General features: G+C 54.7%; 1 protein-coding gene and 1 long non-coding RNA gene across 2 annotated transcripts; one reads left to right on the forward strand and one right to left on the reverse strand.

Moving 5' to 3' along the window:
* Window positions 1-6,533: 6,533 nt before the first annotated feature.
* On the reverse strand, window positions 6,534-209,585 carry KCNQ3 (potassium voltage-gated channel subfamily Q member 3). The gene is made up of 15 exons (XM_045861097.1): window positions 209,012-209,585; window positions 45,038-45,128; window positions 43,393-43,519; window positions 42,002-42,174; window positions 38,751-38,906; window positions 37,625-37,735; window positions 35,880-35,975; window positions 34,435-34,529; window positions 29,410-29,436; window positions 21,159-21,361; window positions 20,231-20,333; window positions 18,110-18,241; window positions 15,576-15,674; window positions 12,867-12,951; window positions 6,534-12,117 (listed from the first exon to the last, which is right to left on the reverse strand). The coding sequence occupies exons 1-15, from the start codon at window positions 209,395-209,397 to the stop codon at window positions 11,395-11,397; spliced, it is 2,607 nt and encodes an 868-aa protein (XP_045717053.1). The 5' UTR covers window positions 209,398-209,585; the 3' UTR covers window positions 6,534-11,394.
* Window positions 209,586-210,312: 727 nt separating this feature from the next.
* LOC123833365 lies at window positions 210,313-215,082 on the forward strand. The gene is made up of 3 exons (XR_006788221.1): window positions 210,313-210,700; window positions 212,193-212,701; window positions 214,541-215,082. It is a non-coding gene; the product is annotated as an uncharacterized LOC123833365 (long non-coding RNA).
* Window positions 215,083-252,536: the final 37,454 nt, after the last annotated feature.

A 252,536-nucleotide genomic window follows, 5' to 3' on the forward strand; every position in this document is an offset into this window, starting at 1 on the left:
TGTTGACGGAGCAGGGAAGGACCACGGAGTGATGATTTCCCCTTCCTGTTGTACAGGCCTGGGAGCCAAGCTCCCCTGGCATGCGGGCCAGCGGTCACCCTGCTCGTTCCCCTTAGCAGGTGCCCAGAGCAGGCAAGGTGAGCCTGGCCCTCCCCACCTGTTCCCATAAGGACTCAAAGGGGTTTGTGTTGTTAGAAATCAAAAGAACAGTATGTAGTGACACGTAGAAATGATATGAAATTCAAATTTCAGTGTCTACAAATAAAGTTTTATTGGCACGTTGCACACTCGTTCATTCGCATTCTCTCCAAGGCTGCTTGTGCTGCCTCAGCAGACCTGAGTAGTTGTGACAGAGCCCCTGTGGCCCACAAAGCCAGAGACACTGACTTTCTGGCCCTTTACAGAAGTTTGCCAACTTTTGGCCCAGAAGAACCTGCATAGTCAGGTTCCTTACACTTGTGCCACCCAAGTTCAAGGTTGGTCTTTCTTGTCTGGGCTTCTGCAATGCTTGCAAACTTGCCACCTGCAACCATTCTTGGTTCCCTGAATGAATGTCCCTTATATCAGCCACAGAGGTCTTTTTTTAAACAGCTTTGTTGAGGATTCATTTATATACTCTCCAGTTCACCCATTTGAAGTGTACAGTTCAATGGCTTTTCCAATTTGACAAGTGGCATAACCATCACCACACTCTAGTTTTAGAATATTTTGACCACCCAGTAAGATTATCTGTGCCCATTACAGTTTGTCCCCCCCACCCCCCACGTCCCCCGGCCCCAGGCACCCGTCTGCTCTCCATCTCTGTAGGTTTGGCGGTGACAATGTCCCCCCGACCAATGTCCTGCTCTGCCCGTGCCCCCTTCAGCGTTCTCCATGCAGAAGCCAGAGATCCCCTTTTTGTCACAAATCCGATCTTGTCACCTCTCACCTCCAAGCCTTGCAGGGACTTCCTGTCTGACTCAGAGTGAAAGCCAAGGTCCTCACCATGGCTCAGGAGGCCCTTCCTGACCTGCCCACTGTAACGTCCCTGGTTTTATCTGCTACTCCTCTTGGCCACCTCCACTGGCCTGAGGCTGGCCCGCCCGGGGCCAGAAGACAAAGTGCCGGGCATGTTTCCCTACCTGACGTGGAGGCAGGGCACAAGGACAATCGGGCTTTTCTCAGGGGGACCTCACCTTACATGTCTTCAGTGTGGGGAAGCCATTGGGTCCCGGGTCCGCTGGATGCTCAGGCTCATTGTAGGAAAGAGACATTATTCGGAACAATAGCTGCTCCCACGAGTATCTGGGACGTGAGGCTGTGAATGGACCTGCCCCATCTATGTGAATGGAAAGGGACTTTCTCAGGGATATAAGTTTTAGGCTCTTTCTCGGACAGTCCTGCCGAGACTGGGGGTGGGGAAGTTCTGCGGGGGGAGGAATAAGTGTTTGCAGAGCGGATGCTATTCTCATCACTGCAAAGTCAGCCACAGGCCTTTGCAACGACAGATGTGGACCTCGGAGCTGGCTCATGACCTTGAATCAGAAGAGCAGCTGCCTTCTCGGGTTCCCAGAGGCTACAAGCACTGTTTTGTTTATGCAATGAATCCTGCCCACGGGCATTACGATTCACCTGCTCGGTGCTGGCCCACTTTGTCCTTTGAACTAGAGCGTGCACTGGGGCAACCCGGCTGGGGTTTTGTTTACTTTGTGTATGTAGGGATTTCAAATGGGCTCAGGTAGCAGGTGCTGGTGATGCCTGCCCCCAAATGCCCTCCACCCACCTGAGCTCACCTGCAGTTGCAATAGACAGGTCACAGCACGCCCCTCTGCCTTAGGGCTTTGTCACCTCAGAGCTTGCTGGGCTGTCTCACAGAGAAACCCGAGGGAGGGAGACATTTACAGCCTGGGGCCACCCTCAACCCCAGAGGAGCAGGGGTGAGCGGGTGAATGGCCCAGATTCCTGCCTCAAGGTGGGACAGGTGTTTGGTACAGTCACATGGGTTCTTAGAGGGTTCCTGGTGGTTTGAGCCCCGTCCCCACACAGATTAGCTCCCCCTGTACTGGCTGTCCCTCCTCCCTGACCAACTCGCTTTGCTATCTCAGCGCTTCCTGAGATCACCTTCCAAATGGACTCTCTGCACCCAACCTCTCGTCTCCATTCTTGCGGCATCCCGATTAAGGCAGCTGGGCACGTGGGTTCAGGATAGAGTCCAAAGCTGTCACTCGCTGAACCTTTGCCCTGTGCTGGGTCCCAAGTTCTCTCTGCACAGCAACCCAGATAACCTTTCAAGGTAGATAGTGTTCTCCCCACTTTACCGGCGGTGACTTAAGGCACGAAGATGTTAAGGGCCTCCCCGAGGTTCCCCACCCCGACTCCCTCTTCTTGTGGGAAAACCTCCCTTCCTGCTGTGTTGATGACAGAGAGGGATCTGGTGTGAGCTGCACTAATCTCCGCCCTGTCGACTCACAGCTCCTCTGTGAGTCTTTCTTCCTAGTTGGTTTAGGAGACGCAGCATCTCCAAAGGGAGTCCCATGAGGCTCAGGGACGGGGGTGGGCGAGGGGGGGGATGGGCTCCGGCTCTATTTGTGGCTCTTCCACTTATTAGTGTCTGATGTTGGGCAGGTCTCTTTATGTTTCCGGACCTGGATTTCCTCATCCATAAAGCAAAGGTAATAATGCCTTAAAACTGTAATACCTGTATCATGGTTTTAATAGCTGCACAACTGTAGCTGTTTCCGGGGAAACATGCGGTCTTTTGCATTCGATCCTTTTCTTCCTCTGGTCTTCACTCTGGCAACGATTTCCTCTCTTGTTTGCTGTCTCCCTCCCCACTGCTGCTTTTCCCCCATTTTACAAACACACTCGTCTCCCTTATCGCCTTCCTGCCACCGCCAACAAACTGTCCTTTCTCATCAGTCCGGGTCACCATCCAAGCAAATAACACTCTATCACAGAATCATTGAAATGTCTGTTTATTAATAAGTGGTGCAGTGTTTACTTGTTTTCAGAGAGAACATAAAAAAAAATCAAGTAAGAATTATTTGCATAATATGTGGAAATCAACCCCTTAAAGTTGTTCAAATATCGGACAGAGCCAGAATATAAAGGACACGTACGATTTAAAAATCACAGGAAATGATATTATAAAGAACACTAAAGGCCACTTGTGGAATGTTCCCATGTAAGCCGGAATGTGGAGACAGCCTGCTTGGAGCATGGAGACGAACTCAGGGAGCAAGGCACCAGAATTCTATGCCGTCAAAGGGGGCGAAAGGAATTACAATCCAAAATCAAATACAGTGGGTTTGTTTTCCATCGCTGCTACGTGAGAAAGAGAAGAAAGAAAAAGAAGAGCCATAGCCTGTCGAAAGCAGCATAAAGCAAAGTTTAGAGCACTTTTCTCATTAAACAAGGGAATGATCGACAAATCAGAGGAAGTCGGCCCAGCCTCCTACTGGCGATTTCCAAGGTGGAGAGAGCCTGCCTCGTGTCTCCAGCAGCAAAATCTTTGACGCTTGACAAAAACGGATCCACCAGTCGTGGGAGTGGGCCTCCCACCTGGGCTTGTAACCCTCGCGGGTGGAGAGTGGAGCTGCTTTCCCCTCCCTTGAAAAAGGGTTCGGGGGGAAGAAGCACCCCATTACCAGACCAGGTTGGCTTCCACTGGAAACCTCCATCTTTCACCATCAAGAAACACAGCTCTTCTGAGAGTTCGGCCTGGTGGAGTGTTTTGATGACTCACCTGTCTCCACGGCTTTTCAAAGACCTGAAATAAAGGTACGGTCTAGAGACAAAAGGCCCGAGTCAGAAGGGACATTTGAACTTGATTGGTTAGAGCAATGACAGGAGCTCTGTGGGGGCCGAGAACCAGGGGTGCTTATGGGGTTGTCTGCAGTTACACAGGACTCCAAGAGCTCATGGCTCCCACATAAACCAGGTCATTTACGTGGCGTTCTTTCCTGCCACGGACAGCTGGAGTGCAGGACCACGCAGAGGAGCACACAGGACCTGCTGCACAGCCGAGGGGGGCGGCCACCGCCGGAATCGCTCTCGTCCCCGGGGAAGCGAGGGGTCTGTGATCATCTCACTGCAAAGCTGACTGGGCGGAGGAGGGCCAGGCGTGGTGAAGGACCAGAGGGCACGATTTGGGAGCATTTCCATTTGACCTGGGAGACTTGAGTGGGGCGGGGGGAGAATGAGCTTCGGAGGTTTGCAGGCTTTGGTTAGGATCCCAGCTCTGCTCTTATAACCAGAGTGAGCTCTGGCGAATTATTTTCCCTCTCAGCTTCAGTTTCCTTACCCATAGTGTGGCGACAATGCCCCGCCCCCAGGGGGTGGCCACGAGGATTGCATGAAATCGGGAGGGAACTACTACATTGCAGACCACGCATCAAGGGGGCTTAGGGTCCGTCTCTCTCCCCTCCCCTGGCTGCCATCTTGTGGGCAGAGGAGAATGAGATACTGAAAACAGAACAGGCGCAGCTTTCGTGACTCTTAGGCAGCAAATTTTTGTTCGTTTGACAAATCTAAGAGGAATTACAAATATATTCCTAAGCGCTGGGCTAGGCTTTTGACTGCTTAATGATGTTATACTCAGGTTATTTATACAGAGAGCTCATTCTGGCTGCTTTTGCCCTGGAACTTATTTTCACCCCATGACAGTGCTCTGCGGAGGCTAAGAAGCCTTCGGTGGGCATCTGTCTTTAAAATCAGCGGGTCGACTCTCACTGTCTGAAGAGCTGACCGCTTTTCTATGTCTGAGGAGCTTCTGGTCCGGTCTGATTCAGGAGAACTGAACTTCCTGCTACTGAGGTTAACCAGGGCTGTGGAGGAGCCGGCCAGATGCCGGCAAATCTGTTCCAAGAGCAAGATAAGTGGAAAATACTATGGAAATCCACACTGGAGCCCACAGAGGCTTCCTCCTAAGGAGGCAACAGAGGTTTGCCTCCTAAAGCGATTTCCTAATTAACCCAAAGTAAAGTGTCTTACGCTGAACCCTGTTTGCTCCTTTGCAGCGTTTGGAGAAGACCTTTGAGAACCCGGTCGTGACCTGGGCAAAACGGGCCTTCTCTGGGACAACGCAGGAGGAACCCAGCTGTGTTCGGGCGAGGCCAGAGACCCCAGCACAAAAGCAGAACTGGCAACGTGGGGTTGCATGGACCCCCAAAGAAAGCACATCCCATATTCTAAATCAAACCCATCAAAATTTTTCAAAGGAAGATCCTGTTAAATTGAATTATAGAAGAAGATACCATCTGAGGCATGATTCTGCAGCTAAGGGAGCCCACGTAACAGGCCGAAGAGCTGAACAAGTCCACACTCGACGGGGCAAGGTGGGGACAAAGTGGAAGGGGTCAGGGGAGTGGAGGGAAGGGGAAGAAGGAACACTGTCATCTTGTAAGCACAGGATTATTCATTGCATTCCAGAAAAGCCCAAAAGCAGTCCCAACAAATGTGTCTGAGTTAGCAGTGTGTAGAATGAGCACGAAGGTTTCTCTCATCTCCTGGGCCCGACAGCAATACCTGGTCCTCACTGCTATTTCCGTGTCGATCTCCGACACCTGGACCAGATGTTGGGAGGCGTGGGTTCTCTGGCCACTCTGCCACCCCAGTCACACAGCCCTCACTGAGTGAGCTTCTCGGTGCTCCAGCCTCTGCTTCTTCGTGATCAAGGTCTCCTCTTGCTCCGAGCGTCTAAGAATCTATGAATTTGTATCTCCCTGCATCTACACTGACAAAGCACACTGCTAGCCACAGCTTTCCCACGGGCGTGCCGAAGTGGAGGATGTTCAAGCCCGTGAACCAAAGCCCCTGGGGACGGTTGGAAGAAGCTTGAGTACTTCTTCCGGAAGTCCTCCACCCCCCGGTAGGGCGTTGTCTGGCAGACGCCGTGGCCCAGCCGGGTTTCCTCCTTGAAGCCACCAGTTCCTTTACAGTTAATGATCTCTGTTACTTGGCTTTCCCTCCCACAAATCACCCTCCGCCAGCACGGTGCAGTACCTGGTCTTTTATGTCCAGTGGGACAGCTACTGTGACCCAGCCTCTGCGACCCAACTGGCCTTCTCTGATTCCAGCATCCCCACTCTCATTTTGATGGAAAAGTAAACATTTTTATTTGTCAAGATGTACTTAGTTGAAAAGCAATTGTGTAAGTGCCTGATTTTGTTATAATTGGGATTGTATCTCCGCCACTTTTTATGAAAACAAACAAAAAATGGTGTAAATTTAGAGTTCAAAATGCAGGGCCTTAATACCAAAGATGAAGTGGAGTCCACACTACAGTAAAGGAACGTGTTTGACAGTCCCCGGCATATGGCTGTCACTGTACTAGGTGCTTCCTATATATTGATTGTCTCATTGAAAAATAAAAAATGGTTGAAAAAGTCTGACACTTTTGTATGTCCTGAAACTCAAGTTACTTCCAGGTCACCTCTCTATCCTTCCTTCCTCTCTGACATTTCTGTTACCGGTTTCCAAAGCCACTAAAGCTATGCAGAGCGCCAGGTTTCTAACATGTTTCTAACATGTTCTAACCTCAGGTGTCAGAGTTGCTACCTGCTGCCTTGTTTAGGGGACTGTTGGCTCGGTTTTGAAGAGTGTAAATATCAGTAAGACAAGAAATTTGGATTGACTGGGATACAAAGAAAGGACTCACAGTCCTTTAAAAAGTTCCTCTTGAAATAAGCAATCCTTCAGGGACTAAGAAGGATGTGAGGGAATTCTTAAGAATACCCGGGGTTCAGAAAGCAAAGGAAGTCCTCACTTTGGTTCTAGATGCTTTGGAGGCATACTCACGGAGAACAGGGGCCAGCTACATGGCATCTTCTGGGGGAAGCCTGGTGCGTCGCTTTCCAGGGTGCAATCGACTTCCAGAGCACTGGATAAATTTCTCTCTGCCCCAGAGGAGTCAGATCTGCTCATTCCCATGGGCAGAGTCACACCTTTCTCTTGAGACAGAGGCTGTGTCTTGGCCGGCACCGTAAGCTGCTCTTGGTCAACATGATGAGATGAAAAGTAGGTCAGCTGTTTGCCCAAACTCAGTCCTGGTAGGGAGTGAGAGAGGAGGCATTTCTCCCTCCCCCAAGAACTTTCCCAGGTCTCTAGAACCTTCTTCTTTTACCACTTATCTGAAGCTATCAAGTCCAAAGCACTGAACCCAAACTCAAAGTCCCCACTCAATCCGCTCATTCTTCCCTTGGTTGCACTGTCTGGACACAGAAGTTTCGCTCTCAATCTCTTCCGTGCTCAGCCTTCCCATGATTCCAAGCGAGAAAGCATTCCTGTCTGTACAGAGTGGTCTTCCGTGATGAAGTCGGATTACTTGCCATTCTTGGCAGGCATTAGAAGGAAGCTCTGGTACCTGCCGCCCCCAAATTCCTAGCTTTCTGATGGCAGGAACCATGGTTTTCCCAGTTCTGAATTTCAAGTGCATGGCCCAGTGCCTCACAGCTTAATACATCTTATAAATGAATAAGTAAATGTTTTTATTACATTGTCCTTACAGTGGCATCGAATTATGAAAATGGTCTCGGCAAATTATGAGTGGATCCTGTTGTATTAGGATTTTCTGCAAGTAATTTTTCTTTCAGTTGACAGCGAGTGCCCAAGAACTGCCCTGCACAAAATTGGCAAGGCGTAACGCATAGCTGTCCATCAATTAGCTCATTTTGAACTGTATGTAGTATACACCTCGGGGCTTTTTGGATATGTTTTTATGAAAATCAGAGCTTCATGATGTCATTGTTATGTCTAATAAGTCTAACTCAGTTCCCAGAAAAAGCACAGTTACGAAACAGGACTTCTTCAATTTGGGGGTTTTCTCTCGCAATTTTTAAAGCCATGTGTGTGTGTGTGTGTGTGTGTGTGTGTGTTTCCTTGTGTGCTGGTGTTTGATAGTCAGAACTGGCACTTGATCTCAAGTTCTTTCTGCTCAGCCCAATGAAACCCCCTATCACCACCACTTGGAAAGCAGATTTAGCTCATTCTTCTTGATCCCGCTAAAACAGGACCTCTTAAGACTTTCGTATATCATTTGTGACACACGGACTGAATCCACAGAGGGAGATCATAGTTTCACTGAAGAAAATCACTCCTAGTTTTTAGGATGGAATTAATTTGTCACCATTTCAGGGGGTTCCGGCCAAACTGCAATTTCCTGGGCAAACGTCAGAACCACCGGCATATCTGAAGTGGTATAATCTTCACGTTATTAACCAGTTCTGCTGGATTATTGCAACAGATCGTACTGTTCTTTTGTCTGACAAAAAGATCGTTGTAGGAGCATATACTTTCTCCCCAGAACTCATGTTCAATCCTAGACCTTGAACTTCTTCATCAGTGCCAGCTGCATTGGTGATGTTGTTTAGGGGCAGGCAAAGGGAGTGGGTTTGGTCTGCTTCTCTGGGATATCTATATGTATTTTTAATTTTTACTGCATTAATATGAAATATCATCACAGGAAAATTACACACATCATATTTTTTAAGGGGATATCAAAGCAAAATATTCCAGAAGATCACTTTTCTCTTTTTTGTTTTCTTAGATGGGAAAAAATAGCTCTTAAGAGTCTTATCACTCATTCATTCATGAAAAATGTACTTGGCCTTTGTCTGCACTGACAATGACAACAAACTACATGGCGGAAACACGGTGGTAAGAAACACAAAGCCAATCCCTGCCATCCTGGCCTTAGGCTCTGCAGGGGAGCTACCTGCCACCTGTGGTTCGGGAAATAACTGCATCTCCCAACCTTTTAGGCTGTTAGAAGAACCTGAGGCAGTCCTGTAACTCTGGGTCCCTGGCAACTAGTGTTAGCCTGAGGGTGAGAGAGCCTCCCTCTTCCAGCTGAGAACACTCCACTAGGTCCTGGGGAACGCATATGTTTGTGAGATGCTACGGCGACGAGGTCCTGCAAGAATATCAGTACGTTAGGGAAAGTAATGGGTGCCTGTGGGCAGTGTTTGACTCATTCTCCGTTTTTGTTGTTTCTCTTTCAAAGAACTCATATATATAAAGAAGAACATAGTAACATAGTAGGGGAGTCCAACCTTTTGGCATTTCTGGGCCACGCTGGAAGATTTATCTTGGGCCACACACTCAATACATTGCGACACATAATCACAAAATAATCTCGTAGTGTTTTAAGTAAATTTAGGATTTTGTGTTGGGCTGCATTTATAGCCATCCTGGACTGCATGCGGCCCCATGGCTGCAGGTCGGACACCCTGGATGGTAGGTGGCTCAGCCATCTCTAGTGAAAGATTTTAGGGAGGTCAGAATCAAGAACCAAGGCCTAGGGAAGGGGCATAGGATTTCTCAGGTTAGTAACCCCCACAGCACTTTCAGGCATACTGAAGGGAGCCGTGAGGAGGACCGAGTGACCCATGCCCTTTGCCCTTCAGATGGCTGGAGGCCACCGGCAAACCACAGGCGCGGGGATTTCACGTCCGAAGTGTGTGATCATCTGGTGCACGTCCCACCTCACACTTCAAGGTCCACGCCCATCCGCTCACGGGACCCTCTGTGGGAAACGCCCTCTCTACCTCTCCTGCTGCCTGCCCTTGGCCAAGGACTCGAGGCTTTGGCTGCCAATTCCGAAGGTCAGGGACCAGCTCTTCACTATCACCGTGTTCTAAGCCTTTTGTCTGGTGCCTGTTGATGTATAGGAAGCGGTTCCTCTCCCTCTCAGAGCACACGGCCACTGCATTCGGTACTGATGGAACCGCCAACCAGGTCTGCCGCAGCTGCGATGACAAGACCCGGGATGCACGTGGGTGCACTTACGTGGAGACGTTTGTTTAGACCGCTTCGATCAGCTTGATGGTTACCATGGTGACCGCCCACGACCAGTGCTTAGAGGTGTGAAAAGGGTGAGATAATCACACTGCAGAAGAGTCATTTAGCTAATTCAGCCCCAATCTAATAGAAACCTTTCCCATCAAAGTATTTCAGAGAGTAGTGGCATCTCCTAAGGGGCCACAGCTTGTGAAGCTCATTAAACTTGTGCCTCACAGTAACCTTCACGGTGGGGCAGTGTCTTCCTGGCAGGGTGCTTATGCCTCAGCTGGTCTTACGGTTACATGTAATTTAAAGATCTTAGAAGAGTAGAAATAGATGGTTCTGGAAATTCGGCCTCTGTGCATATTAATGAATGTTGTAGCTTGCTTGTATTTTTTTTTCTGGATCCAAAATACAGTGCATTAGTAAGCACATTTTGCAGATAAAAGCTGACAACCCCCTCCCCCGGTTAAATTGTGTGGTGAGTGCTTTCTACACGACATAACGTACAGGTGTCACGGCACAATTTCTGGGACCCACCGCATAAAGGGCAGAGTGGTGCGGTCAGAGGAGACCAGGTAATGGCGTGAGTCAGGTGACTGGGCTTGGAGTTCCAGCTCTCCCGGGGACAATGGAGGGGTCCCGGGCATGTCACTTAACCTGAGCCGAAGGTCTCTGGGCTTTACAGAGAGGGATGTGGACCAGATAAGTCCTGTGCCCTCTGATGCCAGTTTCCAGTTGAGATGGATATTGTGTCTAAGTATCATGGCAGGGATGGGAGTTGGAACCTCATTTTGAAGGCACTGAACTCAGCTGCTGCGCAGAGGGGCACCCCACTTCTGATAAATTTCACAATCCTTGGCTACATGAACTGGGAATTTCTAAAACCTTTGTGTGTGTGAGTGTTTTCCCCCTGCCAATTCGTAACTCATCTGAAACGCTACACTGGGAACGCCACCACTTTTTTACAGGTGAGGAAACTGAGGCATGACAGCAGACAATGGCAGACCCGCTGAGGTCCTTTGGAGGGCTTGTGGAAGGCTTTGCCAGTTTTTGCCGTAATAAAAGAATGTTTAAGATTCTTGGTTTTGGAGACGTGAGAACACCTCACTCCTAACATTTTCGCTCAGGAGGCACCCTCATTGGTATGCAATGTGTTTCTGTGGACAGCATTATGTGCTTGCTTTGTAAAACAATTAATCAATCATTGGCACGTGTACAGAAAGACATGGTGATCCGAGAAATAACTTAAACTACTTCCCTGCTTACCTAACCAAAACCCAAACCCGCCAACCAAACAGACAGACAGAACAGCGCGTCATTAGTTTCTCCCTGTACTGGTCCAATCAGGAGCAAGAGTAAGAACGGCAGGTAAGTGTGCATCCTAGAAGAGGTTAGCGGTACCATTTATACAGTGTAAAGTCATGCAAACCATGCGTCAAAGGAAGTGGCTTCACTGTGGTGACACGGGGGACAGGCCATGACAAGCCCCTGCCTGGGGGGGTGGGGCCGTCACGCACATGCACGTGTTTGATGCAGCCACCGGTGACCTCACTGGTAGGTGACGGGTGTGAGAGCAAGTGAGCTATACAAAGTCTGTCTACATTACAAGGAGGAGTCAGCCCGTGACCCCCTTTACATGGGCTTGCTGGAAGGGGTCCATACGGAATCGGAAATCCCGTCCCCCGTGGACGACGGTGGCATGGAGCCGCTGGGGGTGAAGGGGTCTGTGTCGGTGTCTGTCTCACCCTCGGCGAGGTACCGCTTCTCCCTCATCCAGCTCGAGCCCCCGCTCGGGCCGAACACGTCGTCTCTGTCTTGGGAGATGCTGAAGCCACTTGGAGACCGTTCCAGCTCCTCGTGGTTGACCGACATCAGGGACAGCGGTGTGTCGCTGTCCCGAGTGACGCTGCGTCTCTGCCTCGGGGAGACCCAGTCTGAGCAGGGGTCGGCGGGGGACAGGCGGCCCCCCCGGGAGTCGAGAAGAGTCAAGATGGGCAGGACGGTGGGCCTTTCCACCGACGGTGCCGTCGAGGAGCGGAGGGCTGCTTGAACCTTCCCAGAGCTGGGTCCCCCCCGGGGCAGGCTCACGGGGCCGTGGGCCAGGAACCCATAGGGGCTGACTCTGTCGATGGGCACCTGGTGGAAGCTGTAGGGGGCCTCGGGGGGGCCCGCCTCGGAATAGTTGCAAATGATGGTTTTCAAGTCAGGATCCCTGCTGTCCCCTTTCTTCTCCACCTCGGCCGGCGAGGGCATCCCCTTGGTGGGGTCGCCGTCCGTGACGTGCACCTGCAGCCGCTCCATGTGCTGCATGTGCATGTCCACGAGGAAGTCCAGTTTCCTCCCCATGTCGTGAACCTGGAAAACAGGAGGAGGCGGCGGGGATCACTGCTTTCTCGGGGGCGGGAACGCTCGTGTGACCCCTGTCTTGCTGGCGAGGACACGTAGGCACTAATGGATGACGTAACTTGTCAAAAGTCACAGAGCTGGTCAACGGAAGGGCTGAGACTTTTTAAAAATATAAATTAAAATTTTTAAATGAAAAAATGATGTTCTTGATAGGCCACAAAAGAACAATCACAGAACTTTCCCCTCACCTCTCCTGCACAGATCCAATTTGGGGATGTTGCACAGATGCAATGAAGTAAAGGGGTGGACAGGCATCCTAACAGAAATTGGGGGTCCCGTTTACGCAGTGTGAAGTCTGGCACGCTAGGCTGAAGGGTCCAGGGAAGGGGCAGAAGGGAACGAACAGTTTCTAAGGGAACACCACGAGGAACAAGAGAATGGCCGTGACCGTTGGCGAAGGGCCGACTGTAGGGCAGCTACTACTCTCGGGAATTCACATATGCCAGCTCATTTAATTTCCACAGCAGCCTTAGGAAGTGTTCAAATCCCCGTTTTACAGGTGAGGATACCGAGGTGCAGGACCGTTCATTTATGGGCCTGTGATCACCCAGCCAGGAAGTGTGAAGCCGGGGACTGAACCCCCACACGCTCTTTGGAATGGGAGATACGCACGCATGTTATAGACCAATGGGGAAGGAATGCCTCTTGGACATGGATTTCATACACTGGCTCCGTAGTGCGGGAAAGGCAAGCCTTACCTGTCTTTCGACTTTCACAAACTTCCCCATCATGCTTTGGTCTTCAGCTTCTGATGCGGATGCTCTGGCCGCATACGGTTCGTTCCTAGGAAAGAGCCAACAGTCCTGTGAGATTGTCACACCTGTTTTTGCTTGGCAAGGTCATTTCAGCTGGGCAGGCCATGTTCCCTGGAGCCTGTATTCCCGCGCTCATCCTTAGGCCCCACCCCCAATTCTGGAGGCACAGGTGAGTCAGGAAAGGGAGGAAGGCCCCTAACTGTGCTGAGAGGGTCTGAATGATGCCTTGGAATGACTTTCCTTTGCCTTCGGTCTCAGACTGCTGCCTGAGAGGGTGGTGGGCCGTGGGGAGGGGCTGGTCTCATCTCTGAAATTCTACACAGTGGGGGGGGGTCGATATTTCATCGGTTCCACTTTGTTAAGAGTGGAAATCAGATGCTGAATCTAGGAAATGACGTGAAAGATGGCACTGGAGGGACTGGGGCTGGAATGAGTGCTGCGTTCGCTCTTTGGTGACACGGTGACCTCCGTCTAAGTGCCGGCGGGTCGCAGAGCTGTTAGGGTCCGTGCAGAAGAGTGCTTTCAGGGGTGGGGGCCGGGCTCCTGCTCGAAACTGCGAGTGGGAACCGCTGTCTAGGAAGCCGACTCTCTCCCCCAGGCTGCCGGCGCCCGCTCAGTCCCGGTCTCCCGCCGGGTGAGCGGTCTCGAGCCGTGCACATCCAGTGCTTTTCTGACCCCACACGGCATTCCGCAACATTAACGCCATCTCAAAAAGGGGGGATTTCACTTAAAATTGGGATCATCAGCTTTTCTTGAAAAAAATAGACTATCTGGAAACAGGATCTTCATGCCTCAAATTCCCAACAACGGAACAGAGTGACAGTTACCTCCCGTGGATGGGGGACATGCCACCTAGGTCCCCACAGTCCACCCCTTCCAATCCCGTGCCCAGGACTGATGCCGAAGGTCAGGTGCCTTTATCCTCATGGTCACACCCTTGCTCTCTTTATATTAAGAAGCCCTATTATTGCAAGGTGCCTAATATTTCTTATGTCCTACTCCTTTTGTAACAGGGTGCAGCCAAGAGGGGAGCCCCAAATAGGGATTTATAATAGGGTCCAGAAGAGCTTGGAGATGACTGGCTCCATACCACAGGGCCACACCCGCCCGGAATGCGGGCAGCTGTGGCCAATTGTGGGAGGAGCCGGAAATGGGGCTGCAGAGGAAGATTGGCGCTGGGATTTAAACGGAGGCATGGCAGCCATTGGGTGTCTCTCTTTTGGGATCACGAGTCTGTTTAGGACCACGCAGCTTTGGTGTCTTGGTTGGGACCATGAGGCTTGGGTGACAGTCAGCACCACGAGGCTTTGGAAGTGCTCCCTTTTGCCACGTGGAGGGGTGCTGGGAGGACCGTGTGCATTTGTGGGGAACTTTAGTTTGTGTTATTTCGAATGAATAATAAGTTCCTTTCCTTTTCACGAATCTCGGGCATTGAGAGATGTCTTTCCTCTGGCGGCGGACATAACGAACCTGGGGGGTTCCTTTCGGGTGATAGTATATTGCCTCGGCTGTCCTTGGCACCCCCCTTTTGTACTGTAACACTTTTACTCATTTATGTCATCTGCCCTGACGACATTTGGGAATAAAGACGTGCATATTCAATCAAACGTGGTGGCCAAGACACGGAACCAGCCAGAGTGTCCTCTGCTGGATGGTTACATAAAGATGTGGCGCGCGCACACAGTGGGACACTGCTCAGCCACAAGCAGAGATGAAACACCGCGCCATCTGCGACAGCGCGGGCCTGGAGAGTATCGTGCTAACTGAAATAAGTCAGACGGAAAAGGACAAAAACTATGTGATTTCAATCACATGTGGGATATAAAACAGAAAGCAATGAATGAACAAAACAAATGAACAAACTCAGACACAAATGACAGTACAGAGGTTCCCAGAAGGGAAGGGGGTGGGGAGGAGGGAGAGGGCGAAGAAGGTCACATTTATGATGCTGGAGGGAGCCTGGACTCTGGGCGGTGAGCGCGCAGTGCAACGCACAGATGATGTATCATAGAATTGTCCACTTGAAACAGATAATGTTATCAACCAGTGTCACCCCAATAAATGTAATAAACAAAAGAAGCGTGCACTCGGATGGTGGGCTTCCTGAAAGAGGCTCCTAGTTCGTCGGGACCTATAAAAGGAAACTCTTCAGGCTGGACGGAGCACAGCCGCTCTGCTGGGGGACCGAGTGCTGAGCCCTGCCTGGCACAGCGGTGGGTGTGGGGCCCCGGCGGCCGACTTCCTCCTGCAGCCACGTTCGGGGATGAGAGTCCGTGCCCCACGGTGGCTGTGCAGGAACAGCCGAAACAGCTGACCAGGAATGCCTCTGTGTCCTCCTAATAGGAAGTGTTCTTTTGGCTCCAATAAAACCCATACATGTCCTCTCATTTTATAAAAGAGAAACCATTATTGTCACATTCAATAACCGTAAAAAATGCGTCCCCCACATGGTCTGGGTAGAGGTGCGGGAAGTCTCTTGCACAGAGAATGGCCACAAATCAGAACAGCCTTCAGATTCTTTCTCTCTGTTTTATCTGGGGGACTGGCAACCTCACCCAACCACACAGGAAGCACTGAGACTCAGGGACACTTGGGGACACTCCAGGGGCTGTGGCCCCGCACAGCCTGTCTGTCAGTATCCACGGACCCCACCTGGGAGACTGCTGGGATGGGTAGGTGAACGCTGTCCCCTTCTGAGACTTCTTGTGTTTTGGAGTAGATGGCGGCCCAGGGGTGAAAATCATATCTATTCTGGAAGAGAGAACACAATGAGGGGGATTCAATGACAAAGAGGTTCACACCGCAGAGAGGAAGGCCACTCATTCTGGTCCCTCTCCAGTCAGGTACGGATTTGGAATATGGAATTAAAGAGACAAAGGAGGGCAGGGACAGCGAGAGAAACAGAGAGGGAAAGAAAAAAAGAATTCACCATCTCAGTACATTACCTTTATTTCTGGCCCGGTGGTGCGGAGGAGACAGAGGGACAGCTAAACCACTGAGACAGGGGGAGGGCGCACCTCCTTATTTCTTACAGGATATGTCACATGCAGGGCGAGCCCACCTGGTCTCCCCGCTTGCTACGCCTCCCCAGAACACCCAGCTAGGCAGTTTTTCCCACGAAACCTGGGCTCTGTCCTCAGCCCTGCAGATCTCTGCTGCTCAGCAGGCTTCTTGGCCACTGGGGCCTTGCCTCTGACCCTGGTGCCACACCCTGCTTCCTCTGCCGCGTGGGGCACCGGCTCCCTATGTGCAGCTCTGAACGCAACAAGAGACAGATGTCCCCGCGGGTTGCGGCGCTGAGAAGGGCCAGGACGTGGGAGCAGCCCTGAAGGCTGCCACAGGCCCGGGACCACGAAGACTATGCACCCAGAAGCAGCCACGGCTCACTTGGTGTCCACAGACCCAGCTGTCCCTCTCCTGACACCGCCGGGGACTGGACGGCCTTCCCTTTCTCTCAGGCCTCCTCCACTATCAGTGCCGCTGGGGCCATGCAATTCATCACCCAGGCAGGCAGCCATCAGCCATGACTCACGGGAACACATTTGCCAGAGAGAGATCTGAAGGTGTAAAGGGCCACTGGGCACTCAGACGGGCCAATACTCTGCAGTGGGTGCACCCTGGACATCACGCTCTTCTGGTGTCTCAGAGAGCCATCTTTGCATGCGTAACCGTGTGTTAGGCTGAGATTGTTCGCACGCCCACTTGTTAAGAAGGCACTGAGTCCCGACTGTGTGCCCGCCACTGCTCCAGGTGGTCACAGCTTGGAGATAAAGCAAGGTCGCAAACAAGCACTCCTCCAACCCGATGGCATTGTTAGCTTCCGACCCGTTGGATGTGATGGCCCTAGTCACTCTATGGGACTCCCCAGTGGGGGAACACTATGCGGATGAAGAGACCGAGGTCCAGAGAGGACCTGGCTCATGTCCCTTGGAAACGGCAGAGAAGGAGCTTCAGGTAGGACTTTGTTTTCCTCACTTCAGTGCTAACACTCCTGGCAGCAGAGTTTCCTTTATTCTTAAAATGGTTTTCCTTTCTAAAAAACATGTTACAATTCATTAAAGATCCAATAAATCTAAGAAGCAAGAAAAAAATCACACATGGACTCATCCTGTACTGTATCACCACGGGACTCCATCGGGGGCAATACTGCTCCTTCTCTCTAGGCCCCTGATGGGGACGTGGGCGTCCTGTGTGTTTCTGAGTAAGTGTACGTGTGTGTGTGTGTGTGATCATACTGTATGGATACATTCGTTAATATTCTCGCAAGGTCTAGTAGGTAGAGTATGTGTGTGTATATATATATATATAATAGTATACAAATATAATTTATATATGTATATACTCATATATATACATGTATAAATATATATATCTATGTCTGAGTGTATTGTTAGTTTGTTATCATGAACAGAGTCACAGATCATACAATTTTTTCACCAGTCTATTTTTCGTAAAGGTCCTTTGATGGCTACATAACTTTAATGAGAGCAGGCACTGGTCTTTCCCTCACCATTATTTTATAACTAAGGAGGCACGGTCGTTAGAAAGAATAGAAGCTTTGTAACAAGTCGAACCAGGTTTGAACATTCCATCCCTGCCACCTGCCAGCTGGGTAGTTAATTTGGGGTGAGTCCTTTGCCCTCCGAGCTTTGGTTTCCCCTTGGTAAAAGGGTACCTATCATGCACTGCCTTACAGGTCATGAGGGATTGGACGCACACAGGCGGAGCACCCAGGGGGTCAAGAAAAATGGTGGCAACTAGATGGGTATCGATGCTGTTTCCACGTTTTTGCTATGAGAAGTAACACCTGATGCCCATTTTTTCAGTGCGTTGAAAAATGTATATTTAGAATTAGCCAGCTGGACTCTGTTTAGGTGATTCCAATTTTGCCGACAACATCCAGAGCATCCTAGTCAGGGGCCAGTGGGACATATGCTTTCTCGCCATGGGGCCTCATTGGGGTGTTGACCTTGGCCGTGCCAATGTCACAGAGCTTCCTCCCAGCCTGTGTGATCTGGAGCTGGCTGGCTCTGGCATGCACAAGGTCGGATGGACACACTTGTTCTTAAAATTTCTCCCCTGCACTTTGGATTCTTTCTGAGTGCCTTTGGCCCTCTGTTCTCAGGGTCGGCGGGCGGGTTCCTTAGCAGTCCGGGGCACAGTCCTCCTGGATGCCACTGTCTTACCTCGTCTGCAGGTACTTTATCCTGGACAGCATGTCGAGGTGTCCTGCAGAGTACTGTTCAATCACATCTTTTACGTCGTAAGGCCTCAAGGTCTCCTTGAATTTTTTTTTGTAGAGACGGAATTGTAAAATTCTGTAAGGTGAGACAGAGACACTTGAGTATAGTGCAGAGAGACTGGCAGAAACTACAGTCAAAGACTAGCAAACTCGGGGGCGGTGGGAGAGAAAAGAACCAAAGGGAAAAGGACTCCAAGTTCCAGTTCTTGGTCCTGCTCTAGCCTGCCAAGCCACACAGAAGAGGCTAGTTGGAACCTCTCCTCCAGGACCACCTCCCTTCAGCCATCTGCATAAGAAACAAAATCACAGTAACCCTAAGAGTGAACGTTCACTGAGGATTCATTACAGACACTGAGCTAAGCATCTCACGAACAATCTGCTGATAGACCCATCTGTGGATGGGGAGACCGTGGCCCCGAGAGCTTCAGCGTCTGCCCAGGGCCGCGCGCTCATCACGTCAGGGCCGTCCTCACACTCCGCGCTGCATCTGACAAGGTCGTGCCCTGAATCACGGCGTCACGCTGCCTGTTGTCCATTTGAGGACAGATGATATCTCTCTTCCTGAATAGCCTCTTCAATGCTTTGGCTTATGAGCTCCTAATAAAAAAGAGAAACTAGCTTCTGTCCCCCAAGTTCTCTTGGGGGACACCCAGAACTCACAGATGGCAAACCCTTGCCTCCATCTTCCCAGGAACCAATCACATCACCCCAGATGGCCAATGCTCCTGGATAACCGCATCCTGAGCTCAACTCCCACTGCGACGGCATCGGCTAAGACCCTTGACCCCGGGTCAGCGCCAGGAACCACCACCGACCCAGGTCTCCCCCCAGCCCCCATCTAGTGCATTCAAAGTGTGTTTTGTTTGCTGTCGCCCATGACTCCAGCCTCTAAACACTATTTGACACATTGATCAAACCATCTGGTTAACTTGCCATCCTTTCCAACCTCGTGCCATTTAATGAGCCTGCCCTTTGCATAACTCCATCTAACTTAGGTGTCAGAGCTACAGCTCGACCGCCAGACCTGGCCCACTGCCTGTGTTTGCAAGTTAAGTTACACTGAAACATAGCCCTGCCCATCACTTACACACTGTCTACGGCGCTACACGGTCAGAGTTGAATACGTGCCACACAGACCTGTGGACCACAAAGCCAAAAATATTGATTGTCTGGCTCCTTACAAAAAGAGTTTGCCTGCCCCGGACTAAGACATCAATAAAAATGCTAAAAAGGACAGAGCAGAAGCCAGACCATGGAGCATCCCGGGAGAGGGAGAGACCCCGTCCAGGGTGTCACACACTGATCCACGGGTCTCTCGGAACAAGGTCATTCCACCGGCTGCCGGCAGCGATGTGCCGTCCAGCCGTATCTCTGTCACAGTGTACGTGCTGGTGTCATGAGAAAGCAGGGCAACGGCTTTGCTGAGGTCACGCGTTATACCGCTCCTGCGTTTCCCTCGCCAGTTGGACTGGGAACCTTGCTGGAGACATCATGGCTGGTTCCTGGAGAACCAGCGCAGTTTCCAGAGCTCACTGCCACCGTTGTGGGGTTCCTATAAGCCCATATCCTGATCCAAGTTTTCTTTCGGGAGTAGCGTATTTTTATTTTCTTACAGGATTCTAAAGCAAAATAGACACAGTCACAGGGGATTATAGTCTCGTCTGATATAGACAAAGAAATCCTATAATTGATTATCTTGTTAGAAATTCTATATCAAAAGAAGTAGATGGATGAAGAGAGATGAAAAGCCATTTAGAAGAAGAGGCCTACCCAGGAAGAGACCTCTGTGTCATGACAACCCCCTTTAAAATACATGGTGGCCAGAGCCACACAGAAGCACGACAGGTGGAAATACTGTGGGGAGCCCGTGGGGGTGACCAGTCACGCACGATGGCCTCCTGACACACAAATCACTTTTCCTGGGGCAGCGTCCTCCTCGGGGTGCTGACGTCCTCTTACAGCTGCCACAGGGGCTTCCCGGCCCCCTTCCCAAAGCCAAGAGCCTTTACAACTGTCCTGTGGCCCGGGGCTGGGGCCATGGTGGTGGGGGGGAGGGTGGCCTCACCTGACGGCTCGGATGACAACCTTCAGCGTGGGGATCATGTCTTCGACAAGGAAGTCACTCCCGTAGTCCCTGTCTTCTGCCGAGGGATCGCCCGTCCCGGCATCTGGGAGGGGGACACACGTATCAGGGCGGGCCACGGCGCTTGGGAAGGCACAGGGGCCTCCCATGCTCTGCCTCTGGGGTCTTCGCTCCCACCTCCAGGGACCCTGCAGCTTCCCCAGTGGTGGCATCACTCAGTTTTCCTCAGCACCCCTCTTCTATGACCCGGGGGCCCCAGTCCGAGGGGCCAGCAGTTCAGGACCGTGGGTTGGGGGAGAAACCTTGGAGGGAGGTCACGTGAGCTCCGGGGCTCCAGAGGGGCCCCCTGGAGGCAGCCAAGGGCACACAGGCGGGGCTGGTTCAGATGCTGCTCTTTCACGTCGTTAGCCTTGTGACCTCGGGGAGGCCACTTTCTGAGCCCTGCTTACCCCCCACAGCCCTCGAAGGGTTCTCTTCCAACACACATTCCTACCCGCTGGGGGTGCTGAGGCACCCCCCCACCCCCGTCTCCAGATCACTCTACACCCGGCCCCGCCCCGTCCTTCAGGTGGCCCTCCATGCCAGCGCACTCATCACTGCCACCCTAGGGACCTGGGTGAGAGGTCCCTGCGCTCCCTGCGGGTCTGCACAGAGGCGCGGGGTGACTCTGGCCAGGAGAATGGCCACCCGGGAGCCGCCTGCCCTGCGGGTTGTGGGGACGAGTCACAGATGCCTCCAGCCCAGGGACATAAATGAGATGAAATGAGCTGGTTCAGGGAGGGGAGGGCATGGGCTACTTTGCAGACTGGAGAGTCCTTTGGTGGGGGACGGAGGGAAGGAGGGGGCCGGGGAGAGGCAGCGTGGAGGTCTCGGGGTGGGGGGTGGGGGGTTGGGGGGAGGAGGGCCTTACCTTCGGAACTCTGCCAGAAAGCGTAGGCTTTCATGCGGAAGGCGGTGCGGAAACGTTCTTTATTGTTTAAGCCAACAGGCTTTGGTTCTTTAGAAGGACTTTCTTCTATGGCATCTACATTCAGAGGGGTAAATAGCTTTCCTTTAGTATTGCTACCACGAGGATTAGAAAGGCGAACCCGATCCAAGAGACCCAGCTTTTGGCTACAAAATAAGCAAAAGTGAACAATTTTCCTCCTTGAGTGCAGGCTTTCGGAACTCCCCATCCCTCTCCATAAAGACTCACACACTCTCCTCCACGCATGAGTGGGACGGGCGCCCTACGTGCCACACCTGACGGAGAGGCTTGGGTGGGGCCGGGCTGGGTTCGCGCCCCAGCTGGACCACGTGCTAGCTGTTACCCCTGGGGCAGGTTTTGTAACTCCTCTGCCCTCCCGTCCCTCCTCTGCTCAAGTGGGGCTTCACTGGAAAATGCGAGCTCGTCGTCATACGCAGCAAAGCCTCCTCCTTTCTCCATTCCCATCCCCTCGGCCTCAGTAACTTCCTTTGGACCACTCCACGCTGCCCAGACAGCGGCTTGTGCAGGAAAAGCCTGATCAGATGTCTCTTGAGCAGAATTAAGTAACATAGATTGCATGAGGCTGGTACCCTAACCTGGAGTCCACAGACACCCCTCCATGTACAGAATTTAGGGGTGTCCATGAGCTTGGATGGGGAAAACATGGCTTCTTCAATGTGCTAACGTCTAGCTGAAATTTAGCACGTCTTTCTGTATTACGATTGTAGGTAGGGAGCCCCACGCAGACCCTGAATGCCCCTGTCACATGCCGTGACTTCCCACCACAGAAAGTACGGGTCATGTTATACCCTGTTATCTCCCGGGGTTGCTGTGCTTGTCACAGTTCCAAAGCTGTGGTAGCGTTCACCTGCCACCAGGTCCTGTCACCAGATTTGTCACAGAGAAACATGTACACGACCCATCTCCGATGTTTAAAGATGTGGATGGTTATGTTTCAATATAGTGTTGACCCTTAAACAACTTTGGGCTTAACTGTGCGGGTTCACGCGGAGTGGATCTTAAAGAATAAATATAAGCCCTGGCTGGCATAGCTCAGTGGATTGAGCTCGGGCTGCGAACCAAAGTGTTGCAGGTTCGACTCCCAGTCAGGGCACATGCCTGGGTTGCAGGCTATAACCCCCAGCAACCGCACATTGATGTTTCTCTCTCTCTCTATCTCCCCCCCTTCCCACTCTAAAAATAAATAAATAAAATCTTTTAAAAAAGAATAAATATACAGTTGGCCCTCTCTATTCCCCTGGTCTCACACCTAGACACTCAACTAACTGAGGATCAAAACAGTATTTTGGATCTGCACGTGGGAACCCACAGATCCAGCGGGCCAACCATAGGCATTACTGGCCTTTGCCATTCCATAAGGAACTTGACTGAGGATTATGGTGTCCGCAGGGGCCCAGGAACCAATCCCCATGGATGCCAGGGGTGGCTGTAGGTATGTTTCGGGGGAGTCAAAAGTCATGCGTGGGTTTTTGACCGTGAGGGTCAGTACTCAAACTCCTGTGCGATAGCACAGGGTCCACAGTGACCAGTTTCTTCTGTAACTGCATGCATTTTATTTATGGATTCAGAATCATTATTCTGAGAAAGGGTCCCTGGATATCATCCTACTGCCCAAAGTATTTTTGGCACAAAAAAAAAAAAAAAACCAAACCAGTGAATAAGTCCAGCACAAAGTCATCCTGGTGCAAAACCAGCTGCACCCTGACTTGAAGTCCAGCTCTGCCCGTCAGCATCTGGATGACCCCGGGCGCATCTGTGACCTGGGCACATCCGTGAGCCTCAGCTACCTCATCTTGAAAACAGGGAGAAGCATTCCTGCTCCACCTGATCGCTAGGTGATGTTGGTCAGGATGTGGCGTGGAGCAGGCACGTAGTAGGTACTCAATAAACATGAATTTCTTCCTTCTATTTCTCAGCCCTTTCTGTGCAGTTGCACACAGCGGAGACAAACCAAGCTGCGTGTTTTCACACACCAACACACTCAGCTCAGTGGCTTCCTCCCTGTCTCCCACCCAGGGCCTGTCACACAGTAGGTGCGCCATGCACTTGCGGAATAATCGCACGAGCGAATGAATGTGGGCTGTCGAACCAGACCTGCGCTGAACCGAGATAATTCAGTATTTCTAAAGAGGGTGTCTGGTTATCACAGCCGTGTGCTCGGTGCCAGCAGCGGCTGATGCCTTTGTGCTGCGGTGAGGTGAGGAGGTCACGGGTGTCGGAGCCGCAGAGGAGGCCGGGACACCCCCAACCCAGCAGGGGCCCGACGCTGACTGAGCACCAGGTTCCTGAGGGTTCGGTGAGTCTAACGACATCTGCTCCCTGGAGGCCTGGGGCGCGTTACACATAATAACATCTGCCGCGCTTCTGCCTCCAGCCTGGCCCCGAGAACGCACACACAAGTGAGTGAGCACACGCCTGAGCCTTTGTGGTCCCTCACTCCCCCTGCACCGTCCTCTCTCGCCCCGCGCTGCTGCCTGAATGACCTGCCCTGGGTAACTCTGAGAACCTCCGACACGCAGACGGCCCACTTCCCTGACTCGAAGTCTCTGTTTTCTAACCTGCATCCCCCGCCGGAGCCGGATGCACGACGAATGGGACAAGAATAATGTATCAGGGTCCGCGGGCTGAAAAGACTGGACCCGGCGGGAAAGCGACTCAACATGCACGGAAGGCCTTCCCACCCACGAGTGAGTCAAGGGGCCTGTAGGCCGGCCACTTCTCAGGCCCCCTCTTCCTGGCCCCTGCGTACACGTCTTGAGGGTCTGTCCTTCTCTGGTCACTAAGCCCCTGCTGGCCCCCGAGTCCTCCTGCATGGCTGGGTACACACAGGTCCTACAGCTTGTCATGTCCTTTCTTGCCTTTTCAGCGACCCCATTCCCATCTGCCCTTTAAAACTGCCTGAGCGCCCCCCTTGGAAATTACATAGGAGCCTCTGCTCCACAGACACGCGGTGCTTTTCTCTGTCTCAGAGTGTCACCTAGTGTGAGGAGACGGTGCATTCCCACGTCTGCCCACCCCCCTGGCTTGTGCAGTCCAAGCAAAGCAAGGACCCTGCCTGGTTGTCTCCGAGCCCAGCACACGCCCCTGCTGGGCACATCCCACCATGCAGGGTCACGGCGAGAACCATGGGCTTCGGGGCGACAGCAGCCTGGGTGGAAAGGTCCTGAGCAGGACGTGCCGCAGGACACCAGACTCGTCCTCTCGGGTCCCCGGCCTGCTCTCCAGCAGGAGGGTGGCAAGCAGCCCTCCCTGCAGACGGCTGATCAAGGGTTAAGTGAGGAGTGCCCAGAGACTGCTGAGCCACTGTCTGGGGTGAGAGGAGCCTTCCAGAGACGGTGGCTGTCATCATTATCTCCGGAAAGAATCCTCTTCCCACCTCGGTGGGGGAGGGGCTAATGACGTGTAAAAAGGGTGGATACAATTTCCTCCAGCTACAAAAAAAAAAAAGTCGTCTTTTATAAATAAACTGAAATGAGTTCTTTTTAATTTCTTGTTATCTTTCTATTAGAGTTGATATTCCATGTATTACTTTATAGCAGTTCTCCACTTTAGTCTCAAACATCCTCCGTCGTCACTGAACTTGACCTTCCAGACAAACTAAGCAAAAGCAACAGCAGCCACTCTGTCCTGACATGGAACCTCAGCGGAAGTGCTGACTTCTGGAAAGAGAATGAGAGGGTTCTCTGGGTTCTATCCGGGCCGAATTTAGGTTTTGCTTGTTGGGCATTTAAACGGCTCATTGCAACCGCTAACAGTCGGAATGGCTGTGGCTACGCTCACTGAATACCCCACTGGTCACAGAGGAGGGTTTTTGTAACAGATGGATTCCGTCAGCACCAGGAATCTGGATGCACCGGGCACCAGTCAGAAACCTCTGCTCTGAATTGCTCAGAGCCATTGCATCTGAGAGGCTTACGGAATTCTCCCTCCAGCAAAGGGGGTCATCAGTTTACTTCTTAAATGTGTTGCCTGAGCTCTAACACGCCACAGGATAATCAAGTGCTAGGCACGGCGCAGCCCTGAAATTCAAAACCCATCTCTACCTTTCCCCTTATGGATTTGCAGCCCCCGATTCAGGCCTGGGGCTTGGAGGGACCACGGGCCTGGCGTGAAAAACTCTCCCTGGAGCTGATGTCAGGTTTCCTGGGAAAGCCAGGGTCCCGCCCTGGCTGGTGTAGCTCAGTGGATTGAGGGTGGGCTGTGAACCAAAGTGTCGCAAGTTCGATTCCCAGTCAGGGCACATGCCTGGGTTGCGGGCCACAGCCCCCAGCAACCACACATTGATGTTTCTCTCTCTTTCTCTCTCTCTCTTTCTCCTTCCTTTCCCTCTCTAAAAATAAATAAATAAAATCTTTAAAAAAAGATGACTAAAAAAAAATCAGTAAGAGGGATAGTTCCCAAGCTCATTTAAGAAAAAAAAAAAAAGAAAGCCGGGGTCCCTGATGCGTCAGGCACAGACAGACTATTTTGAAACGTGAATTGGAAAAGCTGGAACTAAATGGATTGGGGACGGAAAAGTAAAATCAAGGTGTTCTGCCCAGGCAGCGGTGGCCCGTGTCCTGGGCTCCTGGCTCCGATCTCAGCCCCAGGGAAGTCCAGCCGCGGCTCCGGGCAGGTCCCTGGCTTCACCCCCTGCCCCCCGTGGCCTTTGCACAGGTTGTGACCCGCACCTACACCCTAAAGGAATCTGGCTTTTTATCTGAAACGTGGCCAGACTTAGCAGAAAGCGTTACGAAGCTCATTGTCTCCCAGAGCCAACCTGCTTCACCCAACACACACAGCCTATATTCTGATCCTTCTCAGAAAACTCCTGAGTCTATTTTTCAATGGGTTCACGATTCAGAGGGAATGGGGTGCTACAAATGGGCACCCCCCATGTCCCAGAGGGAAGCACTGAGACTCAGCCCCAGGACGTGCCGGGAATGACTCTGAGGTTAAACAAAACCGGCCCACGCCCGGTCTCCGCATGTCAGGTACTCCCAGCCAGCCTGGCACCAGTGTCACGGGGGCTGGGCGGCGGGAAATACTAAGAGCGATGGGATCGGGTCCAAGGTTCCTACTTTGCCCTGGGGAACAATTTTCTCATCAGTAAAACGAGGCACTTGGCTTGACTGAACCTTCCATCCCTGCACACCTTTAGCGGTCGTTGATTCCAGGGCACAGAGGAGATGGACGGCCAGCCTCACCCATCACCGGGCGAGATGCACTTCACGGAGCTGACAGATGTCACAGGGGGAGGGCAAGTGTGAATTACAGCGTCCAACCGTGTGCCCTTTCACTCTGCAGCACGCCCTGGCTCCAAGCCTTTCCCTGCCTGCACGGCCCCCTCGCGTGGCAGGGCCTCCAGCTCCGAGAGCCAAGAAAAGGCAGGAGGAACCAACACAACAGACCAGGTTAACTGTTCCCAGCAGCCGTGAGGACCAGCATGGCGGCTGGAGTCGGGAACTACAGAGATCTGCGTCCTGTTCTCACTATGTTCTTGGTCACATGACTTTGTGCAAGTCACTTGCCTCTTTGCACCTCAGCTTTCTCCTGCAAAATGAGGATTAAAAGTAGTGTCTACTCAGGGGCTGGCTGTGGGGGCTGGGTGTGTTTAGAACGACGCCCGGCAAACAGTAGGCGTTCTTTCTAAATGATGGCTGTGATGCCTGAATTCTCTGACCCGAAGAATGATCCCCTACTACACTCGACAGCTTTGCACTGGGAAGGACATGATACAGACGGGAGATAAGGAAGCCGCCTGAACGCACTTCCGTCTCCAAAGACGGCTGCAGAGCAGAGTCCCAGAGGCTGCTGCTCAGATTGGATTGCGTGAAAATGCAAAGTGCACCACTGGGCTCAAGCAAACCGTTACTGTCAACAGTTACCTGTTTTAAAAATTCAAAAATGCTAGTTTCCATCAGACCAGTGCCCCTAATCATCAGCAGTGCTGCACAGGCAATGGATAGTATGGCTGAGGTTGAAAATGATGCCCCTAACACAAAATAGCAGTCCTTCCTGGTGTAACCTATAGAATACATGGGGCTTGGTGTGGTTTATTGTTGATGCTCCGTAACGCAATACTATTTGGAGGGATCCGAGAACTCATGGGTAGAGTCGATGCCTGTCACGGGCAACTGCCGTTTTCGTCCGCTCTGTGTCGCATCCCTATGCTTCAGGGAAAAGGACCGTCTTCTATTTGGGAGCTGATTCCTCCAACTTCCACCCGGTGACTGTAACGGGGGCTGCCAATCACAGCATCGCGAACTCACACCCGTTCACGCCAACAGGCGAACACGTGGCCCAGAGTTGGGCTGCCGGTAGCCTCCCCCCGAGCCACAGAGATTGTTCAACGTGTGCACCTATGACACACAGTGGGCCGGTCTAAGCACCTCCCCGGGGATGTTCGGACTGGGGCTGGGGGGACACAGAGGGGAAAATGTACGATTCCGCGGCTGCCCGCACCCACGTGTCATCGGGAAGGCGGAAGTCGGCCGAAAGAGTGAGGCCAAAAAGGGAAGCAGAGAGAGGAGGAGAGAGAAATCCCAGAAGGCCCCATTGCTTATTTCCCAGGGGTTCCCCTCGTGTCTGACGGGGGACCCTCGAGCCACTACATATTCCTCCTAGTCCAAGCCACATTCAGTCGGGCTTATGACACTGGTAGAACAGTTTGTCCGTGCATGCATGCATCCATCTGTCCATCCATCCATCCGTCTATCCATCTACCCACTTTCTCAGTAAGCCCCACAAGGCACCTATCTGGGGCTTAATGAACCCAGGCACAGTGATACTTTGCATGCATGCTCCAGGTTGGCTGGCTTCTGTCCCCATCTGTATGGAAAAGGCTCGAAAGGCAGATTGTGTAATTGGCAGCACCCACACCCATGTGGTTTAAAGCCCTGCTGGTCACGAGAGAAGGAGGGGAAAGAGCACCCACTGGGAGTCCTGAGACCTGGGCTGTGCAACCCTTGGAGCTGGGGGGCTCTGTAACTTAGGGTGAGCCTGCCTTCCTGGGGGGTGGCGGGGGGTTCGGTTTCTGTAAGGACACCTGGAGGAGGGTCTCTGAGGGATCCCCCCGCTCTGCCTCAGGAAGCCATGGGCTGCTGCAGGTTCTCTGGTTGATGTCCCCAGACACGGCCATGGTCAGCCCTCCAGTCCCCTCTCCAGTCCCCCCCCCCCCATGCTCCCACGTCCAAACAGGATCTAGGAGAGAAACGCTCATCCATTTGAAACAGGCGCGAAGAAGGCAGAACTGTTTCTGCGCACGAGTCAACCAGCACTGCCTGCAACTTCCCTCAGGTGGGATTGCGGAGGGGATGGGGCACCAACCACGGGCCCCATTCGAAAGGACCTGACCCAGTTTCCCAAAGGCCACTGTCCTCAAGCGGTTCCCTTCTAGGTTGGTCCAGGGTCCTGCTACCTCCTCTGCCCAGACCCTGTCAGATGCAGAAGGACAGCAGTTGAGCTCCATGTCTAGGAGACTCACTGCACGGTCCCTGAGTAGTGTGTCCACAATAATAGAACATGAATATATATTCCAAATGGAGGTTTGCAAGAGATGGTCTTTCTTTACAACCTCGAGCAGGGCCCCCAGTCTCCCTGATATGGTGGCATCTCCGTGAGGACAGGGAGGGAGGGACAGCGAAGCGCTCAGACCCCAGGAGCTCCACCCGCAGCGAGCATGCTTGACGGAGAAACTCCTGCCGCAGTGCAGATCGTCAAGTACAGCCTTGACTCACTCTCTGAAGAGCCATCTGTGACCCCAGGGAGCAAAGGAAGCGACATGCAATGGAAGAGCATGGCCTTGATATTCAGACCTGAGTTTGAATGCTGGTCTCGCCACCCAGTGAGCTGGCTCACCCAGAGGGAGTAACTCAACCTCTCTGAGCCCTGACCTCTCCAATCCAAAAATGAGGACAGGAGGGTACATTGCGGTGGGGAGGACCCAATGAGGTAACGTGCACGGGACTCCGGGCACAGAATCCCGCCCCAAGGGGACACTCAGGGGGCGGCTGTTGCTATGGTCACCACTACGGTGGCTTTGAGTGGATTAGCATGAGGAGGACACAGGGAAGAGTGGTCCCAAAACTCTGCGTGTGACTGGCATGGCCGCCCGGGGCCCCGAACCGCACAGAACTGGACCCTCGCTCCCAACACAGTGGTGGGACAAAGCAATTCGTAATCAGAAACGTACCTGGCTGCGGACTCCAGCTGTTCTTTCCTACAAGGAGAGGAGGAGAGAGAAAATAAAGCGCTGATGACACAGAACCCTCCCCTCGAGGCTGCCCCGAAGCGTCCCTTTGGCGAAGATAAAGGAAGAGAGTGGAACTCAAGGACGGGCTGGAGAGTCTGGGGGGGGCCACCGAGTGAGAGGGGCTTCCCCTCCGGGACCCCAGGCTCCCACCGCTCTGACCTCCGAGGCGCCCAACCCTCCATTCACTAACTCATCCAGAAAACAGTGGCTGAGCACCTCCTCCGCCCTAGGCCTGGTGCTGGGCTCGGGGCATTTGTTTAGCAGCGGGCACAGAGCAGGGAGCCAGGAATTTCGTCACTGAGCAGCCACACACCCATCACTGTCACCACCATCATCGCCACATCATCATTGCAAGTGTTACTGAGCAGTCATTAACAGGCAGGTACTGTTTCAAGTGCTTTCATGGGTCAACTCATTTAGTCCTCACAACAACCCTGTGGAGTAAGTATTATTATCATCCCCGCTTTCCCGAGGAGAAAACCAAGGCACAGAGAGGTTAAGGACATTGCTCAAGGTCTCACGGTTAGGAAGCAGCGGAGTCAGGACTTGAACCCAGGTGACCCGGCTCCTGAGCCCACGCTGCAACCACGAGGCCGCACGTGCAATGCCCAGAATTCCCTGCCTGGGATAGCTGTGCTCGTCCTTCGCGCTCCAGCTGAAAGGGCCCCGTTGTAGCGTTTCTTATCTCACTCCCCAGGGTCCACACTGAGCTAATCTCTTCATGTGTGGGGCTGTACACTGATCGCATTGCGTTATGTGTTAGTCCATGAACTGCTTTGTGGGCAGATCCTCTGGTTTTGGGGTTTTTTTTTTTTGGCCCTAAAGGCTAAGCATCCCATTCCCTGGCACGTGGTAAGTGCACACTGAAAACTGAACGAGTCCCTGAGATCCGGGTGGTGGGGGACAGGGGACATGGGGAGAAGAGAGGCATCACGGGAGCGGAGTAAAGGGACCTGTGGAGAGTTAGGAACTTCTAGCTCAAGGGTCAGCTCAACGCCCAGTTCCAGTGGGGCCTTGGGCAGGCCACACAGCCTCTGGCCCACTTCCCCCGCTGAGGCCCGTGGACAGAAAGTGCTCTGACGTCCTAGAGTTTACTCCCGGGGGCTCTGACTCCAGGAGCAGCAGAGGAGGAAAGGGTGAGCGGGCAGGCTGGGGGAAGGCGGGAGCAGGACGAGGGAGCCGTGTTAGAGAATCGGGGGCGTCACTCCCCATGCCCCCCCGCCCCACTTCATTCCAACACTGAATGATTCCAGAGCTACGTTTTTCAGGACGGCAGGCACGAGTCACTAACGGCTACTGAGATCAAAATGCAGTAACGTTAAACATCCAGTTCCTCAGTTGCACCAGGGACAGTCAGATGCTCAACAGCCACACGTGGCTGAGTGGTCACTACCCTGGGCAGCGCAGCCGCAGGGAGTTCTCCTTCCCCTTTTGGGGAACCGGCCAGTGCACACGCTTTTCTGCCGATGGAAAGCAGTATCTGGCTTTTCACATCCGCACTCATCTCTGCCTGCGTACAGGAAGGGTCAGTCTATCCTCCCCCACCCCCAGCGTCTTCCTGTGCCTTCCCAGACTCCCACCGCCTAACTGCACCGAGGCCACCCGGCCTCCACTGGCCAGCAGGTCAGAAGACCCGGGTTTGGTCTCAGCGGTGCCCAACGCCATGGGTGGCCTTGGACAAGTTCATGAACTTCTGGGGTCCTCAGGTTCTTCTCATATAAAATTGGATTTGGACTTGAAACTTTCTGAGGTTCTTTGCAATTCAGAAACAATGAGTTTGTTCCTTTAAATGGTAAGAAAAGAAAAATAAAAAGGGACGCCCGTCATCCATCACCTCCAGTCCCAGCCACGTAGACACTCGCAAACTGACAAAGGGCGACCCTGCGCTGGAAACTTCGATGAGGCGCCACTCCTGGAAACAGGTTGATACACCTCCACCCTTCGAAATCCTGGGGGGGAGTGTGAAATGGGGCGGCCCCCGTGGAAAAGAATCTGGCAGTTGTGCAGAAAGTTACGCACAGAGAAACTGACTCAGCTCCCAGGTGCCCGCCCCAGAGCACTGCAAACACAAGTCCACACCACAGGCTCCCAAGTGCTCAAGGCAGAGTCACCGCCAGGGGGCGCCTGTGACCCAAATGTCCCTCCACGGGTACACGGTAAACAATGGGGGGCAGACAGTGGAATGTCCCTCAGCCACAGACAGGAATAAAGGTCTGATACACAGGACAACAGGGGTGAAACCTGAAAACCTCACACTCCGTGAAATACGTCACACAGAAAAGGACATGCATTGTGTGGCTCCATCTTTGTACGGAGTACCCAGAACGGGCAGAAGACACAGAAAATTGCTCGGTGGCTGCAGGGGCGGGAGGAGGGGGACCCAGGGGTAACCGCTGTAGGTGCATGTGCTTACACTGACCACCACTGAATGGTCCGCTTTGTGAGGTACCTTTTATAGTCTGCGAAATATATCTCCAAAAAGTCGTTATTTAAAAAAAACAACACGAAATAAAAACAAACAAAAAAACAGCAAGGCAGCAAGACACGTCATTGTATCATCAACTACCTCTTTGCCATTAAACACGGGGGTGCACTGGAAGTTAGGGGCACTCTTTTCAAAGGGCCTGCCTGGTTTCGGAGTGGTTGCTAAGTGAATTTCTCTAGTGGCTCTACCCTTTTGTCCTTGAAAAGCAAACGGAGCAAGAAATGTTCTCTATTCGTCTCCCAGACGTGACCAGATCACGGCAGCTGTCCGCCGTGCGCCGCACCCCCCCCCCCCCCCGCCGCGTCTCTGACAGCTGGGACAATGCCGTGTTTACAGTAAGTCGACCCAAAAGAACGGGCCCGTTGCCAAGAGCTGGGGATGCACAGCAAATGGAAATCTTCTCGGTTCGGTGTTCAGTGTGGTTGCACATGTTGTTTCTGAGGTCAAGGTCGCTCCGTTCTCTTCAGGGGAAGCCACCTGCCATCCTAAGAAGACCATTGCTACCCAGAAGGAGACTGATTCTATATACCAGACCTGAAACAGTTATAGCAACGACGGGATTTCAGAATGAAAAGGAACCACAGAGATTATGTTCCTGAACAAGCAAGTCTAATCACAAGTAAGGAGACACAGTCAGTCGACTCAGACGCTGTCGCTTATTCACCAAAGCCTCGTGTCTCCTCGTCTCCTTAACTCTTACAAGTCATCGCTCCTTGAGTTGTCTTCCCCCTTGGTTGGTCCCGTCCAGGTCCTCTCCCTGCCCCCTTCCTACTGCTTGCCCTTCGGTCCGAGTGCTTATTCCCTCCTGCTCCGAACCCTGCGCTCCTCTGCGGCGGGCCTCCTTGCCTGGAACCTTGAGCCTGTCCGACCTAGCCCCACACTCCTTCCTGTCGTCTCCCCGAAACTCGGATCGGATCACGTCAGCCTGTGGTCTTGCAGCTTCCTCGGCCTTCAGGATCAAGGCTGGGTTCCCTCACATGTGCCCTGGGACCTTCCGGGGTCCGGCCCAGTGCTTAGCATACCCCAGGGGCTCAAACGTGTCGGCCGACTGGATGCTCGCATACAGAGAGTCCCGTGTCACCGGAACTTCTGGGGAGTGACGGAATGATGGGAGGGCAGGTGGGAGATGTCAGCTTGGGCCCGACCTTTCAGGCCATGGAGGCCACAGCCAGGACTGGAATCTTTTTCTCTTTGTCGTGGTCGTCCCAAGGAAGGCTTTACGCAGGGAAATGAGTCAACAGAATCCAGATCTCGTGGGTTCCCTTAAATCTCGACCCCAACCTGGTGATGGGGGTAAAGGGGTGACTAAGGTCAAGTTCAGCCACTGCTCTTGGGTTCCGTCATGAGTAAGTGGGAGGGCAGGAGGAGACTGGAGGGAGCCGCCTGCCCCTGCCAGGCCACACGATGGTCCCGGACACAAAAGACACACGGCCGAGACGCGCTTCAGAGCAGGCCCCAGCTCCGCTGTGTCCCAGCTGAGGGTCCCCCTGCCTTCCCTCCAGACTCCAGAGTCCGAGCAGCCCAGTGCTCCATCCCCATGGCACACGCCTGGCCCCAGGACCACGGCGTCTAAGACCCAGAAAGGACGGTCTGTTTTGGGGGCCCACACGGTGAAAAACCGTGGGCTCGGGGGCCTCAGGGTGTGGCTGACCTTGGCCGAGATGTCCAAAGTCTCTGATCCCCAGTCCCCTCATCTGTGCCAGGTGCCAGGTGACACCGACCACGCAGCCTGGGTCCATGTGCGCGCACTGGGCCACCGTGTCGGGACCCCCTGGGGACTCGGAAACCCCTGGGGACTCGTACCCCGCCGACACTGTCCGAGTTCACACGACCTCCCACGCAAAGGTCAGCGCACGTGACATCTGAGACCCTCTCACTGACTCTGTGGGTGCCCGTGAGGATCAGGTGGCACGTGAACTGGGGAGGCCTGGAACGTACTGGACACCTAATAAGTGTCCGTTTCTCTCGTCCTTTCATAGGTGCTGGCCATGCAAAGAGGTCTTTATTTTTCCTTTCCTCTCTCATCTCCCCCTTCTGGGGACACACAACGACCTCCCCGGGTCACCACAGGGTCCCCTCCTGTGGCTTATCCCGCCTGGCCATTCCCAGCATGCCGTGCGGCAGCGGGTGCAGACCCTGACAGGGGGTGGGGGCGTTCAGAATCGTGAGGGCAGCCCCCCACACGGGCTCCCCACCTCCTCAGCCACTGATCCTGCTCCAACACTGACCAGACCTTCCCTCATCCGCCACCCCGTGTCGTCTAGCTGGTGACCCCAAGTGGCACCCTGCGTCATCCAGGTTTTTAAAAAATACACTGATGCAAAGTCCCCTCCCTGGGGTTCTGATGAATCGCCCCGGAGTGTGGCCTGGGCACTGGGACGTGTGAAGCTCCCCGGTGATTCTACCAACACAGACCCTCAGGAGGGTGGTGGGTCTCCCCCGAGCGCCCGATGTCGGGGGGCGGGGGGGTCACCACTTGCCTGAAGAATGGAAAAGAGACGACAGACTCGTAGAACCTCCACGTCGCCACGAGGTCGATCCTGTTGGGGTTGGTAGCATAGTACCTCCAGGCAGCCTGCGGGGGAGAGGGAGGGCGCTGGTGCCACCCGACGCTTTCCCAGAGAGCCCCACCGCCGCGGGACCCTCTCTGTGTCCGCCCCGGACTCCTGGGCGTTTACATGAGCGCTGGGGCCACCCCCGGAGGAGCCGGGGTCGGCCTTTCCGTAGCTCCTCCAGGAAGACACAGGTCCTGGGCCCCGTCCTCTCAGGGCTGCCCCTGGGGCTGCGGGGGTGCAGGGCGGGGGTGAGCTGCAGGGCGGGGCGGGGGTAGGGAGGTGGGTGGAGTGGAATGCTGGGTAGAGACCCCTGAGAGGGTGGGGACTCCTCTGGTCACAGGTTCCCTGAGAGACTCAAACCGGTAGGAAGACAAGTATTGTCTGTTGTGCCGTGTCTGGGTGCGAGAGACAGGCAGAGATGGATGGGGCTTTGATTCTAACACATCGGAGCCACTGGGATGCTGGGGTGGTCTGGGGTTTGGGGGAGAAGGGGGCAGACTCTGGGCGACTGGGACTGGTCCGGAAAGGACAGTGTGTAGGGTCACACCACGTCCCACCCAGGATCGGACCCACAGAGACACTCACTGCAGTGGGCACGAGTTCACGCGGGGGTGGCCATGCAGGCACTCGGTCCCGTGTGGCTGTACCCAGGACACTCTACTCTCCTGTGCTCTGTGCTCTCAATGGCCCATAAGGCCTTGAAGCAGAAGGTCCCTCTGAAGAGGGACTACTGCGGCCTTTGTCACCACCTCTCACTGCCGTCCCCGACCCCTGGCCCGCGGTGGGGGGTGACAGAGAGCTGGCAGGCACCCAGCAGGACGGAGGGGTGCGGTGTTCGGGACTGCGCACGTGTGAGGCCGCCCTTCCTGTCTGGCCTACGGGCTCTCCGACCCTGGCAGATGTGAGGGGCCCCGGCTCCTCGGAGGCGGCTGGCTAGGCTCCTGGACTCGACTAGGCTGACTCTTCCCTGCAGGTCCCTAGGCCAAGACTGGGGCGGGGAGTAGAGAGACCTACGTTCTCCACTGCGAACGAAAATGTAAAACAGCAGCTGGGCTGGTGTCTGTGAGAGTTCTGTGTCTACTTCCTGACTGGCTGAGAACACGGTGGAAGTGTAATAGGACTGTCACTAAGTAAGCCCCAGAGAGAGGCCACATCGACCACCACAGAAATACCCATAATTCCCCACAAGCACGCATGGTCCTGGGTCCCATCCTAGTTCACGGGCATTCCCCCTCCTGTGCACACAGACGCACATGCAAACACACATGCACACATCCATGTACATGCACACATGAACCCCCACACGCACGCACACACATACACCACAGACCTCAACCCCTCCGGTGCGCCCCAGGCCCACAGACACAGACCTGAATCAGCTCGGCGGCTGGCTTCCTCCTTTTCTCAAAGTGCTTCTGCCGGTGCTGCTCCTGCACCTTGAGGGCCAGCCCGGAGCCCAGGATGCCCTGGAGGGAGAGTGCCCCCCCTCCGAGTCAGCCCCAGGGGACTGTCCAAGCCCCACGCCCAGGCCCACAGCGGCAACACTGAGTGATGGGGGAGAGGGAGTGGGCGGCTGCGTGACGTGGAGCCGTGAGGTCAGGAAGTCCTGACGCTGACACTCCGGTGGCCCTTTGCTCGGCCACGTCTGCCCACACTGCCACGGGAGACCCTGGGCAAGTCTCCTCTGTGCTGCAGCCCTGCTTCCTGCACGGGGAAGGGGGTGGCAGGGCCTCCCTCAGGACTGCGCGGCGGGACACGCGGGAGGATGCACAGGAGCTGTGTGGGGAGGGCCTGGCCCAGAAGCCGTGTCTGGTAGATGCGAGTGGAATTTAAAAACACTTCAACCGCTGGAATCATCACCTGAGGCTTGCTTTTGTGAGAGCTGGAGGCTCCCAGAAGTGTGATGTTCTGATTTCCAGGGCAGACCCGAGAAATCAGAGTGGGTTAAATGGGCAAGAGCGCATCCTCTTCGACTTGAGAGAGAACGGAGTCTCAGTCCCACAGCCCCTCTCCTCCGGGACAGGTGGGGAAAAGGATTTGGAAAGGTCACGTGCCCGAGGTCAAGCAGCTCAACGGAGGGCTGCACGAGAGAAAGAGCACCCCCAACCTCAGGACGGGGAGGGGGTGAAGGGGGAGGAAGCGGACTGTTAGATGGGAAGGGTCTTCTCAACCTTCGTGATGAGGAGCCGGGCCATCGAACCCTCCGGCCGGGCAGGCCTGGCCCACGACCCAGGGGCTCCCCAACGGCGGAAGCCCAACTGCTGACCCAAGGGAACCCCGGGCTCCCCCCCTGGAAGGGGGAGGCAAGCATAGCGCCGAACTCCTGCTGTTGTCACGGAGACTAGAGGAGATGGCACACGGGCAAGCACCGGGCATGATTCCCGCACACAGGGGGTTCAACAAGGGCTGTCGTTGTCTATGATCATGTTACTATTACACGGATAGCCACTGGGCTTGGGGAAATTATCGGGCCAGGAGTCAAGACTCGCTTTTGAAGGAAACGCATTTCTTTAACCTAAACAAGCCGAGGACGGGCCAGGGAAGGAGCTCCTGTATCGAAGAACCTGCAATGCGCAAGGAAGACAAACCAACAACTACGTGAGCTGCCCCAGGGGCCCTAGACTAGCCGGGCGACCACTTAAATGTCTAATCACTATGTTGTCCACCTGCAGCGAATGTAGTCATGTAGGGTGACTGTAGTTGAAAAATTAAAAGAAAATTTGAAAAGAAATAGGTAGGCGAAAGGCATCATATTTCAGCCCCCGAGTTGCCCACGGTGTCCCCGGGAGGCGAGTGTGGGACCTAGCACTCCCAGCGCGCGGTCAGGGACGCCGCGCCAGGGTCACGCCCGGAGGAAGGAGCGAGGAACCAGCCTACAGAAGGCAGCGCTGACACTGGGCCTTGGAGGAGATGGTTGGCGGGGTCACTCGCGGCAGAGGGACCGGCACAGCCCAGGGCAGAAAGGCGGGACACCGTGCACCGGGGGCGGCTAGTGAGTGGACAGAGCTGGCATTCGGGTCATGACAGGACGGAAGATGGAGCCGGGAGGGGGACCTGGGGCCGGGCGGGGAGGGGGCCCGCGTGTCGCACCGGGGTGAACGTCGGAGGCACTCACCGCGGGAAGGGCAAAGAAGGAGACGCCGATCAAGGAGAAGGTGGCCGCAATCAGACGGCCCTCCCACGTCTTGGGTGTCTTGTCGCCGTAGCCGATGGTGGCCAGTGTGATCTGAAGCGAGAAGGGCTCGGATGTGGGGCTCCCCAGGCAGAGGGGAACGGGGAGGGGGGGGCCCTGAGTCCACCCACTGGCCTCTGCACTGCGCCGGGCTGGGCGGGCGCTGGTGCCACTGAGAACAAGGTCCCCGCCGTGGGGGGGGGGGGGGGGTTCCAAGGAGCAGGGAGCTTCTATGCGGACCCCGAGGCCCGTGTCTGAGTTCGGGCTCCCCACCTACACTCAGTCACTCGGCACACACTTCAGTGACCGCAAACGTGTGTGCATGTGCCCACGTGTGCACTCGTGTGTGTGTGATTCGGTGCGTAGCCGTGTGTGCGGGTGAGCGCATTTACATGTATTGTGGCCTGTCTAATGTCTGCTGCGTGCTGTGTATTCCGCCGGGTTTTAAACTTCCGAGCACAGAAGGCAGGCCATCAGAGCAGGTAGCAGTGTGTAGCCCGACGGCCCGAGTTCAAATCCCAGGTCAGCGACGAACGGGCTCAGTTGTCTTCCTCGGATTAATCACTTAACTGCGTCACGCCTCAGTTTCCCCCACTTTTAAAAAGGGCCTAGTGATAGTTGTTTGAGTTTAAATACATTAATAAAGGTAAAGGGCGTAGAGCCAGGCTCTGGAGCCCAGTGAGCCTTCAGGGGGTGCTACCCTTGGTACCCCGTGTCCCTGCGGCTGTGGGGTCGGGTGTCTCTAGGTGTGTTTGAAGGTCGGTGTCCCGTGTGCATCTGTCCCTGCGTCTGTAGGTGTGTGGCTGCTAACAGCCTACAGCTAACAAGGTGAGGGCCCCAGTGCCCGTGGGTCCAGACTACTCCGAGCCCCAACCTCTTACAAACACCGCGGAGAGCCTGTGCGCTCAGTGTGCACAGCCAGCAGGGGGCGTCTCCCACAGGCAGGTCGGGAAACGCAGGAGGTCCAGCTCTCCCCTGTGGCTGCAGCATGCAGCTGCCCAGGCCCACGCCCACCTCTCTCGGCTGGAACAGTCCACCCCCACGGCAGGGACAGGGGGCTTTGACTCACCAGGCCCCACCAGAGGGCGTCTGCATAGGTCTCAAACTCCTCCTTCATCTCTTCTCCTTGGGCATCCACCTCCGGCACGTCTTTCTCCACCAGGTAGACAAGAAATGAAGAAAGGATGAGCGTCAGGAACCCGATGTACCAGGCGGTGATGAGCTCCTGGGGGAGCAAGCAGAGGACAGGGAAGGGCTCACGGGAGGCCGTGGGGTGGACGCGGGAGGCAGACACACTGGAGCTGGGCGGAGCCCACCGGATCCGTGGCCATGGGCAAGTGACTCCCTTCTCGGGCCCTCACCTCCCATCCTGTACAATGGGCTCAGGCACAGGGCCCTCTTTGCACCAGGCACACCACACGCACAGGGCTGCAGGAGGAGAGGAAGGTCTCCTCCTGGGGGGAGCTGGCTGCCACAGCTCACGAGGCTTCCCCGGGAGGCGAGAGGGCCTGGCTGCTGCCTCGGAGGCAAGGCTCGGGACCCAGGAGCCCTTCGTGGGTGCAGGGCTGGGCGGGATAGCGCTCGGTTCTCCTGGGAAGCCAACAGCAAGGGGGCGCCAGTGTGGCCCAGGGGAGAGAGCCGTGGACAGGGCCCCAGCCTGCCACCCAGTGACTGCGTGACCCTGGGCCAACGACCCCTCCTCCCCAGCCTCAATGTCCTCAATTTTTTAAAATGAAGGCTTGGACCGCAGACTTCCAGGAAGTGACGTGTATCGCTGGTGGAAGGCACAGTTTTTATGTTAGTCGCCTACTGATTGAAGCCATGTGAACAACAAGCATAAAAACACACAAAACCTATTATGTCCTTCATGTTACCACCTGATAGACCAGGATACGTGAGTAAGGAAACGGGAAATCTGGCCGCCAAAAAAACCAGCGGACGGGGATCCTGGGGAGAACATAACAGGACAACTGCAGTAGCATAATCAGTAAGATACAGTCTGAAAAACGTCCGGGCGTAGCAAGGAGGCGCAGAGGGATGGCAAAGACGGCATCGCTGGGGCTTCCGACACCCGCCCACGACACTTTTTAACGCTGTTTCTCTCATTCTGTCCAGGGTCAAGGCTTAGCATGGCAGCTTGCTATGGGCGGGAAGAAGGTCAAGGCCATTGGCACACACCACGTAGGGATTAAGCCCGTCATTCCCGCGCAGCCGCCAGAGAACAAAGTTGCCCATGTCAACACACGCCATCCACCTGACCGACCGTCTGCGGCCCGCCGGCTGGCCTTCGGGTCCCTGAGATCTTGCTGGCGGGTCGCTTCCCGCCTCCCGTTGTGCCTTTGCTGACATTGAACTGCCGCTGCCTGAACTGCCCTTCTCCCAGCAACCGCCCAGAGCACCCTCGCGCTCTCGTCACCGCCCTTATGACCCTTCCTCGGATGCTGGCCCCCCCCAGCTAAAGAGAGGGTTTACCCCTAGCTCCTTCATGCCTTTGCTCTCTTCTGAGCAGTCTTCTCTCAATGTCTCACACTTCATCACGCTCAGGGGCCGTTTGCTCTGGCTTCCCCCAGGGCCTCCCACGCCCAGTGCACGCGTGGGAGCTCCGCCCGCGGCACAAACAAGTCGGTGTAGATGGTGTGTGCAGACCGGCCAGCCATTCTCCTCTTCCGGCGCCTGCCCCGCAGAGGGTTCCAGAAGGCAGGCAGGAATTGGGTCACCCCTCCCCGTGCTCACGTGCGGGCACGCGCCGCCAGCCTCGCTGCATGTGGTTCTCGAGTTCCTACGTGTTGTCATGCCTTCTGACCCCGAATGTGAGTCAGAAGCTTCATCGGGTGCTTAACGTGCAAGGAAACACCGCGTGTGCAGAAAAACCGGCTGCGCTGGATTATTAAGGGGTGGCATAATAGCACTGATGAGGAGCGAAAATGGGTCTCAATTCTGTGCTTCGCAGTCTTTAAAAGGCTGTTCGGGGTAATTCTGCCTTTACGTGATTTTCGCAAGCAGCTCTGCGGCTGCATCTGCAGCCGGTGCCCGGCGTCTGGCGTGTGCCCGAGCCCCCGCAGTCAGGTTGGGGCTGGAGGACTGCGGTCCAGCCACAGAGTCCATCCTGCAGGATGCTCCAGGCCCCTCTTCCCTGGCCTCAGTGACGCTCGTGTTCAAGACAGACGGGGGGCCGCCCAGCCCTCATCAGACCCTGCACGTGCAAGGAGATGACAACCCTGCTGAGCTGCGTCACGGAGACGCCAGGGCTTCTTCGTTCTGGGCCTCTCCTGTCCTTAAAACTCTCGCTCCGTGTCACACGGGCCCTGTGCACTTGCCATCTCTGAGCTCCCCGGACAACACCGCCCTCCCACCTGAGGTCCTTTGCCCTGAGGTCTCCTGCACTGGCCTGCGGAGGGCTTCCCTGCCCGAGTGGGGGCACGGGGCTCTCCTGCCCTCTCCGGGGCCCAGCCGAGGCAGGGGTGTGTTCAACCCAAGTGGTCCCTGAGGTTTGGGCTATCGGGGGGCACCACAGCTCCAGGACTCTGCCTGCCTCAGTGTCCGCACCTGCTCGAGTACATGGGACTCTGGGAGGGATAAGACTGAGTCCCAATGTCCTAGCTTCTGATGTCCCTTGGAGAGCTGAGCTCCAGGAGGACTGGCAACAAACCACTGAATGCGGGCTCTGGAGCCGGACTGCCTGGAGTGTGTCCCACCGCATGACCTTGGGCAGGTCGCTTCCCCTTCTGCCTCTGCTTCCTTGTTGGTGCAATGAGGGGACAACCGCGCCCGACTCTTGGGGCGGGCTAACCCGTGTTCTGGGCACTGACCAATAGCAATGGCGCCGTCCCCATGAGCTGGGTGTGGTCTGAGTGCTCTTCACGGGAGGTGAGTGTGTTATTCTTCTCATTTCCCAAACATGGGTGGGAACCAAGCCCTGGGGAGGTCACACCAGTGGGGTTCGGATTCCCACCCGTCTGCATGACGTGGGAGCCTTCTCCTCCCATCCCACGTCACGTTGCATTAGCCCATTGCACCCCAGAGGCAGAGGCATTTGTGATCCCTGTTTCAGAAACGAGGGGACTGCAGGTCAAACGGGGCCGAGGGGCTGGTCCTTCGTATCTGCTGGAGCTGAGACCAGAGCCCAGGCCCACCTGCTTCTGCTCACCCCTGCAAACTGATTACGCCCCTCCCCCTTCCTGCTCCTCACTGTCATCATCATCATCATCATCAGTGTGGCCGAGCGGCCCCCGCTCTGGGAAAACCGCACTGAGGAGACGCCGTGGAAGGGCGCAGCGGGGAGAAGGCCGCGTGGTCTCGTGGCCTCCCCGTGGCACCTACTTTGCTGTGGGCGCAGATGGCCGAGCCCAGGAGCTTCCAGGTGCCGCCCCGCCGGTCCATCCGCAGCATGCGCAGGATCTGCAGGAAGCGCAGGCTCCGCAGGGATGTGGCCAGGACATTGCCCTGGTTGCCCACGGCGACCACGGGCACAGAGGCAATCAGCACGAAGATGTCTGGGAAAGAGGACAAAGGGCCAGTGACCAGAGCCGTCCGGGGCTACAGCAGGGCCAGCACAGCGGGTCCGCCAGCACATGCGCAGGTGGCGAGCACGGCTGTGTTAAACCGTGACATCCACCACGCACGGTCAGCAGGATGACTCTCCTGGGACGGAGGAGGGCACGTAGGGTGGAAGGTGCGGCTGGAGCCACTCGGCACGTTCTCCTGATACAAGGAGAATCTGCTGGAATGGAGAGGAGGGCCAGAGTGGCTGAACTGAAATACTTGGAGGGAGTCAGAGGAGTTAAGATGATGCAGATACCTTGAAAGGTAGTGAGCACCCCGTGATTAGAGGTATGAGAGCAGTCTGCGTGACCAGCTGCAGGCTGCTGTGAAGGGGACTGGGGCGTCAGACGGGAGGGCTTGTCGGACCAAAGGCCTGTGGAGGGTCCGTCCAGCCCTGACGTTCTGTGGTCCTGCACCTTCAGCCACCTCTGGGACTCGACGCGCTAAGTCCCCTGAGCATCTCTGCAGCAGACGCCGTCAAGTCACTCTGTGATTTCATCAGGAAGTTCACGCGGGCCCACACAGCACCAACAGGGTGAGTGGGCTACCCAAGTGCCTGCACACGCACCCGGGGCTCAATAATACCTCCGGGAAGCACCTTTTGGGTGCAGACACAGCAGCATGGTGGCATGGGAGGGCACAGGGACCAGGTTCGTCCAGACCTGGGTGTCAGGAGGGAATACACTACTTTCTACCTGTGTGCCCATTGCATGACTCAGCTCTGGGTGCCTCAGTTTCCACTTCTGGAAAATGGGCATAACGTGGTCCTACAAGGGCGATTCTCAACCCGCAATGGTGTCGCACCTGCTGCCCCCACTACAGCCAGTCTGGAGATGCACGGGCAATGGGGCTGTCACCGTGATGGGGTGCTGCTCCTCTAGGGACCGTGCTGCTCAGCATCCTGCAACAGGCTGGCTTTTGCACAGCCCAAGTGCACCCCCCGCCCCATGAAGGACCCCTGCTCCGTGCGGTCATTGGGAAGAGCAGGCACAGCAAGGGGACTCCAGCTCACAGTGATGGGGGGGACAGGGGACGGGTTGGCCTGGCCCTCGCAGAGCCCCGTGAATTCCCAGAAGTAACAGTGTCTGCTGAAAGTGTCCCCAGAGAAAAAAGGCACCAACAGAAGGGGACTCGGACTCGGCCCCGGCGGGCTCCGGAACGGGACTTACCCAACATGCACAGCGGCTTCCTGGCGAACTTCAGCCGCCCCCGCCAGCCTTTGTATCGGCAGCAGCACCCGGCGGCCCAGACCCTCAAGGCAAACTCGGCTCCGAAGACGAAAATCGCGAACGTTTCCTGTGTGGAAGACGAAGGAAGAGACTCGGGTTAACCGCGGTGTAATCCGCTGGGGTCGCTGCTCTGCTGGTGGCAGGGGGAGAGCGGGTGCCCTCCAGCCGGGAGGCAGCTCCGGTCTTCACGCTGATGGGCTAACAGTCCGAACAGTCAGGCTTGCAAAGTGGTTGCTTGCTCGCTCTTCTTCCTCTGTGTGCCAATGGATCATTAAAAAAGTCCCTCTATTGTATTAAAAGTCCCTAAGAAGTGCAGTTGGGTTGAAAAGAGGGTTCAGTGAAACTGGCTATTAATCCCCGGCAGCACCTGGCCCCACGGCCGAGGGGACTGCGCGGATCCTGGGCCGGGCGCCACCGGATAGAGTGTTTCATCAGGTTACCCTCATTTCATGTTTTGAGAAACCGAGGCAAGGAGTGGCTCAACAAGGTTCTCAGGGCTACGGAGTGGCAAAGAAAGAACCCCAGGCCGGGGCCGGAGCTCACGGCCCACTGCGTGAGCGCCACGCTGCTTCCCGGCCGCTGGGTCGGCCCCGCCTCCCCCTCTCTCCTTGGTGGTCTCCCTGGGACCCTGGGGGGCCACTGCTCTGCAGCAATCCCAGAACCTAGTTCCTGGGAAGCAGACTCACGTGCTCAGGTCTCAGCTCGGGGCATGAGGATCAGACAGTGAACACCCGCCCTCAAGAGGAACCTGCCGATTCTGGAGCCAAGGATGGTATGTCCGTGTGACCACAGGTTCTGCTGTTTTCGTGGACCCTAACTGAGGGACGGGGCTGGCACCTCTTCCCCGAGGAGGCTAGCCGACCCCTCATTCAGCGAGGGCGGGGTCCGTCAAAGGGCCAGGGGCCGTGCGGGGCTGCAGGAGGAGCCAGCCCTTCCTGGGGCCTCTGCCTGGTGCAGAGGAGGCTGCATCCAGCCCGTCCGCGGGTGCTGCTCACCTGGTACTCCCACATACTTCAGGCGGGGATGTGAGGAGGGGAGAGGCAAGGGTGTCGGGTGGCTGCTGAGGATGTGGCCCCCCTCTGTCTCCACCCCCACCCCCGGGGGGAAGAACGGAAAGTACAAACAGGCAGAGGCCCCCGGGGGGGGGGGGGCGGAGGACTGAAAGTTTTATGTCACAATGAAATTTTCACTTGGCCTTGTATGGAGGAAGAGACCCTTGGGGTTTAGGAAGGAAAAGCAGAGGCAGGGGTTCAGACGGAACACCCCTCAGTGCCGGCTTTCCGAGGACCGGGAAGCTGTGCTTTGGAATTTAACGGAGGTGCACTGGTTTTTGCTCTGACCGTCTCTCTGATCTGGAATAAGAAACGGCACCCCCCTCTCCACCTGTGGCCCCGCCCGCAGACCTGACCGTCTGACCCCGGCGTTGCTTCCTCCTGGGCCTGCCCTGGGTCAGAGACTCCAGGGAGCCAGCTCCAACCTGGCAGAGCCGCGCCCAGGAGCAGCCTCCTTGCCTGCGCCGGGGAGGACCAACCAGAAGCGTCTACCCCAGAAACGCCGCAGCACCACGGAGGGCCCGCGGTCTCACCAGTAGCAGAAGCCAGTCTCCCGAAACGGTCTCGTACTCCTTGAACGTGGTCAGGACGGCCAGAATCAAGCACCCCAGGACGATCAGGAACCTGGAAGGGAAAGAAGAAGGGGACTAAGGCAGCGTCGAGTCCGCTCCCCGGCTGGGCAGGAGGAGGGGACAGACGGCGGAGTGAGGCCAGAACCTGCATCCGACACAGGCATGTGCGGTGGGGTTCCCTTTCGCCTCCCAGCAAACGGCATTGCAGGCAGGCGAATGCTCCAGCTGGAGACAGCAAGGCTGGGAGAGGCGAGACAGCGAGCACGCTCCCACTTTACCAGCAGGTAGAAGCCATCCGTTAGTCGGAATTTGGACTAGATCGCCTGGTCCCAACCCCAGGGGCTGCAGAGCTGCCCTGCCCAGGCCAAAAGTAATCACACACTTCCGTAAGTCATCAGCAATGGGAATTAATTAATGACATACCCTGCACATATAGGACTATGATTCTCAAACATATAAAAAAAAGTTCTTCGTGGAAAGAAAACAAAAACTCATTCTAAAAATTGATCAATTCGGTGAAGACCTCTATTACCTGAGTATGTTTGGGGCTTTTTTGTTTTGTTTTTTTACAGCCAACAGGTACTCAAGGAAATAACCTCTTTTAAGCGGGGAATCTTCAGGATTGTCTGTAAAACTGCAAAGCGTTCTCCAAGCTGTGAGGAACAGGAGCCACCACATTGCATGGCCCAGTCCTTGGAGAGTCTCAGAGGGGTCGGCTGGCTCACACGCCTGCCCCGGGCAGGAGCAAACTGCAAACAATCCTTTTTTTTTAAGATTTCACTTATTTATTTTTAGAGAGGGAAGGGAGGGAGAAAGAGAGAGAGAGAGAGAAACATCCATGTGCGGTTGCTGGGGGTCATGGCCTGCAACCCAGGCATGTGCCCTGACTGGGAATCGAACCTGCGATGCCTGGTTTGCAGCCCGCGCTCAATCCACTGAGCTACGCCAGCCAGGGCCACAATCCTTTGAGACCTCTCTCTGTAGACTCTGCGTGCGGGGTGGCGGGGTGGCGCCCGTGTGCCCAGGACTCATTGTTTCCACAAAGAAAAGCGGCTCTTCTCCCCCCTTGGTGGAGAGTCTTTGGCTCAGTGGTCATCGCCAGGTTCCCTGGGTGTCAGAGAGGGAATTTACGAGCCAGGGCCCGTGAGTGGGGCTTGCTACCGCACACTCAAGCTCCCCTGCTCCACAGAATCTGGCTCTCCCCCTACTGGGCCCCAATCCGCGCTGTTTTGGCTTGCTTGTGTACCCACGTCCTCATTCATTCAGTACTTACATGGCACACAGTGGGGACACGGAGCTGTATTTCAGCGATGGATGAGCTGCGCCTGTCCTCATGAGCTCACAGTCCCGACAAGCGGGCAGCTCTCTCGTGGGTATTGGGAAGGACCACGAGGTAAGGAGGTTTGGATGTGTCCGCTCCCGGCCTCGGCTGGGGGCCTGAGTCCCCGGCTCTGAGCCTTGGCGGTCCTGACCACACTTTCCCATCAGCGCAGCTGCCGATCTGCAGACCCGAAGTTCAGTGTTTGCAGCCCCGCCTCAGAACCCGAGCAAGATTTTCAACTCCCTCCTGCGTTTGGTTCTTTTACTTTAAATTCATGACTCTGACCCCTGCCTGGAACCTGCTGACCCTGAACCCCTAGGTCGCTTTGCAGGCGATGAGGATGAGGATGGGGTGACAGAGACCAGGACGGTAACCACACCCACCATGAACTACTCTTTGGTGATCACTGACCACCCACCACTTCACAACGGCCTCCCACTGTCGAGACGACCACACCCCCCTTAGAGACCAAGAAACTCTTCCGGAGGGATTACTAACACCGTGGTAATTGTGCTGTCAGTAACAACGCCACAGAGTCTGCGGTCCAAGGTCACGGGCGCGCAGGGGGCTCTGGCGCTCCCCGTGGTGCTCGGCAGTAGCTCGGTGACTTTGGGAACCCCGCTGGGCCCGCAGGAATGACACGTCTCCCCGGAGGTCACAGCTGTTGTAAGGACCAGGGGAACAATGGGTGGGACATAGACGGCTTCTCCCGGACACGGGCCCATCACCCATCTGCCAGGCCCCGGGGGCCCTGCAGGGAGCTGAATCCGTCCCTCCAGATGCTGCCGGTGCAAACCCTCGTTCCCTCGAGGTTTTATTCGCTTCGTCCGCAGGCTCTGGAGATAAGACCTAGATGCGAATCCCCTTCTTCCCGTTCCACTGTGGCACCTTCGGCAACGTATGCGACCCTTCTGCCTCTTGAGTTCCTCATCCGTGAAATGAATCCGACAGAAATGCCCGTCCCCTCAACTGCTCCGTGACGAAATCCAGGCCAGGCGCCCAGAAGCACGCCTGGCCGAGAGCCAGCCTTCAGCGCGTGTGAGCTGCCATTCTGTTGCGACCTACTGTCTGCACACCCAGTGCCCCTGGGCCCCGGGCACAGTCCTGGCTCTGGGGATGCAAACAGGAATAAAACGTAGCCTCACTTTCAAGGATCTCTTTGTCCAGTGGAGGAAACAGGACAGTCACAGGAGAGTGTAGTTGAGGTCATGGTCCCAGGGTCCACCACGTGCTTTGGGGGCACAGGATAGGAGGCATCCAAGGGGCTGTGGCCGAGGGAGGGACTGGAAGGATACTGGAGGCTTAGTTAGGGCTGGCCGTATGTCCCACTGTACCCTGGACATTCCCCATGCTATGCGTGTTGACCTGGGCCGTGGCACCCAGGGTATTGTGCACAAGTTCACGGGCACAGAAGTTGGTTTGATCTCCTCCTTTAGCCAGGGGTGTAGACCTTCCATGAGCTGGCCTTGCCCTCCTCACAGCCTCGTCCGCTGCTGCCACATCCCAGGCCAACCACACCGAACCATGGCATTTCCACAAACTCTTTGAGCCCATGGGCCATTTTGGTGCTCCCCTTCCCTGCCCACCGCCCCCATGATTCCCTTCCTCCGCTCGCTAATGCCTCTGCCCACAGTGCCAGCTGCTCTGCGCACACGCCCCTGGGGGGTCCCTCCCTTGGGGTCAGAGAAGCCCTAAGGCATTTCCATCCCATTCCTGAGCATTACAGAGGCCATTTTATAACCGTTTGCTCACACGGTGCAGTAGACAAAGCATCCCCTCCAACGCCTGGCACTACCACCCCCCTCAGGGTGAGACGGCCTTTGTCTAGTGAAACGGTCTGTAGCTCCAGGTGAGGCTGATAAACTTCTCGGCAGTAACAATTAAGAAATCAGAGACGGGAGCTGACCTTGAGGGCTGGGAATGATAAGGAGATATGGCCTAGTCAGATGCTGAAGGGTTTTTAAGAACAAGAGTGTCTGAAATTTCAAGTCTGTGGCCCTGGGTGCAAGCCACCAACCACAGCCCTGGGGGCGTGGCTTCGTCGTGAGCTGGCTTCCGACTCGGAGCTGAAGCCCGTGGCCGGGAAGAGGGAACAGCTCGGGGGCCCGCAGCTGACTCATTCAGAGAGACCTGAAGCCAGACTCTGAGGCGCCACCGACACCCCCTATCTGGAATGTATGTGAATCCCGGAAGATTCTCCGAGGAGTGCGTATGGTGGGCACACCCTAAGGTGCCTCCCCGTGAGTCACACCCTGAGTGCGGGTGGCACTTTTGACTTGCTTCTAGCAACAGAAGGCAAAGATGATGGGCTGTCACTCCTCAGTCAGGTTCTGTGATGCAGCGAAGGCAAGGAGGTAACACGCCCGTGACTGCGTTCCTTTATGTAAGACTCAGTCTTAGCAGAATGCAGCCAGAGACTCTCCTGCTGGCCTTGGAATGAGCCGCTGTGTTGTGAAGGGGCCACGACACAAGACACCGTGGTGGCTTCTAGGACCCAGAGAAGCCCCCAGCCGATGGCCAGCGTGTAAGTGGGACCTCAGTCCTACAGCCACAAGGACCGACCAATCAGGTGAGCCTGGAAGAGAACGCCCAAGCTCCAGAAAGGAGCACAGCGCAGGCCGAAACTGCTCTGTGAGACCCCCAGCTGAGGATTCAGGGAGGCTGTGCCCAGGTGCCCAACCCACAGACACTGGGAGACAGTAAACACGTTTTGGTATCAGCCACGGATGCGTCCGGTTTTGTAGAGCAGGGGAACCCCCGCGTCACCCCCCATCTCATCCGTCAGACCGCATCCGGGCTGCACTCGCATGTCTGGTCTACGAGACTCCACTCCCTGAGGGCAGAGACTGTCCTGTTTCTCTCCGTACCCCAGCGCCGATCTCAAAGTCTGGCACTTATTAAGAACCCCTGTCTGTTTAGAGGATGGACAAGGACAGTTTCAGAGATGAGCCATTGCCTTTTCGTTGGAATAAAATGCCAAGGATATCAGGTGGTTTTGGAGAGACAAGGCAGAGGGGATGCAGAAAAGCTTTGCTGGGCAGATGAAGGGTTTGGGCTTTATTTTCCAGACGATTTAAAATATATATATATACACACACACACGGGTATATACATGTATGGGTATATATACCTCCACACCCACACCCATATCATCTTACCGGTACTCACACCCATCTCCACATCCACTGCTACATCGTGTCCACCTGTGCCCTTGCATCCATCACCATCGTCATCGCCGTCCCCAGGTCTCATCATCTACATCTATGTGCGCACCTACACCTGCACGGCCCGCCTCTGTGTCTTGTACCCACAGCAGGGTCTTCGTTGCCTGCGCCTCGATGGACTAAGGCTGCCCTGTGACAGGACAGAGGTCAGGAGGCCGTGGTCACGGGCTGATGAGAGAGGCTGTTTTGGAGAGAGGACGAGAGTCCCCTGAGCATGGACAAGGGCCCCGGTGGGCTCTCGGCAGGATGTGTGACTCATGGGGTGTGGAAGCCCAGCAAGAGGGGACTCTGCAGAGTCCCGGGGTTAGGGGGGACAGGGTGGACACGGGCCGGTCACCGACACCAGGACTGACAAACTGGGCAGGGGACCTGCTGAGCTTGAGGTCCACGTGGAAAGGGCCAGCAGGATGACTGAAATTCAAGTCTCAAGCTTAGGGCAGAGGAAGGGATTGGGGTCCTCCCTCTCTTTCAGCGGCAATAGTCTCCCACCAAAACACAGTTGCAGCCTGGTTCCTGTTGGCAGGGAGGGTGCAGGACCAGGCTTCTGCCAGCGGGGGGCAGCAAAGGCCCAGTGAGCTCAGCACTGCTTCAGCCATAAGGAAGGAGAAGCACCAGCAAGCTCTGGGCTTCACTTTCTGAGGTTTGACATCATTCGTTTATGCAGCCCAACACACCAAGGAGGTTCCTTCAGCGGAGAAGAGGAGAAGCTGTTTGGTTTCTGCATGCTGCACTTTACTCTTAAAATACGAACTGGGTTTCAGGGGTGGAACCCGACATGGGTGGCCAGACACAGTCGCCCCTTCTCCTGCTGTTCGGGCTCCCCACGCCTCCCTCATCACTCCCTTCCTCCTCTGGCAGGGCGGCCTCCTTCTCTGTGCCTTGGCTGCTTGCTTCACCCTCCTTTTCTGTCACTGCCCCCTTTCCCTAACTTCCTTTCTGCTCCTCTCCGACCCTTTCCTCTATCTTCCTCCTCCTCCTCCTCCTCCTTCTCCTCCCCCACTCGGCTCCTAGCCCAGCACCTCCCTCCTCTCCCCTCCCCCCACCAGAGCCAGGCCTGCAGGAATGAGCCAGGGTTTGTGGCTGAGTGTTGGGCAGAGCCAACAGCTGCCCTTCTGTCTGCAGGGTCCTGGCTGTCTTTGCCAGTGAGCCGGCCAGTCAGGGTCAAGGGTCTCAGACAAGCCTTTAAACCAGACACCGTCTCCTACAGGCGTCCACCCAGGCTGGGAGCAGGGCAGGACACGGCGGCGGGGTGGGGGAGCGTGGTGCAAAGGGCGGGAGGAAACAGACAGCGGAGAAGCTGCTTTGTAGCTGCCCTTGGAGTCGCCAGTGTCAGGTCCAGGGGCCGGGACGAGAGCCCCAAACCTCTGCGTGTGAAGGAGCCGAGCTCTCTGAGGAGCAGGCGTTGCTGACATCACAGCCCACCTGCCCTGATCCTCAGCCACCATCACTGGTCCTTGCTCTGGAGCAGAAGATGAAACTGACATACAGCTCCACGTCAGAAAAATGCCTCAGAAGTAAAGCACCCACTGTGCGCCAGGCATTTTCTTATTCCCCGAGTCAGGCCGAGAGCTTCTGGGAATCACAGTGCCCAGCCCCAGGGGTGCGCTGCAGAAGCTCCCGGCCCAGATCTGCCTCCAGCTCTGCTGTTTACTCAGGCACGAGCCTAGAGAGGGTCCCTCCCTCTTCCCGGGCCTCCGTGTCTGCATCTGTGACAGGGGGGAGATGGAGAAAGATGACCCCAAAGGCCCCCAGGGTAGTTGCTGGGGGGTCCGGGCTGGGAGGCCTGGAAGAGCTTTCAAAGACAAATGGGCTTCGGTTCCCATCTCCAAAGCCCAAATCCGAGGTCACTCGCCACCTAGGGGGCTGCTTCCTCCTCTGTGAGTGGGAGTGACAACTGCTCCGAAGGCAGGGCTGCCGTGAGCAGTGAGGGGGACAACCACGCTCAGAGCCGCTGTGACAGCGCACTTGGCACAGCACACGGGCCGACCCCCGCCCGCGACCGCAGGAGTGACTTTCAGCTCAGACGGGCCCGGCCGGTGGACCGTTCTGCCATTCCCTCAGACCTGGGGATCTTCATTTAGAATGGGCACATCCGCTGAAAACTGGAAGACGCGGTAGCTGCCTGCTGCCTGAGTCCCATGATGCACTGCGCCATCTCCACCGTCTGAGTCACCATTTGGCGACCTGTCACTATTCTGGGATCCATCCAGCCTCCCAGAGAAGACCATGGCCATTTTTTTTGAGGGGGCGGGGGGTGGGGATGGGTGGAGGCTTCTGCCTGAGGACGGGGCTGCCAGCCTTCTCCGGAGGAGCAGCTCTGTCCCGTGCCTCTGACCTCCCCCACGCGAGCGATATCATCAGCTGAAATGAGCAACAGTCCCATTAGCACTGCTGCCAACACCCCCTCCAGCACCCGTGTTCATGTGACATTTCCAGATAAAGGTGATGCTATCCAAGCTCTGGCAGGTCACATCTGTTCTCCGGAAGGGCCGAGCCAAGAGCCATTAGGTCCATACCGCCTATGCCAGCAGAACACATGGGCCAGGTTGAGTGGCAGACAGGGGGTGGGGGGGAGGTGGCGGGGAGGGGGGATCTGAGCCAAGCAGGTGGAGAGACACAGGCCATCTCTGGATGTTTCCTTTTTTTCCCTCCAGAACAAGCCAAATCTCTGATACGTCCTGAGATACTAAGTTCAGTCCGGTCCCCACGCCCCTCTCCCCATGAATGGCACTCAACTCGTCCTGGGCAGGGGGCTTCCCACGTACCAGGACTTGCTGGGGACCTGCCGCATCTGCAAAGCCTGCTTACCAACACGGCCTTTTTACTCAACGTGTAAAAGCTGCATTCTAAGGTAGTCGGTGCTGTAAAGTGCTGTGAGGTTGTATTTTGGGCATCTTCTTCCTGTTGCAAGCATCTGCTGTGTTCTTCCCGCAACCAGTACCAAAAAGGAAAAAAGGAAAGGTTTTCAGGACCTAATCGTACCAAGCAGACTTGAAGATGGTCTCCAGGGACCCATGCCTCCTGCCATTCCCACGCGTGATTAATTCCCGCTCCTGGAAGGTGGCTGGGACCTGGATGGGTTTCTAACCAGCAGAATACAGTGGGGTGTCACTTCTGTGATCAGTTACGGGAGTTGTGACTGCCGTCTTGCCAGGGGCTGTCTCTTGCTGGCTTTGATGAAGCCCCCCCCCCCCCCGCCGCTGGAGGGGCCCACATGGTAGTGAACTAGACCTCGCTGGCTTCCAGCCAACAGTCAGTAAGGAAGCAAATTCTTCCAACAACCACCAGGGGGAGTCTGGGAGAGAATCCTGCCCCAGTCGTGCCTTCAGATGCGCCCCCCACCCTGGCTGACACCTGCACTGTCGCCTTGGGGAGACGCCCTGAGCACAAGACCCAGGACAGCCGTGCCTGCCTCCCTGATGTACACACACCGAGGTCAGGAATGTGGGCTGCGTTCGACCGTGAAGTTTGGCGGTGGTCTGCATGCAGTAGCAGGAGACTCACCCCCTGGAAACCACACGCCCTTGGGCAGATTTACTCTTCTGAACCTCAGTGTTTTTCGTCCACAACGCAGGAGTGACAGTTCAAAGGATTTCCGCTATCTTCGTCTTCACCCCAGTCCCTGTAGCTGAGACACTGCACAGCACAGCAAGAATCCTTGTACCCAAGAACCTCTTCTCTGAAGAGGTTTCCTTGCCAACAGCCTTGGCGGTTTCACAGCAGCCTGTGTGTTCTGGGTGCACAGCCCTGCAGGTCAGCCTCCGCCTCCGCCTCCCCAGCCGCACGGCATCCGACAGTGCGGTGCGAACCATTTGCAAAGACGAACCGCGGAACTTACAACGGATTCAGGGTTTCACGAAGCAGACGGATATGAAGGTGGAGGGTTGTTCTCGGCACAGGAAAACCATGAACAAGTGGCGATCCTGCTGGAACCACCGAAGACATATCAATCACAACCAAAGGATGAAAGCCCTCGCGCATTCCCTCCTCCCGAATGTTGAGAAAATAAAATGTGAAGTCATACTGCATTATCGTGTTGTTTTGGCGTAAAAACAAGTCCCCGAATTAACACTTGGTTCCGTCTTTGTTCAGGCTCGCCATCGGAGCGTTGCTGCAATTACAACCGAAATTCTGTGACTAGGAGATACGATACACATTTTTCACGACGCTTTTGTGATAAAGCTTGAATAAGGTAGTTCTCTTCACTGTTTGGGAGGAAGTCTGGCTCCCATTCTCAGCAGATCCTCTCTAAGTAGAGTCACCGGTTCCCGTGTACTGCGCAATAAAGGGACCCGCTGAGCCGCCCCCACAGGACGGTCACGTGCATCAAAAGACAGCCATGCACGGGAGCTGCCTAAAATTCCCGCAGAGAGGAGGCATTCGTTAGATGCTGTTTCTTACCTCTTTCCTTCTCACCTCATGCTTCGAGAGGAGAGTGAGAACATCGCCTTAGAGTCACCCTCTGTGTCCCCGGGGTCCCCATCCACAAATCCAACCAGCCATGAATCCAAAGTATTTGAACAATAAATGTTAGGTTGCTACAGGCACACGCTACACATAGTTAGGGTTCCATTCGCCGTGTCTGCGCTAAACATGCACAGACTTCTTTCTTCTCCATGTTCCCTAAACAATACAGTATCGCAACTGGTTACACGGTATGTATATTGCATTAGTTATAGGAAGTAACCTAGAGATGATTTACAGTATGCGGGAGGGTGTGCCCATGCCATATGCAAACAGTACAATAGTCCATACAAGGGGCTTGGGCGCCCCTGGGTGTTGGTGTCCACAGGGGTCCCGAAACCAATGTCCTGCAGATACCGAGGGACAACTGGACATAGCAAAAATCCATGTTCTTTGAAAACGTCTACGTTCTTGAAATGAGGTAAGACAATATCAATAGTGCTCATAAATAAGCACACACAAACCTCTCTCTGGATCTTTGTCCACCTCAGTCTCTGTCCGGTCCACATCACCTTATAGGCCCACAGGCGTGTGACAGAGACGCAGGTGTGACCGTCTAGACCAGGAGTCGGCAGGTTTTGGCCCTCGGGCTGGCCGGCCAGCTGCCTGTTTTTGTCAGTAAATTTCCAGAGGCCACGGCCACACCTCTTTGATTGTATTTGGTCTGTGGCTGCTTCTGTGACCTGGGCAGAGTAGTTGCCACAGAAACCATCTGGCCCACAAGCCTGAAAGATTTATACTCCATCGGTTCTTTAAGAAAAAGTTTCCCAACTCCTGATCTAAAGTGGGAGCCAAGGGCGACTTAACTCAATCAGTGCCACTGAAGGCATGTCTAACGTGGTGCAGAAAAAATACTGGAAACCTAAGAGACTCCCTCTTAACAACACCTGTGTTGACTGGGTACCAGATCATTTAACACAATCAGAGGAACAGAGTAGGGCCACACTGATGTTCGTGGAGGAAAAGAAATACAAATTTAGGGAAAAGGATACTAATCATGCATAAAAATGAATGCAGGGCCTGCAGCTTAAACTTTGTTCGTTTCATGGTGAATCCACCTCTGGAAACATCTGTGTAAGTTTCATGGTGTAACGTTTCCACGTTTCCACGCATTTCTTCTCGAGTGTTCTGTCTTCCCATTAATGGTTTTTAAACAAGTCAACCGCACTCTTTGAGCTCACTGTTGCGGCCCGGGGGGCCTATTTGTGAATGCTACTGTGTTGCTTTGGGCTGCAAGGAAGGCAAACTTCACGACCTCTCCTGTCAGGGAACAGCCTGGGCCCTGGGGCCGGACACGGCGGGGTCTCAAGTCCAGGCTCACTGCTGGGTTTCTGCTTCCTCATCTGCAGAGCAGGAATAAAGCGCCCAACTCCCAAGAGGATTCAGAGAGACGAGAGATGGAAAATGCTACAGGCAGGCAGGGCACTCAGCGGTTGGTCCTGTCCGTCTCATTTGCCAACACGCATATCTGTTTACAAAATATTTTAATTGGGAGCATAAATTTAGAAACAAGTTTAAATTTTGACTTCACTATGTACTGCTGCGTGACTTTGGGTCAGTAACTTAACCTCTCTGATCCTCCAATCCCTTGTGTTCATTTTGGGGAAAAGTATTCAACCTCACAGAGTTGTCATGCAGTCTACATGTGCCTCAGTTTCTCCATCTGTAAAGTGGGAACAATAAGATGCTTAGGCTAGTGCTTGATAAAGGTTAGCAATCATTATCATTAATATGACTTATATTTTATTATTCCATAAAACACAGTGCCTGGGAAATTTGTGATTTCTCAATAACCAGAAGCAACTGTCATTACTACAATTCACTTGGAATTCAACAAACGTATATCATCTTTGAGTAACTCTACCAAGAAATACTGTATCATTTCATCATCTCTCAGACACAATTAATTGTAAGACTCATAACTGTATAGACTACGGAGAAAGCGAAACTGCCAATTAAGTCACTGCCGTCGTGGATTGCATTTCGCCGCCCTCACTTAAGAGATGTTCAAATGGGTGGAAATATGCATTTAGCGTTGATGGCACAGAGGCAGGTAAGACTGCCTTACGACCGAGTCCTTGAGGACACAGCCTTCACCAGCACGAGGTGTTAGGATGACTGCGGCCGGCCGTGTGGGAGGGGCTGGAGGCGGCAGCTGCGTCCCCGGCACCAGCAGGGCACCGCCATCCAAGTGTGGTCCACGTTCCTCTGGCCCACGCCCTTCTATCCCTAAGGAAGCTCCGCATCTGTTTGGATCTCCACACACGTCACAGCTTCCATTTCACAGGGACGCGCAGTCCCATGTTCTCACGGAACTAAGCTCCTGGGGCTCACCTGGGCGAGCGGATCGATGCGAGTCAGGCACTGGGATTCGGGGCCCCTGCAGGTGCTCCTCGGGGCCCCAGGCGTCCCTCCGCTCCTGGACTAACCCTAACGGCAGCCCTGTCTATAGTGACCTGGCTTGGAATCCAGATTCCCTTCCCTGTGAGCTGCCTGACTTCCAGCCAGCAAGACGCTCCGTCCGTTAGAAGGGAAGGCAGGCTGGCACCAAAGGACTGAGGCGCTTCGCCCGGGACCTCTAGCCAAGGGACAGAGGTCCTGGAAGAAAAGGGAGCGAGTCTTCCCAGCAGCTCTGAAATTATCCCAAGGCGGCACTCATCTCCATCCCCACACAGTGGGCAGTCTTTCCAGCCGCCTTCAGGCTGCAGACTGCGGGGAAAACGCCACTGTGTAATTGGCGGATTACGGACTTTTCTTACCATGCCCTGGAGACTTCGCACGTTCGCATATAAAACCTGGTCCTCTCGGGGGCCCCCAGACCAAAAGGTGGAAACACCTCCCACTTTCTGACCCCATGAGCACCTTCCCACACACGGCTCCCCGGTTTCTTCGGAGAACCGAACACAGAAGCAAAATAATATCTGGGTCCCCTGCTGCTTTTCTCCCCTCAGATTTTTTTTTCCTCTCTCTCTCCTTTTGGAAACCTCATTAGAATGGAAACATTTAGTGGCTTCAAGTTTCCAAAAGGAGAGTGATTTAAAAAAACACAAACCGCCATGGGCCTCACGCTAGTCATGGCGCGGCGGGCGCACATCTGCACGCCCAGCTGCAGGGTGCAGACAATAGCCATCAGGGCTGATTGTGTTCGGCAATCTCCCTGTCTCCCCTCGCCCCTCGCTCCCATTTCAGTGCTCCTGGGTTGTGACGCTATCTGCACGCACTCAGTCCTTCCTCCGGTGCCCGTGCACTGAGCAGTCACTCTGCACCCAGCCCCGCGTCAAGGCACGGAGTGGACCCAAGACTCGGTTCTGCCCATGAGATACTCCTGGCGTATGAGGACACACGTGTTCCAGTGCAGAGAGCCCAGCATTCGGGTGGACGTGGCCCACGGCGGTCCAGAGCACCTTCCTCAATGCGTTCTCCCAGGGGCCAGCCCTCAGCTACGATGTTGAGAACTCACGGTTCCCCGGGCCTTGGAGACACCCCACCCGTCACTTCTTGCTAAGGCCGGTCACTTAGGGGGGGAAACACAAGATCATTCAGCAGCCATGGGTGTCGGGAGTCACCTCAAACTTGGGTTCACCTGGCTGTACTCTTCCCAGCTCTTAGGACCAGGGCCCAACTTTGTAAACTGAGGCACAGTAGTTACCCTGGGTGGGGGTGCTGAGAAAGCCAGGGGCGGTGGGGCACCTGTGTCGGTCTATATGCAGCAAAGGAGGGATGGGGCGGGAAGGGAAGGGCAGGGTCAGGAGATTCAGTTCCCAGTCTTTGCCACCAGCTACCTGGGCGAGTTGGGCAAACTGACTCTAAGCCTCAGTTTCCCCTTCTGCCAAATGGCTCTAACTAGCTTGGAAGGCGGCCCCGGCCACCTTCCCCAAGGGCTCTGCAAAGTGCTGCTGGACAAGAAGAAGAAAAGACAGAAGGGAAGGGTGCTGCGAGGGCAGAGGATGAGGCGACGCCTCCCAGGGAGGTCCGAGGGTTACTGACACGTGAGACACAAGGCCAATGAGTGTGAAACCCACGCACGTCACCCTCAGAGGAGGTGGGCCTGGTAGAACCACCCCCCCAGCGGCCCGCCTGTCTCCCCACACAGGCGAATGGCTGGCCCCGCTGCCCTGCTCACCGCCACCCCCGCCCCGAGCCCGAGGGTCTGCACTAAGCCGTGCTCTGTCCCCTCTGCCCCCTCTCCAAGTGCTTGGAGCCCCCGACGCCCCTGCTGCGCCTCGAGACCCTGCTGCACATCCAAGTCTCCAACCTGTTCTAGATCCAGAAGGTGGAGAGAGACTGGATGCACCTGAGCGGAAGACCTACTATGTGCCAGTCAATGTGCTAAGAGCTGTGCATGATCTTCTCCTTGACTCTCCCACCAGACCCCCTAAATCTCCCTCACAATTATGTTCTTTAAACCCGGCCCCTTAGGACAGAACTTCAAGGGTCTTTGCCACCCTGGTCCTTCCCCGTGGGACCCGTTCCGCCCTCCGTGCACTTACTCAGGGACCCGGAGACCCTCTCAGGCTGCCGTCCTCGGGCTGCGGGTAGGCCCTCCTCCCCTCACTCCGCTTTGTCTCCTCGGCTGTCACCATCCACCCCCCTGGGCTGTGACACTGGCTTTTCCCAGGTAGGGACAAACTGCTAGGGGGACCTCCCTCTGGGCCTGAGCCACGCCCAGGGCCTCTTCTCCCCACACAGCCCAGCAGGCAGCACCGCGGGACCGCCTGGGGCCGGGACGGCGGGCACGTGCTCCCTCCAGTCACACCGCAGCCTCCTCGGGCAGCCTCTGCGCTCACTGGGGCTTGGCACCCGTGCGTGACACCAGTGACTTTTCAGAGCGAGCTCATGGAGCACTGACACAGATGCTCGTCCCGTTTATGATGGGATCCTGAATCCCTGACCAGTGCTTATTATGTAAGCGACTTCTTCCTGGACCTACACACAGGCCCTTACATTTATCGGAGCTCGGTTTCATCTGCTCACACCTGGCCCCCACCTTGGCCGCTGCCATCGTTGTGGAAACTCAGACCTGCCGCGGGAGCATGAGCTGTGGCCGTGGACTCCACTGACGGAGGAGCCGCTCTCCTTCCCCGACATTGCCTTCCCACCTACCCAACCCCTCCCAGGAGGGAGGGGGACCCTGGCCTAGGCTTGTCCCTCCCCTGGGCCCCCCCAAGCCTGTCTCCTGGAGACTGCTCGCCAGCCTGGCGGACTGGCCTTTTCATCTCTCCCTGTCTGAGACAGGCTGCTGGTCGCACGCCAGGACGGGGCTCAAAGCCCCAAACCAGCGCCAGTCACGCTCACGCAGCTCCTGCAGGGCGCGCGTCAGCCCCTGGACCCTGGACGGTGGCGGCAAAGCTGGCCCTTGGGCTGTCTCTCTCCCACTCCCGGGCCACAGGCTCAGAGGACGTGGACAGAGAGCTTCCCGAGTGGGCCCCTCTGAAGGCCAGCCGCCCACCTGGCAGGCTGTCGTGAGCTCTGCTGTGAAGCCACCCTCTGCCCGCGGGAACCAAGACCCCGGCCCACTAATCAAGGTCCCCGCGACCTCACGGGGCTGTGATGCGCTCTGAGTGGTCAGTGTTTCTGGAGGCTGCGTGGCAGGGCTGCACGGGATATGTATGTCACGAGTCCAGCATTTCAAGTAGGTTTTTTTTCTCTCTCTTTAGAGATGAGGACACTGAGTGTTCTCCTTGAAGTGAGGACGAGAAAACACACACACACACACAGAAGGAAAATATGCAGAATGACTCAGTAACTAAGGTGTCTCACTAACACACTGAATGTGGGTACACTCGTGAAGAGGAAGTGAGGGGTGGAGGGAGGGTAGTGCAAAGACCCCGGAGGGAGGGCAGAGACCTGTGTCCCGGTCCTGGCTCTGCCCCAACTACCTGGGCGACCCGGGGTAAGTCACTTCACCTGTGTGAGCTACAGTTTCCTCCTGGCAACTAGATAACGCCTGTAGATCCTTTCCGGTCCTAATACTAACACACAGACCTCAAGTGAAGTAAGAGCTGTGCTCCCAAAAATGTGCATAAACTTATTCCCCAACTGAAGTCGATTTTACGTAAACTGAGCTAATATTTCTTTCTTTTTTTCTCTCTCCCCTCTCCTCCATTTCCTTCCCTCCTTTCTTCTCTTCTTTACTTCCTTCTTTCAGGAGCAAAATCCTTTCTTCGAGGACAACCTTACACTGATGGTCAATAAATACAAAAGGAGAAAGGGAGGTGCTTTATGGGGGGAATGATACCTGTTTGTCAATCCCCAGTATCACCCACCTCCCCCACCCTCCCTCCACTCACACAATTGGCACCTTTCGTGAAACACTGGACCAGGCTATTTCCTTCATTGGAAGACTTGTTGCTTTGATGAATGTTCTGCCTGGGAATGCAAAAACATCTTGACTCTACGTGGCTAAGAAGGAACTTTTATGTCATTACCTTATTTCCTCTTTTCTAGGAGCCCCAGGCTAGGGAATTTGCCCCATCCCACAGGTGGGGAGACCTGGGTAAATAGCCCGTGGTAACTGCTTTATCTGTGATGGAGCACAGGGCAGGAAGTGCCTGCCACGTGGGGGCAGTGCCCAGCCAGTGACTGATGGGTGGCATGAGGTGGGCGAAGACCCACTTCCTGTCTGGGGTCAGAGCAACTCTGAGGGGTAACTCACATTCTGGAGCTCCCTGTGGGATCAGGTTGAAACTGCTCTCTATGGGACTTTACTGAAATTGTCCCTTGGTTTATATTCAGTTCCTTGGAGTTAGATTTTGGGGACTCTGATGTAAGACAAAGGGGAGGCTTGAAACTGAGAGTCTATAGTTATCAATAAACAGAATGATCTTGAGAATGTGCAACAAAGCATAAATAGCCACATTTCTGTGTGTAAGGAGTTGTATTTCATGGAAAAGTTGTAGGCTAGGAGGCCTGAGAAAGGAAAGATGAGAAACTTCAAACGGAAAAGAGGGCCAAACCACATGGGAATATAAAACAATGACAACAACAAAAATAGCAATACCAATACACTTCAATAGTCCCAAAGCTCAGGAAAGTTTGCTCCATGTGCAAACGTATGTGCCTGGCGTTCTGAAGGATGTCAGAGGAGGGGGGGCTGTGTTCCAGGTCTGGGACATCATACATGTCAGTGGGGAGGCACCAGTCCCCTCCCAGGATGCTGTCTGTGCAGGACCTCTCCACCAGAGGGTACAGGTGAACATGACCAGACTCCCACCCCGTCCTTGAGGAGCTTGGGTGAAGGGAAGCAGGCTCCCACCAGCAGGGCCACAGGGTTGGAACGAATTCCACTTGGATCTCAAAGGACAGGGAACTTCAGTTGACACCTGGGTTTCACCACTTTGATTACAAAGACCCCAGTGGAAGGGACAAGTACACAAATAACTCCTAATGGGGTGCAAACAGAGTGTACACAGAGCTTCTCGGAGGGAGAGAGCAGAGCCCATCATTCGGGTGTCAGCATCTTAGGAAGCCCTTGGTTGCTCCCAGTCCTCCCAGAAAGCGTGGAGAGGAAAGATGGGGAGCATGGGGGTGGTGTTGCTCCAGAGTGCACCCACGTTAATTGGGTAAGAAGTGGCGGTGAGCAAAAGCCAGTTCATAGGACGCTCGAGAGCCGACTGCTAAACCCTCAGGCATTTTGGGGGGCTGTCGTTAAACACAGTTGGTGTTAAAAACTAAATTATATAAACTTACAATAAAATAACTGTAGTAAAACAAAGGTGATAAAGGCTCAAAACTCATCACTACCTAATTATCTTACATTTCACTGTGCTCTATGCCACCGAAGTTATTTATGTCTCTGGGCATCAGTATGGTAGAAATATAATGGTGCGCATTCCATCCCTGTGTCCCGTGATGTCATGCTGGCAGTTGGAATTTGATCATGGTGGGATTATTTATGCCGCAGAAATCAGCAACTGCTGCAAATTGGGGCTCTATCATGACTCCACCTCAGAGACAGTTTTTAGCCATTTACCAGCATGTCCCTGGATGAGAGTCCTGAAGGAGTATCTAGACAGTGTGCAGAGTAAATAAATAAAAGGGTGTCATTCGGTGGTCCAACACAGCTACTGACAACCTACTATGCGCAACGTACGAGTATGTACAGCCGAGATGTTTTTGTAGCCGGCTGTAGCTCTCAGTCAAAGCCTACTGGTTGGGCCGGTTGGGGGAGAAGCCCGTGTAGAACCCTGGACGCTCCAACCATTGAGCATGCTCAGTAAGTACATTTTGATGGTTTTCCAGCTCACATGCAGCTCTGGCTCCAACTAACAGCTGACCCGGAGCTGCTGAGGAGGGGCCTGGCCAGGTCCACTTCAACAGACAGATCGGGGTCATTGAAGAGCAGCCCACTGAGCATTTGCATGCAAACGGCCTTACCGGGCTCCTGGGGACGCAGTTTGTTCTCCCAAGGAGGTTGAATGCCCAGTCTTGTTTGCATTATTATTAATCTGCTTAGCCAAGTGTGTGTTTGTGGGTGCAAAGACCTTGCAAAACGGGCCTTTTCCTTGAAACCTAAATGAGGGAGATTTTATGAGTCTTATCTACATGACCATCTATTTGGCCAGTATCCCAAGGAGACTATATCTCTTCCCCATTCAGGTCAGACAGCCCTGGTATCACCAACATGATGGGGAATGAAGTAGAAAAATGGGTAAACGCCAGGTGTACTGTGCATCTGGGGGTACCCAGCACAGGTGTAACCCAGGGGATGGGGGCTTACAATAAAAAATGAACAGACCCAGTCACGGTGCATCCTTAGCACCCAGCATCGCCCCTGCACAGGCTGGGTGCCCGGCACCGTTGTTGAATGACCCCTGTGCCCTAATTCGAACCACAGTTTTGACGAAAAAGGGTTTCCTCATAATAGGAGACAGAAAACAAGCATAAAAGAAAAAGGAGGGAGGGAGAGGGATTTGTAAAAAGAGTTAGGCTCTTTTTTCATATCAAGTCTCACTTAGTCCTCACAGAGTCAGGAAGGTTTTATCAGCCCCGTGTTACAGGGGAGGAAAACTGAGGTTCGTCAGCCTTCCCGGCACCTCACAGGGAGGAAGGGCCGAGGGTGGTCGAAATCTGGTCTGTTTTGCTTTGAAATCCACGTTCTTTCCACGTACTCTGAAACAGGGAACTCTTCCTGGAAATACATAATTTAAAAAGAAAATGTTTCCTCGTCCCCCAGGAAATACGAATTTTCTTACCGGAGAAGACAGAATATTAAAAGCACACACCAGCAACACAATGATGGCCTAGCGACCCCTCCTCACTTCCTTCCTCTTTCCTTGACCACAAAGGCATGGTGGGGGTGTGTGCCTGTGATCGCTGACCTTTATTTTCTTAAACACTGACGTTGGCTTCAGAAGTAATCTTGGTGCTAAACTCTACGTAAAGCATCTCTAGCCCATAAAACTCTCTGTAAGGTGAGTCATCCGGCCTCTACGTTTAGATGAGAAAATTCCGAAGAGAAAGTGCTTCGGCCAAGGTCAATGCCAGCAAATAGGACAACAGGGAATTGAGTGCAGACTCTCGTCTGTCTCGAAGCATTTTCCCTCTGACAGTTTTCCGGAGCTCCAGTGGGCAGGGCAACTATATGGGGACCTCACAAAACGCAGATGGGATTCAGCAGGTGTGGGGTGAGGCCTGACCAGCTGCCAGGTGATGCCAAGGTCTCAGGTAATAATGAATCCTTAGTCATGCCCAGGGGAGTCAGTTTCCCGGTGCTCATCCCACTGGGAGGGGTCAGTTCTTGATTCATGCTCTGGCCTTGGTGAAATCTCCAGCTCAGCAACCACCCGGGGGCCCACCTGGCCGTCAGTGCCCACAGGGGTCTGACTGCCAGCCCCTCCCCAGCCTCCTCTCTGTCTCAGGAGCCCCCCAACTTCCCTGCCCTCCTCTCAGCCCCCACACAGCAACCACCTCTGTGAGTAAATGGCCCCTGAGCCTGCAGTCCCAGCCCCCAAATCCAGTTGCTGTAAGGAGTCACTGTGAGCTGTTTAAATGTAAATCGGATGACATCACTTTAGCTCAATAAAGGGGGAGGCAGGGCGCCCCTCGCCAGGCCCCAAATCCTCTTTACCCGGAGGGTTTTTATCTGCTGTGGGTACGGTGGCTCAGCCCAAGACTTCATTTAAAAGAAAATAAAAGATTTTGTTGCTGAAAAGAAGTCAGAATGCCTCTGGCCAGGCTGGACGGAACAGCATGCCTCCCAACGACTGGGCATGTTCAGTATCTCCCTGGGGTCCCTGGTTCTCTCTCCACTGCACGCGGCTCCTTCCCCACAAACCACTCCTTCTCTCCATGCCCACACCTCCCCCGCCCCCCGCCCCCCTACCGCTTCCCTGAGACCCACCGCGGAATGAGCCCCCCCACTGGCCGAGAGAGCGAAACGCTCAGGTCTGCGTGTTCCTCCAGATCCACTCCCTGCGATTCCGAGCACGAAGAACAGCAGGAGGACGTGCAGACTCCGGGCGCGTCCTCATAAGCAGCCCGCCGAAGACTGGACCTGCGGCCTGGCCATGAGACCCTGAGCGTGGGGACAGTTAGGCACAAATAAGCAACAACCACCACAAGCCCCACTTCCTGCCTCTGATTGGAGGGAGAATCTTGAGGCTTTGAAGAGGCACCACGGTGAAGGTAAGCGGATTCTCAGGAGAAAGGAATGCAGAAGTCGAGAGAAATTTGTATTCTCGGCCTGGAGCCGATGAATTTTTTTCCCCCAAACGATTATTCTTTTAAAAAATATCAAGAATATTTTACGATGAGGGAAGTCCCTCCTTCATCACAAAGTCCAGCAAAGCAAGCTGCTGTTTACCCCATTCATATAGATGTACGAGAATCCCTAAAATTGGTTAATTCCCACATTGGCCCCCGGTCTCAAAACCATCCAGGACACGCAGACTCACAGTGGCGCAATAAGTGTTCTTGGAGTGAACACGTATGTGGTGACGCCTACTGTTTGCAAGGCCAGCAGGAGCTACTTGGTATCTAATTGCCGGCTAAGTTGAATGGTCTACTTAGATCTAGAGAAGGGAGACTTGGGGTGGCCTTGGATGAGGGGAGCTGCTCTGCCCGGGCTTCGGGTTGGTGGAGAAGATGACGTTGGGGGGACCCCACGAGGAGCAAGGTCTGGGGCCAGGGAGATGCGTCTCCTTTGCTAGAAACAGTAAAGAGGCGTCTGGCCGGAAGAGAAAGCCAAGAGCCACTCATGGGACAGCTTCACATCTGAACCAAGAACGCTAACGCGGGGGCACTCAGCCAGGGGAAGGCTGAGGACGGTGGCTTCCCTACAGTGCAGGGCGTCCAGGTGGGCGGTGTGCAAGGGAACCGGGGCAGTGGTCACATCACTGTGTGTGTAATGTGCATCTGAAAACACATATCATTGCGCACACCCGCTACGTGACTTCAAAGATGGGACTGCTCAGGGTCAGGCCGAAGTTATGGGGATGAGAACCAGGGAGCCCACCTAAGGAGCAAAGCACTAAGTCAGCACCAGCCTGGAGGTGACAAAGATCAGGAAGATGAACAGGAGCGGTCGGTAACTGACAGCCTTGCCGAAGGGCACGCTGCGGGTGCAGGTGCTTTGCTCATTCTGCCTGCCCATTCACCGTGGGGAGTCCTAGAGTCAGCAACACGGACACAGGAGAGACTGTGGACAACAGAGACTGACCGGCTTCTCACGGGAGGGAGGGAGGGTTTTTAAGGACCTGCTAGGCACCAAGTGTGGCAGCCTGGGGATTCAGGGCGCGATGAGTGGCACAGCTTCCCTTCCCAGGAGCTTGTGGCCCAGAGGGGCCCGCAGCTCTGCACACGGCTGTGGTCGCTGTCAGAAGCATTATTATGGAAATGCGGCCAAAGCACAGGGACCTGTAGGGGCCCTTACCAGTAAGGACAGCTTGCAGAGGTACAGCCATTTGAGTTTAGCCCCTTTGGCCAGATGGGACTATCATTTGTATACATTGCAGCGAAGGTGTTGAAGGAATTCTAGTGCGCGACTCCCAAGATGCTGTGATCACTGAGAAAGCCCAAAGGCCACTAGGACAATTACAGTTGCTGCAGTGAATGACATCAGCCTTCAGGGCGCACGACAATGCCCTGTCGAACTTCTTTTAGAATGACACATTCCAGGACACACACACCCCCACCCCCGCACTGGACTCTGATATTATATCCTAGGAAGGCGGTGGACTTAACCTGGAATGTTAGTGAGCCCCGAGGGGTTCTGACGAGGTACATATGCACCTTGAGAGACAAACCCCTACAGAGGACAGGGGTCTTATTTTGACACCTCGGTACGGGGCACAGTGCCCGGCAGGTGTGAGATGAACGTTGCTAAACACAAAAGTAAATAAATTATTAAAACCCAATAACAAATCTCAGCTCCGGAATAATATTTTGTCTCCACGTGGATTTAACTTATTGACTTGAAATTCACACTAGCATTCTTCCAGAAAAGCAATGGAGACAGCCCGTAATTAAAATCCAAACACGCACAGGTGCCAACAGAACGAACTGCTTTTTAAACTTTCATTTTACGGATTGAGCAGCCCAGGCCCAGGCTGGGGGCTGGCGGGCCCGCCTCCTGGCCGCAGATACTGTGAGGGTCTATGTGGCCTTGCACGCGAGGCGATGTTCTCTGAAGGACAGTCGGCCTTGCCCCTCCCGGACTCTGCCCCGGCTCCCCGCATACTGGTCTCAGTTAAGGGGAGTCTGACGCACCGACGTGTCAATCAGCAGGGACACGGTGCCCCCTCAAGAACCAACCACACTCAAGGCATGCTTTCTCATTTCGCCACTCTGTCTCTGAGAGCTGTTAGAATCATTGTGGCTACTTGTGCCGAAGGGAGCAGGATCATCCTTTTTGTTAAGTGGCTGGAAAATGAACTAATCTCCAGTCCTTGCTCAACTCCAGTACCTGGATCCAGATGCTGTCTGAGCTTTCAACAGCACTCTGTCCCGACTTTCCATTCTGCCCATTAGAATCTGCTTTGCCTAGCACTAGCTACGTAATGGTCATTCAATGAACTGGAATGAGGGTGGAAGGACGGAAGATGGAAGGAAGGGGGAAGGAAAGAAGGAAGGAGGAGGGAGGGAGGGAGGGAGGGAGGGAGGAAGGAAGGAAGGAAGGAAGGGAGGGAGGGAGGGAGGGAGGGAGGAAGAGAGGAAGGAAGGAAGGAAGGAAGGAAGGAATGGAGGGAGGGAGGGAGGGAGGGAAGGAGGGAGGAAGGGAGGAAGGAAGGGAGGGTGGAATGGAGGAAGGGTGGGTGGGTTAGGTCCCATTATTGAGTGTCTACTGTTTCAGGCATTATGCTAGGCACTAACAGGCTGATGGAGAGAGTGACACGGCCCCTGCCCTGCCTGGGCTTACAACCTACAGGACGAGGCTGCATTAGTCAGGTACTTATGGCAAAGACATAAACAGAATGGACCCACCAGTCTGTCCCCTGTTTGCCAGTCAGGAAGCGATTGGATGTGATTCCCAGCAGCACTTGCTCTGTGTGAGCCCCCAAAAGAAAAAACTGCATTCTGTAGGTAGAAGCAATGGTGAGGAATTTTGTGCATAAATGAAAAGAACTTCAAACACATCTTCACACTTCTAATGGGGATTGGATGAATCAAAGACTAAAGTAGCAAATGTGGAGTGCCATGGTGGCAGGATTTACACCACAGGAGGTGGCAGACGCTACAAACCAGAGTCTGTCTTTGCAAGCAGTTATTAAATATTTGCTAGCACACCACTGGTTGCAGAGTCCAGGCTAACAGCCTAAAGGACCCGCATGGATCCAGAATCTCGAACCAAAACTGCACTTGGGAAGTAATGCACTTCTCGCCTGACCTCAGCAGGGAGATGCAACTATCACACGGGGGCATGGGAAGAATGACCTTGAGCACCACTGTCAGTGGTCTGGGGGGAGACTTCGATGTTACGTGCAGTAGGTTACCCTCCCATTCCTGCTTATCATGGGCCCGTGAGCTGGTTCCATACCGACCTCCCACTGCCCTGTGACTACCTTGCCCCATGAACTTCAGACATTGCTTAGACTCAGAGAAGTTCAGAAGGAGCGTGACCAAGTTCACATAGAAGTTAAAAACGACAAGACAAAACCCCAGTAGGATTGTGTTTAGTTCCTTCAACAGTGAATAAGCTGCATTTGATGAAAACTCCACCCGCTCATGCATAATCTCTCATGCACAATCTCGTTGACAGCATCAAAGCTATTGCAATTAGCTAGAGGGAGTGCCTGTGAACTTGACTTACCTTTAGCTAAGACCCTGGCAGGTTTGCCTCTGGGTAAGCGTCTTTGATTTACACAAATTAAGTTCACACGACTTCTCAACTAGTGGGCTTTTTCTTTTCAAGAGTCCAAACTACTCAGGTCCCCAAGTGACAGGTGGATAATTTTATTGAGAAATGTGGACATAGGGGTACCATACTACACCGAACAATTCGCTTATCCATCCATCTGGTCATTCATTTATTAAGGCAAAATATTTATTAAGCACCTACTGTATGTCTGGTACAGAATTAGCCACAGAAAAGAGATATGATCGCAAGGGAAACAGTCCTTTCTTTCAGGGAGCTTACAACCAGGCACCTGTCTCGGAGAGCTGTTGGGGGGTTAAGTTGGATTCCTTCATGGAAACCCTTAGAAAACTGTAAAACACAGTGAACGCCCCCAAGTGCAGCCCACACTTTTAATGTGTTCTGACCCAAAATGAGACGAGAAAACGTTTTCAGTTCCCTGTGGTCAAAGTCAGGACAGGGGTCACCTTGGGGCAGAGCTGGGAGAGGGACCTGCCCCTGCCTGGGCGTGTCTGGAAGTCCAGGGGCATCCCCTCTGCTGACCTTGAAAGAAGAGAAGCAGAGGCAGGCCAAGAGGAAAGAAAAGGAGTTCTGTGAAGTGAAGTCAAGGAGACGGAGGCCAAGTCCTAAGGAGCCTGGAGTGTCCTGCGAAGGGGCTGAGCCTTTATCTTGCAGGTAACAGGAAGCCACGGACAGGGAAGGCACCCAGCGTGCACCACTGTGACGTCAGAAATCACTGTGAGCTGAAGGCTTCTGACAAGTGAAAGATGAACTCTCCCCGCCCCCAAACCCCATCTGCCCAAGAATCCTTTCGGGCCTTCCCCCCATCATAAATCCCACTTTCAGATAAGCTTCCTGTTCTGGGGCAAAGACGAACTCCCGTCGCCAGAGATTAGAAGGCGGCACAGAGAGGAGAAATCACGGAGACAAACATCGTCGCAAACTATCACATCTCCCCTCCAGTCCCCCAAGGGCCCATGTTCGTGCCCCCAGAGTCATCCCGTTTTCCATATGGGCCCTTCCCCCTCCCCCTTCCTCCCATTAAGATGGTAGATAAGCCCCATTTCCTCTGAGCTGCACTTTCTGCAAGCTTCTGCAGAACACATGGATGAAGCTGGCCTTTTCTCCTCCTACTCTGGCTCTCCTCAGTGTAATCTGCAGGTCCCAGCTACAGAACCTAAGAGGGTCCGGGGAAAGTGGTCCCTCCCCGATAAGGGACTTGAAACAGGAGAGGGAGTGAGTGCCATGGGGATGCTGTTTGTGCTTTCCAACCTCCTTTCTGGACGTGGGCTGAAGAAGCACGGCACAGAGGCTGCTGCCAGGGGCTGCCTTTCCCCAGCGACGGGCTGGAACTCCTGAGAGAGTCTGATCCGGAGCCCGAAGTTTGGGAGTCCTAAGTTCGTCGGAGGTCAGTAAATCGTGGGAATGGATAGGACCACGCAGGGCATTCAGGAAGAGCAGAGGCTGATGGGGAGACACTTCTAAACCTAAGAGGTTTGTTCTTGTCATTAAACATGCTGAGAAATTGAGCAAATATACTACTGCCTCCGGGTGAAACATGCCTGGCTACAGAGGAACCCCAAGCAGAATGCATTAAGACTAAGAATATGGCACCTCCCCCTCCAAGGAGATGGGGGGAGGGAGCTGGTAACTGTACCACTCACACAATTGGCATCTTTCACAGACAGCTCTAGTGCAAGAATGCTGCTGGGTCTGGGGAGGGCAGGACGTGGTCTGATCACTCACTGCCACCTGGCAGGCCAGCTCTGTCACTACCCTGTTTGTTTCTCTGCCTCAGGGTCACGTTGGAACTAGCTCACCTGTTTACAGGTGAGGAGACCAACACCCTTCCCAGCTTCCCCCTAGGGCTGCCTCCCCAGGGGGAGCTGCAATCCACATTCCAACCGGGCCCCCTTGCAGGGCTCAGCCTCCTCATTTGCACAGGGACAGTTTCCCTGGCCAGGGTGCAAACAGCTTTCCCGCCTTCCCAGATGAACCCTCTGCCAGCGAACAGAGAAATCACACCCACGCCCAGCCCATACTCACCTTCCGTCTTCTCAGCCTGTCACCCCTGAGCAAGAGACCACTGCCGATGCCACCGCGGGCAGACAGAGAAGGGACACAACCCTCAAGTGCTCCCCGTGTGAAGTCACAGGAATTTTCTCACAGGGGATCTCCCTGCCACTCACTGGGGAAGGTCCCTGCGACACTGTTCTGAAAGTTTCTACAGAGAGCAGGGAGACGAGAATTCACCCTGAGCTGCGGGCAACCGAGCAACGGACAAACATAATCCTTAAACGTCAGGCCAGTGCTGGTGTTTGGAGAGAAAGCACTAGATTTCGCTGGTTGTTTTCCTCTCTCTCTCTCTCTCTCTCTCTCTCTCTCTCTCTCTGCGGCCATGTATGCCACAGCAGTTTCCCTCAAGCTTCAGCCACCTCGGCCTTTCAAGAATTACATCCACTTTTCACAGAGAACACTGGTTTAGTGTCATGGGTGTAAGTTTGTCCACCTTCCCTCCAAGATACGTCAAAGTCCTAAACACACGCGGCCCTTTCGGAAACGGGGTCTTCATAGAGTTGACCAAGTGAAAGCAAAGTCATTCATCTGGTCCGACTGGGATCCTTACAAAAGGCGCAAGCACAGAAGGACGAGGGTGTGAAGATGCATGGGGAGCGGATGGCCTCGTGACTGCAGGGATGTAGCTACAAGCTGGGGAGAGCCGAGGACCGCAGTAAACGCTAGGAGCTGGCGGAGACACAGAAGGAGTCTTTCCTGGAGCCTTTCAAGAAAGCGCAGCCAGGCCCACACCTTGAATTCGGACTTCTGGCCCCCAGGACTGTGAGATAATGCATTGCTCTGTTTTACACCCGGTTTACGGTACTTTGTTATGGAAACCCTAGGTAACTAACACACTTAGATAAGCAGGTCCCCTGGAAGGGGCGTTTCAGCCTTTCCATGGACTTGTGATGTCCAGCCTCATTCCCTACCATGTTCCAGGCCACGGTCCGGCTGTGCATGATGGCCCCAGGTCCTGTGTTCTCTAGCTCTGCCCCTAGTCCTTAGCAACAGTGAGCCTGAAGGTTGCACAATCGTCCTAATTGTAAATATCCTTAGAAAGGAAATTTGCAAGTCCTGTCCCTCGCCACCTCCCTGTGGGGAGCAGCCACGCTGTCTCAGTAATTTTCAGCCGCGCTGACCGAGCATCTGAGACCAGGTAGTTAATGAAGGTCGCCCAGCTAGGAAATGGAGAGAGCTCCATTTAAATCGCAGACAAATGACTTCTGAGCATATGCTCCTTCCCCCGTCCCACGGGGAAAATCTACGTTTTCCTGGCCCAAGTCTTTGTTCCTGTTTCTGCAAATGTGATCAAGCCCCATCAAGCATTTCTGTAACAGCAAAGCTTCTCAGGATGCAACAGGCACACAAATCACTGATGCAGCAGGTCTGAGGTGGGCACGAAAGACTGCCTTTTGGACAAGCTCCCACGTGAGGCCGGCCTATGGACCACACCTGGGATCTGGGGGTCTGTCTGCACCACAGGACTCAAGAGCCAGTAGTTCCGTGCTCTCTCTTCCCTCACGTGGATAAATCCTTCATCACACACCTTCAGGGTTTACCATGCTTCTCGCACTGTGTTAGGTAATACGGACACAAAACAAATTAAGAACTTAATTTTAAATGCCTTAAGGGTATTGGCTACTATGTGGCTGGCCAAAACATCCATACGGTCTTTTCTGTAAAATAAAAGACACGTTTTTCATTTTCACCAATAACTTTATTGCATTGGATATTTTGAGTATGCCAGCTATCTTCGGCATGGTAGAACATCCATTGTTCTCAATTAATGTCTCCATTTGATCGCCATCAACTTCAATTGGTCTACCTGACCATGAGGCATCATCATCCAGAGAGATCTCCAGCATGAAACTTTGCCAATCACTTCCGACACATTCAATTAGTCACAGTACCTTCTCCCTGCACTGCACGAACCTTTTTTGTGTGTGTGTTTCAGTCGCGCTACTACCTTTCTTGAAATCATAAGGCACGATGTGCCGAAAATGTTGCCTATTTTCTTCCATCTTCAGTATTAAAATGGCTACGCAAAAATTCACCGATTTTGATACTTTTTTTAAATGCATGCTAATATGACAGCTGTCATAACACAATCTTAACAAAATTGTTTCAAATGAAGTTTAAAGACAACTAAGTGCTCCTAGCACCATCTTGCGGAGAAACCAAACGAAGTTTTCAGCCATCCCAGTGTGCCCCCTTGCGCTCCTTTGAACAACCAATGCAGTGGGCCGCAGGAAGCGCTTGCTCAGCACACGTCCCAGGGCCGCCTCCTAAAACACAGTGCTCCCATCACCCAATCGCCACTGAACTCCACCCCGCGGCAGCTGCCCTTTGTCAGCTACTGGCATTCATTCCGCCTTCTCTTCACCAGGGATGGCCAGCTGATTTCATGACGGCCCCGAACGCTAACTCCCACACCCTCCCTCCCTTGTACATCGGGCACTTGTACGGTGTTGTTCGGTCAGTGAGAGGTGGCTAGAAAGGCTTATACTTTTTCCTTATAAAAGCTTTCCTGTATCTTCCCTCTTCTGTGTCGTACACGGGTTTAATGAATGGAGACACCGTGTCTTATCACAATGAGGCAAAAAAACATGCGGGAGATGCCAACGTAATCATGTAGACACTGGTTCTTGCACTGGTGAGCTGCTGAACGAATTTTAGCAGCTGCCTGCCTCATATATCTTGTTATGTGAGGAAAAAAAATCCGCTCCTTTAAGCCAATTTTTTTGGTGACCTAAACTATAGCCCAAAGTGTTTCTAACTAAAACCCCCCTCCCCGAGGGAGGACGGGTCAGGCACGACGCCAGCTGAGGTCAGACTAGTCTATTGGAAAACTAGAAGCCACACTGTATCAAACGTTAAAAACTCATGTTTTCCAAGTCAGTTCCAGCCAATACCAACACAAGAAGCACATTCGTGGTTTGATTTGGGTTCCCTCGGAAGCAAATCTTCTGTCCTGTTTTCCTTTCCCCTTGCTTTCCCATCCAGAGTCTATCCACCCATTTCATCAAATGACTTCGACTCAAACGCTGAGATGAAAACTGCAGAATGCTGGGTCCGCTGGGAGCTGCCTGCTCCACCTGGCTGTTCTGCCAGGGCCTGCGGGGAGCCCCGTGCACTCGGAATGTGTTCCGGGTTATCTTCGAGCTGCAGGCTCGACATTAGCGCCGGCTCGGAGCTCATAAATCACCCAGACAGCCGACTCCGAAAGCCGCACCGGGAGCCTGGTCTCCCTCGCCGACTCTTCTCTCTGACGGGAGGACAAAGCAGAGACCGCCGCCCTGCTGTCTTCCATTCGTTCACACACAAACGTGTCATCACCCTAAGTCACTGCTTCCGAGAGACCCCGGTTCACAGACCGCCCCCCATTTCCCTCTGTCTCAGCCTGAGGGCACAGAAAAAGCATTGGCTTTTATAAGAGAATCCAAATACGGACATGTAAGGTCAAGTGCGACTGAGGCATGTACAGTGGATCACACCGTACGGTGACTAGACTCTAATGACGGAGAAACAGGAGAAAATTCCATTGATGATGATGATGATGATGATGATGATGATAAACCCTTGAACTTCCCCAAAATGGCTTTTAAATTTTCAGGACGTGGCCCTTTCAGTATCTCAGCGGAAGCAATAGAGGAAAAGGTCTAATGTGACCCGTGGGAAAAGTGATGGAGGGGATAAAGCGAGCGGCCAAGTTCATCATTGTCCAAAGCAGACCACCTGGGCACTCAAAGGTGGAGCCATGGTAACTGTGCTGGGACAGCAGGTGTCAGTGGGAACAGACCCGGACAACCCAGCACCTGCAGTCGCGCTGGGAATGAGGACCGTGGTCTTTGGTTCCCCCCAAGTGTGCACAGCTGCCTGCTGATCACGGATATGCACAGAGGAGATGATCCCACCCTATGCTTCCAGAAATGGAAAAATGCAAATGAGTCATTGCCTTTTCACAGCCCCTTGTAATTCCTACAGCATCTCCCACCCAGGTTTCCTGTGGCCTCCACTTCCTATGGGGGGGGACACCATGTCTCACGAGGTGTGGACGTGTCCACGACCATACAGCTTGGTGTGCGGGGGCCAGAACTCTGCATAGCCCTCTCCTTGCCACGCACGGTGGCCTCTCCTCGGTGGGTGGAAGGCCAAGCAGTTCTCCACTCCGGGTTTGGGGGACGAGCTCTGTAATGACGGGGAGGGTGTGAGCAGAGTTCTCGAGAGCCAGCGCCAAGGTGGGGCTTCCTGCTGATGGCGGGGGGGGGCAGGGGGCATGGGGATGGTTCCACCCGGGAGACCTGCACACAGAAGAACACACACTACCTCCTGGGCAGTGTGAGGGGGCCTTTGTGTGTCCTATCTTGTTTGGTTTCCCAGCGAACACTGGAGCTAGGCATATTCACGTGCCACTCCTGAGACGGGGAAACCGAGGCTCAGCTCAGGGGAGTGATCTGCCTGTGGTAAAGTAGGCAGCAAGTGGCGGATCCAAAGCTTAGATAGTCCGGCCCCAGCCTTGTGCTCCCGTCACCACATCGGGTTGCCCGACTTGGAAAACTGGGGGCCTCAGGACCGTCTGCTTCTCTCCGTCATCACCGCCGCCCTGGTCCAGCCACCACCCCGCCACTGAGCCGGACCACTGCCGGAGCACCCGTACCTCACCCCACGCAATCTGTTCTCCACACGGCGACCAGAACCATCATGTAAAAAGTCAATCAAACCCAACGGTGATGGCTGCACAGTCCTGTGAATATACTATAAATCACTGACTTGCATGCTTACAGTGGTAAACTCTGTGGGATGTGAACTTATCTAAAAAAATGGATGCTGAGCAGCCAAAAAATACATATATAATATATATTATATACACAACAGACCCTGCCACTCTCCCGTGCCTCCCCACCCACCGCATTTGGAGAAACACACAGCCGTCGACGTGCTGTGAGGCCCTCAGTGACCGGCCCCTCCTGGCCATCCACCGCCCTGAGCCGCCTGCTCCACCTCACCCGCTGTGCCAGTCATTCCTTGAATGCGTCCTCCGAACTCCAGGTTCAGGACGTCTGCAGGTGCTCCAGGGGGTGCCTGCAATGCTCTACTCAGCTCTGCGGGGCTGTCTCCTTTGCATCCCTCAGATCTCAGCCAAATGCCACTCCTTGGCCTGGCCTCCTCCACCTACAATAAGCTAGCACCTCCCTAAGCCGCTGTCCATGGCTTCCCTCTGTTCGCTTGCAGAAGGCACGCACCCCCGTCTGAAATCACCTGACGTGCAGCTTTGCGTGTCCAGACCAGCCTGCCCCGCGTGCATGCGGTCCGTGGCGGGCTTCTTCACAGCTGTGTCTCTGTGGCCCAGCACGAGGCCCGGCAGGAAACGGCAGGGGAGCGGGATTCTGCTCTGGGGGAGCCCATGACAAAAGCCCGGTTCTCCTCCGTGCTGCCACCTGGTGGCCACGGGACTGGGTGGGATCAGAAAGACTGTAGTCATCTCCTTGGCTCTTCCTAACACCCCTACTACTGGCAACCGTTTCCTGAGCCCGGGGCAGAATCACACCTGCAGAGGGAAAACCGTTTTCCTTTAGAAAATACTTGATTCTGCCTGAGTGGGAATATTTTGAAAACTCTTTCCTAAGGGACAATGGTTTCCCAAATAATTCCAGCTTACCCATGGCCTCCATCGAGTTGTTCAAACCCAACAGAGGAAAGAACCGACAGATCTTAACATAAAAGGCAACATTGGGGCAGAAAAAGCAGGAGCCTGACCGTGAACGAGACAGAGGAACACCGAGGGCGGCTGCTCGGTGAGCATGCGCCGCGCGCCCGGTAGCACGCCAACAGGCTTGTTCACGTCGTCTTACAGGCCAGGCGGGCAGGTAGCGTTCTCAGGTGGCCGTGAGACCTCCTGGCCCCTGGGTAATCCCAGGACTGTGAATACAAACGCTTTCGCCCCTGTGATTGGGTTCTCTCAAAGGGCATGGGTGGCTTTGAGAATGGAGATCATCTGGGCCTGGGCTCATCATAGGAGGTCAGAGGACGTCAGTGGGGAATGTGACGCAGAAGGATTCAGAGGACGTGTCCCACTGCTGGCTGTGAAGAGGAAGGGGGCCAAGGGGCAAGGAATGGGGGCGGCCTCTGAGAGCTGAGAGCGGACCCTGGCTGCCAGCCAGCAAAGAGGACCGAGACCTCAGTCCTACAACCACAGGAACTGAATTCCGCCAACAGCATGAAAGGCCTTCGAAGAGGACCCTGAGGCCCAGGTGAGAAAGAAGCTGGGGAAAACCTTGATTTCAGCCTCCGTGAGCCAATAAATGGGTCGGTCTCGTTTGAGCCACTAAGTGTGCGGGCATGAGTGACACAGCAACGGAACACGAGTCCACTCCCGGAGAGCACTCAGTCTGATTACAAGGGGGAGCGGATAGAGTACCGACGATGAAGAGGATGATGATGGTGGTGGGGCAGTGAACATCGGCTGAGTACTTAGCTATGTGCTCCCTGCTCAGCACACAGGACCTCGGCTGATCCTCACACCAAATTTCACAAGACTTGGAGAACGCTAGAAAAACCGAGGCTGCCCCGGGCTCTACTGCAGTCCACCCACCTCCTTAATTGGATCCCATGGACTGATTGCTCCCGCGAACACGCCCTGCTCTCGGCAAACGACCGAATCCCAGAAGATATAATCAGCCCCGTTGTTACACATGAATAAATAAAGGCCATGCGAGACGCCGAGGGAATTTAATATGTCTGTAAGTACCTCTGAGGTTACGGTTTGGAGAATTAAAGCACATTTCATGAAAGGCACTGATTGGAAAGCCAGCGTTGTAAGGGAAGACAAAATGCAACTCCAAGTAATTTGAGAAAGGTGGAGGCTGCAAGGAGACAGTCCTCCGGAAGCCAGGGAGATCACCCCGGAAACGGGCAGATCGCAAAGACTGAAGCCCACGCCCGGCGCTGCACTGAGCCCGTGCCGCGGTGACTCCAGCAGCGGCTTCCAGTGGAATGCCACATTTAAGACAGGCTCAGATGATTGAACTGGACCCTACAGAAGGCCAATTACTAATCAATTGTAGACAAACTCTCCGTTAAAGATAACACAGCAACTCCTGAACTTGAATTGAAACACATTGAGCCTGTTTCTGCGGGGAGAAAATAACACCTGTGTCGTGGATACTTAAAGTCCTGATGTCATAACACACAGAACCATCTTTGACACAAAGGAGGGAACAAATATGTGCCCCACTTTCCCATCTCCCGTCATGGCCTGTGGCCTGGGGTTTAAACCCTGGCTGTCACTAATTCTGTTGCCCTGGGAAGGACCTAGGTCTACAGGGAATTTTGCAGCTTGAGCCTAGTGCACGGTTTCCAGGTGGGCTGGGGGACACTGTGGGAATGCCGTCTTCACTACCAACTCCTCGTGCTACTAACTGTTGACACAGGTTGACGGAAGAAGACCAGCGGCCACACCGCACGAGATTTAAGTCCACTCACCTCCAGCCTGCACCGTGCTCACCTCACCTGCGTACTGATCCCAGAAGATAAAGCCGACTTCCATCCAGACAGGCAACCAATACCTGCTTGATGCTATGACCAGTGTGGGAAGCCCACAGACCCTAGACTAGTAATGCTGTCCTGGCCCATGAGGGCAGAGACTTTTGTGGGTCTTCTTCACTGATGTATCCTGAGCACCTACTCAGCCTTGTGCCTGGCACACAGTAGGCTCTCAATAAATATTCAATGAATAAATGAATTCATTGATGAAAGTCTACTATGTGCCAGAAGCTTTATTAGGGATTTTACACGTATTAATTCCTTTAGCTCCCATAACAACCCTACAAAATAACTATAATTATTATAAATATTTAACAAATGAGGATTCAGACTTAGTGGTTAAATAAGTTGACCAAGGTCACAGAGCTGGAAAACCGCCACAGCTCACATCTTACCTGCTTCTAAGTGCTACGCAAAATGGTTCTTACTTTAGAAAGACATCATGAAATGATATTACTTTAAATAATCATTTTGTTATTACAGTTATTGCCCATGCCCACCCTTTGTCTTTAGATAAACACTGAGAAATTGAAGGAAGAAGGGCAAATCCCATATTTTACAGAAGTGGAGGGAACTGAAATAAGCTACTCAAGATTACGCCAAGCATTACACAGTCACCGGCATCGCGACAGATCAAGGATACTTCAATGTGCTTAAGAACTCAGTCTTCCCTGCACAGCCACTCAACAACTCCACGTTCCTTCTGATGCAGGAGGTGAACTCAGCCCATTTCCTGCTGGTGAGCTGCTGGGAGAGAAACATCCATGCAGGCCGTGCAGAGTGGCAAACACTGTGTGTTCAGGAGAGGCAGAGCGGCTGGACTCAGAGGCGGACACTGCACTCGCTTGCTGCTGCCCAGCAACTTTCTGCTAGTAACCGACAGGCACTTATTGAACACCTACTGTGTGCAGGATGCCGTGCAAGGAATTATGGGGTGGGTGGCAGAAGGCACTCCACCCTGGGTAGGGATTGGGAGGGGTGCTGACACCCATGGACCACCCACTGTGCCAGCACCTTGCATACCTTGTCTCATCTGACCACCAAGACAGCGTCATGACACTGGCTCTGTTTCTGCTCAGAGATACCACGGCCAAGCAGCAGGTGAGTGGAGGAGTTGGGATTTGAACCCAGACCTCTCTGACTCCAGAGCTGCAAGTCTGACGTCTGCACTACCCCACCTTCAGCAGCAGAGCATCTAGTTTTATAATGACCAGTTTTCTTGTGTGTTGTCCCAACAAGAGGGATGGCAGAAAATTCGAGTGGATCTATGCGACAAAAATGTAAATTCCACAACTATTTTGGTTTGGGCAGGATCTCCAGCACCTTGGACAGCGCCACATATATTGCAGGTACAAAAGGATGAACGAATGGATGAAGGAATATTTGACTTATCTTTAGCATTAGAATACCCAGGGCTTATCATATTACCTGACATAGTATTTTGGGGGGGGACAAAACAATGTTTATATTTATTTACAGGCACTTTGTTTTCCCGAGTCCTAGCACCTCACTGTCCTAGCTTTATAGACCAGAACATAAATCTCGGAGAGAACAGGAGCTTGCTCTGGGAGAAAGAACTTTGCAGGGGAGGTTGGAAGGCTACCTCTGTCCCACCTCGACGTTTTACACAAGGAAACAGGCAGGCTTTGAATGCTTTTGAGGAGGACCGAGACCCTCCAATCTCTGTTGCAGAAGCAACTGTGGCAGTGATGGATACAATGTATCAGGATGGGAAGCTCCGAGACAGGAGAAGGAGAAGAACCATCTCATTAACATGCCAGTTCAGTTCCGACACGTGCCATGAGGTTTGGCTTTCGTGATCCTGAGCCCATTCTACAGATGATCAACCTGGGGCTTGGGAATGGAAGGCGACTCGTCTTGACTCACAGAGCTAGAATGCGGCAGAGCCAGGATTCGCATGCCCACCTGTGAGGTGTGACACGACCTCACAGGTCTGACGAGTCTCTGGTCCCGCACCGGCACCCTCCAAGGGGGAAAGAACAGCGTGATCTGGAGTGGAGCCCAGGTGACTCTGGTTTAGAAAGCAGCAGGTAGGAAGGGAGCAGGGAGGAATTCTACGCAGAGGGGCTGCAAGGGTTTCGGGGACCCAAAAGGAAAGGCACGACGGGTTCTGAGAAGCTGCAGCCTGATGGGGGCCCAGGGAAAGCAGTCAGCAAAGAGTAAGCTTTGTTCTTGCTCTTGTACGAAGATCGTATCAAAATCCTCATCAGGTGAGTCAAGAGTTATTTCCCGGAAGGAGCGAGACAGCTCCGGAGTCGGAGACTGGGTGTCGCGTCCTGCTTCCCAACTTCAAGTTGCGTGGCCCTGGCTCAATGACTCAGCCTCCCTGAGCCTCAGTTTGAAAACAAAATAAAGTCACTGCCATAAGCACTCCACAAATCTTCATCTCCCTTCCCTTCACTGATGACCGTGTAAGGGTAAGAATGCCCAGCTATGACCCTTGCACCCAGGCTCTCAGCTCTTAGCATGATACACTGATTTCCCCACCCAGTCTGATCACCGCACGGTGACCGTGTGCCCATCCCTCACTGGGCATCGGAGGGGCGTCACGGGCACAAGCACTCCCCGCGCCTCAGGGGCCAGCTCCTGAGGGGAAAGCCGCAGCCTGGTGTGGAAGGCCGGTGTCCTGGGTGTCACCGTGCACAGGCAAGCACGGACACAGGGCCGAGGCTCCTGGTCTCCCCACACACCCTGGGACCTCGGGGCCGGACTGGAGACACCAGACAGCTCGGGGTTCCCATGCGCCTTCGGGGCGCTTTCTCCGAATGCATTCACCACCTGGACCACCCAGCACTCCCTTTTCTCGAGCCTGAGTGTTTAACATGAAAGATGTTTTCATGTTTATTTTTAAAAAAGGACATTTTATATTATCGCCTGCCATAAGTAGAAAGAAACTGTAAAAATAAGTGCACTTTTTAAAAAAAGACTGTGACTAAATCACAGCTAGAGACGGTTGCTTGGCTAGAATTCAGAGCCCAGGACTTGCTCCTTTTTCTGGTTTAAGAAAAGGGAGGAGGGAAGAGAGGGAGAAAGGGAGGGAAGGTGGAAGGAAAGAAAAGGGAGAGAAAGTAGCCAGGAAGTGATAAAGAACTGTTACAGATGCACTACAGTAGACCCCCCTCCTTATCTGCAGCTCTGCTTTCCGTGGTTTCAGTTACATGTGGACACGCACAGTCCCAATAAAGGAGATGGAAAGTTCCAGAAATAAACATTAAGAAGTGTCAAACTGCGGCTATTCCGAGTGGCATGAGGAAATCCCACAGCACCCGCTCCATCCTGCCCGGGAGCGGCTCACCCTTGTACCAGGGGTCAGATCCATACGCTGCTGCGGTGGCCCGGTGCTCGTGAGTCCAGGCCATCCTCGTTTCACATGGCAATGGCCCCAGAGCAGCAGAAGAGTGATGCTGGCAATGGCACATGCCACACGGACGCCTACGGTGCACCCTTTGAGTGGAAAAGGTGTGTGGGCACAGCGTTCGGTAGTATCCGTGGTTTCGGGCATCCTTTGGGGGTCTCAGAATGTACCCCCAGAGGGTTAGGGGAGACTGCTGCATCACTTAGATGAGACTTCCTCCTTTTAACCAGAAAGACTGGGAGAGCAAAGGGTAAAACTTCTTGCACTGTGTGATTCAATGTTATCCAGTGTCCTGTTTCTCCGCTGACTTTCTGAAACCGTCTCATGGGCAAAACCCGTGCTTGGGAAAACAAGGAGCCAGTCCCTGGTTGTGCGGTGGGAGCTGGGGGCCTGGTCTGAGGGCCTGGAATTCCCCTCCCCCTGGTCCCGGCGTCAGCCGGGGGTCCTCTGCCCCTTCTCCAGTCCGCACAGAAGCCCGGGACACGGCGCTGCTCTCGTCTCTGCCCCTCGTGTCGGCCCGTCACGATTTACGGGGAACTCGGGAGCCCTGAGCTAAACCTCTTTTCATTATTCATGGAGGCATGGGTTTTATCGTAAAAGGAACCACCACAGCCCCAAACACAACCAATGAAAAGAGATAAAAAAAAGCTACCCACAATCCCACCGCCCTATCACTCGGGTACCGTTTCAGTCAGCATTTCATTTTTGCATTTATTTACATAACTGCAATCACAATATGCATACGTTTATTTTCTAGCAGCTTGCATGGTCCTGGCATGTCTCCTGCGGGACGTCACGTGTCACCTCCAGCCATGTAACATGTGCCTGTCCGTGCCCAAAGCCTTGGGAAAGAACTCAGTTTCCTCTGTGACTATTTTCAAGTGTCGTCTGTCCCCCAGTGTCCTTGCTCGCAAAACGGGTGAGTCATGCTAGCATGCCGACTCAGGGGCAGGTCCGAGGATTCAGAGATGACGTATGTGCAACTCTGAGAGCTGGGGCTTGCATGTAGAAAGAGCTGTTTTTCCTACGTCATTCTCACACAGTGGACCCGGTCCAGGCCGAGGCTGGAGCTGGGCAGGCCCCTGCAGACACCCAGGGTTGACTTGGAAAGTCAGAAGGATTCAGCTCTGCTCTGAGTCCATTAGCACTTCCCTCCTCGGGGCAGTTCACGTTGGCCCCCTGGGTCCTCCAGGATCTAATTTGGGCCAATGTTGTGCTGCCATCTCCTGCAGTTTGTTTCTACTTGTAAGCATGGTGCTTAGTGTCAACCGTCTGGAAAACTCCTACCCATGCCTCAAAGCCCTGCCAGATGTGCTCTCCTATAGGAAAATGTCCCTTCTCCCTGAAACTCTCTCCTTTTGTGTTATGTCTGCGGCCTACCCATGCATCTAATGTTGCATTTAGCAACTGAACTCTAAATATACAAGTGTTATATGAAAACAATTTATTGGTTTAAAAAATTACAGATCAGGTTGGAATTGTAACCACCCCTGTCTCTCCATGCCCGCCAAGAAAGTAACTCAGTTGCTTCTTCCACCACTCCTCTCCGAGTCAGTCACTGCAGTGGCATAGATTTCTACTGTCTCTCACATAACTGAACCACACTCGATGTACTGTTTCCCTGCACAGCCTGTTTCGGACACTGAAGCATATTGGCACATGCAGCTGACCCCTTGCTTTCTCACCGCACCCAGGACTGCCTGGCATAAACTTGTCACGATGGATTTGGCTCTTCCCCAGCACACCTGTGGCTACATCCTGACACACATTTTCCCCGGCAGGTGCCATTTCCTTGCTTGTCTCTTCCGCTGGCCTGAGTTTCTCGGGCACTGGGTCTACATTTGACTAATTTCACCAGTCCTTTAACCCAAGCAGAGTCTGTTACAAAATGTTCCGTGAGTCCTTGGTGAAGGAATGAAGGGATGAATGAATGAATGAAGAGAAAATCTAAGGATTCCTCTGGAATCCAATCTGTGGACCTTGAGAATCCAGAGTATGGGCAGTTTTCCACACGCCCCCCGCCCCCCCAACTATTTTAGGGGAGGCCAGTGGCTTACATTAAAAAAAAAAAAACTACCTGTCACAATTTTTGATTCTTGTACAAATGCCCAGAGCCTTTGGGCTCAGGCAAAGGGGATTTAAATAAACCCAGGAAATAAATAAATCATTGCTTCCAAACAGCCAAGTGGATACTTCCAATAAACCATTTCTCTACAGGAGAGAAGAAACATAGGTAGAAAAAAAACATGTCCAAAGCAGCAAATTTATAAATTAGCTATAAAATTAATGGCAATTGGAGATCTGCAGAGAAATGAATTTCTTTAAAAGGCACCCCATCTTAGGGTAGTGAAGATGGGGTGCTGGTTTCTTTTATGAGACGTCATGGAGTTGCCAATATAAACAACAATTTATTTTTAATTGTTTTTCATTTTTGTTGATTTTATGGGGGGGACATTGGTTAATAAAATTGCATAGGTCTCAGGTGTACAAATCTGTAATGCATCATCTGTATACTGTTTTGTGTGTTCAGCGCGCCAAGGCATTTAGTAAGAGCAGAGCAATTTCCTTGCTTTAGGCAGTCCTGCTCGCTGCCCTGATAATGCCCAGTTGCTCTTTGTTCTCTCTCGCCACGAAGCTGGAAGTATTTGACAGATTGTTACAGCCTGTGCGTTTCCCATTACATCAGATTATTTAATGAGTGCTCCATTTCAGAGTTGAGACAGCACGGCCTCTCCCCTTCCCTGCCGTTACCCAGCCGGCCCTTCCATCCTGGAGCACCTGCCTTCCCTCGCCTCCGGCTTCCCTGGCCACCGGCACTGACCCCAGGCGCAGCCCAAGCACTGCCTCCTCCGGAAAGGGCTCAGCGCCCGGGAGAAGTATGTTGTGGCAAGAGAAGCAGGAGGCTCTGATGTGTGAGTCTGCACGTGCTTTCAGCCCTTGGAGTCCCACCCACTTTTGCATTTTATTAAAAAACAGAGGTTATGGGTACCTGCCTCATAAAGTTCTTGTGGGCAATGAGATGTTTATGAATTGCTTGCCCACAGCCAGCATCCGAGAAACTGCAGTCACCGCACTAATACCTGCTACTAGTCTTTTGGTCACCTGGTGGTCCATCCTTCAAGGCTGAGTTGGGGTCCCTCCTCTCTGCTCCCTCAGCACCCTGGGATCCCCCCCCCCCGTGGTGGGTCTTACGACACCATCCCGGGGGCATGTTTGCCTGCCTTTCCCCTGCAGCTGGGGTCCCTGGGGAGTTCACGTTCTCCATGAACTCCCACACACTCTAACCTCCACCACTGTGCGTGCATTCTCTCTCTCCTGCCTTATTTTATCTGCACCATATAGCTGGAGATTAAAGGGGGTAAAGTTTTACATTTTCTTGGGACAGAAGGGGAAATGAGGCTCAAAGAGACCTAGTGTCTTCAACAGGGTTCCCCAGGCAGGAAAGCCTGCAAGTGCACACAGGACAACTGTGTCATTGTCACCTCACTCGCGTTAGCAGCCCTCACTCCCTGTTTGCTCAAGGACGAGGGAAACGCCCATGAAAAGCTAAGAATGTTCCGTCAACATTATTGTTTGAACAGGAGGGAGAAATGGAAACAGTAGTAACAAACACTCATCCACCTCGTGGTCGGCATTTGCTACTCTTCCCATACCGGACTCCGCCTTAGTGGCTCTTCCAAAGGCTGATCCGCAGACCTCCTCCCGTCTCTACATTTCCATTTACAGAGACAGCCATAACACAGGGTCCACAGTGTTCACCACCGACGTCTCCTCCCAATTACAAACAGTCGAGGGGCTAGAGCGCTGCTTCCCGCATGTTGGCCTCTAGGGGGAGCTCTGCCCCGTTTGGAGCTCGCCTACCCAACACCACGCATGGGCAAGGGGAGAACGGCTCAGATGCCAACAAGATTTGTCGGCCCATTTCTTCTAACAGCGGCACCCCAATACCCTTTGCCTGTCCTCCCACTCCCGTGTGAGTCACGTGGAGCTGCCCCGCCCCCAACATGCGTGGGCTCAGGCCCCAGATCCAGGCAGTCCGCGGGGTGACTGCGAGTGAGTTCCACGTGCGGCGGGCAGATACGGGGGTTCGCGGGAACTATCGGGAAAGACATCTGTCCCCTCGCTGGGACCGCTGTCTGCTAGGACAGCGCCCTGGGCTGTTGGTTGTGGTCTTGCTTCCAGGAGGAGAGCGTCTAACAGAGAACGGCGCTGACGCTGAGCCGAGCAGAGCCGAGAGACAGAGAAACAGCGCGGTTCCTGACACAGCAGTCGAGCCCCTGGGCTCCGCCCGCCCGGCTGGCTTGTGCCGGATCGGGAAGGAAGCAAGACAGAAAGGCCAAGCCCGTGGAATACGTCGGTGATGGGGACCTGTGTTTGGGCTGAAGTTCACTCACTGCACAGTGAACAGTCTGTGACTGTCAGTTATGTGAATGGGGCGGACGTTTCCTAACGTCCTAAATTTGGGGAGTGGGCTTAGGGAGGGTCACACCGATGTTAAAACACGAAGCAGACAGAGGGCTTCAATAATAGCCTAGTCCTACGTGAACAGGAACGGATTATAAGAGCAGTCTCTGAGGAGACTGCTGGCCCATCTGTGTGCCACTGCACTGTCTCCAAGAGGAGGTGGGCCTCGAGGGGGGCCCCGTCCCTCTGAGACACTTGCTGTCTCACAGGAGGACACCGGCTCCTCCCCCAGATCCGAGCATCCCGTCCACCGGCCGCTCCTGCCTGGCAAAGTGCCATAGCTGCCCCCAGGCACCCAGGGAGGCGACCTCAACCTCACCCCTGCCCGCTCCCTACCAAAGTTCTGGCAGAGGGAAGCGTTATTGAGAGAGGACTTTGCAAAGGCCACCCATTGCCCCAAGTGCTCTAGAATCAGCCCCTGGACCACAGAAGTCCAACAGAAAGACGTGCAGCTGTGCTGCCCCCTGAAAATCTGCTTTCTCTGACTGGTGCAAAGACGATGGTTTTCTCCCGGCCGGGAGCCCCCCAGGCTGCTGCACAGGGTCCCAGCAGCCACCACCTGCTCTCTGTCTGCAGGCCCGGGGGCGGCTCTGATCCGAGCTCTGAGCTGACGGACCCCGACGGGCCTCTTTCAGCCACAGCTCACCGGCACTTAGGGTGCGACACTGCACCAGGAGACCCAGCCCTCTACCCTCCTCTCTGGTTTCAGAGCCCAGTGAGCCACTCCGACATCCTCGGCAGCAGGGCGTTTGAACCATCTCTGGAAAAGCCCCTTCTCACTTCTCCAGAGACAGATTCACCAGGGCCCCTCCGCCTCTCTTTCCGGAACTCCCCACTCATCTGGTCGAGCGGGAGCACATATTTACGAAGGGCGTTCCATGCACCAAACGCTGTGCTAGGGGGTGAGACCCCCCCCCCCCCCGCCGAAGTTTGCATTCACACAGACTGTGGGGGTTCACTCCCAAGAAGCATGACAGCAAGATCTGGAAGTGGGCCATGGCCACCACTCCTGGCTGTGATCCCAGCTGCTGACCTTGGACAGGTCACCCGCTCTAGGCTTGCTTTATTTATTTATTTGTTTGTTTGTTTGTTTGTTTTTCGAGAGGGGAAAGGGAGAAAGAAAGAGAGGGAGAGAAACATCAATGGGTGGTTGCCTCTCACGTGCCCCCTACTGGGGACTTACTGGCAGGTGCCCTGACTGGGGATTGAACCAGTGACCCTTTGGTTTGCAGGCCAGCACTCAGTCCACTGAGCCACAGCAGCCAGGGTCACCCTCTCTTGGCTTTAGTGACCTAGTCTGGAACCAGGGGTCACAATGCCTCCCTCACAGAGTCAGGAGCATTACATGACACAATGGGCGGCGAGGGCCTAGCGAAGTGCCTCTCGATAAAAACAACTGACGTGACCAAGCGCCTGCTGCAGGGCAGGGAGCTGTACGTGTCGTACGTACTGATGTCCCCGCCGCACAGCAGAAGCAGCTGAGGCCCGGAGTCACGCCACCACTGAAAGGCAGCTGCTGGGTCGGAGCCTGGGCGGCGTGACTCCAACCCCACGGGCGCTCCTGTGGCTCCTGAGCCACAGCGGCCCTCAAGCATCTGCATTCTCCTCCCTCCCTCCCCTCCACCTGACACACTTTCCCTCTCCTCCCCTCCGTGGGCTTACAGAAGAGGCGTGGAAGAGACACCTGGCCTGGCCTGTAACTGCCCGGTTCCTCCTGCCCTCCCCTTCACCAGGACTCGCAATGCCATGCATACCCCCGCCCCGGAGACCCCCCCGGAGAGTCCAGCAACCTGCAAACCCCATCTGCTCCCAGCCTTGAGCAGAACCTCACAGAAACTCACGGCAGAGGAGGAACTTCTCCACTCTAGAGGCCACGAGGAACATCCTGAGGGATCCCTCTGGGACCCACGTTCTGAAGTTCAAGTTCATACACAGTCCAGGCGGAGAAAGCAGACAGGAGACGTTTTCCATCAAGGGGATGCACGGGGCAGGTTCTGGAAGGCCACGGCTGCTAACTCCACAGGACGGCATGACACCGAGTGTGGCCCATGGACCAGCACTGCCTGAGACCTTGTGAAAACGAAGAGTCTTCGGACTCGCCCCAGCCCTGCTGAATCAGAATCCCCATTTCAACCCCATTCACGGGCCCGCTGCCATGCGAGGAGTGCAGGTTTTGGGGGGCGGGGGGGGACGCACAGAAGGAGCCGGAGAACGGAGGCCGTCCCCACTGCCTGGTGGTGGGAGCGGATGCATTCTGGGTGAGCGCAGTGACTGGTGAGCAAGAAGTACAGCGAAGACAGGGGACTTGCGGGAAAAATGTACAATTAAAAAAACTTGCACAGCCAAATTAGGTGTGTAGACAATGCAGAGAGTGAGACGCACTGGCCTACCTCCCGAGGATACTAGCACGATCACAGAACTCCTGGCTGTGCCTTCCCAGTGTGTGCCTCTCCTGGCGGCTTTACCACATCCTATTAACGTCACACGCGTCTCCCTCCTGCGGACTGCGGGCTTCCCGAGGGTAAGGAGCGCATACAAATGATCTTCTGGAGGGCGGCCCCCCTGCAGCACAGGCTTTCCCCGCTAGGTGACTGTTCTAGGAGCCCATCTGCATTAGTGCACCAGCGGGTGTTGTTGTGAGAGGCTGTGTTTGGCCTCAGTGAATTTTTTTTGAAGACTCTTTCAACGCATTTGCCCGTTTCACCATGAGAGATTTATGAGTGCACCTGCCCACACTGAGTGTTCAGAACCAGCATGAACCCCATGCCCCACCCTCCCTGTTCACCGGATCTTGCTCGAAATGACTTATTTTTGTCCCCCCAGAAGAAAAAAGTCCTCAGAGGGAAACATTCTGCCGATGTGGACGAGGTGAAGCAGAAAACGGCAGAAGCACGGCAAGGCACCAAAATCGATGAGTTCGAAAACTGCTTTGAGCACTGGAACAAACATCTCAATGGGCGTGCTGTATCAAATGGAGAGCACTTCGAAGGTGACTGAAGGTTAAACATGTGAGAATAAATACGCAACTTTTAATAAACGAATTCTGGTTCTATTCAGGTCGCCCCTCATAGTAATTCTCACTGCATTCCCAAAGGCGGACAGAGAGTGGTCTAAAGAAATGAGTGGAGAAGACTGTTCCGAAACGACAAAATAAGGGCCCTCTGAAGTCCTCTGATCAATAAAGGCAGTAGGAACTAGTCAGCTTGCTCAGAGCTCTGGAAATTAACCAAAGTCCTGGAATCGTCCTGGAGTCTTTATTCAAGGGGAACAGCTGGATCTCAGTAGCAATATAGCAACCATTGCTGCATTTGAACTTGCCATCGTCCCAATTCCCCTTCCCCAGCCCCATGATAGCCTTGAAAACGAATGGTCCTGCAAATCCGAGTGAGAGCCAGCAGTGCGGCAGGGCACACAGCGGGGTCGCAGGGCCTTGCAGCCCAGTATTCAGTGGATATCATTAAACCGTGCAGCTGACCACGTGGCAGTAACAGCTGGGGGAAACGGTCAGCCAGACGAAAGCCTTAAAGAAAAACCTGGGCCCAAGGGGCCCCTGGGAATCGGGAGCCAAGCACACACGCAGCATGCGCACATGCCAGGAAGGGCCCGAGAGGACCGGAGCTGTCACTGCTGGCCTGTGCGGGAGCTCTGAGCAAGCGGGAAGTGAAGCCTAAGGCAGAGGACAGACAGCCTGCTTCAGCATGAGGGCGTGCCCCCCAACTCGCACAGAGAGCCCCTCAGCACAGACGGGGAGGCTTGGGGCCCCCAGGATCGAAGGAAATCCCTGCCCGATCACTAGCTGACTACTAAAGTCAAAAGTAGTCACTCTTAAAAAAACCGGTTTTACAAAATTAATTCAGAAAACTCACTAAAATAACAACCACCACCACCACCAATAAAACTGCAAAACAATGAGCACTGGCGGCATCTGTTATCTAGAGTTGCCACATTCTGTTACTTAAAATGTCTAGCGTCCAGTAAAAGAAATAGGAACCATGCAAAGAAGAAAGCATTGCTCACACACAGAAACAAACAAACAGACAAACAGTCAACAGAAATTGCCCTTGAGGAAGGCTGCTACCATGATCACAGAACTACTGGCTACACCTTCACAGTGGCTGTCTCCACTGGGGGAGCCCAGATGTAACACTCACTAGACCAAGATGCTGAGTCTGCTATTTTAAATAGATCCTGAGAACTAACAGAAACCACAAGTAAAGAAATAAAGGCAATATGAGAATAATGTCTCACTATAGAGAGAATATCAAAGGAGAAGATGTGTACCCAAACCAGGTAAAGGCATCAAAGGAAAACTGCAGATTGATATCCATCATGAATATAGATACAAAATACCTCACCAAAATAGTAGCGGGCTGAACTCAGTGGCAAATGAAAGAGATTGTACATTACGACCTAGTGGGACGCATCTCAGTAACAGAGTTGGTTCAACATAAGTAACCAGCCAACGAAATACACAATACTGATCAAATAAAGGACAAAAAAACCCTGTGTGATCATCTCAATAGACACAGAAAAAACGTCTGACAAAATCTAACACCTCCAGGGAAAAAAAAATCAACAAACTAGAAATAGAAGGGAACTTTCTTAATTTGATAAAAGGTATCCACACACACACACACACACACACACACACACACACCACAAAACAGCTAACAACATACATAATGTAGAGTAAAAAAGTTAATGTCTCCCCACCCAAAGTAAGGAACCGTAAAAGAGATGTTGTCTCTTTATGGCTTCTACCAACACTATGGAACATTCTACCTGGGATGGTTAGGGGAGGCAAAGAAAGAAAAGGCATTGGAATTGAAAGGAAGAATTAAACTATTTGCAAATGACATTATCTTATACAGAGAAAATCCCAAAGAATCCACTAAAAAACCAATCAGAACTAATACATGAGTTCAGCACAATTGGAGAGTACAAGCTCAATATCCAAAAATCAATTATATTCCTATGTGCAAAATCAACAATCTGAAAATTAAACTAAGAACAGAATTCTATTTAGTGTAGCATCAGAAAGAATAAAACACTTGGAAATAAGTTTAATAGACTAAGTTCAATACGTGTGCACAGAAAACTCTTGCACATGATTGAAGTGATTTTTTGAAAATTTAAATCAATGTTAAGACATCCATGCCCATAGACAAGGAGACAGCATTATTAAGATGAAAATACTCCCCAAACTAATTTACAGATGCAGTGCAATCCCGATCAAATTTCTAGCTGCCTTTTTTTTTTTTTTCAGAAATTGACAAGCTGACAAGCTGAGACCTCCTCGCTCCGAGGTGACCTGTTTTCTCAGTTTTCTTCTTCGATTTCTCAAGTCGGGCTCCAACTACACTGAGCAGGCCGCACCAAGCGTACGCTGATGCGTACGATAGATTTCCTCCCGTCTGAACGGTGGGGAGGGGAGCGCACCGTCACCCTTTCCCACACGGGTACGAATGTTCATTCACTGAACAGCCACTATTTACTGCACATGCCCCATGAGTCAAGCACTGCTCTTGCGGCTGTACAGCCATGAACAGAGCAGGCAGAAGTTCCCTCCTTTTTAGGAGCTTCCACTCCGGTGGGAATGTAAGCAGTTAAAGAAGGAGCAATCAATGCACATTGTGTCAGACTGTGAGCAGCGCTAGAGAGAATTATGAGGCTAGATCAAAGGGAAAGGGCGCGAATATCTGGCGGGGTGGGGGTGGGGAGGGCGGGCACGAAGTGTACTTGAGAGTCGGAGACTGGCGTAAGCACTATCTGGAAAATTGTTTCTAATAACGAGGAAGACTTTTAATCTGTGATATTTTCTTGCTCCTCGCCACGGATGCCCCCCAGCCTACTCCCATCCTTGCTGGACTGGCAGCTGAAATGAAATGTGATTTCCTCAGAGGCCTCACAGCTCTTCGTGAGTCCATTGCTGCCGCGGTCCATCAAGACCTCCATCCATCAGTTCGCCATCCAACCTTCCATCCACCCATCTGATTTTATATTCAGCCTCTCACTCATTGCTTCGTTCTTTTATTATTAAGACACAATTCACGTACCATAAAAGTCATTTTCATTGGTCTTTAATATGTTTTCAAAGTTGAGCGACCATCGCCACTATTTCCAGAACATTCCATCACCCCCAAAAGAAAACCCATATGAACTCACCATTCCCCACAGCCCTAAAATGTGAATCTCTCCTAAGGGGGCCAGAGGCGGACAAGGGCCTGGGGCCTGGGAGTCTGCCTGCAGTCCAGCTCTGGATCTGGGCTGAGATAACTGGGGAGTGGGGCTGGGCTGTCCTGAAACCACTGGTCCCTGCCGGTGTATTTATCGGTCTTCTCCCCAAGACTGAGTCCGCCTCTCCTTTTCCTTGCTCTGCTCCCTGGAGCAGCCACCTTCGCGCACGGCTGCCTCTCTGCCCCAGCCCAGGTTGCCTGCCTGCCTGCCTCCCCCAGCAGGGCTCGGCTTTGCTCAAAGATCTGCGCGGTCCCATCAGACCCAGCTGTCTCCTCCTCGCTGTGCGGATAGACCCGGGCCCCCGAGAACATTCTCCCACCCGGCCGGCCCACATCCGCACCCTGAGCTCTGCAGCCGGCTTCCCAAATGGCAGCGGATGTTCTGAAGCCTGGAGAGAAAGGCAATAAGCGGATCCCTCTGCTTCCTGCAGAGGAGAGGCAAGCGAGTGGCAGGATGTGTGGGTGGCCAGCACAGCGGGGACCCAGCTGGCAGGAGCTGGTGTGACTGGGAGAACAGGGAAGAGTACACTGGCGACGGTCTTGGGGGTGGGGGGCGGGGTCAAAGCAGACCTCCCTGCCCCACTGTGCAGCTTCCTGTTCCCAGCAGTCACCTGCTCGACCCCTGGAGGCCAGTGCCAACGGAGGCTGCTCTACTTGGCTGCACGTCAGCCACGGAATCGAACTCCTCACCGGGACCACCAGGGCTGGGGCTAGACAGGTTCTCTAGGCCACGCCCTGCGTGAAGGACAGGTCTCACGGAGCAGGTGGCACAGCACCAGCATACAGGGAGCTCACTGTCTCACCTGGCATGTGAGACGGTGGACAGGTAGGCAGATCGATACAGCGTGCCGTGTGGCATGACATGTCTGAGTCCTCAATGGGGGTGTCAGCAAAGGCTTCTTTGGGGACGTGACCTCTGAACCGAGGGGTTCGGCATGACCAGGTGGGGGAAGGGCTTCCAGGCAGTGGGCGCACTGCAGGTACGGAGGCAGGGACCAGCAGGCTGCATCCGGTGATGGGACATCTTACAGTCAGTCATGTTACATAATGATCTGCTCTTGAGATTACAGACAGGTATTAAGGAGGGTGGAGGCAAAAACCGGAAGGCACTGTGGCCCCTTGGACCCCACGGAGCTGCCACGCCAGCCTCGGACAGGCTATGTCCACACTCCCTGTACACGGGGGAAGAGCACACACCTCCGTTTTGTTGCCTGGGTTCTCTGTTTTATACAGCAGAACCTAATCCTAACTGAAAAACTCCAGCACTCAGCACTGACTGAGTTCTTATGATGGATGACTGGCTAAGCCCTTTGGAAAAACTGACTCATTTAATTCAGTAACGACCCGGAGAGTGGGTAGAATCATTGTCCCCATTCTAGTCTAGGGACCCGAAGCACTGAGGTCTGAGTCATGTCCCCAGACGCCACCATCACTAGGAGGAACATCTGGTGGGAATCTTCTAGGCCAGCCCAAAGCTGAGGCCCCCTCCCTCTCCCGTCTCCACTGAGCTGGAACTGAGCTGGCTTCTGCCCTCATCCTGCAGGCCCGGTGCTGACCCTCCTGCTACTTTAGATGGTGCCCGGGGACCACTCGGCCCAGCCGCTCTGGCTCTCACAGCCGGGTCCTGGGCCCGGCGCCTGCCTGGGTCCTGGGAACCGTCTGCAGGTAGGTGAGTGACCTTAGGGTGTTCTCACGGGGCCCTCCCAAGAGCTGGCTCCGGGGGCTCGAACCCCACCTCCAGGCACAGGGCTGATTCCCACGGGAGGGCTGATCTGATGCTGACCTGTCAATGCCAGTTCCCCGAGGAGGGGCTGCCCCAAGGGCGCTGACCCGGCGAACTGCTGCTGACCATGACTCCCAGAGCCGGGGCTGGTTGAGCCAGCCAATGACCCCAAATGGCCAGAGTCGGACGGAGCCAGAAGCCCACCTAAGCAGACAATCAATGTTAAATCACCATCAGGTTGTAAGAAAGTCTTGTGGATGAAACCAAAAGAGACGAGTGACTGCAGAGGCCAGGAACGGTGGGGGAGTAAGTGCAGCGGGAAGGAGGAAGTGGCCCCAGGAACCTTGCAGGAAACAGGGCTCATGTCTCCCTTTTTATCGGGTCTGGGGGATGTGCTGGCCCTCCTAATAGCTCAGGTGGGAGCAGCGGCCTCGGGGCTCAGCTGGCCTGGAGGGACACCTGTGGCTCCACTGTGGCCTTCCGGTGCCGACAGCTCGCTTTGCCCGTGCCCGGAGACTGCCTCATGCCTTGGACGTTAAGAATGATCTCTCTTCTCTGGGGTCAGAGGTTTAATGGGGACCCTGTACAGACAACCAAACCAGTATAGACCTGCCTGAGATCATTCTCATGGAGCGGGGGAGCATGGATGTTCGGGAAACAGAGAGACGGGCCACCTTGGAGAAGGCAGTGGGGGGTAGGGGGCTACACGCAGGGTGTGGGGACAGCAGGCACCTGGAGGGAGGTGTGTGCCAGGCAGAGGGAGCAGCGTGTGCCGGTGCACGGCGGCCAGAAGGAACGTGGCTCACTGGGAGAACCGCCAGCGGGTAAGGATGGCTAATGCATCGGACTTGAGGTCGGGCGGCGAGGTGCCCGAACGAACGCACTGAATGTCTGGAAGGGAAGTCTGCAGGGTTTTTAACATTTCATTTGCTTCTTATTTTCATTAAAATGGTTTTCCGATGAAAACTACATTCACGCGGCACAGAGTCCACCTGGGTGCCGAACAAACTCCCTCTCCTACGCCGCCGTTTCCACAACCGTCCCCATCGCTGCAGGCAGCCACCGCCTCTGGCTCTCTCACCGTCCTCCGGACACGCTGTGTGCAGACACGAGAAAGGTGTGCACGCGGGTTTTCTCTCCCCAGGTTGTTTCCCACACCAACGTGACCTGCTGCACACCTTCCTACACTTCCCTTCCATCCTGTGGAAAGCTCCCCTGCAGGTGGTTCTGGAGCGTACGCCAGCTCCCGAGGGATTCTGGGGCAGGTCAAGGGTTCAGACCCCTCGGCGGAGGCCGGTTATTTTCTCTCTCCGCTGGGCCAGCAGGCGTTCCTGGCAAATTCCGATTGGACGGACCAAGGGAATGAATGAATACATAAATGAGGTGGGAGAAGAAAAACATGCATTTTGAAATGTGATAGGGATGACAAGAGGACGAGAGGCGCCTGTTAGTATTTACCCTGGGAGGCATCTTGCGCCCAGTTCTAAGAAACGGCGTGTCCTCGCTGGGGGAAATGGAATATAATTAGGGAGGGGCCGTGGTGTTCGCCTGCAGGTCCCCATGGCCTCCTCCAGTGCCGGGCACACAGGTTTTTAACAGTCTCGGCCCAACAATACTTTCCTGCCTCTCTGCCAAAGGAAGCCACTTCAGTTCCGTTCACAAGGTCATGGCATCGAGCCCACGGCCAGGCCATGCTGGAAACGCTTTCTCTGTTGGCAGAGGGGACGCCGGCGGAGAAAGGCCAGGCGCCTTCCTCCTCTGCCTCCTCAGAACTCCCTCCGGCCCAGCACCCAGAAGCCCCAGACTGTCTACTGTCCTGTCTGCTTCCCCGGCCAGCGGGAATCCGTCCCTCTGCGGACAGGGACCGCGTGGCATCCGCCATCTCCCATGCACGCCTGCGACATGATCACACACCGGACGACCCCCATCCTGCTACAGTGTAGGGTGCGGGGGGACAAGACTTGAAAGAACGTGTCTGTGAAGGGAAGGAAAGACAAAAACAGGCTGTGGTTTGTTCCACCGTGGAGAAAGGGACACAGTGTCCTGCGTTTCTCCTTCCCGACCGGGAGAGCACTTCGGTGCCCGTCCATGTGGCGGAGTGTTGGAGCAGCGGCTACCCACAGGGCAGAGCGCCCTGCTGACGGATAAGAATGCCCAGATCTGTGCCACGATGTCTATTTTTGTTCCCGGTAGGAAGGGCTATTTCGGTCTCAACTTTTTGGGATTGCAGGAGGCAGGCACACCGCCGACTCTGGGTCTGTCAGAGAGTGGCAGGTTTTAAAAACGGGTACCTGCTGAGAGGTGTCCCAGAAAGCCGTTCAGGGGCTTCAGATGGCGGCAGGGAGACAGGAACTCGGGACACATCAGCGCTGGCACCGTGACCCCGTAGCTGTAACGCAACCCCAGGCGGGCAGGGGAGCGCTGCGGTTTCCGGAACTACCCGGGGGACGCGTCCCACTCACGACGCACACAGACAGATCTCCCGGGGACCCCACCCCCGACACTGTGTTTTAAACTGAAGCTCAAGGAAAAACGGCCGTGGACAGGGAATCACACCTACTGGACCTTGAATGGACATTCTCCACCGGGACCTCAGTGGCCTCGTCGGTGGGGGATCGGGGTTGGCAGCGCCTCCGACCTAGTGTGGGGATCAAAGAGGACGTGAACGAGCGCTTTGGCGCCTGGACAGCATCTGGGCGGTGGTAATGATTCTCATTTACTTGCTGCTCTAACGAGGGATTAAGCAGCCAAAGCAGAGGGAGAGCCGCTGCCAGCTTAGCCATTCTTCCGTCCAGCGTTGCGAGAGAGAAGGCTCACGGCCATCCCCGTGCTTAGCATGTCAGACTAAAAGGGGGTGGGCTTCGCGGGTCTCCCCTTCTTTCTGCACACTTCGTGCCCCTCTGATATCCAAACTCTCCCTCCAGACACGCCCCTGCCCAGGCACACCCCCTGGTGTCCAGGTACCCGGTGGCCGCCCCGGTTTCTAGTGGACCCCAAGCTCACACAGCCCAGGCTCTCAGCCTTTCAGCCTTCCCACCCATCACCCTGTGCTCGTCTTACGCCCCGCTGCATCCTCCCTGGGGCGGGTAGACACGGATCTCCTGCGTAAGCACCAGCAAAGGCTGCCTACTTCCTGATGCACAAACTCTGAGTTTCCTCTCCAGGCTTCCAGGCCTCCAAAACCAACCCTGTGAACCGGCCTACCCACCCCGAAACGCTCCACTCCAGCCTGGCCAACAGCCCCTACTTGCTACAAAACGGCCCCTGTTCCTTCCAGCCTCCATCCCACCCTCCCTACCGGCCACACCTTCTTTGGCCCTTTCCCCGGCTTCCAGATCCCCAGACAGGTGATCCAGCTCAAGTCCATTTTCATCGGGAGCCTTCTCTGGCTGCCGAGTCCTCCCTGTGCAATTTACTCCCAACGCTTACATGGTGACAGGCCCAATAATTAAGCAATTCATTGACGAAGCGTTTCCTGGCCACCGAGTACTAAGTGACAAAAGGGCCAACGGAGAGAGACGGCGATTCCGTGGGAATGTCGAATGGAGGCCTTGCTTGGTGACCCATAGGACTAGGAAGGTACGGAAAATGAGGGAACCGAAGAGGACCCCCCGGTTTCTGGCCTGATAACTGGGTGACGGTGCCATTCCCTGAGACGGCGACACAGGAATGGGGATGCAGATCAGCTCCAACGGGGACCCTTTGAGTCCGAGGCTGCCGGGAAGCTCTCGGCGTCCGGCGGAACGCCGGCTGTGTCGCAGAGCTCACGAGCTCTCTCACTAAGCAGACCCACAAGTGAGCCTACAAATGAGCGCAAACGGCAGTGAATGCAATAGACAGGGGGGAAAACAGAGAGCCCAGAGAAAGAGCAAATAAATGCCCAGGGTGTCGGGAGACTTGTAGAGGAGGCAACGCTTGAGCTGGTCCTTGAAGGACTAGTTCAGGCTTGACGTAGCAATGGAAGGGACGAGCGATTCTGGGCTGAAGGAGCAGCACGGGCAGGCGTGCCGAGGCGTAAATGAGAGCAGGGTATTCCGGAGGCGGTGGGCTGGACAAAGTGGTGGAACAGCAGGGTACATGAAGGAACCCAGGGCAGTGGGGCCAGGGCAGGCGCAAGGGCTGCAGAATAGCCCGTGGGCCACACCCGGCCCCGAGATGTGCTTGACTCAGCCTCCAGAGTCAGGAGCTGGGTATGGCACACCGAAACCCAGATCTCCTTCTGCTCCTGAAAGAGAACAGAGGGCCTGACTCTCATTCGCGCACGAGGCTATGGTCAGTGGGGCGGGGCCTCTCTTTACACAGCCCCGGGCTTTCTGGTTTACCACGTTCCTCATGCTGCTACTCTTGATATCATCCACCTGGGCCTGGTTGCCATCTGAGACTTGACCTACTGCCATGGCTGGAAAACAATGCCAAGGAGTTTGCACTGATTTTTGAGAGCAACGCAAAGCTGCTGAAGGCAAGAATGGTCGTGGTGGGCAAGTAAGGAAGACACAGACACAAGGTCATTTGCCCTGAGGCCCTTCTCCTGACGGGGTTGACCACAGGCTGGTCCTCAATAGACACGGCAGAACATTCTCTGGGCTTCCAGTTTCCCAGGACACAGCTTCCCTCCCTCTCCTGCTCTTTCAAGTCTATTTGTAACGGTGCTGTGCCCTTGGTATGGAGTCAGAATGCCTCTACTTAATTAGACCAGGGAATTCGCCTGCTCCAAGACCCTCAGCATAGTGGTCCTTTGGCCCATAGCCGCCTGGACATCCAGACACGTATGTCTCTGTCCAGAAGGCAGTGGGCCATGCTGCTCGGGAGAACCTATTGAATTATATATCACAATCTCCAGGCGCCCTGCTGGGAAGTCATGCTGGGAAATGTATGATGGCTGGAAGAAGAAAAAGACTCAGGCTCAAAATACTCCATGCCCGAGCTATGCATCACCCAAAGCCAGCAGTGTGAAAAGGCCCAAGAGTGAGGCAGGCAGGCCTGAATGCTCCCTCTGCGGAGATCTGATCAACTCACGGAATTCAAACATAGGAAAGAAACAGGTGAGATGATCACCTGCCGCCCCGTGCAGCATCTTCATGCTCACGGCCTCCACGGAGCCAACAATCACCAAGCACTCCCTGACCCCACCTTTCCTTTATACCTGCTCTGTCTCCCGTAAGTGCCTCCGTTCCTGTCCTCAGAGACCTCACACTCGATTAAGACACTGCACAAGTAAGTGCAACACCATGTGAGAGAACGCTCATTGAGGTGTTTACTCAGCATCACGGTGGCATGCTTTCAAAACTTCGCTGGAGGATTATGGGGACTTCCTGGAGGAAGACGCAGTTGAGCTGAATCTTGAAGGACAAGTGGGAATCAGCCAAGAAGCTGAGAGGAGGAGCATTCGGGAAGACAGAGCAGTGGTGTCAGAGAGTGGGGGGTCTTTGGGGCCACTGAGAATTGGGCTCCTGTCCTGGATCCATCCTTGACCTGCTAGGGGGTCACGCACATGTTACTTAACCTCTCCAGGCCGCAGTTTTCTGAAGTCCGAAATGCAGACGACAGGAGGAGCCCCTACAGGGCTGTTGAGAGTGGCGCTGACCAATACAGTTGCCTTGGCCCCTTGTGTCTAGTTAAATGTTAATGAACTAACATTGAATAAAATTCAAAATCCAGCTTGTCATTCAAAATAGTCCCAATAGAAATGCTCAGTCGCCATTTGGGCAAACAGCAATACGGATTATAAAACTTTGCCGGAAGGTGGGCAGTACTGATGTAGAAGATATGACTTCTGGGTATAAAAGACACCTGGCAATCGAGATGGCACACGAAAGTGTTCAATAACAAAGTATATAATAATACTATTACCTTACTACAGTACATATATAATCATCATTGGCACAGGCTAAGAGCAGGGTTTCTAAAAGCGTGAAATGGAGAAGAGTGACAGATTGTTGCGATACAGATCGGGAAGAATGAACACCAGCTGGGAAATAAAGCAATGGGGGAGGGAGAGGCGAGAGAAAAGGGGGTGGGCAGGCGGGTAGGCAGGTAGGCGGGCAGGTGAGGGTGCTGGGGTTCCGCCCTTGCTCCCCGAACCACGCTTCCTCTCGTGGTGCCTGGGAGGCTGACCTCTGCGGACCAGACACTCTCCTCCAGGCTCCCTGGCCGGCCGCCTCCTGGTGAGGTCTGGCTCACGGGAGCGAGACATAAACCAGAAGCCAATTTGCACAATGAATGATGACCAGAAGCAGCAAGGGAGAAAGGGAACCAGCTGTGACGTGCAACGAAGATTAAGTTCCAAAAAGACACCGGCTCCTTCAGTCGCATATATTCCTAGATAAGACCGCAGACTGATTCACAACAACCCCTACGAACCCCTCTGCTCCTGAGACAAGGCCACAGGCCCAGGTCACAGATTCTGGCCAATCCCTGTCCAGACCACGCTTACTAACGTCCGCCCTAAAACCCTCCTCCGACTGGCCCCCGCCGAAAACCTGACAAGTGCCTTCCCTAAGAGGGAAGATCATTTTGACACTCTGATTCAGGGCTGCTGTCCCTTGCCCCTCCCATTCAATAAACCCAACTTGGTTTATCGCACCAGTCCTCCCTGCTGGGGGAGGGGCTTCAGCGGGAGGCCGTGGCAGGAGCCAGGAGGGCAGCTGGGGGCCGTGACTTCCCCACTCTGCACCCAGCTGCAACCCTGGCCGTGGCAGTGGCTGTACCCGTCAACCCAACTACAGCTTCTGCTTGGCGGCCCCCACTTTACAAGTTCCACTAACACACTATCCCCCACCCTTTGTCCCTTGAGCTGGGGGTGCTAATGGCTGTTGAAGCTCCTAGCCTCTGGGTGACTCATTATTCCTCATTTGTCCCCTCAGCCCTGCCTGTGATCTACACACTATCCTTTCATTAAACAGTAGGTTAAGGCTGAGTTTTCTGACGACAGATACCACAAGGTGCTATTTATGGTCAAACCATGTGCTAAGCTCCCTTCGCTGGGTGGTTTCCTTAAATGCTCCCAACAGCCACCCAGCCCCATGTTACAGATGAGGAAACTGACTCGAAGTGGAGTGGCACACCCGCGGCCACGCCAATCACAGAACAGAGCGGAGGCATGCACCTTTCCGACTCCAGTCTCTGCGGTCTTTCTGCTCCTGTACACGGAACGCAGGCGTGGGCAATGGAAAAATGACTCTCTCCTTCCCTCAGACGAGTGTTTTGTTGGCTGCTGGAGTGGTTCTCAGCACGCAGGGTTTTGTTTTTGGTTGCCTTCCTCTCTCTCTCCCCCAATCCTGGTAATACCTTCCATTAAGCTTTCACAGCTTGCCCTCAGGAGCTGACATATTTCTCTCGCTGCTTCTAAGCAGCAGCCAGGCACAGGGATCGTTTCTCCTCCTCGCAGACCCCTGACCATCCATCCCAACGCCAGCCGGGCCCCGGCAGATGCTCGTGCCCCGGGACCCAGAGCCGCAGAGGCCGAGGGGCGACTTCCGGGAGGGCGGGGCGCCACCTGGGGGCATCGAGTGGGCCTTTCCATCCGATACCCAAGTCTGCTTCCAGCTGAGGGCACACAGGCCTGGCACAGCCAAATAACAACTACACAAGCACACTGGCATGGATGCCAGAGAGAAATTACTATAGGACTCAGACAAGCAAGAAATAGTGTGAATTAGAAGTTAGCGTAATGGGTAACAAAATCTTCCTAGCTAGATGGAACGGGTAGCCTCAGAAAGGTGGAGGCGGGGGGCGGGGGGGCAGGGGTGTGTCATGAGAGACATCCCTCAGTTATGTACGCATACAGTGGAATATTACCTGGCTTAGCGAAGGCAGATCCTTGACGCCATCCTTTTATATTTTGACCTGGGAGGTGGTAGAAGAATCTGCAAAGAGTCCATGTCATTCTAGATGGACACAAACCAAGACAAGACACCAAGTGGCGCAGAGACTGTGGGAACCTTGGTCGCTGACGCTGATTTGATACACAGGTCACAGAATGTGTGGGGGAAGGTTGGACCCTGTTATACATGTAGCTAAACCTGATCCAGACACCTTGCCATGAACTGTTCCTTACCAATCAATGTCTGAGCATACAAGCATGGCATTAAAGCGGCAAAACAATGGAACCCAAGTCTGTGGCACCCCGGGAGCAAATACAGGATCTGGGCCGGTGACAACTCCTGAACAGGGGAGGCAAGCAGCCACAGGACTCTGGACTGTGCAGGCCCTGTGCTGAACAGTGACACCATGTGGCAGTGGGAAGTTACAGCAAGAGCGGACTGAGTAGACTCCTTACCCCACCCCCGCCCGCCCCAACTCCCCTGCCTGCCACCCCCAGGGAGAATTAGGAGAGGGCAGATTCCTCTTTGAACTACCTAAACCACTAGGAATTGTAGCAAATTCCAGGGGGAGCTTCCGGTCTTCCTGCGAATGAGTAATGAACTGGGGAGGTAGATAGGAAGTAGGCTGTAGCAATCGCTTCTGGAAACCTAGGGCTCAGGTCTAGGCGAGTCCTTCGCGGTGTGTGACCTGGACCACATCACTTCACTTCTCCGCGCTTACGCAGCTCGTCTTTACAGCATCCTTTGCAGACCCAGCACGCCTCAGGGGACTGTACCCTCCCTAACAGCAGCGCCGACGTTTTGCTGAGTCCCCGGGGTCCCGTGGAAGGCACAAAGCGCTCACTTATAAATACTTGTTTAATTGAATTGAATGAATGATCTCAAGCATGATCTGACTCTTAATAAGCTTAGCCTTGAGGTAAATGCAAGAACAGGAAAACCAGCTTCCAGCCGGGACACTGGGCACTGAAGGCACCACAACAGCGCGGAGGGTAAGGAGGATACACGTCCGCCCTTCCATCTTCTCCCCCTTCCTGACTTAGCAACCTTTAGGGGAATTTTAGTGTCAGATGCTCGCCAGCACGGAAAGGGACACATATGTAATCTCATTCAGAAGCATTTTAAACTATTTCAAAGCCAAATAAGTCTATCATCTAAAAGTACAGAGGGAATCTCAATATGTAAAGCACTTTTAGCCAAAGCTATTCTGATTGGTGGTGTAAGAAGGGAGAAGCCTCTGCCATTGGTGGCATGGGAAGGGGTGGGCCTCTGTGGTTCACAGTGGGGGCCTCTGTGATGGGCAGGGTAAGAAGGGGAGGGGTCTCTGTGATGGGCAGGGTAAGAAGGGGAGGGGCCTCTTCCTTCTTCCCAGTCAGGGAGGCTGAATCAGCCTGGAGAATGCTTTGGATTCTGCTGAACAGTGGGAACACTGTTCTGCTAAAGCAAGCCTCAAGTCTTACAGCTAAGGACATGGAAGATCAGAGAGATGATGCGACTCTTGGGGAGTCACAAAGATCCCTTAGGGTTCTCTTTTTGCTCCCTGATGACAGGAAAGCCTCAGCCAGCCTCTTTTCTTCCTGGGCCAGCTGGTTCTTCCCATGAGAGCCTGTGTCCTTCCCTGTCCCCTTGAGGATGGTGGCATCTGCCTCCTGTCCCAGAAACGCGCGCTAAGGCTTCCTGAGGCTCCCTGGGAGTTTGCAGGCCCACAGGGAGCCCCAGGCAGGAGGGCGAAAGAATGAGGAAAGGCAAGACATCTCTAGGGAACTCAGCAGAAGCAGGTCCAGGTTTCTGGTTGAATAAAAATACAGCTGAGCTCTGTGGCTGCACGTGGCTTTGAGCCCAGGTCCTTCCTTTCCTCTATGGCCTCCTGGGTCTCGGAGCTTTCTGTTTTAGCAGTAGCTCCGACTGCAGTCCGGCCCTGGACCAGCCACTCCCGTGAGGAAGACAGCAGACAGGAGGTGGCTCAGCTTCCCTAGCAGTGAGCACCATGGGAGGGAGAGGGGGTGCATGAGGGCTGCGGGGCCACAGAGGAGGGGACGATGGACTCCCCCTGTGGAAGGACTGGACAAGGGACCTGGCTCTGGAGGCACAGTAACCAGGGACGGGTGAGGAGGCCTGTCCGTGGACAATGCGGTAACAGCAGGGAGAGAAGCAGAGTTCTCAAGCTATTCACTCAGGGTTCCTGTGGGGGGCACGCAGGAGGCAGGTGTGCAACGCAGGCGCTGCAGTTCAGGGACTGCACCGTGTGTATTTTCGTGGTCACTATCACTTACCATGGATGAGAGTACAATGACCACTAGGGGTGACACTTACTCAGTGCGCACAACGGGGCCAGCTCGGTGATGGGCGTGGTCTCCTTGCGCCGAGTCACTTACGTTTCACCGCACGCCCACCGCGCCAGCATGTTATCGTCCCCACTTTACAGACAGAGAGCCGGAGGCCCCCCGCTGGTGAGGGCAGAGCCAGGACCCTAGACCAGGGCTATCGGCCTTGTCAGCTGTGTCGTCTCCTTGGCGCAGTCATTCATTCGCTCCACGAATCTACATCACTCTACGCGAGGCACTGTGTTTTCTCACGTGGATTCCCGGTGTTCGATTCAGAGGCGAACTCCCAGGGCACAGCCGCTGCACGGGGCCGTGTGCACGCCACCGGCCGGGCCGTGTGAGCTGTCACGAGCAACTCGGCTCCCCTTCAGGACCGGCACCCCAAACCTGCCTGCAGCGCAGCTGTGCGCCCAGAAAGCAAAGCCAGTTCCCAGTGTCACTGCCAGGCCAACTGCAACACCAGATAGCAAGAACCACACACGAGACATCGGGCTCTCACCGTTTCCCAGCTAATGAACTGGTAACTGCGTAACGAGGATTTTGCAAACAAAGACGTGAACGGAAGGAGCCTAGGACAGCGGCACAAACCCACATCCTTTCTGACCGCCGGGTCCTGAAGCAGGCCCCCCCGTCTGCCAGAGCCAGAGCACTCCGGGCTGTGAAATACTGAACTTGGAACGGCCCCAGGAACTTTCCAGACCTTCCCAAATGCCGGCTGGTCAGACACCCCATTGCCATCTCTGCCTTACCCAGGTACGACCCCTGCTAATCATGACTTGAAATTTTCCAAATCAACTTTCTTTTCCCCGTAAATCTAATTACAGTATAGGAAAAGGAAACTCGATCTCACGACCTTTATTAGGAAAGCCAGACCCCCTCACATAAATGAGTTACCATATAAAAAAAAAATGTGCTGGCCCCAGAGTGTCATTAGGTTCAAACCAATTTGAAAACTAAGGCAATGAATCTGCATGGCCCCCCGTGTGGGGGTGAGGATGCGGAGTGGCCGGACTGGCCACTGGACCTCGTGAGCTCACAGAGGATTCCTCGTCCTGCTGACCGGCCGCTTGGTGGCTGACCGTCCTCGTTGACTGGCCGTCTGTCTGTCTGCACAGCCGTGCACCCTCAGGCTCGGCTCGGTCTAACCTAACTACCCCCCAGCTCCCGCTCCCTCCAGTCTTCTCCATGTCTGAGCACGACCCTGCCTCCCCAGCCTCCCACAGCGCTTTCTCTCTGTTCTCCGCAGGGAGTTCTGGGTTGAGGGGCAAAGTCACCATGGGGTTGAGGGGCTGGGATACAGGCATTTACCCCAGAGGACCGGGGGTGCTGGGGGGTGAACCCCGCTGCCTGGATTGGACGTGCGTTCCTATAACTAACGGGGGTGAGGAGGGGCATGTCCCTCCACGCCCACACCCACAAAGGGCAGGGAGGTGGGCTGGGCATCACAGGCTTCGCAGCTGAACGTCCTGACGCGGCCGTGAGTGTGTGTCCCCATTTCTGCCTTACGGACTGGGGGGGACTGGGGCAGGGGAGCCAGGGAGGGGCATTCAGAAAGCCCGTCTATAGGGAAGACCCAGAACGTCTGGGAAACCAGAGTACTCGACGTAGCCTTGTCCTCAGACAGAGCTGGCTCTTGGGTACCTTCACTAGTCAACACAGAACGGTACGGGAGCTGTGGCCAGCACGACAGGCACTGCTGGGGGACGAGCAACAGAAAACAGTACATGAGCACAGGCTCCAGTCCCATGACATTCACTTTATGGGAAAGGGGCATCGGAAACGCGTGTGAAAAAGACTCACCCTCCCGTAAACGTACTCCAAAGTAACTGGCAACATTAGACAGTCCCTCCATTCCCAACACCAACGTAACGCTGAAGTCCTGACAGAGGGTAGGGTGTTGGAGAGAAGTCTTCAAGGACCAGCAGGATTGCGTCAGATGAACAAGTCAGGGACCACACATTCACAGCAGGCACAGAAGATAAGGGTGCCATGCAAGGCTCGCAGGAGGAAACCATGTTAAGACATTTGCAGGAAACTGGAGAGGCTGAGGACAGGATGCTGGGGGGGGGGGGGGCGGGAGGGAAGAGGCCCACGAGGGGGTTAGTTCGGGGTTCTCGATGCTGTCCTACAAGCTGTGGAGAGCCCTCTGTGGAATGACTTCAAGCAGACGGGAGGCGGGGTCAGGGGGGTCATGCCAGAAGCTCACTTAGTTGGCGACGTGGCGCAGAGACGGAGAAATGGAGAAGTGCCTACGGTCAGCTGGGCTGTAGTGTACAGGCCAGGGCAAGGGGCGCGTGGGGCAGCCGGGGTGCAGCACCGAGGAGCGGCCTGGGCCGTGGGACCAGCCCGACTCACGGTTACCTGGAGGAGGCAGGGTGTGAGCGAGAAGGCAAGGATGACGTCTCGGTTTCTGGTTGGTGGCAGCAGACGGCCACCAATGGGGGGACGAGGGGTTCAGGAGGCAGAAGGGGTCGTGGCTGGGAAACGTGTGGGTGACACACGGCGGAAGGGGCTGAGCGGCGACCCCGGTCCGGGAGTGAAAGCTCATACGCTCAAGGGGGTTGACCGGTGCAACGTGCATCTTAAACGAAAAATTGTTGTGTTTTTTTTTTTCCCCAGGCTGACTTTCCTTTGGGGTCTGTCTTTCGGGCGGTGACACGGGTTCTCTTCCGTAAGCAGCGTCTTCCCATTTCCTTGGGTCGGAGGACAGCCGAGGACCCGCGACCTCTCGGCCCCGGTGCGCTCTCCCTTCCTCAAGGGCGCGCGACCTTCCCTTCCCTGACGCGCAAACCGTTCCCGTGCAGTTAGCTGATTGCTCCCTGCAGTCGCATCCTTCACTTTAATAAGAGGAAAAGGAGGCCGCTCCATGGATCACCAAACTTCATTGCAGGCAGAGATTGAATTAAAACTAACAGAAGTTCCTCTTGCGTGTGTCACACAGGTCATCGGCCGATGATTCATGCTTCTGAACGGCCTTCAGTCTCCTGGAGGCAGTGGCAGGGGGCGGGGGGGGGGGGGGGGGGCGGGGCGGGACTGTCTTAAAATAGCCTAAGAGCAGCTCAATGAAATCTTTGGGAAGTCTGTAATTTTGGAAACGTTTATAGAAACATTTTTACTAACAACAACAACCCTGGGACAGAGAATCTGCTCCAGGCTTTGAACATGCGAATTACTGAGTGTTTCTTTGCCTACTTTCTTTTCCTGGATGTCAGTGGCATCTGAAAAGACTGCGTTTATCCCCAGATGGGGCACAGCGATTAATGGGTCCTATTTATCCGAACTTCATGATTTCAGCAGTTCGTTCTGAAAGAAACTCTCCCGGCCTCATCTGCTCCTGGAAGATTATATTTAAAAGCTCAGCTCACTGAGTCTGCCCTGAACGTCTCTAACTTTTCTTCTGAATCACTCGGGCTGTCAAACTACTCACCACCTCCAAGAGTCAGTTGTTAGGAAGGGTCTGAGGAAAACAGGGGTTAAGACAGAAGTTCTGCAGTCAGGACAGGTTTGAACTCTGGCTCTGCCCACTCCCGAGCTCTGTGATTTGGGGGCCAGTTCCCGATGTCCTCAGGAGTCTGATTCCCCATTTGCAAAGTGGGGGATTCAAGGTTGCCTTCGACGGGGGCCACTGGGAGGTTTGGCGTGTGATCCTGGGGGGGAGACTCATGCAGCATCCAGCCCGGGGGCGATGCTCAGTATCATACATGGACTCCTGGCGTCGTGCAGCCCGGGACCACGCACTGCCGCCAACTAGCTGTGTGACCTGGGGTAAGTCACCCGCCCTCTCTGAACCTCAGCTACCACCGTATTCAAGTAGCAAAAGGAGCGGAATGGCCGTGATGCATGCACTCACCGACCTAATTTGCTGAGGGCCTGGGCCGTGTGGGATGTGGTGCTGGGTGCCACGGAAGCGTCCACGGACCCCGAGTTGATGGCCCCCGGGAATCCTGGGCCCTCAACTTTAAGGATATCTAGACCCCCTGCCCTTGGAGAGGGGCCTTAGATTGGCAGGGGAAACAGTAGGGTGTGGGTGCAGGAGGCTGCCAAGGGCCGGAGGCGCCAACGGAGATGAATGTTAACAGCTGAGGAGGGAGGTTTCGGGAAGACTGAATTACATATAACCAGATAGAACTAGGAGCCCTCAAACGCCCCCAGAAGTCAAGGTCTGGGGTTGTCCCAGGCCATCCAGACCCAGGGAAACGAGAGAAAGGGGCACATTAAAAGGATGACTCGATTTCTCCATTTAAGCCCGTATTGGGGAGTATGATAGCAGCCTGAGTCGCTTCTGTACCTCGGGCTGCACGGGTCACAGACTGTGGGTGCCCTGAGGCTCAGAGAGACGGGTCGCTTATTCAAGCTCAGGATCACACAGCTGACATGACGGAAATGGGTCCCCAGGTCTGTCTAACTTTTTCTGCCAGACATGTTTCTCCCCACGCCCAGGAAACTACAAATATGAGGTCACAGAGTAGGGCCCTCTCACGGGGGAGTCTTGAACATCCCAACCAATTGCAAGGGGTCAGGGGCTTCCTTCTGACGCCACGGCTACGCGGTGACGCCTGTCTATGGGTGGGCTTGTTTTTTCCCTGCGCCGTGGCCCCCCGGGGGGGACAGGGCCCTTGCTCTCATTCGTCTTGTGTCCCAGCACCCAGCAGGCTCAGTACTTATTTGTCCAGGGCGCTGAAGGAATAAATCAGCACACAGGCGCCTTAAAAAACATGCCTGCGGTCCGGGCAGAGAGCAGGCAGCTTTGTCACCGATCGGAGACAGGCTGCTCAGGACCGCCAGCCCCCGTGGGTGGCCTGACCCCGGTCTGGCGGCCCGCTGAGCGCCCGCCGCGAGGCAGCTGCCCGGCCCGGAGGTGACGGATGGCGGCTCCGGGTCCCTCGGGGCCCCCGCGTCCTCTCAGGCTCATCCATAATCCGTGGGTCACTGACGCAGCATGATGTAATGGGCTTTCCATCGCTCTAATGGTCCGGCCTGTCAGAGCGGATTTATCACGGCACACGTGGGGACGCGGGGACGCGGGGCCTGCTCAGGGCTCCGCGAGGAGGACGTGCAGCGAACGGAGAGTGTGCTCGGGCCGCCCTCCGTCTTACCTTCGGGGCTCCCCGGAAACCAGCGCGCCCCACCCCCCACGGCACCCACGGCACCCACAGTGGTCCAACTGAGACACCTTCTTGAACTGTGTGTTGGATGAATGAACAAAATAGAAACTGAATACATGCCTGCTGTGATTTCTAATGAACTTCCAACGAATAGGAAAGCTGTCCGTTTTGAGAGGACAATCCTGTAACACATTAATATACTGGGTGGGGCAAAACTAGGTTTACTGTTATGAGCATGCAAAACAGACTTGATTCCTGTATTATTAGATATCGATTATTGTATTATGTTCCACACGAACAACTGTAAACCTACGATTTCCCCGCCCTGGATGGTTGAATTTGTATGGTTCTCGCGTGCAGTCACGAAGAATGTTGGCTCCCAAGTCTGAATGCTAAGGTGTCATTCCCGGCACTGTCACTACATGCAACCTTGGATAAGTAGCTGAATTCTCAGACCTCAGTTTATTGTCTGCTAAAGTGGGGGTGATGATGCCCATGTGCAGATAGCTGATGCAAGGGACCCCTGAGATGCACAGAGGTCAGGAGCATCATCCTCACCGCTCCCCTGAATGTCTACAGGAAGGGCATTCCCCACCTGCGTGTTTCACAGATGAAGCAACTGAGGTTTCTGGAGATCACACGGTTTGCCCAAGGTCACTGTGCCCCCCAAACCCAGGCCGTCCAGCTCACCACTGTCCACCAGCCAGAGCCGCTCTCCAGTCTGAAACTGACCCACCTTCTTGGCGATCCAGGTCACTCTGACCTTCTCACCCACCAAATTCTGAGGGCAAATCCCACACTCTACCGGGAGGAGTAGCTGGCTTCGATCTTCCAGAAGGAAACCTGACGTATCCTGACAGCCCCAGGTGCTCAGAGCCAGAGCCACTGAAGTTGTGTTTGGCACCAAGCAGGAGAGGTAAGCCTCAGTGAACCCACGCGCTGGTGCCACTTACCGTGGGTGAGGAAGCAGATTAATGCTGGTGCCTGGTGAAGCTTCAAAACCTTCCCAACCCACTGGCACCCCCCACCGCCCGCACCTATGGAACCCCCTCCCCCCACTTGGAACTGTGAGAACTACCTCTTCACCCAGTTCACTCTCATAAGTGGTTCAATCCTAACCCTGACCCTAACCTGGGTAGTGTTTAAAAGATGAATAAATAAGTACCTGTGCATGAGCCCTACAATGAGGTCAAGTTCAAGTGCTCTAAGTCAGGACCTGGTCTCAGGGTTTTGAACGCTTCCCGGCGATGTAAACCTGCAGCCCAGGTTGAGGAGCCCTGGCGCAGGTTGTAGCTTTTAAGTGGCTGGTTGGCTTCAGACATACACTCGTCTTATTGTGCAGAGCAGAGATACTCAGGGTCAGCCACAGAAACTCGGGGTGCCCGATGCGTACTATGTCAGCTCCCAGACTGGCCCCCTACCCACTACGAGGTCTTGTCAGGTTCTTAGTAGGGCCCCCCATCCTTCCACCCTAAACTCTCACTTGGGTACCACCATCTTGTTCTGCAACAACCCTGAACACGGACCACTGTCATGTCCTACAGAAGCTGAGCTTCGGCACCACCATCTTGCCTATTAAACCTTGACCATGGTACCACCGGCCTGTGGAAGTCCCAGGTCTGCCATTGGCACCGCCTTCTCCCTCTGCCACCGCCTCCTTAAGGCCTCGCCGCCCCTTCCCGGTGCCACTGTGGCTCTCCCTGCTTCCGCCAGCTCTCCGTCCACCCAGACCCACGTGTGCAGAAAATCTGACCCTGTCGCTTCCGGCTGGACTCTGATTCCTACAGGATAAAGTGCAACCTCCTCGGCATTTCCCCCAGGCTCCACGGGCCTCCCCAACCCCTCCCTGCCCCCACTGCCTCATCCCATGTTGTGTGCATGTGAGCGGCTCCTCCACACTGACGCCCGAGCCAAACTCATCTATCTCCGCTCCACTTCCGGACCGCACGCACCATCACACCTCCGCGTGTCGGCCCAGGCTCTTCTTTTCCCCAGAAACATCCTCCACTGACCAGAGGACCAGGGGAGATTCCGCTCGCTCCTTAAGATCTGTTACACACAGAGGAAGAACCTCGCACCACAACAAGTGTCCTGGGCAGGTAGTCCCCCACACGGCCCACCTTCCTCCCTCCCCAGCCCCGGCCAGCCAGGCCCTGGACCAAGTCTCTTCAAGGCCGTACGGGCCCCTGCAGCGCTATAGGGTAGGAGCTGTTACCGCGCCCGCACGACAGGTGCAGACATGGGCATAGAAGGGCCGTGTTTTTTTTAAGCACATTTTCAGGTGAAAAGCTTAGATATGGCTTCAGAGCATGCTTTGGAACCTGGGGGGGTGGGGAGAGGGAGAGGGAGAGGGAGAAAGAGAGAGAGAGAGAGGGAGAGAGAGAAAGAGAGAGAGAGAGGCAGGGAGAGAGAGAGGACTAAAAACCAGAGTCCTGTGATGCGCCTTGGGAGGGAGGGAGGGGCTAACGAAGATACCTGGCTGGTGAATACACAGTTCTTGGGGATGCATTAATCAAATAACAGAGATTTCCAGTATCCAGTTCTAATGGTTGGCATGTGTTTCTACAGTCACGTGCTCAGCTCAGGGACATGTGCAGGGGACTCTCTGGGCAGAAGCCTTCTTCCTCTTCCCTCCGATGCCGGCTCCGGCTGTGTGGGTTGCCAGGCCCCCACACAAACAGTCACAAACAGGCATGTCTCGAGAGCCTTTGGACACAGTTGGCGATGGCCCCTCTGAGGGAGTGGAGCGTCCCCAAATAATTCTGTGTCTCCAGGCAGCCCACGGACCAGCACGGGCCACACCATTAAGTGGGCGCCGAGTACCTTGGGGCCCTCTGTTTCACAGAGCAGTGACTATGTCCACAGGACACACAGGGCCCCCCCAGTGTCCGTCCGCCGGGTATGCGTGTCCCCACGGATCCCAGGTCAGTGCAGCCCCCTCTACCCCCAGCAAGCAAAGAACCACTTCCCATGAGTTCCAGACCCCGTGCCCAGCGCTGAGGCCCACGCTCCCAGCAGACCACTCCTGCCTGCCTCCCCCAGACCGAACCCGGACTGTGTTCACGTCCAGAGGGCAGCAAGGCAGAGAACAGGTGGCGTGGCCTCAGCCAAGGGGGCATGAGGCTGGCTGGTCCAAGTGAGGGGTCTAGGGGTCTAGGGGTCTCTGGCCTAGGGGCCAAATCCTGCACACCCTTTGCCTGCCACAGGTTTTTGTAAATAAGCTGCACGGGAAGACAGCCATGCCCATCCAGTTACAGACTGTCTACAGCTATTTTCATGCTGCAGTGGCAGAGCTGGGCAGCTGCGGCAGAGACTGTCTGTGACCCACAGAGCCTGAAATATCTATCTACTATCTGGTCCTTTATATATATATATATAAAGATTGCTGATTTCTGGTCAGCTACAAACATCCTGACCTACAGATACTTCTCATCTAATCCTCACAGCCACCGATGGTAAGCATTGCCGTCCCCGTCACAGAGTCAAGGTTAAGTAACGCGCCCAAAGTCACACGGGTACCAAGAGTGAAGTCAGGGTTTAAGCCAGGGTCCCCACTGGGGTTACAAAGATGACCCAGCCTGCCCCGGAGGCAATCCCAACCCCCTTAGGAAAAAGGGAACGGAGCGGCTATCCGAAGCTGGAGCTGCAAGAGGCCTCTGAGAGCACCCTGGCCGACTCCCACACTTTATGACAAAGACACCAAGGCTGGGGCTGAGCTTGGCTTCTGCTCCAGCTCCTGAGCCAATCCCAGCCAGGACCCTGAGCAGCCCAGAGCCCCCCGGCCCAGCAGCCAGAAGGGTCTAGAGTAAGTTAGGGTGGTCATCTGTTACCTGGGGTCTGAGATGAGCTGTGGGCTGCCTCATCAGCCGCAGGTCTCTGACCCTGCCGTGGGGCCCCTCCCTCAAGGGTTTACTCATCGGCCTCTGCTCTGACTCCAGTCTGGTAGGGTCTGAAGTCCTGGCTGGAGCCAGGCTCTCCCTGGCAGGCTGTGCATCTTTCCAAGTCGCAATTGCTACCAGGGTCCTGGCACTGGAGGAACTGGCCACCTGCAACCACGGCATCCAGTATGGAGACGGCCCACCCGGCCGAGGCCCTGCAGCATGCCCCACCCTCGGAGTGGACTCCCGGAAACATCAACATCCCCCCCGAACCAGGAATCTGTCACTTCCAGCACTTTCTAAGTAGCGGGGCTTCCTGGAATCCTCTTCCCAGTCACCACGACCCTGAACAACTTCTTTCTCTCCCGTGCCGTCAGTTACAGTCCATACACTGGCGACTTCCGATCTCTCTCCTTCCTCTTGATCACTGCTGAGCACCAGACTCATCAACCCCACTGGCTACTGGACTTCCCACTTAGACATTCCGCCGGCACCAAAGCCGGGTATGCACCTGCCTGAACTCACCGAATCAGATCCGTGATCTCTTCTTTCTGGGTTCTCCGTCCTGTGGAAAGTTCTACCCATAGGTTCTCTCCACCTTGGAAGTCTCATCCACCAGCCAACCTTGGCATGTCCCAGACTTTATTGTTCGCATCCGCAACCCTACTCCTAGTCTGTTTCAGAAAGTGGCGACATCATTGACCTTGTCATCTGAGTCAAAAATTGGGCTTGCTCCCTAATTCCCTAGCTCCTCTCTCTCCCTCGCTTCTTACTTCTGCTGAGTCACCATGTCTACTGATTGCATCTCCGTATTGCTAGCATTCTCCCTTTCTCCCGTCCCTGCACCAGCTGAGCTGAATTCTGTGACCAAGCTCAGCCGGACCATCGAGACCACCTCTGTCGCAGCCTCGCCCAGCTCCAACCCCACCACCACTTCTGCCGCTGAAGTCAAGCATGAAAACGCTCGTGACCGTGTCATTTACTCCTTGTGGCTCACTAAGGAAGCACAAGCTCCGGGTCCTGGCACCCGGGGCTCCCACGATCTCATCCCTGACGCTCTCTCCAGCCCCCTCTCCCACGGCTACTTCTGCATCAGCATCTAGTCTCTGGCCACCAGACGTCTCTGTGCCGTGGCGTCTCCGGGGATGCCGTGGCGCTGCATGCCTCCACGGCCTGGCTGGTCGGTCTCCCCCTGCATGCTCCAGTGCGCTTGCGGATGTCCTCCGTCTGAAGTATCCTACACACCTTCCAGTGCCGGGCTCCTATGTCAGTCCAACCCCGGGCAGCCCTCCTTGATGCCTTGTAGGGCCCCATGCGCGTGACCTCCGTCCCTGCAGTGGGCATGAGCTTCAGTCTTTGTACTTGGACTTCCTTATGTCCTTCACTGTATTTTCTCCTCTCAGAAAAACTACACAATTCCTGAGAGCAGGGACCCGAGTTACTTATTTCTCTACCCCTAATCTCTAAACACAGTATCTCAAAAATATGTAGAGAGTTGTTCGTCGCATCAAGTGAACAAAATGTGCGAATGAGCAAATGAGCAAATGCAGACACGTCTTTAGCCTTCAGCTTCCCGTCTGAGAGAACTCTGTCCCCTCTTACCCTTTCCTTAGCCCGTCGCCGTGTCTCTACGGAAGGACCGACCTTGAGGAAAGGGGAGGACTGATTTCCCTTTGCATTAAGGAGCCGTTTATTCAGCACCTACTACGTGCCAATATTGTGCCACGTCCGTGCGTTATCTCAGGTCATCACACTGGCAGGATAAGGACAAGGGGGCATCAGCTCCGTTTTTACAGGACGAGAAAACCAAGGCGAGATGGTAGCCTTCCCAGGGTCCCCCAGCTGGCAAGTGACAGCAGAGAGGGAGGGGCCCAGCTCTCTGGGGCCCCAGAGCCCAGCTGCTGTCAGGACAACATGTCACCCTCCACGCTCCCCTGGGACTGAGCTCCACCGTCACGCCATTGTTTCTCGAAGCAGAGTCAGAGGCTTCCCTGCCCGAACAAACCCAGACGAAAGTGGCAGTCACCGTCCTAGATAAAATGTTTTTAAATAAATCAGGCCACCGTGTTCCCTGGCCGGGATCCCACTGCTTCTAGGATCGCCACACACCACGGCTTGGTAGGCGGCGGACCGACGCCGGCACCGTGGCAGGCTGGCTTTCTGCAGCCTTTCCTGAGGCCCCGGAGGGACGGATGGGGGGACAGGGGTACTCTGGAGGTAAAGAGAGGACACCCGATCATTGTGAGAGGGGCAGAGAGGCTTTGAGAAATGTCTGCCACATGGATGGGGAGGGGGCAAGCATTGGGGGTGTGAGAAACAGGTCCCTTTGAGGCTCCCACAGACCTGGGGCATTGCTCAAGACCCTTCCCCACTCAGGGCCTCAGTTTCCCCATCTGAAGGAGATGGTTGGCGGGTTGTATGGGCTGGATGATGTCCCTGCCCCAATTTATATGTTGAAGTCCTACCCCCCAGGACCTCAGAATGTGGCCATATTTGGGGACAGGGTCTTAACAGAGGTAAGTAAGTAAAATGAAACCACTAGGGTGGACACTGATCCAGTCTGACCCGGGTCCTTAGGAGAAGAGGAGGTCAGGACCCAGACCCATAAAGAGGGGCGACCCTGTGAGGACAAAGGAGATGGCCACCTACAAGACCAGGAGAGAGGGGCCCCGGAGGGAACCACCCCTGCCACTGCTTGGTCCCAGATTTCTGGCCCCCAGCACTGTGAGCAAACCCCCTCTGACGTGTGAGCCACCCAGTCTGCGGCGCCTGAGCTGCCGGAAGCAGCTGGACACAACCAACACCCGGTGTCTGCTCCAGCTGTGACCTTGGGGCGGCCACGTCCTGTACCGTGGTCCCAGCCGAGCAGAATAGGATTATGAGAGGCCAGGAAAAACTGTTAAGACAATAAGTATTTGTTGTTGTTGTTGTTTTTAAAGATGTTATGTATTTGTTTTTATAGAGAGGGGAAGGGAGGGAGAAAGAGAGGGAGAGAAACATCCATCAGTTAGTTGCCTGTCGCATGCCCCAACCGGGACCGGGCCCACAAGCCTAGGCATGTGCCGGGACTGAGAATCAAACCTGTGACCTTTTGCTTTGCAGGATGGCACTCAACCCACCGAGGCACAGGCCCCAGAAGCCATCCACGGAATGAGCAGGGGCAGAACGGCTCCTCAGGTCAAGAACTGCCGGCAGCTCCTGCCTCATGAATGACGGGCTGCTACCAACAGCGCCCGTGCCAGCCAGCCCGTGTCTGGGACGCAGAGCACACTTCCGCAGACACGCCGTTCACAGGGGGGCCAGGGCTCGGCACCACCCTGCACGCTGCTGGCTCTGCAGCTCAGGAATCACGGACTGGACTTCACGGCTACGCATAAACGCATTCGGACCCAACGTGCGGACACAACCCAACATACCTAGGCCACGCCTGGCACATAATAAAAAAAACGCAATCTGAACTCCCCTCTGCCCATCTGGGGGTTGATTCTGGGCCATGAAGCCGAACTTAGAAACATGATAGGGTAGAAGTGAGCTTTGCAGAAACACTCACCAAGAGAGAAAACTCATCAAGTGCATGCCACGTTTGCAGCATCCAAAAGTGTTCCTAAATCACCCTCACACAGGAGAACAGAAGCATCGCAGGGCCTGCAGGGTGGAGCTGGGTAAGGGGAATAGTGCGGTGGCAGACATCAGGGGGTGGAAGGGTTGGGGAAACAAAGGGCTTCTGTGAGTGTCTTGCTTTTCCAATCTACTGGGAACCTCCAGGGTGCTGGCAGAGTGCGAGAGAAGCACTTTGCACCTTCTCACATGCCCTGCAAGGGTGGGGACGGCCCTGCCCAGGACACCCTGCAGGGCTGGGGTAATTAGGACCCCAAGGTCACATGCTAACGTGTAAGGCAGAACTGAGCCTGACGCCCAGCTCCCCAGCTCCCCACGTCCGCTGCCTGGTGGGGAGCACTGATCCTGGAGTTGGACCGTCTGCCTTTAACCCCCAGCGCTGCCATTTGCTAATGGAAATGTGGACAAGTGTGCCTGGACAAGTCCGTGCCTCCTTGGAGAATAATAAAATGGAGGTCCTCGTGGCCCCTACACCAGAGGGCTGCTGGTTGAGGATTTCATCTCTGAAAGCACTTAGAAGAGTGCCTGCCACTTACGCACCGTCCGCCTCACCAGTGTTGCCGTCATTTGTGTCGCGGCCCTTCGAGAGCCCGTGGCGCAACAGCGCTGTGTGGGCAAAGCCCGGGGCATGGGGGAGCACAAGCAAGCATCGGCCCAGAGGGCACCCGCCCATCCGGAACTCCCATCTGTGCCCCCAGCAACACGTTGGCTGTTTGTCAGCCGATGCCCTTTCCTGTGGAGGGGACGGCGACACGGAGACTACCAGCTGCTTCTGGCAGGAAACTGCCAGGCAGAGACCGGCTCAGGGGTGAGGGACGGCCCACGGGGGACGGTTGCTGGTTGCTGAGACCTCACAGGCGCGTGGACCCCAAGGCCTTCATCCCCTCCTCCAGGAGCTCCTAACGGGCTTATGTAATGTCGGGGGAGGCTAGCTTAGCAAACCTCAGCAGAAGCCAGTGCCGGGCATGGGGAGGGGCCACGAGGCCCGCTATTACCGGAGATGCATGCTGATTTCCTGCATTACAAGGGTGCCTGGCATAGGGTGGGAGGGCATCAGAACCAGGGGGAAGGTTCCAGACCCCAGCTCCCCTCCCATCATTAATCAGGCAGCTGTGTGGCCTTGGGCCAGTCTCACCCCTTCTCTGGGCTCCAGGAGGCTCCTCTGAACAATGCATGGGCTGGACCAGAGCCTGGACCACAGCCCTTCCGGATGTGAAATGATACATTGTTCAAGACAATAAGAATCTAGATTTTATATTATCTCTTAACGTTTCCCCTTCATTCGCCCATCGGCTCATTTCTCCATTCATTCCACCGATTTACATCGGGCACCACAGAGGACCCTTCCCCCTTACCAGTCCTAACGGAACGAGCCTGCCCCCAGAAACGGCAGGTGCCTGGGAATCCCATGAGCTCCCTCAGAGACCCGCTGCCGTGGTCTGAATGGGTGTGCCCCCCCAGTTCACGTGCTAGAATCCTAACACACCCTGTGATGGTGTCTGAGTGCGAGGCGGTTGGCAGGTGGTTAGGTCAGGAGGGTGGAGCCCTCGGGAACGGGGTGAGTGCCCTTATCAGAGACCCCAGAGGGCCGCCTCGCCCCTTTGGCCCCGTGAGGACACAAGGAGACGTCTGCAGGCTGGAAGAGGGCCGTCACCCGACCGCGCCGGCGCTCTGACCACAGACTTCCAGTCCCCGAATGGTGAGAAGCGCACTTCTGTCGTTTATCGCCCACTCGGTCTGGTGCTCTGTCACAGCAGCCGGAGCGGAGGGAGGCACCTGCGGATCCCCTTCCCACCAGGTGGGGTCTCCCGCACCCCAGGCACAGCGGTCGCCCCTTCGCTGGTCTCTTAAAAAAATCCACGGGCATTAAACCCTCGGTCAGTGTGGGCATTTAAGACTGGGGGGAGGGAGGAATTTTGGGGAAGGTTACACGACAAGTAAAGGGGACCCGTGTCCTGGCTGCCCTCTGTCACCACTTCCAGTGCTTTTGCATCACCACAAAGCCCACATTTTCCTGCCGTTTGAGGCAGAGAAGCTTCCCCTGTCCCCAAAGCCTGGGCCTCCGGCTGCACCCCGACTTTGGGAATCTGAACGGGACACCTTCTGCAGGCAGACGTGTGAAGACAAATCTACGGGAAGGGGTCCTCGGCAGAACAAAGTCTCCTCTGTACAGACGTCTCGCTCTTCTCAAGGAGCAGCCGAAATTTTAAGCATGAAAACATTGTCTGCTTCATGGCGCCTGTACTGAGCACCTACCAAGTGCCAGGAACCAAGGAATTCTTACTCCAGAGCTGCTCTGTCCAACCCAGCAGCCACCGGCCCCCTGTGGTTGTCTAAACTTGAATTAGTTACCATTGCATCAAACGTAACATCTACTTCCTCTGCTAGCGGCCAACAGTCCCCTGCCGCTAGTGGCTACAGTGCTGCACAGCATGGACATGGAAGATTTCCTTCACCGCAGAAAGCTCCACTGGGCAGCTCTGGCCTAGAGGAGTGAAGACAAGGGGAGGGGAGAGCTATGCCAACCAGGAGGTGACGCACCAAATGGGGTGAAGGTGTCTCCTTGTCCGAGCTCAGCAAGAACACCTAACTGCCCGATGGGCAGGGGCCGCTGACAGACCTTCATGGAAGAGATATCCATGGGGGGTTGGCACGGCCAGCCTCTTTCAGCCTTCAGGTGAGAGGGCAGGCCATCTCCCCAGCGGAAGGGACATTTTCTCCATCTCGAGAGGCTCAGCCCAAATCCCTCCTCTTCCCAGATGCCTCTGCCCTGAACTCCTGAGCCGTTCATCCGCTGGCTCCAGCCACCCCCACAGACATTCGACCTTGGGTCACCGCCAGGCATGTCCGTGTCCTGTGGTCCCTGCCAGCTGTGCGTCCCCTCCTGTCCTCAGGTCCTTCTATGGAAGTTTGAAAACTGAATGAGTGAATGAATGAGTCCGTGAAAAACAAGTGAGCAAGTGGATGAAGAAATGAATGAAAGCGCACACACCAGCCGCTCTGACGGCGGGCTGAACCCGGACCTGGTCCCCCTGTTGTAAGCCTTTCCATTCTCTGGTGAACTCGGAGAGTCTAGGGTTCCACATCAACTGTCCGGTCACCGTCTCTCTGATCTTGGAAATCTGTGCACGACCAGACACCCAGGGCCGGTCCATCTCTAACCTCTCCGGGAAATGCCCGCACAAACTCTCACATAAGCCCTGCGGTCCTCACCAAACAAAAATAACCCCGTGAGTCACATCTCCGCCTTCTATAAACGGCAGGGCTTTGCGTGCACAGACACGTCCCGGCTCTTGCACCGGGCCCCTCTTCCTCTTCTGGTTCCTCCCAGACTTAAAGGAGACGTGTCCTTCTTGCTGTGGAAGCAAAACTCTGCTTGTGTCCTCGATCCAATCAGCCACCTCCCTCTATGGCTGTCACCCCCCAGCCCCATCCAATCTCTCGTCCTCTCTCGTCCACGGTTGGTTTTGCCGGAAATTCAGATGGAGGGTGCTGATGCTTGACATCTTTCTACCACGTCCTACGCTCCTGATTGCTCCGAGCTCAGACCCAAATCGTGACCCTTTCTCTCTCTCTTTTCCCCATCCAATCTTTGAGCCTTCACCACCCGCTCACCCTGAAATCTGACTCTATCCCCCTTCCACCCGCCCTGCGGCACTGCGGTTTGGATCTTGGTAACCGTGGGTTCGGAAAGAAGCATTCTTCCCATTCCCATTACCTAACCACCTCCCTGTCAAATTTCTTACATTCTCTCCTTCTCAAGTGTTGTTTCAGAGTTGGGGGCTCGGGGGGCGGGACAAAGAGGACAAAAGGTGGCCACAAGCATCCTGCAGGCAGAATTTGGCCTGTGAATAAATATGCTTTGTTTGGTTAATAAGGTATTTTAGAATGAAGAAAATCAACATCAAGATCCAGATTTGCCCCCTCTTGTGACAAATAAGATCTGCTGATACCAGGCTCTCATTCCCACCTGGCAGCAATTAGCAGAAGCAGTGACTTCTCTGTTAAGAGAAACTAGAGCTCGTCAGTTCCCCGCAAGCCCCACCACTCCCTATTGTCTCACACATTAGTCATGTCACTCATCTGCACTATCTGCCAGGGCCCTGCAGACGTTTGGGTGTGTAACTGCAGGAATACAAAATTTCAACTTGGAATAACAACTTTTTTTCCTGTGGTCCTTTTACAATAAAAGTGTTTCGATGGTTTTTGAAGACAGAGTCATAAAACTCTAAATATCATTCAACAAACTTGACCATGGACTACCTGTTGATCTTGCTCCCGAGTGACGGTTTTTCTCTGCCCCCCACCGCCTTCTCCATGCGGAGAAGGACACCACCAGGGTGCCGCCTGTGGCTTTCTCAGGACTTCCCATCGAAAGGCTGGCTTTCTAGCTATGCCTACCACACGAGAGAGACTTCCCCCATGATTTCTGAAGCCAGGGGTGACCTTCCCGGGGGACCACCACACGGCACCCTGGGCGACTTTGCTTGTGCTTCTCCCGATCTCACCGCATGCAGCTCTCAGTTCCCCACGTTCCTCCCCTCCCCCGCACCCCCTCCCCCTGCCCCAGAGTCACCGGCCGCTGGTGCCGATCTGCTCAGTGCGGAGCACAGGAAATGAAACAAGATCTGAAGCCGAGATGCCATCCCCATTTTTGCTGAACGAGGGAAGAGACCCTGAGACGTTGCACACGCCCTCCGTGTTTCAGTTGAGTTTGCTGCCGGCCAGTAACTGGCCGGGACATGCAGTGCTTTCGGCGGGCCCTCCGGGCCTCTAGGGGGCGTGGTCTGAGTCAGTGGGCGAGTATATGTCATGGGAGATGCCCAGGGAGAAAAGGGGGCTCTCTCGTAAGACACTGAACCCCAACGGATGCCGTCCAGGCAGGGAGGGAATCGCCACTATGAGAACATTGCATGTCAGTATCTGATTCTCTAGGAATATAAACTCGGAATTGCCCCTCACGTTTGCTGAACACGTAACAAACAGCCTTCCCAGTAACCGCTGTTTAGCAAATGTGAGGGTCGCGCGAGTGCACCACGTTCAAAGGCGCCGCGGGAGCGCGGCCGGCGGTGCGGAGGAAGCGTCCGCCAGGTGCCGCCGGAGGAACCGGCGGGGCCGCGCTCGCTCTTTCTGCGCGCCTCCAGGCGCATCCGCCTGCTCCGTCAGCAGGCTCCGGGGCCTAGGGTTTTCGTGCCCGGATCCTCTTCTGAACGCCCTTCCTAAAAAGAGGAGTTGATGAGCCCATTTTCTACAGGCTCGTGACATTGTGCGGCGGGAAGAAAAACAGGCATCCTAAATGAATTAATGAATTCATTACCGCACATGATGGAAAAGGCCTGGGACGGGAAGGAGACAGATCCGGATGTGAATGCAGATAATTACAGCCCTCCCGTGTAGCTGTCATGTGGACTGAATGAGGCTGCGTGTGCAGAGCACTGATCATATTTTTGGAGCTGAAATAAGCAGCCATTTACGGAACTTTGCGGCAGGTGCCAAGCACTGTCCCGGGAACTCGCACGTTGACCTACTGACCCCTCGGGAAAACCCCCTGAAGCGCAGTGTTACCACCCCCCCCCCCCAACCCGGCAAGCAGATAAGAAACCGAGGCCCACAGGGGCCTGGGAATGTACTCAGCATCCCGGAGCCCATAAGGGGTGAAACAGAGTTTCAGTCTCCAGAGCCTGGGTAACCAACCAACACACAGCAAGCGACTTTGCTACAAGACGAGACACAGCACAGGCTCTAGCGCAGGGAGCAGAGATGACCGACGGGGTCACTTGCATGGAGGTGAAGGGCGAAGTCAAGTTCAGCGGAGCAGGAGCAAAGGAGAGCGGGGTAGAACAGGCTGGTGGAGCCCAGTGGTGAGCAGGGGCCGGGCGCTTGGGGGCGGACTTGGCGGCAGTGGGTTCCTGGAGGCTGAGGAGCGGGGAAGAGAAAATGTCCGGAGACAGAGGACGCGAGGTGACCCAGAGGAAGGGGCAAGGCGTGGTGGGCAGTGATCCGTCCCTCGAGGTCGGCCTGGCGGGCAAAACACGCAGCCCCGCGTTCCCTCAGCCCCTATGCCCACGGGTGGGCTGAGCAAGGGGCACAGTGCGGTGACTGTACCTCGCCCAGAGCCTTTGGGTGAATCCCTGCTCCTCTCTGGCGCTCGGGACACTGACATTTATGACCCTGAGGAGACTCAGACCAGCAGTGAGCCCGAGGTCAGAGACAGACACCGGGGTTCTGGCTGAACCCCAGAGTAGCTTCTCTTGTGCGTTTACAGGAGTCACTCGTGCCCAGCCTGCCTCCCTGCCTTGGGTATGCCTTTGGGATTAAACATTCCATATATAGGGCTCCCGGGGGGCCCAGCCTGGAAGGGAAACAGGTACCCAAGGAGCCAGGGAGTCTCCCACCAGCCAGCCTCGCTCAGCATGCACAGCAGAGCCTGCAAGATGAGATCGGGAAGCCACTCCCTCCAGCTCAGAACAGCTTCTCCTTGAGGAGGGAGGCTGGTTACCCGGATGGAGACGCTGGGGAGCGGGGGGAGGAATCTAGCACAGGACAGGCGGGACTGATGGGGAGGTCAGCAGTCCGGGTCAACTGGCCAGTCTTGTTTTCACGCAGTTGAACTGAGCCCCTCTCGGTGGGGATGCCGGCAGTGTTGCCTCATCCCCGGCTGTCCTCTGCTGGCTAGTCCCCACGTGGACGGCATCTGCCTGGCCTTTGCGGACCTCTGAGTTTGCAGCCCCTACAGGTGGCTGATTTTAGGGGTCCCCTCTGTCCCTCGAGTCTGTGGTTCTCAGAAACGAGGTGTGATGGGAAAAGCACCTGCAAATCAGGAGGCACGGGTTCTAATCTGGACTTGGCCCCAGCCCAGAGTGTGATCCCACCGAGTCCCCGACCCTCCGTGTACTCCTACAATACTTCGAGAGCCTGGTAAGTCCCCTTTGCTGGCGCTCCAGGCTGCCCCGCGGCGGTGCAATCCCGCGCCCGTGTGTCTGTCCGCTCGGCTCCTTGTCCCCACGGTCGTTAGGGTTCTCGTGCTGGAAGGACCACGGCGAGCAGCGTGGCTGTGTCCTCCCTCCCTGTGGGATTATCTGCCAGTGCGGCGGGAAACAAACACTGGAGCCCAGACACACCCTATCGGTCAAAGGTGACAGGTGCTGTGAGGTGAAAGGACAGGGCCCTGGGCATCACCCTCACCATCCACATCATCATCATCATCATCGTCATCGTCAGTATGGCCATCACCGTCATGGGCCCCATCATCCTTATCACCATCGTCACCACCATTGTCACTACTGCCATCACTGTTACAGTCACCGTCATCATATAACTACCACCACTGTCACCACTATCATTACTATCACCATCATCATTGCCACCATCATCATCACCGTTGTCACCACTATCATTGCTATCATCATCACCATCACCATCATCAGTGTCATTGATGTCAAAGATGGCCACAGCAAGGAAGATCTTTTTTTAAAGAAATGATGTTTAAACCGAGACAGGAAGGAGTGGGTAAGAGTTATCCAAGTAAAAACACAGGAAAAGTATCCCAGCCTAGGGGAACAGCACAGGAGGATGCTCAGAGGCAGGGAAGAGCCTGGGGCTTCTCTGAGCCTCTACTTCATTTCCTGCATTGTAATTTACCTTCAAATACAACGTCACCAGCACTGTGATCTGCTCCTACAAGTTAACTTCACCCACCCCCTAGGAGAAGTGAATTCCTCTTTGCAGCTTCGCAGCAGGAAGCGAGGCCCTGGGAATGCTAAGCCAGGGTGTGAACTGCTTAAAATCAACACCTGGAGAGGTGGTTACTTAGTACTTAAAATATCCCTGTGTAAATTTGCACCAGCGGATTTGCTGGTTCGCGTGAGGGCTGAGGAAACCATTTCCCGTGGGCGGTATCTGCATTAGGACCTGCCAAGCCTTACAATCTAGGGTCGCCGGGATGCAGGGAAGCCCAGGGCTACACTGTCCAGCAGAATTTCTGCCACAGGGAAAACATTCTCTGGCTGTCAGGGCGGTGTCACCAGCTATGCCGGACCTGAGAGCCCTTGGGACATGGCTAGCATAACGCAGAAACAGGATTTTTAATCATATTCAACTTTAATTCATTAAAATGTAAATAGCCACACGTGGCTAGCGGCTACCCTACTGGACAGCGTAGGTCTAGAGCTGACTGATGCCTCTTCCCCCGCTCCCGCCCCTTCATGGAAGGCCCCCCCATCTGATTGGACCACAAGGCTGGCAGGTTCTGCTTCAAAATATCATTGTGTCCATCTCAATGTAACCTTTTCTTGACTTTCCAAGCTACCAAACAGCTTGCAACGCTGTTCAACTGTTTGCTTTGCTTTGTACACGTGTGATAGGTAATGTTCCCACCTTGGAAGAATTTGTTCCTCGGGTTGCTTTTACAGTGACATATCATGTGTTAATGAGATTGCAGGGAGGGGACACAGAGTCCTACCCTACCCCCCAGGTCACACCCATCACTAACCACCAGAGGCCATGAATCCTCCCCAAAGGAGTCCGGCACTTGCAGAAGAGCCCGACTGGACTGGGTCTGTTTGCAGCAGCCTCCGTTCCCTCACCTGTACAGCCAGCAGGGGGAGCTAGACGGTCCTGAGAGCCTTCCCTTCTCCCACCAGAGAACTCACCCCAGAAACTTGGCCTGACAGGGCTGGAAGAGGCCCAGGGAGCCCTTGTATTTTATGATGAGCCAATGCCCACAGAGGGGAAGTGGCCGGCCCGGGGTCAGCAAGCTGGGACCCCGGTGGCATGAGCCCAAGTTAGCCAGTTCCCCTTTCACATTCATGGGAAGATGGTAAAGATGACTTTACATCAAATGAGTATCTAATGAGGGGCAACCCAGTCCATCACAAACATGGACAAGAGGCGAGGTCCACGTCTCCCTGTCTCACAGACGGCAGGCAGTGGGACAGAAAAGGCAGCGAGAAAGAAGTCAGCCACGCCCGAGGCCTAGTCATGGACCGAGTGGGCTGTCCCAGCCCTTCAGTCCGGGTTGTCACAGGACTTGCCTTAGGTCACAGGAGATGCGATGCACACGGAGCCTTGGGGTACGCATGCACGTGTGGGCAGCTCCCCTCGTGCCCCTGGAACCCCCCTGAAAAGAGCGAGCCCTGACAAGGCCACCGGCCGGAGGGACACGAAGGACCCATCCTGGCCGGCCCGTCCCCCGCAGTCTGGGGTGGATTCACCGGCCGGGCCCAGCCTCAGTGAGCCAGCCCTGCCGCGCCTGCAGAGCGCGGGCCAGCCCCGTGAGGCCGGCGGGGCCCCGTTAGCCCCCTGCATGTTCACGAGGAGGAAAGGGTGTCCGGAGCCCCTGGAGGCTGGAGTCAGCTGGTCACGCAGCACTGGGGTGGCGGCAGCTGCCTGATGTGCTCAGAGGGGAAGGGACTTGCCTGAGGCCACACCACCAGCCCGTGCGTAGCTGGAATTTTGCCTGAAACGAGACCACACTTCACGGACGGGGTGATCACACCACTAGTCCTCTAGGGGACCCGTGCTGGAGAGTGAGGGGGGCTACTGAGCACTGCACTGGAGTGTCATGGCTCCGATGGTGACGGATAGGGATTCAAATGCCAAATGCCAGATCGCTGGCAGAGGGCACAGGGCTCCTACTGTCTGCAGCTCCAGTCCCTCACTCCTACCTCGCGGGGGGCTCCAAGTGACCGAAACCCCGCCCTCTCGACAGAGGAAGGAGGTCCGTAGTTTTAGAGCCACCACAATGGCCGATAATTATTCAGAAGTGAACAATAAAACATTTTGAAAAAGAACGATTTGCCATGCAATGGTTCAGGTCTGTTTTCCGAATTCAGTCATTTAGTCCTAACCGAACTCCCATGTACCATGAGGGTGGCACTACATGATCCGAGTTTTAGATGCAGAGACTCAGAGAGGTTAAGGAACTGGCCCAAGTCACAGAGCGAGGAAGGAAGTCATCTGGGATTCTCTCCCAAGCAATGCTTCAAGACAGTGGTTCTCACCAGGGATGGTGGGACGGGAGTGGGGACGTGGGTGAAGGGAAAATTACGCCCTTCCCAGGGGACATTCGGCAAAGTCCAGACACAGTTTTAGCTGACACAGTGGAAGGGACAGTGCTCCTGGCATCTACCAGGTAGAGGCGAGGGGTGCTACCAAGGAGCCTGCCATGCACAGGGCAGCCCCTCAACGGAGAACGATCCAGCTCCAACCATCAACAGTGCTGAGGCCGGACAACCCTGGCGGTTTAAGGAACACGGAGCAAGACCCAGCAAGGAGGCCAGGGCTGCTGTGATGGTTACGTCCCATGCTGCCCATGGGCACCATCAGCTTCAGGGGTATGCAAAGGGCTGGCACATTCCTTCGCTCTGGAAGTGACAGCTCCGGCCACATGGTGGCGCCAGTGAGTAACAACACCCCTTACATCACATCCATGCGCTCATCTTCCCTCTTTGACTTGATTTTTCATTTTGATGGAGATGATGCTATTTTAACCTGTCGGGGCAGAAAGGCTCAGTGACTCACGCCCAGGATCTGCATAGCTGCGTTTACAAGTTTTTGTCAGCTCTGCCTTTAGGACTGTTTTCTGCCTCTGGGGAGCCTGGGGCCCTGTGTCCGCTCCCCGAGGCCCTGACCCCCCGCAGCACACTTGGCGTGATGTCTGATAAAATGCTGGTTTGGATTCGCGGGGGGGGGTTCGGGGGGGTACGGCAGGAGAGCCGAGTCCAAGAAGCAGGACCCTGACCCGCAGACCTGGAGGATGCACAGGGCAGACAGGAAGTCCGGGAGGAGAAGGAAGGGGAGGCGGGAGGGAGGGAGAAGATTTTCAGGCAGAAGGACCACCAGGAAAAAAAAAAAAAAAACTTGCTGGTCAGCTAGGGGCAGCTACTGGCACACGAAAAAGGCCAAAACGGGGGAGATGGACAAACGGGTGTTCGAATTTTGCCTTTTTCAATGAGAAGAGACTCTGGGCAGCGCTGGCCGTGTTTTGCAGCCTCCTTTGCTCACGTGATTCGATTTAACGATACTCGCCATGATCAACTTTGGATTTTTATAGCAACACGATGGTTATCATAGGCAAGAGACAACCCTGTGAACACACAACCACAGCCTACAGATGGTGCGTTCTAGAACTGTGCACCAGACACTCACATAACTTTATTAACCAAGGCCACCCAATGAATTCAATAATTAATAATAAACAAATAACAGTACCGGTGAGGTCAGCACCCGCTGTGGTCAGAGCGCGTGCTCCCTGTCTGACTACCCGTGTCCGGGGCGGGGGGCGGGGGGCGGGGACTGTGACCATGCTCTCCGGGTCTCTGCGCTCCCTGCAGCACCTGGCTCAGGGCTTCGGACCAGAGAGGGCCTGAAGTTCCAGGAGATGCGGGGACTGGTCTCAGTTCCCTCCCAACGCCTTGCCCGTGCCGAGCACGCACTGAACTCCCTCTGCACAGGTTGGAAGAAAAGCTGAGAAGGTTCTCTACCGGAGAGGTGGCTGGCTGCCCCGTGCCGCCCCCCCAGGAGGGCACTCAGCATTCGGGTATTTGCCCTTCGCAGGGCCTCCCCTCCCACAGGTAGACTCACGTTAACCAAACGCAAGGAGACGGATGGATAAACCAGCATGCCGAAGGGCGGCTAGATCGCGGGGACCACTGCCAGGGAAATCAGACAACAGCTCCTTGGGTCAGGAAAGTCTATGACTGCAGAGGAGCTATAACCTGGAGGTTGGCTTAGTGAGATGGGGGTCAAAACAGGAGGCATTCGTTACATGGTTTGAGTGTTTCCTGGCACCGGGCTTGCAGCCAGCCTGACATTTCCATCTCTCCCACTCTCCTGGGCCTCCAGAGTGGGCGGGGCGCCCCCATTACTGCCTGGTAGCCTCCAGCTCGCCATTTCTCGGCAGGCGGCCTTCTGACCTGGGGACGTGCTGGGGTGCGGGGGTGCGGCGTATTCCTGCAGCCTGCCTAGGGCATCCCCCGACACTGTCACTGCTGCCGTCTCAGGGGACAACCCCAAAGGACAAGTGGCAACAATGGCAGTTCTAAAATGGTCCCATTGTAGTGAGAAGCTCTAGGGGAAGAAAGAACGGACCTTTTTTTTTTGTTACTTAATTAAGAACTGATCTATTTGTGGAGATGACACAAAGCACCTCCAGAAACCAGACTGAGGTCAGGGTGGTTCGGAATGCTTCCCTTTCCCTCCCTGCAGAGCTGCGGGCTTGGGGAGCGCAAATCACTGCTATGAAAACCCCTCGAGGCCCCGTGCTACCCCTTGTGCAAGGATTGCACAGCTGGTAAGAACTCTCTCCCATTTCTAGCAGGTCCTGAGACGTCAGACACCTCGGTGCCCCCCACCACCCCACCCCATTACAGACTGTTTGGGGAGCTGCTGCTGCCCTGACGGAACCACCAGGCATGTCCAGAGTCATCTGTTCAGGGAGGGGCCCCTGAACAGGCTGGGCCAATCATAATGCCCCACCTCTCCATGACAATGATTGGGCCGGGGATTAGCATGTGACCACAAGCCTGCCAATCAGAACGCTTCCCTGGGAATTTTCAAATGAGAGTTGAAAAGGAGGCACCCAAAGCAATTAGGAGGGGAGTCTCCGGCTGGAACTGGCAGCAACAGTGGTCCCATGTTTGTGGGAGAGCTGGTCTGAAAGAATGACGCGGGCACGCAGGGCACCGTGCAGGTGAGAGAGGGAAGGCCAATGGGTTCCAAGTGTGTCTCTGGTTTCAGCTGAGCCTGCCCATCACATGGCCCATTGCGTTGACATGAGCCAACACATGTCCTTTTGTAATTAAGCTGGTGCAGGCGAAGTTTCTGTCACTTGCAACCAAAGAGTTTAGGCTCATGGCGCTCCTAGGGAACATCCCTGGAAATGTGAGCATCGGGGTCCTCTAACTGCCCTGGTCCCGAATCTGCCTTCGGAAACCCAAGGCTTCACAGATTCAGGTGGTCCTCTTGGCTCAGGGGGGGAGGGAAGAGCAAAAGGCAGCCATCGCCCGGATCCCAGGAAGTCAAGAGAACAGGGTTTTGAGGGCTGGCCGCCTTTGAATGGCTCTGGATCCTATTACGAAGGTGATAACTCAGCACTTCTTCTCTGAGCCTCAGTTTCCTCATCTGTAAAATGGGCCATCACAGGGTCCCTTCTCTACCAGGCAGGAAGGATGTTTTACAGACCATACACCACACACACAAACACACACACACACACACACGTAGCTCCCTACATTCAGGGTCTGGTCCTCTGCACCTGAGAGCGGTCAGGTGAGCCCCAGCCCTCCACAGACTTGGCCAGACATGGGCCGTTCTGCAGAGCACTCTCTCCCCTTAGGCCTGTCCCGTGGTCTGTATTTGAAAACAGACACATTAGGAAGCTCCTCTGGCTCAGGACACAGCCCCATTTCCTAGGGAATGCCACCAGAAGCAGAGTGGACACACGCCCCACTCTGACTCCTGTGGACGCTGCAACCTAAAGGGAAGATGCTACATAGACACTTACTGAGTTGATTTGTTTGTTGAGTGATGGTCCAGGAACAGGATGAACTATCTGTGAGAGAGTGAGTTCCCCGTCACAAGAGGAAACACAAAAGAGGACAATGGCCACGTAACAGAAATGATACAGAGAGGCGATTTAAATAGGAGTTTTAGATCGGATTGGATGTGTTTTAGAATCCGATTCCAGTTTGAGGTTCTATAGCCCTGTTGCTCGGGAGAAAAAGAAGTAAATCCCAAACAATGTTGTCAATAATAACAGTGATAAAAGGCCCTGGGATTCGGGGAGTTGAGTCACTTGCCCAGGGAACACCAAGAACATCTTGAAAAGCATCCCTTTTTAAACGAGCAGAGAATACAGTGTTACTCACCCAGTCAGACCAGCTGGCATTAGCTTCTCCTGACTTCAAACAAAAACAACACCTACTTTTCTAAATGTCCCCGTCTTAGAGTGGGTTTCCCCACAGGAGAGCCTGAGGAACGGGCCTGGGTGGGCGGCTCATCTGAGCAGTGACTCCAGGAAGCCAGAGTGGGGGAGGGAGTGGGCGGAGTCGGCGGGGGGCACAGGGCTGTGTGCCCCCAAGCCTCTTGCAGACGGGATCTGCGCGAACTCCCCTCTTGAGGGACAGGAGATGGGAGCACCTCCCCCATCTTCTCTCCCTCGCTGCTGCAGTGGGCCCAGGGTCGTTCGCTGCCCTGCACTGTGGACTGAGCTGGGTGCAGGCCACGCAAGGTCCAGCCGCAGGTGCGAGGTGGCATCAGGCTGCCGGCAGCCACGGCTGCACTGACTGCTGTGGCGTGGGATGAGGGGGAGGGGTGGGGCACCACAGGCAGCCACAGCCTCAGAGCCACCACTGACTGCCCCGTGTCCAGCGTCTAACCAGCCTCCGGTGCTCCGAACTCACAGCCCTGCACACTTACTGAGTTGCAGTGCCATTTGTGTAAATGTCAATGTCCTCACAATAAAAGGAGCTTCCTGAGGTCAGGGACAAGATCTTGCACCACGTGCAGGACCCGGCATGAGAAGCAGAGAGTGACCTCGCACGATGAGAGGATGACCGACAAACTGCCGTCTCCAGCGGCTCTGGGACTCGGTGCCTTGCCTGCCCTTCAGAACGAGGAAGGGGACTGCGTTGAATCTGAGCTTCCTGAGACGCATCAGACACGCCAGGTGCTTCTAAAGAACCTATTCTGGCCCTGGCTGGCGTAGCTCAGTGGATTGAGCGCGGGCTGCGAACCAAAGTATCACAGGTTCGATTCCCATTCAGGGCACATGCCTGGGTTGCAGGCCACGGCCCCCAGCAGCCGCACATTGATGTTTCTCTCTCTCTCTCTCTTTCTCCCTCCCTTCCCTCTCTAAAAAGTAAATAAATAAAATCTTTTAAAAAAAGAACCCATTCTGAGTCTGCATGGGTGTGGGGAGGGTCCAGCCTCAGACACCCCGTTTGGGAGACACTCTGGCTTTATCGAAAACCCCGGTCAGGCCTGTTTGAGCCAGCAACGCCCCAGCTCCCAGAGCCACAGCAAGCCTTTACTCTGAAACGCCATCGCCTCTAAAGGAAGCGGACTCGCCCAGAAGGCCCATGGGGTCAAGTTAGCCTGCAGCTGCCTTTGGTTCCTTCCGGCTCAAGAATTCTATAATCGCCACCAATGTGTGACTAAACCGGACACGCCAGACTCGCTGGGCCCAGGGGAAAACGTGACCCCAGAGCTCTCTAACGGTGAGGAGGCGGTGAGCTTGCCGCCGTGACTGCGGTTGTTCAAAAGAGCGGATACGCCCCGCCCAGTGCTGGCAGCACGGACGTCGAGTTCAAATACGGGATCTGGAGGGGATCCGAGGATCTTCGTTTGGGACCCACTGAGAGCCTGTGGGTGGGTATGAGCCCCTGAGAGAGATGCTAATATGTGTGGATGCACTTTTCCGGCATAAGAACACAGCGCTTCCACAAATTCTCCAGAGGCTGTGAGACGCCCAAAGCTAAGCCCCGCCCCCCAGACTCTGGATGGTCCAGAGCGGAGGTGACACCTCCCTAGAAAACCCGCAGCCAGACCCCGTCGGGCCCACGGGGTGGATGCAATGGAGCTGGGCCGTCCCTGTGCATCGCTGGAACTCTGCCTCCAGTACGCTCATTAAAGAATTCTCTGCACTCCTCCCCTTGCGCTTGTTATCTCTTTGACCTTGGCCTTGCGCGTGACCTCTCCAGGCCCGTATTTCTTTATCTGTCAACTGGGAACAGCACTGTATAACTGTGTAGGTTAAAGAACATGCCAGTTTAATAGTAGTGGAGACTCAACGAGACTACCCACCATTTAAAAACAAGAAAATCCTCAGTCTTTGGTTTAAACCCAAGAGGAAGACACGTTTCAGCTGTGATTCAGATCGGGGAGATCCTGCTAGGCAACCCGCCGCTGATACTGTATTAACTAGACCCTTGCCGATTTTTGGAACTGCTTCCAGCTCCGTGCATGGCTCGTTGTCCTTGATCTTGGACATGGGCTTGTCATTCTTGGGGCTCTGCCAGGGACCGTCCTGCTCGGGGCTTGTGGGAAGGGGCCTGCTCTTCTCTCAGCCTCCTCTGCTCGGGTCGACCCATCAGCAGCACCTGTACCTCGAAGCTTTACCATGACCCCTGAACACAGGGGTCTCTGGGCCGGTGAGAGGGCTAGTGGTCTGCGAGCAGTGGAATGCTGGATTTCTGCTTCAGGAAGGGGGCTACCCACCAAATCGCTCACACCCTCTGGAAGGAGACCTTGGGACCAACCCAGCTACCCCCATGCAACAAGGGGGACCAGTTCATTAGGGCTTCCTGACCACATTGGAGAAATCAGTGATGAGGACGTGAAACAACAAATTATTCAGTGGCAGTACACAAAGCACCGTTATAGTTATTTCTTTTGGGGGGAAGCTCCTTGGCAAACCCAGGGCAAGGCACCCTCCAGCAGGGGAACCAGGTCTGATGTCCCTGGTCCTTCCATGTCTGTGTGACGCCCCTGCTTCCCCAGGTGGAGCGCTGCACAGCCCGCACCTGCAAGACCTGCCTCGCCATGGCCTCCGCCTCGGTGGTAGGAGAGGGCCTCCCGTTCACACACTGCCTGTGAAAGGGCCGAGGACCTGGGTGTGACATTTGACGGCAGGACGGTGGAGTCTTCCCCAGCCCTTCAACCCCAGGGGCAGAGCGAAGACATTCACATCCATCCAACCGACAAAGAACCCCTGAACCCCTCTGGTGGCCTTTTACACGGACCGCCCATTGGATCTCCAGACAGGTGTCTTTGCTTAGTACCAGTTCTTTCATCGAATGCGCGTTGACCACTGCGCTGGAAGAAAACAGCAAGAAAAACACGGCACTGATGTCAAAGGGATGAAAAAGGCCACAGAGAAAGGGACCGGACCTATGTGGGGGGTTAGGGAAGGGCCACAGGACAGGGGTGTTGAACCTGAGTCCTGGGGGCGTAAGGCGGGGTGAAGGGCAGGACCTGGGGCTCCAGAGAGATGCTGCCACTCCCAAGATGCCCTGGCTAGAAAACGCAAGAATAAAACCACAGGTGATGGGCGCGGCACCTGCCTTAAAGTTGGTGTGAAGACTGGACAAGACGACAGGTATGCAAGCAAAGGCCTCCTAAAATGTAAGGGATTACTCCTGGGCCCTCATAGGCATTTGGGGTCCTCTGCGAGAGACCCTTGGCTGAAAGACTGCTCCAGAAGTAGAACAGTCAGCTCTGAAACCAAGTCAGGAGACAACGAGTCCAAGTTCCTGTTTAGAGACTGCCTCCTGCCTTCTGGACACGTGCACTGCAACTACTTCAATCCCACCACAGCCCACTTCCCGGATAAGGAAGCTGAGGATGGGGCTATGTAGCCCCTGCTCTAGGTCACACGGCTGATAAGCGGGGATGCTGGGCTCTGAAGCCCAGGCCCCGGCCACTCTCCAGGGGCCTCTCTTAAGCCAAGTGGTTTGGTTACAGCTGGAAGTGCTCACAGAACACCCACTTCAAAGCAGAACTCTTGGCCTCGCCCGCTATTTCATTGGATAAACCGCCATTGCCTCTTTCTCCCAGGTTCCCTAAGCAAAACTCCCCCTACCTCCATGGCTGGCAGCTCCAAAGCAGAGGTCTTTTAGGTCCAGTATGGTTTTTTATGTATGTACCTTTTAAAAATCAGTAGAAGACTGTCCTGGCTGGCGTAGCTCAGTGGATTGAGCACAGGCTGCGAACCAAAGCATCGCAGGTTCGATTCCCAGTCAGGGCACATTCCTGGGTTGTAGGCTACAGGCCCCTGCAACCGCACATTGATGTTTCTCTCTCTCTCTCTCTTTCTCCCACCCTTCCCTCTCTAAAAATAAATAAATAAAATCTTTAAAAAATCTTTAAAAATCAATAGAAGACTGTCCATACTCTGAAGTTCTCAGGGTGCTGACTTTCTGACCATTGTTGTGTGAACTGTGTCTTAGAACTGCAACTCTGTTTATCAGACTGAAATTTCTGTTGGCGGGAAATCTCTTTAACATAGTAATCAAAGAAAAATTTTAAAACTTCCTTTTTCACCCAGAAAATCAGCCAAGAGGGCAGCAAAACAGGATTCTCGGTGATTGGTAGAGAAAGTATACACTGACAATTACATTTTGTAAGTTAGTTCAGGCAAAATACACTTAGATCTGTAGCCCATCCATGCATGTGTCTGGACCTAAGGCAAGATCATAGCCCAGTGAAGTCCGTTAGTATCATTTATAATAATGTAATTGAGGAGAGCAGTGCCCTCTCATACTAAATGAGAAGGAACGTTATGCAACTATTAAAATGTCATTAACAAAATTATGTTAGCAAATATTAGTAACATTGTAAAATACTGATGTTTTATGTAAATGAAATGAGCAGAATTCTAAATTATGTGATGAAAACCTGAGCAAAGAAAAAATGCAAAAAAGCCTTCTAAAATGTTAACAGTGTTTTTTCTCTTTTGGGTGTGGCTTGGGTGATTTTCTTCATCAATCTTTTTAAATTATAAAATTGCTAAGACTTCAAAAGAGACTAGTATTAATTGCATACCGCAAAAAGAAGCGTAATTTTAAAAACCCTCAAAATGTACTTGCAAGCACACAAGAAGATCCTTCGACGTCGTAGTTTAAGTCCACCAGAGACTCTAAATACAAGGTCTGCTATTTTCTAAGAATGTAGCATTTTTTTTAACCTGTGACAAACCTTTAGTTCTTACCACTTATCCCAATGCAAATCACGCTGGAAGGACCTGCCAAAATCCCACATTGCCAAGTCATTGGACGACATCTACTGAGCACCTGTATGTCACTCCTTGTGGAAACAGAAAGGAATAAGCAAAACCCACACCCCTAAGAAGCTCCAGTCAGTTGGGGGAAGGGAGAACCTAAACAAGAAATGGCGGCATGCCCGGGCACGTGGTCAGCCAGGCGTCTGCACCACGGGCTTACTTCTGAGCAAGGCTCAGAAAGCACTGCCGGACAGAACAATCACTGGAGTAGCACCCCGATGCCAGAGGCAGGACATGTGAAGTAGGTTTTGAAGGGGACACGGGATTAGCTGGGTAAAGAAGACTCAGCATGACGAAGAAGACCCCAGCCAAGTGCCAAGGCGAGCAGCCTTAAAGAGCATGTGGTCTTCAGGTTCACGGCTGCAGGAGAACAGAGGCGTTGAGACGAGAAATGACCCGACTACGAGCTTGGGGGCTTGTGACCATGGCCATGAGACTTGCAACGAGCATTGTGCGAGCCAGGTGGGGCAGTGTCCATGTGGGGGTTGGAGGCTACAGAGAAGGAGAGGCAGGCGGTAGGGAGCCCCATCAGGCAGAGACCTGAACAGGGAAGGGGAGGCTGCAAACACATGAACCACAGCGACGCTAGGGCAACACCCGGCAGCTAGCAGTCTCACCAGTGCCGTGACTAAGTCACTGTGCCGTGACTAAGCAAAGCGGTGTCCAGGGTGAGGAATGGATTCCGAAGCAAGCCCACCGAGCAAAAGCTGGCCGCCTGCAGGACAGCTGACGGGTAACAGGACGTGCTGAGCATCCTATTCGAATCTCTCAAACAGTACCAAGTAGAACACTAATTTAAAGGGTATTATTAGATAAAATCCCCCAAACACGAAAAGGTTCCACGAGGTAAATGAGTTTGGGGAAGGCTAGATGAAAGGCTGTAAGTTGCTGGGCTTCTCCAAGCCTTTAAGATGCCACTGTGTAGTATGACTCTCAAATGACGGGCAAATGTTGCCCCAACTATCTTGCCATTAAACCCTTATCTTCAAAATTGATTAGTTCCCTTTGGAACACACTTTGGAAAATGTTACCGGTCCAGGTAATGTGTGTGTGTGTATAGGATGTGGTTTTGATAGCTCTATATATTCACATTAAAGAAAAAAAAAGACCAGCCCTGGCTGGCGTAGCTCAGTGGATTGAGCTCGGGCTGCAAACCAAAGTGTTGCAGGTTCGATTCCCAGTCAGGGCACGTGCCTGGGTTGGAGGCCATGACCCCCAGGAACCGCCCATTGATGTTTCTCTCTCTCTCTCTTTCTCCCTCCATTCCCTCTCTAAAAATAAATAAATAAAATCTTTTTAAAAGATGAAAAAAAAGAAAAAAGAAAAAAAAAGACCCCAGAGTCCTTGTAATACAACATGTCAAGGAGGGTTCATCAGTGCAAGCCAATCCTGAAAAGCCGTATCTCCAAAGGTGCTCACCCAGAGTGACCTTCTGATTCCACCGCACCCTGCCACCAGCTACCTGAGGCGGGCTCTCTCAGCCCGCAGACTCAGCCCAGGGCCGGCCGCAGCACCCCCCACGCCTGGCTCCAGTGTGTCCACCTCATCCACTCTCGCTCTTTCCAAACCAAGTTCCAGGTCTGACCCATTTTGACCTCCACCTCCCGCCGGCTCCCACTGCCCCCCACGGCGTCTGCCCGTCTTCCTTCTTTCCCCCGTTCAGTGTCGGGTCAGGGGCTGCTGAACCAGTCCCAGCCCAGTGCTGTTCTCCTCCATCCCTGGCTGGTCTTCTGTTTAAAACCGGAATCTCTCCAAGAACCCAAACGCAGACGCAGTTCACCCTCTTCTTTCCAAAAGTCCGCACGTGTCATTGAAGTCTGTGTCCTGGGCTCGGCTGCAACATAACTTACTTCTTCATTTGTGACTCTGGTATTTGCGGAAAAAATACTGTCCCCAAATGCCATTAGTTTCAACTCCTCGATCCATCTTTCCCGACACTTAGTCAATGATTCCCTGGCTCTAATTCATCACGTTGGACAGGATGCAAAAAGTGAATTAAAACGTTTCGGGGCAGGTAGAATACAGATTATGACGCAGGACGTGGCGCACATTGTGAAAGGCAATAACCTGAGCAGATACAATTGGAAAACATTTAAGGAGGAAATTACTTTAAAAGGAAAAGGAAAAAAAAAATCCCAGGGTAGGTCTCTAAGTGTTGGCAACACATTTACATCACAGATAACTTCGCTTTCTGGGCCCGGCATCTCACATTAGGTAGCTACAATGGATTCCCCGGGGCTTCTCCATTGAATCTGCCTTTTCCCTATGGAAAAAGTTCCCTACCATCCCAATGGGAAGCCAACTATGTTTATCATCTGAACACACGATATGAACATCTTTTATGGTCTGGAAACACAGGGGTGAGAGTGCAGGCTGGAGGGACTGCCACTCTACTTAACTATAAATTCCAGAGGGAAGATACAGGTGTGTTTGTCTTATCATTGTGTGTCTAGGACCTAGCACGGGCCTGCTACAAAGTAGGTACTTAATGTTTTATTAATGGATCCAGTAAATGGATGGGTAGGCGGGTGGGCGGGTAGACAGATGGATGGATAGCATACAGGGTCAGCATGAGCACATTACAATACTACCACAATAACAACAAATAATAACCATATAATAGTGAACACTGACAACTAGCCTCGCCACTTTCGAGGGTATAGATTATTCCATTGTGTAGTAGGTACTATTATTATCCCCCTTACTTTATAGACAAAGAAACCAAGACTTGGGCTAGGAACATGGTGAAGATCACAGAGCTGGGAAGAGATTATTTCCTATTCTCCCCCTTTACCTGGTGAGAAAGAAGACCAGCTGATGACAATGTCAGTATCAACATGATGAAGAGAATGTCAACAGGAGGGTGAGAACGGCTCTTCTAGCAGCCCTGCTACTGATTCTGTCTTATTTTTTGCTTTTTGTTTCTTTTCTGTACTCACTCATTCAATATTTATCCCTTTTTACATTCCCAGCCAAACACAAAGACCACACAGAGCACGAGCGTGATCAAGCACACGGAGCACTCTAATGGGCGAACGGGAGAGCTGCTCTCCGCTGGGCCCCATCCTTGGTGCAAAGGGGCTAACGTTTACTGGGCAGCCACTCTGCACTAAGCTGGGTGCACTGCACGTGTGAAATCACTTAACGCTTGCAATAATCCCATGAGGCAGTCTTTTTTCCTACATCTACCCACAAAAAAGACAACGAGGTGGATATCTATTCACGTCTTTCCTATCACAATATCTGCTTCCTGTTACTTCACAACACAGCACTGGGGTTGCGTGGCGGAAGGTGCTAGAGGTGAACGCCATGGGTTTTCAGAGTGGCTCTGCCGTGTGCCGGCTGTGTGTGACCCACCTGTGTGTGACCTGTATGTGCCCCGGCTTCCTCGGCGGTAACATAGACACGATGATAATAATAGTGCATGACTCAGGGTTTGTCAATGGGTTACTTAAGGAAGTACTGGTAAAGAATGTAAACAGAATCTGGAACAAATTAAGCATTCAATGTCTGAATCCATCTGTCTAGTTAAACAAGTACCAGCCTGTTTACCTTGGGATTAATTTTAGAGATAAATATAGACAGAATCAGTATCTTTATGTTAAAGCCTTTTTAACTCAAGAGCACACCAAACCCTCCCATTTGTTCTGAGTTTTTATTAATTACCTTCAGAGTAGCTTAAAGTTCTTTTTCTATAACTCTTGCACATTTCTTGTTAAAACTCTTCTTAGGAATTTTATCTTTTTTGTTACTATGGTAAATAGGTATATGGTTTCATTTTAATGTGTATATCCATTTCTGTATATTACTTTTTGCATTGCCACCTTAATGAATCTCTTAGTATATTTGATTTGATTTTTTCAAGTGTTCCAGGCATTAGTCACATTATCAGAAAACAGTGACAACTTTACCTCCTCTTTCTATTTTTCATACTTCCAATTCTCTTCTCTTGTAGAATCACATTGGCTACTATCTCTAATACAATGTTAAATAATAGCATTGATAGTTCTTTACTCTGAATGCTTCCAGTGGTTTCTCAGTAGGTACAATGCTGGCTTTTGAATTAAAATAAGCTATTTTCCCAGGTAAAAAGTATACATCAATTCTAATTTTACTAAGAAAATTTTCAAGTAATATATGTTGAATTTTCCAGATGTCTTTTAAGCATCTACCAAGCTGATTGTGTGCTTGCTCTCCTTAGATCAATTTACTAAGACAAAAAAAAGTTACATCCTAAACAAATCCCATTTGATTGTGGAATAGTTTTTAAATGCATTGCTGAACTGGTCAAATATTTTACTAAAGATACTTGCCTTCATATTCATAAGTGAGAGTGGACTGTAGTTTTCTATTTCTATTTGTACAGTCTTCATTGTGTTTTGGCATCATTGCTATGATTGCATTTTAAAAAGAATTTGGGCCCAGGCTGGTGTAGCTCAGTGGATTGAGCGTGGGCTGCGAACCAAAGCATCGCAGGTTCAATTCCCAGTCAAGGCACGTGCCTGGGTTGCAGGCCACGGTCCCCAGCAACCGCACATTGATGTTTCTTTCTCTCTCTCTCTCTCTCTCTCTCTCTCCCCCCCCCTTCCCTCTCTAAAAATAAATAAAATAAAATCTTAAAAAAAAGAATTTGGAAGTTTTTCTTCCTTTTCTTTCTGAGCAGCACGTCTTAAAGGATGAGTAGAAATTAGCCAAGGGGAGGATATTTGTGGGGATGAAAGAAAGGGATGACACTGGAGGCACAAACGTAAGAAACCCAGACGGGTACGTACAGAGAACTCTGAGCCTGAGGCCACTTCACACAAAGCCTGCCACCTTCTCCCACTCAACAACTAGTGCTTATTCAGAAGCAGCGGAATACAATTGTTTCTCCTGTATATCAGTCACAAGTATTTCCTGTATTAGTAGTTTTTTCCTTCTTCGGCAAAATCACGAGATCCTTTGTTTACCCCAGAGAAGGAGTTCTTCGACTCCAGAAACACACTGGTGTATAAAGAACTGAACTAGGGTATGCCTCTCACTAAGTCATTTACATGTTCATCCAGTCACTCATTTGCTCAACACTTATCCAGCCTGGTGGCAAGACCTGGAAAAAAGAGAGACAGCCCCTGAACTGAAGATCTCAGGGTCTGAAAAAAACAAAAGAACAAGGGTGATCCTAGTGCTGGTCTACACGACAACTTAAGCTACTGCATGGATTTTCTTCAAGTGAAAAACAACTTCCCCACACATTTTTCTTAAGCTCCTAGTGCCCGTCAGCCAAAACTCAAAGATAAAAGCAAACAAACAGGATGCCTCCCTGAGATGAGCGGGAGGAAGGAGCGCGCTCTGGGTCTCACTCTGCTTCTGGCAGACCTCGCGCTGTGGGGTCATCTTATGCCTTCGGCTAATACCTTCTCCTCAGATAACTTGTCACAAGGAAACATGCTCGCAGGTCACTGTGCTCCCTCAGAACAGCTCGGCTCCCGGGAACTCTGCCCCTCCCAGTCGTACCTGAGAATCAGAATGTGCAACTTTCCAGCACCACGTTTAAGCAATAGCAGGCCCTTACTGCATGATGGATGGGGGAATGAATGAGTGAGTGAATGAATGAATGGGTGCATCTTACAGAAATCTGACCCAAAGAAGGAAAAGGCACACTAAAGGGTGTCCTGTCAAGGATGCTCTCTGATGCCTGGCGGAAGCAGCGAGTCCCCAGGGCCCCAGTGGGCCACAGCTAGGAGGGGCATCTCTTTGCCAACCACGAGGCTGCCCACTCTGGCAGGCTCCCTGAGCCGTCTCAGCCCCGTGTTTCTCTCTGGCCTCAGACAGACGCAGTGAATCAAAGGAGAGCAAAGGTGTTTGGCTGAATTAGCAGCAGAGCAATGGGGGATCCAGTTACACAGTTGGCAAGGCTGAGAACCACCCACCCCAAGCCACGCCAGACGCCGAGGAGCAGTGCCCTGCCGGGAATGCCCTTCTTACTGGCAAAGCTGCCGATAACAACCGTGCTAATAATAAGAGACGGCGTTTCTGGAACACTCAACGACGTCCCAAACGCAGTGCAGAGTGCTTTTCATTGCCCAACAAGATCAGAGTCACCGTGTCCATTCTACAGGTCAGGAAGCCGGGGCACAGAACAGATCGTGTAAGTTCTCCAAGATTACGAGGCCAAGCAATCTGCTAAGCAGGGATCCGAGCTCCCGAGTTCAAGCCCTTAAACCGTTTACCGCTGCGGGTCTCCATGCCCTTCCTGATCTGCAGCTTCTCACTGAGCCCCTCGTTGCCCAGGGGCCATCCCGATCGCTCCCGGCAGCCGTCACAAAGCTGCAGCCACAGAGAGGCTTGTGCGGACTGGCGCCTCCCAAGCGGGCCATATCTCCCCACTCCCCCATCCTCAGTCCGACACTCCTCGAGGGCAGGCACTGAATGACCAGGACACTCAGCAGGCCCCTCGAGCATCTGCTGATGGATCGTTTCCCTGGGCTCTTGTCATGTCCTGAGCCCCCCGGTGCCTCCAGAGTCTCTGGCCACCGTGTGGAATTGCAGCATGACCTGCGGGAAATGACACTGAATCCCACAGCAGGCGCTTAACCTGGGTGAGTGACTTAATCCCTTGGAAAACTTCTCCTCGCTCTAAATGGGACAAACACCCTCCCTAGCTCCCAGGGCTGGAGAATTTAGGCCTGCAGCCCAGTGCAGGAGGCCGACCCCAAAGGCTTCAACAAAGTACAGTGAAGGCAGGAAGTCCAGGCAGGCAGGTGCACGGAAGTGCAGGAGGGATGCACCAAACTAGCCTGGGCAATCAGAGAAGACTTCCTGGAGTGGGAGACGCCTGTGCGGGGTCTTCAGTGATGAGCTGCAAATGGCTGGTGGGAAACAAATGCGTTTGTGGGTGCCTTCAACACACAGGCCCCCACAAAGATTCACCCCAGCCTAGGCCCTCTCTGAGAGCGTGCCTTGCTTTAAAGCAGGAAGAACTGTCTCCGGAGATATGGCGGGTGGCACTAGTCTGTGTGCAAAAACCAAAGCCACTCCCCAGTGAAGAAAATAAGGCCCTACTCCTTTAAGACTGGAGACGCACAGGCTGGATCCTCTGCACGCAGGGCCTCCAACGTGCAGAGTCAGTGATTCCGGAATAAATACCCGTCCAGGGGGCCCGGCGGTTCTTCCATCTCCCTCTGCACACGGCAAACTCATTATGCCGCTGCCCTTTGGTGACACTGACCTGCACTCTGGTCTTGAGAGCCACTGCGGTGGGGGTGGGGCGGGTGGTGGCTGACATCCAGGGGATCATTCTGCACACGGCAGGCACGAAGGTAGGTACAAAGCCGCCGTCAAGCCCTGGAGGAAAGGGCGGCCAGTCTTCCAGGAGCATCTAATCCCAGGTCTGCCGCCTGCTGCCAGGCCCCACCTGCCCCCTGGGCTGAGCCTCCTCGCTTAGCTTGCATTCTGCCCTCAACAAAGGGCACGTCCCAGGCCCTGGACTGGCCTGGTCTGGGCTGCCAGCATCCCCTCCGCGTCCATGTTTCTGAGGTTCCACCCCAAATGGAGAATTCCCCTTTTTTGCTCTCCCGGCCAAGGAAGACCCAAGACTATAGTTTAACAGTGGGCCCCCAAATCAGACTGTTTCTGCACTATCCCCTCCTCCTGACTCTCACTAAATGTCCTTGGGCACTCTTCTCCACCTCTCCAGGCCTCCAGCCCCTCCTCTGTAGAACGGATACCCGTTAGCACCTCCTTCCCCAAGGCTGGTCTGGGACTGGAGGGAGTGGAAGCACCAAGGCGTTTAGAACAGAGCCCGCAGGGTGGGCTCAGAGACACAGGCCACGCCCCTGCGCATGACCGCAGGGCTCCTGGTGGGTGTTAGAGGCAGAGAGGCACACAAACCGAGGAGCCCTGCTCCCGGCAGGAGGTGCTCTGTGCGCATTAGTGGTTTCTGAAGAGCAGGGAAAGAGATGAAGGCAAGCACAGGAAAATGAGCGAAGAGGTAGATCTCTCTCACCAAGCTGCTGTCGGCTGGGGTTCTGGATCTCCCCGCCCCAGTGCAGTCCTCTTCCACCAGGAAGGGCTCCTCTTAACGTGACTGCGAGAACAGGAGACCCAAGCTGGGCCAGCACGCAGGGCCTCCAGCACCAGACTCGAAAAGTCAGCTACCTGCAGAGTGGATGGATCTGGGGGGACAGCCCTGGAGACCTGCAGTTGGGGCGAGTCACTCAACCTCTCTGAGCCTCCCTGCACTTGTCAAAACCACTGGGGCAGTAGTAAAACCCCTCACACGCAGGGCTGTGGGGCAGATGCCACGGCCAGATGTACCTTAAGTGGCTAACGCGGGATAAATAGCATCACACACGAGTCTTAGCATGTTAAGAATTACAGCCCTGGCCGGGTGGCTCAGCTGATTGAAGCGTCGTCCTATACACCAAAGGGCTGAAGGCTCGATCCTGGGTCAGGGAACATACCCGGGCTGTGGGTTCGATCCCCAGGCGGGGCACAGAAGGGAGCCAACAGATCGACGTCCCTCTCACACATCGGTATTTCTCTCTCCTCTCCCTTCCCCTCCCCTCCCCGCCTCTCCACTCCTGTCCTCTCCTCTCCCTCCTCCCGCTCCCCCCCTAAAAATCAATAAACACATCCTCAAGTGAGGATGGAAAAAAAGGATTGTGTAATAAAATGTCAGGAGGACATTTGTTACGTGTTTTCTATCCGCCCGGCCGAGACGGGAGCGCTCTGGCTGTCCCCAGGCCACGCGGGGGAGCAGCTGCTGGGAACCCACTGCTCGCACGCACCCCGGCTGCCGGGGCGATGAGCCGCCCCGCTGACCTCCTCCGCACCACGCTAACTGCCCCCAGGGTGAGGAAGGAAGGCCCAGCTCCCCATCGGGCATCAAATGCCCTCTCACGGGCTGGGCACTGCGGCCCTCTGCTGGGTCCTTCCTGGAAACAGCAGCCACACCTGCCACCTGGATGCCTCTGCCTGGATCAGTCCCCTGCCCTGCTCAGCCTCAGCCGGCCCACTCCCTGCCCCGGGATACTCGCCAGAGGTACCACGTCCCTTAGCAGTTCTCCTCTGACCCCTCCCACCACAGGCCAGGTAAGTGCTCCCCTGTGCTCACCTAGCATGCTCTGCACACCGCACCCTGGACCTCACCACAGTGGAGCGGGTTCTCCGGCTCAGGAACCGGTCTCCTCTACTGACTGTGAGAGCTCCGAGGGCGGCCGAGTCACAGACCCGGAACACAGCCCAGGCCCCTCTCCTGTTCAACCCTCCCCGACCACCTGTCAATCAGTGTGTCTGAACCTGACCCGACCTTGCCTCGCGTGCCAAATACCGTTTCCTCTACCTAACGTCGCCCATTCAAATTCCCATTCCCACCGTGATCATCCTAACTCCTCAATTCTAAGAGAGACACTTCTTTCTCCTCACATTATTATATTTCTGAAATCGGAATGTGTTAAATCCGTGTGTCCCTTCAACGCGGGGCTCAATATACCGGAGGTCAATTGATGGCCCACATGACAATCAGCAGCGCTTTATCTTCTGCGGAGTATAATGACCCTGTTGCAAACAGGATGCTGGCAATTCACAACTATGCGTTCAACTAAGTCTCTCCGCACAGTCCTCACGTCCTCCTGCGGCTGGTCCACCGCGCCCGGGCACGCCCAGCACGGTCGGTCCCGGTACCTGAGGGAGTTTTGTGTCGGGGAGAGAGCAGCCGAAGAGTTTGGGGCCTGGAAGGTGAAATGCGGATAACTGGTGAGGAGGGGGGGAGAGCCATCGAGCCTCAAGGTGCCTGATCTAGAAAAAGGCATTGCTTTTGCAGGCATGCCTGTGCGGATGCCAGTGGGGTTGGTCCCAACCCCTTTGGGGTTTTCTGGAGGGGTTGTTATGGTTTGGGGTTTCGGTTTGGCCCACTAGACACACTTGTTTGCTATTAAATTTTATGTTACTGTGGTAAGAACACTCACGTGAACGAACAGTGTTTCAGTGTGCGGTAAGTGCAGTGCTGCTGACGGCAGGTAAGCCTGCTTAACCCAAACGTCCTGCTCACCGATCAGTGCCTCTGCGTTTCTGCTCCCCCGACCCTGGCGACCACCGTTCGGCTCTTCAGTTCTTTGAGTCTGACCATTACAGACACTTCACATAAGGTGTTTTGGGGGCAGTGTTTGTCCTGCCGTGGCTGGCACATTTTGTTGAGCATAATGCCCCAAAGGCTCACCCACGTTGTCACATACTGCAGAACTGCCTTCCTTTTCAAAGCTGGCTAATATTCCAGGGTGCGGGCAGACCGCACGTCCTTTATCTGCGCACCTGCTGACAGGCGTGTGGGCCGTTTCCACGCCTTGGCCTCTGGGAACCGCGCTACAAGACACAGGGGATTGCTCCTGTCTCTCCAGGGTCCTGATTCTGATTCTTTGGGGTAAACAGCCAATAGTGGGATTGCTGGGTTATATGGTAGTTCTACTTTTCATTTCACATTTGCATAGCTCTTGCCATTGGGTCAACTGCTTTTATGTCCACTGGGGCATTTGATCGTCCCAGCAATCCTGCCTGGAAATCAGTGCGGATTCATATTCTCATCTCACAAAAGAGGAATCTGAGGCCCAGAGAGGTCAAGAACGAGGACTGGACCCCCAATGTCAGGGCCCCAGTCCTGTGCTGGCTCCTCTACCACACACTTGCGGGGAGCAGTGACAGGGGAGGAAGAGAAGGAGGTGGAGCTACTGAAAAGGAGGGAGGGGAAAGGGGAGTGAGGGCAAGAGGGCAGAAGAAACCAAGGACAGTGATGGGGAGGCAGGGGGCAGGGCGAGGCCGGGACCCCGAGTCTGCAAGCTGCCCTCACACCCCATCAGGGAATTTGGTGCACTCTTCTGAAATCGCTGGTGTGCTTGTTTCTGTCTCTGGCTGAGATGATCAAATCCGCAGGGATGGAGAGTTAGCCTGTTTCATTCATGATTTTAATCTATCCTCAAGAGCAGAGCACAGCATGAAGCAAACAGCAGGTATTCCACAGAGACTCGTGGAATAATCTTTGTATGTGTTACCGTAGCTCTTAGACCCAGAGTACTGGACCATTTATTTACCTCCCTGACTCAGTTTCCTCATCTACAAAGTGGGGATAACAAGAGGAGTCATAGAGCATTGTGGCGAGCATTGAATGAAACCACCTTTCAAACGTGCCTGGGACCCGGTAACCGGTGCTGCTGCTGGCCTCCGGTTCACGGCTCTCCAGCGCCCTCACTGTGGACGGGCCCCGGGGACAGAGCGTGACCCGGCACTTGATACAGAGCAGAAGGCAGCCGAAGCTGGGAAGGGGAGGAGAACACAGCGCCGACCCAGAGGGGCCGGAATGTGAACCCAGGTCCCGCCGCCCGAGGTTCCTCTCCACCACTGCGGCCCCCGTGACTCACCCCGTCATTCCCCACAGCCGACGGGTGCCCTGTTGTCTCTATGTGACACGTCCGTCCCAGCCCGCCCTGGCCCCCGGTGTTTGCGGTCTCCCAATTACCCTGACTCCTCAGCGCGGGAAACCGTAACATCCACGGGCTGCTTCCTCCTGTGATTTCATGTGACAGGTCCCCTCAAACAGCAAGGCCTCGCTTTTAATTGCATATTATGTTCCCTTTCCAAGGGCAGACAGCGATGTTTTCATGCAGCTAATTGTCAGAGACAAAGACAGGGAACGCATTGCTCTAAATTAAGTATTTGCTGGTCGCTGTTACTACTGAGGCTGCCTCGCGTCCCCTCGATTTCCTTTATGGGAGCTCCTGAGGAAATCTTGGCTCCTTTTTTTTTTCTTAATTATTTTTTGGCTTAGCCTACCTATGATTATATAAAGGCCAACAAAACCTGAAGTTGTTTTATTACCGGCTCTGATGACAGTCATTAAAACAATGTAAAGATGGACAGCCAAACGTTCTACTTGAGAAAAACAGGAGAACGTATACAAATAGTGTTTATTCAATGCCTACTGTGTGCCCAGCACTGGGCTGGCCATCAGAAGAAATCCACCCATCTCCTCCTTCTCATCCCAGAACGACGTAAGAGGTGAGGAGGAGGATCCCCCTCTTCCCTCAGTGAGAACTGCAGGTCAGAGGAGGAAAACGTCTTGTGGGCCCCAGGCACACGCTGCATATCAGCAGAAGGGAGTCTGCAGTCCAGGGCAGTGGATGCCCAAAGTGTGGGCTGTGTCCCGGCTTCTAGCCTCCTTACTCACTCCAGGGGAACAAGACAAGCATCTCAATTCCTACTTTGTACATTCAAGGGGGGGACCCCTCCAAAAAATCCAGAATTATCTTCTGGAGAGCAGGCCCCTTCTAAGACAGGCTTCTCCTGCTAGGTGAGTATTCTAGAAACCCATTTGGATCAGTGTGCCAGCTGGTGTTGTTGTGAGAGGCTGCGTTCAGTTCCAGTGAATTTTTCTTTTAAAGACTCAATGCTTTTGTCCATTTCATGACAGGTGATTTACGAGAGCACCTGCCCACACTGCTCTGTGTGCTTGGCAGTTTTTGGTAAAAAATGGCGTGACCCCTGTGTCCCACCCTCCCTATTCTCCCCATCTCACCCCATGAGACTTTTTTTTTTGTTTCCCCGGATGAAAAAAGTCTTCAAAGGGAAACATTTTGCTGATGTGGAAGAGGCAAAACAAAAAACAGCAGAAACACTAAAAGGCACCAAAATTGACACATTCAAGAACCGTTCTGAGCCGTGAAAAAATATCTCAGTAGGTGTATGGCATCAAATGGAGAGTACCTGAAGGTGACTAAAGTTTAAACATGTGAGATTAAACACACAATTTTTAATAAATAAATTCCAGCGTTTTTTTGGGTCCTCCCTCCGATGGTCGCCTTCTCAGACAGAAAGTGACCTTCTGGCCCTGGTGGACAGAGCCATGTGTCACAAGCCTGACGAAACTGCCAGGACTCCCCCAAAGCAGCCCCTGAAACAAAGGGACCCGCCTGCCTCTCTGCCCAGCCCTCTCCCCCGGCCCCTCCCCACGCTGCCCCACCCGACAGCCTCACACTGTGCCCACCCTCTGCACGGGCCCACCCTGTGGGATACCCCCCCACACACACACACACATCTGGCCGACACACACACACTCACACATGAATACACTCACACACTTGCAATACACACACACACACTCACATACACATACTCACACACTCTCGCACATGGCTGGAGGAATCTGAGCCACATTCACCAGACTTCAGGCTCTGGCTTTTTTCCGGGGGAGTTAGTTCTATAGCTGAGTGAGAAAGATGCCCAGAGCGGGACCCATTTAACTCGTATGCACTGAACACACACACCCGGTCCAGGTGGGCGGACCCTCTGCCCTCACAGGTCTGCTAGCCCTGGGCGGGATGGGGGTGGGATGAGGGGATCACGACGTCTGGCCGAAGCGTGGCTGTAAGGGAAAATGGGCAGGGACTAGTTAATGTGCTCCTACCACGAAGAAGTAATGGAAGCAGAGAGACTCGGAAGGGGGGAAGGGTGCCGTGCAGCTGGACAGAGGCTTCATATGGATTTCCCCTTAGAAGGGACCGCCCTTCTCACAGAGGTGCGGATCACGTCTGGGGTCACGGCCCGCTTGGGGTACTAGGACCCCAGAATGTGGAGAGAGGGCCGGGACTGTGACACCGCAGGAGGACGAGAGGGCTGTCCCGCGGATGGATACTTCTCGCGAGGCGCACTCCTACCGACCTCCCTGCCGCCCCGTAACCGAGTTCTCATTCTGCGGATACCCAGGCAGCACCTCCGTGCTTGGCATTATTCTGGGTGCCTGGCGTTTGCCGGTGAGCCGAACCGCAAATGTTGGCTTCGTGGCACTGACACCAGTGACCACCACCGCCTGACACTTGCATGGACACTGTCCCTTTCCTTGAGCTCAGCCCTCCCGCCTACAGCGGAGGATCAGAGAGACCTGGGGCGCCCTGTCCGTGGTCCGTGTGAGCCGAGTGCCAGAACCGCGCTGAGAATCTTCCGGACGTGTGGGTGGAAGCCTGCTGGGCTGGGCAGCCAATTTCTACTTCACTGCAGGCCTGGGGCCCGGGCTGCGTGAGTTTCCTCCGCTCACGGCCCCCCCCCCCCCCCGCCTCAGCCAGGCAGAGGCTTGTCCGGACCCCATTAGCTGACAACCAATGCGGGGCCACCCCTCAGGGAAACAGGACAGGGGGCACCGACTGTGATGCATGGTTATCGGTCTTTGCAGGTGTTTTGTAAAATGACAGCTTTATTGAGATATTATTCACATGCCATAATATTTACAGGATGGGGGCCTGCCTCCTTGGGAAGGTCAGGCTTTGGGGGGGGGGGGGGCTGGAGGCAAGGCCCCAGGGGAAAGACATGCCTTTGGCCTCAAGAGAGTAAGTTCAGACTCAAGCCTGCGCTGCTGAGGAATTGGGGACGGGGGGAGGAGACGGCGGGGGGCATGTCACCCTCGGTAGGGTGACACTCTGGAGGGCTGGGGCCGCAGGGTCAGATGGACAGCACGCAGGCCCTGTCTCTGCCACTTCGCAGCTCTGTCCACCTGGGTGAGTTACTGACCGTCTCGGAACCTCAGCGTGCCCACCTGCAAAATGGGGCTAAGGCAAGCGCCTGCCTTGGGGGGCTGTTGGGGGGATGAACTGAGGGTCTCTACAGAGCCAAACCTGGCTCTGGGCCCAGAGCGGCATCGTTCTCCCCGAAACTCTCACTCAGAACAGACAGAACCCCGTCCCCTCGTCTTCTAGGGTCCCACAACAGAAAACACCCCAGACCCGAGCCATTCTTGCCTTCTCCCCCCACACGCCCGCCAGCCTTCCTTCGAAGACCAGGCGTCGCCCTGTCCATGAGGACACGAGGCTGGTGGGGTGGGGAGGGAAGGGGGCGTTACAGAGGAATGCCTCCAGCTGCTGCCAAGGCAACCCGGCACGCAGGGGCTGGGAAATCATACATTTTCTAATAAAAAGCAGCTTGTGCAGTGTGTTTTATTGGCAGACTGCAGATCGTCATGGTGACAGGGCCAGGGCGGCTGGGGGCGGTGGGGGGGGGGGGCACTGCCAGCCTGCAGGAAGCAGGGGGGTGTAGGGTGCACAGCAGAGGTCAGAGAGAGCTTCGGGCTGTGGGAGGGGCAATGCACCCAAGAGAAGGGAGCGGCGGTTATGGCCGGGCATCAGGCCCCCTCGCTCAGCGCTGCGGTGGGCAGTGTCCTGGCTCTCACGCAGTCCTGGATGAACCCCGGGTCACGTGACAGCAGCAGTGACAGAGACTCTGTCCTTGAACAGACCACAGTCAGGCTCCTCGGAGCCCTTTCCCAACAGGCTTTGCCCAACCTTGGCCCCTGTCCTGTCTTTGGCCTGCCCGGCCCTGTCTTAGCAAAGAATGCTACTCAATCTATTTAGCAAGAGCCCCCCACCCTTGCTATCTGACCAAGTCCCACATCGCCCACCTTTGATGCCTTAAGTCCTCGGTCCACCTAGAGTAAGAATCTTGTTGGGTCAGGTTAGCAAAAATTCCCTCCCTTTGATTTCTCCTCTTAGTAATTTTCCATCCGCTGACTACCCACTCTGGCCATAAATCCCCACTTGTCTTGGTATATTCGTTTGGCGCTGGGCCCAGTCACTCTCCCCTGTTGCCATAGTCTTCAATGAGGTTTTCCCTACTGTTGTACCAAATGTGGGAAGGGCCCACAGGTTGTTCATGCTGCTGACACAGAGCCTGGGCAGAGGGTGCAAAGAGGGTGGATAGGGCAGGGGGAAGGGTGGCCTGTCCCTATTTCCCAACACGGGCCGGGTCGACCTCTGGGCCTTCAGCTCTGCCTTTCCCTCTGGGGACCAAACTGTGCCTCTGCCACTTCCTGACTGTGTGACTTTGGGAGAGCTGTATAGCCTCTCTGGGCCTCAGTTTCTGCTCTGAAAAATAAGAATGGAATGAGTGAACAGAAGGAAAGCATCTAGAGAGTTTCGGAGCTAAGCACTAGCTGCGACTGGCCGTGGGGAACGCTGTCCAGCCCCGTGATTGAGAGAAGAAGCCGTCTGGGGAGACTGGGAGTCACTAAGTGCTTCGGTCTGTCGCCTGACAAACTCCTACACATACTTCAAACCCCAGATCAGAGCTCACCTCCTGCAAGAAGGCTTCCCTTCCCTAAGGCCTCCTCCCCAGACTCAGGAGTCTTTGCTAGGTCTGTCTCCCAGCACACGCTGTGTTTTATTTTCTCGTCCCTCCTCAACCCTGCAGGGTGCTGTGCCTGGCTTGTCTCTGTGGACCCATCACCCAGCATTGTGTCTGGCAGGGACTGAACACCAACAGGTTTTGAAAAATGAGTGAATGCAACAACAAATGAGTGATCTCCCCAAGTGGAAAGCAAACGCAAAGAAAGTGAACACCTTGAAGTAATGCGATGGCATTTTTGAGGTGGACACAGACTCCTACAAGCATATAAGCAGAAATAAAAAGGTCATGTCCAATGGAAGATGAAAGGACAGGAGTCCTAGGACCCCTTGGCCCAGCGCACTAAACTGTAACAGGGAATAAACACTCTATCCTACTCTAACCAACCATAAAATAGAATGCAATGCACTAACAAACGTATTTTTTAAACTCATATACTAACAGTTCCCTTGTGAGCATGCTGTAGGCCCGGCAGTTCCCGTGGGTACAAGAAACGGCCTTGACCACAAGCCTCTGGCTGACACAGATCACCGAACTGCAGGAATCTGGCTGACACTGGCTGGTTCCAGTATGCCGACATCGAAGATCAATGCCGGGACCAGCAACGCACTGCTTGCACAGCCCCTCCCCTGGATCTCTTTGTTCCACCCTCCCTCTCCCTCCCTACAAAACCCCTGCCTGCACTGAGATGTTACGATGGTCTTTGGGATGGGAGTCTGCCATCATCTTGGGTCACTGGCACCTGAATAAATCTCTTTCCTTTTCCACCAGCACCTGTCTCTTAATGGAAAAAGGTTGCAACCCCAAAACTCTGTACCTGTCAGCTGGTCATTCATGTGTAAACAGCAACACAAAGGCAGAACCAGAGAGTCACTGAAGAAGTATAGGTCCCAGGAATTTTTTTTTTTTGATACTTGAAAGTAACTGCCAGGCAAATCGAGAGCAGCGTTTGTACCTTGTAAATCAACGGAGGCAGAATATCTCAGTCAGACTGGGTGCGAGTGCCAGTTCTGCTGCTCAGCGAACAGGGAGAGACCCTCAATCTCCTGACACCTCTCTTACCCACCCATACAGTGGGAACGCTGCCAGTGCCTACCGCACGGGGCATCTGTGGGAGCTAAACAGGATGATCCATGCCCAGGGTTTGGCCCGGTGACTGGCACTGGTGGGCTGTGGTGGACGCTGCGGTGTATGTACCACCCAGATTCCCCGTCAGGAACCAAGGACCCCTCCCCGCTCTGCAGGTGCTGGAATGAGACCAGAACACCTCAGCCAGCAGCCCTTAGAGGACTGCTGCGGCTGAAGAAAATTCCTCACCTAAGATCATACTTCTTTCCAGAGGTGGTGGCTCACAGCCAACGGCTGAACAACACAGAGGGACAAAGGCGCAGTCCCCTTGCCCTGACTTGGGCTAACTCTGAAAGCTCATTCCAGCTCGAAAGATCTTAATGGTGTTGGCTAAGGCCTTTGTAGGGGCTGCATAGCCACGCTGTTCCGCCTCTACTCGGTTCTGCATCCTTCTCTCCCTTTGCCCAGGGGCTAATTTCAAGACCTCCCCCTAACAAACATCCTGCAGTCTCATGCCCCTCTCAGACCAGCCGAGAGGCCTCACAGACAGTCTGCATCCCACCATCACTTGAGAAGCCCAGCCAGCCCCTGGGAGGCCATGTGGGTACAATATAGCCTGTCCATCCAGAGAGAGCAGCCGTTCCACTTGACACCCATTCTGAGTATGGGGACTCCCCTCCTGCCTTGAATACATTAGCCAGCACCATCATTTAAGAACTTGCAGTGTGTTTGGGTGACCAGCATCAGATTCCCACATAATATCATGGCAGACCAACAAGTTCCACCTTGGAGTAAAAGAGGTGCAGATGTAGACCCGTGGCAAAAAAATAATAATAATAATAATAATAATAATAATAATAATAAACAAGGAAATATAATGTATAGAAGCATAAGATAAAACAAGATGGAGATGATGACAGGTGAGCAAATTGATAAAATATACAACTAGGTTAAAATCTCCATAAACCACTCTGAGAGGGTAAAAATCTATAAGTCTAATGATTTATTATCTACTAGGAATACAGTTAAAACAAAATTACAAAAATAAATAAATAAAATAAAGGTCTTAGGGATGGGCATGGGGGTGGAGCAGAGAAGACATCAGACTTCCACAGATTTCCACGTTGTTTGAAAAGGTCCTTTTGGTGATTTTGATCCATATCTTGCTGGGGAAACATATTCTCCTGACTGAAATGAAAATGAACCCCCTTAATCAGAACTGAGGGGCGGTATCCAAAGCTGTTCTCAGAGGAAAATGTATAGCCTTAATGCCATCAATATTGAGGGAGGCTAGATAAAAATAGAGCAAGCTTTCAGTTCAATATAATCTTTAAAGACATAAGAAACCGTTTAATCAATTAAAAATATACAAGCACAAATTAAGAGTACATTTTAAGAATAAATACTAGAGCTGGTTAAATATAAACGTAAAATTTTAATAGGAAGCTTTTATAACCACTGATATAGTTTTAAACTCAAAACATGTTTTTTTGGTTAGCTCTGTGCTAGGGCTTTTAAAAAGTTGATAAATAGATGATTTTAAAGGAAAATATAAAATGCCAAAATAGTTTTTAAAAAAACTTCAACATAGCAGGGAGATGCAATAAAAATTAAAAGTTATTTTGAACCATCAGAAATGGACCATGAATCTTTCCTCTGGTTCTCAGGAAAAAATAAAAGTTCTCCCTTTTACTTTTTGGGGAGGACAGCATCACATTGAAAAGCCAACAAAAATAAGATTAAAAAGAAAGAGAGAAAGGAAGAGCATGCTGTCAAACAGTTACAGAAGCAAAATTCCAAAATAACATCCAAGGAGGGGAATCTAGCAGCATATTAAAATATTAAAAGAACAAAAGTTATTATGTCCAAGTAGGACATTACGTCCAGTAAGGCCGAAAATAGTAAGGTGTTTATGCCAAGAACATGAAAGATAGCCTGCCATTAGAAAAGTAATTTATGGGAGTCGTCGCATTAATATGTCAAAGGGAAAACTCCGTATCATCACCTCAATAGATGCCCAGTGGTAACGGGTCAAGTTCGGTGTCTGCTCCTGGTATTTTCAAATTAGCAGCATTGAAAGAAATCCTTAACACGGCAAAATTGTTTGAAATCAACAGAAACATCTTACCTCCTATTGAAAACCTAGGGATGGCCCAACTGCGACAATCCAGAGAAGGCTTTAGAGAGCAGAAACCCACAGGGAAAATCACAGAAAAAGAGCTTGATAGGGTAGATTCTGAATACAACAATGTGCAACTTTTGAAGAAGAAAAGCACAAACAATAAAACTTTAAAGACAAGTGACAGTTTGAGGAAGACATTTGAGATCTATCTGATAATGATATAATAATGTACTCTTTATTTCCTTCAGAAAAATACAACCAAGCATCTACCAAGCGCCAGGCTAGGTTCCAGGCATTGTCAAAGAAAGTAGACAGGATTGCCACCTTCATGACGTAAGCAAATGTGACTATTTCTGCATGCTGGGATTTGGTGGTATCCATGTTTTTCTTTGAGGTTTCATGCTTTTTGCCAAATGCCCTCTACGATTTTCAGCAAGGTGCAGTTCTCAGCCTAGGCTGTCATTTGGGTTTTCCTGAGCGGCTTAAAGAAATACACACGTTGTTTAAAAAAAAAATAAAATAAAGTAAGATAACTTCTACCTCATATTATACACACACACACACAAAAAAAACAATTCCAGGTTGAGGCAGACCTCCACAGAAAAGATAAGACCATGACACTTCTAGAAGAAAATAATGGAGTTGATCTGCATGACTTGTTCATAAGGGAAATAACTTTTTCAATTTCACTGCACTAAATTTAAGAGCCTTTGTTCGTAAAACAACACAGGAGCAACAAAACCATTGAGAGAGAGAAACGTGAAGCCGCTGAGTGAGCTAAGGCACTGGACACCCACGTGCTGAAGGCGTTTCCCCCAGAACGTGGAAGGAAACCCAGGCGACCTAGTGGAAAAGGGACGTGGAGACTGCAGGAGACACTCCCCTTCGCGGAGCGGCTTCCCACCGAATAAAAAGTGAGCGGCCTCCTGGCCCGTCAGGGAAATGCGAGTTCAAGCCACAGCGACCTGCGTCCTCACGTCCGACCGAATGGCCAGAATGAAATGGTCGACCGAACGAAGGGGGGCTGAGACCCCGTGTGGGGGGACAGGTCCCCCACCCGACGGCTGGGGCTCTGGCATGGGACAGCCACGTGGGAAGGCAGACGTGCCCTGTACTTGAAGGGGAACACGCCCAACAACTGCACTCCTAGGTATGGGCCTGGCAAAAACACGTGTGTATATGCACCGAAAAGCACATACAAGAAAGTCCCCAACACCATTACGTGTAGTGACCCAGCGCTGGGACCAACTCCAATGCCCATCCGCAGTGACACCCTGGGATTCTGCAGCGACGAAAATGCACGAGCTACAGCGACGTGCACGAATGCGGGTACAGCTCGCAAACCTGAGCCTGAAGGAGAGACCCTGGACACAGAGTAACACCATCCCTCTGGTTCAGTGACATGAAGTCCAAAGGCAGGAAAGGCTAACTCCATGCCTGGCAGTGACGGAAACACAGGAAATGACTGCTGTCAAAGTCAGGGTGCTGGCTACTTTCTGGGGGGGCAGGGGGGGTCTGGGCTGTGAATGCAAAGGGACAGGACGGCAGCAGCATCCAAGTCCTGGCGGTGTCCCTGCCTGGGGCAGTGACGCAGCTCTCCCCTGTCCGTGAATTCACCAAGCTGTACACTTGTGGTATGCGTTTCCCTTCCCGAGTGTCGTGATCACAATGACAAAGACACGAAAGCAACCAGGACAAAAACACTGATGCCGGGACCCCACTGCAGACCCCTGAAACAGAACCGAAGGGCAGGGCATGGCGGCGCCTGCGTTTCTCAAACTCTCCCAAGGGGACCTGACGCAGGACGCAGGGCGCCGGCAGGAAGATGCAGCCTGGGCGGAGAAGTGGGCCCGGGGCAACGAGCTCCCAGCTCTGCGCACCTGAATGTAATGGCCTCCTCTGTTTCGCCTCACCTGTGTGACTGCACACGCTTCTCCGTGCCTCCGCGTCCCCTCTGTGAAGTGGGCGCGAAAACATGACTCTGGAGGGTGCTCTACGGGTCACAAGTGCCTGCCTCACTGTGCTGTCCCGCACGTTGTAAGTTCCCAGTGAGTATCGGGCTGGCATCTTTATAGCAATGGAGCAGCAAGACCTGTTTTTTAATGAGATAATGCAAAGGAAGGGGTCGACATAACTCCAAACACTTAGCAGCCTCTTTAAAAAGTGTGATTGCCGTGAACTGTTTGGTTTCCACAACCTCAGAACCAATTAAGATCATCCCCAGCGGTGGAAAGCCTTTATCCTTCTGGGCGGAGGAGCGGTGGAAGAGGTGGAATTTGATTTCAGAAAATACCAAATGTCATTTAGGATCCAGAGATATGAAGTCGTGGGAGTGTTGTGGGATCCCCGGAGACAACACCTAGATCCCCGTCCCGATGAGTCCAGCGGGGGCGGCAGTGAGCAGTGGCGGAGGCGTCCCCTGGGAGTGGCGGCGGGCTCATTTGCTCTGTTGCTCAGAAGCCAGCCCTGCAGACTGTGCTACCAGGAGGCCGGATTCCCTCCGGGAATCCCTCCACCTTTCCCTGCCTGGGGGCGGGGGGGTGGGGCACTTGGGGCCAGGCACATACCCTCTGCAAGCCTCGGCGTCCGAGTCTGTGAAATGGAGAGGGGGACAAAGGCAGCCCTGTCACCCATCCTTGAGATGTTTCGGTGAGATCAGGGACACAAAGCCCCGGACACACACTAGGTGCTCAGCTAAAAAGAGCTGTACGCCCCTGTGGCCAGCAGGTGGCTTGGGAATGACGGCATAAAACAAATTCTGCAGGCTGACCTGAATTTTAGGAGCCCGTGGGGCTCAAACCACCACCCCCCAACTGCTCGCCGAGGGAAAACAGAGGTAGAAACATCCTTCCCCACTGGCCCACCGCAGCCAGAAGACAGAGAACACCTTCCCCTCACACCGCTGGAGACGCACAAACAGCTGCCCCAGGCCTCTGCTCGCCAACCCCCTGGAGACTGAGTCTCAGCCCAAGGCCGGCCAGCCAGCCGGCCTCAGGACCGCTGTGCGCCCGCCGGGAGGGGCACTCCGCAGCCCGCGGTCTCCCAGATGATTGTAACCGTGTCCCCTACAGATGCTCACGGCGCCGCCCTGGAGACCGCCTCCCGTGCTCGGAGCGGGTGGGTGGGCACACGGCGTGTTTGCTTGAGCCAGAAAAAGGAAGATGGTAGTCCAGTCGAAAGCCCCCACCGCATGCATGCTCTGACAGGGACGTGTGAACAAGGCGTGTGTGTCCACGTACCACACCTGTGTGTGTGTGTGGGGGGGGGTGCTTTTGTGTGTGCACGGACGCTATCTCTGACCACTGCGGACTTTCATTACCCTCGGCTTCGCCCCCGGAGAAACACAGCTGGTTCCAGCGTAATTCCTCAGACCTGAATCGAGTCCCTTTCTCTCCACAGAGAACAGTGGCTCTTCGGTGCGTGGGTCAATTTTATCGACCTGTCTCCAGTGCGAACTCTCTGGCACTCTTTTGTTCCCGAGATGGGTTAAAATTTTCCGGAGGAGAACTCACCATCTTCCCGGTGATCTTCAAAACAGAGGCTCCCGGCTGGCCCCCCGCCCCAGGCCTGTCCTTGGCCCATGCCCTATCTGACCTCAACTGCTGCCACTCAGCCTCGGGCTGACTCTGCTGTCCCTGAACAGTGCCGGGCACGTCGCCACCCCAGGGCCTTTGCACCAGCTGTCCCCTTGGCCCAGAGGTTCTTATTTTACAGGGCCCACCCCTGCATCTCCCTCAACTCCTTATTCAAGTGCCGCTTTCCCAACGATGGCCGAGCTTCTCCCCCTTTAAACCTGCAACACTCTCCCGACCCGGCTTGGACCAACCCTAAGCCCCGCCCTACTTCGTCCCACAGCACTTTCCATACTATAATGTAAGGTGTGGGTTTTTAAAAATTCTGTTCCGTGGTTCTTCATTGTCTCTGCACCCCCGCAGGTTCTGGAACATACATTCCAGGACACTGGAAATTTTCCGGGTTTGCTGACATGAAGCATAATAGCCCCATGAAGCATGCAGGAGGTATTTCATATGAATATTCCTGGAGTTTCTGTTGCCAGCCCGCCTTGTCCCCACAGAGGTCCTCTGTCTACGAAGAGGCATGTGGCTTCCCAGGTGGACCCCTCTCTTCACACGTCACATCGAGAGAGAGGCCACCCTGTTTCCACAGCTCCCCTCTCCGCCTCCGCGGCCCACCAGCCCTTCATCCTCTTCCCAGAATGCATCACCCTTCGACGCTACGTGATCTCAGAAGCACAGAGTTTTGCCGTTCTGGTTGTGTCTATCCCCATCACGTAGAACTGAGCTCAGCAAACTCTCTCCTCGCAGCAAAGAGCTGGAAAGGAAAAATTTTAGGCTCTGCAAGCCACACTGTCCTTGTCTCAATTGCCCAGCTCTGCGCTGTAGACCAGAGGCCGCTGTAGACAGTATACGGGCAAAGGGGCACGGCTGGGACCCGAAACACCACTTTCTCTACAAACACAGGTCATGGGCCGGATGGGGCCTGCAGGCCCCAGTTTGCTGACCCCGGGTCTTGAACAACACCTGGCACACAGTAGGTGTTCAATAAGCGTTTGCTGAATAGATAAATGAATAATTCATCGACTGCCCACTCTGCGTCAGGCGCCATGCTTGGGCTTTCTTTCAAACACTTCGGTCTAGCCCCAGGACCACCTATTAAACTGAGGGTGGTTAGCCCCACTTTATAGGTCAAAGGCCGGAGGGTTAGGGTGGTCGGTCCTGTGATTTTCCCTAAGGCCCTCAAGAGTAAGGGACACAGTGAGGACTGTCATTCAGGTCTTTCAGGCCCCAGCTCATCCCGCCGCCACCAGACACGCATTCTCCATTCTTCTCATTGCACGTCCCGTGAAAATGCCAGGTCACGCTGAAGACGATGTGTCTTCATTCTCCTTCGCTCCCTACGTGTACATCTGTCACCGTCTGCCCGGCCAGGGTGTGTCCTAAGTGCCTGCCATGCCCCTGGAGCCGCTCAGTGTGAAACTAGCTCCCCAGTCAGACTCAGGTCTAAGTTCAAGCACAGAAGCTGCCAGCATATGGCAAGTGTGGACCGCAGGCCAGCAGGCACCAGGCCGTGGGCACGCGAAACCCTGACTCTGGCTTGGGGGTCTGCCTTCGGGAGGAGAGGCAGGAAGGGCCAGGACTCCGCGGGCCTTCCCTGTGCCAGCCACTGCGTAACACCCTTCCTGCTGCACTCGGAAGGTGACAAGCACCGTTAGAAAATCCAAAGGTCAGGGGAACTCAGAGGACAGAGGTAGCCTTTGACCTTGAAGCTCAGGGAAGGCTTTAGAAGACAGTCACAGCTGAGCCAGGAGAGCTGGGGAGTCAGAATTGGGGGAATAAATTCCTTTCCCGCCACTTAATGGAGACCCTGGGTACAGGACTCAGCTTCTCTGTGTCTCCAAACAGCGATGAAAGCAGCACAAAGCCCGTCACCGATTAAACCAGCCAATACACGCTAAGGGATTGCCTGGTCCAGAGTAAGTCCTTCAAACGTGGCCAGCACTGTCGTCCCCATCGTCGTGATTCGATGGGTCCCTGCAGGGTGAGGGGGCTCGGTGTGGCGTGATGAGTGGGGGGTGGAGGGAGAAGCTCTGGGTCTGCCCAGATCGTGAGGGCCCTGCAGATGAGGCAGAAGGTCCCCAAACCGGAGTGTTTGCTTATTGAACCAGCACCGAGCACCACGGAGAATCTGTCTGTTGCAAAGAGGTGGTGACGGGCACCTTGGCCAGGTCTGTCTGGGTATCTTAGGAAGACAACTGTGCTTAGGCCCAGAGATGCAACGTACATCACACCCAAGGACCGGCTCCGATTGCACAGGGTATGCAAACTGGGCTGGGGCTGCGGGTACCCAGCCTGCCTCCCTGGCCACCAACCCGAACTCTGATTAGTCGGCCCAAGCGTCAGTCATTCGGAGCACACAGCTGGCAGTGCCGTGTGAAGGGGTGTTCCGTTGATGTTCCCTCCCACTCCCTGCTGCTTTTCCTGCAACTCTCCATCCACGCCATGTCCTAGCAGAAGCCTCAGAGTCCAACTCAACAGCCAAGAGATGGCTTACAGTCTGATTTCACATAACACAGCTCAAATCAAAGCAGTCCCTACCTCATGCAGAACATCTTTACAACCGGTTGTTAACTTGCCCAAGGCAATTGAGAAACATAAAAACAAACCCAAGAAAGTGGAGAGGCTTTTAATCACATAGTGATAACACCTTGTGTTTATCTAGCATCTCGTTCTAAGGAGATTTCTCATTCACCAAGCACGATGGGGCTTCTACGATGTGTCAGGGGCTTTGACAGATGCTCTGTTATTGATTCCCCTCAATAACCTCCTGGTACTCGCTGGCCCTGTCCTTACGGCAGCTGAAACTCAGGGAGCTTAAGAGGCTGACTCCAGCCACACAGAGGAATCCGAAGCAACTCCTGGGGGACACACATCTCACCGGACACCAGGGGTACTCATGGGCACAAGAACTGACATGGAGGGATGACCGGAGGTGGCCTGCTCATCTTCCGGATGCCAGTCCCCGGCGGGGCCCCAGAGCTCTGCCGCTACGGTCGGTCTGGGCTTCAGCACGTGACCTCATTTCAGTCATTTCAATCTCCTCCTCTGCCACGGAGGCCAGTTCCAGTCTCCAGACCTGAGACTGTGGCGGGGTTAAATGAGGGAGTCCCCGAGAAGCCCTCGGCGCCCCGGTCTCACCTGCACGAGCTCATCCCTGCCCACGGGTCCTAGCTGCGAAGGGCTCCCCAGTCCCTGGCTGCAGTCTGGTCCGCTCCTCTGAGCGCTGGGCTCACGCATGCATCTGCCCACCTGACATCTCCGCACGGGCATTTCAGTGGCACATTGGACACGTTCGAAATGAAACCCTCGAGTCCCTTCCAAAGCCTTCGATCCCCAGACGTCCACCCCAGGAAAGGCCACCAGCTTCCTGCTTGTTGCTACGGCTGGAATCAAGGACATCGGTCCCAACTCTTCCCTCCACGTGTGGTCACAATCACTCTGTCCCAGAGCCCCTGTGCACCAACCATCACGGACATGTCTATGCGGCCACCGACTTCTGTCCATCCAACCTGCCATCTAAACTGTGATCTCTCGTCTGCCCAGGTATTGGGATGGCAGCAAAGTTCCTCAGTTTCTCCTTCTTGAAATAGAGCGGCATAATAATTAGGTCGGTTAACACACAACAAGCCCTTGGCATACATATCCAAAACCTAAACAGAAAGAAGATCCTCGGCTGCTGAGGCAGTGGGTCCGTCGAAAGGAAAAGTGCAAAGATTAATTCAGCAATCGTTGTCACTGGGAGTCGGAAAGTAAATAAAACACGGTTAGACAAGGAAATGAAGGTCTTCCTAGATGCTCGATTTTCAAGTTTATTTCCGAGTTCTTTCACGACCAAGGCCAAGGGGAGAACCAGCAGTCACCAGCATCAGGGTCCACAAAGCAAAGACCAGGTGAGAACAGCGCCCTCTACGGAGCACCTGTAGCAGCAGGACGTTCCTACCGGGGGGAAGGAACCCGGGTGGGGGTGTGAAGACAGACGGGGTGACACATGGGAGGATCCCCGTCTGACACGGTGCCCACCTCCCACTATCACGAGTTCAGGTCCTGCCTAATAATTATGATTACTGGAGTTTATTCTACGGACAATTACAGTTATCATTACTACTATTTTTTACTGTGCTGTGTCTCTCTTCCAGGGTGACGGCAGCGTGGTCCCACCACCTTCTGACAGTGGAGCCCCCTCATCTCCCAAGTGGTTTATTATTATCACTGCACCTTTCACAAAAGGCCCCCCCGCCCGAGACCCATGTCGGGTTCCGTGGGTCTAGTCGGATGGTGGCTCCATGGGCCGAACTCCCATTTTACCAAATCGCTACTTGAAACCTCCCCACTCATCTGGGAGGCTGAGCGGGGCTCCCGAGTCCCACGAGATCATCCCGAGTGCCCTTGACCGTCACTCCCCTGCTGCCTGATGTTGGGGCCTCTGCGGCGCCGTGAGCTGGGGCCGGTCTGAGGCCGAGGTCTGAGGAGGTACCGTGGGTGAGGCTGAACCGCTGCTGTGGCTGAGAGAAGATCTAGCTTGAACGGTCCTTCCCTCCTACTCAATAAGTATAATTTTAAATTTAATTTACATATACTTGTATTCATCATATAATTAAAAGTTTAATTATTTTATAATAATTACCATATTTTGCCACGTACAATGTGCCCTTCTTACCCAAATTTTTGAGGGAAAAATAAGGACGTGCGTTATACATGGGCAGGGCTGACTGGTTACCAGTGCGCGAAACTTCTTGCACCTTGTGTCTGTTCTTGCGTAACTATTTGTTACATAAAGTTTCTTGTACCATACCATGTTCAAAAATAAATGCTAAAATTCCTCTATAACACAAAAAACAAGTATCTGAATATAAATAAGTAAATAAATAGATAGATAGATAGATAGATAGATAAATTGAATTGAAAATTAAAATGAAAGATTTCTCCCCTGAAAGTTTGGGCCAAAAACATGGGTGCCCGTTATACACAGCAAAAATATGGTATACAAACCCCATAAATTTATAGTAGGTGAGAGAAATGTAAAGGTTGAAGAAATAATCCCCAAAGAAGGGAACCTGTTCAAAGGCACGCAGAAGACACAGGTCTCAAAATCGTCATCCCCAAACTCCAAGTTCAATCATTTGTTTTCCTTGTGTTCAGCTAAATGTCCACTACCTACCCCTCTGTCTGTCTACCTACCTCTCTACCTATCGTCTTAGGATTGTCTTGTAAGGAAAAGTACATCTACTACAAGAAATCAAACAAAACGTTCACTCCCCGTGCAGCAGCCTCACGGGGTGGCTGGGGGGTGAGGGGTGGGGGTGTGCATGTGTATCTGGGTGTTTCCTCGGGGAGGGCAGGGGAGACAGATGGTGTCCCAGGCAAACTCTGAGACTCACACTCCCGAGCTACACCAACAGCCAAAAACCCATCAAATGTCTAGAGAAACCGTTCGCCGTCAGAGGCGAGCCCAAGTCCCAGCGCCCGGCCTGCGCCCCGCCAGCGCGCCGCCAGCGCAGCGGTGAGCTTCCGGCCTCGGCCGCTCCTGGAGTCTGTGCCTCGTGCGCTCATTTTCATTTTCATTTCTTTGTGCGACACAGTCCCCACCCCCCGAATTTTGGAGCTTCTTGGTTTTGCTTTTGCAGTTTACTCATTTTTTGGAAATGTGTCAGAATCAAATAGGACGGGAAGAAACAAAACACAGTGGCTTTTTAGGTGGCAGTCTCTAAAATGATTTACTCACTATCCACGTTTTCTAAATTCTCTATGTACTTTCCTCTGCCAGAAAAAAAAAAAAAAGAGGTTTCAAATGTCAGAATCTTATTTGGGGAGCCTCAAGAACTGAACACTTTATTAAAGGTGACTTGCATAAGCCTTTCCCCCGATTAAATGCTATTTTAATTTTGCTAGAGATGTATCAAGGGTATAAACGGCGCAGGTTAAGTACTGGATGCAGAGACAGGAGGAGGCCAGGTGGGGCTAAGGAAGCACAGGTGCAGGGGGAGGAGGGGGAGAGAGAGGCTGGGAAGATGAGCTGGGAGGAAATAAATGACACAGTGTCCGAGGGACCCATGAGCCCCAGGGGACCCTGGCTGGTCCCCCCCGTGGGAAGGACCTCAGGCTGCATCCCCTGCCAGCTCTCGCCCCGGTCACACCGCCTGCCCACAGGGTGAAGCTCCCATGCCCACAATTCAGGGCCCCCACGTGTCAAGTTAAGCCAGGCCACCTTAGCAACCCACCAACGAAACGGGACAGCTTCAGGTGCCTGTCCCAACCACGGCAGGTGTCCGCAAGGTGCTGGAGCACGCACTAATGGCAAGATATGACATGTGATTTATATGTGTACCCACGAGCGACGTCTCTGTACATGCAGTAGAAATCACCCCGCCCCGTGGGTTTTTATTAACAACGATGCAATAAAAGCCCCGTTAACGAGCTACAGAAATAGCTCTCACCCCTGTGCGCCCACAGCGCAGCCTGAGCCTCGGCTTCTCCTTGGCATCTTTCCTTCCCCTGCATTTGAACATTTCTGCGTCTCCTAGAAGCTGTTAGATTAGCAAGAAAGCAACAAGCTGCCAGCCTCTCGGGGCCTCTCGGGAAGATGTCTCTCCTGATGCTCCCAGTCCTCGTCTCTCCTTTCCTTCATCCCCGCCCCCCGGGCTGTCCTGGCCTTCGGAAGCCACCGTGCATCTGTGGCCCGCACAGCGAGGAGACAGGAGAGAAAAGGGCACAAGCCCCTCCAAGATTTTAATAACCCCGTACGTTGTCCAAAATACCAAGTGTCCATAAAGTCGGATGACCGTTTGAGGCACTCCATCAGGGTCACCATCACCACGCACCATCGCGGACGTGACTGTGGCCACAGTAGATGGTGAGACACCTGAGGACAGCAGGGTCCTGTCCAGTGTCTCGGCCCCCAAGGCCCAGCCCAGGGTCTGCTCCTTTACCAGCTGTCTGACTGCGGATGAACACTCTCTGAGCCTCGGTTTTCTCTTCTTGTAAATGGGAATATTCTCACCTCTGGTCTCTTTTCAACAGGGGGATCAGAGAGACGCTGTTAAAGCCAAGTCAGCTCACGTCACTCCGCAGAACCCTCCAGGAGCTTCTCGAACTCTGCAGTGTGAGGGGTCCAGTGGCCTCCCCACCCCAGACTTCAGCTCCACGGGGGCGGAGCGCTCTCCGACCTGTCCGGCGGTGAACTTCCAGCTCAGCGTCTCACAGACGCTCCGTAAGTATTTGCCAGAGAGCAAGTACATAAGGGTCCCAGTTTCACAGCGAGTGTCCAGGGAGAGACTTCGCTGCGGAATTCAGCACTTTGGGTCTCCTTTGTTGTACAGTGCTCCTAATGCCTCTCCTCGGTAAATACATCATCACGGGTTCACAGCAAGATCGCGTTTTCCATCTCCCTTAGGTCCCCTGGGGAAAACTGTCCTAGTTTCGAGAGATTGAGTTGCTCAGCCCAGTCTGGCTTTACCCAACCAATCGCTCCTCTGTTCGTTCGTTCATTCATTCGTTCATTCATTCATTCATCCATCCATGGGCACACGGTTTCCTGTCCACACTATGACTTCTAACAGGTGTAGCACAGGGGACGTGGGGCAGTGGAACTCTCCTACACGGTGCTGTAGACACCGCATGATGACGGTGGGCCCAGGACACTGTGGGTTTAGCAAAACCCATCAAACTGGGGACCACCGAGAGCGAGCCACCGTGCAGACTAAGGACTTCGGTAGATACTGATGTGCCCGTACTGGTTCACCGATTGTAACGAATGCGCCGCCCCAATGCAAGATGTGACTAACAAGGGGAAGTGTGTGGAGGGGGAACAGGGGGTGTAAGGTGACTATACTCTCTGCTCCACGTCTCCATAAAACTAAAACTGCACCAAGAAAGTCTGTTCATGACAAAGTTGTATTTTTCCAGCACAAGAAAACGTCCAAATGAGGAACTGCCTCAGAGAGAGCCAGGACTCGGGCCCCTCCCTGGGTCCCAGGAACCCCTCGGACCCGAGCAGGCCCAGCGGCCACCCGGGGATGTCCCCAGGCCCGGCGGCTGACAGTCTCGTGCAGCGGGTCCTTTATTCTCCCCGAGGCCCGTTCCAGGCCCCTGGGGAGCAGCAGCCCGCTCCAAATGCTGCGTCTGGCACATTGGAGCGGCAGCAGCTCTGGGCTCATTCATTAGCAGGTGGGGTGTTTGAGCAGAATGCAGACAGGGCTGCCAGCCTGGAGCTTGCCTTAGAAGAGACGCCCATGATGCACCCCAGACCACATAGAGGGGGACTTTAAAAGCCTCACGGAAAAACACATCATTCCTTTCCCGCTGGCCCACGTCTGTGAAGCCTTCAGAACTCAGTTGGGAAGTCACCTCCCCTGGGGGCTCCCGCTGACCCAGGTGGCATGGGGCTCCATGCCCTCCCACTCCATGACCTCAAAGGCTGCACTCTCTTGCCACACCGAGGGCCGGAGTAAGGTCGGGGAGACGGGTCGTGGGCGAAGAGAGGGGTGGTGTGGCAGGCGACAGGGGCATTGTGGGGCAGGTGGCACGCGCCCCCGGCTAATCTGCCGCTCTTGGACCGTCTGCCCCGGGGCTGCCAGTGCAGGGAGTTTCAGGACGCAACAGAGAAGGAACACTGGCCAGTCCTGAGTGCGGACCAGCAGACAGCGGACGGAGCCGGGCCCCACCCACGGGCACTCCGTGTGCACACAGTGGCGGGAACTCGCCCTTCCCACAGAGGACGGTTCTGAGAGTCCGTGTCATGAGGCCCCCACGGCCCTCTCCCCACGCCTCCGAACAGTGCAGATTGCTCCGAACGAGCCCTCCCTGCCCTGGGCCTCGGGGAGCTCAGGCTCCCGGCCCCACTGCAAGGAAGGTGAGCTTCCAGACGTGGCTGACGGACGACCAGGCCGCTCCCCCGAAGAACTCGGGTGAGGCAGGCCCTCACTGCCAGGGGCTGTGCTGCGGCAACAGGCAGGGTGCAAGGGCGGGCAGACAGCGGTCCTGACTCCGGGGGTTTGCACCCTGTTCGGGTGGAGACCGACGAGTTCAAAAATAACTCCGGCTGGCTCCAGGCGAGACAGTCCTGCAGTAGGGCCAGTCACGTCGAGCCCCACCCGCAGCTCGCGATGCGTCTGCCACACCGCGGGGTATGACAGACGACGGCACAGCGAGGGTGGAGGAGGGTCCCCGAAAGGGCGCCGTGGTGAGGGGGTCTTCAAGGGAACATCACTGCTGCTTCTGGAAACCTGACTCCCAAACAGCCCCCAAGGCAGGAGAGGCGACACTGAGCTGAGTAGGAGCCGCAGGGAACAGAAGCCAGGCAGCCACGTCCCAGCCGGGTGGCCGTGTGTGGGTGACTTCAGTTCTCTGGGCAACACTTCATCACGTGCAGACCGGGGCTGGCCACGCCCAGTTCTCCCATTTCACGAGCTATGGGGGACACTCGGTCTTCTCAATGAAGGGATTTCATCTCAAAACATCTAGCCCCAGGAACCGCGTGGGTGCTGACTAATCAGAACAGGCGGCGGCCTGCGGGGCATGCGCGGGTGTCCACTGTCCACACCGTCCTTGCTGGGCCAGGTGGTGCTTGGGACAGAAGGGCTGGAGGGCGACAGGAGGAGCTGGGGACTCACCGGCTGGGGCAGCGAATCCCCAGACCGCACAGAAGCAGAGCAGGACCTCAATGATTTAACAACTGGGTCGCCCTGACTTTTAGTCCTGTTCCGACGGCTCCCCTGGCTCCACGACGAAGGGGAAGAACGTCAACAAGTTCTGTATGGCCACGGAGTTCTGGCCCTGCCTGCTTCTCGGGCGTCGTCTCCTCCACAGCTCTGTTCCCGAGCTCCAGTCTCCCAACACACATGTACAAAACTCATGCATGACACACACATGAACACACATGTGCAGACACACCTGTACACACAGAGAGACGTACACGCGTGCATGTACAGGAACACACACAGGCACGCACCAGCGATACTAAGCCAGCTGGCTCAGCTCAGGACACCCACCAGCGCGCATAAGAAACAGCACCAACCCACCCGTGGGTAGGAACACGGGGTGGCGTGGAAAGGTAGACGCTACGTTAAATACACAGATCGATTTCAGGAGTCAGCTTGGATTCCCGCTTAGCCCAATGCTTCCCAACTTTAGTAGGCTTAGTAGTGTGTGTGTGTGTGCGCGTGCGTGCGTGTGTGTATGTGTGTGGTGAGAGAGAGGACAAGATAATCTCATGTGTGTGGGAAGATAATTGAATGAGATAACTTCTGCGGAGAAAGGAAAACTGAGGGGTAATGTCTCCTCTGCTCTTACAAACCAAGCCGGCCTCCTGTGCTCCCAGGCCGGGCACCGAGCTCCCCACGCCAGGGGTCAGCACGCCGTGAAGGCCTCCGCCCCGGGGAGGAGAGGCCTGTGCGAGGGTAGCGCGTCTTCCACAGGAGGCACCCCAGCAGGGGGACAAGACCTCCGGTGAGCGGGGGCCAGGCCCGGCAGGCCACCCCTCTCACACGGACCGGAGGCCTCACTCGTGTGGCCTCTCCGTGGCTGCGGGGGCCCCTTCCCGAACACTCTCTGATGGACAGGGAGAGCACTCCCCAAACAAATCATCATCGATTTTCCTCTCCACCCTGGAAAGGAGGGCGGGAGCCAGAGCGGATGGGAGGCAGCCAGGTTAACGGGGACTCAGAGCGGATCGATGCGAAGCGTTCTCGCACCCCAGGCCCTGTGGGTGGTGCCGACCCCGACGGGCCTCGCTTCCGCCCCAGGATCCTGGCGGCACCGCATTTTCAGCTGCTGGCCTGCTTCCTGGCTGTCTCCGTCTCCTCTCTCTCCTGCGCTTCTCTGGCGCTAGTCCTTCTGCCTGGGACAGTGTCCCTCCTCCTGCCCCCACCGCCTCCCTCCCTGGCAGCCGAGAATGCCTGTAAGGACAGTGTCTGCTGGCCGGGCTGCCCCCACCCACCGCGAACGGGCTGGCGGGTCTCACACTCCCCCTGCCCCCAACTACCTAGAAATCTTGTAAAAAAAATACACATCCCTGGTGCCACCTCCAGACGGTCTAGCTCAGTGGCTCTGCAGCAGAGCGCAGAGATCGCAGGGTCCCCATCCTCCCAGGTAACTGGGGTACAAGCAGCCCGCGGGGCACAGACTCCGGGCCGACGGAAGGGCCCGGGCCTGTCTGCTTCCCAGCACGGGAGTGGGCTTTCCATGAGGAGATGGTGGGCCCTGGCTGGAGTTACTCGCTGGGTGGGTGGGTGGGTGAAAAAATAAGTGAGTCCATCAATTAATTTAGTCATAAGCAATGCTTTCGCTCACCTACCCATCCACCTCATGAATTAAGGTACGCTCTGCACCAGAAGACTGTAAGAAGTGTTGGGCCGACTATAACCCCCAGGTAACATTTTTTCCTTCTTTTTGATCATCACGGACTGAGTTCAGCAGCCCGCCCCTTGGATGCTCCGTGTGGAATGGTTCCCCCAAACCCTCCCTGGAAAAGCTCTGGCAGAACACTCCATGGAGATGGTTTCAGGAATCCAACAAAATCTCCAGGCTGCCTGCCAAACACGGGTGCAGGGAGCCCGAGTCTTCCGCTCCCGCAGCCTGGGCCCCTCAGGGGGGCACTGGGACCTCCCCGGCCCCTGCTCTGGTGCCCCGGGGGCCTGCCTCACCTTCAGAGAAGTCGGAGTCTGGCCCCGCACCCCGCACCGGGCACTGGGGACACAGGGAGGGATTGGACACGGGCCCTGCGGCCAGCAGACTTCCTAGGCAGCCCAAGCCCCCGCCCCTAGGAACACGCCCTGTGTACTCCCCTCGGAGCGAGAGTGGGACTGTGAGTATGACGGCATGGCATCCTGTGCTGCCGTCCCCTCTGGGGGCCGAAGGGAGTGTGAAGGTGTAATTAGGGTCCCCGTTGACTGCGAGTTAACCAAAGGAGACACCCCGGTGGGCCTGCCGTGACCTGGTAAGCCCGTAGGAGAGGTCAGGGGGCAGGCTGCCATGGGACAGGAAGGGCTCTGTGCTCGAGGGAGGGGTTGGCACCTAGGAGCTCAGAAAACCCTGAACCCCAGACGAAGGCCAGCCAGAGAGCCAGGCCTCGGTCCTACAACCACAGGAACTGAATTCTGCCACCGACCAGGGAATGGGGAGGAGCACCGGTGCCTCAGAGGAGCGCACAGCCCCGGCCAGCACCTGGGTTTCTGCCCGGAGACCCTGCCCGGGGAACAGGGTCACGCGGTGCCGGGACTTCTGACCTACACAATCCGTAGCGCAATAAACGGGTCTTCAACGCCGCTGCATTTCGGGGACGTGAAGGCAGCGATAAAAAACTTACCACGCTCTCTTTGCCCACGGTGGTCACAGACCCCTGGGACACCACACACGAACCAGGAATGGCTGTGCTAGATCGTTTGCAAGGTTAGAGACATTCTTAGCTTCACTACTTCAAAACGTTGAGCCCTCGTGCCTGTGGAAAACGTTTCCAATTGTTTCCACTCCCGTCTGTGTGTCCACTTAACCTGCACACGAGTGTGGGACTCCCATTCTGTGCCTGGCACTGTGCTAGACCCCCGGGACCCACGGTGACTCAGTGGCAGCTCCTGATCCCCTGGCCCGAAATGTCCTCCCTCAACGTTGCGCGATCTGCTGACAGCCAACCCCCCGCCTACATGCTGCCTCCTGCACGAGACTTCCTGGATTCCCGCCGAGACTAGCTTCATCATCCTCACAATTCCACAGCCAGGTTCGTGGCCCCCTGCTCACCCCTCTGGCTGCACCGTGCGTCTGACCCGAACGAAGGCACATGTATCTCCCTGCTCCCTGGGGCAGCGACCGCGCCTCCTCCTCTCTCCTCTCCCCAGAACCTGATGCCTGAGGTGCGGCAGGGGCTGGATAACGGAGCATCTCACCCAATCTCCCTGGCACCCCCCTTGGCACGCAGCCCTCAGTCCAGCCCATCTCAGAGGTCAGTGTGTACTGAAGTGAATGCACGTAGCCAGGGAAGACACTGAAACTGCTGCATCCGCAGCCACTCGTAAGACGGACCAAGCCTGATGACCACCAACCACCACACCCCTGGCAATAACTTTCCCCGGGTGGGACTACGGGCACGCTGTGCTTGTGCAGAGAGGGTGGCTTTCAGGAAGGTGACACGCAAGCTGAATGTTCGTGAAGTCGAACCACATTTTACGATGTGGTTGGGACAGGGAGGAACCCCATCTGGGGCTGCTGTGTCCTCGGGGAGTCGCTGAAACAAGTCCCACTTTGAAGTGAGGGATCACCTGTTCTTTGGTCCCACCGCCGATTTTCCCAGGACAGAGGCAGCTGGCAACACACAGAGACCCTGACCGTGAAGCGGAAGGCTTTCAAAGGGCAGAGTTCGGATCATGAGGAGGAAGGACAGAGACAGGCCGGGAGTCTGGACTGAGCTCACCCCTGAGCCTCTCGACAACCGGGACTTTCTCCCCGCTGCCGTCAGACACGGAGAAGCCAACGCGCCCACCTGCGGGCGGACACCTGTCCTCGGAGCTCGGTGACACGAGGCTCCCGGGGACACGCCAGGAGAGAACGCACCGCAGGCGGCGTGCTGCCGCGGTGGCCGGCCCAGGGTGAGTGCCGGGCGACTGCCAGTCGGTGGCGGCAGCCCTCCGTCCGTCCGCCCGCGTGGGGCCGTGGAAAGGACACTGGACAGCCTACGGCCCGTCACGTCCGCCGAAGTCCAGGGTCGCGTGTTCCCACCCGGGCTGAGTCCGGGATGCTGTGAGCCTCACGGGTACCGAGGTCGGGTCACTGCACAGCCACCTGAAGAGACGTTTCTGGAGCCCGCTCCGCCCGTGGACAGCCAGTGTGACAGATGGCAAAGTGGGACGCGTCCGCTGCGGCTTCAGCCAGGCCCTCGTCGCACGGCTGCCACCCGCCCCGCTCTGCACAGGGACACGCGCAGACCTGCGCGGCTCTGACCCTGCCGCGCGGCCAGGGCCCCCGGCATCTCCTCTGGCAGCTTCCGACTCGGAGGCCGGCTGTGCACCTGAGGAGCCCGGGGAGCACCCCCTCCCCCGCCACCCCCAGGACTGAGAGGCTACAGGTGACACTCCTGTTGGGGGTGGGGCCACTGTCGAGGGCGGGCCCCACAGGGCTGCGTAGACGAGCTGCTGAAAACCAGTGCCCAAAATTTCTCCTGAGCCCTGGCCGGGTGGCTCAGTCGCTTAGAGCATCGTCCTGATACGCCAAAGGTTGGGGGTTCGAGCCCTGGTCAGGGCACATCAAAAATCAGCCAAGGAACTTGTACATAAGTGGGACAACAATTCAGTGTTTTTCTCTCTCTCTTCTGTTCTCTCCCTAAAACCAATAAACATAAAAAAAATTTTAAAGAATTTCTCCTGAGAAGGTAAAAATGAGAAAAAAAAAGTATTTTTTAAAACAGAAATTCCTTGGCATCATGAAAATTCAATAACCTCTGTGGGGGGGGGGGTGAAAAGGACTTCACCCAACTTCACCTCCTACCTGGGGAGGACCTTAAGAGACCACCGGGGCAGGAGTCCCCTGACCTTGGGGACACGGGAAGAAAGGGCACCAGGAGGGGCCGGCTGGGACAGGGTGTGTGCAGGGCCGCGGTGCCCGCTCCCACAACAAACAGTGCATGGTCCAGGCAGCTGGTCTCTGGGGGGCAGCGCCGTGGGCCTGGGGAGGCAGGGACTTCCCACTAGGGGGCGTCCAGGGGGCCTCTCTTGGCAGAGACAGGCCAGAGCGGGCTCTGGGGTGTAGCAGCCAAGGGGACGGCACGGGAGAGGCCCTGCAGGAGGTGGGGGGACGGAAGAAGGCCAGGGGTTGGTGACAGAAGCTCCCAGGAACCCGGGAAAGGCCCACAAGAGGAGGTGGCCTCACTGAGTATCTGCCGCCACCAGAGGAGAAGAGACAGAAGCTTCAGGGCCGCACCCAAGAGGCCTCCTGCTCACCACCTCCCTCCCTCTCCCCATGCCACCGACAGGCGCCAGAGGCAGCGCCCAGAGAGGCACACTGCTTCACGCTGCTTCCTAAAATGAGAGCATTACGGGGCTCCGAGCGCCTGCAGGACTTTCAATCCTCAAGCTGTACGGACAGGCATGGGCCTGCTGAGGTTCCCTGGGGGGGATGGAGCCCCAGCCCCTGAGGCAGGATGACGTGGGCAGCTTGGGGACAACAATGTAGCTGCTGCACATGCCCCGGGCTTCCACCCCATCCCAGAGCCATGTCGCCAGCCGCTTTAGAGCCCGACCCAGGGCCAGCATGAGATTCCGACCTCTCTGCAGGCCTCAGGGGACTGGGTTTGAACCCCGGCTTCGCCCTTCCTCGGGGCGACAGCGGCAGGAAGCCCTGGGCCGGGCCGGCGGCAGGCGCTCACACACAATCCCTTGCTGACTCCAGAAAAAAACGCTTTGCGCTTTAAGATGGTGCTTCTCAGACAGGGAAGAGCTTCAGAACCACCAGGGTGGTGATTAAAAATGCAAACTCCCTGTCTTCCCTCCGGGAAATGCTAATGCAGCCTGTGTCGGGGCTCAGGTACCTGCTGTTTCGCCCTCATCCCCGGGGACTCTGATTCAGGTGATGCATGAAGTGCACCCTTTCGAGCAAAAGATGCTCAGGAAAGAGACCAGGAGGGGAGAAGGCAGATTAGACATGTCTCCCTCAACGGAGTACCTGGTTGCAGTATTTCCAACCAGGGTTCACCCGGGGCCTCAGGGTGCTGGAAATGTTTCAGGCATGAAAGAAAAATGCTTTTGCAAATGGCACTGGCCACCAGAGCTAGCTAAAGGTACAGGGTGTTTACACGGAGGCATTTCACACGGCAGCCCTCAGCCACAGCAACACTCCAGGGAAGACATCCAGCAGCTCACAGAGCAGAGTCCCGTGGGCTCTGGGAGCGAGAGGAGGGCAGCAGGGCCACCTCCCCTGCCCCAGGGCAGCACTTAGAGGACCGCCAGCTGCCGCCCAGCACTCCTACTGGGGCAGCACGCAGCATCTACGGGTGGGTTCTGTAGTCAGAACCCTGATGCAGGCTCCAGGTGGACCAAGAGCTTAGTTCTGTGGACCTCGCTCACTGAAAGCTAAACGACACTGGTCTGACCCAACAGGCAGCCGCAGCTTCCCCAGCCCTCACCTCTCTACACACCAGCTGGGCGCCACCTCGCTCCACCAGCCCACCAACGCCCCAACGTGCAGCACACACTAGTCACTTGAGAAATATTTGCTGTGCAAATAAAAGGACGAGTGGATGAATGACTGAGTGAATGAATGAACGAATGAACGCACAAACATAACCTCCCATCTCCCAGTGTCCATTGCCCAGCCCATTCTGCACAAGGCAGCCGGAGTGCCTTTGCCACAATGCAAATAACACCAAGTGCCACTCCTACCGACACCCACCGGTGGCTCCCACCTGGCGCTAAGCACACCCGTCACGGTGAACCTGCGACCTGGTTCATGCCCGCCCTTCAGACGTTGCTCTCCTTAGCGTTTCCTGAGAATACCATTCTTTCTCATACGACCCTCAAAACCCTCCTCCGCCTGGAAACTCCAGGTCACCCTCCAAACATCCATCGGATTGCCTCATCCCCCAGGAAGCCTTCCCTGACTGCTACAGACTGAAATAAGCAGCTTCCAGCAGCAGCAGTTATTTATTGATTCAGAGTAGGCTGACCAACGCCTGGGCTATGTCAGCGACCCCCTCCCTCAGGTTCCCGTGACGTTCTGTGGGTCACCGTTTGTCGCTTCTCCCACGCCTCGCGCTAGTAGGGCACGGACGCCAGTAGGAATGAAAGGCGTGATTGTGGAACGAGTTAAACAAATTGGTCCTAGCATTCCCAGGAGACGTGTGTGCCCCAACGGCTAACAAACAACACCAGACACTGTCAGGGACGCGGCGAGATGGAAAACACCCGCTTTCCTCAGGAACAGAACAAAGCTTTGCCGCATATGGCACGGGCGGCAGATTCTCCGCGTGCATTTTCAGAAGCCGAGGTCCCTGCCTGCCTGGCTCCTCCAAGAAGCAGGGTTTCCTCCGCGCTCGTGTGTGTGTGTGTGTGTGTGTGTGTGTGCGCGCGCGCGTCGCGCTGTCTGCAGGAGCACGTGACTGGGGAATCCCATCTGCTCCCTCGCCCGCCCACCCATGACAAGTGAATTCGTCTGCAGCGTTTGCCAGAGGCTGCTGCTTCGGAGCAAAGGAGAGTGACGATGAATTATTCATTCCGAAGGGGTGCTGGCCCCAGCCTCCTGGACCGGGAGCAGCCCGGAGAAGCGCCTCCTGCGACGACCAGGCGCAGGTCCCATTACGCCAAACAACCAGCATTAATCACAGTAGCATCTACCTTGCACTGAGTTCCTATAACACGCGCTGTTGGGAGCTTAGCCTGTATTATTTCATTTCATTTTCACAACAGCCCTGCAGAGCATGAAACAGCATCATCCCCACTGACAGATAAGGAATTGGCACTGCAGGGGGTAAGGTAAGCAGCCCCAGGTCCTGATGGTTTCCCTGGCCTCTGGAAGGTGTGCTCCCCACCCCCCCCCGCCCCCCCAAGAGGGAGGAGCATCAGGCAGGGAGCAGGAAAGCCCTGGAAAGCCCAGGGAAGGATCCCCACAGGCAGAGCTGGGAAACGCCCGGCCTCCCCGCCCCCTCTGGATTTAGCATTCAGAGCAGCACCTGCAGGCAGGACGCCTCTGAGCCTCGCCAGCCCCCGCTGGGTCACATGCAGCTGCTACTCCCAGCAGCTCCTCTGCCGGAGAAGGCCTGCCTGCCGCATCTGACGTGGCCGAATCGATGACTCCTGAGGACGGACAGTTAGATGCTGCAGAGCTGGGGAGGAAGGTGGCAGAAGGGGCTCTTTCGGAGTTCGACCCCCTGATACAGTTACTAACGCCCAACCCCAGGGGCCGATCTCGGGAAAGGAAAAGGGACAGACAACCGTCACGGTCCTCCTAGGAGAGGAGTACATGTGAAAGCAGGCGTGAAGCGACAGAATGTGTCGAGGGAACAGACATGTTGCTTGTCGTGCATTTATGACCCTCCGCGTCTCACAAAGGGTTTGGAGGCACAGGATTCCGTGCACCACGGCAGAGCGCAAGGGCACAGACAAGAAATGAGAGGAATGCTGAGTCGTGAACAACAAGCAGCGAGTGCGGAGGAAGGAGGGAAAGGGGACGGGCCCAGCTCGGGCTCCGAGCCCCAAGCCACGGCTTGGGAGAGGCTGCACCCCTTCGGTTAAAGACACGTGGCACGGCCACAGCGCCAGGCTGGTGCTCTCCGGCCAGACTGCGTCACCTCACTGGGGCAAACGAGACTAGAGGTCCCCAAAGCCAGAGCAGGCGCAGAAGCCCCTGGAGGGGGGCCTTGTGGGCGGACTGTCGGCCTCCCCCTGAGCCACCCCCTGCCTGGCTCAGGCTGCTCCAGGCCGCTTCCCCTCGTCCTCCTTTTCCGGCCTCTGCAAACGGAGTATCCCAGCAGCCCGCACCCTCAGCCTGGGTGCGGCAGGACTCTGCCGCAGCCTTCCTCCCGGGCACTGCTCCAGGGCAGGGAGCAGGAGGCCCCCCACAGAGGAGGGTCCCTGACACCCACAAAGGGTGAGCCCTGCCCAAAGCGGTCCTCGACCATGGCCCCTGGCGTGCAGGCCCTGCTGCTCGCCCCTCTGCCCTCCCCATGAGCCTGAGAGCCCCTGGCTACAGGGACCGAGTCCTGTCCTCTTCCGGATTCCCGGGGCCTGGTCACCCGCTGCTGGACTGACAGCAGACTCCAGCTCAGCAGCGATGGCCGGGCCCCGCCGCTCCGGAGACGGACCACAGCAGACTCGGAGAGGACCCCGTTCCTGTCTGTCCTCCCCCGCCCGAGGCAGCAGCGGCCAGGCTCTGCCGCTCCCCACGTGGTCCCCAGCTCTCCCGTTGGCCGTCAGAGAGGGAAAGGCCACCAAAACCATGCCCTTTCCACGGAGCAGACGCTGGTTCTTAGGAATGAAAACTATCTTCGCTGCTGCAATGGTCTGGACCCTTCCAATGCAGCATTTCTGTGATAATAAAATTCTGTGGGATCAGGAAAAAAAGGCCAAGAGCCTCCTCAGGGGAGTGATAACGAACAAAAGGTTGAGAAACACGGATCCATGCAATTCACACATTGTCACCAAACCAACGTTCGTGTCCCCAACGCTTCAAAAGGCTGAAAGTCAGCACGTCAGGGTCTGACGTCAGGAGAGGTTTATTCACGGAGAAGGTGCCCACCGAGGAGGGGGGGGCGTGATGGTGCCTCAGACGCGTCTTGCTCGCTGAGCTGGGTTACGGGACTTTAAGGGGCTGCGGGGGCAGGTAAGGAGACGTGGTGGTGGGACGAGCTTTCACGGAAGGGCCCTGGGACTTGCCCTCTGCGTCCACACTGCGTCTTCCTGGACAAGAGATCCTCAATGCCAGAAAGGGTTCTGGTGCTCAAGTTCCAACCGTGTTCCAGCCCTTCGGTTCGCTGGGCGGAGGTCAGGGGGTCGACTCTGGCTGCAGGTGTAGCTGGCGGCACAAGGTCTCCGCTCTGCTCACGCTTCAGCCGGGTGACTACTGGTTTTCGGGTCTGCTGTCTCGGAAAAGCAAGTCAGCATCTCACTCAGCAGGACAGGACTATTTTGCTCGGGTTCCGTGGTTAGCACGTGAGGCTCCAGCAGCCGGAGGCCTCCCAGCCACACCTGTCGTGCCCCGGAAGAGGAAGCAGGGGTCCGGCAGGTCACGTGACCCAGCCCAGATCACCGTGAAACGGGGCTCGGGCGGGGAGGATGCTGGCTCCACGTCACGACGCCTTCCATCCGAGTTGGCTCTGGTTTTTGAATTTGATGTTTCTAAGCCAGAACGGATTTTCCTTTTTTTTTTAAAGAAAGAAATTAAGACCTATACTCCTGGCTGAGATGGCATTTCTTGCAATACACTTTGCCTTCTCGTTAAGATTCCAAACTGGACCTCCACGGTGCAATTCTAAGATTGCCCTTGCCCTTGGAACTCCAAACCTACCAGCAAGTCCATCCGACAGAGATGTTCATGCAGGCTCGACTGAGCCTCAGGCTCCAAGGCTGTAGAGGAAAACACGGCCAAGAACCTGCACTCGAGGGCTCCCAGTCCAGGCGGCCCGTGGTGTCTGGGCCGGGCCAGCTCTGAGGCAAGGCGAGCTCGAGACGCCACAGGTGCACCAAGGAAGGCTGGGAACCAGGCAGGCTGGGAACCGCAGGAGACTTTGCAAAGGGAGCCCTCTCCCAACGGGAACTTAGAGAAAGGGCAGGGCTCCCTGCCGAATGGGGCAGAGAGGGAAGTCCTGGCAGAGGGGCGAACAAGCTCAGCTCTAAGTGCAAGGGATCATGGGGGACTGGGGAGAGAAGCTCCCAGTTCCCAGGGGAAACCCCGTGTCTGAGGAGCCGTCACCATCACCGGGTGCTTGCTCCCAGTGCCCAGAGAAGAAATCCTGGTGTGGCGTGGCACACGGTGTGAACGCAGGTCCCACGCACTCGAATGCGCAAACCGGGGAAAACTCAATCCAAGAACTTCGTTTCAAGGTGGGGCAGCGCTGAGGGAAATCTGTCGGGGTGGTAAGGCCCTCCGGGACTGGCTGCAGCAGAGAGCAGGCAGCAGCACCCCTGGGCCCCAGAGGCAGCGGTGGCTGTGCGGGGGCTCCTGGCAGGGCCTGTGACCCCCACCAGCCCAGCAGGAGGGGACGCAGCCCCCTCCCCCAGTTCCCAGCACAATCTCCTCCCGATGCCGCCATCGGCTGCCCTCGGCCAGCAGTCAGCGGTGAAGGAGCCCTGGTGGGATTCACGACATCAGTCTCCTGCGGGCGCAGAGCAGGGGGGAGGATGGAACTGGAGAGACGAAGAGAAAACACGCAGCACACAGACAGCCCCGGCGCACGTGCACCTGTGTGCCGGTTCACCCCTGACCTCTGCTGTGGTGGCCTACGCACACTCCCGGTGGCTGGGGAGGGAGGAGCTCGCCCCTCAGCGGTGGTCACGTCACTCGGACCTGGGCTCCTGTCACCCAGCTGTTTGTTCATCCGGTCCTTCCCTCTAGGCGCTGCGCTGGGTAAGGAGGACCGGCCTGCGAAACGAACCCACGTGCTCCCTAGTGGGACCAAGGCCTCCCGGCACCCGGGCGGGCCAGGCCCTCCCGAAACTGCGTCCTGGAACCTCTGTGGGTAACAGCGGGAAAGAGCCACTCCCCGCCTGTTGCCCTGGCACTGAGAGGAGGGGGTCTAGAGATCCGTGAGCCAGCCCAGGAGGGGAGCAGCGTGAGGACTGGGGGCTCCGGGATGGGCCCTGAGCCCCCAGGGTCAGTGAGGCAAAAAAGCTCCCGGTTCTTGGTCCAAGGGACCATTTCTCCACTGAGCCACGCTGCCTCTCCTTCCAGGGCGGAGTTCCTGCAGGCCACCGAGGCCCCGGACAAGCCTTTGATCTCTAAGGATTTTCCTGGAGGCGGCAACGCTGGGTATCTCTGGCAGCTGGTGGCTCCAAGTAAGAACGCAGATGCTGGGTTTTCTCTGAGTCAGAGCATTATTACCCACATCGAGTGTCCCACAGGAAAACCAGGAGAAAACCAATTACTTTGAGGCCCCCGGACAAGATAAATAGATCTTAGAAAGCGCAGATCATAGGGTTTGCGGAGAAGACTGGCGTCACCGGCCGCCGGAAGGAAGGCATCCGCGATGGAACTTCTGTGGGGTTTTAATGAGGGGTGCTCGGGCAGGCGAGGCCAGACAGGGCAGGAAAAGCTGACCTGGGCGTCAGGAGCTCTGGGCCTCAACCCGGGTCTGCTCTGCCTACGGGTTGAGGATAAGTCATGCACTCCCCACGCTAAGGTTCCGCCTCCACGGTTGCTAAACTTAAAAAAGTAAATAGCTCTAAGGGGGCAGGTGAGGAAAATGACAGCACCGTGGCAGAAGGGCCTTTGGAGGCAGCCCTCGGTTCAAGTTCAAAGTCAACCTTTAAAAGCCATGCGACATAAAGCTCATTAGTCTTCAAGCCTTGGTCTTCCCACGTGCACAGTGAGTGTGAGAGCGCCCACGTTAGAGCATCCTCATGAGGGTTAGCAGATAAACAAAGGCCCTCCTGCACCAGAAACAAAAGAAGGGGAATCAACATAACAGAGAAGGGATCGGTCCAGGCAGGGCTGCAAGACTCTTCCTGGCCCAAACCCCTAAAGCTGCGGGGGCTAAGGCTGGGGCCGCACGCTTGGAGTGAGGAGGGAACTCCTGCCTTCCCCGCCCCCCCAGGCTCCAGCGGTTGTATCAGCTCTGTTCCTGGTCCGCACACCAAGCCTCCGTGGTCAGTGTTGCAAGCTCACTTTACAGATGAGAAAACTGAGCCTCCTAACCCCTTCCGGGGTGTGTCCAAGGCAACCCAGTAACACAGCCCCCGTATCACCAGCTGCCAAGGCCTGCGTTTGAGCTCAGGAACGTCTGACTGGGGAGCCTGTGTTCTTCCCAACATGCTATTCTCTGGGAAAAAAAAAAAGCGCAAACAGAGCTGCCGAGGTGGAATACATGAACACCCACCCAGGAGGCGAGAATTGGGCTGAGTAATTCCGATGTGTCCAAGAAAACATCACTCTCACCACCGCAGTGTCACGGGCACAGAGGATGGGCAGCCCAACAGCCCTCTGGGCGGCCACCGTCAGGAGACCAGCCTGGTGCCATCGGCAGCGTGTCCCTTCCCCTAGAGCTGGGTGCATCCCGCGCCGGGACGGGTGTCTCCTGGGCTGACACCGGAAGCACGTGGGCTGTGTTCTTTGTTCAGGAAGACAGAGATTAGCCAGCTCCTAGGCAACCCACAAGGAGGTCGCTGTGGTCAGAACAGACGCGCGGAGAGAAGGGCGCTCTGGGCCAGCACAAGTGTTTATTTAACTGCTTCATGCTTGATGAATAACTAATTTGCACGAAGCCACAGTGTCCCGGAGATGCGGTGATAAATGATGCTGCAGAAGCATCGAGTTCCTGGGCTTCCGGTGTGTGCTGCATTCCTCAAGGCTGCAGGAAGAATGAATGCCTGCTCCTCTGACCGTGGATTCGGACGCTGGCGAGCTGGGCAAGGAAGGCCTCTGCGTCTCTCCAAGGAGAGAATCGCCCCTCATTTCCCTCCGTAACTCCACCCCCAACCAGCACGTAGTAGGCGCTCAAAAAAATGCTGCTTGGGTTAGCATGGAATAAATTTGCACTTTAATCCAAATGGCCAATATGATGTTTGAACGGTACACTGGAAGGCAGGGTATGTTCCGATGGGAGGTTTGAACGTTTCAAAGGTTTGTCCAGTACCGTGTACACGGAGAAGGGTCTCGCCAAATTCTGATTAGACACATGCACAGGCTTGGATACAGCATAGCGTGCTCATTGTATCCGTAGATATGAATAACGATGCATTTGAAGATACCTGATCACCAAATAGATTCATGCTTGTGATTGGCACAGGAGATACTCTCAGTAAAATGCTAGTTCTGCACTGCTCCAAAAAAAGCTCTAAGAAAACGGAATTCCTACACCTTAGTCACAGATGGCGCAAGGAGGAGCCTCAAGAAACCGGTGTCGGCAACTGGGAAATGCTCTCTGATAACCACCCGTTACAAAAGGGCACGTGAGTAAAAGGGAACCGGAGACACAGGCCGCGGGAGGCACATTGAAAAGCGTCCAATCGGCAGGAAGGGCGGGAGGAGGTTGCAACCCCAGAAGGAGCCGCGGAGAGACAGCAGGGATGACCGGAATCGGGCGGCACCATCTCGTGCAGGGGGTGGAGACCCGAAGGGGGGCTGGCTGGGGGCAGATAGTGGGAAAGGGGAAAAGAGGTCCTTTGCACCTCAACGGGTGATGCTGTCTCCGGCCCAAAGAACGTGTTCCAAGCCGGAAAGTGAGAACACAGTTGGAACACAGGAGAGAGACAGTATCTTGGTAGGAGACACTGGCCAAGGCAGCCCCTCCACCTGGACCTCACTGCAGAATCTCGGATGGAGTCTGATTTTGAGAATGGGCAGGTGCAGGAGAGGCGGACCCTCACGATGGGCAGATGTCGGCCCACTTCCCGAAGGGGAGGCAGGACGAGCCGGTCACTTACCCTCCACCCAGACCTACAGCCCTCGCCACACCCAGCTGCCTCCTCAGGGCTCCCCCAGCTGACCCCCTGCGGACAAGGGACGCCTACCACCTCCCCCATCCAAACAGGACCCTGGATCTGACTCCAAGTGGCTCTTCTCAGGAAGCGGCTCTCCACCCCGCCACCCTCGTCAGAGACCCAGAGACGTCCTCTTGACCCTTCCAGGCCCTTTGTCTTCTCGCCTGCTTCCAGAAAAAATCCAGAAAGCCCCCAGTTCCTTGCCCTTGTATACCCTAGTGCAAACCACTGTCATCTGCCGCTGACAGCTGCGCCATGGCCCCCACCCGGGCACCACCCAGTCTATTCCCAACACGGCAGCCAGGGGGTCTGCACCTTTACATTTCATTTCATCTACGCTCCCTATGCCATGGGTGTCTCTCCCCAAACTCACCTCCTGCGGCTGCGCCCTCCGGCACGACACTCCACTCCCTTCATTCCTGGGACACACAGCTGGCCCTCCCGGGACCTCAGCGCTTGGCTCCCTCCAAGAGCCCGGTTCATTCCACCAGCCGCTCTGCCCACCTCCAGCCCAGGGCACGATGCAGTCCACGCCCGACCATTCCATCTCGGGGATACCCCCCTCTCACTCTCCTTGTCTCCACGTCTAAAGCCCGGTGATTTGTCCATCTACTTGTCAGGTTGTCACTGTCACCAGAACCTCAGTTGGCTGGCATAAGAAGGGGTGCATCTTGAAACCAAGATCTGAGGAAGCGAGGGCACCCCCAGGGTAGATGGAGGAGGGAGACTGGGAAGGGGGTTCCAGGTGGAAGGAACAGCAGGAGCGAATGCACGGGGTCAGGAAAGGGACGTAGTGGGAGGAGCCAGTCCTGGAGGAAGGCGGGAGGGGGATGGGCTGCATGTGCAGGGAGAGGGCTCCGGGGGCCTTCCTCGGTCAGCCTGGGAGCCCCTCCCAGGACTCGAACCTTCAGCTGCCCCGTCACTAAGATGCCAGCCGCTCCTCCAGGGCAGGGAGAAGCCAGAACTCCTCGCCGGATGTGGTCTAATGACATGGGGCACTCCCACGTCTCTCTGCTGCTTGTGTGGGCTCAGAGGACAGACACGGCGTGCACACCCTGGCAGGACGCAGAGCTGCCAGGACCGGCCACCACCTCCTCTTCTGGGAAAGGGCAGCAAAGAAGCCCACTCGGCACGACTGACGTCCCAGGACCTTATCCCAATTCCGTGGAATCCGTTTATGGCCCACCCACCTCTGTCCCCTGGAGCCTGCAAGGCTCAGCCTCTCCCCCCAGATGGCCCTCACAGCCGACACCCCTCGGGAAAGGCAGGAGGGACGGTGGTTGAGAGCGTGGACTCGGGGCAGGCTCGTGGCTTTGCCAGTCCACGGCCGTGAGATACGACCTCGAGACAGTTGCCTCACTGCGCCCCGGGCATTGTCCTCTTCTGTCCCGTGAGGCCAACAGCTGCATCACCCAGGGCGTGGTGTGGATTAAATACAAAGGCCTCCGAGGAGGACAAATGCATACTCATTTTGCAGCTGAGTAAAGTGGGGCTCGGAGAGGTGAGTCACTTCCCCACAGTCTCGCAGCAGCAAGGGGCAGAGCCATTATCTCATTCCAGGGGCCTGGCCCCTCACCTCAGAGCCACGGGACCTGCCCAGGTTTCAGGTGATGCTTCAGCCTAGGCCCACCCACCCTGTCCCTCCCCCACTGGGACCCGGGCAGGCTGACAAGCAGCTCCGAAGGTGACTTGGGGACACTGAAAACCCATATTGTACTTCGGCTCGGTTCATATAAACCACATCCTGAGCACAACTAAAACTAGGTCAAAAGAATTATTTCTGGGGTTTAAAAAAAAAAAGAACCTTACAGGAATATCCTAAATGTGTCTCATCATTTGCAGCCAAGTGATGTCAAATGGAAGGTTTGTTATTATGCATCTTCTTTTCCCAACATGTCAAATCCTTGTTCCTGACTGGAATGAGCCTGTTCCAATTAGCGGCTCGCCCCACCCCCCACCAGCTGTCTCCTGGCTCCGCCGAGTGGGAAGGGGCAGGACGAGCTGCTGACTCAGTGGTTCTGCCCAGGTGGCACACTCGAAAGGGGCAGCCTTGCCCGTGGCCTTGAACCCTTCCTCCCAGGTGCACTGTGCTCCAGCCTCCACCCTCTTCTGAGAGCTGCAGCTGCTCGAAGACTCGGTCACTTGCAATACCTCCAAGGACTCTAACCACGACCAGCCCCCTTATCCATAACCCCCTCCCCCACCCCTCCCTCTGCAGGTGAGGAAACTGAGGTGCAGATTCTCCCAAGGCCCCGAAGCTCATTGGTGGCGGACCAGGGCGAGAGCCCAGGGCTCCTGGCTCTTGGATGGTCATCTTCCTGCCCACCAGGAGCGGGGGCCTTGAGACACTGTGGGTGTGCAGGAGTCTCCCCTCTCTGCGGGGACACGCTCGCCCCAAGACGCCAGCGGGTGCCTAAAATCACAGACAACACCGAACCCAACAGATTCTATGTTTTTTCCAATACATACACACCGATGCTGAAGTTTAATTTACAAATTAGGCACAGGAAGAAACAATGACGAACAATAAAATGGAACAATGATAACAATATATTGTAATAAAAGTTACATGAATGTGGTCTCTCTTCCTCTCTCAAAATATCTGGAGTTTCCAATTACTCATCATGGGCACCTGCCATTGAATTCAGAGCCCACACGGGTAATCCAGGAAGATCTCCTCTGAAGATCCTTCACGGCATCGCCAAGACCCTTTTTCCCAATCACGTCCCATGCACGGGCTCCAGGGGTGAGGACCTTTGTTTTAGGGACCACCCTTCAACCCCCCACAGGGAAGTTCTACTCGGGGATCCCAGGGACCTTTGGAAATGGGGGACTGTAAGCACAGCTCACAGTTGGGGTGAGGACCCTCTGATGTGCCCACAAAGCAGAGCTGCACGGGAGTCTGCGGCGTGCTGGCCATGTAGTGGCCAGAGAGACCTGCGACACACAGGGTCAGGACAAAGCGCCCGGCCCGCTGCGGGGGAGGCGGCTGCATCCCAGGCACGGTGCTGAGTCCTTCCGCACGTCCTTCCCCCTGCAGCCGCCCTGCAAGGGACGCGGGATGTAAACCCCATCACCTGCCAGATGGGTGACTTCAGACAAGTAAACTCGCCCTTTCCTCCTCTTAAAACTGGTAATAATAATAATATCTGCTCTGAGCCCTGGCTGGTGTGGCTCAGTGGACTGAGCACTGGACTGTGAACTGAAGGGTCGCCAGTTCGATTCCCGGTCAGGGCCCATGCCCGGGTTGCGGGCCAGGTCCCTGGTGGGGGTGTGTAAGAGGCAACCATACACTGATGTTTCTCTCCCTCCCTTCTCTTCTGTCTAGAAGTAGATAAATAAAACCTTTAAATAATAATAATAATAATAATAATAATAATAATAATAATAATAATATCTGCTTTGAGAGGCCCTTAGGAAGGGAAAGGGGAACATGTGAGGGGAACAAATGCTTAGACAGAGGCACACTCGACCGAAGCTCCCATCACCATCACCATCATCATCATCATCCCCCCCTCTTTATGTGGACATCCGTGTCCACACCTGACTGTTTTTTACAAATCAATGCTCTATCTCCTTTCCTAATAGCTGTGACCCCCAAGCCCCCACGCAGTGCTCACGGAATTGGAGTGTCACTTTAAATGCACCAGGACGTTTGCTGTTTAAAGGACCCCGGGGGGACCCCATCTATAAAGGCTTAACGCCCCTGGGCAGCATGAATGCTGATTGGAAGGTTATCTGTTCCAGCGTGTGTATGCGTGGTCACGTTCGAGTGATGTAAGTGGGGCACGGCCCGCCCGCTCCACAGTGGTGCTCAGCCCTGCTGGCCACTTACCTCCTTCTCCGCTTCCTGATCAATGCCTGAGCTCCTTTGGAGTCCCTGCGTCCCCCAGCCACCACGAGGTGACGAGCACAAAGAGAAACTGGAGGGAAGTGAGTTCTGTCATCACACAATGCCCCGGTGTGACGAGATACAAACCCAGAAGCAGCACTTGGAGTGACGGGCAGGACTAGAAGATGGCAAGAACCATTCACTCGCTGATCCCACAGCGCAGGAGCCTGCGTGGGGCGTGAGCAAGGCCACAGGCTCTGGGGGTTCAAATCCCAGCCCTGCCTGTCCCTGCTGTGGTGGAAGGCCTGAAATTAGGGCCCAGTATTGTGTGCCGCCATGACACCTGGAGAAACCAAAGGGCTTGGAGCAGACAAACCTCAGGTTCCCCTCTCTCCCCTGTTCCTGCACGCCAGGTCTCGTAACGGCCCCTAAACAGACAACCCTCCTTGTCAGGGGGACCCGACCCAGTCCCCACTTATCCCTGAAGAGTGGGTTTTCATTTCCCGCCAGCCCCTAGGGTTACTCAGACAAGCCAAGGACATCTTCCTGCAGGAACCAGGGGCACCCCCGCCCTCCCGTCACTAGAGACAGCCCACCTCCCACTGCCCCTGCTTGTTCACGGACACGGCCCCCCTGCAGCCCACGTGGCGTGCGGTGTCCTCCTCGCCGGCCGTGAGCACGTGTGAATGACAAACTACTGCACCCCACCTGTCCCGTGCTGGGGTTGGGTTCAGCCTTTCCCACGACCCGGGGTGCAGGCTGCCTGCTTCACCAACAGGGTGGTGAGAAACCCAGCTGGGTGAGCTTGGCCAGGTTCTCCGACCAGTGGTTTTCTCATCTCCCGGGAGATAAAATCTTCCTTGCGAAAGACCAAAACACAAATGCCTGCTGTGTAACTGCAGGGGCTCCCTTGCCCCACCAGATACAACGAGCGTAAAGCAAGGAGATAAGCAGCCGCGGAGGCTGGACGACGCGTTCCCTGTCACTCCCCTGCTTTCACGCAGACTACACTCGGATTCTCGAGAGGGGACCGATTAGGTTTCTTCTAACTCTAACATCATAGGTGCTATTATTAATCAGTGGGTAGGGGGCCGCAGATTAAAACCAGAAAGCTGTCCACACAAGAAAGATAACGACGCCAGCAGGGAGCACCGTACACAGCGCAGGGAGGTAAGGAGGACCCACCGCCTCACGTGCAGAATCCAAGTGATTGCTGGCGCTCCCCACGCACTGCCTGCAAAGGCTCTGGCAGCAGAGATCATGACTGATCAGTGATGCTATGATTGACCAGTGATGTCTGTCACGGGCAAGAAGTGGGTCAAACAGGAGGTGATGATGGTGTAGGCGCCCTCCCTCTCTCCCTGGACAGGAGAAAGACCCTCGGCTTCTGGTCAGTCCCCTGCTCAGGGCCTATGCCTCTCTGTGAAATAAAAAAACTGACCTAGTGATCTGCAAGGTCCCACCTCTTCTTCTTTCTGTTTCCTTCAATTGAACGATCGCATCCCAGTGAAAGCCCGGGATGGGGTCCCTGATCTCAGGATGGGACAGAAGGAAACCCTTCCGACTATATTTCTGGATACCTGTACTATTCCCTGATTAACCCTTGTGATCCTGCCAGGTGTGATGCCCAGAGAGCTTCTTCAGAAGCGAAGGGATTTCTGCAAACCGTATTTGCTGCCTGCAGTGGCGGTTTCCAATGAAGAAACTGTGCTCTGTTCTGGCCAGACTCAGGATCCTGGCACCAAAGCCACTGCCGGGCCCCGTGCACACTGCCCTCTGAGTTACCCGGGAGGAGCGGCCCCGGCCTGGCCATTGGCAGGAGCAGGAAAGGGGGCGAACTCACAGGTGCCCCCAGCCCGCCTCACACACGGCCGGCTGCGGCAGCCGGTGAGCACAGGGGCAGACAACGGCCCCGGCTGGTCTCACTTCCCCAAAGAGGCCCAGGTCTCTTTTCAATAGAATGGGCTTTAATCACTTTAAAGATTTTATTAAAAATTCCCCGTGGACCAGTTACAGCCAGTGCTTCCTGGCTACGATCTGTCTCGCCATCATGCCCACGGCTTCTTACGCCTCAGCGTGCGAACGCTCACGCCCTGGACCCGCCCTCTCTCCTTGGGTCTGTCCTGGGGCATCTGCCTGTCCGTCCCTGACCCCGGTGGGCGTGTCCACACCTCTGGCTGCCCCTCTACGCCTGCCCCCAGCTCTGCATCTGGGCCCTCTCAGCACGTCTCCCGGTCCATGCTTTGCTTCTCCTTTTCTCCATCTGCCTCTCTCCCTCTCTCTCTCTCTCTCCCTCTCTCCCTCTCTCTCTCTCTCCCCCGCCCCCCTTCCGCTCTGTGACCCTCTCTCCTTCTCTAAGGCAGACTCCTCACTACCTGGGGTCTCTTCTCATTCCCTCTGCCTCCAGGGGAGCCTTCTCCAGCACGGAATGACTGCCACAGCCAGTCAGGGGCTCCCTGGAAACGCGCCCTGCGAGAGCTCGATGCCCATGGGGCAACACTGAGACAGGAGGAGACCCGAGCCCGGACGGCAGCCAGGAGGTGGGAGAACAATGCAAGACGGCGCCGCAGAAACCAGGGAGGCTTCGGGACGGGGGCCACCCGGGAAGGCGCTGGCCCGGGGAGACTGGGTGCCGGTCCCTCTCACGTGGAACCAGCATAAACCTCTGTCCGTCAGTCTTTCTAGGTCTGAAAAGGTTCTGCTCTCTGGACCTACAGCCTCAGATGGTGGGACTCATTAGTCCCATAAATAGTTAGTGACTACCCGCCAGGCTCCAGGGGACAGGGTGGGGTGTGCAAGGGCAAGCCAGCGTGGGGCCCGGTGGGACACAGGCCCGTAAGGCGATAATTAAGAAGGGACGTGAGAAGTCCGAGGAGCGATTCCAGGGCGTCCCAAACACCGACCCGATGATAACGCACGCACGCACGTGTGAATTTTCTGCTCGAGAGTGTGAGGGGCCGCTCTCTGCTTCCTTCACTGGAGACGGGGGCCCAGAGTTGCCCGGCCTTTCCCGGCCCACAGGGTGTGCTCACACCCACCTCTGCCACTTACCCAGCTCAAGACGGGGCGGGGGGCGGTTTCATCCAAGCTCTCCTGCCTCAGCTCCCTCCTCCGCACCGCAGAGAGGACAGCGCTCTCAAGGGACACCAACCTGAGTGGGAGTCTGCAGGGACAGTGCCCGACCCTACCAGGCCCTAGAAGGGTGACTGTGTATTTATTCACCAGGGATCGTGAATGACATTCCGACCAGAGTGACACCGACACCGCCCCCCTGAAAGAAATGGGAATTCTCGTCTCACCTGAGAAAGGCTTCCTTCCACCCAGCCAATGCCCCAAGGGCTCTGCCCTCTTCACCCCTGAGAGCCACTGCCAGGAGGGTCAGACAACGGCTGCCGTCGGGGGGCCGTGATCGGCCTGGAGTCCTGACCCCTGCACACTGCAGCCAAGGCTGGCAGCAAGGGCCTCTGCCTGGCACCTTGTGCCCCATCCCTAGCACCCCCAGACCTCAAAAAGGGAGCCACATTCTTTCTCCCTATCTCGGCCCCAATGTCTGCAAAACCCACTGAGCTCCCCCAGGAGCTTCCTGCGCCAGGCATCTCCTCTCTGGAGCACGTACGGTGGCAACTTTGCATTTATTTTCAGGCATCCTCGAACGGCGTCTGTCTTCCCAGGAACTGTAAACTCCCTGGAGTCAGAGCACCATGGGGACTGGGCTCACTGTGGGCGGTGCTGGTGCCCACCTCAGAGCCTGGCATACAGTCGGCGCTAAATATACTTGCAGAACGAACCAACGGCTGCAAGACCAGGCTCTCTAACCCCCAACACCAAACTCTCAAGTGCCGGCTTCAACCAAGATGGGCTCGGTTTTCCCTCCATTCATTCCCACAACAAGCCACCTGAGAGCCTGCTCCATCTCTCAGCCTGGGGGAGCCGCGTGTGCCCCCAGCGAGGCCAGCGAGTCTTCCGGGGACCCCACGAAGCCAAAGCAGTCTCCGTCCCCAAGTAAACATCCGGGGCGGGGAGGCCACTGCGCCGTGCTGAGCTGAAAGCACTTCACTCCTGTAAACATCACCGTCCTGCGTCCCATTTTATGCATAACCAGGCAACTGGAAGTTCAAACAGGGTATGGTTTTCTTTCCTCTCGATGCAGAGGAAAAAAAATATATTTGAGGGGATTTTTTGTTTTGTGTTTTCGGACTGAGCACAGCCAGCCCCCAGCCCACCCCCATCGTCTTCCCCCGAATCTGTGCTCAGATGCGGGATCCGGCCCAAGACAGGCCTCCGCCGCTGGAGGCAGGAGGAGCGGCTCGGGCCATAAATCTCATCTGGGGCTCAAACCATAAATCCTCATCTTTGGCTGCTAATCCACATGGAGAGGAATGACAAATGCTCTATTTAGCCCTATTTCCAAGGAAATTAGAATTACAAATTGGAGCCATAGCTGAGACCCGCTTGAGCACAACCTTTGGAAATAAAGGTGGAGACAGGGCGGGAACAGGCTGGCACTCGACTAGCCCGGTTCATTGTCAGGTTCGCCTTTGTAGAAATGCTCCCCACCAAGGAACCGCTCCCCCTGCTCCCAGGCCCCCCAGGCAGCCAGCGGCTCTGGAGCGTTCGCCCAACTTTGTTCTCTGCGAAGCACCACCAGACCCCGCAGGTAGGCAATCACTTCCAGGGTAGGGACAGAAAATTGCTTCTTTAATTGGGGAGATGCTAGGACAAGGATGATCTCATTGACAAATGGCATTAATGAGGATGAAAGGGATTTGGAAAGGGGCGGGGCCAGAGAGGCCCGCAGGTTGGAGATGGGAGGGTGTCTGTTCCCTTTTGTTTTGTTTTCTTGACTTTGCAGCCAGGAGGGAAACTCGAGGGAAGCAGGTTGGATGTATATGGGGCGGTGCCAGGAGTGCAGGGTTCAGGTCCTGCGTCTGCCCTGTTAGGCCCCAGTGCAGTCATCCAGCCCCCATGAGACTCTTTTCCCCCATTACTTGCCTCCTTCGTTTCCTTAACACCCAAGCTTCCATCGCTAAGCGGGCCAGCCAATGTCCTCAGTGCTTTATAAATACCCAGAAATGGGATCCTCACACATGCCTGGTTTGTGTCCCCTTTCTTCAGATCCCGAACACGAGAGGCACAGAGAAGGTAAGTAAGTTGCCCGAAGCGACACAGCGGGTAAGCTATGGGGCTGGGATTTGAACCCAGGCTGCCTGGCTCCAGAGCCCACCCTCTGATTATACCACGGAGAGGACACTACTGCCCCAGCAACTCCGGCTTCCAGCACGGGGTGAGAGCTGAGACCGTGAGGGCAGAGCCCTGGGCGCGTGTTTCTCCCCTGGGACTGGCCGCTGCCCCTTCCAGTGCTTTCTCCTCGGCTCCTGCGCATTCCGTCCCGCCCACACGGGCCGCCACGGCCTACTCCTAACATTAAGAACTGTTTCCACACCGGGAGTTCTATGTGTCATCACGCTATAAATAGGGCCCTGTGTCCTGTCCCCCGTGGAGAGTGTCTGCACTGAATACAGTGGCAGCATTAATGTGAGCCCAAATAGTTGGGGATAGGCTCATAACGACAAGACAGCACCGGGCACAGGCTAAGCCCAAGAACACTGCAGACCAGCAGCCTGGGTTTGAGCTGGTTTGAGTCATGCCACGTTTCTGGGCCTCGAGGTCTTATTTGTTAAATGAAGAAATAAAACCAAGCCCCGGCTGGTGTAGCTCAGTGGGTTGAGCACGGGCTGGGAACCAAAGTGTCGCAGGTTCGATTCCCAGTCAGGGTACATGCCTGGGTTGCAGGCCATGACCCCCAGCAACCGCACATTGATGTTTCTCTCTCTCTCTCTCTTTCTCCTTCCCTTCCCTCTCTAAAAAAAAATAAATAAATAAAACCTAAAAAAAAAAGAAACAAAATCATACAGCCCACGTCGTAGGGCTGTGCCCACTGACAGAGGGGAAATCAGTGAGGCTCTAAAGACGGCTGCTGGCGGCGAGGTAGCCGGCAAGTGCGCAGCAGGACCATCAGGACCGTGGTTGTTGGCGAAGTACAGCCGACGACCAGGCACCGCTCGCCAGCCGGCAGCCCCCAGCCAGCAAGGCTTTTAACCGTGGCCAATGACATTAGTGCCCAATTAATACCTAATCTGGGACGTGCTGTGTGAAACCGCTTGGCACACTGCGCCAGGCCGCACGTTAGCTTGACCTGAGGACCCCGTGACTGGCAGGGGACAGAGCCAAGGGTGTGACACGACAGAGCTGGGCAGACTCAGGTCTCCTTTCCCAAGAGCACGCTGTGTGACCTCAGGCAAACCCCCTCCCCTCTCTGGGCTCAGGTTCTTTGCCCAAAAGCCCTCCTGCAGCTCCAGAACCCGACAGCTCCGGGGCACCGCGAAAACCACATGTCCACGCGTCAGCAGAAATTCCCAGCGAGCGTGTAATTGCTGGCACTTAACCAACCTGTAGTTAACTCCAGGTAATTTCCAGAGGATTTACTGCAACTCTGAAAGCTATTTTGTAAGGGAAGCGATGTATATTCAATATTGACAGTGCGGGAGCTGGGTTCTCTGTCTCTAAGCCCGTAAATTATCCAGGGTGTCGAGAGGACAAAGACCACCAATGGCTTGTTGCAAGTGGCCTCCCTCCCAAACAGAAATCAGGGTTTATAGAAAGCTATTAAAAAAACGTAGGGCGTGAACTGAGAGCCAGACTCCCGTGAGTGACGTGCGAGGGTGTGTACGGGACCACGTGTCTGTGTGCACGCATGGCCTCATGAAACGGGAACCTGATAAACACGTCCAACACACCTAACTGCGTTGAATGGGACTCTCTGTCCAACCCCACGCAAACGACATTCCCGGAGCCCTCCTGGGATCGGGCACCCCGCTGCGGTCAAGGAGGGTGAGCCCCGTGGGCCCTGGCCCTGAACAAGCTATGACCCTCCCTCTCCCCTGCGTGACACTGAGCCCGTCACAGACTCCTCCTGATGCTCGGTGCCCTCACCTGCAAAGCGAGAACCCTAAAACTTCCTGCCCTGGACTGCTCTGAAAGCTTCGTAAGGTAACACGCACAAGAAAAAGATTGTTTAAGATTGGTGATAATGTGGCTATACGGAACTCTAATGTGGGACAGAAGGCGCGTGAAAAGGTCATAGTAAAGATACCCAAACCCTGGCCAGGTAGATCGGCGATCAGAATGCTGGCCCACAACACTGAGGCCGTGGGCACATACCAGAATCAATCAATGAATGTGCAAAAAAGTGGAAATCAATTTTTTTCTCTCTTCCTCTCTCTCTATGTCTCTGTCTGTCTCTTTCTCAAATCAATTTTTAAAGAAGATGCCCCCCAAAAAGAGGGCTGCTCCAAGTTTCTGGGAAAGAGATGCGGACGAGAAATTGTAAGGAAGCAGGAAAAGGAGGGAGTGGGCAGAGGAAGTCAAGGGGGAGGTGCCCTTGGGTGGGGGCGGGGAGGACCCCAGGGTGACCACCGCCTGTGAGGGGAGAGAAAGGCGAGGCTGCAGGGGAATCGGCGCGGGGGGGGCAGTACCTGAGGCTGAAGATCCAGAGGAGGCAGGGTGGTGGAGAAGAGAGAAGATTTTAAAAGGACATAAACAAGAAGGGGCAGAGACAGAGCAGGAAATCGATAGAAAGGCCTAAAGTTGATTCATCCCGAGACAGCCGCCCAAGTGCTCCATTTAGAGAGGGGGCGGGCCCGCAGGAGGCCCACCCACGCAGAGCACAGCAGACAGAGAGCCAGGCGTCGCCTCCGGGAGCGGGCGCAGGCGCGGGCGCTCGCTCGGGATGGCACAGACCAGGCAGGGCTGGGCCTTTGGCTTTCAAACCCGCGGGCACCATGTGGGGCTTGAGTGACACGCATACTCCTTTGATAAAAATAAAAATAACTGAAACCCCTTTGAAGGGATGGAGGTGACGGCCGAGGAAGTGGGACAGGCTGGACTCGGCTCTCAGCTACGTACAAATAAATGCTCCCTTTTTTTGCCGTCCCCACGGCCCCACAGGGACATGGAACCCTCTTCTTGTCTCCCATTGAACCGCGCCACTCCTGCGGCTGCTGGGAGGGTGAAAAGGGTGACCACAGGTGAGCGTGTGCGGAAGCGCCTCGTGACACGCATGCGCGATGAGGTCGGTCTCCAGGGCCAACGGTTTTCACGAGCACGCCTCCCTTCCTGGGGGGTGGGAACCGTTCCCTGGCTGCGGTAAGCGTCGTGGTGCGTGCGCTCCCGTGGTTCTTGCTCCTAAGGACACAGCTGGGGAAGGGGCATCCAGGAGTGGGTACGGGAGTCCCTGACCTGAGAACCAAGGAAGCCAGCTCAGTCCCTCTCCGCGGACAGAAGACATAAGCCACAAGGAACGGAGACCAACGGGAAGTGAGAGAGAACGGGTAGAGCGCAGGTGCTGTAGGGGACCATGGCTCCCACCACCCGGGAGAGTCTGCAGAGGGAAGCGCAGAGGACAGCTGGTGCCTGGGCGGCCCTCCAGCCCCGGCTCCCCGTGTGCCTGGCCCCGGGGGAAGCCCCACGCCTCCATCAGGCCTGCTCTTGATCTTCCGTGGGGCCCATGGACCACGCTCCCTGGCACGCCTCAGCTGGTTCCAGCGGGGCTGCCCTCACCAGCCCCCCAAAGTGTCAAGAGGGTTTAAAAGCCAACAGCAGGTAGGTCTCTCCGAGAGCTCCCAAGGGCAAGTTGCTGGGTCCCCTGATGTGGACGCAGAAAGAAAAAAAAATTTTTTTCAAGAAGGAAGAGTACACATCCAGGGGGCTTCTGCCTTTGGGGTGCTATTTTACAGCTAAGGAGGAACTCAGCAAAGCCACTTCTGGTCACAGCTAGCACACTAATCTTCGCATTTCCATCTTTCCAACCCACGGACTGTGCCATTTGGATTTCATGGTCTAAAAATATCTCCCAAACTTCCAAGTATGTTGGCATAAGCTGGTGGACTCAAATTTTTAATCCATTTGCAAATGTTTCTACACAGCTCTTCCCCCCCAATTCTATTTTGTGCTGAATCACTTTCATCATTGGGTTTGACATTTATTGTGAGCAGGAAGGAAGTCATCTTGAGCACAAATGTCAACCCTGGCCCCGAAGGCCCCTGAAGGCTGCAGGGGGAGTGCGAGAAGAAAGGAGGCCCCTGCCGGCTGGAGACTGAGGAGTGTGGCAACTGGTGCAGCGGGGAACCGGCAGGCCTTGGTGTTGGCTACTCCTGGCTGCATCTGGCTGTGTGACCCTGAGCAAGATACTGGGCCTCTCTGAGCATGTTTCCTCAGCTAGAATGTGGGGATCATGCAATGCCGTCTAGCAGAGCTGCTGCAGAAGTTCAGTGGGGTTAGAGACCCTTGTGCACTTCCCAGTCCAAAGCGAGGGCTTAAGAAATGGCCCCATTCTGAGCTGTAGCGCCACCTTGGAACAGCTAACCGCCACATACCGCTGCACCCCCACCCCTTCTGCACCCAAGGGCAAAGCCATCCTTACAGAACACAAACCGGATCGTGCCGCTCCCTCCTGGGAAACCCGGCAGCCTCACGGTCAGACGAACATGCCCACTGTGGTCTCACAGCCGCGTCTAAGTCCCCGTCCCCACCTCCTCCTGGCCTCTCCGAGGCCTGCCCTCCGGCCTGCAAGTGGGTGGTCCCACGCGGCCTCCCGTGGTTTTGCCTTTGATTTCAGGTCCTGCAAAGAGGTTGCTTCCCTCCCCTCCCCCACCTCTCTGGACCCCCATTCAGACCAGCCAAGATTTCACAGTCCCACCACCTGCGGGAGGAGACACTCCTGCCAGTATTCCCACCCTCCACGTCCTCAGATTCACCCTCTCTGCCCACTGGCTCCGACGGGCAGCCTGTTCTTTCCTGTACCCACCGCTGGGCAGGGCTGACCATCTGATCACGATGGGGGCCCAACCACGTGGTTAGGACTAGGGAGGGAGGAAGTTCCCAAAGGAATCAGGGAATGGTGGTCGGAGGGCTTGATGACCAATGAAGCAAACGGCCAATGGTCAGTGAATGCCTATTCCCGCCGGTTAGGCAAGGCCGGCACCACAGAAAGTCAGAGCCAGCGGAGGTCTTCAAGTTCTACAGGTAGGAAAATTAAGCACCCACGTGGATGGAGGACTCACCCACGTTCACACCAGGGCCATCGCCAAGGGTCCGGACCCCCACCCCAATGCTCTGCCTGCTGAATTATGACAACACCCCCTGCTCCCAGGAAAACGTGTCCAGGATTCAATCCCTTTCATGCTCAGAAGGTCCAGCCGCAGGCTTCATGGGAGAGGAGGTGAGGAATGGTTTATGCGTGTGAATTGTGAGGACCGCTGGGCTCCAAGGGGCTCCGCCTCTGCACCGTCTCCCTCCAGCAGAGACCCCCCCCCCAGAGTCAGGCACAGGGTGGGGGGCAGGCTGTGAGCTGAAGAGGAAGAGGAAGCTGGTGGGATCGCTCTCCTTTCAGGGCAGTGTCCCCACCCAGCTTTCCCTCCGTCCCTCATCACTGTCCCGTTTCCTCTGCCCCTCCGGCAGGGGGAGCAGAGAAAGGGGTGGGGGGAAGAGGAAAAGCAGAGTGGCAAAGGGGGATGAAGGATGGCAGAGAGGGTTGATTGAGAAAGTCCTGTCCAGAGAGAGAAGGAATGAAACCTTCTGGAAGGGATCCGTGTAAAGCCCTTTGCTTGGGGCCTTTCTGGGGGAGAACCCCTCGAACCTCAAGACCAGGCTGAAGAACTGCCTCCTTTGGGAAGATGTCCTCGATCCACCCCTCAGCCCCGCCAGACTTCTCCCCTCCCTGTGTGCCCCCTGGGCTGGGACACCCTGCACTCTATCCGTGCGACCGTCGGCACAGCTGGAACCCATGGGTAATCAATAGGTGTTCGACAACTGTCGAACGAATTAGTTAATGAAGCAGTAGAAGGCCCCGGCCATTACGGGGGTCAGACTGAGTCACGAAACGAACAGAGCCGTAGGAAAACGCATCTCCCCGCCCAGGGGGGCAACTCTGGAGCAGGGAGGAGCAGACCTCACTGAGCGCCCTCAGAGTCGGCCATTGCTGTGTCTTCTCCGGTGAACGGATGAGATGAGAGGAGATCGGACGTCCCCAGGCCTTCGACTAGGCCAGGTGCGGCAGGAAGGCAGCGAGGGCAGGACGAGTGAGGGCGTTCGGCCGCCTGGGAATGTCAGCGGGCTCCCAGAACGACGGAACAGTCTCAAATGAAGTCCGCTGCTCCTGGAGCTCAACATCCTGTCTGTGGACGGGGCCTCTTCAACCACGAGGCCCGAACCCTGTAGCTGGACTTTGCTTCTCACACCACAGCCATGCTCCATCTTTCTTAATTGTTGAAATTAACGAAATTCACCAATTGATTAAGTGTACAGTCCAGTGGCATTGAGTACATGCACATTGTGGTGTGACCATCACCACCCTCCATCTCCAGGTCTTCCTCCTCTTCCCAAACTGAAACTCCGTCCCCATTAAACTCGCTCTCTCCCTCCCCTGCACCCACCGCCCTGGCAACCAGGCTCCTACTTCCGGCAGTCAAAAAACGGTCTCGACTACCCCAGGCACCTCGTGCACGGGGAATCACACAGCATGCGCCCTTCTGTGTCTGGCCTATTTCACTTGGCGTAACACACCCAAGGTTCATCCACGATGAGCACGGGCCAGAACTTCCTTCCTTTTTAAGGCTGTGTACTGCTCCGTCCAGGGGCTGTTTCATCACTGCCATTGAGACCTCCCAGCAAAGGTGAGTTAACTCCCTTCCTTCCCAGACAGTCGCCGCGCTGCAGTCAAGCCTGACCGGTACCAGGTTCTCAGGCTCATCGGCAGGTGATCCTGCCATCCTGCTACCCATCGCTCCCTACTCTGTCCCGTGCGAGTCCTTGCCCACAGCACAGGGCTTGGCTCACAGGCTCCTCACCTCCTTCCTCTAACGGGGTACGCCTCCATCTAGCAAACGAGACAGCAGGTTCAGGCTGTCCCCTGTGGTCCTGCTGCCCTCCCCTAGAGAGTCTGCCTGGGCCATTCTGTCAGTCAACAAACACACACTGTGGACAGACCCCGAGCTGGGAGTGGGGACACCCCAGTGACCTTGACATGGTCCTTGACCATCTGGAGCTCACCATTTAGTGACGAGAGACCAACAAGCAAACACACACAGAACTTGGGGCGTGGGACCACTACAGCTCGTGACAGGGTGTGTGGAAGGCTATGACAATGGTGAAGACTGACTTGGGAGGGGTGGGTCACAGAGGCCCCGCTGGAAACCAGAAAAGCCATTTTCTATGAGTCAAGACAGGGACTAGGGACTGCCCGGCGGAGGAGGGGGGGCCAGGGCTGGAGCTCTTGGGCCTGTGAATCTCCCCAAGGAGAGAAGGTTTTGTGCTGAGGTTAACAGACAGCCACTGAGGGGCTTGAGCTGTGGGTGCATCACCTAATTCGCACCGGGAAAGGACAACCCTGCCTTCTGGGTGAGGAATGGATGAAGATGAGCAAGAGTGGAAGACGGAAAAGACGTCAGGACATCGCAGGAGACCAGGCCAGAGACACTGGGCTGCCCAGAATCATTAGGTTGGGGGTTTTGAGGCCAGAGGCCAGGACACAGCAATCTCTGTGTCCTCAGTCCTTACACCAGAGCCTGGGGCGCAACACCAGGGGCCGCACTGGCCAGAGATGCCCCCTTCGAGGCTGATGGAGCCCCCAGCCCCTGGGCTCAGAGGCCAGCCAGCCCCTTCCTGGCTCCCCTTCCACCCCAGCAACGCCCCCCTCTCCAGGACGCTGGACTGCAACAGGTCAATTCCTATCGATCTGTTTATTGCCGTCTCCGAGCACAATCACCGGCTCAAAATCTGGACCAGAGTCCACGCACAACAGACTCTGACTAACCTCCGCTCGCTGGCCGAGGCGGAGACGAGAACAGGGCAGCTGCTCCGACCTGGACCGACTCGGGCACAGAGCCTTCTCCACCGGCCGCCAGGTTCCCGCGGAAGCCAGCCGCGCGCAGGGTTCCAACCGCAGCTTGCCGGGCCCGCGTTCAGACGGGGGTTTTGTTTGGAGCTCGGCTCGGATGCCGCGAGGCCGAAGGGATTAGTCAACAGTGTTTGTTAAACACGGACTCCGTGCCCAGCATCGCGCCTGGCACGGCTGATGAAAAGAAAACATATCCGGCTCTTGCCTGTGACGCAACCACGATCCGGCTGGGGTGCTCGTGGCCAGCCCTGCCCGGAGGGGCACTCTCTGGAAGACGAGTCGGGGTGCAAGGCTGGCTGGAGCTCGGGGGGAAGGGCTCAGGGGAGGACTGGGAGGCGAAGCATGGCTTGTACTCTGGCCCATCCGGACTTCCATGCGGCTGTGTGCCCAGGAGCAAGTCGCCTAACCTCTCTGAGCCTCCACTGCCTCACGTCCACACGTCGCATGGGCTCCGTGGATATCCCCATTTCACAGATGAGGAAGCAGAGATCGGGAGCAGTGCAGCTGGCTTGTGGTCACACAGCGGGGACTCGGACACCTGCAGGCTAGCTAAGGGTCCCCGCCCCCACGCACCTTTCTCATCGGAAACACAAGCCACGTTTTCACCCACAAACCGCCTCCCCACCCAGCCGAAGGGCCCAGGCTCCCGGCGCAGCGAGCCCTGCAGCCGCGGAGGGCCCATGCGGTGCTGATATCCCAGTCACGAGCACCCTGCTCTGCCGTTTCCAACGTCAGCATTTTCCGGCGCTATTTTTTTCCAGATGGAAGCAACAAAGTCCCCAGCTTAATTTGTTTCATGCAGTGACACTAATTAATGTTCCAAACACTGGGGCCTGGGGATTGGGGGCGGGTGGGGGGGGGGGGCGGCGTGTGTGCACGTGCACTGCATGCAATGTGTGTCCGGGTAACTTTCATTTTCCCCGACTTCTGAAATGATGTATGTGGGGATTTTTTTCCTGCGCCGAACTTGGAGCTCAAAAAAGCAAGTTAGGCCCACGCCACACGTTTCATAAACCCTGCAGCCCTGCGTCTGGGTCTGTACTTGAACTCCTCACCGACGCTGGGAATCTGAAGCAGAGGCATCGGCCACAGAGTCATGGCCTTTAGCAGCCAGCGGTTGCTCTCAGCCGGGGCTCTGCCTCCCCTTCGTCAGAGCCTTCGGAGAAGCCTGGGAGGCCTCCACTTACCCCGGCTCCTCGGCTCCCATGGGCTCCCGCAGGCAGGGCACAGGAGGCTGAAAAAAAACGTATAATGCTCCCGCCCAATGAGGAACGGCCCCGCCCCTGATGCAAAAAGCTTCTTCGTGGAAAAGCTGCCTGATTTTTTCAGGGAAGAAGGAAAGGCACAGAGACAGGGGCGTTTCTTGTTCAAGACCGCACAGCAATTCCATAGTCTACAAAGGGCTGACCTTTCGGACTCCGTCTCCTATGTAATCTTCTCACCACCCAGCTGCTCCCCACCCACCCCAAGAGCCTCCCGCTCAGTGCTGGGAATGGACGGTCACACCTGACTCAGGACACATCAGCATTCCCTCTGATGTTCCAGAGCCCTGAAGGTGCAGGTTAGTGACTTCCCAGGAAACCAGAAGTGAGGCCAAGAGCGGAAGTCAGGACACCGCCTTCACAAGGAAGATCCTGCCGTCGTCTCAACCAAAGACGCATTGGTAGGAGCAGGAGCAATTGCCACGTCGGTTCTGATCTTGTTTTGAAAATGCTATTGTCGCAGGTTCGATTCCCAGTCAGGGTACATGCCTGGGTTGCAGGCCATGACCCCCAGCAACCGCACATTGATGTTTCTCTCTCTCTCTCTTTCTCCCTCCCTTCCCTCTCTAAAAATAAATAAATAAAATCTTTAAAAAAGAAAGAAAGAAAATGCTACTGTTTCTCACATTATAAATTAGTACAAGTCTCTGTTGTTCATTTGAAAGGGTCACAAGAGCCACTGCAGGACTGAAATTATCCATGCTTGTTTCAAGTAACTGTCCAAAAAAAATTAATTAAATAAAATAACCCTAACCCTGTTGTATTTGGTGGGAATTCCTGACACTTGAACACACCGCAATTTCAATCAGGATCCAGCGCCTCACCCCACAGGACAATGCAGATGATGGCCAAGTTTCGGGGTGATTTTGCGAGCTCCCCAATCCTGGCACGTACGGCAAACCGCCGTTACATACCAGGCACTGAATCGACCTACCACACGCACTTCCAGTGTGGAATTTTTCTCTGAGTGACTATCCCAAATGACACGTCAGTGAGGGGAAAGCACTACAGGATCACCATGGGCCTTAGGCCACGAGGCTTCCTTTACTTAAGAACCACTGAGAAGCCCTGGCTGGCGTAGCTCAGTGGATTGAGCGCGGGCTGCGAACCAAAGTGTCGCAGGTTCGATTCCCAGTCAGGGCACATGCCTGGGTTGCAGGCCATGACCCCCAGCAACCGCACATGGATGTTTCTCTCTCTCTCCCCCTCCCTTCCCTCTCTAAAAAAAATAAATAAATGAAATCTTTAAAAAAAGTCCCTCTCTTAAAAAAAAAAAAAAAGAACCACTGAGAAAACGCAGGGACATTTGTGAACCCCAAGTCCCAACAGGCCCTTCACTTGCGAACTTGACAATGTGCGGTGGTGCTACTGGAGCCTTCCCGTCCCCCCTCGGCACCCACTCCCACACCCTCCACGGGGGCCCGTTACGGACGGACACCTGCAGCCAACACCCCGGGGAGCAGCCCCCACCCGGTGACGCGTGGAGTTCTACACGGCACCTGCAGGTGCTGCAGGACGACTGGGCGTCACCGGTCCCTCCTGGCGACCTGCCCCCGTAATGCAGCCTCCCAGTCTGCGTTCCCTTTGCTGTCTTGTCCCCCCAATTGTACTTATTTCTCCAGTTTTTCTTGGTGTCACCTCCTCAACCATGCATTCTCATTGCACATGCTATGGCCTCCAAGGCAGCATAACCAGTTCTTTGAGGGCAGGGGGGAGAGAGAGGTAGGGAGAAAATCTCGGCCTGTTCATATATCAGCCCCAGAGGTATTTACCGTACCCAAAGAGAAACACCAGGTGTCTGTGGGATTCCCGTGTGCTGGGAAAGGACCATCCCGGGAAATGCTGTCTAAGGGGACTCCTCCAATGGGGAGATCATGAAAACAAGATTGAGCAACCTCGAGTTAAATAAGTCACGTGCACCGAGCCCCGCGCCTCGGGGAGCTTCTGGGGGGGACGCAGAACAGCATGCAGTGCTGGCACTCGGGGCACTCGTGTGAATGTCCCCTTTTATCCCCTCCCACACCCTGGGAGGTCCGCGTATCGGATGAGGAGCTGAGGCTGTTAGGAGTGAGAGGACCCACTGGAGACTGCAGAGCAAGTCAGCACTGCACTCAGGGTGTCGGTCTCCTGGTGGCTGGCCTCTCAGCCGCAGGTTGGCAGAACCTTCTAGAGCACACAGCCCGACACGGCACAGAGAAATGCCTCTCTCCGTGTCCGTTACTGTCCTCGATGAAAATAAATCAGGTTTCCGTAAATGGAATGCGTGGTGGCGCTGCCCCGCAGGGGACAGGATGAACAGCCCCCAGCCCGAATGGATACACTCATTTGTTATCGCTATTAGGAAGGTTTGGGATGGCCCAGCTCAGTGTGGAGCTCAGTGGAGATCAGAGATTATTTTATATGACTCTCAGCAAAGGATGAGTGGGGGGGGCAGAGAAAAGGGGGACCTGGACACTGGGAGTTTCAGCGCGTGCACAGGCCTCCTGGAGCCCGTGTGTGGCTGTCCGATCAGCCGAACCTGGCTGTGCTCTCCCTGCTGCTGGTGTGGCCCAGGCCCTCCGCCAGGCCGCCCAGGGTTGTCACACGGTGGGTCAAACGCCCCACTGGAGCCAGACTGCCGGAGGGCCACCAGGGGAAGCTGGCGTGGCCGGATGGGCCAGCCTCAGAAGAAGAGATGCGTTTGCATTTTCCCCTCTGGGCCTAAGTGCCCTGGGCCACGTCTTCTCTGGAGTTCCTTCCAGCTCTGATGGCCTCTGGGTTTTGTTTTTTTTTTTATAATCTGCCGAGTGACTCTCAGTGCCGGGTCCATCAAAATCCCATAAAGTGCTATTAAGTAACTATCTGCTGATAATAAGTCTGATTCGACTTGCTGACGGCTAAGGCCCGCCGGTTTCATTTTTTGGACTGACATCACGACGTGGAGAGGCATCGGCAACCGATATGAGTGGGTGAGATAAAGCAGAAGCCGGGATTTTAGGCCAGGGCAGGACAGAGAGATAAACTGCGCCAGGGCGCCGAGCGGTTTTCCATTAGCACAGAGGCACGCGCCCCGCTCCGTCCGTATTTTCAAGTCACGGCGGATGGAGTTTCACCCCGCCCCCTCCCGGGACAGCCTCGCGGTGGAAAAAATGGGCTTCAGCTGCTGTGACAAGTTTAGGAAGAATCACAGAGGTCAGTGCCGAAGAGGCTCCACGCACAGGCTGCCGGTTGTCAGAGGCCACGCTGGCTTAGGGGAACCAGACTGGGTGGTCTGGAAGAAGGCAAAGCACCAAGTGACAGCTACTGCTACGAATACACATAAAGCAGGTGCCCTGGTGACGCTGCCCAAGGTGCGTGTGGGGGCGTGTAGTAAACTACGAAGTGATGTAGAAGCCTTGGTTATTATTGACATATCGGTATTACGTGCCCTGATCAACCGTAACACTCTTACACAGTGCAGCGGTTTCATGTTCCTTCCGGGCGGAAAGGAGAGGAGGAGGCAGAGACCCTCGTCCTGGGATCTTCCCAGGAGCCCACAGGAGGGGGCCACGCAGAGCCCGCGTACAGGGCAATCCACGGGCCAACTGCCTAAGCGTTGACTCTCGCTCACTCGTAAACTTCGTGCGAGAGGCCGTCTTGTGCCTGAGTTATAACCCAATTTGTTTTCTCAAGAAAACATTTCACGCGAACTCCTTTATCTCTTCCACGGCCACAGTTCGGATGGCACTGACTGGCACCCAAGGACACCCGAGAAATTAGAGGCGGCCTGAACCCCCACACGGACTCCAGTCTCGTCACCTCCAAATCGTTTTCCTGAACACGGCACTGGAGGCTTAACGGGGCCTTCCCCTGTCTCCACGTTCCCCCCTCGCATCCCGTCACTGCATGTGCTCGACGATCTCAGTGTCGTTGTTTCGGATCTCTTTCCAGGGGAAGAATTACGGCTTCTCTCCCTCAACGGCCGGGAACGCAGCTTGCCATGTGACTCGGCACGTGTGGCCTTGAAACGCGTGCACCTTTCTCCTATGTATTTGCCCTTATCTGGACACAGCCCGAGGCAGAGAGGAAGCCCGAGGCATTGTCTGTACAGAATCCAGGAATCTAAGAAAGCATGTTCATTGCACATAGGTGCCACTGCTTCTTTATCCACTCGTCTATCAGTAGGCGCTTCGATTGCTTCCCGATCTTGCCCGTTGTAAATAATGCTGCAGCGAACACAGAGGTACATGTATCTTTTTTACTTAGTGTTTTGGGTTTTTTCAAATAAATTCCCAGAAGTAGAATCGCTGGGTCATAAGGCAGTTCTATTTTTAATTTTTTGGGGGGGATCCTCCACACCGTTTTCCACAGGGGCTGCCCCAATCACCACCAGCAGTGCACAAGGGTCCCCTTTCTCCACATCCTCGCCAACACTTGTTTGTTGATTCACGGATGGCAGCCATTCTGACGACAGGGGTGACCCCTTTGTACGTTACATAAATGTCCAATCGCTATGCTGCACACCTGGAACTAATATAATATCATATATCAATTGCAATTAAATGTTTCAATTATGAAAACGGAAACGTGTGTTCAGCTCAACACACCCTGTTCTCCACAGCGGCCACGCCGACCTCCAGCCACGCCGACCACCGCACAGGTCGGCCCCTCTTCCCCTGCGCCTTTGCCAACACTCGCTGCTTGTCTCCGTGATGAGAGTCAGTCTAACCGGTGCCAGGTGGCAGCTCACTGTGATTTCAGTTTGCATTTCCCTGACGGTCAGTGACCTTGAGCACCCTTCCACGTACCTGTTGACCAGTTGTACGTCTTCTTGAAAAAATGTCTATTCAGGTCCTTTGCCCTTTGTTTCAATCAGACTATTGGTGTTCTTGCTACTGCGTTGCATGAGTTCCTGTAATACCATGGATAGTCACCCCTGTCGAACACGTGGCTGTAACAAACTGAAAAGGCAACCCACAGGTATTTGTTGTGACTGTTCCCCCTCGGTCAGTCCAGAGGCGAGTGACAGGTCATACCCAGCTGGCCACGGAGAGGTAGGTGGTCGGGCGGTGGGATGCTTGTGCAGCCAACCCGGCAACAATGCCACAATAAGACAGGCTAGGAAGGGGGTCCCCGGACAACGCCGGGGCAGCGCAGTGGCCAGTGTATACCATATGACTTCCGAAGACCCGTATTCCAAACCTCCTAATGAATACTGAGTGCGGCGTTGGGCTATGTCCATTCATAGATAGCATTTTCTTAAGTCTAAAAAGCACATTGCATCAGGGCAGTGTCATCATAACTGACTACAGGTCATTCCCAGCTTGGCTCATGAAAGTCACAGACCCAAGGCCAGACATGAACTCCAAGGCCAGCGCATTTTCCATAACATCAGAACCCCTTTCAGCCACAGAACCAAGAAGGCAGAGCAGCGATCAGCCTTGCTGGGCTCAGAGCAGCGTCTCCCTCCCGTCTCTCCTCCCCAGAGTCTGTGGCAAGCCTTCTGAGAGCCGATCGTATCGTTATAGCCCCATGACGCCGACCTCGGCTACTTTTGTGGTGGTAGCAGGAAAGCCGCACAGAAGGTGGTCTCAGTGTGCCCGAGAGCAGCCTTTCACTCATCCACTCGGTAAAAATGCTCGCGGAGTGACGACCGCGAGCCCCGCAGCCCGCCGAGGACGGGGAATGCTAGAGAACAACACAAGCAGCTCAAGTGCAAGGGGGAAGGTGAGCAGGCAGATCGGTCCAATGCAACGTGCCAGATCCTATGGCCGGGGATGCTGCAGAGGAGGCACAACTCTAGCTCGGTCTGGAGAGCCAGGGAAAAGCTTCTCCCGGAGAAGGTAACACCAGGGCTGGGCCAAGTGAGGAGCCAGGAGAAAGCAGGGGAGGGGCACTGAGGGCGGAAGGAGCACCGTCGGTGTGGGGGGCCTTTGATTTCCCACACGTGCCGTATTCTGCCTCTAGGAGAAGGGCAGAAAAACCACATCTCCCGGACCTGGTTCATTTAAAAAAATGCACTAGATTGTGAACCCACGGCTAGCCCAATTTCCCGGCCCGCTCACACCGTTAGCCACAGTCCAGAACAGGATAACGGATGGTTCAAAGCATAAAATTCAGTGCCTTGCAAAATCCTGAATCATCAATGAAAGGTTCGGTTCTGTTCGCTTGCCTGGACTTCCCCCTACGCTGCAGGGAGCACGCCCAGGGCCTCCACGGGCTGGGCCGGGCACGCTGCAGACTCAGGAGCTCAGGCAGACCCAGCCCAGCATGGGCTGCCCTGTGCGACTCCTCCTCACTGACGGGGACCCACGTTCCCACCACCAGTCTGGCCCCCGTTCCCCTAATTCTGACCGGCCCCTGCTTTGATCCTAAACTCCATCTCCAGCCATTTGTCAACTGGGAGCTGGGAAGGGGAGGCAGAGGCATCACAAAGAGCCCTGCATCACCCACGGGGCCAGGGGCGTCCAGTGACGCCCAGAGAAAGACCAGGTATCCTGCCGTTGTCGGCAGAGGGTCGGAACCAGGATCCAGGCCCAGAAGCGGAGTCGACCCACTGCACGCAGATGTGAGCTCCAGAAACGTTCGCGGGGGGATCTTGGACGAGCAGTTTTATCTCTGGAAGTCTTCACGTCCTCGCCTACAAAACGTAGGTAATCATTCCCACTTCCCAGGTCCACGGTGACAAGTTAAAAGCAGCTGGCTAGGTGTTCAACTCTCCCTGCTCCCACAGCCTTACATTCTCCTGGATCCCTCTGGGACACTGGGGCTCCCGGTTTGGCGTCCTCAAACCTGCCTCTGCTCGGGGGATAATTCTAGAAAAGGGCCACTGAGGTTCTGGCCATCACAGGCCCTGGCTACCCCTCCCCCAGGCCGGGCAGGGCAGGGCAGGGCTGGGGTGCTGGATGGAAAAGGTGGGAGAAGAAAGACGAAGCCCACAAGCTCCAGGGGGACCCTGGGTTCGGAGGTCAGCCAGTACGTACTGAACCCCACTGGTGTGCAAAAGAACACGTGAGCCTGTGTGCGTTTGTGCACACTCACATAACGGCTGTGCCTCTTTTACTATCACATGTTCCAGTGCTGACTTCAGTTCAATTTAACTAAGGATAGTGCTCGAGCCAGAGGGACGGATGCGTTCTTCATCCCTTGTTACCGCCCGAAGAAAGCCAAGTGGAAAGGCAACAATTGCTAACCCTTCTCTCCCCCACTAACACCTGCACACACAGGAGGATGCCGAAGGCGCCACCAGCCCAAATCCAGTCCCCGCCTGGAAGCCCCCTCCCTCCTGCTGGGTCCCCAGTTTCCAGGGAGGCTCCCTCTCCAGGCTGCTGCAACCTCCTCCAGAAACCTGTTGCCAACTCAGAGGTTCTGCGCAGACCACCCCACCTGGTGGCCAGACCTGGAAAAGCTTTCCCGTCCGGGAAGATGGGCAGGTGGCGTGCCTCCCAGGCTCCCCCGGCTCCCTCAGGCCCCATCAGCCACGGAGGAGGGCAGAAAGGAATATCCGATGCTAAATGCAGGAGAGGGGTCAAGGTCGCGGCCAATTCTCCACCCAAATCCTGGTCAGGTACAGCCTCTTCACAAGCAGCCATCAGGATGACTAAGCCACAGACAGGAGGCAAGGGGTGGCTGACATGCCCTGCCAGCCCCAGGCGTGAGCTGACAGCCGGGGTCTCCCCTCCCCACGGAGGAGCCACCAGTCCCGTCCTCTCCCTCCGCCCAGAGGGCCAGGGGCAGGGGGAGATTCCATCCCCCTCTGGCCACGCATTTCCATTTCCATCCCGACCAGCAAGGAGGCTTCTTCTGGGGGAAGGGTGTCTGGGGGCAAATCTCCAGCCCAGGCCTCTTCACAACCCCGGTTTCTGCCCAGCCAAAGCAAGAGAAAGGGCAGCAGTCGAGGCTGAGGGGATTTCAGGACCACCTCACACAGATGTCTTAACCCAGATAAGCCCCCCCGGGGCCCTCACCTCCAGGCACTGTTAAGCCCCAGCCGCTCAGGCTAGGCTCAGCAGCCTGAGATACACACTCTCCCTTCCCGTCTTAGGAACTTCCCTGAAAAGAACCCGAAGACATGCATTTTGACCAGCCCAAGTCCGCAGTTAGAGCAACACCAGGATATTTTCTGCATCAGGATGGAGTCTTAAGTAGAGTAGCCCCAGCAGGAAAGCAAACATCTCTCTCCCCCCCCTCCTCTCTCTCTCTCACACACACACACACACACCCCTCACTGTGGGCAACTCCCACCCCCAACTCCAGGATGTACCATCGAAACTCAGTAACGACCCCAAGAGAAGGGGCCCGCCCCAAAGCAGAGAAACACGGCGCGCAAGGGAGGTTCCGCCTTATCCTGTTCAGCCTCCACGTTAACTGGGAAAACCACCTAATTCTTTCCAGCTTGGATGCCAGCATCCGGAGAAGGTGCCATAAATGCGCACCCGCACGCCCGTAGACACGCCAACCCAAGCTCCAAACTGTCTAAGGAACCACGCTGGGACCTTTTAAGCCTTGGGGTTCAACACCCGGAGAGTGCTTCACGGGTACACAGACCTTCCCAGCAGAGACGCACGTACTGAGGGCAGGCTGGTCTCCAATTCAATTTAAAGCCCCAGAGCGCTCCTCGGCTCCAGCCTCCACCCCGAACCCCAACCTGCGCCGCCGCCAAGGGGCGCCCCGAACGGCGGGTACTCACACAAGCGCGTGGTAGAGCAGCGCCCAGCCCCGCGGTCTCTCCAGGGCATCGTAGATCAAAGTTTGGATGCGCCGGTACTTGGCGTTGTTCCTCTTCACAGGGCGGCTCAGAGGGGTCTTGGCCAGGAGCCCGATGCCCTGCGGGGTCCTCCGCAGCCCCTCGTCGCGGCCGCCGCCCTCCAGCAGCAGGGTCCCGTCTTTGTCAGCTCCGGCCCCGAGCGCCAAGGTGACTTGCTCCACCTCCCCGGGCGCCAGCCCCACTTTCCGCTCCTCGTCGCCGGCCGCCGCCGCGTCCCCTCCGGCCGGGTTAGCGGCCCCGCCGCCTCCGCCGCCCCCGCCGCCGCCGCCGCCTGCCGCCCCCGCCGCCTTGCGCGCCTTGAGCCCCATCTGCCTCGCCCCCGCCGGCCGCTTCGCCTTCTCCGCTGCTGCTCCGGGAAGAAGGGGCGCTCGGGGTGCGTGGACCAGGCGGCGGCGGCGGCTGCAAGCCCGGGAACTCCAATGCCATGATCCGCGCGCCCCTCCCCACCCACCGCCCCGAAAGCAGGCAAAGGCGGGCCCCCGGGGGGCAGGGGAGGCCGGGCGGGGGAAAGAGGTTCACATCCTGCGCGGGTCAGCTGCGGACCCGGGGGGCGCGGGCAGGGGACTGCGGGAAGCGGGCGAGGGTGAGCGAGGCTGGCGCGGAGGCGCTAGGGCGCGCGGCGGCTGGAGCCTAGCCCCGGCGCTCCCGGGCGGCGGCGGCGGCGGAACCTAGGCCAGCGAGCCCGAGACAGCATCGCAGTTTATTTACAAGCCCGATGCCAGCCGCCCTCCCGCCCGCCCGCCCGCCTGCCACACGCGCCGCCGCCGCCGCCTCCTCCCTCCTCCGCGCTCCCCGTGCACCCCTCCCGCCCGCTCCAGCCTCAGCCCCGCACCAGCAGACGCCTGCGAGTGAGCGAACGCCGCGGGCCGAGCTCTCACCGCCCCCCTCCCGCCCTCGTGGGGTGGGGCCGCATTGTCCCGCCCCGCCGGCGCCCCGCCCTCCTCGCGGCGCCCACCTCCGCGCGCCCCGCGGGCCGGGGATAGCCTGGGCCTCTTCTCCCGCCCCTTCGCGGCATTCCCTGCGCTCCAGTGGGCGTTGGGCTTCCCCCGGGCGGGGCGTAGGAGTGGGGGGAAAGAGGCCAAGGGGAGGGTAGCTCAGGAGGGGGTCTCCCTCCCTGCCTTCTCCTGGCTATTGCAGCTAGACGATTCTGGTCACCTCCCACCTTGGCTTCTGGGCTTCGGAAGTAACATCCAAGTTGCTGATTTGGCCAAGGCCGAGAGTACAGCGAAGCCCCTGCTCTGTCGTAGCAACGTGGCTCCAGTTCCCTTTGCTTCACGGTTTGCGGTTCTGGTGCACCGCGCGGCGCTCACCTGCCTCGGTCCCGTGGACAGCAGCAGCCCCTCCGCCAGGCCCGGTGGACAGAGGGCTGGAGAGAGAGGAAGGGCACGCGATTAGAATCCTAGTCTCCTGCCTCGCTCCTCACTCGTGCTCCAGGCCACTCATTCCCTACCTTGCCCGAGCTTCTGTTCTCATTCACGGAACCGGTTGCTAAACCCAGCAGAGTGAGCTTCTACCGAGGGGGGCAGTGTTCCCAGGCCAGGCCACCCGGCGTCCCTGCGCCCAGACAGCGTGCGTCCCAGCGAGAGCTGGGAGACGGCTGACACAACCCGTGTAAGTGCCAACACTGGTAAATGCTGGGAGGAAACGCGATAGGGTGCTGTGCTACAAGTGGGGGACTTCTTCATGTCGGCCTGTCCTGAGAAGCCTCATTGCAGGGGTGACATTTGGGGGCAAGGCCTACATGACGATCTGGGTCAAGGAGGTCAATGTCCAGGAGAGGCCTCCTGGTGGCAGGGCGGCGAGTGCACAGGTGAGTGAGGTGTGGCTTGAGGTTAGGGAAGGGTGCAGAGCAGAGGCAGGTGGGGCCCCAGGCGGGCGGGGCTGGATCCTGTCAAGCCCAGGCAGAGGCCCGGTGAACCTAACTCCCCCTCCCTCCCACCACAGCCACCAAGGTGGCTTAGAGAAGCCCTCCATTTCTGCCGCACAGGTGCCCCCTTCACTTCCCACCGTCTCCAGTTCTGTCTGCAGGCTTGGGGAGGGGGAGGGGCCGTGAGCCAGGCCCGGCCAGGAATCTGTCCCCAGTATGGAAGAGAAGAGGAACCAGAGTGCCTGCCTTGGGATGCCAGCTCCGGATTTGCCTGGAGCAGTTGGCCAAGGAGAGTGAGAGGAAGAAGGGAAGGAGAGGGGAGGGCAGAGGAGGGAGAAGCCGTGGGGAGGGAAGGAGGGTGGGGGAGGACAGAAGGGAGTGTGAGTCTATGGGGTGGGGAGGGGTGTGAGAGGAGGACCCTTACGAAGGACCATCAGAGGGGTCAGAAGGACCTCAGCAATTTCACAACCAAGAAGGGGGGAGTTTCGAGAAGGGAGTTAACCTATACCATGAGGCTGAAGTCATCAAAACGGTTTCATATGGGCCCCACAATAAATTGCTTGATGCACCAGAATAGCTTGCTCAGAACTGGATAAAATAAGAAGAGTCATCACAACCTGCCGGAGAAAGGTTACTCGCCGGTCAGCGGGCTGCTGGATGGGTTCTGTGGGGTCTACATGAAATACACAGCACAGTGCTGCCCGTGCAGTAGGGCCCCGTAAATGTTTATGAATGGCTCTGCTACATGCTTCTGATCAACGCTCAGCAGCGAGCTGGGGCATACACAGTACGTCAGTGCAAGCTCCGGAAGCGGGCACAAGCCCAGAGGAAGGGGATCACTTGGGTTTGAAAAGCTCCCAGTGGTCCTGGCTGGGGTGGCTCAGTGGATTGAGTGCTGGCCTGTACGTCGAAAGGTTGCTGTTTTGATTCCCAGTCACGGCACATCCCTGGGTATGGGCCAGGTCCCCAGCCGGGGGTGTGCAGGCGTGCTCAAGACTGACGTGTTTCTCACACGCTGATATTTTTCTCCCTCCCCCTCTAAAAAAAAAAAAAAAAGGAAAAGCTTTCAATGGGACCTGGGTACCCCAAAGCATGCTGTGAACTTTTGTTCGCCCTGCACCCCCAACCCACCAACCATACATGCATTGTGCCAGCCCAGCCCTGCCTCCCTAGGGGGCAGCTCTGCTCTTCCCACTTGCATTTTGTTGACTTGTTTCCTATTTCCTCCCTAAACAGGAGCTGGGACTCAGCAGCCTCTCCCCGAAGCCTAGAAGGATGCCTGCTACCTAGTCGGCTTTCAGCCTCACTCACGGCGTGACTGAGTGATGAAGAGACGAGTACGGGCTGGAAGACCCCCAGGCCCATGCCCGTTGCACAAGGCAGGCTTTGCTTTACGCGTGTGGACGAGAGTCTTGTTTTTGTCTTTCGTCATCGTGCGAGTCTGTATTCTTAGACAGTGTTAGTGCTCGCTCGTCGCAACCGAGGTAACGTGGCGACAGAAACATTTTGACAGAGCTTAAAAAGCCTCGCTAGATAAGCATGAAAGACTAGTCAAGGACGAGAGAGAAAGAAGACAGAATTCATTACTGCGCAATTAATCGAAAGTTCAGATTTGCAGAATGGCAGTTGGGACCCTTGGGCCCGTGAAGAGGCTTCTGTCTTGATGAGAGAGCTACAGACTGTCAAATATTAATGTTGCAAGATCAAGTGCAGGGGCTATTTCCGTGCCTCCCATGAAGGGTGAGGTAAGGTCAATAACAAATTCATAGCCTTGATTCAATTAAATCCAATAGCAGGGAAGCTGTGAGGGCTGTTTGGAAATTGATTTGCTTCAGCGGCTTTATAATCCAATAGAGAGAGCCGTTCAGAGAGAGGGTTTGGAAACGTCAGGAAAGAAGGGTACACTCTGAGTGCCCCTTGGGGGGCTGTGTCATCACAACACTCCACAGCACAGGTTCCAGCGAAAGGAAATCAAATGTCCTGTATCCTACTGGAAGGAGCCTTCTTTGAAGTCGAAACTCCCTGAGAGCCTCAGGTACCAACCAGGTGTGGTGGGGCTCCACCCACAGGATGCCCCACACACACACCCCAGCTGCCATGGATGAGAATAAGTCTACCAAGACGTGATCTGCTTGGGGAGGAAAGGGGGCCGATCTCTCAAAGGAGAAAGGCCAGGACCCTGTTCCTCAACGGGCTTTTTGGGGGTTCAGTTTGCACAGGAATACAGGTAAAGCTCATCAGTCATTGTCAGGCGGTAAGGATCAAACAATAGATAACATACAAAGAACTATGAGGGCTTATTCTGAGTCAGGGTCAGTTAGCTAAAGGGCTATAAAACTTTGGGAAACAAACTCATTTCGTGCTTGGACCCTTATCAGAAAATTGAGACCCTTCTTAGCAAAGCAGGTTTTACAAGATTTTATGCATTCTTTCTTAGGCCTGATCACCCTGGGGAACCCGCCCTTTCCAGCACAGGGCCACACCCACCTCCAGCATTGTGTCAGGCTTAAATCAGGCAGGGGAAGTAAGGCAGCCAAGAGATTAGGAGACTTCTCACAGACAGAATGAGGACTCAGGCTATGTCAAAGCCAAAGGGTGGGGGTCCATCACCCCCTTTCTCCATAGCTCCCCAAGTCCTTTCCTGAGACCCCCCCCTTGTGACCGTGCCTGTCTTAGGTCATCCCTCCCTTGAGGAATCTTACCCATCATTGGCTAATTGGTCAGGCTCAGGGCCAAGCAGGGTGAAGTAAAGGAGGACAGAGGTGGTGCCCCTGCCAGGGAGATAAGCTTTGTCTCCTTAGTGGCTTATGGTCCCAAGGTCTCTCACTCAGCCTTAGCCACAGGGGATTACAGCTTCTGAAACAAGGCAGGATGTTTCCCAACATGTGGGCCTGGTCCCAAGACAGAGTTCAGTGACAGGGTATTTACAGGGACCGGGCCAGGGGTGTGGCGCAGCTCCCGCAGCACACCTGACCTGCAAACAGTGGGGGCGAAAGGTGAGCCCCCAGTGCTGCACCTTCCCAGGGGGTCCAGCTGGTCACCTGGTGGCAGCTTGAGTATCCTGGACCTTCCAGCACGGGTGGGGGAGGGGTGGTCCTCACTGGAATAGACACATCACCTGTGTGCCTGATCGCCTCCCCTGCCCATGGTGCTTCCACCAACATCGCCACCCATGGGCCTAAAAATGCCTCACTCATCATCATAGGGTTCCAAATACAACCACTTCTGATCAAGCCATATCCTCCGTCCCCCAAATGCTGTCAGTGCCCCCTGGTTAGACATCTACCTCCGGGAAGAAGCAGGGAGACAAGTCTTGGCAGCTAAGGAGACACCCTTTGCTCTTCTGGAAGAGATGGGACAGGCTCCAGTTTGGGGTCTTGCAACAACCTAGGCCACAAGGAAATCTGTTTGGAAAGGAAGGACCCCATGCATGCTTCCCCTCTATGTATGTTTTATTCTTAAAATCCCAGCTGGAGGCAAATCCTCAAGTTTGCTGCCCTCTTCCCTCCCTGCCTTTGCCTGCCGCCCTTTCCCGAGGTCTCACCTCACCCTACCTGAAGGCAGATGACCCTTGCCCCCTGCAGGTGAGAAGCCTTCCTGGGAATTAACGAGGACCGAGAGGCCAGAGGGGGCCCTGGCGCATGTCAGCAGGAGGATGAGGGCACCTGCAGGTGCGGAAGGTAGACCCCGGCTCAAATTCTGGTCCCGGCTCTGGGACTGCGAACTAGTGACCTGGTGCCATTTGCTGGACTCCTACCTACCCTCAGTTACCTCGTGCGTGAGCTGGGATCGGGTTCCCCGCCCCCCCCCCCTTGCGTCAGACCTGGTCTGCGCAGCACCATTAGGAGACCCCCATCGAGGTGGAGCTCTGCAGCCTGGGAGGCACTGTGCGCACCGACCACATCACCGGAAGGCGTCTGGACGGGTGACGGCGGAAGGCAGCTCAAGCCGGGCGTGCTGGGGAGCGCGCGAGCTCCGGGCTCCGGAAGCCAAACGGCGCTCACCTCCGCTCCAGACGGCGACAATGGAAGGACTTCGCTTAGACTGTACTCGGTCAGAAAGAGTGTTTCTCCGCCCTGCCTTGCATTGGCAGTCCTCACGTCAACCTTTACATTTATTTTGCGCGTTTCTTAGTGCCATTTTTGTTCTTTTCTTTTAAGTGATTATATTAGGTAAAATATCCAATTCATCCATGTAATGAGTTCATTCACTCAGCTTTCCAGGGGGCATTACTGATGGCCTGTTTCACACATTTGTGTGTGCTCTCTCTCTTTCTCTCTGGGAAACCAGAGGGAAAAAATAAAATGGAGCAATTAATTCCATATTTACTTGAAAAGATGAGACAAACAATACAGAACAATTTACTTGTCTCTCTTGTCCCTGCACTTCAGTGACCCGGTTCGTCATTATTGTGACTTGCATTTATTGAGTGCTTCCTGTATGCCTGGCCCCGAGCTCAGTGCTTTGTCTTTACAGATTTAACCCTGGCAACAAAGGCATGACACAGGCGTCGCCGTGACTGCTCTGTATGTTAGCCATGATGAATCGACCCTCAGAAGGGTGACGAACCCTGCTCAAGCTTTCAGGGCTACGATACGACCGTCCCAGGAGTCAGACTCAGGTTATCCAGCCCAGCAGCCCGTGTCTTTCCCATCGCCGAAGCCCTGCTCCTTGCTGAGAGTGCTGTGCCCCGTGCAAGTCTCTGCACATGCAGAGGCTCAGAGCCCAGGCAGAGTGTGGAGTGTCAGGGGAGGAGGTTCGGAAGGCTGGAGGCAAGTGTGAATGGAGCAGGGGCATGCGGGGCAGGCTGGCCTCTGACCCAGGCTTACAGACTCGGGACTGCCCACGAGGTGCCCTTCAGCTGGACTGATGGGTCCCCAGGTGGTTTCGGAAAGGGCTTCCGGCAGCCTGCCTGGAGGGGTGGTGGGCAGTGGGAGGAACTAACTCTGTGCGAGCAGTTACAGGCCTCCTGGTGGAGCCCAGCGCGGGGGGGGGGGGGGGCTGCCAAGGTCCAGAAGAAGGGTGGCAGGTCCTAGAGGCGAGAGGGGGGACGGCGGCAAAGGGTGTTCAGGAAGGAGCGTCCCCAAGAACTGGGATCTGGAAAGAGAAGGGCTGGTCACACACGTGGCGTTTCGGAGGCATGAACAGACTCACCGCCTGTCCCAGCCTCCTCGCAGCCCGACCTGGCTCCCTGCGGAGCTGAGCGTCCCTCCTCTGGCCACAGCCATTGGCTCCCTGGGAAGGCCGTTCCTTCTCTTCCCGTCCAATTACTCCTTCTCTTTGGGGCCTCGATTGTTCAAACACCCTGTGTGCCACGCCATGTACACATTCCAATGACCCGTCGCCACCTCCCTGCTAAAGAGCCCCTGCACCTGCGTTCGGGGGCGTCCGGCCGGAGCCTGCTTGCGCAAGGAGGTGACAGTGAACCGCAAAGACTCTAGTGACTCAGGGTGCCTTCAGACAAGGAGCTCCTCGTTACCCACCCCCACAGACTCCTCAGTGCTCCGTTTACCCCCGAGACAGGGAGAAAAGCTCCATGCCCACTGGAGAAGCGCCCTCCCCGAGATCACGGGAAACCCATTGTGCCCTAGCGAATCACCACGCACAGAGCCTATTATGTCCAAGGTCTCCCTGATTCCCATCACCGATGCTTCGCAGAGGGCAAGCGGGTGCCTGGGTGCTAAGTAACGGGACAGAGGATTATGGGTAGCGGCACAATGACACTGAGGAGGGGAAACTCAGGCGTCTGAGACAGTCAGCTCTGGGCAGGAATCCCGTCCCTGCAAAAATGCTCAGTGTTTGATCCTGGGTAGATCAAGTGACCAGTCTCAGCCTCACCTGGAAAACAGGAAGAAGAATTACCGTGAGGGGACGTTTCAGGAGTGAGAGAGCTAACGTCTGTAAACCTTGGGCACTTAGAGGCACTTAACATACGTAACTGATACGCCATGACTGCTAGTGTATTAATTATAATACTTTTTATTAGTGTGATATCCAAATTAGAACAGAGCTTTGGGGTGTCGAACCCAGTGCTGCGCCACCTTTGGTGACAGTGACATGTTAAATCACAGCCCAGTCTGCATCATATCCTACACGCACAACTAACTGCGACAGTGCCATCGTGACTGTGATGACACCTTCTGATTACAAAGTGCTGATTGCAACTTGTTTGTTCACTAGTGCTGCCAAAAAAATGAAAAAATAAAAAAACAAAAACAAAAACAAACCACCACAGACTGGGTGCCTTAAACCACAGAAGCGTGTTTTCTCACAGCCCCGCACGCCAGCAGGTCAAGACCGGGCGGTCAGCGGGGCTGGCTTCTCCCGAGGCCTCCCTCCCTGGCCTGCAGCTGAGCTGCCTTCTCTGGGGGCCTCACACGGCCTCCTCCTCTCTGAACGCCCTCGCCTGGGGCCTCTCTGTGCGTCCCAGTGTCCTCTTCTCAGGAGCACACCAGGCAGGGGGACTAGGGCCCCACGGAACAGCCTCACTGCACCCGAATCGCCCCCCGCAGGGCCTCATCGCCAGGTGCAGTCACACCCTGAGCTGCTGGGGGTTCCTCGGCGTCAGCGTCAGCGTGTGAATCGGGGGAGGACACAGCGAACTGAGCCCCAAACGCGAACCCTCTGCAGCACTGCCACATCCAACGAAGGGGTCGTGACCCTAGCCTGTCAAATGTCAGCCCAGTTCAATCGGCAGCCCAGCCCCTTGTTTTCCCCGTGCGTGTCTCCAACAGGTTGCCTCCCAAGGAATCCTGTTGTTGAAGAACAAAGACAAGCCCTGGCTGGCGTAGCTCAGTGGATTGAGTGCGGGCTGCAAACCAAAGTGTTGCAGATTCGATTCCCAGTCAGGGAACATGCCTGGGTTGCAGGCCATGACCCCCAGCAACCCCACATTGATGTTTCTCTCTCTCTCTCTCTTTCTCCCTCCCTTCCCTCTCTAAAAATAAATAAATTAATTAATTAAAATCTTAAAAAAAAAGACTAGCCTGACTATATTTAAAAAAAAAAAAAGAACAAAGACACTCGCCACTTACGGAGTCCCTGCCGTGCGGCCAGGCCTGGGCGCGGCACTTCTCCGTCTTCGCCTCGTCAGTGAGTGGTCACAGCGGCCGACGAAGGGGGCACCATTACCCGAATGTATATTTAAGCATGTGCGTGGATTGTCCGAAGTCAGGGGACACTTGCTGGGCAGAGAGTCAGACCTAGATTGTTCTCCATCCCCAGGAGACAGCGCTCCCATCACTGGAGGGTTCTTCGTGATGAAACACGCTTTCCCTGGGGGACGCGCACCCGTGGGAGGTGCGAGGACTCAGGGGTCTCGGCGGAGGGCAGCAGCGGCAGCATGGGCATTAGAGTCTGCAGACTTAGGCTCAGTCCCGACCTTGACGACACTTGCTGGCTGGGCGGCCTTGGGGCAGCTATGTGAGTTTTCTCACACTCAGTTTCCTCTTCAGGAAAATGGAGAGGTTAATAACATCTATGCAGTACGGTAACGGTGAAGTTCAAAGCTAACTTAGAGAGGCCCAAGGGACTTCTTGTTGCATTGCATATTTTGGGGGGGGAGGGGGAGACGACATTGTTATTACTGCCTGACCCATTATTTATCTCTATGAACCTCATTTCCCATTATTATTATTATCCCCATGTTATATATTAAATATTAGATACATAATAACTTCCTCAGAAGTCTTTTGAAAGATGAGATCATGAACTTCATTGTCTTGACTTCTCTTTTGATGCTACAAACTGAATATTTTAAAAATGAAAAGCATACTGTATGTCCTCCTCAAAAGAAGAATAGCCAAGATTTTTTATCTCAAGTTAACGCTCCTCCTTTAAACGGGTGTTAGTTTGTGTATGTTCCGAGACCATCTCAAACAGGCTTCCCGGGCAGAAGTTCTGGCCGGGATTACAAATCCCTGTGTCCCCGAGGAGGAAGGAAGAAGGACCAGGCAGGTGATGTAAAATCGTGGAGCTTACGTAAAGTGCAGTTCACAGCTCCTAACACAAGAGGGAGCAATTCATAACTGCTCAACAGCGGGGGCAAGTATGACTCTGAGGATGGTGACACGAAGCACCAAGAGGAAGAACAAAAAGAATTACGGGAAGGAGGGGGAGACCCTCAGACTCCCGATTCTGGGAAGGCAAGGCTCCCCCAGTTAGTTCCCCACCTGCTAGGCCTCATACAGGGCCCCGCGTGGACTGGGCCCTGTTCTGCGGGGAGGTTCCTCTGCCCTGCGACACTGCACTTCCCACCCCGGTCTCCCCTCTCTCTGCGGGGGACGCCCCACGTGGTTGTCACCCTCCTTCTTTCTCCTTGGTCCTGTACCATGAAGTGTTTTCCCATCCATTATTTGAGGCAAAAAATGAGAATGAAACAACATATTAAAATAACCCGTGCAATATCATATACCACTTATCAAAATTGCATGTGCCATACTATAGCTGTCTTCTTTGACTTTGAAATTCGTTCTCAAAAGCCTTCAAGGAAAAGGGCCCCTCGGGGCGATGTGCCGAGAGCGTTCTGCTACTTCGTGTCCCCGCAGGCACTGACGGCCCTGCAACCCCGGAGGACGAGACAAGACAACGTGTTCCTTGGCCGACTCTGCATGGCTGCCATCCACTTGACATTCCAGGCAAGAGACTGAAATATCTCCAGCCCCCTTCCTGTTGGGAGACGATGCCACAAGACCGAGCGGGCCGATGACTTCACGTCTACACTTAACCTTCGGCAGGCCAGCCATATTTTCTTTCGCTTCTGGAGAAAGGGGCAACTAGTGATGACAGGACTAAGACCGACAGCGACCCACAGCTGTAGACCCGGGGTGGGGGGGGCCGGTGCTCAGCCGAAAAGAACAGGATTCCGATACAAAGAGTTCCTCCTTCCCCAAGAAATTGCACACATCCTTAATTCTGAAAATGCGTAATGGGAAGGACTGTGTATTTCGATGCAGCTCTGAAAGGTCGATGGCAGTCTTAATGGCTGGAGCCGTCCTTCAAATTTTCCATCCGCCTTAGAACAGGTCTAATGTGATAGCAAACAGGAAATCGACTGGCTGAGGGACGAGCCGTTCCGTTTGGAACCGTGAGCTACACGAGGCTGCTGACATTGCATATTAATTAGCTGATCCTTTCCTTTCCAAATTAAGAGCTCAGTTTTATATTGCTTGCACAGATATGAAACTTGGCTCTGAGGGTTTGGATCTGGGGAGAGCTCATTCACTGGGTATTTTTGGAGCACCTAAGAGTTTCCAGGATCTTCCAGGCTTGGCAAGGAAAGGGGTACATGGAACCCAAACCACGGAAAAGCTCTCACTATCTAGGAAGGTGGTGGAGTAGGATACAGCAGGAAGAAACAAGACGGCAAGAAATTGTTCCAGAAATATCTAGGCTTTTCCAAAGCATGTGGTATGATTTTTACCTTGGAGCCGCTGAGAATCTGGTGAAACTCATGTTTCCTTCTTTGTTTCGGCCAGGAAAAGGCGAAGACCTGACTTTTTTTGCTCCTTATTTCTGTGCACTGCTTAAAAACCCATTCACTTCTTTCTCATTGAGCAGTCACTACATGCCGCATTCTCTACTAGGGGCTGGAGATACAGCTACGGACAACGAAACAGACAAAGATCCCGGCACTCCGCAAGCCTGCGTTCAGGCAGGGAGATCAACAGTACACACAACAAACAGGGAAAAACGAGAGTCAGATTTTACTCCACGCTCATCCATCTACTGCTACGTAACCAACCACCCCAAGCTCGCTGGTGCGGAGCAGGGGCCCTTTTGTTTGTTATTCCCATGGGTCTGTGGGTCAGGAGCTCTGACAGAGCTCGGTGGGGATGGCCTATGTCTGCCCCGTGATGTCTGGGCCTCAGCTGGGAAGACTCAAATGAGGGGGCCCAGACCCTCGGGGCTGAGAGGGTCCACTTCCGAGACAGCTGCCCCACTGGGGATGGTTGGAGGCTGGGGGCACCTCTGACCGAAGTGGCTCCACACGGCCCCTCTGGTGGGGTCCCCTCAGGGCAGCGGGGTTTCTTTCCCGGTGTCAGGTGTTCCGATGAACAAGGCAGGAGCTGTCTGGCCTCTTGTGACCGAGCCTCAGAAGTCACACAGTGTCACTTCCAGCGCCCTCCATTGGTTGGGGGAATCAAAAGCCCCTCAGATTTGGACACTGACTCAACGAAAAGGATGTCAAAGGGTTAGTGACTGTTGTTCAAACCACCACGTCACTCTAGGGCCACTACATTATTGGGGCAGAAGACTTCAGGTTCAGGGCCAACGAGACCGGGGGGCGAGCTCTGGGCCAGGCGTGTGTTCACGCAGGTAGTGCGTGTTATGACAGGCCCACAGCGTGTTAGTCGCTAGGCTGTTGCCGGGGGCCCCGTGTTGAACGGGGGTCGGTCCCTCCCACCACGGAGCGCACAGCCTGGCAGCAAAGTCCAGTGACAAAGCCTGTGATCAAGACACCGTTGGGTACGTGCTGTGGGGCCACAGAGGAGGAGGGATCCACTCAGTGAACTTGGGCAAAGCATTTAAAGTCTTTCTGCCATTGGTTTCTTTATTTGTACAACGAGGCTACTAAAACCCACCTCGTAAACCACTGATGGCTATCTGACCAGTTTTCTTGTTTGTTTGTTTGTTTGTTTGTTTGTTGACTTACTTATTGCCTGAACTTCAGAGACTCGAATGTCAGATACACAGCATGTTGTTACGGCTGCTCTATAGAAAGCGGATGGTCTCTGCCTAGAAAGCTCTTTCCCTCATCTATCGCTGAGGCTCGCTTCTCCGCCTTTTCCAAGAGTCGCTGAAACGCCACCTGATCGACAACCACAGCTGTACCCTCCAGCGTCCTGTAGCCCCTGCCCCCTTATTCCCTTCCACCTTCCTTCTCCCCCAGGCACCCACCGTCCGTAACAGGCTCCTTAAGTTTTACACACGTCATATTTATTGCCTCGTCTAGCGAAAAGGTAAATTCCATGAGACAGGGATACTTCAGGGTTTTTTTTCCCCTCGCTGACACATTGCAAGTGGGTAACACTATAGCTTTCATGCAGTGGAGTAAGTGACTGCATTGAGAGGGGTAGGAGGAGATGAGGGCAGGGGTCTTCGAGAGCCACGTTAAAGAGTTTGGAGTGTTCTCGTGAATCTCTGTGCCGAGATTCTGCATGAGGAAGAGTGGCACGAGCCGGTCCGCGTGTTTTACAACATCCCAACCGCTGCACAGTGACGGGAATATGGGGCAAAGATTGGGTGGAAGGACATGTATCAGGGGCTATCTCAGGTGTCAGGACCGTTGGTGGGGGCCTGGGTCAAGGGGCTGAGGCTGGAGACGCCGTGACACAGACAGAATGAGGATGCGTACAGAAGGTGGGCTGGCAGGGCACACGAATGGGGCCGCGAGCGGGTGCCTGGAAGAAGGACGTTGAGGCCAGCTAGTCGGTTGTTGGCTTAAGTAATGGGGTCCAATGTGGTGCCACGCACGCGTGAGTAAGACTGAGAAAAAAGCAGATGGGGTGTGTGTGTGTGTGTGCGTGTGTGTGTGTGTGTGGTGTTGGGTGGGCAGTGAGCCGAGATTACACAGTGACCTCGCTCATCGTGACGCGTGCATTAGGCATCCTGGCAGAGGGTTCTCCATCTAGGACGTACCCTAAGGAAATGAGCACAAATGCCCCCCCGGATCCAAAGAGTTTCTGCGTTGCATTATTTGTAAGTCAAAATAGGCCGTGACGTCCAGCCTTATGAGCCTGGAGGCCGGGGCACCCTTCAAAGTGCCATTGATGAAGATTCTAATGAGACTGGAAAATGCTCATTGAATAAGCCCATGAACGAACGGGTCAAAGACCGTGGTATGAGAATCACTAGCCGAGAAACATCCACAAAACGCCCTCGGGGTAAACCCCGTCCATCGCAGAAACCTAGAGCTGGGGGAAACCTTCGTGGGAGGCGGCGTCTCAGGACACCTGCTCCAGCTGAGACAGAGAAAAGGCCAGTGAAGGCTGGGGGCTACAGGGGTCCTTGTTCGGGCTGTGGAGTCAGGCCCTGCTGGTGAGAAGAGCCTTGAACTTGGAAGGACCCGCGCCCTGCTCCTTAGCTGGCTGACCTTGGGCAGACCACTGAACCTCCCTGCACCCAGTTCTTCGCTGTTAAATGAGACGTTCGTCAAGCGCTTAGATTCCTTCCTTCTCATCGTCCCCATGGCCGGGAAGCCACAGGCTCTTCTTACCGTGGAGACAAAGAAACCCGGCGCTCCTTCCCTCCCAGCTTCCTTCCAGTTCGGCTGCGGTGCGGAGGGCACCTTAAAGAGACCTTCCCAAGGGTACTCCCTTGTCCTATAAGTATCGGTTTACGCACCTCAGCGGGAGAGGCGGCCTCCCACGGAGGAAGTAGAAGTACGGCCACTAGAAGGAAAACTGATGACAAAGTAATCCATTAACCTTGGTCTCAAAATAGTCAACTGCAACTGTAATTGATTTCAAATAAAATACGTCTAGCCTTATTTATGAGGTAGATCAGACTGTCGCAAGTTATATTTGCATCAGACATTAGGCTTACGAAGAAAAGCGAGGCTTCTGCACAAAATTTGCTTTCCCCTGCTCGTCTTGTCTCCACTGCTAGTGCGCCCTCCACAAAGCGTACGCAAAGCAACTTTCCAAAAATGCAGATGTAATTACGTCCACACATCCCTGCCATCTGAGACACCTGTGCTTGAACTTGTTCCGTGGGCCACCATTTCCTGTGGGAACAAGACTGAGCTTCCCAGACCCGGCCCCACCCTCCTCCTGCTGCTGCTTCTGCCTGCCCCGCGTCGCCCCAGGTGCACAGGCCTGCCCCACCCTGAATGTGTCGGGCTGCTTCTAAACCTTCCCGTCTTTGCTGATGCTCTCCCTTCGTCCTTGAAGAGCGTTCCTCACCTGGCTCACCAGACAAACACCTACTCGTCTTTCCAGACTTGGCCGAGCATCACCTTCTCCGTGAAGTTGCTCCTGACCTCTCTGGTCCCAGCTGGATTTGCTGTCTCCTGCACGGACTGCCAGCCTGCCCTGCAGAGGAATTCAATCCACTGCATCTGTGTCTTTACTTGTCCGCCCCCTGATCTAGACTGAAAGGTCCTTCAAAGGAGAAAGTGTATTATTTCACCTTGGAATCCCTGGTACCTATCGTGGTCTTTTCATTAACTCACAACACAAATGTACCGAGTTCCTTCTAGATTCCCTGCACTTTCTCAGGCACTAGGAATACAGTAGAGTAGCAGAGGTTGTAACTGTTGGCTAAAATCCCCTTTTTCATCTGGGTGCGTGGTCTCCCCACTAAAGAGTGCATTTGCAGCCTCCCTGGCAGGTATGTGGTCATGTGAACGAGTTCTAGCCAATGGGATGTGAATGGCAGCAATGTGTTTACCTTCTGGGTCCTAATCTTAAAAGGCAGGGGAGCCCCTCCTTCCCCACTTTCCTGTCTGTTTGAATGTAGATGTGATAGCAGGAGCTCGAGCAGCCACTTTGGATCATGAGGTGGCAGACCAGGTTAGACGTTGGCTAACTTCCCTTCACCACCAGGCCCTCACATCACCTCTGACCTGACTCTAAACTTACGTGGGAAAGAGAAATTAACGAGCAGCTTGTTCAAACCAATGTACTGGGGGTAAGTGAGGTGGGGGGGGGGCTGACCATTCAGGCTACTATGGCGAAATCACACAGATTGGGTGACTTTAAACAGCAGAAATGTATTTCTCATAGTCATGGAGGCTGGAAGTCCAAGTGCAGGTCTCTGGCAGAGACAGTGCCTGGTGAGAGCCCTCTTCCCGGCTCACAGACAGTCAGTCCTTTCCTCGCTGCGCCCACACAGGGTGGGAGGGCAGAGGGAGCCCTCTGGGGTCTCTCTCATACGGGTGCAAATCCCATTCAGGAGGGTGTCACCCTCCTGACCTAACCACCCCTGAAGACCACACCTGCTAATCCCCTCCCACTGGGGACTAGGTTTCAACATATGAATTGGGGGGGGACGCAATCATTCAGCCTATAGCAGGGCCTCTTTGTTACAGCAGCGTGTCCTATACCTTACCAAAACCAGTGGGTCCCCTAACACAGACACGACCTCTCTACTGACTGAACTTGCTTAACCTAGCCTCTGCGCCCATGAGTTCACAAAGCGAATGAATAATAGTTCAAAGTATAACCAAAAGCAACTGGAAAAAACAAAGGCAAATAATTTAGAAACCTGCCACAACAGGCAGATAGCATCACGTGCCACGAGGCTGGAATACTTCGGAGCCTGTGCTGCAGACAGTGGGCCCACACATCCCAGCCCCACGGTCCCATCTGCCTTTCCCCCAGCACACAGAGCCACCGCGACCCCTTCATTCTCCCCGACACCCTGCTCTCACCCAGTTCCCTCCTCGCCCCTCCCAGAGCCATAGCTGTAATTCGGCTTCTCATTACCGCTTACCCAAACCGTGGACTAGTTACTGAGCTGGCCTCTCCACCCTCCAGTCTTCCCCAGAGCTGTTGCCATGGCAATCCTCCCTGGCAGAGTGCTGATCAAAACCTTCGAGGACTCCCCATCGCCTGCAGGTAAAAGGCCAACCTCCTTAAATTAGCTCCGCGCTTTGGCGCGCCCCGCCTCGCCCGCCTCGTCTCCCACTCGCTCGCCTCACCTCCGCTGTGTCACGATCCCGTGACACACCTGCCATTTTCCTCCTCGGTGCCTTTTTCCGAGACGATCCCCCCTCGCCGGAGTGCCTCCCGCATCCAGCCTCGCTCCTGTCTCTGCCTGTTACACTCCTACCCTTCTTCCTCAGTCCAGCCAATTCTTTCCTCCCGATGGGGCTCTTTTTAAGTCTTAGAATCAAAAGGATTCTATCCTCTCTGTGGGCATTCCCAGCTTTCTGTAGTCCTAATGGAGGAGCATTTATCAGGCTTGGGTTAGGATTGGATGCGGAGTGTGAAGACCATCCTAGTGCTAATATGAACGACAACAATGTCAGTGACAACAATAATGATGTCTGTCTGTTTGCTGAAGGTTTGCTACGGGCCAGGTCATCCCCCAAGGGCACTAACTACATTAGAGCAGCCACAGCCTATAGCACCCCTGTGGGCCAGGTGCCGTTTCTCCCCTTCAGAGACCGAGGGAGGCAAAGGCACCGAGAAGTTAAGCAGCCCAAGGTCACACACTGCTGGGGTTTTAAATCCCGCCCTGACCGCATACTACACACGTGAACTCAGACAAGTCACTTCCCCCCTCGGGCCTTCGTGGCCTCATGTCTCAGCTGCTGCGTTGAGACAATGGAACGGCATGCTGTCTGGGGAGCAGCCGGACCATCCCGGATGCTAAGGAGGGTCTGAACTCCTGCTCTCCCCTGGTCTGCAGGGGGTAGCCCGTAAGTCCTATTCACAGCCTCCCCTACATTTCCCCGTACAAGGCAGGTACTTGCAAAATGTTTGTTTGTGGTGTGGCTTATGTGTCTGTCTTCAATGTCCAAGTCCTAGCCATACTCTGCCCAGTACCTCTCAAGAGGAGAGAGAGTAACTAACCCTCCCTTGTTACCATTGCATTGAAAACAACAATAAACTTTAACGTACAACAAGGTAAGGTATTGCCCCTGCCCTCTTCCTGGGATAAAGATATGACCGTAGTCCTACATAGTCCCGTAGATATGGCTGGGAAGCCACACCACTGCCACCACAACCCTGCTCTGACACGGCTGGTGGGTCTGCAGGGCGTACACTGTGCTCAGCAGGGGGGTCAGCGTGGAAGACATATTTTTACTGCGCATCTCCTGTGGCCTGGGACTCTCATGGGCATTGTGACTCTCACATGATTTCCATTTACCGTCTTGATAAAATCGCACAGATGTTAACACCAAGGATGAGAGCTGGAAAACGACTGGTCGAAGGTCACGCAGCTGGACAATGAAGGGCCAGCGTGGCGAAGAATGCCAGAGGGGAGCTCTAACCTGACCCAGACTAGCTTGCCATCAGAGGGCCAGAGGACAGCAGGGTGAGAAGGGGATTCATTTAGGCTTTAGGGATAATTCCCTTCTGAGTAATACTTCTGCCCTCTGCCACCTGCTTTCAGCAACGAAGCCTCGAGAGGCCTGCCTGTCACTGGGACTGCCAGTCCCTACCTCCAGGGTCACCCAGTTGCCACCCCACAAAATCGGCCACCTTCCTCAGCAACATACTCTCCCACTCTCCAGTTATGTTTTGCTCTGGTTTGTATTTAGGTTTAAGTGAAAGAGAATCCAGGTTTTAGGAATGGATATTTTCTTAAATTAAAAAAAATGCAGCATTGTGTAAGTTGCAGACCTGTGCTCAGGGCCTCTGAGGGACGGGGCTGGGGTCCTGTGGTTGGTTAAGCCCTTGTCCGAGGGCCCGCAGTTGGGTCGCAGGCTCACAGCAGGCGGAAACCTCAGGACGCCGGGGCTCAGAGAGGTGACACAGGCCAGGCGCTGTGCTCCTGACCTGCCCTCTCCCCACCCCCGCAGCAGCGTTCATTATAACGTGTTGCACAGGTCGGGATTTTACTTAAAACCTCACCTTGGAGGATAACTACATTGCTCTGCTAGCAAAAATAACAAACAAGAAACTGCCAAAGCCACTAGTATATTAGAAAAACCCCCAGCAGCAGGTAGAACAATTCTTGGTCCTAACCCCCCATCCTCTGTCATGAGTTCTTAGGCAAATGTCCTTAGCTCTCTCCCTTTTCTCTCTCTTTTCTTACCATCCTCAGAGCCTCAGTGTCCCCATTTGTGAGGTGGAAAAATCAAGTCTCAGTTTGGAGGACTGTTCTGAAAACCAAGGTCACGGGTGGGTGTTGCCATCATTCCACACTCAGAAATCTGTGGGGCCGACCTGCGTTCTCACCATGTCTCCACGCTCGGAAGAAGGGAAACACAACAGAAACCCACAGATTATGCTGCAAAGGTTCGTTTAAGTTGGTGTTTCACAAAATACTTCCCAGGTAATAGAGTGCTCGTCAATAACGCAGATTTCTGAGCTCGATGCAGAATTACTAAATCGGACCTTCAGTGGATGGGCTAGAACCTCTGAATCCACACTTTAAAGGAGAAGCCCACGTGATTCTTGTACACATACAAGTAGAAAAACTCCTGAGTTAGACGATGAAAATGGATGGTCCCTGCACAACCCATGGGTGGCTCAAATGAAAAAGACTGACACCACCAAGTGTTGGCAAGAAAGCAGACCAACTACATACACATTTGGGGTGGGAGTTGAAAATGGCCTGAGGCCTTTGGAAAACTGTTCAGCAGTATCTACTGAAGCTAAATAAGCAATTTTTCTGTGAACCAGAAACTCCATTCCTACGTATATATCAAGAGAAGTCAGTGCGTATGTCCACAAAAAGACACGTGCAAAAAAATGTCCGTAGTAGCTTTATTCATAATACTGTAACACCAGACTATGAACAACTCAAATGCTCTTCAACAAGCAAACGGAGAAACAAATGGAGGTGTGTTCATACTGTTGGGAAAGATTTTCTAATACTTAGAAAAGAGCCAGAGAGGGCGTCTTTCAAGTGCAGCACTGGGTGTCCTCCAGAAGACCCTCCAGGGCTTCTCAAGTACAGAGGGGGCATGCCTCTATTGCCTATGTGACTTCACACCTCTGGAAGGACAGACGTTAAGTTATGGAAAACAGACAGCAATTAAAATGATTCCTGCTCATAGCCATGCCAACACATTCTCTCTGATAGAGAATGTAAACCTCAGGAAGTCATATCGTTACTGGAACCTGTTGTTAATGTTCTACTGAGTTACTATTAATTAATGAGTTGAATAAAATCCTGGATACGTGGTAAATATACATTTGTAAAAGAATCACGTTTCTCGATGGAAAATTATATAATTTAGATGTGTAATTGGAGACTACATAGTAACGGTATAAAAGAACAAACTACTGATAGACGCTGAGACGTGGGTGAATCTCATAGATTCACCATCAGCTCCTGCTGATTAGAAGGAGCCAGACACGAAAGAGTACATACCGTAGAACTCTGTCCACGCGAAGGACAAGAATGGGCAAAGCAATGCACGCACTTAGAGGTCAAAGCCGTGGTCACCTCTCCTGGGTGTCACGACTGGGGGAGAGCACAGGGAATCTCCAAGGCGATGAACGTGTTCTCTGTCTTGATCTTGGCAGTGGTTACAGGAAGGAATACTTGTACATCTTTTTTAAAAACCATTAAGATGTCCATTAAATATGTGTTGACTTTTCTGCATGAGAGCAATACCTCTTTTTTTTTTTTCCCAAGAACCACACATGTAAAATAAATAGAAGGATGATACTTTACCCTCAGTTATAACTAAACGGCCCCAGGTTCCCCTGGAGCAGGTTCGGTGGGAGGTGGGGAACGGAGACCCCTTCCACTGGCTGCCTCATCCTGGGGCCGCCGCCGCTGAAAAGCGTCTCCCTGACTCCAACTCCCTGTGGAGCTGTGGCCAGTCACATACTTTGTCATTCCAACAACTCCATCCGAGTGGCCGAGGGCAGAAATGACCCCAGGTCCAGACAGCTGGGAGAAGATAGATGCGACTCATTTTAAATCTCGGTGAAATGTACTTCGAGGGAGGCCCCGAGAGCTTCACGAGGGAAATCTGTCAAAAATTATCGCAAGCATCCGTCTTGAAATGGCCCTCTCAGCAACATCTTGTACACAAAATCAAATCAAAACAGAAGTCTTGCTTAGGAAGAAAATTTCAGTGGAGTCCTAAGGACGTTTCTCACTTGCAGCTAGAATATCGGCCCCAAGGGACGGTCCAGCGTCCATGATGGACATGGGAGCTCCTGGCCGCTCAGCATTTACAACTAGAACTTGTCCAGGGCTTAGCTTCATTTCATTCCATCCTCGCAACAACCCGGGCGAACAGGTGCTGCGTGAGTGGCATTTTGCAGATGAGGAAGCAGGATCAGAGAGCTTCACCGATACAGGCAAGCCCCGCAGCTGGCGAGGGGGAGAGCCGGGGTTCACAGCCAGCCCCGCCCACCCGGGGCCGGACCAGGTGACCCCTCGGCCGGGTCCCCTCCCATGACAAGCCCGTTCCGCCCCCGGACAGTTGCGCTGTTAGAGAAACGGTCCCTGTAACGCCGACAGCCGGCCCCTCCACTTGCTTGCTGCACAGCCTGCACTCAGTGACTCTGCCTGCGCCCCCTGCAGCCGCTCGGACCAGCTCTCTCCCTCTCACACCCGAGAGCCCTTCCGGTGTCTGAAAAGAGCCCCTGTGGCCCCTTAGCCCTCTCTTCCACAGCAAACGTGAGCAGCTTGTCACCCGAGGGCCCCTGGCCGCCCAGAGACTCCGGGGACCCAGGGGATTCCCGGATACTGAGCTTCCTAGGCTGAAGCAGGGACTGTCCCCGAAAACCAGGCACCGCAGGAGCCAGCCCGGGGTAGAAGTTTGGGGGGCTGGACAAAAAGATTAGTAAGTGAATTAAAGAAAACATGGATGAGTAAAAGAATGATTGAATTAGTGAACTTCGTGGGGGACACAGGGAAGCAAAGATGACTGGCCCTCTAATTAAGCAAATTCCAGGCTGGTTCTATGGCCTCTGCGTGGAAACTGGGGTCCCCACGTTTCCACGCGGGGGGCCTGGGGTGAGCGTCATCACAGCTGTCCTTTGGTGAGCGCCGCCTCTGCGAGGGCCCTTCGGGAGCCTGCTCTGCAGCCTGAAAGGGAGGTCCGATCGCCTGTGTTGACAAGCGAGAGAACGGACTCCCGAAGTCCCAGCCACCCCAGGCCACCCAGGGCGTGTGTGGCCGGCCTGGAATCCAAATCCAGCTCTCAGGCCAGAGTCCGGGAGGCCTGCGACGCAGGCGGGAAGGCAGGGTGCTCTGGGAGGGGGGTGGGGGGCACCTGTCTGCTGAGCACCAGTTGTGTGTGAGGTCACAGCAGTCAGCAGCCTTAGCGCTGTGACAGCCCTGCTGGGTCGGCCTGACGGGCCCACCTCGGGAGCCCGGAGACGTGAGATGTGCCGCTGGAGGTTGAACAGAAGGCAAAGGGCGCAACTGGGCGGGAGCCCAAGCTGATTCCGAAGTGCGGTTCCCAGCGGTTAGGCGAGGGTGCTGGGCAAGGGCTGAGGGTGAGGCCCCACCCCTGGGAAAGGAGAGCTAGGAGACCTGACTGGCTCAAATCAAACCCTTGCTTCCCAGACAGATGTGAAGGAGACCCTTTACTCCAGGGGCAAAGCCAGGGGTCCCTGGCCACGCCGGCCCCACACCCCAGCGCCACGCAGGGACCGCACACCGTGCCTGAGGTATACCCACGTGCAGACAGGACGGACTCCACCGGCCTCAAGGTGTGGAGGAGCCGAAGGAGTCTGAATTTGGGACCGGTGTTCCTATTTCTCCAAGGATTTGGAGAAGCGACTCAGCAAGAACCACGGGGGAGGCCGACGTGTGGGGCAGCGAGAAGGGGGGAGAGGCAGGGGTGCTGTGTGATCTGAGATGACTCCCTTCCCCTCTCTGGACCTCAGCACCCTCTGATAGTCCCACCAATCTCAGCTCCAACAGTCTGGGGTTACGGGAAAGGAGAGCAGGGTGTGGTGATGGGGGACACGTCAGTACAAAGGGGAATCTTCCGTGTCCTTCTAAGAGGATTTGGTTATTCTACCAGACTGACAGGGAACCTACGGTGCTCACGGATGTGGTGGGGGAGCCCCCCTCTGGCTGACGTAACATGGGTCTCAACTATGAGCAGCTCCTGGGTTTTACAGAGATCTTAATCTGAGGATTTCAGCGCCCCGCCCCCTCGCAGACCAGTTCTGATTGCCCAGCAGGTGTATTTTTTAAAAGAAGCTACCTGCCCTTCCATAGGGCATGCCCTCCTTTGTCTTGGCCCTGGATGCAGTTGGAGTTTCTGCGTGCACATCAGACACCTGATTTGCATTCCAGAACGCTGGTCCAAGCCTCCGTTCCTTCTCCTCCCTCTCCGCCCACAGCAGGCTGAGAAGCAAGCTGTCATGTGTGGGGATGCCCTTTTGCTGAAGCACCTGCAGAACAAAGGCCTTAATCCCCCCCCTCCCCCCGGTCCTGCGGGGCTCTGCCCAGAGCCAAGCCCCGCCCCCCCCCACAGGACCCAGAGGCCAGCGTGAGCGGGATTCTCTCCTATGCATTATTCACACCAGTGCTTCCCTTTCTATTTTTAATGTTCAGTGTGTAGCGGTTCCCTCCGCCAGCTATTTTTAGCAACGCGGCTGCCAGCTGACGGAAGAGACAAAGGCACCGAGGCACCTTGAGAATGACAAATGGCGATTTCAATGATGAAAATAGAAAGGCTATTTTTCTTCCTGGAAAGAAAGGAAGGAAGAGAAAAAAAAATACATCTACAGTTGCAAAGTTGCTGGGGCTTGAACTGAATTTATAGTTTAAACCACACCATCTGCCATGCACATAAACGATTATTCCCTCGCTCTCTGCCCCTGTCCGCCTGTCCCAGATCAAATACATCCGTCTTCGTGGGTCTTTCCCTGATGCTCCAAGAGCCCTCCCCTCTCCAGATACGCCCCCATTCCAGCAGCAATAATAACGATGGCGTCCGCATTGTTCTCTTAGGGCGCTGTCCATGCCGGCTTCCCTCCAGGCTGAGCTTCCTGAAGGCAGGGACCGATAGTCGGCTCTCTACTCCCTGTCACTAAGAAAGAAAAGCCAGCAGGCCCTGCGGTCCAGGAGCCGGGTGGCCCGTCACAGAGGGGCCAGATCATTCTCCTCTTGGATAGAGAGACAAGCTCACAGAATGCCAACAGCAGACAAGGCTGCTCCAAGACTAGGGGAAAGTGGGACAAAGCAAGGCCCCTTTCTGATAAAAAGTTTTGCTGAAATGAGTGACTGTGACTTCTTTTTCAATCACGGTCTGATCCGCCCACCAGTGCGCCCCTCCGCGCAGGTAAAATTTATTGAGACACCCAATGGTACAACTGTCCCTGCTTTCCAATGTCACCCACCTGGAGCTGATCCCTGCTTCTGCAGATGTGCCCTGACCCCTCAAACAAAGCCCAAATCCTAGAATGGAGCTTTCCAGCACCCATTTACTAAGACCCCACCCCTACCCCGTGGCTCCCTCTGTGTGCGGTCTCCCTTGCTACAGCGAGCGCCCAACTACAGGTGTTTCCTAGGGGCCTTGGGCTGGAGGGTGCTGACAGCACAGCCTCATAGCAACAAAGGGTGGATGCCTGCCTGAGAAATACTGTGAACATCCGGGGCCCAGACTATGGTGACCCGACCACTCACCCAGGCAGGGGCCTGAGCCTAGAGGCATCTCCCCTGTTGGGGGGGGCGGAACCTTCACCAAAATCCAGCAGTCTTTTGGGGGGTCAGATACTGGGGTGTAGAAAGACAGAATGACTCATAGTTAGACAGAGGTCTTCCAGATGTCGAGGCCAGGTGGATCTGGGCCCAAGGCCCCCATGCCCTACTGCCTGGCTGGGCCTGAGGCCAGTGGGGGCTTGGCCTCTGGTACAGTGTGTGGTCTGTGTGCAAGACACTGGCTGCGAGAGACAAAGGGGAAAAGTTGATGATTCCATGTTATTCCGCATTGTCTAGTCCATTCACGGAATCATGAGTTAAATTCTCGGTGAACCACAGGGAACATATTTAGAGGAGAGACACTGGGAAGAGGAGGGGTCTGGAAAACTTTTAGAGAACTAGGTACATTTCTGTAGAGATGGGGGGGAAGTCTTGGAAGCCAAGGAGAAGTGAGGGGAAGGAGATGGAAATTCCTAGGGCACTGTATTCCCTTTGACCCCCCGCTTACACGGAGGGAGTCGTGCGCCAGCTAAAAAGCCACTGTGTTTCATTCCTGAAGAAAACAGCACGACTGGAAATAGGCCACGTGTGTGTAAGGGGTGTGTGCGCGTGCACGCACCTGTGTGGGATTTTATAAATATGGAGTCATAGGTGAGAGCATAAATGAGAACATCCTGAGATCGCGTGAGGAAGTCCTCAATGCTAATTTCTTTTAGGGGTGGTCGTTTTCTGCTACACCGAGATACTAGTTCAAGAATTTACTTGACCTTAACGTTGGCCACCTTTTGGCACTGAGTTAATAAATCCTTCATCATGATCACAACTGCCTGGAATTGCTGGGACCCATTTGGGGTTTCCACTTCTCTGCTTCTGAATGGTCACCTCAGGCTCCTGACCTGTATCCCTCTGCCCCCCGATATCAATAGTCTGGTACTTCCAAAGATGGATCCTCAGCAAAAACCTCTGATTTTTCAGCTCCTGGGGCTTTTATCTCCTCGTATCTCCCTCACAGCAGCCTTCTCCGGACCCCCCGGAGCCTGACCCTACTGGGGGTTGCGAGCACACGTGCCCCCTTAAGAGGGGCCGTTATGTGAAAGAGAGTAATAGTTGTCTTCAGTGGGCTCATAGGGTGAAACCCACAGAGAGCAATTGCAGACCAATATTAGGAAGAAGCGCCCACTGTGAGAAAGAGCATCTCGGGGATATGCTGGACTTCTCTACGAAGCAGTGAGATGCCCAGCACAGGGCGTATACAAGCAGACACCAGAACCATTGTACTTGGCTGAAATGTTTTCCAGCACCAATGCAGACTGTACGTGCCTGGGGGAGCGTGGTAGCAATGGAAAGGCAGGCTGGGTAAAGCAACTGCTGAGCCTTTGAATCTGTGGTCTTTACCTGCTTCCACACCTTGTTAAATGCACCCTGTTAAATGTACTCAAACACTGTTATGATTCATAACGTAAAACTTTTAAAAATGGCTACTGATGGTAGTAGCATAGTTCCTTTATCAGTGGATAAAGTAAAACAGCACAACTACTGTAATGCAGGCATCTATGAAAACCGTTGACCCCCAAAGTGCCTTCTTATTCTTGAACAAGTTACAAATCATAGTTTTAGCACAGCAGTCCCCCTTATCTGGGGGGGATACGTTTCAAGGCCCCCACTGGGTGCCTGAAACCATGGATGGTAGCGAGCCCTATCTATGTATACTACGTCTTTTCCTATACATACACGTAATAAAGTTTCATCTATAAATCAGGCAAGTACGATATTAGCAACAACAACAATAAAACACTACAATTATAACGATATACTGTGATAAAAGTTATGTGAATGTGGTCTCTCTCTCTCGAAATAATCTCATTGCAACCGCACTCACCTTTTCACTGAAAGGAAGCACTTTGCAGCCTCTCTTCGGCGTATCCCAGATGCCGGCATCACTGCGCTTGCGCTGTGGGGCCCTTACGAAGGAAACTCACGGTGATCGGAACACAAACACCGCGATAACCAGACACCGGCTCTGAGAGCCAGGACGTCGACCAATGGGAGGAGCCTGCACCGTGTGAGGACACGAAGGGAAGAGTCACGTCCAGGGTGGGATGATGGAGCGGGTCTCGCGAGATTTCATCACGGTACTCAGAGCAGCGCAGTGTAAAACTTATGGATTGTTTATTTCTGGAATTTTCCACTGGATATTTCTGGACCATGGTGGATCGTGGGTGTCTGAAACTGGGGACAGTGAAACCGAGAATAAGAGGTCACAACTGCAGATTCAGGCATCAAATGGAGACATCAGATTAGATTAGCTCACTTCCCTTCCAGGCCCGTTCTCAGATCCTAAGCAAGCATTCATCTTGAACGTGACCTTGTTCCACAAAAAAAAAAAAAAAAAAGAAAAGAAAAATAAACAAGCTATTAGCAACAACAAGATTTCTATGTGTGTGATTTGTCAGCAAGAAATGGATTGTTAAAATAGGTAAAGGGCATGCCCATTTGAAAAACAAAGTTGTAGTTAATAATTCAATTACCCATGTACCCGTCACTGACATGAAGACTTTTTTCCCTTAAAAAGCCATTTGGACAGGCCCCTTCCATGGCCCTGAACTTGGGGCACTTACAAGGGGAAAGCATGTGTCACGTCTCAGGCTGCAGGAAGAGACACACTCCTTAAGGAGACAAGCACCCAGGCCCTCTTCAACCCCACCGAGGAGCTGAGAGAGAGCCTCAACCCCACCGAGGAGCTGAGAGATAGCTGCAGCCGCAGAAGTTACTGAAATGGGCCACAAAGCAGGGTTTTCTGGGCGCAGGTGGTGCCGGATTCCACCGCTCTTGCCACGTGGGCTGAGGGGGCTTTCCTAGAGGGTGGGCGTGAATCTTCATCAGGGTGGAGTTTGTGTTGGGCAACAGGGCTAGCCTCTCACCTAGGAGAGCAAAGGGCATCTGGAAAAAGAAGAGCAAGCTGAATGAAACCATTGTTGAAACGTATATGTAAGAGAGAAATCACATCATCTGCACCTTAAGGAGGTGGAAGGCGTTTGAACCAGGCAACGTGTCTTCTGGTTGAATCCTTCTTTGTCAGAATGTCCGTCCTGGCCTCAGTGCGCTGTGGGGCCGTGTTAACCACGTGGCTGTGGGTGAGGTGGGGCGGGGCCCAAGGGCGGATCAAGAAAGAAAGACGAACTGGAAGGAGTTTTAGTGTTTTGTTAGCCGCGTGGCTCTCTGAGGAGACCACAGCATGCCAGGCAGGGTCACTCAGGGGACGCACTGGGGACACGAGGCAGAGAGACGGGCTGCTGCTGCTCCTTCACGGGGCTCCCGTGGGAAGCAACCAGCGAGGCAGGGTGAGGGGCTCGGGACTGGCCCGTTGGAATGATATCAGGGTGTCGTGGGCCATCAGGACGCTCTCTGGGTGGCCGGGCCCTGGCCCTGGGACAGTGAGTGTGGGTGTGACAGCCTAGAGTGTGAGATGCCAGCCAGAAAGATGGCTGGGGTGTGGATGTAACCAGCTGCTCAAGCCGTGAACTAACCAACCTCAAAACTAGATCAAGACGGCTTTCATGAAACTATACTACGCGGCTCTTAACCAAACTGCCTCCTTTTTCTGGGCCTCGCTTGACTCATCCCTCATCTGGAAGACGGATTGAAAGGTCCCCCCCGTTCCCTTCCATCCTAACAGTCCCCACTGTGTGAGACTGCGTCCTGGCATGACCTGTGACGTCTCCGAGAAACCCAGTGCTTTCACCACAAACACACCCGGCTTGTAATGTAGCGTGAACAACCGTTTTCAGAATGCTGGCAGATTGTCTGGAAGGCCGAACAAACTGTGGAAGAAATGTGACGTGCGGATTTAACTTTCCGTGTAGTATCCGAAGCCCTGGCCGACCACGCCCCGACCTCAGCATTGTTCCCACATAAAGGACACTTGGCTGTTCTGAGAGCTGTGCCCTGGATGTCGTGGACCCTCTAACCTTCCCTCCAAGGAGGCGCCCTCCCCTGGATGATGTATTGTAATCTTGAGGATAATAGATGTCATTGTCTATTGATCCACTCATTCAGTCCTTCAACAGACATTTATTGACTCAGAAATTCTATTTACCTGGCACCAGCGGAGCACCACGGATACAGAAATGAGTCAGTCATTGCGCACCCCCTCAGTGATTCCCCCATCTAGGTCAGGGAGCTATTCATTTCAACAGACACATCGGGGAAGGCGAGAAAGAGGGGAGCTCGAGCAATTGTCACACCTGTCAAGTTGCCCTAGAAGAGTGATCACACAGGGTTCTGTGTGCGTGGAAAGGAGGAAAAATGCCCCGGCCTTCTGTAAAAATAATTGTGAAAGGAGTGATCTGTGGCTTTCTCTGCCGGGGCCACCTCCTCCTTCCTTTTCAGCATCTTTTTACAAAACTCCACAGGCTAATTCCATCGAAACCTGCCCTTCGCAAGGGCGATCGATCTCCCAAATGCCCCCTCTCTTCCTCCAGCCACCCGGTGCTTTACCAATCCCTTATTTCATCAGCAAAGTCATGCTGGGTGAGCAGGAACGTAATTAAATTCGAATTTCAGACTTGAATCATCATTCTCGTCTTCATATGTTTTTTCCTCTAGACGTCCTTTATTTTCTGAATTAATAAAAGCATATTGAGAAGCAAAATAAAAAGCACAGATAAGCCAGCGCCTGACAGGAAGCTCTCGAGTGGACAAGTGGGTGAGCTAGCGCTATCTTCTGGACGTGGGTTATGCACACAGCATGTGCTCCGCATCCACGGCTCGGGAGACTGCGTAGATGGGGAGCTTGGGAAGCAAGGAGATGGTATGGGAGGTGAGTTGGGGTGTCAGTTTGCTTGGGGGACATCCAGGGAATCCTAGCCACGGTGACGAGGAGGAGGGGAGCTGTAGGCAGGGAGGCGGTGTGTGAGCTCAGGGAGCTAAGGATGTGCATCTGGGCTAGGAAAGAGTAAAAGCAGCAGGTATGACAGCCAAGGGGGAGAAGAGACACAGCGGCACAGGAAAGCAGAAGTCAGGCATGAACGAGACAGACCTCTGAGCCCCACTCACAAGAGGTCCTTTCCGACGACTTCTCGGCTCCACCCATCGGTTCGAGGCATCCTCCCGCCGGAAGAACGGATGTTCTCTTTGAAGTGAGCGTTATTTTCATTGGTTGCATATGCAAGTAAATTCTTAATTTTTTCCCGTTGCCTCTTCACTTGTCGGAGCCTCATTTTGTCACGCCTCTGACATGAGCGTGCCCGCCTCACGGGGTCACAGTCAGGATCAATGACATCCTTCTTGGGAAGAGAAAAAGAACGATTTCTAAAAATAGCAACGTTTTTGCTCCTTCAAGCACAACTAAGGCGTGATCTGTCGTGTCAAGAGTTTGCTAAAACGTCCCCTGTGGAGACCAACTGCCTAGGGGGCATGGAAGGCGAGACTCTGGTGAGGCCGAGGCGCCGTGGGCAAGGACGTGGCCAGAAGGCCCACTTGCAGAGTGAGGGGAGGCATGGCCTCCGACGCCGGCTCCCGACTGTGGAGCGAGCCTACGCAGCAGAACACGCGTTCTGCTTCCAGCAGCCTGGCCAGAGCCTCCTTTCACGAAGCCTGTGCTCTCACCAGACCGAGAACGTATAGGAGAAAGCCAATGACCTGCCAGTCCTCCCTCCTGCCCTTCCAGCCAACTCACCTTGGAGAAAACTCTGGGACTGCACTTCTCTGCTCTTAGAGCCCAAATCTTCCCTGTGGCCAACACAGGTCCCTTTTCTTCTGCGGCGTCATTCCGTGCCAACTTTCCCAGACGGACGCTCTGCCCCAGGCACCTGAGCTTCTGGTGTGTCCCCAGACCCAGCGCCGAGCCTTCACACAGCCCCCCCACCACCGCCCGGATGTGCTATGGCAGCCTTCCCTTGTTCTTCCCACTTACCTTCCCAGGCCAGCCTGGCTGCCCGCTCCTGGGAGGCAACGTGCCCCGAGGTTACAAACGTAAGCTCTAGAAACAGACTGGGCTGTATCCCAACTCTGCCCCTCCCCCAGGGTGAACTCAGTAAGAACTGTGCTTTCTCAAAGAGGCCTCTGTCCGCACGGCCTCCACGCAGGTCTGAGACCCGGCCTCGGAGCACAGGAAGAGCCTGTGCTGACTCAGGCAGACCTAGGCTCAGACTCTAGCTCTGGGAGTTCTTGACTATGGGACCTTGAGTCCAGGACTTCATCTCTGTGATTAAAAGTCTCGTTTGTAAAGCAGGGACTACGTTCCTATCTCACCAAGTCTTGGGAAGATTAAGACACAGGACCTGGGCACAAGACGTGCCTCCCAAGCCCGTATCCATGTGTCCTCCTTGGGAACCAGGCGGTGGGTGCTGCCTAAGGATCCAGGATCATTTTAAAGGCTCAGGCATTCACAGACCTGGGTGCTTAGTCTCACCTCTGAAATTAGTGGGTGTGAAAGCAGCCAGCTAGCTGGTGTTGCAGCCTGAGCTCTGAGATGTTACCTTATTATGTCAATCAATAGATAATTTTAGTAGACACACTAACAACATTTAACTAGAAATTTGGGGTAATAAATGAATAAGTGAGAAATGACGGATGGAAAGAAGGCTCCATTTTCTAGACTTCCTTTTCCAAAACACCTTCAGAGATTCTTTTACATAGATGTTATTAATATTTAGAATTTTTCTCTTGACCCACTCTACTTATTTGTGTTGACTTTCTACATAGAGTCAATAAAGTGTATGTAATACAAACCTGCATGTAAGGGACCATCATTGACCTCTCACTCATTCACTCTATTTCCTTCATTCATTGAACAAATGCCTATTGGAACAGTATGTACGAGACTCTGAGCTGGGCCCTTAGGGTATTGTGGAAGTAAATAAAAGATTCTACTTTCATAAAGATTACCATTTAGGAAAAGAGAGATAGTAAGACCTGCATGCAAATGTCAACAATCTAATATCGAAAGTGGCCCAGGGAAGTACAGAAAGGGGATATCACAATTCAGAAAAGGGGAGGAACTGCTTCCACGTTGGGTCACCCAGTTGCGCTTCATCTTTGGAGGAAATAGCCTCCCCTTTGCCAGCACTGAGGCCCCTTCCGGTGGGACGACAAGGAGGACAGCAGAGGTGTGTAACCAACGGGCAGGTCCCAAGCTGTCCTCGCTGCCCTGGCTGTTCTGCCTGCTCTTCTTCATCGCCCTCCCGGAGCCTTTTCCGGGCCTCGTCTCCGGCCCTTTCGGCACCATCTGCCATCTCCCCCACGAGGCTGGTCTTCCCTCAGTGTCTCCTGGCTCCGTCCCCACCCTGTGACTCAGTCCCCTGTGATCAAGTCTGCAGGGAGGTGGCCCTTGCGCCTTCTTCGCCTCTCAAGACAGAGAAATTTCAAAGATTACACAAAATTCTGCCCCATCAATAGATAGGAGCATTTACTTGGTCAGCAGCGGTAATTACGAACAGTATCTGTAATACAGCAAATACAACAGAGTAAGACTAGGGCCACTGAAGGAGGTGTGCATGGGCCTCCGGTGCTCAGAAGACACCAGGTAAACGGAGCCATTGTTCCCCGCCTGCAGCCAGAGAGCGCCCGAGGGAGTGGAGGCTGCGGGTACTTGAGCAGGAGGCAGAACGACCTCCTGGGTGGAGTTCACAGACTAGGGTGCACTCTCCTGAGCTGTAAAATTTAACACCCTGCCAGGACCCAGGGAGATGAGGTGAATTCCTGATCCTGGGAACTTAAAAAAGGCAAGGCCTTAAGCCAAGCAAAGCTGAAAAGCTAGAGCTGCCTGGCAGGGGGTGCGGGAGGGCCGGAACGGCTCGGGGAAGCAGGCATCTGGGACGGGCTTACCCATTCCGCCCTGGGGACGACCCAGGAGAGGGTCCAGGGAAAGGCTCCGACCAGGACACAAACCACTTCCCGCCTTCCCACATTCGTGAGGGCTCCTCTGTGGGGAAGGCGCCTGCCCCACGGGACATGGCGGGTCTCCTCTATGGGTCAGCCCTGACGTAGGACAGGCTACTCAAGAACGGGGCTGGCAGACGGTCAGGGGGGTGATGGGGCCCTGAAACAGCACGGGCCAGGTGGCGGGCTGAATGACCAAAGGCCGAGGGGCTGCCACTACCACAATTATCAGGCAAGAGGGCCTGGCACACAGGACGGCAGAGATGGTTAATACCGTGTGGCATCCTTTGCAGCAAAACAGACAGGCAGGGGGTGAGGATAACGCTCAGCTGGTGCCGGCAGCAGAAATCGAGGAAGCATGACCCACCACCATGAAGCCCACCAGGATCCTGCAGGGCTGACTCCCCAGATGCCGGTGGGGAAGAGGACGTGGGCAGGGCAGGGGGTGCCGTGGTAGCCACGCGGATGGGCCGCTCAGATGCTCTTCCCGGGAGGGACTTGCTGCCTCTTACGGGGAGTGTGGGTGGCACACACCTCCCAGCAGTTGGTTCCTTTGGGGTGAGACTGAGCTCCCCCACCCAAGAGCATGCCCTTGGTGGAGAGGCTGGTGACCAACTGCAAGGGTGACAATCCCAGTATTACTGGTCCCTGTGACTCCTCCACAGTTTTCCCGTGCCCCTGGGTATAGTATTCCTCTTAAACCCCGCCCCCTTCCTTATCCCAACTTGAGAATGTCTCGACGCCGATGACTGTAATGACCAGCAAGCCTGGCTCACCCATGGGACATCCATAAACAAGTGATTTGGGGGAGGCAGCGTTTTAAGGTTCTGCTCTACTTAGCAGGTTCGCATAAAACTAGCAAATCTCGGCTTGCAGATACAAACACGGGCATGCCACGGGCATCCCTCCCTGCGTTTTCGGAGAGAAATCTGCCTGTGTTCTCGTCAGCCTATGGGTGGGGCGTTTGGGTCTCCTTCCAGGCTGCTCACTGCCTCTCAGATGTCCCCCACGGAACGTGACACGGAGTGGCCACCATCCGTCATCCTGGAGTCACTCTCTTTTCAACACCGCGGATCTTGCCAGGCTCAAGAAAACATTTGTTCTCTGGGGGCTTCCAAAAATATTGACAGTTCTTGGATGAGATTCAACACTAATTTGGGGGGGACTTTCTCCTTTTCCTTTCCATGGTGACAGCTTTCCTGACAGCAGGAGGCCAGGCATTTCTGCTATTTAAGTGGCGATTTTCTAAAAAGATGAGGATCATGTCATCCCCGTGGTTCTGTCTGGGTGGGGGTGCGTGGCGGAGAGACCTGTCACATGCTGGGCTGTGTCGTGAGCTCCGGGAGGGTGATGAGCTCTTCAGACAGCTGACGTGACTCGGTCTTGAGTTTGGGCTGCCTTCCGCGTCTCCACGGCACCTGGGTCCCTGCCCATGGGCACGTTTGCTTGTGAAAGTGGCACTTGATTTTCCAGCTGGCCGCTGGAGCTCAGCCAAGGGAGGCTTCCACAGCACAGCCTTCCCCTCAAGCTGCCCGAGACACGCTGCCCCTCCAACGGGCCCTCTGCTGGCCTCGCTCCAGCCCTGGGCTGCTCCGCCACCTGGACGGCCCGCTGCACCGCTTGCACGTGTCCAGACTCGCGTTGTCTCACCGTCGCCATTGCCTCCATGAAGCCTGCCCCAGTTTCTCACGCTGGTTTGAACACTTCTTTTGTCTGAACACCTGTACCTTTATACTTCGATGACAACCTAGAAATAATATTCATGCGGCATTTCACAGGTTTCTAAGCTCTGTCTGCATGCGTTATTTAATCCTTACAAGGTACCCCATGATTCCATTAGTTGTTGCCACACTCACCCACTGGGGCAGTGACAGGCACTCTGCACCCTAGTTCCCGGGTCCCCTCTTGCATGTAAGTGTGGTACTCGCCTGCCCCTGGGAGTTAAGGGCACCTGCGGGACTTCCTTTGGCAAGGAAAACAGAACTGATGAGTCATTTCTGGGCCAGGCTGCAGCCAGCCACGCTCTCTGCTTTTCTCTGCCACAGGGACCAGCCATGGCGGAGGTCGCAGCTGCTCCGACCAGCAGCCTGGACTCTCTGTGAGGTGCCAAGATGAAACGGGTGAGAGCCGGTCCAGCCTCAGAGATGCTCGAGGCTGGTGCGGAATCACCAGGTGCCGGCGCAGAGGTGACTAGGAGGCAATGAAAGAACTGCTAAAACGGGAATATTTTCAAAACCATGTGCGCATGTGGGAGAGAGAGACCCTACCTTTGCCTGGAAATTTCGTGGAAACAGTTACACTGAAGCGGATGCTGGCAGGGTGAATAATTGTTAGCGAGGGAGTGGGCTGTTCCGGGGAGCATGGGAAGGTGCAGGGGCAGGAAAAGAGCCTGCAGTGGCAGCGGGGACAGAGGAAATGGATGTCCTCCCTCCCACGGACACCTGATGGAAGACGGTACTCGGGTGCGTGTGAACGCTCCCGTTCCTCCCCTTCCTAAACCGTTACCGGCGGCACAAAGCAAGTCCTGAGCGGTGGCTCTCCCATGCTCCCCTCCCATGTCACACTCTGCCTGGTTTCTGGGGTCGAGGACGGGGAATATTTTCCTATTCTCGATGTCACTGTCATGTTAGGACCTGGTTCTCTTTTCCCCAGTGCCTGTTGCTTGCTCCTTCCTTCAGCAGGCGTGGTGGCCAAGCAGACGGCCAAGGAAGGAACCAGTTTCTCCTTCTTTCTGGCCTGCCTCAGCTTTTATGAGCAATTCCCTTGGCCCCTCTCTCCCCTGGCTGTGAGGATGGGCCCTTCCCCACGTTCCCTAGCCCACGGGTGGGGGCAGCAGAGCAAAGGAGGAATAGAACTTCCCGGTTTCGTCCCTGGGTTTCTGGAGCCGCTGTCTCCACCAGTCTCCCAGGACTCCGTGGGCACTGGTTGCAGGGTGCTGGAGCAGATGGGGGGGTGACAGGGTGGCTGTGGTGGCGTGGCACCTCTCTGGGGGTCAAGGCGGTGGCCAGTCAGAAGGTGAGGCTCCTTGGGTCTTCTATTTTGAGTCGTGCCCACGGTTTTTCATTCTAGGGAAAGAAAGGGAGGTGCCATTCAACCCTTAACAGCATCCTTTCATGAGTATAACGTTTTCTCTGTATCCTGTGAGTTACCGACTGATGTTGAAAATCGCCGCAATAGAGATGAAGGTGGTAACAAAATACAATGTTGCACCCTGCTGTTGAAACCGAACATTTTTTTTTAAAGATTTTATCTATCTTTAGAGAGAGAGGAAAGGAGGAGGAGAGGGACAGAAAGATCAATGTGTGGTTGCCTCGCGCACACCCCCCACTGGGGACCTGGCCCACAACCCAGACATGTGCTCTAGACTGGGAATTGAACTGGAGACCCTTCGGTTCACAGGCCGGCACTCAATCCACTGAACCACACCAGCCAGGGCCAAACATTTTAATAGAACTATTTTAGTAGAACTATTTTCCATGACTTTTGACATTTTCTGAAAATAATGTTCAGCATCCATAATTCACGCAACCATCTCTCCATCGGATATTAGATGCCTTGAAAAATTCCAGCATCGTGGATAGGGCCGTGGGGAACATGACTGAGCATAAGACAATGTTACAGGAGTCTGACTATTCCCTAAGATTAGATGATCGGAATTAGGTCACAGGGCATGAACCTATTTAATATTCTTGCCACGTCTTCAAAATGGTCTTTCCAAAAACGCTGTCCCAGCAGCCAGGGAGGCCAGCACCAGGTGTGGGATGGGGCTGGAAGGGGAAACCGAAGGCACCTGGGTTTTCCCTGTCCTCAGAGCATGACGTCATTTCCTTGGCGTGCTTGCCGAAAATGGTTCTCCGCCGGGTGAGCTGTGAAGCGTGACTGCTTTTTATGCCAACAAGAGGCTCTCTAAAGTGGGATTTTACCTTTTTTTTTTTTTCAAGTGAGTGGGAGGCCAGCTGGCTCTGGATCTGAGCTTAGACGGAGGCAAGTTTGAGCTGAGAGACAACGATTTTTTTTTTTGTAATTGAGAGATTCACGTGAGGATTTTCTTTTTACATCTGAAACTGTCTTCAGTAGAACAGGGATTTGGCATTAAAGGGTGGTTTCCAAATTGGGTTCAAATTCTGACTCATTAGCTGGTCTTGAATGTCACGCGTAGCCTCTGCAACTGAATTTCCTTCACTGTGCCGTGAGGTTAGTAAGACTCCCCTCTCAGTGGTGCAGAAACATGTTCCCTCCCAGGCAACCCTTTCCTCTGATTTCTAGGGTCCATCTGTCTACAGACACCCCGCAGTAGCTGTCCAGTTGCTGTTGGCGATTCAGCATGCCCCGGGCTGAACGGCCCCCTTCTGCTGCCCCAGAAGGAAATCCCTCCCGCTCTTGCAGACCTCTGTTGAACTTGACTCAAATACCTGTGCCACCCTTGACTGCTCTCTCTCAAAAACCATGCTCACTCCAGCCACAATTCCTGAAGTGTCTCTTCTCAAAGTCAATGCAGAACCCTCCCCTCTCCCAGCCTTCGCCACCACCCCCAACCCAAGCCAGCATCGTCTCTCTCTGTACCGCCACTGCCACTTCTAACGGGCCCCCTCGCCCCTAAGGAGCATCCAAAGGGAGCCTTTGGAGCAGCCTTACACAGCGCCCCACCCTTCAGGGGCCTCCATTGCTGTTTCTCACGGAGTAAAGAGGTGACAGCTCATGGGGTGCCCTCAGCCCCCTGACCGAGTCTCCCTCCCATGACTCGCTCCTCCCTCTCCAGCCACGTGGCCTCCTCCTGGTCACTCTTCCACGGAACTAGGCTCGTGCCCACCACAGGGCCTTCTCGCGTATTCCTCAGCCCACTGGGAGCGCCCTCCCTGAGTAGCCCGCTCTGGGTCTGAAGACTCACTGAGCTCTTCACTTCCACGCACCCACTGGGACCACAGCACTTAACAGTCCCGCCCCTGTAGTGCCGGGCTCTGGGGGTCATTGCTCTCCACACCTCTTACCCACGTGGTTGGCCTGCCTCCTTGTTTGTTTGTCGGCTTCTTTGCCTTCCGTCTCCTTCTAGTGGAGCGTCAGCTCCGCAGGTCAGACGTCTTTGTCTGCTCTGTTTGTTGCTCTGCCCTCAGATGGAGCACAGCGCGTGCTCAGTCAGTATGTGCCAGAACAAAATGAAGGGCACACAGTAGGTGCTCAGTAAATGTCAGCTGTTATCGTCAGTTTTACAATATTGGATTAGCCTCACTTAACCGAACATGTCACAAAAAGGATGGGCTGGGTAAGCTCAACTCTCCGATTTATGGTGAATTATTGATACGGCATTGTTGATGGAAAAAAATTGTAGCTGTATTTTTAAAAATCATTCTTCCTGAAACATGAAGATGGACTAAAAGGACTCTCCCTCACTCACGTACCACCCAAGGCTCACGGAATGGCCTTCGTCCGGTCTAACGAGAACAATGGCCGCTCCGCAGGCCCCTCCAGCGAGCACAGCCCCCACCCCCCTCCTCCCGGAGGCCCTGGCAGAATCCTGCGGAGGGATGGAGGGACGGAGGGACAGAGGGACGGAGGGACGGAGGAGCGGGAAGACAGGCCCAGCAGCCTCAGTTCTCCCTCCTGGGACAAGCGGAGGCTGGCAGAGCTCGCATCCACGCTGTGACGGCCGAGCCCCTCGCCGATAGCCCTCACGACCCAGCCTGTGCCCCGAGGAGGTCTCCAGGCCCAGGTTTGAATCCTGCCTCTCCTGCTGATGAGCTGTGTCATCCAGTTGCTGTAAGCAACTGAACTTCTCGGCGAAACCTGCTTCCCTGTCAAATAAGAACCCTGTGGAATCGCTCCGTGGAGTGGAGAAGAGGTTTATGTGTTCCCAGCTCCATGCCTAGCGCACCGCCAGCCCTCGGGAGACCATTAGCCCCCACTTCGCTCCCCCAGGCTGTCCCAGGCAGCTGGACAACCCGAATCCCACCCTCACCCTCTGTCCTCCGCTGTGACCAGTGGAGCCACCCGCAAAGATCATAAGCCACATGGGAAATAGTAACTGACTTCACCTCTGAAAAGCCCTTGTGCTTCCAAGTAGGGCCATCTGGGAAAGCACGGTCCCCGGAACCTAGACTGTGGCACTGGGATATTGACGATGCCTTGGTAGATGTGCATGGTCCTGAGGACCAGATTTGGAAACCATTCACCCACTGGGACACGTGGACCCCACTCAGGGGGGCCTGACACACAGACGTGGCTGCAGGAGGGACAGAGAATGGCTTTCCTGCCAAGACTCATCCCCAGTTTTACTCAGCCAGGCTCACCGTGTGGGAACGGGAGAGCAGACCTCACCGCATGGATTGGGGGAAATAAACCAGGAAGCAGCGGCCCTTATTCATGCTTTTAAGGCACAGTTTCTGGCTCGATACTCAAACGTGCCTCAAAGAACGGCAGGCTCAGACGGGCTGCATCAACGCTTAGGAAGGTCCCAGCAAGGGGGTGCTGTCCCAGAAGCCTTTCTGTATTTCTTTTCACATTCAGATTTTTAAAAACCTGTTACATGTTGGATTTTATGTGAGCTTGGGGTCGAGTTTCATTTTTTCTATATAGATAGCCATCTGATCTAGCACCATGTACTGAAAAAAACATTCTTTCTCTACTGCTCTCTGGTGTCTCCTTTGTTATATCAGATCAAGTGTCCACATGGCACGGTCCTCTTTGTAGACTCCATGCAGTTTCAATAGCACACCTTCAATTACTGAATGATTTGTACACATCACTCTTCTCCGTCACCAAAATCATTACCACCACCATCATCACTGTCACCACCATCACCATCACCACCACCATCACCATCACCACCATTCTCACTACTGTCATCACCACCACCATCACCACCATCACCACCATCATCACCATTACTACCATCACTACTGTCATCACCACCATCACCATCATCACCACCATCACCACCACCATCATCATCACTGTCATCACCACCACCATCATCATCACTGTCATCACCACAATCACTACCATCGTCACCATCACCACCACCATCACCACCATCACCAACATCACTGTCATCACCACCATCATTTCAATAATTAACAGCTGTTGGTGTGATTACTACGCACCAGTAGTGTCACATGCATTTAACCACTGCTATGATGAGATCAGTGTCACTATAACCCTTATTTTACAAAGGAGGAAACTGAGGGTCCCACAAGGTGAACAGCATTCCCACTGTCACATGGCTAGTCATCGGCAAACAAGGAGGTGTCCCCTTTGTGCGGGCACCCATGTCATCTAGGGCTCTCCCATTTTCTCCATAGTCGCTCCCTCAGCTACCGCCTGCCCTCCAGTTACCTGGCCCCTCTCTGGTGGAGAGGAGGCTGTTTCTGGTGGTGGGACAGACAGACTTGTCCTGAGTTTACTCTACTTTACGAGCAGATAAATAACTTTAATCTCAAATAAGATGGAACTTGTTAAACTTTGAAAGGCCAAGACCGGCACTTTGGGGATCCCTGGTGTTTACACTGGGGAGAAAACTCACAATCCAGGCAGGCTACTCACAGGCTGGGTTGTCTAAAGGTCTTGGAGGGAGCCCCGCTACGGGCTCCCACTGAGCTCCCCTTTATCCTGACACCCCAGCTCCTCCTCCATGTAGCGTGGAGGTTCCTGGGAGGTTAAACCCAGCACTGAAAGCAGCGGTAGGTGTCCCTGGTGCCAGGGACCCTGTCCCATTAACACAACTCACAACTGATCTATCCAGTTGCCTAGAGACGCAATGTGCTCTGTTGAAGGGGTGGGCCCCCTACAGAGAAATTACAGTCGGGAGCAGCTAGCTCTGGACGCCTTGGCCCCTCGGTGCTGATGGGCTGAAGGCACAGGGCATAGTGCAGCCAAGGGGGGCAGAGTGACGGGAGGGACACTGGTGGGCGAGGAGGCCTTCACCTTCTCGGACCCCAGGACTCTGCAGATGGCTAATGCGGACCTGCTGCTATTTCCGCTGAGCTCCCATTCTTGTCTGAAGCCAGCGGTGGCGGGGGTGCTAACTGCATTCAGGTAATACTTCCGAAGGTAATTTCACACGCTGCCTCTGTGCTGATGAGGCACTATTAATATGGGGACACTTTTACACCACTGCACTCTGCCAGTTTAGCAACCTGGCTAATTAATAGGGAGAAAAAAAAAAGAGTAAAGGGCTGATTTAAAGAGACATTGCAATGAAAAAAAGTGCAAATGTCTTTGTACAAGGAGAGGGTTTGGGATTCTTTGTATGTCAATGGAGTTAGGGGTATCATCTTGTTGATGCACATGTATGGAACTTTGTATATTTTTCTTATAAATTAGTATGGCGTCATGTAAAAGACACGTGCATAGTGAGAGGTGCATAGGTTTGAAATACGATAGGTTCAAGTTTAAAGCCAGACTGTTCTTACTAAGGAGTCGTCCAGTCCCAAGAACCCCACGTGCCCCATCTGTGAAATGGGGCCAGTGCCCCCAACGCTGCAGGTCATTCTGATTGGAGACCACGGCGTGTGACGCACCCAGTGCTGGCCCCACAGGGGGCACTTTGCACGTGGTTCACAAGTTAATAATCAGGTGTGAGAACTTCCCAGGCTAGAGAAGCATCCTCGAAGTGGACTCTGGGAGCCAGAGTTCTTCAGTCATGAAAATCACGTTACCTTCCTGTGCAAGGACACGGCCGAACTGGAGCCCAGGAGCCTGCTGGGTCCGGGTGGAGGGGTGCTGTCCAGTGCGGGCTTGCCTGGGTGCCTGGGCCCAGCCCAGCGTCAACAGCGCTGGGCCTCACGGGAACCAGGCTTTCTTATCCAGAACGTTCAGTCTCTGCAGGTTTGGAGCAGGGAAGTGACGGGAAAGATGGAAACTCAGTGGTCAGTGTGGTACAGTCACTCGAACTGGGTGATACAGGCAGGTCCTTGGGAGCCCGTGATGAACAATACATGGCCACGCCCCCAGGGGAGGCGGGGAGAAAAGGAAGGTGCACAATCCCCAGGCTGTTGCAGGAAGCAAGGCGTAGGGAAGTACAGACCTAGGCTGGTTAAGTGTCCACGAAGAGGGGAACCAGGAACCCCACAAGAACATAAGACGTTACAGTACACAGGGGTACAATCAACAGCACCCCTGGTTCCACTGCCTCAGTTCAGACCAAGGAGTGTGATAGGGAAGGGTGTTGCCCCACGTGGAAGGGCAGACACGCGGGAGGCGAGCAGCACACATTTCCTCGGACGGACGAGGAGCTTGCCCGGAATGCCCGGAGGCCAGCTGTGGCTGCTCCCTCAGCAGGCGGGGCTCCAGCGGGGAGACTCCGAGTCCAGGCCCTGACAGTGGGCTGCCGCCGCCCCTTCCAGCTCGCCGCTCACAGGTGCCTCCATGAGCCACAGGCTTGCCTGATCAGGTTCCCCGCTCAGGAAGGTCCCAGCAAGGTGGCAGCAATCTAGACGTTTCCGTGTTATCTTTCATATTCAGATCTAGAAATGACCTTTCCCGTGTTGAGTCTTGTGCGAGGTGGGGTCCGGTTTCCTTTTCTTCCCCCAACCAGGCCTGCATTCTGCCTGGGCCCTGGCACCACCACACAGCTCCCATGTGGCCCCAAGGGGGCTCACCGGGGCCCTGCGTGTCCCCAGCCTCAGGTCAGTGATGCCCCGGACAGAGGGTCACCACGTATACCATCAGGAAAGGTGACAAGTTCGGTGTAGTGGACAGCCTGGGTGCATGGGGGGAGTGGCGGGAGCTGTGCCCTCACAACAGGTTGAGGCCCAGACCTTGTCCTCTAGGCAGAGGGCAGAGGGCAGAGGGCAAAGGGGCACACATACTGCGGTGGGGGGAGGGGTTGGGTTAGGGCCCACCTAGAGCAGAAGCCACAGGGTGGAGCGTGTGGGCGTCCCGGGAGAGGGCGAGCATGCGCACAGAGAGGAGGGTGCCAAGCGGCTCACGCGGCCATCGCACTGTGCCGGCCACAGGGAGCGGTCACTCAGCAGAAAGAGGACAGGAACCTGGAGAGGGACTCTTGAGAGAGAATCTGTCCTGGCACACCGTGTGGCTCCTTGCACCTGGCAGGTGCTCCGTACCAGTCTGCTGAGTGATGGAGCCATCAGCAGGGCCAGCTGGAGCTTCTCTCTAACACCAGGGAAACACCAGACTAGGCAGAAGCAGCAAAACGTGGGGACCAGATGTCCCAGAGACAGCAAGTCTCGGCGAAGGTCTGCTACAAGAGCGACAGACGCACTGGTCTGCTGTGTGTCGACTGGGGACGAGGCAGCACTTTCCACCCAAAGTGTCGCGCCGACAGACACACTCACTGCCTGCTGCAGCCCCTGTGGCGGTCACGTGGAGGGCAGGCCCGCAGTGAGCGGGGAAGGAGGGCGTGCCCTCTCAGCGCTGTCACCGGGTTCCTAGTGACATGCCCCGACCACCTGGATGCAGGGGCTCCCGCTGCAAGGCTCCTTGTGGTAGCTAGGAGCACAACGCAGAGACACGACTGGCTGTGCCGGGGACATGGGGACATGATGGGCCATTCTGCTGCTTAAGAAAAAGTTGAAACCCAGGAGAAAAAAGGCCCAGAGGGAGAGTGTCTGGGCATTGGGAACAGGGGCTGGGGGGACAGAAGGCTTCTCCTGCCCTCGGGGGGCTGGCTTGGGGGGCTGCCTCGGGGGCGTTAGCAAGGAGCCTTCTGGAAGCAAGGAATGAGCAGGGGCAGAGTGAGGAGGGGACTCGGGGAGACCCAGGCCCACGGGTCACTGTTGGTATAAACTGAAGGTCGAAGGTTCACCTTGCAGCCGTGGTCCGAACGCCACAGACCTGGTCTCCCATAGTGCTCCTGCCCGTCCTTTTGTTTTTTAAAGGGGTAGGGTCTGAAATTCTGCATTTCTTTCTTTTTTTTTTTAATCCTCACCTGAGTAGCTTTGTTGATTCCTTTTAGAGAGAGAGGAAGGGGGAGAGAGAAACAATGTGAGAGAGAAGATTCCACTGGTTGCCTCCCATATGTGCCCAGACCTGGGATAGCACTCACCCAGACAAGAAATTGAACCCACACCCCAGATATAAGCCCTGACCAGGAATCAAACCCCAACTTGTGGTTGTGGGATGATGCTCCAACCAACTGAGCCATACGGACCAAAGCCACCTTTGCCCCTTTTTAACCTCGAGTAAACCCTCCCTGCCCCTGGATTAAGGTTCAGGCAGGCGCCGCAACATTTAGGTGTGACTCCCCTAGAGGAGGAATACCCGTCACCCGAGGACGGATAAGGTGACACCCAGGACTCTGTGTATCCTTTCTGAGGAGCAGACAGTGTCCTAGTCTGCTTAGGCTGCCTCCACAAAGTCCCGCAGCCTGGGGGACTTAAACAACAAACACGTGTGTCTCGCAGTTCTGGTGGCTGGGAAGTCTGAAGCCAAGGTGTCCGCTAACTGACAGCTCCTGGTGACGGCCTTCTTCCTGACTCGCAGAGGCCACCCTCTAGGTGT

The sequence above is a fragment of the Phyllostomus hastatus genome, unplaced genomic scaffold (genome assembly GCF_019186645.2).
Source record: "Phyllostomus hastatus isolate PE091 unplaced genomic scaffold, TTU_PhHast_1.1 phas_scaffold_21, whole genome shotgun sequence".
Classification (NCBI taxonomy): Eukaryota; Metazoa; Chordata; class Mammalia; order Chiroptera; family Phyllostomidae; genus Phyllostomus; species Phyllostomus hastatus.

What these genes read in the sequence shown, in the direction of transcription:
- KCNQ3 (XM_045861097.1), bottom strand. Translation starts at nt 209,397, where the DNA reads ATGGGGCTCAAGGCGCGCAAGGCGGCGGGGGCGGCAGGCGGCGGCGGC. An exon ending in CAGCCGCCGAGCTGATTCAG is followed by an intron (nt 34,530 to 35,879) that starts GTCTGTGTCTGT and finishes TCTCCCCCGCAG; the next exon opens with GCTGCCTGGAGGTACTATGC. An exon ending in GTCTCTTTTCCATTCTTCAG is followed by an intron (nt 29,437 to 34,434) that starts GCAAGTGGTGAC and finishes CTCTCCTTGTAG; the next exon opens with GAAAGAACAGCTGGAGTCCG.